At 45.4% G+C, this 288,358-nt stretch overlaps 2 protein-coding genes and 1 long non-coding RNA gene across 15 annotated transcripts; 2 read left to right on the top strand and 1 right to left on the bottom strand.

Annotated features, from left to right (window-relative positions):
• Window positions 1-41,810: 41,810 nt before the first annotated feature.
• Window positions 41,811-53,162, bottom strand: LOC147376150 (uncharacterized). The gene is made up of 2 exons (XR_015161659.1): window positions 52,124-53,162; window positions 41,811-42,854 (listed from the first exon to the last, which is right to left on the bottom strand). It is a non-coding gene; the product is annotated as an uncharacterized LOC147376150 (long non-coding RNA).
• Window positions 53,163-84,081: 30,919 nt separating this feature from the next.
• Window positions 84,082-214,325, top strand: IGSF3 (immunoglobulin superfamily member 3). Of its 7 annotated transcripts, none has more exons than XM_086392064.1 (12): window positions 84,164-84,298; window positions 84,953-85,618; window positions 150,508-150,885; window positions 153,563-153,973; window positions 158,625-159,014; window positions 160,384-160,440; window positions 163,189-163,590; window positions 169,036-169,440; window positions 180,116-180,526; window positions 184,185-184,592; window positions 190,975-191,460; window positions 210,968-214,325. In XM_086392064.1, exons 2-12 carry the CDS (start codon window positions 85,576-85,578, stop codon window positions 211,216-211,218), a joined length of 3,642 nt encoding a protein of 1,213 aa, XP_086248190.1. In that variant the 5' UTR covers window positions 84,164-84,298; window positions 84,953-85,575; the 3' UTR covers window positions 211,219-214,325. The 7 variants fall into 7 exon arrangements, with proteins under 7 accessions (XP_086248191.1, XP_086248190.1, XP_086248188.1 ...); XM_086392062.1 differs by having other exon boundaries at window positions 160,381-160,440; XM_086392067.1 differs by lacking the exon at window positions 210,968-214,325 and adding an exon at window positions 198,597-198,735 and having other exon boundaries at window positions 160,381-160,440.
• Window positions 214,326-219,507: 5,182 nt separating this feature from the next.
• CD58 (CD58 molecule) lies at window positions 219,508-282,907 on the top strand. 7 transcript variants are annotated; one of them, XM_086392060.1, is made up of 6 exons: window positions 219,508-219,623; window positions 241,333-241,626; window positions 246,393-246,668; window positions 252,088-252,103; window positions 254,520-254,560; window positions 281,658-282,907. In XM_086392060.1, exons 1-5 carry the CDS (start codon window positions 219,554-219,556, stop codon window positions 254,536-254,538), a joined length of 675 nt encoding a protein of 224 aa, XP_086248186.1. In that variant the 5' UTR covers window positions 219,508-219,553; the 3' UTR covers window positions 254,539-254,560; window positions 281,658-282,907. The 7 variants fall into 7 exon arrangements, with proteins under 7 accessions (XP_086248186.1, XP_086248187.1, XP_086248181.1 ...); XM_086392061.1 differs by having other exon boundaries at window positions 281,366-282,907; XM_086392055.1 differs by having other exon boundaries at window positions 252,088-252,159.
• The last annotated feature ends 5,451 nt before the right edge of the window (window positions 282,908-288,358 follow it).

Raw genomic sequence — 288,358 nt, 5'->3', positions numbered from 1 at the left:
AAATTTAAGGTATACAAGAGGGAATGTTGCGAAATAATTATCATAGTAAAGTTAGTTAACAGCTCCAACCCCTCACTTAATTATCTTTGTGTGTGCATGTGTGTGTGTGTGTGTGTGGTAAGAATATTGAAGACCTACTCTTAGCAGCTTTCATGTACATAATACAGTATTGTCAACTGTAGTCACCAAGCTGTATGTCAGATTCCCCAGAAAGTATTCCTTTCATGACTAGAAGTTTGTACACTAACATCTCCATTGTCCCTACTTCCAGCTCCTGGCAACCACTGTTCTGCTCTTTTTGAGTCTGACTTTTTCAGATTCCACATTTAAGTGAGCGCATACGGTATTGGTCTTTCTCTGAATTATCTCACTTAGCATAATGCCCTCAAGGTGCATCCATGTTGTCGCAAATGGCAGGATTTCCTCCTTCTTATGGCTGAATTATCTATTTTCTGTAGCAGTTTACCATTCAGGTTGCTTCCATGTCTTGGCTATGCTAAATAATGCTGCCATGCACTTAGCATGCAGCTATCTCTTTGAGTCAGTGTTTTTATTTTCTTTGGGAATAAACCCAGAAGTGGGACTTGCTGGATCACACAGTAGTTCTATTTTTAATTTTTTGAGGAATCTCCATCCTATTTTCCACAGTGGCTGTACCATCATGTTGAGTGTTGTTATGACAGACAAACAAAGGGACACAAGCGTACATTGGGAGGTGTTGTTAGGTCTGTTACCTAGATTGTAGTGTCTGTTACCATGAGCATGCCATCATGGATCTCTGCATATGTCCAAACTCTTCAAATCGTGTACATTAAATATGTGCAGTTCTTTGCATATCAATCATACATCAATAAACCTGTTCAAAAGAAAAGAACAGTTCCCGGGGAAAGGGGGGCTACATCCTGGTCCTTCTCCACCGTGGGCTGTGTCTATAAACATATAATTAGCCCCTCCTCTCTCTCCACGGGGAATGGGGCAGTGTCGGGTGCCAAAAGTGTGCCAAGTATGTATTAATAAACTCTGAACCATATTGGCAGCTTTGTGGTTTTCTGCAGCCTTTTGCAGCCTGGAAAACGTTTTCCTATTAGAAGCCCCTGCTGTTTTATCTATTACACGTGAAACCGAATAAGTCTCCACACATCCACTGGGAGTTGGGGAGTAGCATCAGAGTGTGCAGCGAGGGGAAAGGAATTAAAAAGGGAGCTAATGTCATCCGTGGGGAATCGCGGGTGGGGGGTGGGGGTGGGGGATTGGGGACCGCTCCAGAGGAGAAGGGTCTGCGGAAGGATTTTTCGCCATGTGTTGCGGCCACTCAAGCAGGAGCACGCGCCTGCTGTCCGCGCGCCCCCCAACATATAAAAGGCAGCTGCACGGAATGTTACACATGGGCTGACTTACAGGGAGAAAAATTTTTATCTCACAAGGCAGATTTGATTTCCCGAGACCATATGCTTGCTTGTCTTTTTCCCCGAAGAGCCCACGATCTCATGCGGGAAAAATTCAGTTTTATTGGCTCTCGGAGAAGAGGGAATTGGAAATGTTAGCTAAATAGAGACCGCATGGACCAGAATCTCTGAGCACTCCCCCGGGGCTGTGGAGGAGTGTCAGGCTATGAAACTGCAGATCCGAGGACAGAAATGCAAAACCGACAAGAGCTGTGGCTGGGAGCAAGGCAGTGTGGGCTCTGGTCCCTGCTCTGTTGCTCACGACCTCCGAACCACGCTCTGCCTGTGATGTGGGGGGTGGACACGATTCGCCCCGTTTGTGTTGCAAAACCGACGTATAAGTGTTGCACAAGGGGCACCATATGCGACACTGACTTGGGACTTAACAGGGGTAGTTGCAGGCCAGATATTGTTATTATTAATATTTGAAGACAACTTACACTCTGACCAAAGCTAAGGTATTTGTCCAGTTTTTAAGCAACTATTACTTGAACACTGTATTAGGACTCTCTGTCTACAAGTGGCATCAAGTCAAATGAAAATGCCTTATTCATAATAGGGAAGTGATTACTTCATTCATTCATTCAGTCAGTAAGTTGACAACACTTTGAGTCTCTGCTCTGTGCCAGCTGCCTTTTTAAGAGTTGGGTGCACAGCAGCAAACTGAGCACCCCAAGTTTCTCATAGGATGTGCACGCCAAGGAGGAGATACAGACAATAATAGCCACAAATATATGTTATTTTTCAGGAAGTGATGCGTGATATAAGGAAAAATCAGGCAAGGCAAGGGGATACAGGGTGACAAGGAAGGGCTACTTTAGGGAGGACTGGCCAGAGATGACCTCACTGGAAAGGCAGCGGGTGAGCAGAGCTGTAAAGGCAAGAGGGAGCAAACTGTGCAGAGGCCTGATGGAAGGTGTCCCAGGGAGCGGGGACAGCGGGCGCACAGACCCTGTGGCGGGAGTCAAAGGCCAGTGAGCACGGAGTGGGCCGAGCTAGAGCAGGAGTGGTGGGAGATGAGGTCAGAGGGAAGCAGGAGGGTCCTGCAAGGCCTGTGAGTCAAGAAAAAGTTCTTGCATCTGAACAGAGAGCTTCTAGAAGGTTCTAAGCAGAGCAGTGGTATTATCTGACCTATGGTTTTAACAGGATCACTCAGGCTACCTTGTGGAGAATAGTGCACGAGGGCTGGGATGGAGGCGGGGGTTCAGCGTGCAGGTGTTGCAGTGGCCTGAGCCTAAGGACTGGGAAGGGAGCAGTGGACACACAAGGAGGGGCTGGATTATTGATGTAACTCGAAGGCAGTGCTGGTGGGATGTGTTTACAGCTTGCATGTAGGGTATAGGATGCTGCAGGCTTCCCTCGTGGCTCAGTGGTAAAGAATCTGCCTGCTAAGCAGGAGACACAGGTTGGACCCCTGGGTCTGGAAGAAGGAAATGGCAACCTGCCGGGGTCCTGCCCCGGCTGATCCAGGGTATTCGAAGCGGGGACGGCGTCGGCGACCTATTTATTTAAATATTTTATCAAAGATATAAAGAGTAATAGGATGAGGATAGCTCAGTAGGAAAATTCAGTGGAGAAAAGAGGCTGAGTAGCTTGGTTTACGCGGGAGACCAATAAAACTTCAAGACAAGAAGTTTGCACCACTTACGTAGGCCGCAGGCGTCCTTCCGTTCTCCCGAAGGAGAGGAGACACTGAGGCCTCCCCGGTCGGATCTTAGAAGCCCAGGCATAATTAGTAAGCATGGTGGGTTCCGCGCTCCAGATGGAGACTCAGCCAGAGTGAGAGAGAGAGCGACATGGGGAGACCAGTATTTCGAGAAACTGATCCCAATTCTTTATTTTCCATGGTCTACTTTTATACACTGAGATGTTATGCAAAAGTCACGCGGGGTCAGCAGTCCTGACTTTTATCAAAGTCAGGTGCTTCATACAAATGTATACAGAGGTCTTAGGGGTGTTACATCATCTTCTGGCCAGGGGGGCGTGCTGACAATTTACGACCCTCTCCTTGTGACAGCGGTCAGTCAATCAGGACACTTATTTCTCCAGGGCTGATTATTCTCAAAACAGACGCCACCCAAATAAAGTTACATTCCTACAGGGTGAGGGTGTAGTGGGTTTTAGTTAAGGAAAGAATTTACTTAGCCTAAGGTCTAACGTGATTAATATCAAAGGTTAATTCTATATATTCATTAATGTGTGTAAGGGCAGGGGATATGGAGACTTAGCAACAAACATTGGCTCAACAAATGAAAAACCCTTCACCAACACAATTTCTAATTAGCCCATTATACTTATACTAATAGTTTTCTAACTTTTCTAAGGAACCTGTTTTTAGAAGGTTTAAAGCATCTTGTGCCTCTCACGGTTGGGAGGCTGTGAGCGATCACATGTGGCCGGACAAGCCTGTCAGGCAGGCCAGAGAACCTTCAGAGGAGTTTGTAGGTTAAAACACTCTTATCACGCCCAGGAATTATTATAAACTGGAGCTCTAAGTTAACTCCTTCTCCAAAAGAGGTGGTGGGGGACAGCCCCCCGTAAAGTCAGAGGTGTAGGTGAGCACAAAGTAGTAAAGTAGGCAGGCTCTGGTTATGGGGGTAGATGCTCGAGGAGTTCCAGGGGGACTCCTGAGGCTCGATCCCGCCTTTGCGTATGTCGAGCCTCCTTCCTCATGACCTTTGTCACGGGCGGAGTACCTCACTCTGGCCCCCAACAGCAACCCACTCCAGTATTCTTGCCTGAAGAATCCCATGGACAGTGGAGCCTGGTGGGCTACAGTCCATAGGGTTGCAAAAGAGTCAGACATGAATTAGCGACTAAACAACAACTGTAGGTCTAGAGTGATCCAACACAGTTGGACCCGTGAGCTCAAATATTAGAACCAAGACTCATAGCCTTTCTGTGTCTCTTGGTGCGGTTCTCTCCTGTGCTGGCCTCATTTTCAGCTGGGCTCTTCCCCAGGCTGGTAACGATGGCCACCAACCCCTATGGCCCATCAGCTTGCTCAGAAAAGTAAGGAAGATTTTGTTCCAAAGAATCTTCAATAGATGCCCTCTCTGGCCTTGTTGGTTTGAACAGGGTCCTGTGCTCACACCAAATCAATGAGAATGACCAGGGAAGGGAATCACGTTGACTCGGTTAGGCTGAACCACAAGCTCCCTTCCTAGAGCAGTGGGTGGTGTTAGCTTCCCCTTGGTGCAGGGCGAGCTGCAGGTAAAGGACCCAAACTCAAGAGTGGCTGCTGAGAGAAGGGGGCTCGGTGCAGCGTGGCTTCCACTATGGGCGCTGCAACCAGGGAGACTTTAGCAAGGGCATCTCAGCAAACAGGAAAAGGTATACAACAAAGCTGCAAACTGGGGAGCTGTTCCATGTGGAGGCTGAGGGAGAGGGGAGGCCAGAGATAATTCTAGAACAAGTTAAGCAATGTGTTCATAGACACGAGGGCCATGGGATCCAAGTATGTTTACGTTGCCAAGGGGTGAGATGATGAGATAGGTTTTGTCATCTGGGACACACGCAAACGACGGACCACAAGCCAACGCAGAACAAAATAGATGCTGAATGAGAGCCATGAGCAAAACGTACCTGAGAAACTTAAAACTGAGGTGCCTGCAGTTCAGAAATGAGAGATGGACAACACTCAGGTAGACGTTTAGATCAGGAATGCTGTTTCACTGTCACTGATAACAAGCGCTTAATTATCCACGGCCACTGGCCCTGCTAGGTGGGCAGCATCTTTTCAGTCATTAGCTTCCCCAGCAGTCCATGCCCCAAGCTGCTAATAGGCGGCCCATCTGACTGCACAGCTTCCTCTCCTGCTTTGCCCCAGGCATAGCTTTCTGTACTAGCCTCGAAACAGCCAGGGGAAGAACCACCAGCAGCTGAGGGGCAAAAAGCACTTTGGCTGCAGATGGAAAACTGGAGAAACCTGGATGGTTTTCAGGGGAGAAACAGGTGGCAAAGGAGGGGGCCCACCCATAACTAAAGCCCAGGCCACCCAGCACTTCTAAAGGGGAAGCAAAATACAATCAGTGCAACTTCCTCCAAAGACTGAGGAGAGTCACAGAGAAACACACTCCCATGTGTGGAGAAAAAGGGAGAGAATTAAACGAGAACACTCTGCATCAGTTAAAGCTTCCTGGGAAAAAGATAAGAGTGGTGAAAAATCAGAATTAGATCACACTAGCCAAAGCAATTAAGGAGAATAAGATGTGCTTTTTACAAATATCAGGGGAAAGGAGATTATGAAGGGGAAATAAGACTTAATAAATTCAGAGGACCATGAAATTAATGATGACCACAAACGACTGAAATACTCAATTCATTCTTTGTTAGCCTTTAACTAGGAAAACAAAGAGAAGAAATCGAGCAATTAAAAAGCAAGGACAAGTTGAGAAAAGAATGAAGTAACTGCTGGCAGGGAGGAGGTGTCTAGCCCCACGATCCGCAAACTTTACAGGCACTTTGGTGGGATCCAACACCTAGGGTTCGTGGGTCAGCCCCAGCCCGGCACGTGCGCTGGGCTGGTGAGCGTGGTGCCCTTGTTTTCCTGAGTCTAATGAACTGATGGGGCTGAGGAAAGGAAGAAGAGTGAGAGGTGGGAGGAGAGACTCCTAAGCTGAATTTGGAACCATTGTAATGGCCCCAACTATGTTGCTGGTCTTCAGTGTGGCCGCCCCCCTCCCCTCCCACTCTTCCTACCCTGCTTCAGGTCCTCTGTCCTTCCAGGCTTAGTATCCAGTGTTTAGTGCCCATTTCTTGGCGTATTCTCTGTGAAGAGCTCACCCACAAGACTGGCCCGTTTCTGAGAATTGGGAGGAAGTATGGAGAGGCTCAGTGGTAAAGAATCTGCCTTACCAATGAAGGAGACACAAGAGACACGGTTCAATCCCTGGTTGGGAAGACCCCCTGGAGAAGTAAATGGCAGACCACTCCAGTATTCTTGCCTGGGAAATCCCATGGAGGAAGGAGCCTGAAAGGCTAGACAACAGTCCACAGGGTCACAAAGAGTCCAACACGACTGAGCAGCTTAACAACAACATGAAGGTCAGGGTGGGCTGACCAAGCACGAGTGACTTCTGTTTTGCCTAAGTGGGGAGATCAAGTTGATTTCTATAACTTGCAACCAGAAATCCTAACTTACCCCGCCAACTTCTATGACAGGTACTGGAGATAGAAGGTTATGCGGTCAAGGGCACTGCTCTCAGAGAGTTTGTGGCCCCATAAGAGAGACATCACACATACCCAAATCCTTGGAATACTGTGTGATGGATGCAATCATGGTGGACATCTGGAGGCAGTGCCCCAGTGGAGTTGTTGTAGCCATGCCTTCCAGGAAACAAATTCACTCAGAAGGACAATGCAGATAGTGGAGTGTAGTTTATTACACCAGCGGGCCCAAGGCAGAGTCTCCTCTTGGCCAAGGACCCCGACCAGCATTTGTGAAAATCTTTTATACCCCATGTGTTCGTGTCTGAACCCACCACTCCAAATTCCTTGAGACTTACATAAACAAAGGAAGGGTAAATACAATCCCAATAACCCCATCATTCACGTATTATGTGCTCAAACAGTTAAACAATTGGCCAATAATCAATAAGCCCAAGGTGACACCCAGATAGGTACAGAAAAATTTATGGCCTGTCTGGAGGGAGTCTTATCCTTCTGTTGTTGTTTTCATAGGCACTAAACACAGAGCTCAGAGTCCATTGGAGAGGTGGCCAAGCATGATCAGCATGAACAGGCCTAGGATAGAGGCCAGGCCCTATGAATTCCCTCTTCAAAGTCAGAGGTCCAACTCTACCCAGGTGGACCAGGGAAGGCTTCTAAAGTTTACTGTGCTTGCTTCTGACAGATGCCTGGGATGTTTGACATGTGGCAAAGGAGCTCTCTTCAGACAGCAGCAACCCAAGTGGTAAGAGCAAGAGGCACCAACAGCATGTGTCAAAAGTCATTCCTTTTCATTTCTAAATCTTTCCAACGTCTCCTTCCTCTGGCTGCCTCACATTCTCTTGCAGCACAAATATTTCTTGCTAGAGAGAGTGTTTTAGAAATAGATTAAACTTTTAGCTAAACTCAAGCATTAGGACATTTCACCTCCCTTAACGGTATTACAAAAAGGGCTGAAGTGTGAGGTCAGGGCTTAACCAAACAGTGGACTTCCTGACTTGGTGGTTATAGAGGCTTGGAGGGAGTTGGGTGGGGTGGGGACCTCAAGGTTTGGAGAGCACCCCGTTGATGACCATGTGCTATGTCCAGATGGCCCTTAGGCCCCTGGAAGCACACAGCACCTCATCACCTTCTTCTCCCCCTTCCTTTATTCAAGGAAGTGCCAGCTGAGCACACAGATGTGATTCTGCCCTCCCAGAGACCAGCGGTTCACAGGAGGCTCAGATCACCCCAGGAATGAAGGGACAGCTGCCAAGGGAAGATGTGCTGGAAAGGAGAGGCATGGGTGTTGTGACCATGGATCCAGAGTGGGAGGACCAGGAAAATCAGGGAGGCCTCCCTGAGAAAGCTCCACTGACCTGGGATAGGAAGGGCAGGTGCCCTACCTAAACCAAGCAGGTGGGAATGAAGGAGGAAACAGAACAGGCTCACACTTCAGCCCTTTTTGGAATGCGGCTAAGGGAGCTGAAATGTCCTCTAGCTGTCAAAAGGACAGAATCTCAGAACGTCACTGCCTGCTCACAAGTCAATGCTGCCTCTCAGCACAGACAGAAACCTCCAGGGATTCAGGTAAAAGGCACGCTGCCCTTTGAACACCTGGAAGTGGACTTCACTGAAATGAAACCTCACCAACACCACAATTACCTGCTGGTCATAGTATGTATATTCTCCGGTTGGGTAGAAGCTTTTCCTACCCAGACTGAAAGAGCATCAAAAGTAGCCTGGTGCCTGCTTAGGGAGATGGTTCCTAGATTTGGATTTCCTACCAGCATTGGATCGGATAATGGCTCGGCTTTCATAGCTGATTTAGTATAACAAGTAAGCAAAACTTCAAACATCAAGTGGAAATTACATACAGCATATAGGCCCCAGAGTTCTGGGATGGTGGAAGGAACCAACTGGACACTTAGAGAGACACTCTCCAAGTGGATCTTAGAGACTGACTGTTCCTGGGTGGACTTGTTTCTGATGGCTCTGCTCAGACTCAGGATGACCCCACAGTCCCATGATTCTTCTCCATACAAAATTGTGTATGGGAGGCCCCTCCCATAATAAAACAGGTGTCAACAAATTTGCCTCAGGTAAGGGGAGATGAGATTTCACAGCAGATGGAACAACTGGGTAAGGTAATAAATCAGGTAACTAAGCTTCATGGGAAATAGATGGGGAAACAGTGGAAACAGTGTCAGACTTTATTTTGGGGGGCTCCAAAATCACTGCAGATGGTGTTTGCAGCCATGAAATTAAAAGACGCTTACTCCTTAAAAGAAAAGTTATGACCAACCTAGATAGCATATTGAAAAGCAGAGACATTACTTTGCCAACAAAGGTCCATCTAGTGAAGGCTATGGTTTTTCCAGTAGTCATGTATGGATGTGAAAGTTGGACTGTGAAGAAAGCTGAGCGCCAAAGAATTGATGCTTTTGAACTGTGGTGTTGGAGAAGACTCTTGAGCATCCCTTGGACTGCAAGGAGATCCAACCAGTCCATTCTAAAGGAGATCAGCCCTGGGATTTCTTTGGAAGGAATGATGCTAAAGTTGAAACTCCAGTACTTTGGCCACCTTATGTGAAGAGTTGACTCATTGGAAAAGACTCTGATGCTGGGAGGGATTGGGGGCAGGAGGAAAAGGGGACGACAGAGGATGAGATGGCTGGATGGCATCACTAACTCGATGGACGTGAGTTTGAGTGAACTCCGGGAGATGGTGATGGACAGGGAGGCCTGGTGTGCCTCAATTCATGGGGTCGCAAAGAGTCAGACACAGCTGAGCGACTGAACTGAACTGAACTGCCTAGGCTTAAGGCATATGAATCATGGGTTAACTTTGATTGTATCTTTCTTTTCCTTTGTTCAGACTAGTTTCAGAGAATTTGGGGAGGTGGGTTTGGACACGTACACTTAGGGTATATAAGGTTTTCAGAAAAACTGGTTGGGGTCCTTGGCTAAAAGGAGACTCTGCCTTGGGCCCACAGTGTAATAAACTGCACTCCACTATCTGCATTGTCCTTCTGAGTGAGTTTGTTTCCCAGAACGCATGGCTACAACATTTGGTACATGGCCGGGAAACTCCTCAGAGACAAGTCCCATTTGGGACTACTCTGAGGCCTTGCAGCTTGAATCTTCTAGAAGGGGGAAGGCGCCTCGCCCTTCTGGAAGGATTCTGCTTCTCAATGCCCGGACCTTTCATGTTAGCAGGTAGTGGATGGCAGCAGGGGATCTGAGTGCTCAGGTGAGGAGGAACCCACCCGGCAGGGTGGAAGAGGGGGCCTGATCACCCCCCTGGGAGGGACTAGAAGAGGCACAGACCCACAGGAGCCTGGAATAGGCAGGTGGCAATGATTGCTTGGTACACAGGTTGACGAACATGTTAGGGCTTAGGAAGGAATTTTGTGAAGGTCATTTAGGAGGTGGTGTCCACGCCATCATGGGGAAAATTATTACCAAGCAATTGCCACGGGGTTTTCAGGAGAAGAAACTTGGTTTTTGTGTGCTCGTATTCTGCCCACCCCAAGGAGGCATCCCATCTGCTATGAAATTCTTGACCCCCTCAGAACTGTCAGGCTAGAAGGAGTGGGATACATAAGTGAGTACGAATTGGCTTTTCCAGAGACGGCCTGGGACGTGGAATATTTAACCCATCTGTATTTTCATCCGCACCTGATCAAGGCCACCAAGGCAGAATGGACTTTAAAAGTTAAGGGAGAAACAGTCTTGGCTCACGTGGTGTTCTGGTTCAGCTGTGCTGACCGGCAGGTAAAGACATGCTGATCCCCCTTCTCCCTCTGGGATCTGGCAGGTAAGGCTCTTCTCACCCCAATTAGGAAGGAGGCAGAATGGCAATTTAAGTGTCATTGAGTGGAAACATCAGAAGTACATAGGGTACTGAGACCTTTGTAGACAGAAGGATAAGGAAAAGGAGAAGAAGGTCTGAGAAGGTAAGGAAGATGGGAGGAAGTGAATCTAAGGCAAGTGTATTGGAGTGCATGATTAAAAATTTAAAGAAGGGATTAGGAGGAGACTATGGGGTGAAGGTGAAGCCTAACCGCCTCCACATACTCTGTGAGCTCGAATGGCCCCCTGTGGGAGTAGGATGGCCGCCAGAGAACACCATGGACTTACAACTAGTGGACGCAGTCTATACAGTAGTCACAGGAGAGCCAGGACACCTGGATCAACATCCATATACTGACTCATGGCTGGGGTTAGCTCAAGACCCTCCTACTTGGACAAGGTTCTGTATCCAGAAGGGAAAGGGAAAAATATTAATGGCACAAAAATTGACTGATGATAAAAAAGCAAATTCTACAGGATTTGGACAGGGATATCCTGACCCCTCCCCCATACTGGACAATGACGCGCCTGCCTCCCAGTGCTCCACCAGGACCGGAGACCGCCTTACTGCCCCATCCAGGGCCAGGTGAAGTTCCCTCAGCAGCCACTGCTCTTCCACCAGCTCTCCCGGAGTTCGTAGAGCCACCGTTTCGGCAGACTCCAATCCCAGCAGTGGAGACCTCTGGTCAATGCCCCCAGATTCCACCTCAGCTGGACCTCCTAGATTGTATCCACCTCTCTCGGTGGGTACTGATGGGAAGTGGGAAGAAACACAGCAATTAGACAGAGGCTGTGCTCCGCCAAGGAACAGGGGGAAAAAACCCCGCTATAGATGCCCCTCAGAGAGCTACAACAGCCTCCAGTTCAGGACGCGTGGGGCACTACCATCACCCCTCTGTAGCCTATTATTACCAGCCATTTTCCTCTACGGATATATTAAACTGGCAGACGCGCTCCACCATACTCGGGGGAGCCACAAGCCATGATTAGGCTAATGGAGACTATTTTTTGAACCCACCGCCCTGCATAGGATGACATAATCCAACTACTAGTCTCCCTTTTCAGCACTGAGGAAAGACACAGGATCCTAACTGAGGCCAGAAAATGGTTAAGAGAAATGGCACCTGAGGGGACTGCAAACCCACAGTGGTGGGCAGAACGAGCCATCCCCGATGAGAGGCCCAACTGGGACTGTAACACAGAGGAAGGGAGGGGCCACCTGGAGAGAGATCCTATTGTACAAGGTCTCAAGATGGGGGCCCGGAAAGCTATAAGTATTGCAAAACCCTCTGAAGTTATTCAAAGGGAAAGCGAATCACCCTCTGAGTTCTGCGAAAGACTGTGCGAGGCCTGTAGCCTTTATACGCCAATAGACCCAGCCAGAGGCTGCTCGGTCTCACATGGTGATAAATGCAGCCTTTGTGTCTCTAGCCTACCCTGAAAATGTCACATAGGGGGACACCAAGTGACCCATGAATTTTTATACATCCCTGAATGCCCAGCGCCTTTGTTAGGAAGAGACTTACTGTCTAAATTGGGGGCACAAGTGACCTTTCCCCCCACGAAAGACCCACTGTTTGAGTGGGCTCAACCACCTATTTACTCTTCCTCTCAGTAACCCCTCAAGATGAATGGAGGTTGCACAATCTCCCAGAAGGGAAACCAGATGGGCTAAACAGTCAAGAAAGAGAGTTAACTCAACAATTCCCTGAAGAGAGTTAACTCAACAATTGCCTGAGGTCTGGGCAGAAGACAACTCCCCTACCCCCACCCCCCCATCCCCAGGCTTGCAAAACAAGTCCCACTGGTAATAGAACTCAAACCCGGTACAATTACGTCAGCACCTGCCTTGGGCCTTCCAGACCTTGCTAGTTGGCTATGGGAGTGTTGTCCCAGACTATGGGGACATGGGACAGACCAGTGACTTATCTTTAATCAGCTGGACAATGTTGCCACTGGGTGGCTGGGATGCTTACGGGCAGTCGCTGCAGTTACCTTACTGGTCCGGGAGGCAACCAAGCTGACTTTGAACCAAGATTTGTTTGTAAAAATCCTGCATGAGATCAACACTCTCCTGCGAGGGGACCCCTATAAATGGCTGTCAACATCCCAGACTACTCAATACCAGGGACTGTTATGTGAGAACACCCATGTCACTACTGAGCCTTGTCAGGCCCTGAATCTGGCCACTCTCTTTCTTGTGGGAGAAGGAGGGCCCTCACATGATTGCAAGGAAATATGCCAGCAGACCTGACTTGAGAGACCAGCCAATCCCAGACCCATATTTGGCCCTATACACCTAGGGCACCAGCCTGGTGAAACAAGGACAATGACTGTCGGGGTATGCAGTAGTCATGGAAGAAACCATCGTTGAGGCTAGCTCTCTGCCATCACACTGGTCCGCTCAACTGGCCGAACTATATGCTCTAATCCAGGCCCTCCAGCTGTCAAAAGGACAGAATCTCAGAACTGCACTGCCTGCTCACAGGTCAATGCTGCCTCTCGGCACAGACAGAAACCTCCAGGGATTCAGGTAAAAGGCACGCTGCCCTTTGAACACCTGGAAGTGGACTTCACTGAAATGAAACCTCACCGACACTACAATTACCTGCTGGTCATAGTATGTATGTTCTCGGGATGGGTAGAAGCTTTTCCTACCCGGACTGAAAGAGCATCAAAAGTAGCCTGGTGCCTGCTTAGGGAGATGGTTCCCAGATTTGGATTTCCTACGAGCATTGGATCGGACAATGGCCCGGCTTTCATAGCTGGTGTAGTATAACAAGTAAGCAAAACTTTAAACATCAAATGGAAATTGCATATAGGCCCCAGAGTTCTGGGATGGTGGAAGGAATCAACTGGACACTTAGAGAGACACTCTCCAAGTGGATCTTAGAGACTGACTGTTCCTGGGTGGACTTGTTTCCGACGGCTCTGCTCAGACTCAGGATGACCCCACATGGTTCTTCTCCATACAAAACTGTGTATGGGAGGCCCCCTCTCATAATAAAACAGGTATCAACAACAGGTAAGGGGAGATGAGATTTCACAGCAGATGGAACAAGTGGGTAAGGTAGTAAATTAGGTAACTAAGTTTGTACAAGAAAGGGTGCCGTTCCCCCTTGGGGAACAGATTCATGAATTTGTGCCCAGGGATCAGGTGTGGTCAAGGACTGGAAACACGACTTCTTGGCCCCACATTGGAAGGGTCCATATACTGTTGCTCTAACCAGCCCTACATGTATGCATGTGAGAGTTGGACTGTGAAGAAAGTTAAGTGCTGAAGAATTGATGTTTTTGAACTGTGGTGTTGGAGAAGACTCTTGAGAGTCCCTTGGACTGCAAGGAGATCCAACCAGTCCATTCTAAAGGAGATCAGTCCTGGGTGTTCTTTGGAAGGACTGATACTAAAGCTGAAACTCCAGTACTTTGGCCACCTTATGTGAAGAGTTGACTCATTGGAAAAGACTCTGATGCTGGGAGGGATTGAGGGCAGGAGGAAAAGGGGACGACAGAGGATGAGATGGCTGGATGGCATCACTAACTCGATGGACGTGAGTCTGAGTGAACTCTGGGAGATGGTGATGGACAGGGAGGCCTGGCGTGCCTCGATTCATGGGGTCGCAAAGAGTGAGACACAACTGAGTGACTGAAATGAACTGAACTGAACTGAACCAGCCCTACTGCAGTTAAAGTTGCAGGTTTCACTCCCTGGATCCTCCACATGCAGGTGAAGAGGGCATACCACGCAGACACGGAGGACACTGAGCAGACTACACAAAAGGACCCCACTGATCCCCGTGAAACCAAGATCATCTTAAAGAAGAAACAAAGATGAAGCTCTACAATCAACTACTGCTACAAGGACTTGCTGGTATCATCTTGAGACTAACCATAGTTTCAGTACAAAGAGGGACCTGTGCTATAATTACAGTGGAATGTTGTGGGATGGTGGAAGGAACCAACCGGACACTTAAAGAGACACTCTCCAAGTGGATCTTAGAGACTGACTGTTCCTGCCTGGACTTGTTTCCGACGGCTCTGCTCAGACTCAGGATGACCCCACATGGCTCTTCTCCGTACAAAATTGTGTATGGGAGGCCCTCTCCCATATATATCAGCCACCCTAGATGACATCAAAGGTCAGGTAAAAGTTATGTCTGATGATAATCTTCCTTTTTGGACTTTGGTCCTATCTTGGGTGAAGCATGATTGGTGGAAAACTATATTTACCATTGTTATAGTTGCCTTGATAGATCTGCTTTGTGGGCCCTTAATTTTACAATGTCTTATGAACTTTGTAACCCAAAGGTTGATGTCGTTCTCCCAAATTGGAGGTCGGAGAGTCAGGGTGCAATATATCCCTATGAATGATGCTCATACTATGAGTTAAGAGCATCAAGAGGGAGAAATGAAGGAGGAAACAGACAGAACAGGCTCCATCTTGAAAGCAGGACTCCATCTTGGGCCAGATTGTTGACTTTGAGCTATATGCCCAGTATCTATAGAAACGACATACCAGCTGAAAAACCAGGCCCCCTGGATGGAAGAGCCCCAGGGCTCGTACCTAGACTCTCTATTGCCTAAAAGAATACCCTAATTATCTGTGTAACTAAATAGAATAATAAATTCTATTATGCTTATTGGGGTATGACCACAGGCCTATTGATAATTGTCCACTGTTAACTACCTAGGCGGCTGTGACAGCGCACAAGTGCGGCCGAGAGGAGCTACCCCGCGTCCGAGGTCAGGGGCAGAAGCCAGGAGGACCCCATGCCCGAGGGACGGTGGCCAAGAGGAGTTACCCTACATCCCAGGTCAGGGGCAATGGCCAAGAGTGCCAGGCTGCGACGGCGCAGGAGCAGCCTAGAGGAGCTACCCCACATCCGAGGTCAGGGGCAGTGGCTGGGAGGAGCTACCCCATGCCCGAAATCTGGGGCGGCGGCTGAGAGGAGCAACCCCACATCCAAGGAGCGGCAGCTGCACGGGCACAGGAGGGCCGAGAGGAATTATTCCACGTTCAAAGTCAGGAGGGGCGGCAGTGAGGAGATACTCCTCGTCCAAGGTAAGGAGCAGCAGCTGCGCTTTGCTGGAGCAGCCGTGAAGAGACACCCCACGCCCAAGGTAAGAGAAACCCAAGTAAGACGGTAGGTGTTGCAAGAGGACATCAGAAGGCAGACACACTGAAACCATAATTACAGAAAACTAGTCAATCTAGTCACACTAGGACCACAGCCTTGTCTAACTCAACGAAACTAAGCCATGCCTGTGGGGCTACCCAAGACGGGTGGGTCATGGTAGAGAGGTCTGACAGAATGTGGTCCACTGGAGAAGGGAATGGCAAACCACTTCAGTATTCTTGCCTTGAGAACCCCATGAACAATATGAAAAGGCAAAATGATAGGATACTGAAAGAGGAACTCCCCAGGTCAGTAGATGCCCAATATGCTACTGGAGATCAGTGGAGAAATAACTTCAGAAAGAATGAAGGGATGGAGCCAAAGCAAAAACAACACCCAGTTGTGGATGTGACTGGTGATAGAAGCAAGGTCCGATGCTGTAAAGAGCAATATTGCATAGGAACCTGGAATGTCAGGTCCATGAATCAAGGCAAATTGGAAGTGGTCAAACAGGAGATGGCAAGAGTGAACGTCGACATTCTAGGAATCAGCGAACTAAAATGGACTGAAACGGATGAATTTAACTCAGATGACCATTATATCTACTACTGCGGGCAGGAATCCCTTAGAAGAAATGGAGTAGCCATCATGGTCAACAAAAGAGTCCTAAATGCAGTACTCGGATGCACTCTCAAAAATGACAGAATGATCTCTGTTCCGTTTCCAAGGCAAAGCATTCAAAATCACAGTAATCCAAGTCTATGCCCCAACCAGTAACACCAAAGAAGCTGAAGTTGAACAGTTCTATGAAGACCTACAAGAACTTTTACAACTAACACCAAAAAAAAGATGTCCTTTTCATTATAGGGGATTGGAATGCAAAAGTAGGAAGTCAAGAAACACCTAGAGTAACAAGCAAATTTGGCCTTGGAATACAGAATGAAGCAGGGCAAAGGCTAATAGAGTTTTGCCAAGAGAACACACTGGTCATAGCAAACATCCTCTTCCAACAACACAAGAGAAGACTCTACACATGGACATCACCAGATGGTCAACACTGAAATCAGATTGATTATATTCTTTGCAGCCAAAGATGGAGAAGCTCTGTACAGTCAGCAGAAACAACACCGGGAGCTGACTGTGGCTCAGATCATGAGCTCTTTATTGCCAAATTCAGACTTAAATTGAAGAAAGTAGGGAAAACCACTAGATCATTCAGGGATGACCTAAATCAAATCCCTTATGATTATACAGTGGAAGTGAGAAATAAATTTAAGGGCCTAGATCTGATACATAGAGTGCCTAATGAACTATGGAATGAGGTTCGTGACATTGTACAGGAGACAGGGATCAAGACCATCCCCATGGAAAAGAAATGCAAAAAAGCAAAATGGCTGTCTGGGGAGGCCTTACAAATAGCTGTGAAAAGAAAAGCAAAAAGCAAAGGAGAAAAGGAAAGATATAAGCATCTGAATGCAGTTCCAAAGAATAGCAAGAAGAGATAAGAAAGCCTTCCTCAGCAATCAATGCAAAGAAATAGAGGAAAATAACAGAATGGGAAAGACTAGAGATCTCTTCAAGAAAATTAGAGATACCAAGGGAACATTTCACACAAAGATGGGCTCGATAAAGGACAGAAATGGTATGGACCTAACAGAAGCAGAAGATATTAAGAAGAGGTGGCAAGAATACACAGAAGAACTGTACAGAAAGATTGTCACGACCAAGATAATCACGATGGTATGATGACTGACCTAGAGCCAGACATCCTGGAATGTGAAGTCAAGTGGGCCTTAGAAAGCATCACTACGAACAAAGCTAGTGGAGGTGATGGCATTCCAGTTGAGCTATTCCAAATCCTGAGAGATGATGCTGTGAAAGTGCTGCACTCAATATGCCAGCAAATTTGGAAAACTCAGCAGTGGCCACAGGACTGGAAAAGGTCAGTTTTCATTCCAATCCCAAAGAAAGGCAATGCTAAAGAATGCTCAAACTACCACACAGTTGCACTCATCTCACATGCTAGTAAAGTAATGCTGAAAATTCTCCAAGCCAGGCTTCAGCAATACGTGAACCGTGGACTTCCAGATGTTCAAGCTGGTTTTAGAAAAGGCAGAGGAACCAGAGATCAAATTGCCAACATCCACTGGATCATGGAAAAAGCAAGAGAGTTGCAGAAAAAACATCTATTTCTGCTTTATCGACTCTGCCAAAGCCTTTGACTTTGTGGATCACAAGAAACTGTGGAAAATTCTGAAAGAGATGGGAATACCAGATCACCTGACCTGCCTCTTGAGAAACCTATATGCAGGTTGGGAAGCAACAGTTAGAACTGGACATGGAACAACAGACTAGTTCCAAATAGGAAAAGGAGTACGTCAAGGCTGTACATTGTCACCCTGCTTATTTAACTTATACGCAGAGTACATCATGAGAAATGCTGTGCTGGAAGAAGCACAAGCTGAAATCAAGATTGCCAGAAGAAATATCAATAACCTCAGATATGCAGATGACACCACCCTTATGGCAGAAAGTGAAGAAGAACTGAAGAGCCTCTTGGTGAAAGTGAAAGAGGAGAGGGAAAAAGTTGGCTTAAAGCTCAACATTCAGAAAACTAAGATCATGGCATCTGGTCCCATTGCTTCATGGGAAATAGATGGGGAAACAGTGGAAACAGTGTCAGACTTTATTTTTTTGGGCTCCAAAATCACTGCAGATGGTGATTGCAGCCATAAAATTAAAAGACACTTACTCCTTGAAAGAAAAGTTATGACCAACCTAGATAGCATATTGAAAAGCAGAGACATTACTTTGCCAACAAAGGTCCGTCTAGTCAAGGCTATGGTTTTTCCAGTAGTCATGTATGGATGTGAGAGTTGGACTGTGAAGAAAGCTGAGCGCCAAAGAATTGATGCTTTTTTTTTTTTAATTTTATTTTATTTTTATATTTATTTTTTTTTATTTTTAAAATTAAAAAAATTTCAGGTATACACGTGCTCCCCATCCTGAACCCTCCTCCCTCCCCCCTCCCCATACCATCCCCCTGGGCCATCCCAGCGCTGAACTGTGGTGTTGGAGAAGACTCTTGAGAGTCCCTTGGACTGCAAGGAGATCCAACCAGTCCATTCTAAAGGAGATCAGTCCTGGGTATTGTTTGGAAGGACTGATGCTAAAGCTGAAACTCCAGTACTTTGGCCACCTCATGAGATGAGTTGACTCATTGGAAAAGACTCTGATGCTGGGAGGGATTGGGGGCAAGAGGAAAAGGGGACAACAGAGGATGAGATGGCTGGATGGCATCACCAACTCGGATGGACATGAGTTTGAGTGAACTCCGGGAGATGGTGATGGACAGGGAGGCCTGGCGTGCTGCGATTCATGGGGTCGCAAAGAGTCGGACACAACTGAGCGACTGAACTGGACTGAATTGAACTGAACTGAACTACCTAGGCTTAAGGCATATGAATTATGGGTTAACTTTGATTGTGTCTTTGTTTCCCTTTGTTCAGACTAGTTTCAGGGAATTTGGGGAGGTGGGTTTGGACACGTACACTTAGGGTATATAAGGTCTTCAGAAAAACTGGTTGGGGTCCTTGGCTAAGAGGAGACTCTGCCTTGGGCCCGCTGGTGTAATAAACTGCACTCCACCATCTGCATTGTCCTTTTGAGTGAGTTTGTTTCCCAGAACGCATGGTTAAAACAGGAAGAGTGGTCTCCAAGGCAGAGAGAAGAGCAGGGCAGAGGCCCGTGGTGGAGAACGCAGGGGTGGCAGGAAGGTCGTGTGGCCCAGACTGAGGGAGCAGGGACTGGGGGAAGGGCTCGAAGTATTGGGTTGGCCAAAAAGTTTGTTTGGGTTTGCCTGTGTGATGGTACAGGAAAACCCAAACAAACTTTTTGGCCAGCCCAGTAAGACTGAACTGGACAAGTCCGCAAGTGCCAGAACAGGTAGGGACGAAGCTCAGACGCTTTCTCCCCAGGGCAATGGGACACCACTGGATGGCATAAGTTTTGGCTGGCAGGACGGGTTCTGATTCGTGTGAGATAGATTGGAGGGAGCTGTGTGGCACAGGTTCAGATTCAGATGACAGAACAAGGGTGGAAAGTGGGCAGGATGTGGTGATGGACTGAAGATGGTGGTGTGTGGTGGAGGTAGGGAGAGGAAGGTATCACATATCTGGATGGACATGAAGGAGGAAACAGAACAGGCTGTATCCAGAAAGCAGGACTCCATCTTGGGCCGGACTGTAGACTTTGAGCTATATGCCCAGTATCTAAAGAAACGAGATATCATCTGGAAAACCAGGCCCCCGGAAGGAAGAGCCCCAGGGCTCTCTGTTGCCTAAAAGAATACCCTAATTATCTGTGTGACTGAATAGAATCATACATTTTATTATGCTTATTGGGGTATGACCACAGGCCTATTGATAATTGTCCACTGTTAACTACCTAGGCTTAAGGCATACGAATCATGGGTTAACTTTGATTGTATCTTTCTTTTTCCTTTTGTTCTGACTAGTTTCAGGGAACCTTATACACTTAGGGTATATAAGGTTTTCACAAAAGCTGGCCAGGGTCCTTGGCTAAAAGGAGGCTCTGCCCTGGGCTCGCCGGTGTAATAAACTACACTCCACCATCTGCGTTGTCCTTCTGAGCGAGTTTGTTTCCCAGAACAAGTGGCTACAACAGTCACAGGTGCCACCAACCAAGGTGGGGATCTGAGAGGCCTGTGGCCTCACCCTGCCTCAGCTCCCCTCATTTCTGTGCATGGACCTTGCCAAGGACCATTTGGAGGTGCCAGCGGTGTCAGCATTGCCCTGGTTGGCCTCCAGACCTCCACTGTGATCCTCAACAGGACACCTCGTGGCCACTGCTTTCCCAGTGGAGGGAGAGAGGCACCGTCAGACAATAAAACCCTGAAACTGTGGCTGTTACAGTCTTTCTATATTGTTTTTACCAACTTGCTTTTTATCCCCCCTCTGGTGGGAAGACGGGCTCCCCAGGTGGCACTAGCAGTAAAGAACCTGCCTGCCACTGCAGGAGACATAAGAGACATGGGTTCAATCCCTGGGTCTGGAAGATGCCCTGGAGGAGGGCATGACAACCCACTCCAGTATTCTTGCCTAGAGAATTCCACGGACAGGGGAGCCAGATGGACTACAGGCCATAGGGTCTCAAAGAGTCAGACATGGCTGAAGTGACTTAGCATGCATGCATGCACTCACGCACTGGTGGGAAGACAAGAGTCTAATGATCAAGACAAGAACTTTAAAAGGAGCTATCGACTTGGCATAACATATGAAGAGTTACATGATCAATCAATCACACACTGTTAGAATTGAAAAGAAACTTAGTGGGGAAAAAAAAAAAACAAAACCAAAAAACAGTCTCTTCCAGAGCAACTTGACAGCTGTTAAAACACCCTCTGCTTCACCATTTCCAATTGCTGGGAGCAAACTGTCTGAACATACAGCCAGCTCAGTTGTCGGAGGGCTCTGATAGCAGGAGATAGGGTTTTCTTGTATTCAGTTGGAATTTGTCTCCGAGCAACTTCCACCCATTTGTCTTGCTTCCATTCTTTGGAGGCAGAACAGGTCAATGTCCCTTTTAAAATGTGGTGCCCAGAACGTGACATAAGACTCCAAATGTGGTCTGATTTAGTTAAAGCCCTGTAGGGAATTTAGAGGGGAAAAATACAAAGCCACCGAGTTACCAGCTTAAAAAAAAAGACAGTCACAGAAAGCGCCCATAAGCAGAACCTTAGAATCATAAACTAAAGGGGAGCCTTTGAAAACACCCAGCTGGTCCTGTTCCCTAAAGAGATCACACCTAAAGCTGTCCAACCCAGAGACAAAAAGCTGACCTATTTTTTTTTAACATCTCTGAAAGCAGGAATTCCACAGATTCCAAGAGGCTCCTTCCAAATCAATCATGGTAAAATATTTTCAAATCAGTGTTTTCTAGTAGGCTAATTTGTTTTTACATTTTCCTCTCTTGCTATTATCTCTCCTACCCCATAAATTGTCTTCCTAATGAAGCTGCTTATTGTATCATTTTCCGGGAGTGCATGTTCTTCTGCTCCTTCTGCTTCTGTTTCAGTTCCTACCGCATTAATTAACCACACTTCCTCTATTATTTTCCTCTTTTTTTGTATGGGATCCATGCTATTTATCCTTACACTGTTGCATAATGCTTTGTGTGATGGATGTGTTCTCAAAATTGTGTGCAAATCTAATCTTTGTAAATTGAGTCTCTTCAATTAGAAGTGCCTTCCAAAAGCATTTCAAGTGTCATTATTTTGAGGCGCTCTGTGGGAGGCGGCCTGGTAGAATGGGAAACACTGGGCCTTTGGAGCCAGAAAATGAAACTACCCAGGTCGGGGTCTGCATCTCACAAGCTGTGTAACCTTTACTGGTTACTTAATCTATATGGGCCTTGGTTTCTAATCCATGAGATGGGAATAACAATTCTGCCTCAAATGTTGTTGGAAAAAATCAGCAAACTAAAATCTCTGCAACCCAGGAAATAGGTACCTCTTCCTGTCTCTAAAATGGAGAATTCTTTTTAAAAGAGAATAATCTTCTCAAAAATCTATTTTGCAAATTCAGACATTTTTGATTGTGCGCGTGTGTGTATGTGTTAGTCACTGAGTAGTGTCTGACTCTTTGTGACCCATGGACTTAAGCCTGCCAGGCTTCTCTGTCCATGGGATTTCCCAGGCAAGAATGCTGGAGTGGGTAGCCATGCCCTTCTCCAGGGGATCTTCCCAACTCAGAGATTGAACCCAGGTATCCTGCATTGCAGGCAGATTCTTTACCATCTGAGTTACCAGGGAAGCCCCTCAAACTCTTCTGATGACCCATCCTTAAAGCAGAACACCCCATATATTGATTTCACTCTCTGATTTAGGAAGCTTCTACCAAACTTTATCTTGGGTTCTGCCATTGAACTCCACCCTGTTCTGACAGATCTTCTCATCTGGTCCATAACAGAAGATAATACCTGCAGCTTCTACCCAGCAGGCTTGAATTTCCGAAACCCCAGGCATACACCTCTGTTCTCACCGTCGTCTACATGTGTTCTTCTGAACATCTTTACATGCCATTTTCCAGATTATTTGAGCCTTTTTGTTTTCCCCAAAGTACTTCCTCAGAAGGGTAGGATTTTGCATTCACTCAAATCACCCATCTCTCCTGCCTGACTCTGAGTTCCTTGAAAACTCATGCCCACAGGCCAAGCATAGTGAGCGAATGAACGGCTAGTGACCCTTCCTGGGAAGTTCTTCTGCAGCTTGACATATGGAGCAAGTCATTTCAATTCTCCATTTATCTGTAAGATGAGAAAATACAAATATATTAGTGGTTTCCAGGCTAGAGTTCCTAGTCCTTAGGGAGCCACAGTGGGATCCCTAAAGTGGGAAATGGAGAAAAGGAGAAAACTACTTGGAATGCTTTTAGGAGTTCAAAAGTAAGCATGCAAGACTTCCCTGGTGGTCCAGTGGTTAAGAGTCCACCTTGCAATGCAAGAGAGGCAGGTTCAGTCCCTGGCTGGGGAACCAAGATTCCACATGCTTTGCCACAACTAGCATCCGATGTAGCCAAATATATAAAATAAATGAACAAATTTTTTAAAAAAGTGTTGGAGAAGGCAACGGCAACCCACTCCAGTATTCTTGCCCAGGGAATTTTATGGACAGAGGAGCCTGGTGGGCTACAGTCCATGAGGCCTCAAGAGTCAAGACACAACTTAGTGGCTAAACCACCACCCAGATGGGTTAGCTGAGAACTAGAGCCACCTGGTGGAGAAGGCGATGGCGCCCCACTCCAGAACTCTTGCCTGGAAAATCCCATGGACGGAGGAGCCTGGTAGGCTGCAGTCCATGAGGTCGCGACAAGTCGGACACGACTGAGCGACTTCACTTTCACTTTTCACTTTCATGCATTGGAGAAGGAAATAGCAACCCACTCCAGTGTTCCTGCCCGGAGAATCCCAGGGACGGGGGAGCCTGGTGGGCTGCCGTCTCTGGGGTCGCACACAGTCGGACACGACTGAAGCGACTTAGCAGCAGCAGCAGAGCCACCTGGAAGTTAAATGGGAGGTTGGACGGAGGTGCAGAGTTCTGTCTGGGGGAGAAAGTAGCCTTGGACTAACTGGGGCAGGGAGCTGTGAGACACTGCTCAAGAAGCTGTTCCCCACAGGAGAAGGATCAAGTTCAGATGTAGGCTTAGAAAAATAGGTAACTTGACCAAAGGCAGCAGATCAAGCCAGCCCAACTGGTTCATGAATGTAGTTCAATTAAATGAACCCAGATGGGAACAGAAATAGATTTAGAGTGACTGGAAGAGTGGGAAGGCTCAGCAGGGTCTGGCTGACCTCACCCAAAGCCTAGGTGAGGAATCCTGGACCAGGCAGAGAAGGGCTGTAAAGGCAATTGGGAAGTAGTTTGGGAAGGCAATCTGACTTCTCTTCAGAGGAAGTTTCGAGCTGGTTGGGTTAGCAGCCAAAAGAAATGAGATTGAAAATGGAATTGGAGCCTCTGTACCCTTGGTGTCGGCCCAGCAAATACTTCTTAGTTGCCACTGGCCTGAAGAAGCTATGTTGTAAACTCTTTCATCCCTTTGATTGTACAATTTATATCTTTCCCCCGCCCCTGTTTCTTAATAAATTCCTTTGAAAAATGTGGGGAAAAAAAAGTGTACATTTACCCAGTTAAGGCTGCCCTGGTTCATGGAAACACTGTCTCTTGATCTAGGTAGAGCAATGTTAGTTCTGTGCGGTACAGTCATGTTGCTTTGCATGTGCATCAGTCAGGATTCCTTGTTATGAAGAACAGAAACCAAGTCTGATTGACTACAGCAAAAAATAAGTGCATTAGAAAGATGTCAGCTAGCTCCAGAAGAAACGGAAGGACCAGGGTCTAGAAATGGGCAGTAGCCAGAGAAAGCTGAGCAATGAGATGCTGAGTTAAGATCCCATCAAAGAAGCAGCCCAGCGGGGGTGCCACTGGACGTCAGACGCTGACCCACGGGAACCACCATTCTAGGGCACAGGATGCTGTGGGATGAATTCTAAACCATGGTGGTTGCTTTGCGTCACTCCAGATGCAAGGTCTCAGGTGAGACCATCCTGTGGGCTAATTTCAAACTTTCTGTGCCTGTGTCCAGCTGCTAGAGGACCGGGATACTTGCTAGCATCAGGTCTTCAGAGGCTCCATCGTATTATGAAAATTCCCCAAATATAGAGACAGGATCAGTTGAAGAGCCCCCAAAGTGGCAGATATCCACAATGGTTGTAATGTTTGTCATGATGAGTAAACCGATTGAATTTAATCAGTGGAGAAAATTTTATTTTGAAACATAGGATCCATAGAAGAAAAAAGTAATAAACAGACTTGATGATTAAAAAAAAAAAATTTGACTATGTGATTTCTAATGTCACTCCCAGGCTTAAGTGCCCCCTGCAGGCAAGATAGAGGAATAAGAACTGAACTGATTTTTCTTCAGCTCTTAGTTTCATCAAATACAGTTGTCCCTCGGTATCCAAGGGGGATTTGTTTCAGGATCTACTGTAGATACCAAAATCTGCAGAGGCTCTAGTTCTTTATATAAAAGGGTGTGGTATTTGCATATAACTTATGTACATCCTCCCTTTTGTATACTTTAAATCATTCCTAGATTACTTATAATATCTAATACAATGCAAATGCTATGTAAACAGTTGTAAATACAGTGCAGATGCTATGTAAGTAATTGCCATTGTAAGGCAAATGCAAGTTTTATTTTTTGGAACTTTCTGGAATTAAAAAAAAAGTTTGATTCATGGCTGGTTGAACCCACAGATGCAGAACCTGTGGCTGTAGAATTTGTTTTGCACTGACTGTTCATGTCATAAAAACCTGGACTTACACAATTAATCACTGCTCAGGAATAATTATCCATAGCTGTTATTAGCTCCTGATATAAGAGAAAACAAAAGGAACAACGATGTAAACATAATACTGAGTTTTCCTTTACATAAAAGAAATCTGGAGGTGGGCAGTCCCAGCTGGTATGGTAGTTTGAGAGTGTTCATGAACCCAAGCCTCTTTTGTTTTCACTCTGCCATTCTTAGTAGTTCAGGCTTCTATCTGCAAGGGCACTTCTTCAAGGCTGCTGGAGCTCCAGCCATTACGTCTGCATTCCAGAAAGGAAATAGGAGGAAGAGTGAAAGAACAAAGGACAAACGGGCACATACAAGCTGCCTTCTGAAGACTTCCTGAAAGTTGCACGTAACAACATTTGCTTACATCTTACTGACTGTCTTTAATTTCAGGACAGCCTGGGATACTATGTTCTTTTAGCTGGGCACACTGCCGCTCAAATATTGAGTGGGAAGCTACAGTATTTGCCTCCCCAAGGAACTCTCAAGATAATTCGAGGTGGTAAGAGGTCTGCTTCGGTGGCCATCAGCTCTCTGCAGGGTTATAGATATCAATAACAAGAAGCCTCAATGGGGATGATCAGTACAGATACCCTAGAAGCTACCTTTCTGAAATTCCTGGAAGGAGGTTGTGGGTCCTTTAATGAGTTTTCTAGGGAATAACAAAAATAGTGAACATTTGTTGAGGATTTACCTTCTGCCAGATGTTGTGTGAAGTGCTTTATCTCCACTTTCTCACCTCAGTCTCACAGCTACTCCATGAGGTAGGCACAAGTCTACCCAGCCTACAAATGAGGAAACCAAGGATTAGTGGCAATAAGCATCTTGCCCAATCACAGTTAGTAAGTAGGAAGCCAGGGTCAAAAACCTGGATCTGTCTGACTCTGGAGCCTAATACACACACATACGCATACAGTAGCAGCTGTGCTGTCCCAAATGGTGGTTGCCAGCCACAAATACATTTAGATTTAAATTAATTAAATGGAATTAAATTAAAAATGCAGTTCCCACTAGCCACATTTCAAGGGCTCAGTAGCCACATGTGACTGCTGCTGCTGCTGCTGCTGCTGCTAAGTCGCTTCAGTCGTGTCTGACTCTGTGCGACCCCAGAGACGGCAGCCCACCAGGCTCCCCCATCCCTGGGATTCTCCAGACAAGAACACTGGAGTGGGTTGTCATTTCCTTCTCCAATGCATGAAAGTGAAAAGTGAAAGTGAACTCGCTCAGTCGTGTCCAACTCTTCACGATCCCATGGACTGCAGCCTATCAGGCTCCTCTGTCCATGGGATTTTCCAGGCAAGAGTACTGGAGTGCGGTGCCATCGCCTTCTCCGAGCCACATGTGACTAGTAGCTACCATATTGGATAGTAAATATGCAGAGCATTTTCAACCTCCCAGACAGTTCTACTGGACCACCTCGGGCTACAGGAATTGGATCACTCCTGGATTTCAGCTCTCATCATAAATAAGGTGATGTTATAATCTCATCCTTTCTCTGGCCTCCTTTCCTGTTTCTGTTGCCCCATCTTGTTACACATACAGCTTAGCCTTGCAAAGAACGAAAGAAATTCTGCAAAGGAAAATATCGATGCAAGTTGGAAAAGTGGTGTTTTGTGGTCTTTGTGCTGCTACAGTACTTAACTTTGGGGCTGAGGAGCCACTGTGGAGGGCAGAGCCGGCCTAGGGTGGAGTTTGCAGCCAGCTCAGCTCACAGGGTGACTGCTAGACTGGCCTGAATTCCTGAGCACTAAGCTGCAGCCTCCTTATTTTTCCCTCCTCTCTTCAGCTCTTCTTCCCCCCTGCTTCCCATTTTGTCACATGCCAAATGCGCTTTCATTAAACGTGCTCTTTTAAAAGGTTGCAAAGCTCCCAGCTGCTGCGAAGTCAGATTTTTAAGAACACATTTGCATCTTTTCTCAGTTGCTGCTTTAATTACACGTAATAAAGGTATTTAGTTGGAGAAGAATAGCTGATGAGCCTGCACTATCATAAAAAGGTCTTGCCAAACGCCATTTCCTTTGTCAAGAGAGAACTTGCTCAAAGACAGTGGAAAGCTGTGATTCATTCCTCTGCCATAGTGTTACTATAAGAAATTCAGTTTATTGGGAGTGGCTGTCGCACAGACTTTAAGCAGTGACAGAGTTCTCAGCCATGTTCTGCAGCCACCACCAACACCTGGACTGGAAAGGTGTGCCAGGAGAAGAATGGTGCCATTTGTGACTGGTTTATCAGGGTCGGGAAGCTTCAAGGCTGGACCTCCTGTTTTTGCAAATAAAGCTTTATCAGGAGATTCGTCATGCTCATTCATTTACACATTGTCTTTGTTTTTAATTATAGGCCTGAAATGATTTATTTAGTCTTTGACCTGGAACTTTCTCTCTCTCTCTCTCTCTTTTTACAAAAAATAATTTTATTTATTTATTTTTGGCTATCCTGGGTCCCCGTTGCTGCACATGCCCCCCTACCCTCCTGCCCCCAGCCACTGTGTGCAGGGGCCAGTCTCTAGCTGCTGTACGTGGGCCTCCCGCTGTGAAGCACAGACTCTAGGGCTCAAGGGCTTCGGTAGTTGCCACTCCCCAGCTCCAGAGCATGGGCTCAACAGTTGCGGCACACGGGCCCGGTTGCTCCAAGGCACACGGGATCCTCCTGTGCCAGGGATCAAACCCACGTCCCCTGCATTGGCAGGCGGCCTGAGCCCCCAGGGAAGCTCCCGTTTACACATTGTTTATATCAACTTCCATGCTACTATAGCAGAGCTGGGTAGCTGCTGCAGATACTACCTGTAAAGCCTGAAATACTGTCTGCTCCTTCCCCTGGCTTAGAAGGCGGGAGTTGGGATAGATCAGAGGTCTCAATCCTATCCTGCTTGGATGTCTCTCTGGAAGGATTTTCACTGACCCTGCCCCCTACCTGGTCCAGGGTACCATCACCTTGCCCCTGTGTGACTGCCCAACTTCCCACCTACCTGCATCCCCCCTGTCCCCCGCAGTCTATTTGCCACCCTGCAGCCTGAATGTCCCTTTGAAACATAAACCCTTTCTTGTCCCTGCCTTGCTCAAAGCCCTCCAAGGGCTTCCATTTCATAGCAAGTGTTCATATTAAGTCGCTTCAGTAGTGTCTGACTCTTTGCAACCCTATGGACTGTAGCTCACCAGAATCCTCTGTCCATGGTATTTTCCAGGCAAGAATACTAGAGTGGGTTGTCATTTCCTCCTCCAGAGGATCTTCCCGACCCAGGGCTTGAACCCACATCTCTGATGTCTCCTGCATTGGTAGGCAGGTTCTTTATCGCTAGCGCCGCCTGGGAAGCCCATTTCATAGAGTCAAGTCCAAAGTCCTTGGACAACCTGCCAGACCCCCACCACCACCCACCTTACTCAACCTGGCTTCCTCTGCCCCAGCCACACCAGTCTCCTTACTTACCCTTGAACTGCCAGCCCGTGTCTCCACTCAACCAGGGATGGCCAGCTGGCCCCAAAATGCCTGTCTGCACTGTGCCTTGTTGCCAGTAGAGGGCAACCCAGTCAGACCCTGGCATCCATGGGTGGCCTCCTGACTGGTTCTCTCTGATAGAAAGTGATAGAAAGTTGTGCTTGTCACTTCCACTGTGGGTGCAGGTCTTAAGAACCGTCCGCGCCTTCTGCATTCCCCCATCTACCCCTTAATGGAGTGGTTGTCGAGACCCTTGGAAACAGGAAAGCCACAGAACAGAAGGCATTTGAGTCTCTGGACCCAAATGAAGACTGCCCATCACCAGTAGCTTAACATGGAACTGGAACATGAGCAGGAAATAAGCATTCATTGTGCCATCCGTTTAGTGTGGAGTATTTTTTTTTTTTTAACTTTACAATATTGTATTGGTTTTGCCATATATCAACATGAATCCGCCACAGGTATACACATGTTCCCCATCCTGATCTCTCCTCCCTCCTCCCTCCCTGTACCATCCCTCTGGGTCATCCCAGTGCACCAGCCCCAAGCATCCAGTATCGTGCATCGAACCTGGACTGGCAACTCGTTTCATATATGATATTATACATGTTTCAATGCCATTCTCCCAAATCATCCCACCCTCTCCCTCTCCCACAGAGTCCAAAAGACTGTCCTATACATCAGTGTCTCTTTTGCTGTCTCGTATACAGGGTTATTGTTACCATCTTTCTAAATTCCATATATATGCGTTAGCATACTGTATTGGTGTTTTTCTTTCTGGCTTACTTCAGTCTGTATAATAGGCTTCAGTTTCATCCTAGTGTGGAGTTTTAGATCTGTTTGTCATGACAGCATCTCCTGGATCAACACAGGGCCTTTGCGCTTGCTGTTCCCTCTGCTTGAAAAGTTTTTACCCAGGTATCTATGCGGTTTTTCACTTCCTTCAGGTCTCTGTTCAAACACCATCTTAACCGAGAGGCTTTCTCGGACGAGGAAAGCAAATCACCTGCCACCGCGGCACTCTCTGCCCAGTTTGCACTGTTTTATCTTACTTCACAGCACACATCATCATCTGACATAGTCTTGGTTCTCTAGCTTGCTGCTCAGTGCCACGTGTTTTCAGGGCTTGCCACAGTGCCTGCTGCGGTGTAGTGGCTTCATAAATGTCTGATGAATGAATGAATGAACAGACCAACAGTCTCGAGGACCAGTGGGTAAAACAATAAGGTTTTTATTTGTGGGGTGGGGGGAAGAAAGGATGTGGGATGATTCCTTTCGCAGTTTTTAACACTGAGTAAATTATTGTTGTCGTTTTAGTCACTAAGTCACGTCCAACCCTTTGTGATACCTTGGATTATAGACCACCAGGCTCCTCTGTCCGTGGGATTTTCCAGGCAAGAATATTGGAGCGGGCTGCCATTTCCTTCTCCACGGGATCTTCCCAACCCAGGTATCAAACCCATGACCCCTGCTTTGCAGGCAGATTCTTTACTCCTGAAGCCACCAGGGAAGCCCGAGTAAGGCATTAATTGATGCCAAAATAAATGCAGACACGATGTGTGGAGCCCCTGCTCTCATGAGGGTGTGAGTACAGGTGTCAGCATACTGTGAGGGCTGCTCTGCCACAGAGAGCCCAGGGTGCTCAGCATCTCAGGGGATGGGTATCAAAATTAGGCTGTGGGGTCTGGGAAGCTTGCCAAAGGAGGTGACATGTGGAGGAACTGGCTGTGAGAAGCCAGAAGAGATTCTGGCACAGAGAAGACAGGAGACTTCCCACAGCCTGGGGTGTGTGAGGAGCCCTAAACAGTCTGCTGTGGTGTGAGCTCAGGGGCAGGAGGGAAGTAGCAGTGGGAGAGGGCAGAAAGGCCTGTGGGCTGGACCATGAACAGACTTGCTTGTTATGCTAAGAAGCTTGAACTATATCCTGAAAGCATGGGATCCACATAAGAGAAGGCCAAGCAGGAGAATGGCATAATCAGGGGTGCATTTTATGAGGCTCCTCCTGGCAGCAGCCTGTAAATGGGCTTGGCAAGGATGTGAGACTAGAGGACAGGTGAGGCAAATACTCAGTGATGCCTTGGGGTGGTCCAGGATCCCAGCTCCTCTCAGCTGGAAGACAACACAGACCACATGGCCTCGCTGTAGCCAATGGGAGCCTGAGAAGCTGTTTCCACTTTCTTCCTCCCTGTGCCAGGTGAGGCGGTGGGTACCATCTGGGTCTAGTTTCCTAAAACCATGGGTTCCAGGGAAAGGCAGTGGCATCTCTGACTCCGTATTGAGCTCTGCATCCTACCTTCCCTCGCCATCCAGCAGGGACCCTGAAGGGATGGTGGACCTTGATGCATTCCTGCCACAAGCCAGCAGCATGAAGGTGCTCGGAGTCTCGGGGTCTGTCTGAACAGAGGATATTTGGGATGCCCCCTGGCACTCAGGTCTGCCATGTCATAACCTAAGTGTTTAGAGTCTTGGCACCTTAGGGGTGTCCAGAGAGGAGACATCTAGATGAGGCAACTGCATTTCAGATGCACGGGGTTGGCATTCTCCAGTTAGGAGAGGCCAGGGAAGACAGGGAAAGTCTGCAGTGTGTGAGCTGAACCACTCAATCGTGTCTAACTCTTTGTGACCCCTTGGACTGTAGCCCGCAAGGCTCCTCTGTCCATACGATTTTCCAGGCAAGGATATTGGAGCGGGTTGCCATTCCTTCCTCCGGGGGATCTTCCTGACTCAGGGATCAAACCCGTGTCTCCTCCATTGGCGGGTGAACTCTTTACCACTGGGAAAGCCGCCAGAGGGTAGCTCTAACCACCCAAATGTCAGCAACAGCCCTTCAAGACTCTTGGCTTGCTCCCAGGCACTAGGTGGCCTCCACATGACAGCATCCACACAGCAGTAGGGCTCTGGATGTGTTCATTTCTGTCCTCTCCTGAGCTCACCCACACCCACACACTGCTTGAAGCACTTGCCAAAGTTTCCAGGAATGGGAGGAGGGTGGATGGGATCTCCCAGCGTTGGAGCTGAGCAGTGGGTGAACTGCAGTGCTCATGGATTCCAGCAACGACTCATGAAAGCTGGGAGAGGGTCAAGTCAGCCCTTGTTCCTCACATGGTTTATGCTGTGAGCAAGCCTTCTGCGTTCGAGGAGCTTGGAGAAGCTGCCAGGCTGTAGGTAGGTGTGTGAGTGAGGTTGGATGCAAAGGAAGCCATGTGGAACATGTGACAAGTGCCTGAAACGGGGCCTTATTGCTCGGGACTGGCTATTACAAGGACTTCCCTGGTGGCTCAGACGGTAGAGCGTCTGTCTAACTCTCTGTGGCTCTTGTTATACAAGGGTGGCATGGGAGTTTGAGTTACACCCTTAGAAGGGCCAACAAGTCATGCAAATGAGTCAAGTGGGCAGATGGCGACTGGTCTCCACGCGAAAGGGGAGCTGCTCTTCATCTCCAGTCACTTGTTGCCATGGGGCCCTGGAGGCCGTCATTGGATCTTTTGATTCTTTAAGAGAAGTGCAAGGTTCAGATTCTCATGGGCTATCTCTTCTGTCACGTTTTCTAGGTTAGGCTGTGGTAACAGGCAGCCCTCAATATATCAGTGGCTTGTAATAGTAAAGGTTCATTTGTTTTCTTTTTGTTTGCTTGTCTTTATTGAACCTGTTACAATAGTGTTATTGTTTTATGTTTTGGTTTTTTGGCAGGGAGCTATGTGACATCTTGGGCTCCCCTAGTGGCTCAGATGGTAAAAAAATAAAATAAAATCCACCTATAGTGTAGGAGACATGTGTTTGATCCCTGGGTGGCGAAGATCCCCTGGAGAAGGGAACGGCTACCCACTCCGGTATTCTTGCCTGGAGAACACCATGGTCAGAGGAGCCTGGTGGGCTACAGTCCATGGAATCACAGAGTCTGATATGACTAAGCGACTAACACTTTCACGTGTGCACCCTCTGCATCGGAAGGCAAAGTCTTAACCCCTGGCCTGCCAGGGAAGTCCCATAAAGGTTCATTCCTGTTCTTGTTACTTATCCGCAGAGATGGTTCTGCTCTGCGTTTCCTCTTGTTCAAGGCTTCAGGCTGAAGAGCAGCCCGGGTCCTAGAAGTGCTCCTGGGTAGCAGAGGGAACTTCTGCTTGCACGCTGTCCGCCAAAGCAAGTGTCCTGGCCAAGCCTGAGTGACTGGGAAGAAGGATGAACGCCCACCCACCTCTACCTCCCATGGGGAGGCATACTGTTCACGTGACCACTAGTGGGAGGGCAGAAGGAAACTGGGACAAGAAACGATCTCCCCCCTCCCCCGTCTCTAACCATCAGCAACTGCATCAAGAGCATCATAAAAGCTGGGCAGAGACAACACAGGGAACCACAGACCACAGATTTGCAATTTCTAATTTATGGGGTCAGATATGGAGTGGATAGTCTTGCTGTCTTCCTGAAACACAGACTCTGGCTCAGAATCCCCTTGATAGTCCTCTCAAAAAGAGAAAAATGGTTACTACGCCTTCACAATAGGAGTGAATCTATACTGGCTCCTAGAACTCACTACTTCCTTTTATAGGTGCTCATAAATTCCCTTTAAACAATTCTTTCATAAATACTACCCAAGATCTAAGTTGCTTATCGTTTGTGGTTCTCAGAATTCAGCTTCTATTTTTTGCATTCAGGACATTTGCCTGGGTCTAGTCTGTAGCACCCAGTTTTATTCTCCACAGAACTCAGCAGTGACATTGACAAGACCTCTCAGCATTCAAAGGTTAAATGGTTTCAGGCCAAGAAACTTGGCACCATTTCTAACAGTAAGAAGGTCTTTTAGTTCCCCGTAGTTCTTTCTTTCTCATGAGTGTGTCCTGGCTGAAACTGGAACCTACTGTGTTTTTTGTTTGTTTGTTTGTTTGTTTGTTTTGAGAACCCTGGAGTAGAATGTGAGGCAATTGTCATTTAAACCTGCATCCGTTTTGGTGCAGAAAAAGATGGTGAGTTGAATACATCTGATCACACCTGGTGGGTCATTTTGTAATGAACACATGCAAACAAGTACCCTGCGTGTGCTCTTTGGAATAATTATAAAGTCATCATTAATCTGGATATGGTTTTAGGTTTGGATGATTAATGCTTTATTTTGAGAGTGCATTTTGGTATACGATGGAGCCAGAGCTGAGTTGCAATGACCTTACTTTCATAGAAGGGGCAAATATTTCTTAATTCTGTATGAATGCAATGAGTTAGAGTAGTTGCTTATTCTCGCAGAGTTGAGAGGATGTTTTCCCTGAGCAATCATTTGTGAGGGGCTGAGGCCCAGAGGACTGCAAGGGACATTCAGGCAGAAGAGTCCTCTCTCCCCAGAAGAGAACTAAGGATGGCCAAAGCCGTGTAACTGGGGCGGATCATTCCTGTCCTTCACATGGCATTACTGGAGACTGATGTCCTCCCTCCATACCTCTTGGATTATTGTGTTCTGATGGAACCGTTCCACTGGTCACTGCAGGGCAAGATGGTGGGCCTGGTGTGAGGGCTGGCTTTTCCAAGGGAAGAGATGGGCCATCAGCAATCACAGAGGAGAGCAGGTGCTGGGACAGGAAATGAGCACAGGGATGCTGGCTCTTTCTGGGCTTTGGGTGGATTCCAGGCAGAGCAGGCCTGACTCCAGGGCACTTGCAAATGGGCAGTTGCACTGACTCCTGCCAGGAGGCAGGATGGGAGCCACATAAGGAGACAAAGCAACTTGTCCATGGAGCGAAGAGCCTGGCCAAGGGGTGACACGAAGCTGTGTGTCCAAGAACAGGGCCACATCCACCTTGGTGTGGGGTGCCCCTGCTGAGAGAAGGCAGCCTTCTTCACAAAGGTACCACCTACTGACTCACAGGCTCAAGGGCCATGCCCACTGTGGGGTCTCTCTACTGTGGGGAGGGTAGAGGGGATACTTTCTTTCTGTTTCATCAGCTGAACACACCCTTTACTTCCCATGAAAGTATCTTCTATGTGCAAAGCCATGGCCTGCTCATGGCAGAGGCCGGTGGGGGTAGGGTATATTTTTGTTGTTATTTATACAAAAGAACTCCTAAATCTGGGCCTGAGAACCGTGAAATTAGCAGCATCTTTTAACTGTTGTTAGTTTTTCTCCACTTAGTTTTTATATTTTGGAGTGTGTAGTCAAGACTTGCTGAGATTAGAGATTTAATGAGCTCCATCTCTATGTCAGGAACTGTTCTAGACCCTGGGGATCCATAAGTGGGGAAAACAGAACAGACAGAACTCCCTGCTGGTGTGCAGCTCATGTTCTAAAGGAAGGATTGATCAGTCTCAGTCCTGCTGGAAGGCATGTAGGGAATGCTGTGTCCTGCGCTTTGATGGGGAGGCAGAGGGGAGCATGGCATCCCTTGCTGAAGGCTTGCCTGATGGTAGCAGCAGTAGAATGAACTAGCTGTGGCCTGTAGATGGCCAGTCTGTAAGTATCATTAGCAGCAGGCAGAGATTTGGGGTAGTGGACATTTAGATCCAGGCACTCTGGGCATCTCAGAAATATCTGAGGAGCACTCTGAGGGGGCTAAATCCCACTGGGGCATTCAGGTATTTAGTGGGCATGTGAAGTCTGCTCATCAAATTCTATGTGGCTTCATTCCCTCTGCACGTGTGCTCAGCTGCTGAGTCATGTCCAGCTCTTTGTGACCCCATGGAGGTAGCACGCCAGGCTCCTCTGGCCGTGGGATTCTCCAGGCAAGAATACTGGAGCAGGTTGCCATTTCCTTCTCCAGGGCATCTTCCCGACCCAGGGATCAAACCCATGTCTCTTGCTTGGCAGGCATATTCTTTACCAGTGAGCCACCTGGGAATCCCCATCTAACCAGCATTAATTCTGTCTTTTCCAGTCTGGGCATCAGTCTCCTTGGCTGAGAGTTTGGAGGCAAAGTATAAGTTGAGGAGTTCTGCTTTCTTGCCATCATCTGTTAAAAAATAAAATTGGTCCCAAATAGCCTCCTTTTCCTCTTGAGCTGTCTGCTCACTGAGAGCCTCTGCCCACAGAGACCTACCCAACCCTTCTTTGGACATTTCTAAAATCTGCTTTCCCGACAGGTTCAGAGCCCTCATCTGGCCAGGCCTTTGCAAAGGCCGGCTCCTCTCAGGGACCCTGTCGCTTGCACTTCTGCATAGCAGGGTGCCCAGAGTCAGGTGCAGGAGAGCTGTTCTCGTTTCTTCCCTCAAATTAGGAAAGATGAAGCTGTCAGCAGTTCGAGGAGAACGTATCCGACATCCTGTGTCCAGTAGAGCAAGATTCTCGCGCTATCCCTTCCCTATCTTGCCACCGCTGTCGGAAGGCTTGCTCAGGCCTAGGAGCCCCGAGGGCAGTACCACCACATGTGAACAAACAGGCACGAAAGTGACAGGTCAGCAGCAGATGGCCACCAGGTGGGATTCCATGTCAGGCTTTTTGTCTGCAGCTTTGTAACCGCTCACCTCGTCCATACCCACCCAGCTCATCCAGTCCCAGTTTCTGGCCTCTGCTCCTGGGTTCCTCCCTCAGACTCTGTCTTACTCTCTAGGTTTGACTCACTCCTGTCACCTGGCTTCTGCCCTTAGCTTGGGCTTGAGGCTGCATCTGTGTACCCTCGATTCGATCCATTTTGTGTCTACTGTATCTCCTGCTCCCAGTGTGTGCCTGGCTGTTTCCTAGCCTGGCTGGCTTCCAAGACTTTGATCCTTGCTTCCAGGGAGCTAGACATGCCCTCGCTCCCACCCCCTGCCCCAGCCCAGCACGCAGGCTGTGAAGCTTCTTAGGCGCAAGTCTCCATTTCTTCTCTCTGGTTGCACAGCCCAGAGCTCAGCCACCCTTGCACCCCATTCCTCTCCTCTCTTTTCAGTCATTCTCTCTACACTCGTGGTTTGTGGATATCCACGCAGGCGTGCTCATATCTGTGTGACACATTCACCTTTTACTCCCTTTCCTACAAGCACTTGGAAAAGCAGAGCTCTCCCATTGCTTCCATCCCATCCTGCCCTACCCTATCCCATCCCATCCCATCCTCCAAGGTAATGAAACCAGTGTAGTCACATCTGTCTTTCTGGGCTCAGATCTCAAGGTTATCTTTTTCAGTACCCATTCTCTCTACCCTGAGGTACAGACTTCCAAGACTGCAAATTTGATTCTCACTGTTCATTTTTTTCCTGAGAATTATCATACATTTCTTCCATTTTCCTTGTTGTCTCCATGTCTTTTGTTTTATCAGGTTCTATGGTTTTGCTGCCCTAGCTGATGCTTTGTTTAGGATGTCTCTTGTTTAAAAAAAAAAAAAGGCAGACAGAAATTCAATTCCAACAAGCTCAAGCATGAGGAAAATTTATGGACTCATATAACCCAAATGGGAGAGACAGGAATAGTGTTGGGCATCAGCGATGACTAGAGCACAGCCCAGGCCCTCAGGACTCTCTTCCTCCCTCTCGCCTTTGTGCTGCAATGCAGAGATGTTTGTTCAAGGGGCCCTCCACCCAGCAACTCCAGTCTTACATATTCTAGCTTTGCTGTTGGACAGGGCAGGGCTCGCTTCTCAGTTAAGAAAAAAAATCCTTGGAAGCACCAGGTTTGTGTCTTGAGTGACTGGGTCATCCCTGAGACCAAGAACAAAACTGGAAAAGGACTTACAGAACCTCATCTTTAGGAGTGGGAGGGGCAGTTCTAAATAACAGATGACTGGTCCCAGAGAAAAGAAAGGGTAATAGCAGACAAATGACAGATGTCCACTCTAGACCAAGGTTACATACGTCCTGGCTCTGGCCGTCCCATATCAGTTCCCCTTTAAGCTGTCTTCCCAGTATTGCTCTTCTAATCCAGAAGACTAGATGCAATTCTACCTTGGTGTATTAGTCAGGGTTCTTGAGAGAGCAAGTAAGAGAGAGAAAGAGAGGGGGAGGAGGATTTATTTTATATATAAAAATATTTACTATAAGGAATTGATTTATATAATTATGGAGGCTGAGAAGTCCCACAGTCTGTGGTCTACAACTTGGATACCTAGGAAAGCTGATGGTGTAGGCTGAGTCTGAGCCTGAAGGCCTAAGAACCAGGTGAGATGACTCCAAGGGCGGGAGAAAACTGATATCCCAATTCAACAGTCAAAGCGGACAGAGAGAGAATTCCCACTTCTTTCTGTTCTATTTGGGCCTTCAGTGGATTAGATGAGGCCCACCCGCATTAGGGAAGGCAATCTGCTTTACTAAATTAACTAATTCAAATGCTAGTTTCTCCAAGAAACACCTTCACAGATGTACTCAGAAAGAATGTTTAGCTAAATATCTGGGCACCATGTAGCCCAGTCAAACTGACACTTAAAATTAACCATCAGATTTAGTAACCTGATTGATTAAGGACATTTGGACCCCAGTACCAAAAGGTCTTTGTGGGTGAAATGTGGTAGGAGCATGTATTGGAAATGACAGGGAGTGAGGGTAGAGACAGGAGAAGAAGATCAGATGACATTACAGTTGTCACACCCAGCTCAGCTGGTCTAGACCAAGGCTCCCACATTTTCTCTGGCATAAACCAACTCAAATACATCTTTGCACTTTCATTACAGCAACAAGCAGCACTGGACATGGAAAAAGGTGTTTGGTGCTAGAGCAATGGTTTTCAAAGCTTTAAACACAACAGGACCCACTGTATTTATCTCAAAAGAAGCAGCATGCAGAACCCCAATATACAGAACAGACAAGAGCAGAGTTACCTGGGAACACTGGCTTCCTCAGGACTCAATGAAAAAGCAACTGTAACAGAAGAGACATGTTACAGTCTCTGTAATTTCCTTTGAAATGCCTCAGCATTGACAGTGTGACTTGTATGTGTGTGTGATTTAGATTTAATCTGCACCCAAGGATTGCTCTGACTGGGGGATGCATACCCAGGGCTGACTAGCTAATATTTACCCAGAAAGCCATACTTCAGAGGCGAGAACTCTGAGTTCTTCAGTTATCATCATCTCCAGTAATTATCAGCATTTTGACAATTAGTATAATGAATATTAGAAATGCTTTTTGTTGGTGGCATAAGTGATGATCAAGAGAAGAGAATTAGATAAAATACTATAGAGGGTCCCCACATTCTAAGAACAGGATACATGAATCCAGCAAGTGCTTACTTTTCATCCAGGCTCAATTCCTATACAATCATGGGTAGAGATGCTGATTCAGAGGATTCCTGTTTGCCTGACTCCAATGGGATGCTTAGCAGCTTTCAGCCTTTAGAATATTATCATTTGCTTCATACAAGTTTTCCATGAAACGTCCTGTCAGAGCACCTGAAAGGACATAGACTTGGGTCCCCATTAAGATTACAAAACAAGTTTTGTGATGGTCCTTCTGCCTGCCTAATAATGCAAGTTTGTTACACGAAGCAGAACTGAACCTGACTGTTGCCTTTGCTGTGATCTGGTAGCAAAGTGCAAACATCTTTGCCCTTTCATTATAGCAACGAGCAGCATTGGACATGAAGAGAGGTGCTTATTGCTACAGCAATGGTTTTCAGAGCTTTAAACATAACAGGGGAAAAACGAAACATGAAGGGGAAAAGCAAACATCTTCACCCATCTCATGTTGAGTACGACTTTTATGAGGCCTGAGACATACATCTTGAGGGTCTTTTTTGAGAAAAAGCATTAAAAATTATAAAGACAAAATTAGGTATAAAAAAATTAGGTATAAAAGTAAATATGTATATGCAATGGGAAAAATCATAATAGATTTTGAATTTTAAAAAGTTAATAAGTGTTACAAAGAATCCAAAAAACATGATATTTTAATTAATTAATATCTAATAGCAGCTTTAGAATTATATTCCTACATTTGGGGGGCTGTATACTGTTTGATGGGCTTCCCTGGTGTCTCAGAGGTAAAAAAATCTATCTGCAGTGTGGGAGACCTGGGTTTGATCCCTGGGTTGAGAAGATCCCCTGGAGGAGGGCATGGCAACCCACTCCAGTATTCTTGCAGGGAAATCCCATGGACAGAGGAGCCTGGTGGGCTACATTCCATGAGGTCACAAAGAGTCAGATATAACTGAGCGACTAAGTACATATTCTTTGATAGCCTCTTCATGTGACAATTATTCTGTAATAGTTTCAATAGAGAGAATAAAACAATTTAGTTCTTCCTCTAACTTGTTGATCAAAATGTTTTGTTTTTATTGTTTAAATGCACCAATACACAACTTCAGTGGATATGTTCACTATAGCTCTCACACAGGACTTGTGCCCTGTAAATAAGGAATTCTGATCAGTTTGATTTGGCATAATTTCTTCAGAAAAGAAAAATTCATGAAATGTTTATAATTGTATATACTGTATATAGAGCATATTCTTAACAAAATTTCTCTTATTATTGATGAGGACTGAATGCTCCAATCACAACTTTATATGTTTTGTTCGGGAGAATCTTCATAGATTATCTTTTGGCTTTGCACAGTTAAAACCTTGTATCTCTCCTTCTCTCATGTCCATACTCAATGCCATAGAACCTGTTCTATTGCAGTAGGCTCTCTGGTTTGCATCTTCCCATGATGTCAGTGGGTAAGTTTGCCCAGTGGATAGTAAGACTATCCCTGCACAGGACAAATAGGAATAAGTTAACTATATCTGGAACTGTTTGCAAACCACACTAATACATCCCACTAAACCTAAACTAAACCAATTCAACTTTCCTTAGCTACATCCCCCTAACGCCCTTAAATACACCTGATAAAAGGAGAGATTTGCTGGGGGAAAATCCATTAAGGAAAGAGAGAGTTCCTTAACTGATTGTGGTTCAAATATATGTCGTTCGCAAAATGTATTAAAACATTCATCAAGTAAACAGGTTGTTAGGGACCGTCCCATCATCTTGGAAGAGGCCCATTAATTGAAAGATCTTATATTTAGCTTCATTTCTTTCATAGTACATTGACTCTGCACCAAACTATTGAGGGTAACTAATATTTACTCAATTCAGGACAGCCAAATTGGCTTAGGTGGCTTTGCAACAACGGGAATAAATGGAAGACAGACTTCTTTCATTTATAAGCTCTTGCTTATAAACATCAGCAAAACAGTCACATATAAAATAAATGCCAAAAACTTTTTACAGAACTCCATGGCCATGCTGCTGCTGCTGCTGCTGCTAAGTCGCTTCAGTCATATAATTTAATCTACTAGAAACTATTTACAAACTATGACAAAGGATTCGTGAATAAAGAGGGGTGGATAGATTAACCACTGGAGGTTTTCTGGAAAGGATGAATTTTAAGATAGCCTTTGTAACAGGTGAGACACAAAAATGAGAGGGGAAGGTGCATTCTAGGAAGGCATAAAAGATCCAAATACACTGAAGAACATCAAATTGTGTAAAGGAAATAGTTTAGGATTGTCTGGAACAGAGTGTTCATGAAAGAGAGCATAAAAACTAAATTTTAAAGAACTGTTTCTGGTCATAGTGAAGAAAGTGGTACACAGCCAGTCCACCAAGTGTAAAGAATTAGGGAACTACACCAAAAATATGAAAGGATTCTTTTCAAATGTTGAACATCAGGTGTTTCAGGACAAGCATTCCTGAGAGAAGAGAATTGAGTGAGGTGAACTCTACCATAACCTTGGCTTTTTATTTTTATACCGTTTCTGGACCAGGATGCAGGAAAGGGGGATCCACACAGAGTATGGAAGTCTCACTGAGCTGAAGAGTCAGAGATTAGAGTTTGGTAAGGTTGGGACAGCTGGAGGCTGTGACGTGTTCCAGAGTAGAAGAGCAACACGGAGAAAATGCCTCAGAAATCTGCAGATTGGCTGAATAATAAGATGCATATGTTTGAGGTTAAACTCCACAAACCTAGGTAAATAATAACTAACAAAGAAAGATAAACTATGAGGAATTATAAGCTAAACAGCTACCAGAGCTCACACAGGGTTGGAAGATATTTTATTATAGTTCAGACGAGACAAAATGAAAAGACCTTGTTGAATACCTGAAGCATTCAGGTGAAATTCCAAAAATAGTACATCTTACGAGTAGGATTAAACTAGTCCTAGAGCAAAAGCTACCCTAGGTCCTAACTTAAAAAGCTTCAGTTCAGTCGCTCAGTCGTGTCTCTTTGCAACCCCATGGACTGCAGCACGCCAAGCCTCCCTGTCCATCACCAACTCCCGGAGCTTACTCAAACTCATGTCCACCGAGTTGGTGATGCCATCCAACCATCTCATCCTCTGTCGTCCCCTTCTTCTCTCACTTGCAATCTTTCCCAGCACCAGGGTCTTTTCAAGTGAGTCAGTTCTTTGCATCAGATGGCCAAAGTATTGGAATTTCAGCTTCAGCATCAGTCCTCCCAATGAATATTCAGGACAGATTTCCTTTAGGATGGACTGGTTGGATCTCCTTGAAGTCCAAGGGACTCTCAAGAGTCTTCTCCAATACGACAGTTCAAAAGCATCAATTCTTCAGTGCTCAGCTTTCTTTATAGTCCAACTCTCACATCCATACATGACTACTGGAAAAACTACAGATTTGACTAGATGGACCTTTGTTGGAAAGTAATATCTCTGTTTTTTAATATGCTGTCTAGGTTGGTCATAACTTTTCTTCCAAGGAGCAAGTGTCTTTTAATTTCATGGCTGCAGTCACCATCTGCAGTGATTTTGGAGCCCAAGAAAATAAAGTTTCTCACTGTTTCCATTGTTTCCTCATCTATTTGCCATGAAGTGATGGGACTAGATGCTATGATCTTAGTTTTCTGAATCTTGAGTTTTTTGTTTTTTTTTTTTTTGAATCTTGAGTTTTAAGCCAACTTTTTCACTCTCCTCTTTCACTTTCATCAAGAGGCTCTTCAGTTTTTCTTTGCTTTCTGCCATAAGGGTGGTATCATCTGCATATCAGAGGTTATTGATATTTCTCCTGGCAATCTCCTTTCCAGCCTGTGCTTCATCCAGCCCAGCATTTCTCATGATGTACTCTGCATATAAGTTAAAGAAGCAGTTAAATAAAAAGCTTGAGAGGGATCAAACTGATCTGAAATTAAATGAACTTCTTATCAGAATAAAACTCAACACTCTTTAAAAGAATACAAGAAAATGTAACAATGTAACATTTACAATAGTCAGCATCTAATCAATTACTGCTGCTGCTGCTACTGCTGCTAAGTCGCTTCAGTTGTGTCCGACTCTGTGCGACCCCATAGATGGCAGCCCACCAGGCTCCGCCTTCCCTGGGATTCTCCAGGCAAGAACACTGGAGTGGGTTGCCATTTCCTTCTCCAATGCATGAAAGTGAAAAGTGAAAGTGAAGTCGCTCAGTCCTGTTCAACTCTTAGTGACCCCATGGACTGCAGCCTACCAGGCTCCTCCGTCCATGGGATTTTCCAGGCAAGAGTACTGGAGTGAGGTGCCATCGCCTTCTCCAGGTCAATTACTAGACATGACCAAAACAAGAAAATATAACCTATGATGAAGGGGGAAATCAGTCAACAGAAGCAGATCTCAAAATCACAAAAATGGAATTAATAAACAAGGACTTTAATCACTGTAAATATGTCTAGGGAATTAAGGGAGAACATGAACATAATGAAGAGATAGCTGGAAATTATAAAATATAAATAAATAAATCTTCTAGAGCTTATTAAAAAATAAAACCCAACACCTGAAATAAAAAATGCACTAGGCAGGCTTAACATGAGATTGCACATTTCAGAAGAATGTATCAGTTAACTTGAAGAAAGTAAATAGAAAACATCCAAGTTAAAGCACATAGAGGGGAAAAACTGAAAAAACCAAATGAACAGAGCTTCAGTAACCTATAACACAAAATTCCCAGAAGGAAGAGATATAAGTGGCAATATAGGGAAAAAAAAAAAAAAAACTTTAAGAAAAAAAGACTGTGATCTTCCAAATTTAGTTTAAAAAATATAGACTTACAGATCTAAAATGTTCAATGAAACCTGAACAGAATAAACTCAGTGAAAACCACACAGGAAAGGGGAAAGGAAAATAAGTAGTTTTCTGCATTATATGTAAAGTGATAAGGTATTTAAAGGTAAACTATGATATATAAAAGATGTAATCTGTGAACCTTTTTTTGAGCAAACTGAAAAAAAAAAAAGTTATGGCTAATAAAATAGTAGAAATAAACTGAAACACTAAAAAGTTTTCAGTCCAAAAGAAAAAAAGAAATAGAAGGGAAAAAAGTAATAGATGGAACAAATAAATCATTAAGTGACAACAGCCCAATAATTATATGAAATATAAATACACTAAAATAATATATTAAATGGCAAATATTGTCATACAGGTAGACATACTGGGTAGAGAAGCAAGGCCCAACTGTATGTTTTTTAAAAGACTTTTTCTTTTACTATTAAGATACATATAAGGGATAGAAAAAGATGAGTCAGGCAAATACTAATTTTAAGAAAGTTGGAGTGGCTACTTTGATATCACAAAATATCCACACAGGAGAAAACATGACAAAATATTTACAGAGACAAAGAGAAATATTTCATCATGATAAAAGGGTCAGCTCATCTAGAAGATAAATGATATTCAATGTGTATGCAACAACATGCAGGATGAAAATATTGATAGGACTAAATGGAGAAATACACAAACACAAAAATGTATTTGGAGGTTTCAACACTCCTTTCCCAGTAATTTACACAACAAGGAAACAGAAGATGAGTCCAGATATAAAGGACTTGAACAACATTATCAGCTTATTGAGCCTAACTGATATTTGTAGGACACTCTACACAGCAACTGCAAAATACTCATTCTTTTCAAATATACAGAGTATATTTATCTTGGAGTTCACAGAAGACCACATACTAGGCCATAAAACATGTTTCAATAAGTTCAAAAATATCCATGTTATACAGAGTATATTCTCTGACCAGGCCACATTGGAATTAAATTAGAAATCAATAACCAAAAATTATCTGCAAAATCCACAAATATTGCAACTGAAAAACACAGTTCAAAATAACCTATGCATCAGATTAGAATGTATTTGGTGAAATTAGAACATGATAGTTATATTTAATAGGCATATAGCTCCAGATTTCAAAATACATGGGATACAGCTAAAGAAGTGCTTAAAAGAAAATTTGTAACTGTAATGCCTACATTAGAAAAAAAAGACGGTCAGTGATCTAAGCTTCTACCTTATGAAATTAAAATAAAGAGCAAATTAGGGACTTCCCCTGGTGGTCCATTGCTTAAGACTCTGCTTCCACTGCAGGGGGCACTGGCTCATTCCCTGGTAGGGGAACTAAGATGCCACATGCCATGCAGTGTGGTCCAAAAAAAAAAAAGAGTAAATTAAAACTCAGAAGAATGGAAATTATAAAAATAATAAAGGAAATAAATGCAATAGAAAATAGGCAAAGAATAAAGAAAACTGAAAAATCCAAAAATGATTCCATGAAAAAAAAAGCAGTGAAATAAGAAAGCTTCTGGGAGACTGATCAAGGTGGAGAAAAAGCAAAAAACACAAAGCAAGTATCAGTGCTGAAAGAAAGGGCACCACTACAAACCTTACAGACACATAAAAAACAAGAGAATATTATGAACAACTTTATGCCAATAAATTTGATAAATTAGTTGAAATGGACAGTTTCTTCAAAAACACAAATAACGAAAACTGACACAAGAAGAAACAGGAAATCCAGGTGGTCCTACATGTATTAAAGAGACTGGATTCATAATTTAAATCTTCTGATAATATAAACTCCAGGCCTAGATGGATTAAACAAGGAAGCATCAAGGGAAGAAATAGTACCACTCTTAAACAACATCTTTCAGAGAAAAAAGGAGGAGGAAACACTCTCCAACTCATTTTACAAGGTCACCATTGCTCTGATACCAAAACTGGACAATGACATTAATAGAAAATTACACATCAGTTAATTAAAAATAAATAAAATACATATAATTAAAAAAAAAGAAAACTGCAGATCAACATCCCTCATGAACATAGATTTTAAAATCCTTAAAATATTAGCAAATCAAATCCAGGAATATAATTTAAAGGATAATACATTATGACTGAATGGGTTAATTTAGCATTTGAAAATCAATACAATCATTTAAATCAATGTAGAAAACTCATGTGATGAAATTCAATGTCCAGTAGCAGTTAAAAACAAACTTCAGCAAAAAAAAAAAAAAAAACCTACCTCAGTCTAATAAAGGAATCTATGAAAAATCTGAGCAAACATGACAATTTAACATTGAAAGACTCATTACTTCCTCACTAATAATAAGATCAAGGCAAAATGTTTACTCTCTCCCTTCTTCTCAACATCGTATTGGTGTCCCAGCCCAAAGAGCTCATGAAAGAATAAACAAAAAGTCTTACAGACTGAGAAGACAAAAGTTAAACTTTTATTCACAGAGGACATAACTGTGTACCTAAAAATACTAACAAATCTACAAAATACTTCCTACATTAATAAGTGAGTTTATAAGGTTGCAGAATACAAGATCAGTATACAAAATAAATTGAACGTATTTCTGTATACTAGCAACAAATGTGGAACAGGAAATTTCAAGTGGAATTTGCAGTAGCACCAAAAATGTAAGATACTTAAGAATGAATTTAACCAAACATGTATGTGACCTGTACACTAAAAACTACAAAAAAGAAAAAAGAAAACCCTCAGCAACAGTGGAGGCAAAAACACCAAAAGGCAGGCTCTGGGTCCCCCACCTGGCCCCCACAACTACTTCAAAGGAACTCGGTGCTGTGTGATCCTAGGATCAGGGAAAACTTGGGGTAGGAGGCGGTGGCTCTTGGTGTTAATACCTGTGAATCCTCCCAACTCCCCAAAGCCTAGCCCTGGCGAGGCCAAGGCAGCTCAGCACTGCCCTGGAGCTCAAGGCCCCTTGCCTCTGTGCTCTTTGAAGTCCATGGCAGAGCTGGCATCCTTCAGTTCCCATGTTGCCTATGATGCACCCAACAGAGCAAGACATCATTCTGAGCAGCACCATGGCAGTTCCATGGCTGTTGCTGGGTGTGTGTCCACCAGGGTTTGCAGCCCTCACCAAACACAGCTCAATCAGCAGGCCATAGAAGAACCCACCTGGCACCACATGTCCCACCCTTGAGACTCTGAGCCCATCTCACAGTCTTTGCAACCCCATGGACTGTAGCCCACCAGGCTCATCTGTCCATGGAATTCTCCAGGCAAGAATATGGAGTGGGTTGTCATTCCCTTCTCCAGGCAATCTTCCCAAATCAGGGATTGAACCCAGATCCCACCACTTTGCAGGGAGATTCTTTACTATCTGAGCCACCAGGGAAGCCTCTTTCCCCAGAAGCCCCTGACAGAATCCCCTAGCACCAGCAGATGCTGCCCCGGCACTTGAACACTGTAGAGTTCTACCAGTGCCTGTGAACGGAGATGCTCTACTTCATCCTCTTCTATCCAGAGGGCCCTAAGGTGTAGTACCTGGCAGCCAAAGTCCTAAAAAAGCAGTTGTGGAAGTTCCACACCAAATACACAATATGGTTCCAGATGCACTAGGAGCCCAAGGCCATCACTGTTGAGTTTGGGCAGGACACCTGTATCTGCTGATAGTCCAGCTAGGAGAAATGGGCTCTACAGAAGAAGGAAGGTTTTACCTTTGAGTACACTGGTCCCTCCTTCCACCCCACCCCTCTCCCTGGCATGCTGATTCTTCTGCCCAGGTGAGGGCCCTGGCCTGGAAAAATGAGAGGAGGTCCCGGGCCATGGGAGTCCCCCTCCCTTAGAAAGCAGGGAAGGGGCCCGAGGTTTTCCCATCCTGATGCGGCAGGAGCAAGGGCTCTCCTCAGTGAGGGACATTTTTCTGGTAGACCTATTTTCATTTTGGAAAACATTTATAAATAAAAAATTTATGAGAGAAAAGCAAAAATACACCATGCCTGTGAATTAGAAGGCTCAGTATTATTAAGCTGTCATTTCTCTTTAAACTGAATCAATACAATCCCAAACAAAATATGAACAGATTTTTAAATAGAAATTGTCATGCTAAACCTAAAATTTATACAGAAATGCAAAACTAAATTGTATAGTAGCCAAAACAATTTTGGAAAAGAGATTCAAAGTTGGAGGACTGAAACTACCTGAGTTCAAGGCTTGTTTTAAAGCTCCTGTAATCAAGACATATTGTATATGGCTACTTTCTCACTATAATGGCAAAGTTGAATAGCTGTGACAGGGACCATATGGTTCACAAATCCTAAGATGTTTACTATCTATCCTTGTACAGAGTTTTCTGACCCTTGTGATGCTGCTGCTCCTAAGACGCTTCAGTCATGTCCGACTCTGTGCGACCCCATAGACAGCAGCCCACCAGGCTCCCCTGTCCCTGGGATTCTCCAGGCAAGAATACTGGAGTGGGTTGCTGGTTCCTTCTCCAATGCATGCATGCATGCTAAGTCGCTTCAGTCGTGTCCGAATCTGTGCGACCCCACAGACAGCAGCCCACCAGGCTCCTCTGTCCATGGGATTCTCCAGGCAAGAATACTGGAGTGGGTTGCCATTTCCTTCTCCAAGATCCTTATGATAGATAATGTTTATCTATAAGACATACTCTTATATACAATTCCTGGTCCAATAGATATCATTCCACCAATTTCTCTGTATATTTCTTTTATAGTGCATTAGAATGCAGGTTGGTTAGAATAATTTTAGAAATAATCTTTAATCCCATCTAATATATTGAAGAATATAAATTGTTTGTAAATTATGATACTTTATAATTAACAATATATTGTTTGCAATATCCCTTACAGTTGCTCACAAAGCTGTGGCTGAAAATGCTCTTAGCAGGATGAAAATAATTGCACATTAAATGTGTATAGTATGTAAATATGTAAATTAGGCATAGTACTATTAGGCCTGTTTTTTTTTTTTTAATATTTGTTTTAATTTATTTATTTGACTGCGCTGGGTCTTAGTTGCAGCATGCAGGATCTGCTTCCCTGAGCAGGGATTGAAACCCACTCCCCCTGCATTGGAGGAACAGAGTTTTCACCATTGGGCCACCAGGGAAGTCCCTAGGCCTGCTCTATAAATGAGCAGCATTTGCAATTGTTGGAGCCTGCTCTAGGTGATTAGGAAAAGCAGACCAATGAGACAGTGGGATGAATGGGTGCCAATTGGAGATGGACTGGATATAGGTAGGAAACACAGGGACTGAGAAAAATAAGGTTGTGTGTTATTGTGAGTCTGAGCTTTTAGATGCAGTTGCTTTTGACCTCATGGGACAATTGTGAAGAAATATTTATTTAGTGGTCAAGAGCAGAAAGGCTCTGTGATCAATTTGCAATTGCTTAAAGCAATGTGTTTCAGTTTCATGAACTTTGCCAGGTCATCCTGCTGGAATGTAGATTGATTCAGTAGTTTTGGGACAAGTCCCAAGTTTCTGTAGTTCTAAGAAGTTTCCAGGAGATTCTGATATGGCTGGTTCAAGGAGCAAGCTTTGAGTAGCTAGTAGAAATTTATGTGTAGATTTCTTCTGGAAGATAAGGGGAAGGTTGAGACAGGGAGTGATTTTTATGCATGGAAGGAAGGACTCTCTGGTCTCTTCTAGGGCAAGACTGTAAAGGGCCTTCAATCTTAAGAAAATCTTAATGCAGAGAAGAGGAGGATCCAGGGCAACCAGGGAGAAAAAAAAAATAGAGCTATAAGGGAGGAAATAAAGAAGAATCAGGAGGATTTAATTGCATTAAGGCATAAGTGGCTTAAGTATTCCTATGGAATACTGAGCTTCAAGTAGGCGGTTAGTGGAATTCCAGTATATAATTCATTCATCACATTATCTTCCCTGGTCTTTTTTCCAGTCCTCTCTTGGCTGTAGTAATGTTGATGGATTGTCTGTCAAAAGCTTATCCATACCTTTTGCTACAAAGGCCTCTCCTTATCAATATGAGACCCATAAGAACTGCCATGTTTTTATATGACCCCATGCCCCTCCCTACAATTCACTGGTCCAGGCATGAACACTGGTTCCCAGTTGGGTCAGTCATAGTGCTTCCCTGAGATAACTTTGGCTTCCCAAGTGGTGCTAGTGATAGAAAACCCACCTGCCAATGCAAGAGACATAAGAGGTGCAGGTTCAGTCCCTGGGTGGGGAAGATCCCCTGGAGAAGGGCATGGCAACCCACTCCAGTATTCTTGCCTGGAGAACCCCATGGACAGAGGAGCCTGGCGGGTTACCGTCCATGGGGTCGCAAAGAGTTGGACACAACTGAAACGATGTAGCACGCATGCACGAGATAACTTGAAATGGGACTTGATCGTGGCAAAAGTAATTTCGTACAGAATTGTTTTTATAGTGGTAAAGGTGTTAGGTAGAGAATCTGCTAGTTGTTGCCAGCCGTGTTAGAGCCAGCACAGAGGAAAATTAAAGACAGGTGAGAGAACAGAGCTCTGGCAGTGTTCCAACTCTTCCAACTATTCCCAAACCCAGCTACATCCCCTTTCATTCCCCATGATTTGGTTATTTAACACTCCCTTCTGTGACCCTGAAAATTCCCCTCTTGCTTAAGTGAGTTTGAGTCACTTTCAGCAGAACTCTGACTAATAACCAGCAAACCTTTTCCCAACACGTTTCCTCATGTACATCACTTCCCTGGGGCCTCTGCACCCCGTTGACTGAAGCCTTCCCCAGGTGCTTCCCCAGCGTGGCACCAGGCCAGAACCAGCTTCAGGACAAGGACCATAAACCCCAGAACTGGTCTGGATGGACGTGAATGTGTCACTGAACACCAGTGTACCAAATCCACGTGTTCATGGCAACAGCCGAAAAGAGCCACAAAAGTCTAATCCTCAGCTCACTGGGCATCTCCTGGCAGATTGTTAAGACCCTGGGGCAGAGCTTAATGTGCATGACTATTTGCGATGCACGATTTCCATTTTGCTCACTTCGACTAAATTAAATTCATTTTGGAATTCTCGGAGTTACTGCTTGTTGATTTTTCCCCACTCCCACTTCATATTCTAGGTACATGTGTGCTTAGTCCCTCAGTCATGTCCAGCTCTTTGTGACCCCATGGGCTGTAGCCTGCCAGGCTCCTCTGTCCATGGGATTTTTCAGGCGAGAATACTGGAGTGGGTTGTCATTTCCTCCTCCAGGGGACCTTGCCAACCCAAGGATTGAACCTACGTCTCCTGTGTCTCCATTGCAGGCGGATTTTTTTTAACCTGCTAAACCACTGAAGAAGCCCATTTAGGTACATTTCCCCCAAAACTGAAAGCCACCCCCATCTCTAGGTTCCTCAGCGCCTCAGATCCCTGGAGAGTTTCTATCCCTTGGCAGTTTGTTAGGGCTTCTGGAATGAGTTATCTCCTTCACTGCTGGGAAATTAAACACACACTCACACACACACAAAATAAAACCTGGTATTCTACAAAAAGGCAAAGAATTTCCCACTCCCTCCACCATCTCCAACACACACACACACACACACACACACACACACACACACACACACACACACCCAGGCCTGGCTGAGGGCAAGAAACCCATCTCCCACCACCCTTCCACAGGCAGAAACACTGGCATTCGTAAGCTGTCACTCCGAGGAAGACAGCAGCTGTGTTATTCTATGATTTATAGAACAGATTTGCATTTCCTTGCCTTTGAAGCTTGCCTATAATCTGCCACATAAATATTTGAAAGACAGGATGGTGGAAACAGACCTAAGCAGCTTAATCGAACGCTTGGCAGGTAGAGGACTTAGGTTGGTGTTCATTTCCAACGCCCCCACTGCCCCAGGGCCTCTTGGTGTGTGTGTACAAAATTGAAATTCAGTGTTTAAACCCAATCCTACAGTCAAAAATCCCACTTGAAGGAAAAGCCGGAAGAATGCCACTGGAAAACAGGTTTCATTTCGTGTCTGGTCTCTTGGGCCAAAAGCCCATTTGGCTTCCTGAAACTCTGCTCCAAGGAACAGGGGGCAAGGAGTAGGAGCTTCAGCCACTCCAGAAGGCCCACCGGTGGAAATGGGGTGATCTGAGCCCCAGCCTTCCCTGCAACAGCCCTGAAGCCAGGTTAGAGGCACAGCTATCTACAGAAAGGTGGGAGAGATCCCTACGCCAACACTGCCTCATGGCATGGAGCTGGCACACCCAGCAGCAGCCTTGTCCTGCCTCCACTTGTGGGAAGAGCAGCTGGGCCTGCCCTGCCATGAGGGGGAAGCCCGTGAGCCCATGGGAGACACAGAAAGCAGCTGTATGTTTACCGTGCCCCTGTCTGTTCATGCCCAGTCCTCATGTCCGCAGGGCGATGTGGCCAAGGAAGTCTCTGCTACACAGTTTGGGCAGACTCCTCGGGTGGGTCCCTCGTCACAGTCACGGTGGCTTCCCCTCACTTCACAGGCGGAGCCCACGCCTGAGCCTATTGTCCTGTGGCCTCAGCAGCTGTGCCTCTGACCTGGGAGGGACTGCAAGTCTGGGCAGGAGAGGCTTTGGGAAGCCGGAGTTGTTGCCAATGATCTGTTTCCAGCCACCGGGGAGAGCCAGGTTGGGTTCCAGGAAGAACATTTGATCAGCAGTTAGGCACAGACCTTGCTTCAGCCGCACAGTCACCTCATGCCTGCCTCAGAGCCTCTGCACTTGCAGTCTCTCTCCCTGGATGGACTACTTCTCCTCCTGACTTTCCCCTGACCTGTGCTCCCTGTTCCGTCAGACGTCACTTTCTCAGAGAGGCCTTCCTGACCACCCAGGCTACTGTAACCCTTGTTGTCTCTCTGCTCTGCCACCCTCTTTATTTCTTTGTTGACACTCCCAACAATCTGTAATTCTCCTGTTTATCTGTTGACATGTTCACTGTCCTGTTCCCCACTGGAATGGTAGCGCTCTTCAGGGAGAGGTCTTCTGTTTCTTGTTCACAGCCATTCATAGCTTCCAGCACCATTCCTGGTACATGGTAGGCGCTTAACACGTTTCTGTTGAATGAATAAAAGAATGGATGGACGCCTCTGCAGCAGCTCTGTGGTCGCTTATCCACAATAACCTTGCCCCTGTGCTTCTCCCTTTTTCACAGAACCTCAGTGTTGTTTGACAGGCTTTGCTGCTCACTAACATGAGTTATGAGCTGTTATGGTGTCCCTTAACCCATGCCAGTAATTGGCTTCAGAAGGATAACTGACAAAATTTTGACGAGAAACTTGAGCAGAAGTCTATTAGGTGAGGGCCAGAGGCTCTGAAAAAGGTTTTTGCTTCATTAAAAAAGAGCAGCAGATCCTGTTGTTTGATCTAAATACCATATCTTCTGCAGCTGAAGGTCCAGGGTCCTCCATGGCATTACTGAAGAATAACACTTCTGTTCTGGGGCAAAATAAAAGTTCTCATTTTTAAGTCATTGTAAGCGGCATCTTTTGTTACTCGGTGCCAAAGGCTTTTGAGCCGTGGAGACTATGGCATGTGCTGTTCCTCGGTCCTACTGGCTGCCCTAGGTGGAGTGTCAAGCGAACATGAATTAAGAACTAGTCTTTCGTTACCTCATCCATACAACCCACACACTTCATTGAAAACTTCTGTGCTGGGTTTTTTCCCTGATGGTTCAGAGACTAAGTCTCTGACCGCCCAGTGCAGAGGGCCTGGGTTTGATCCACGGTCAGGGAACTAGATCCCACATGCCACAATTAAGAGCTCTCATGCCAAAGCTAAAGATGCTGTGTGCTGCCACTGAGGATTCTGCATGGTGCAACAAAGATCAAAGATCCTGCATATTGCAACCAAGAACCAGTGCAGCCAAATAAATACAATTTTTTTTTTTTAAAGAAAGAAAACCTCTATGCTGGAAAGAGAGATGGATTAGGCAAGGTCCTGATCCTGAAGGAGCCTAGAGCCCACAGGAGGAAGGCTTGTGAACAGGCTGGCAATCTGGAAGGCACCTGGTACAGCAGGGGTACATGAGGTGCCACTCAGAGCTGAGAGCAGGAGGAATACAGTATCTCGAAGCAGGAGATGGGAGTGTGACAACAGAAGAGGTTGTATGCGAACTAGTCTTGAGCAAAAAGCAAGAGTTGCCCAGATGGACAGTATGGCAGAGGGAACGATAATACCCCGCATTCCAGAGATGTGAAACAGTAAGTGGGACCACTTTTAAAATACGTACAGTGAGCCGGTGCCATGCTAAATGATTTTACATACATTCCCCCTCTCTTCCTAAGGATGTCCATTCGAGGCAAATATTGTTTCACCATATGAAAACTGAGACTCCAAATATTTGGGACTTACTCAATGTCATGCAGCCAGAAAGTTGCAGAGTCAGGCTTCGAACAAGGTGCCTCTGGCTCTAGATCCCATGTTCTTTGCATCATCCCAGCACTCTTCCTGCAGAAGCACACTCTACACAATCGTATTTCGACCCAGTAACCCACATGTGAAAGAGACACAGCTCCATGAGCAGAAGCAAGAAGCAATTGGTAGAAGGTGTGCTCTGGATGGGGTAGTGATGAGGTGGGTGGTTGACGGAGACAGAAGGAAGAAAAGAGAATGTAGGTGACCTGGAAATACCTCTCTCTCTTATACTGGGTTTATTTTAAGACTAGTCAGGGTTGCCATCGCCTAACAATTTCCTTATAAATCACCCTCGCAGCTAAATATTATCCTAAAAATTTACCGGCCCACAAATTTTTGTTAACCAGTCTGCTACAAATATTATACAGATGACAAACTAAATAAAACCCATCAGTAGTTACGACTAGCCTCCCTGAAATGGTAAGTGGCCTTGGGCTTACAGGGACTCAGCTTTGAGAAGACAGCCTTAAATAATGAACAGGAAGATGAAACAGACACTCTGTCTCCAGACACCGCGTGGCCCTGCAAGTTAGCATCCCAGATGCTGCCGATACTCTTGGTTTGCAAACTCTCTTTTTCATGAAACAAGGGGTAGGGCAGACACCCATCATCGTAATAAAATAATGGCACCAGCTAATTTCCCGAGGCTTCAGTCTCAGCAGGGAAGGATATAATATTGCAAGCCAGCAGAAGCCAACCAAGTGGTGATACAGTAGTTCTGTTTTACATTACATTAAATGTTACTATTTCTGAAGGGAATATCTGTGGAGCACTGGTGTAACCCATAGCAACCAGCTAATAAATTGTAACTTACACTGCTTCAGCTTATTGTAGGGGTGGAGAACAGCAGGGAAAAAAAGACCAAAATAAAAAAAAAAAAAGGCAAATGCTGGCAAAAATGCCACATTTTCCCCCCTCTCACTACTTCCCCCACCCCACACACATACCCCACCACCACAAATACAGGCTGCATCAGCAGACTCTACTAAAACTTAAAGGGAAATGGGACAATTAGCAGCCGGTGGTTTAGAATTCGTGACTTTCGTGTTTAAATACATGGTGTCTCTTTTAAAGCTCAGAAGATGTACTTTAAATGCTTCCGACTCTGGGCCCCAAGCTCACAAAGATAACCCTGTGCCTCATTTCACAGCCTCTATTGAGGGTGACAATCCTTAGCATCAAGGCTGCACCTGGAACTGAGCCACTGAGCTCACCTTTTCTCTGTCTGCAAATAGCTCATGCCTAATTGCCCCAGTACTTCAAACTCACAGCTGGTTGCTGAGCCTGACTCTCTGCTACAGTGAGCCTACTCTCCTGCCCCAAGTCCAGTAGATTCCTCCCACCCATGAACCCTGTTGCTGGAGCCACTCAGTTGTTTTTTTTTACACACCCATTCAGTCTCTCCAAAACGTAGGCATTGGATTTGTGTTTACACAGGGCACTTCGTGCCTTCAGATAGTCTGTTCATGTGCAGGCTGATCAACCATGTAACCCCACCCCTACCCCACTGCATCCGTCCATGTGAACAGTGCAGAACTTAAGAAAATTGCTCCCTGCTCTGAAATGCCCATCACTCAGTGCCTGGAAGGAAGTGACTGATGCTCATACTTCCTGAATAAGTTTACCTTCTGTCTGGCCATCTCTGCTCTGCAGGCAGAAGAGGGGAGTCAGGGAGTACACCAAGGCTCAGACCATTCCCTTAGGGGACCGGCATAGAGGTGGGGCTTGGGATCAGGCCCCCAGAATCAAGAACCAAGCACTTACAAGTGAAATGTCATTTGGTTAAACTATTTTACTTCTGAGGGCTTAATTTTCCCATCTGTAAGTGAGACCACTGTATCCTCACTTAGCACACATTTGGCAACAGTAACAGAAAACCCAACTGAGGACACTAAAGGGGAAGAAACTTGTTTTCCCACCTAATCTCAGATATGCAGATGACACCACCTTTATGGCAGAAAGTGAAGAGGAACTCAAAAGCCTCTGGATGAAAGTGAAAGTGGAGAGTGAAAAAGTTGGCTTAAAGCTCAACATTCAGAAAACGAAGATCATGGCATTCGGTCCCATCACTTCATGGCAAATAGATGGGGAAACAGTGGAAACAGTGTCAGACTTTATTTTGGGGGGCTCCAAAATCACTGCAGATGGTGACTGCAGCCATGAAATTAAAAGACGCCTACTCCTTGGAAGGAAAGTTATGACCAACTAGATAGCATATTCAAAAGCAGAGACGTTACTTTGCCAACAAAGGTCCGTCTAGTCAAGGCTATGGTTTTTCCAGTGGTCATGTATGGATGTGAGAGTTGGACTGTGAAGAAGGCTGAGCACCAAAGAATTGATGCTTTTGAACTTTGGTGTTGGAGAAGACTCTTGAGAGACCCTTGGACTGCAAGGAGTTCCAACCAGTCCATTCTGAAGGAGATCAGTCCTGGGTGTTCATTGGAAGGACTGATGCTGAGGCTGAAACTCCAACACTTGGGCCACCTCATGAGAAGAGTTGACTCATTGGAAAAGACTCTGATGCTGGGAGGGATTGGGGTCAGGAGGAGAAGGGAACGACAAAGGATGAGATGGCTGGATGGCATCACCGACTCAATGGACACGAGTTTGAGTAAACTCCGGGAGTTGGTGATGGACAGGGAGGCCTGGTGTGCTGCGATTCATGGGGTCGCAAAGAGTCAGACACGACTGAGCAACTGAACTGAACTGAGAATCAATACCTAAGACATAAAGACATGAACTGTATTGCAATTTCTAGAATTTATTGTGAATTTCTGCTAAATTAATTTTTCTATTTAAAACTTTACCTATTTATTTATATGTTACTTCACATGAGCGACTGAACTGAACTGAATGTCTAGGGCAGGCTGGAGGCTCCCCTTCCACTTGCCTGGGATTCTCTCTTGTTGGGGGCGGGGGCGGGTTTCCTTTCCTCCCCACATTCTACACACCAGATCATGTCTCTCTACTGCGGTTTATGTATTCATCTCCTCGCCTAGTCCTGATCCCCTCACTCATCTTGGAAAGTCCTCTGCCTCTAGCTCAGTGCCTGGATGTGACTGGGATGAAGGGATGGATGGGTAGGTGAGTGAATGAGTGAGTGATTCTAAACAGTCTCCTTTCTTATTGAAGGAAAAGAAAATTAGGAGAAAATAAAAAGCTGTAATATGTGTGAAAATGCTCTGCAAACTGTAAAATGCTACAAAAACTTTAGGAAATGTTATATGAGTATTCATTATCATAATCATGAAGCTTCCTGCTATAGGAGCAGCCTCTTGGGTGCCAATATGAGTTCACCATACTGTCAGTGGGGGATTTTGATGTGACAATTGAGAGGAGACTTTTTTTTTTTAATCTGGGAAAAGTAGATGGTTTTTGGCTCCAAAAAAGAAAAAAAGACTTTAACACCCACAGTATAATTGTTAATTACAAAGGTCAAAAGTTGTCTTTACAATGGAGAGAGGTGATAGACATTCCCTTAGCCAAATTATTAAACTTGGCATCACAAACATTGAGGGTAACTGACGTTATGGCCTCCTGTTGTGGGCAGTGGGGTTCACGGAGCTTCACCTGCGTAGTATTCTTGCCTCAAACAGTCAATCTAAATACAATCATGAGGAAGCAATCAACAAAACCCAGACCAGGGGACATTCCATGGGACAACCAGCTGAACTCTTTGATAATACGGTGTCATTAAGACAAAGAAGTTAAAAGGCAGAGGTCTCTTTCAAATTAAAGGAGATTCAGAAGAGACAAGAGCCAAACTGCAATGAGTGAACTTGATTGGATCCTGGATTATAAAAATGCTATAAAACATATTTTTTAGACAATTGGGCTCTACACTGGATAATACTATTGCATTAATGTCAAATATCTTCAGTATGATAATGATATTTTAGGAGAGTGTCATTATTCTTAGTGTTACATAGTGAAATGTCATGATATCTATAACTTACTTCAAAATAGTTTAGAAAAAAAAAATCCCACACAGACACAAATACACTCATGAAAACACACAAACCATGCACAACAGCCAGGCGCACATAGACCCAAAAGGAAAAAGCAAATGTGGCAAAATGCTAGCTAGTGAATCTGGGGGAGGGGTACATGAATATTCACTGCACTGTTCTTTCTAGTTTTCTGTAGCTTTGAACTTTTTCACTATAACATATTGGGCAGAAAGACATCAGCAGAGGGCATGAAAATCCTATTTACTCATTTAGACATTATTCTCGTTAGACATTTACCTTTCATCCATTTCTATTCTCTCAGTTTTCATTATTATACACGTCAGACTCCTTTTACGTAGGCTAGAGTAGAAAAATCGGGAGACTATATCAGAGCACACATACGTGTAAGGAGACATCATTCTTTCAAAAACATCAGCTGGGCTCCTGTTATGTGTTCCTGCGGTGCCTCCTCCGTCTTTCTCTCTTTTTCCCTTCTCTTGTCTTCCCACCGGTGACCTCATGTGCCCTATGCATTTAAATGGCCTTGGTCCCTGCCCTCCAGCCCTGCATATCCTAGATAAGACTTCCTTTGAGCAGAAGCAAGCAAAAAAGAAAACAGTCAGTCACAGCCCCAATGCCTCCCTCCCACACCCGAAACTTGAATACAAAAATGGACAGTGAGACTAAAATTTAGCCTCAGTTTATCCAGTTCACAATAGCGGTGGGGGTGGGGGTGGGGGTTGGGTGAGATTGTGGTGAAGGAGGGGCTCTAAACTGAAAGCTTTGTCTGGCCCTGACTGATGAAATGTAGATCAGGCCAAGTCCAGGATGCTAGACCATCTGGCAGAATTTCTAGGAAGGGCTGGTCCCTGCTGCTTCTTGTCCCTGAAGCCGGAAGAGGCCAGTCTGTCCTACTGGCCATTGACAAGTGGCGCTCTGCCCTCTGGGGTGTCTAGTCTTGGCTGTGCTCATTTACCAGATCCACACGCCTCTCTGGGATCTGGCCATCTTGTCACTGTTCCTCAACTTTCCTCTGCTACACTCCTGCTCCTCAGGCAGGACTGGATTTTTCCACAGGCAGAACCAGCGTGGGCCCGATGATGCCCTCTGGTGCCCTGTCTCACTGGATGCTGCCCGCAATTTTAGGACCGTCAGGCCTGATTTATCCATTAGGCACAGTGGACAAAGCTCCTTAGGCCCGCAATACTTTTAGGGGCCCACAAAAATGTTTAAACTTCTTTTAACATCAGAGGGAAGAGAATGAACAATTAGGGTCGTAGGTTATATTCTTTACACCGATACAATTATAAAATATAATATAAATATATAATATAATATATAAAATACAATACAGAAGAAGCCCTGTCCACTTCACTAGCCCCTCACCCCTTGCCCCCCACCCAAGGAAAGCATGTCCGAGGCCCTGGAAGGTCATGACGCAGCCTTGGGGGCTAGGTTGCTCCACATCCCTCCCCAAACCAAGAGAGCCCAGAAAGATGAGATCTCAGACATCTCAGCACCTCTGTCCCAGTTGCTTTGCTCTGCTGCAGTGCCTTATCCAGCTTTTCTCCCCACTGCAGCTCCAGCACTCACGCTTTCATGAATCTGTAGCAAAATGAGACAAATAAGAACAATGTGATGAGTTCTTCACAAAATTATACCAAGTACGGGACAATCTTTTTTTCTGAAGTTATGCACTTCCAAATTCTTTTTCTTTCTTTTTTAAATTTCGGGTACTAAAAGGCTGTTTCATCCATAAAATTATGAAAATGGCAGATGATATTCTGAATGATCATTGCCTCACCAAGTGTGAAAGTTGGTAACCCAGTAGTGGCCCTGCCCTCCCTGGTGGTTCCATGAACATTGCGCTGGTCTCTGCCCAGCACTGGCTGAGATAACCTGGGCTTGTTTTCAAGACTTGCCTTTTGGGACTTCTCTGACAAACCAGTGGTTAAGATCCGGGGCTTCCACTGCAGCAGGTGTGGGTATGATATCTGGTCAGAGGAACTAAGATCCCCCATGCCAAAAGGTGCAGCAAACAAACAAATAAATAGATAAATGCAAACTCTATATAAGACTAAAAACTAAAAAAGACTTACCTCTCATGGCTCATCCTCCAGGATGTCTTGCCTGGCTGTGGGCTCTAGGCTCCTCAGGGTCTCTGCTCTGTTTCCACCTCAGTATCTACTTCCTCTTGTCCGGTTAGCATTTTCTCGACCATAGCCACAAAGAGACATCTCCTGGAAGGCAGGCTTGCAACTTACCTCTGCACATCTCCTCCACTTGGCATCATGCCTGGCATACAGTAACTGCTCAATCAATCTTTGTTGAGTAAATGAAGAAATAGGTTAATTCCCAGAAAAATTAAGTTAATGGATAGAATTTCTCCAGCTTTTTGTTTTTTTCTCTCTACATTTTTATTAAATCTTTGGCACCTGTTATTGCTTGTCCACTGGCCAGTGCTAGCAGATGACAGAGAGAATTAGCAAGTAGCGAATGAATATTAATGGACCTAGACATAGCCGCCAGTGCTGAGCTTGACAGCTTGTTTTTTCTATGGACAGGTGTTTGAGCTTATGGTTGTCGTTTTATATTGTGTGTTAGTGTCTGTAAATTTAATTAAATTTAACATTTCTAAGCAACTTAAGCATATAGTAGCTAAATACATAATTTTGTGCTAAACCATAGGCTGTATTTTGGACTTAAACACATCAATATTTCATGATGTTCTTCAAAGGGTACCATGATCGATAGGAGGAAAGTGAAAAGTGTTAGTCACTCAGTTGTGTCTGATTCTTTGCAACGCCATGGACTGTAGCCCACTAAGCTCCTCTGTCCATGGAATTCTCCAAGCAAGAATACTAGAGTGGGTTGCCATGCCCTCCTCCAGGGGATCTTCCCAACCCAGGGATCCAGCCCGGGTCCCCAGCATTGTAGGCAGATTCTTTACCATCTGAGTCACCAGGGAAGCCCTCCACGGTATAAAACTTTAGAAAATAGAGAACCACTGTACCCCTGGTGTCAGCATGGGTTCTGGGGGCAGATTTTAAACAGAATGGGGACTCTTTTCTATTACAGGGATTTTAAAAGTGGGTGGTATCTAAGAAGGAGGGTTGGAAAGGTTTGTATAAGGTCAGGGTAAATGATCTGTCCCCAGTCCTCCTTCCCACTGCTTGGGTCTAAGAATGTAATTCTCTCGTTTGTTCTTGCTGAGGCTTTAGGTGCATCTATATTACTGTCTGTGAGTATTGAGGGTGTGGCAAATAATTGAAACAGTTATTATTGGGTAAAAAATGGAACAGGCTTTGGTCCCTCTACTAAAAATGGATCTTCCCACACTCATCTCTGATTCTGTCACCTGTCTATTGAGAAAATTTCCAGAGCCTGCCATTTGCAAACTAAGCAGACCCTCATTTCTTGGCTTGGTATTTATTTTTTTAATTTTTATTTTATATTGGAGTACAGCCAATTAACAATGTTGTGACAGTTCCAGGTGCGCAGCAGAGCAACTTGGCCATATATATATACGTATCCATTCTCCCACAAACTCCCTTCCCATCCAGGCTTGGCCTGGTATTCAAGGTGTCTCAAATCTGACCCAGTGTAATTTTTCAACATTACTTCCTCTCCTCCTCTACATGGGGTCCATAAGCCAGCTGAACCAAATGTACTACTTGGCTTTCCAGACGAGTTCACTTTAGATTCAGTTCACCAGATTTTGCCTTTTAGTACAGTTTCCTATCTTTCCCAACCTGGGAAGCTCTTCACACTGTCTCCAAAAATCCTACTACTTTTCAAGACCCAGCTTCTATTCTACTTCCTTCATGGAGACTAACCTAGTTTCCCCTAACTGATATTATCACTATTTTTTTTTTTTTTTTTACCTTCTATATCTCTTTCAAGGCACTTACATTCTGCTTTCTAGAATAGTAATTTCTGTATTTAATTATCCCTTTCCCCTAATACAGACACATATAGATTTGTTATGAGTAATTTATGGTAAGGGAGTTTTATTCGTCTGTGTCTAATACTGTGCCTGGTACATTGTTCTCATTTTATCTATATTGCATTGAGTTGAATTGATATCCTCAATACAGCCATGCTGAATTCTGTATCTATTTTGCTGATATACTGGGTATTGGAATTCTTCCAGTTGCAAAACACAGATGAACCAAGACAAAAGGGCAGCATCAATAAGGAAAATAGATAATAATACCTCACATATTAAGGCATCAGGAGGTAGGGAGGCGCCCAGGTTGAATTCAGTGGCTCAGTGATGTCTGGAAAGCCCTCCCCTCGTCCATGTGGGCTGCCCTTAGGCCTGGCCTCAGTGTGGCTGCTGCAGTCCCAGGTTCTACACACAGATAACCCTGGGAAGCCAAGAAGAGAAATCATTCTTCCTATGATTCTTTCTCTCTTTTTAAACGTTTTATCTTGTACTGGAGTATAGCCAACTAACAATGTGGTGATATTTTCAGGTGAACAGCAAAGGGACTCAGTCATACGTATACATGTATCTATTCTCCCCTAAACTTCCCTCTCATCCAAGCTGCCATATAACATTAAACAGAGTTCCATGTGCTATACAAGTAGGTCCTTGTTGATTCTCCATTTTATTTTTTTTTAAACTTTTTATTTTGTACTGGGGTATAGCTGATTAAAAATAGCTATACCCCAGTACAAAATAAAAAGTTTAAAAAAAAATAAAATGGGAAAAACCAAAATGGAAAAGACTAGAGATCTCTTCAAGAAAATTAGAGATACCAAGGGAACATTTCATGCAAAGATGGGCTCAATAAAGGACAGAAATGGTATAGACCTAACAGAAGCAGAAGATATTAAGAAGAGATGGCAAGAATACACAGAAGAACTGTACAAAAAAGATCTTCACGACCCAGATAATCACAATGATGTGATCATTGACCTAGAGCCAGACATTCTGGAATGTGAAGTCAAGTGGGTCTTAGAAACCATCACTACGAACAAAGCTAGTGGAGGTGATGGAATTCCAGAAGAGCTATTCCAAATCCTGAGAGATGATGCTGTGAAAGTGCTGCACTCAATATGCCAGCAAATTTGGAAAACTCAGCAGTGGCCACAGGACTGGAAAAGGTCAGTTTTCATTCCAATCCCAAAGAAAGGCAATGCCAAAGAATGCTCAAACTACCGCACAATTGCACTCATCTCACACGCTGGTAAAGTAATGCTCAAAATTCTCCAAGCCAGGCTTCAGCAATACGTGAACCGTGAACTGCCTGATGTTCAAGCTGGATTTAGAAAAGGCAGAGGAACCAGAGATCAAATTGTCAACATCCGCTGGATCATGGAAAAAGCAAGAGAGTTCCAGAAAAACATCTATTTCTGCTTTATTGACTATGCCAAAGCCTTTGACTGTGTGGATCACAATTAACTGTGGAAAATTCTGAAGGAGATGGGAATACCAGACCACCTGACCTGCCTCTTGAGAAATCTGTATGCAGGTCAGGAAGCAACAGTTAGAACTGGACATGGAATAACAGACTGCTTCCAAATAGGAAAAGGAGTATGTCAAGGCTGTATATTGTCACCCTGCTTATTTAACTTATATGCAGAGTACATCATAAGAAACACTGGACTGGAAGAAACACAAGCTGGAATCAAGATTGCTGGGAGAAATATCAATAACCTCAGATATGCAGATGACACCACCCTTATGGCAGAAAGTGAAGAGGAACTCAAAAGCCTCTTGATGAAAGTGAAAGTGGAGAGTGAAAAAGTTGGCTTAAAGCTCAACATTCAGAAAATGAAGATCATAGCATCTGGTCCCATCACTTCATGGCAAATAGATGGGGAAACAGTGGAAACAGTGTCAGACTTTATTTTGAGGGGCTCCAAAATCACTGCAGATGGTGACTGCAGCCATGAAATTAAAAGACCCTTACTCCTTGGAAGGAAAGTTATGACCAACCTAGACAGCATATTAAAAAGCAGAGACATTACTTTGCCAACAAAGGTCCGTCTAGTCAAGGCTATGGTTTTTCCTGTGGTCATGTATGGATGTGAGAGTTGGACTGTGAAGAAGGCTGAGCACTGAAGAATTGATGCTTTTGAACTGTGGTGTTGGAGAAGACTCTTGAGAGTCCCTTGGACTGCAAGGAGATCCAACCAGTCCATTCTGAAGGAGATCAGCCTTGGGATTTCTTTGGAAGGAATGATGCTAAAGCTGAAACTCCAGTACTTTGGCCACCTCATGCAAAGAGTTGACTCATTGGAAAAGACTCTGATGCTGGGAGGGATTGGGGTCAGGAGAAGGGGACGACAGAGGATGAGATGGCTGGATGGCATCACTGACTCGATGGATGTGAGTCTGAGTGAACTCCAGGAGTTGGTGATGGACAGGGAGGCCTGGCGTGCCACAGTCCATGGGGTCGCAAAGAGTCGGACATGACTGACCTACTGAGCTGAACTGATAGCTGATTAGCAATGTTGTGATAGATTCAAGTGAACAGTGAAGGGACTCAGCCATACATATACTTGTATTCATTCTCCTCCAAATTCCCTTCCCATCCAGGCTGCCACATAACAATAAGTGGAGTCTATGTTGCTATTCAGTAGGACCTTGCTGGTTATTCACTTTAAATATCGCAGTGTATACACGTCCATCCCAAACTCCCTATCTCTTCTTACTATCCTTTCTCTGGTAACTATAGTGCCTTCTCAAAGTCTGTAAGTCTGTTTCTGCTTTGTAAATAAGTTCATTTGTATCATTTCTTTTTCAGTTCAGTTCAGTTGCTCAGTCTTGTCTGACTCCCTGAGACCCCCATGAACCACAGCACACCAGGCCTCCCGGTCCATCACCAACTCCCAGAGTTTACCCAAACTCATGTCCATTGAGTCGCTGATGCCATCCAACCATCTCATCTTCTGTCGTCCCCTTCCCCTCCTGCCTTCAATCTTTCCCAGCATCAGGGTCTTTTCAAATGAGTCAGCTCTTCGCATCAGGTGACCAAAGTATTGGAGTTTCAGCTTTAGCATCATTCCTTCCAATGAACACCCAGGACTGATCTCCTTTAGGATGGACTGGTTGGATTTCCTTGCAGTCCAAGGGACTCTCAAGAGTCTTCTCCAACACCACAGTTCAAAAGCATCAATTCTTCTGCACTCAGCTTTCTTTATAGTCCAACTTTCAAATCCATACACGACCACTGGAAAAACCATAGCCTTGACTAGACGGACCTTTGTTGGCAAAGTAATGTCTCTGCTTTTTAATATGCTGTCTAGGTTGGTCATAACTTTCCTTCCAAGGAGTAAGCATCTTTTAATTTCATGGCTGCAATCACCATCTGCAGTGATTTTGGAGCCCAAAAAAATAAAGTCTGACACTGTTTCCACTGTTTCCCCATCTATTTGCCATGAAGTGATGGGACCGGATGCCATGATCTTAGTTTTCTGAATATTGAGCTTTAAGCCAACTTTTTCCCTCTCCTCTTTCACTTTCATCAAGAGGCTGTTTAATTCTTCTTCACTTTCTGCCATAAGGGTGGTATCATCTGAATATCTGAGGTTATTGATATTTCTCCCAGCAATCTTGATTCCAGCTTGTGCTTCTTCCAGCCCAGTGTTTCTCATGATGTACTCTGCATATAAGTTAAATAAGCAGGGTGACAATATACAGCCTTGACGTACTCTCTTTCCTATTTGGAACCAGTCTGTTGTTCCATGTCCAGTTCTAACTGTTGCTTCCTGACCTGCATACAGGTTTTCTTAAGAGGCAGATCAGGTGGTCTGGTATTCCCATCTCTTTCAGAATTTTCCACAGTTGATTGTGATCCACACAGTCAAAGGCTCAAGCAGAAATAGATGTTTTTTCCTGGAACTCTCTTGCTTTTTTCATGATCCAGCAGATGTTGGCAGTTTGATCTCTGGTTCCTCTGCCTTTTCTAAAACCAGCTTGAACATCTGGAAGTTCATCTTTCATGTATTGCTGAAGCCTGGCTTGGAGAATTTTGAGCATTACTTTACCAGCGTGTGAGATGAGTGCAACTGTGCAGTAGTTTGAGCATTCTTTGGCATTGCCTTTCTTTGGGATTGGAATGAAAACTGACCTTTTCCAGTCCTGTGGCCACTGCTGAGTTTTCCAAATGTGCTGGCATATTGAGTGCAGCACTTTCACAGCATCATCTCTCAGGATTTGAAATAGCTCTACTGGAATTCCATCACCTGCACTAGCTTTGTTCGTAGTGATGCTTCCTAAGGCCCACTTGACTTTGCATTCCAGGATGTCTGGCTCTAGGTGAGTGATCACACCATCGTGGTTATCTGGGTCATGAAGATCTTTTTTGTATAGTTCTTCTGTGTATTCTTGCCACTTCTTCTTAATATCTCTGCTTCTGTTGGTTCCCTACCATTCCTGTCCTTTATCGTGCCCATCTTTGCGTGAAATGTTCCCTTGGTATCTCTGATTTTCTTGAAGAGATCTCTAGTCTTTCCCATTCTATTGTTTTCCTCTATTTCTTTGCATTGATCGCTGAGGAAGGCTTTCTTATCTCTCCTTGCTATTCTTTGGAACTCTGCATTCAGATGGGAATGTCTTTCCTTTTCTCCTTTGCTTTTTCTTCTCTTCTTTTCACAGCTATTTGTAAGGCCTCATTTCTTTTTAGATTCTGCATATAAGGGATCTCGTACAATGTTTCTCACTCTTGGTCTGACTTATTTTATCTTATGAAGATCTTTTCTAAGAGACTGCTAGGCGGTTTCCTCTCACATGTTATTGATCAGAAATTGCAACATGTGTCCAGCCTGAAAACAATTGTTGGTAAAGGGTACAGAATTATCTTGATTGGCTCACACTAATTAAGCTTCATAGCATTGATTGGGGAAAAGACACCCCCTGGGTCGAAGAACATGACCCCCCAGAGAGCTGAACAAAACTGGCTTTTGTGTGATGGAGGAACTAAAAAATGGTTTTGTCTGGGCACTATTGTTCCTGCCAAAGTCACTTGACATTAAGGCTATACAAAGCCTGGCTCTTCCAGAATCCTGAGCTGGTCCTGGAAAGTAACAGGAAGAATGAGAACCTTAACTTCCCACAGATATATCATATAATGGCCCCCATTCATTTCTACACACCTCCTTCTTGACCTTCTAACACCTCTTCCCTTATCCTCAAGTTCAGCCAATGACCTTGCCGAGGAAACATAAGCAGTGAAATTCCACATACTTCTACCAACAACTACTCACCAGTTTACATCAGTGCCCATGTATTCTGCCTTTCCTCCCACTTTATGTAGGGCCCATTCTTGTTCCCAGCTAAGGCCAGTGCCTTTACTAATACCCTGCATCTCAGGAACATCATGTGGCAAATCTGTCTCCTGCATCACTTAATTTTCCTCTCTCCACTAAATCATTCCCATCCATAAACAACATGCTCCCAACCTTAAGACCTCCTCCTTGACTGCACATCCTTCTACCTCTATGAATGCATTTCCCTATTTTTCTTTATCTCAGAATCTCTCAACGGTGATATCTATGGCCATGGCTCCAATTCCTCTCTTCCCACTCACTCTTCAACTCCTTGTAAGCAGGCTGCCACTTACCACTCCACTAAAACTCTTCCTCTCATGGTAACTAAAGACATTCCTTGACTAAATCCAATGATCAGTTCTCAGCCCTCATCTTACTGAATCAGTTAGCAGTGTTTGACATAATTGATTTCTTCTTTCTACCAGTAACACAATCTGTTATTTGGCTCCCAGGACACCACACATGCCTGGTTCTTCTCCTTTTGCGCCAGTTGATCCTTCTCAATCACATTTGCAACTCTTTTTCCTTTCTAGATGTTCTGGTGTCCCAGGGCTCAGTTGTTGGACTCCTCCTCTTTTCTACCTATATTCACACCCTTGGTGCTTTTATAAGTCTCATGGCATTAACTACCATTGATAATGCTGATGATTCTCAAGATGTGTTTGCAGCCTGGAAATCCCCTGGATTCTAGACTCAACTGCCTACTTGACATCCCAATTTGAATGTCTATGCATATGTGATTAAAGTGAAAGAGGAGAGTGAAAAAGTTGGCTTAAAGCTCAACATTCAGAAAACGAAGATCATGGCATCTGGTCCCATCACTTCATGGCAAATAGATGGGGAAACAGTGTCAGACTTTATTTTTTTGGGCTCCAGAATCACTGCAGATGGTGACTGCAGCCATGAAATTAAAAGATGCTTACTCCTTGGAAGGAAAGTTATGACCAACCTAGACAGCATATTCAAAAGCAGAGACATTACTTTGCCAACAAAGGTCCGTCTAGTCAAGGCTATGGTTTTTCCTGTGGTCATGTATGGATGTGAGAGTTGGACTGTGAAGAAGGCTGAGTGCCAAAGAATTGATGCTTTTGAACTGTGGTGTTGGAGAAGACTCTTGAGAGTCCCTTGGACTGCAAGGAGATCCAACCAGTCCATTCTGAAGGAGATCAGCCTTGGGATTTCTTTGGAAGGAATGATGCTAAAGCTGAAACTCCAGTACTTTGGCCACCTCATGCAAAGAGTTGACTCATTGGAAAAGACTCTGATGCTGGGAGGGATTGGGGGCAGGAGGAGAAGGGGATGACAGAGGATGAGATGGCTGGATGGCATCACTGACTCGATGGATGTGAGTCTCAGTGAACTCCGAGAGTTGGTGATGGACAGGGAGGCCTGCTGCTGCTGCTGCTGCTAAGTCGCTTCAGTCGTGTCTGATTCCATGTGATCCCATAGACAGCAGCCCACCAGGCTCCCCCGTCCCTGGGATTCTCCAGGCAAGAATACTGGAGTGGATTGTCATGCCTTCTCCAGGGGATCTTTCCAACCCAAGGATTGAACCTGCGTCTCTTCTGTCTCCTGCTTTGGCAGGTGGGTTCTTTACCATTCATGCCTCCCATAAGACATTTCAAATTTCATAAGATTGTACCAGTTAACTGTTGCTCGTCAGAAACCCTAAAGCTTAGTGGCTGGACCAATGGGTAATTCTTGAGACTCAAGTGCTCTGGAGACTTCACCAGGACTGGGTGGTTTAAGATACCCTCACTTCTGTGTCTGGCCATTGTTTGGAGCTCTTGATTGTCCTCCCTATGCCTCTGCAGCAGGACAGCCTGGGCTTCTTACATGTCTGAGACAGTCTTCAAGGAGGGCAAGCTCCAGTGTACAAGCCTCCATGCATGACTCACTGGGACTATTGAGGCAAGAGTCTCTCACGATGTCCAAAACAAAACTCATAGCATTCACTCAAAAGGACAATTTCATCCAGGCCCCAAATCTTACAGACATTCTAGAAGTCCTTCCTTATTTTCACACTCCTCATGGAATCCATCATCAAAATTCTGTCAGCTTTTCCTTAAAAAAATATATCCTGAATCCAACGCACTTCTCATCACCTCCTTTCTACCACTGGGTCAAGGCTACCACCATCTCTCACCTGAACTACTGCACTGGACTTTAACTGGTTTCCCTGCTGCCATTCTGACCCCACTGGTTTATTTTCAACCCATCAGCCCAAGCACTGCTATTAAAATCTTAATCGGATTGTATCACTCCTCTCCATAAAACTCTCCGAAGTTTTTACAGTGGTCAACAAGTCCCTGCATGACTGCACTGCCTGCTCTCACTGCTCTCTCCTGCACACACGTACCTTTACCTCTCTGACCTCATTTCCAACTATTCTCCCATCCCCATTTAACTGCAGCCACACCAGCCTCTTAGATGCTTCTCAGCCGCACCTGGTGCACTCTGGCCTCAAGGCCTTTGCACTTACCGTCTCCCCGCCCAGAATATTCTTCCCTCAGACACCCACAGGCTGGGCTCTTTAACCTTCTTCAGTGCTTTGTTTTAACATCACTTTCCAGGAGTATTGGTTGTTCAATTTAAAATTGCAATCCCACCTTCCATCTCCCCACTCCAGCACTCTTATCCCCTGCCTGGCTTTATTCTTTTCACAGACCTTTTCATCATCTGACATCCTGTTTTCCTTACTTGTTTCTCATTTCTCTCTTCCTCCTAGAAGGTTAACTCCGTGAGACTGGAATCTTGTTGTCTGTTTTGTTCCCCCAGCACCTGGAACAGAGCCTGGGATTTAGTAGGTGTCTAATCATATCTGTTAAATGACTGAATTCATTGAGCATTTACTACATGCTAAATGCTGTAGTAAGATTGCAGCCAGTGTCTTACCACTGAACTCTCTGTGCTGACCCTGTGAACGAAGCACGACAAGAGCTCCTCACATGAACCGGATGCTATTATCTCCATTTTGCAGACGAGGAAATTTTTTCTTGCATTTTCTTACAGATCAGAAGTGGGGCTGGCAGTTCTGGGGCCCTCTGGGCAGCATCTCTGTGGGGTGAGTCTTCCAACTGCCTTGCTGGAGTCCCATGGCTATTCTAAATCTGCAGTGTGCAAGGGAAAAAGAAGGAAGAAGAGAAGGAAAAGGAGGAAGAGGAGAACAAGAAAGCATCCAGAGAGAAAGGGATGAAGGAGGTGGTGGACGTGGTGGGGTCTGGAGCCGTCCAACTGCCTCTTGCCTGGAGAGTAGGACCCAGGACCGCCTGGGAAGACCCACAGGAGGAGGACACATGTGTGCTCCCTTCCACGTCCGCAGCTCACGGTGCTTCTTTTAAAGCTGTCAACAAGATCTGTCCTGGTTTTCCTTCATGGTAAGGACTGGATTCCTAGGTTGAAAATAAGCCTTTTAATAAGCAGCAGTGGCTGAACTTTGAGAACAAATCTAACCCACCCCATCTCCGTTCCCAGGAGGCTTTGCTCTTTACCCTCCCCCTCCCCACAGCGGGCCTCAGGCAAGATTAGGCCTCCCTCAGATCTGGGGTGGAGCTTGCAAAGGGTTGTCAGCCCCCACCACAGCACAGACCAAAATGGCTCTGCGGTGGGTGAGGATGAAAGAGAACCTCTGGGCTGGCTGACATCTGGCAGCCAGGAGTGGGCTGTGGGCTGGGAGAGCCCAGCTGAATTCCACAGGGCGGCCATTGTTGCAACGGAGACTACTTTGGTCTTGTGACTGATACACACATGCACACATTAAAAGAAAAAAAAATTTTTTTTAAACAGTCTAGGACCAAGACAGACGGCTGTGGTTGATAGTGTCTGGAGAAAAACAGCAACTACTGTGTTTGGGTTATCATATGACATCTCACAAAGAAAGGGGCTTTGTTCTATGATTGGTTTCTTTAGTCAATTAAATGTGTAATATCTGCCATGAGGTCCCTGCTGTTTAAGTAGAGATACTGCAGATATATGCCTCAGACACATGTGTGGTTACTTAATTTAAGGGTGTCTTTCTTTCTTTTTTCCTTTTTTTCTTTGTCTCTCTCTCTCTTTCTTTCTTTGTCTCTCTCCCTTTCTTTCTCTCTTTTCTTTCCCTTCTGTTTCTTCCTTCATTCCTCCTGCTTCCCTGTGTTTCTTTTTTGGTTCGTTCTCTCTTTTTCAAGTTCTTTTCTTCCCTTTCTGCTGCTCCCCATTCCCCTTGTCCAAAAATAGAAAATTATAAGTGAAGAAAAGTAGGGAAAGAGGACAGGGGGTCACAGAAGTGGTGTAGAAATCACAAGTGATTATGAAGGAAGTTTGCTAACATCCATGTTTGGTTATTTGTGCGTGAACTTAAAACACATATGTGGGCTCCTAAACACTGTCAGCTTCAGCCAAAGCCTTATTGGAGATGCTGTCCTTCATTGAGTCCCAAGGGCCATGAGGTCTGGACTAGGCAAAACTTGGGAATTCCAGGGAAACAGGCAGTGGAAGAGGGTAGAGGTGATAGAGGGTATATAGCCCTTGCCAGGGGACTTTGTGGATGGAACTAAAGAGGAAGGCTCTTGGGCACAAGTGGAAACAAAAAAGCTGGGGCTTTCCTGATTGCCCAGAGGTTAAGAATCCACCTGCCAATGCAGGGGACACAGGTTCAATCCCATCCAGGAAGATTCCACATGCCACGGGGCAATTAAGCCCATGTGCTACAGCTACTGAAGCCCATGCGCCTAGAGCCAGTGCTCTGGAATGAAATGAGAAGCCCACACACCTTATTTAGAGAGCAGCTCCTGCTCACTGCAGCTAGAGATAGTCTATGGACAACAATCAAGACCCAGCATAGCCAAGAATAAATACATAAAAATTTAAATCTTAAAAAAAGAAAGGACAGAAGGCATGAAAACAGAAAGGAACACATGGCTTTTTTGTGGGGGGAAGGGTTACACTGCAAGGGGGATCTTAGTTTCCTGACCAGGGATTGAACCCATGCCCCCTGCATTGTACAGAGTCTTAACTGGACCACCAGGGAAGTCCACCGAAAATACAGGTTTAAAAGATGTTTTCCAGGTTACCAGTTGCACATGGAAAGTGAGGAGTCTAAAATTAATCCCTACATTCTGACTTACATGATCGAGTGAAAATTGATGAGGAAAAAAAATAGTTTAGAAGGCAAAATAATGAGCTAAGTCTAAGGTCTGGTGACATCCAGGCAGAACATTTCAAAAGGCAGTGGGCTTCATAGGGATAACGCTCAGAAAAAAGAACTGGGTTGAAAATTACAATTAGGAAGTTGTCTACTGAGAGAGAAGGAGAGACCATGTGTGGATAGGAAGAACAGGATCATATAGAGAGTACATAGGGGTAGGGAATTATTCTGACATTTTCCTCCCATCCCATGCCCAATCCATCAGGAAGAGCTGTCAACTCTCCCTTCAAAGTATATCCCAGATTCACTTGGGGCTTCCCTGGTGGTACAGTGGTAAAGAATCTGCCTGCCGATGCAGGAAACTCAAGAGACGCAGGTTCAATCCCTGGGTCCTTGGAGAAGGAAATGGCAAACTACTCCAGTACTCTTGCCTGGCAAGTTCTATGGACAGAGGAGCCTGGCGGGCTACAGTCCATGGGGTCACAAAGAGTGGGACATGACTTAGCGACTAAACAACAAACACTTCTCACCACCTCCATCTCCCCTACCCTAGACTAAGCCTCCATCATCTCTCACCTGGACCTTGCAATGATCTAAGAGGTCTCCTTGTGTCTACTTTTCCTTCCCTATAGCCTATTTCCTATACAACAACCAAACTAACCTTTTAAACATGTAAATTAAATCATGTCACTTTAATGCTGTAAACCTTCCAACAGTTTCTCTTGACACATGGAATAAAACCCACACTCTCAGAACTTCCCTGGTGGCCCAGTGGTTAAGACTGCCCTTCCAATGCAGGGAGCAAAGTTTCGATCCCCTGGTCAGGGAACTGAGATCCCATATGCCAAATGGCACAGCCAAAAATTCTAAACAAAAACAAAAAACAACATAAAATTCCCATCCCCTTGGGAACTGCGTGGGCCTTCTTTCCTGACCTCATCTTCCACCTTGCTCTCTGTCATGCTCACCCTGCTTCTGCCACACTGATTTTTTCTCTCAAATCTGCCACAGGACCTTTGCACTTGTTTTCCTCTCACCCTGGGCTGCTCTTTCTCTAGATCTTTTTACAACCTCCAGTTCTCTGACAAAATTTTCAAGTTTTAATTTTATTTTTTGAGAAAAGTAAGCATAGTTATTCTATTGGCTATGTCAGGTAACTCTAGTATCTTAAGGATTGTGCATCTGTTTTAGTTTTCTGCTGATTCTCACTCATATGGTGTTATTTTCTGGTTATTTCTGATTACATGTGGGAAATGTCACTTGAAGATAATTGAGGCCCAAGGTGATAGAATCTGAAAGGATTTTCATTTGCTTCTAGAAGCTGCCTGGTGCTGGTCTCCAGCTGTAACCTCTTTAACAGAAGTTCTAGGCTCAAGGTCTTCCCAGCTTCAAGCTCAAAGCCCCCGCCTTCTTCCGGAGCTTTGGTGTTTGTCTCCCTTGGCTTATGAGGCCACCAAAATCTCAGCTCAGTTTGGCAGATGTTTACTGCACATTCACAGGTGTCCTCAGAATAACAATGGCTCTGGGTAGCGGTTGTCTTCTTCGCCTACCTTTTGCCTAGTAATTCCTTGCCACTTTGATAACCCCACTTTTAATACTATTTAAACTTTGTCCAGGCATTTTAGTTGACTGTGGGAACTTTGGTCCAGATGTCCTGGTCTGACACCAAAAGTGGGAGTCCTTCTTCTCTGACCTCTTCCCTGAGTCAATTCCTCCTTCAGATCTCCACACAGGTATCATTTCTTCAGAGAAGCCTTTCACAGCCAACCCATGGGAAATAGTCATCCCCATCCCTGAACTCTCTGCTTTATTTTTCTTCATAGAACCTATTATCACCCAACATTGGTCACATATGTATCTGCTTACTTGTTTACTGCCTCTCTCTGACTGGAATTTATTTACTCATTCATTCAACAAATAGTTATTGAGTACATTCTTTGTGGCAGGCATTACGCTAGGCTCTGTAGCATACACTAGGGGACAAAGCAGACCAGATTCCAGCCCACGGGGAGCTTACATTCTCAGGAGGAAACAGACCATGAACAGAAAAATCAAAGCAATGTAAATTCCCCCGAGGATAGGAAGCAGGCCTGCTTTCTCTAACGCTTTAGGGCATAGAACAGTGCATTATGTTAACTGAATATTTGCTACATTAAAAAAAAAAAAAAATCCTTGTCCCAATGTTATTTTTCAGTATTATTTAATCTCTGGTGTTTCAACTGTATTGTTGGTTGGCTGCTTTTTTCCTCTTAAATATGTAGCATTTGAAGCACATAAAGGGTTAAATAGACTTCTGTGTCAGTCTGGAAATATAATCACCATTTATTATTTTACTCTTACAGGGAAATATGTTCTGAGTTTCAAATAATTAACTTCCAAGTGAACTTTTGGAAACTGTCAGCTGGGCTCATATATATTTGGGTGAGATTTGCCAATGTCTTTGCACTCTTTTATAGAAACAGGCTACATGCCAGACAGATCAGGCCAAACAGCCTGGGTGATCAGTGGAATAACAGATGTCTCAGAAAGAGCACCCCCACATCCAGAAGGCTCTGTTCTGCTCTAAGCTCATGGTCCGTCTCATTCGAATCTTAGATCTTTGGTGACACACCTTCCCCTGTAGGAGACAGGCTCTATGATCAAACTAACATTGTTTTTTACACCAGAGAGGCCAAGCCAAATTCTTTAGAGTCTTCCACCTGGGCAACAGCACGCTTGAAAGTGGCAGCCAGCCCTGGCAGCAAGCCTGGCTGCCCTGGGACACTGAAAGACAGAGAGATTGGGGTCAGACAATCTAGCTCAGAGGAATCACTCCAACACAAGTGCATGGCATTCAGCCTGAGCTCAGAATCTTTGCCTGCCCACAGGCACTGGGTTATTTCCATTCTTTAGCAAAGGGAGGGAATGCAGAGAGAGAAAAGCACAGGCGGTGAGCCAGAACTGAGTGTAAAAGGCCCATCTAAGGCTGTTGTTGGGTTAAAAAAACAATTAGGATTTGCTGAGACTTTTGGAAAGGAGGAATGAAGAGCAATGAAATGCTCAAGGCTTGGGCTGAGAAGGATGCAGGGGGTGCTCTTGAAATGATCAGGATTAGGTTTAGAACATGGGCTTTTCTGATGGCTCAAAGAATCCACCTGCAGTGCTGGAGACACAGGAGACACAGGTTCGATCCCTATTTGGGAAGATCCCCTGAAGAAGGAAATGGCAACATTCTTGCCTGAAAAATTCCACAGACAGAGAAGTTTGGCAGTCTGCAGTCTAAAGGGTCACAAAAAGTCAGACATGACTGAGCAACTAAGCATACACATGCAGGTTTAGAATAGAATAATGGTAGAAATGACAAGCTCTTCTAATTTTTTTGAGCTAGGTGCCATGCTACTGTAGTGGAGAGTCCTCCCAACCAAAATCAGAAATGGACTTAGAGGAGATGGCATCATGAATTTGTGAAAATTCATCATAAAATTTTGAGCTGGAAGAGCCCTTAAAACTCATCTAGTCCAGTTTTGCAGCAATACTTGGAGATGGAATTGCCTGGTTGAGGCTGGAGAATCTGTATTTTAATGCTGCTGGAGTAATTCATGCACCGCATTTTGGGATCTTCTGACTAATCTGACCAATCTCATTTTACAGAAGAAATTTGGGTCCAGAAAAGTCAAAAGACAGCATCAACAGTAGAGTCTGGACTGAAAGCTAGAATTTCTGGCTCTTTGGACTGTCTGAGGTTCATGATGAGAGACGAGAATAGCTAATGTGTACTGAGAACTAAGTACCAGGCATTTTGCTAAGTTCTTTCTTTAAAAAAATTTTTTGGCCACATCGTCCAGCATGTAGGATCTATGTTCTCCGACCAGGGATCAAAACCTGGGCCCTTCTGCATGGGGAGCACAGAGACGTAGCCTCTGGCCCACTAAGGAAGTCCCCAGTAAGTTCTTTCTATACGTCAGCTCGTTTAATCCTTACAAGCTCCTTGTGAAGACAGGTGTTATTGTGATCCCTTTTCACAAACCAAGAACCTAGGGTGAGCAAAACGGAGTAACTTGGCCAGAGTTGAGTGTCAGTAAGCGTAGATCACACAAACCCAGGCATTCTCCAGACCCACTGTTCTCTGTCAGCCGGAGAATAAGCGAGCACAGCTGTGGGGTTTTGTGGAGGAAGGAGAACGTTCACTGAATAGAATCTAATTTTTTCCCTCTGGAATAAAACAGCCTTCGGAGTTCCATGATAAAAGTAATAAAGTGTTAGTCTCTCAGTCTTCTCCGACTCTGCAACTCCATGGACTATAATCCCCCAGGCTTCTCTGTCCATGGAATTATCCAGGTAAGAATACTGGAGTGGGTAGCCATTTCCTTCTCCAGGGGATCTTCCCGACCCAGGGATTGAACCCAGGTCTCTTGCATTGCAGGCAGATTTTATTTATTTTTTTTTACCATCTGAGCCACCAGGGAAGCCCACGGAGAATGAAAGTCAGCCAGTCGTGTCCAACTCTTTGCGACCCTATGGACTATATAGTCCATGGAATTGCAGGCCAGTATACTTGAGTGGGTAGCCTTTCCCTTCTCCAGGGGATCTTCCTAACCCAGGGATCGAAACAAGGTCTCCCACATTGCAGGCGGATTCTTTACCAGCCACCAGGGGAGGCCAAGAATACTGGAGTGGGTAGCCTATCCCTTCTCCAGAGGATCTTCCCAACCCAGGAATCAAACCAGGGTCTCCTGCATTGCAGGAGGATTCTTTACCAGCTGAGCTATCAGGGAAGCCCTGGGGCTGGGGGGCAAATTCAGACTTCTCTATCACTAGATGGCATCCCTTGGGTTCTGAGCATTCGTGCATTCTCAGCCACGACTGACGCTTTGCAACCCCATGGACTGTATGTAGCCTGCCAGGCTCCCTTGTCCATGGGATTTTCCAGACAAGAATACTGGAATGGGTTGCCATTTCCTTCTCCAGGGGATCTTCCCAACCCAGGGATCAAACCCACATCTCCTGTATTGGCAGGCAGATTCTTTACCACTGAGCCCCCTAGGAAGCCCCTCTGAGCACCCACCCATGGAGAAAGTTTTAGGGGCCTACCCCTTCACCAGCCCGATCTCAAGATATTAGAGTCAACTGTATTTTTTAAAGACAGATGGTGCCCTGCATAAGCTATTCCTAGTCTTCAGCTCTGGGGATCCTCACCTGCATAGAAGGGTAATCACCGAGAAGAAAGCTTCTATCAGGAGGGCTGTTTAGTGGCACTTTGAGCCCTGACTTGGCTGTTCAGTGAGTTGGGAGCAGTGCTGTTTCCACCCAGCATTCCCGACATATTAGGGACAATTAACATCACTGCTTGCGAGTACACAGCGTCAGGCTCTCTTTAAGCAAAATGGCTTGCCCGCAACTTTCTTTCAGTTGACAAAAGACAACTAGGTTAATGCCTCCTTTCTTTTTTCCTTTTTTTTAAAAGCAGAACTTTCTATCAATTATGGTTTTATATTAGTGTTTTGATTGCAGCCACAGTGGGTCTGGAGATGTCAGATAGAACAGATAGAACCACTTGTTCCATGTTTTATCCACAAACAAATTTGGTGCTGTTGTGTTCTCCAACAACGTTTGTTTTTAAACACTAGCTTCCAATGAATACAATCAGGAAGAATTCAACTAAGGTCTGGATTTCCTGATTTTCCTGAAAAGTAAGAAAATCAGGCAACACTGGACCTTTGTTCCCGAGAGCAGCCTTCTGCGGGCTTCAGGAGGGTCTGTTTTCCTGAGGGCGAAGATTACGGTCTTCAGAAACATTCAAAATACTCGCCTGGTTCCAGGCCAGTCCAGGAGATGCACGCTGCTCCTGTTTAGCCCAGGAACTAGACAGATTTGCTGACTGGGGACTTCTGTCCTCGCTCCTCCTTGGGTGCTTCTCCTTCCCTTACGACTTGAGCCTTTCTCTATGTGAGGACTACCTCCTGAAGGGCCAGCTCTTCGGCGCTTACTTAACACTTGGTTGTTCCTCCACCCAAAGGGCAAAGTCACGCTTTTAATTGTACTTTACTCTCCCTACCTTACAGTTGGCACTGTCCTTTGAAGGTCTAAGATGGTCCATTAGTGTGGAAATTGGAAAGATACTAGGCTGGCAGCCGGCCACAATGTCCCTGGGGGGAGATGGAAATCCAAAGCTGACAGATGGCCCAGAGGGATGTGGCACCGTGCAGGGCCCTGCGGGCGCCTGGGCGCAGGACCTCGTGCCCCTATTTCTTTGATTCTGGGAAGCAGCCTTCATTCAGCCTCCATGATCTTTCCTGAGATCCAAAAGTGAAGAGGAACTAAAAAGCCTCTGGATGAAAGTGAAAGAGGAGAGTGAAAAAGTTGGCTTAAAGCTCAACATTCAGAAAACCAAGATCATGGCATCCGGTCCCGTCACTTCATGGGAAACAGATGGGGAAACAGTGGAAACAGTGCCACACTTTATTTTTTGGGGCTTCAAAATCACTGCAGACGGTGACTGCAGCCATGAAATTAAAAGACGCTTACTCCTTGGAAGGAAAGTTATGACCAACCTAGACAGCATATTCAAAAGCAGAGACATTACTTTGCCAACAAAGGTTCGTCTAGTCAAGGCTATGGTTTTTCCTGTGGTCATGTATGGATGTGAGAGTTGGACTGTGAAGAAGGCTGAGCACTGAAGAATTGATGCTTTTGAACTGTGGTGTTGGAGAAGACTCTTGAGAGTCCCTTGGACTGCCAGGAGATCCAACCAGTCCATTCTGAAGGGGATCAGCCCTGGGCTTTCTTTGGAAGGAATGATGCTAAAGCTGAAACTCCAGTACTTTGGCCACCTCATGTGAAGAGTTGACTCATTGGAAAAGACTCTGATGCTGGGAGGGATTGGGGGCAGGAGGAGAAGGGGACGACAGAGGATGAGATGGCTGGATGGCATCAGTGACCCGATGGACGTGAGTCTGAGTGAACTCTGGGAGTTGGTGATGGACAGGGAGGCCTGGCGTACTGCGATTCATGGGGTCGCAAAGAGTCGGACGCAACTGAGCGACTGAACTGAACTGAACTGAACTGAATGGGCAGATTCAATCTATTGTTAATTAGGGAAGGGAGGGGATGCGAGATCAGGGAGAAACAAGAGCAGCCTTGGGACAATGTCCTGTTTCCCCATCAACGAATACACACAACAATATCTTTGAGCTATTTTGCAGATACTGAAACCTCTTCCAGGTGGGAGAAATTATGGTATGCTGCCCTCATGCATGTAGGCCCCAGACCAGCTGGACTTGAGGTTTATGATGTTGACTCCTACTTACCTCACCACTAACCCTTCAGAAGAATGTGCACAAGCTGATCACACCCTCTTTTACTATAAAACTGTCACTATCTTTCCCAAGTTGGGATCTTTGGTTTTGAGGGCATTAGCCTGCTATGTCCTCCTTTGCTTGGCAAAGCAATAAAGCTATCCTTTTCTACTTCACCCAAAACTCTGTCTACGGGATTTGATTTGGCATTGATCCCAGGGGTCTAGGTGGTAGGAGGTAGGCTGGGTTGAGAAGGGATAATTGAGTATAGGGTTCAAGGATGGAGGAAGTGGCCTGGGCAGAGGCCTGGGGAGAGAGTGCTTAGGAAGTATGGCCTTGGAGAAGGAGTTGGGCAGCCTCGTGGGGTCTGACATCTCAGTTGCAGACGGAGGTGGATCTTCTGGAAGATTCCTTGACTCTCCTCTTTCTTGCCCCCTTCTGAAACCATGTAACTCAGATTGGGACTCACGTGTTTTAGCTGAGATCACACACTTGGTTTCAGGACTTAAAGAAGTTGCAGTTATTGATGTCTCATCTCGGAAAGAATTTAGTGAGAGACAAAGTGATAGGTAAGAAGTGAATTTATTTAGAGAGAAACACACTCCACAGATAGAGCATGGGCCTCCTCAGAAGGAGAGAGTGGTCCTGAAATATGATGGGTTTAGTTTTCATGAGCTGGGTAGTTTCATAGACTAATGAGTGGGAGGATTATTCCAACTACTTTTGGGGAAGAGGAAAGGATTTTCAGGAACTGGGCTACTGCTCACTTCTTGGCCTTTAATGATTGGCCTCAGAGCTGTTGTGCTGCTGGTGGGTGGGTCATTTAGCTTGCTGATATGTTACAATGAGAATGTGCTGAGGCTCAAGGTCTAGTGGAAGTTGACTGGCTGCCATCCTGAATTAGTGGTTCTACTCAGTTTACGTTGGACTTCCCTGGTGGCTCACACGGTAAAGCATCTGCCTACAATGCGGGAGACCTGGGTTCAATCCCTGGGTCGGGAAGATCCCCTGGAGAAGGAAATGGCAACCCACTCCAGTATTCTTGCCTGGAGAATCCCATGCATGGAGGAACTTGGTAGGCTACAGTCCATGGGGTCACAAAGAGTTGGACACGACTGAGCGACTTCACTCAGTTTGTGTCAATGCCCTGGGCTATGTCATTCTTTTAAACTTTGTGTCCTGCCCTTTCCCTCCTGTTTTACTTCCATATCTAGTACTCCAGAAAATTCCATTGAATTCATTTTCAAAATGCTTTCAGACACCATCCATTCCTCACAACCTATATGTCTACTCCTTAGTCTGAGCCATGGTCCTCTCCCACCTTTTCAGTGTCCATCTTCCACTTCTACCTCCCGACACTAAATCGTCCCCAGGCCTGCAGAGTTGAACAGGATTTAGGCTCTGCAACCTCCCTGCTCATATCTCTCCTTCTCCTTCTTGCCCATGCCATTTCAGGCACATGAACACACCTATTATCAAAGCATGTTAAGGAGCCAGTACTTGCTATTCCCTATGCTTGGAATGCTCTTTCTCTAGAGATCTCCGGGGCTTACTCACTCTTTCTAATCAGCGTGCTTGTATGCTAAGTCACTTCAGTTGCGTCATTCTTTGTGACCCCATGGACTATAGCCTGTCAGGCTCCTCTGTCCATGGAGTTCTCCAGGCAAGAATACTGCAGTGGGTTGTCATGCCCTTCTCCAGGGGATCTTCCTGATCCAGGGATTGAACCTGTGTATCTTATGTCTCCTGCATTGGCAGGCAGGTTCTTTACCACTAGTGCCACCTGGGAAGCCCTTCTAGTCAGATCTCTGCTCAAATGTCACTCCCCTTAAGCCCCACACAGACACGCTTAATTCCCTTATCTCACTTTTCCTCAGAACACATATTGTGTCATATATTTGTCTCATTGTCTGTGTTTCCCATGAGAATGGAAGCACCGTGAGAGCGGAGAGTTTTCTTGACACATAGTAGATGCTCAGTAAATAAAAGAAGGTGTCTAGGGGAAGGGCCACCCACTCCCGTATTCTGGCTTAGAGAATTCCACAGACAGTCCATGGGGTCGCAAAGAATCGGACATGACTGAGCCGCTTTCACAGCAGATAAGGAGAAGTGAGAGATGCCGGAGTCATGGTTATCTTGGGGGAAAGAGGTAATATTTAACACAAGAAGAGATTTTCAATACAATACTTGGCAGATGTGATGAAAATTTAATTTAATTCAATTCAGTTGAAGTATTTATAGTGTAATGATTGTATGCAGATCACAATGTCAAGAGTTGTTTGGGATAAATAATAATTAAAGGGCAGATGCTGCCCACAAGAAATTTCCAGCCAAGAAAGAAGGGTGAGGGCAAATAAGACCCCTTAGTTATTTTTGCATCTCCATAGCATGTCCTTCACTGCCTGCGCCCTGGAGAGGGGAGGGGTAATTAACTTTTTTTTTTTTTTGCTATCAGTGAATTATCAGACTATTTCTTCACTAAATATTTTTACTGTTACACTGTCCAATGAGGTGAAAAATACCTTACAAACCCATAGCCGTTTCTCACTTTGGAATTCCACTCTACCATCATCCCATTCCAGTTGCTTTTTGTACGTCTTCATTGCATGCCTCTTGAGTATTTCTAACGCTGATCCTACGTATTCTCATCTCAGTTGCTGAGACTGCACTGGTTTTTCTGCCCTGTTCCTCACTCTCAACCTGGTATTCCACAGAACCTAGCTCCTGACCCACTCATTCTTCTGTTTCTATGGTCCTGGCCATCATCATCTCTTGTCTGGAGATGGCTAGCCTCCCATAGAATTCCCTTTCCCTCCATCCTCCACACCTAGGCCAAAGTGGTCTTTCTAGAATGTACATCTGATGTCAATACTACCTGACTCAAAATTTTCAGGGGATTTGCTATGACTCTGGGCTAAAGTCCAAAACCCTTAACACACCAGACAAAGCCCTCCAGGTTCTGACACCTGATTTCTTCTCTTCCTATTTCTTGTCACTTCCTTCTTTTCTTTTTAAAGTTATTTTTGGCTGCACTGAGTCTTCCTTGCAGGATGCAGGCTTAGCTGCCAGGAGGCATGTGGGATCTTAATTCCTTGACAAGGGATTCTTCTGGTGCCTCCTGCATTGGCAGGTGATTGCATAACCACTGGACTGCTAGGGAAGTCCCTGTCACTTCTTTCTTACAGACAAGTTTGGGCCTAACAAAGATTTCTGGTCCCCTAACTGGACCACTGTCTCTCCACTCCTGCCCCTTGAGATTATTGATTCAGCAGCCTGTCAGACCTCCCCTCCCCATTTTCTCTGCCCTTGGTGCCTCCTTCTGCTCCTTTAGATTCTACCTGGTGTTCATTTCCTCTGAGAAGCCTTCCCTGCACCTGACCTGATCAACCCCTCATCCTCCTCATGCCTTGACCCCTCAACACAAGTTCAGGGACCTTGCATGGGCTTCTTCAACACTCTACTTTTCTTGCCATACCTGTTCTATGATCTCCTTACTAGACTGCAAGCTCCAGGGGCAAGACTGTCCTATTCCACGTTGGTCACCTTTAGTCTGTGCTCACCCAGTACCTGAGTATGTGTGTTGGACAAGTTTTGAATGAATGAAATTGTATTTGCTTGGAGTGTTCCTCATAAAATAATTATAGCTTACATTTTACTGAGTGCTTAAGATGTAGCAGGCACCATCCTAAGTGTTTTACAAGCGTGTCATCTCATATAACCCGATTAAGCACAGGCCATTTCTTCATATAACAGGTGGGGGGAAACTGAGGCACAGGGCTGTTAGATAACTCGGCGGAGATAGGCAGCGGGGAAGTGGAGGAGCCGAGGTTAGAATCCAGACTTCTTCCAGAGTCCAATTCGAATCGCAAAGTCTAGGAAATTTTGTCTCAGCGTGAAGTGCAGTGTGGGGATCATGAGCAGATTCAAGTCTCCTGCAAAGGGCTTTGTTTATGTTTCCCAGACAGGGGACGCGCTCCCGGCCGCCCTCTTGCAGGCTCCGGGGTCCTTTGCTGGGCTTTGGGAAGGGCCTGTGCATCCTGTCGGTGGCCGGGTAGTGTGCGCGTGAGCCCCCCCGATTAACTTTTAGAGCTGCCCGGCCCCCACGCCAGCTGCGCCCAGGTTCTCGGGTGGCGTTTGCCACCCGCAGGTGCGGGTGAGGCGCCACCAGCGGCGCGCGGAGCCCCAAGGCCGTCCCCCAGAGCGGTAGCCCTTCTCCAGGGGTCGGGGGGGTGGGGAAGGGGTGGTGGGAAGGGGCGGGCCCGGGGGCGGTGCCTCTCGCCGAGGCCGCCGCCTTCTCCCCGCGCTGGGCTGGCCGGGGTGCAGCGGGCCGGGTGAAGGGGGCGGGGCCTGGGGAGGGGCCGGAGCGCGGCTGCCGGTGTAGCTGCGGGAGCAGAGGAAGGAGGCTGTGCGTCCCCAGAGGCGTGCGCCGGGCGGAAGGACCGACGGACCCACGCGCGCAGGGAGAGGGCCGGCGGCGAGGTTGGTATCCGGTGGGCGCGCGGGCGGCGCGGGGAGGGGCGGCAGCGAAGGGAGCCGGAGCCCGGGGGAGGGCGGCGGGAGGGGCAGCGGCGGGCCCGGCGCCGGCTGCGCTCGGGGGTCGGCGCGAGACCCCTCCCCGGGCCGGTCGGGCGCGCGGCGAGCGCGCCCCGGCAGCGAAAGCGGAGCCCCGGTATCTTTTCTCCCTCCTCTTTTCTTTCCAGTCAGCGAAAAATAAACACCCAGGAAGGTAAAACAATAGCGGGGCCACCTGGGACGCGGCGCGAGCCGAGCTCCCACGTTTGGGGCGGGTGCCGAGGGTGGAACCGGGAGTGGCTGCCCCACCTCGGAGCCCCTTCCAGATTTGCCCCCGCGGAGGGTGGGGCTACCCGCGGCGCCGGGGCTTGGTGGGAGGCGGAGGGAATTCCCTGGAGTGAAGCGTTTGGTAAAAGTATTGCAGGAACAATCGGGCTTCCCATGATTGCTCTACTCTGGGCGGGGAAACTGAGGCGGAGGCGAAGGTAGCGACTTAGCCAAGGTCAGACCGCAAAGGTGGACCGTCCTGATCCCGGATCGGGACCCAAGTGTCGCTCAGTCCCTCTTGGTTGTGCTGCAGCCGTGCTTGCCTCGAATAAATCTCTGTTGTGTTTGTTTTAGAAATCTGCTGGCATTGTGGGACTGCTTCAGGGCTGCCGGACGAACGCCAAGTTGCTTCGTGTGTTTCGGGCAGGTCTAGGGCAGGTGGCAGCCCCGCCATGGATGGGGACGGACTTTTTGATGAAGAAACCCAAAGCAGGCGATGTCAGCCAGGGCGATTTGGCCGTCAAAGGTTTTGACAAAACCTGCCGTGTTCCCTTTCGTGGAATCCGAATGAGGGAGATTACAGACACCTTCACCGGGAAGCCAAGGACATTTCTGTATAATCAGTGGATGAAAGGATTTTCTCAGACTCTCTTTTTCCTTTTCCTTGAGGATTAATCCACAGCAGTCTACAATTCCAGTGGAAGCCACAAGGCACAGGATGTGGCAGGAGCCTCGAGCGCCTTCCGAATTGTTCTGGACCCTTCCTTTAGCGTAGAGGAGTTTAACATTTGCCACCCGCCGCCCCTCCCCGCCCCCACACTCCCTCCTGATGAGCTCCTTAACCTGTTCTCATTCCCTGAATTGAGTTCTATTTCCAAAACTGTCCTCTGCAGCTATAAGTGGATTGCCAGAAAGGAGAGATTAAGAGCTGGGAGGAGAGGAAGCGCCGAGCGTCGTGTCTCCTCTTGGCTGCCGACATGAAGTGCTTTTTCCCAGTGCTGAGCTGTCTGGCTGTGCTGGGTAAGTGGTGCTGCTTATCAGCGCGATCGATGGAAAGTTTAACCTGCTCCTGGTTCCTGTAATTCCTTGTGGTTCTTTCCCATCAACACGGCTTGGGGGGGACCCCGGGAGACTGCGGTGTGTGTCACAGGTTGGACTAGAGTACCCAGAGCCCCGTTTCTGACCCGGGAGGCATATTGTTCGTTGTCTTGAAGAAGGACACTAGCTGTCCTTAGTATCTGTCCTGGGCCTTGCTGTGGGGTCCACCCGTCCCTGACCACCCCCCCTCCCCCATCTCGGTCAATGTTGAGGGACTTCCATGTGGATTATGGATTGGTTTCTTGTATTTTCTAAACGTAGTGCTTCAGCGTCTTCCTCTTCTCGTCTGTGTTGCTCCACATCAATTCCTAATCTGAAATGGCAACATTATTCCCACTCTTGGGAAAGTTGGTTTGGAAAGTTGACAATGATGGTGGGTTTTTTGAGGGGGGAAGTAGGAATGGGTGGAATAAGGGTTGAAGCTTTGCCTCATGTAAGTGATCTGTAGATAAAATGTTTGAGGGTCTGGTCATATGTCCCCTCCCCAAGGAAGTTAAGATCATAGTTCTGGGAAGAAGAGACACTAGAGGGATGGTGCCTGATAGGGGCTGTGCTTGGACTGGGTTTTGTGCCCCCACGGAAGGTCAGGATGCTTAGCTTGGATGGAGAAACTCTGGCTTGAGAGGTGAACCCTTGACACCTTTCTTAAGGATTCTCTCCCATTGAAGAGCCCTCCCACCCCCCAACCCTTTGCCCAACATTCTCAGATTCAGTAGTGCTTTCCACGCCCTTGAATGCTGTCTTAAATACGGTATCTTGGGTTGAGGATAAGCTCCCTGGCCGGATGTGGTACATCTTCTCCCTCCATCTCCTTAGACTTCACAGCTGAACACCCCCTCTGCTCTCTGGGTACAGCTCAGTCCCCTGTATTCAGAAGAGGACATCACTGCTGCTTGTGGCGTTTCCATCTCCACATCTTGGTGTCTTGCATTTATGGGACTTGTGACCTGCTACCAGTGGAGATTGCTTTCATGCATTGTCTACTCCCTTGCAAGAGTTCACAGAAGGGCAGAAAGAGAGTGGACTTTGGAGATGGGAGAACCCGAGGTCAGATCTCGGCCTGACAGTGATTGATGTCTGAATCTCAGTAAAATCGAGTGATACCTCTAAGGATTGTCCTGACAGTTAAAGGTTATAAGGTATTGTAAATGTCTTGACTGCTTTGAAAAATATCTAGGGCACATAATGTGTGCCTGTGAGCTCAATCGTGTTCAACTCTTTGGGGCCCCATGGACTGGAGCCCATAAGGTTCCTTTGTCCATGGGATTTTCCAGGCAAGAATACTGGAGTGGGGTGCCATTTCCTCCTCCAGGGGATCATCCCAACTCAGGGATCAAACCCGGATCTCCTGCATTGCAGGCGGATTCTTTACCATCTGAGCCACCTGGGAAGCCCAGAATCGCTGGGAGAGCTTTAAAGAAATCTCGATGTCCAGGCAGCAACCCCAGAGCAGTTAAACCAGGTTCTTTGGGAGGACGACCCAGGCATGTATCTTTTAGCTGTCCTAGGTAATTCCAAAGTGCAGCCGAGTTAGGGAACCAGCGAGTGAGAGTGAGTTCCCCACGGCCAGCTCTGCGCTCCCCTCCGCAGCACTCACACAGACACCCAGTCCGGCGGCAAGTTAGTCAGTCTTCGGCCCAGGTGTGGGTCAGTGTCTCCCTGTCTCTTGTGTGCTCAGGCAGAATTAAGAAGACGGGTAGGTCTCCATTCACCAATACTAAATATTGTATTGGTATTTGCCATTCACTTAGTGTCTGGGTTTAAAATCAGTGGTTAGTGACTCATGTGGATTCAAGAGACAAGTAGGGAAAGCCCTCCGGGAAGCTTGGGTGTGGGGTGGACGGTGTGGCTAAGGCATGAAAGAGGGCTGAGTGGAAGGGTGGGGCCCAGGGCAGGAGATGGAACCACCGATGGGAAGACAAGGAAATGTGGCATTTGTGCCTTTTGCTTCTCCTGGCTGCTCCAGAAATGTAAGGCTGCCAGCTGGTCCCCCTGCTGTTCCCCTCTGGGCTGCTCTGTGGAGTGGAGCTGGGGCCACTTTTGTCTTCTACTCCCAGCCTCAAGTGTGAACAGGTGCCATGGAGGAAAATGAGTGTCAGGGTGGTGCTGAAGGGGAGTGGTGGCCGAAGACCACACCTGGGTGACAGTGGGGAGGTTTAGAGCTGTGGAGGGCCTGGGTTTTTTTGATCCCTACTAGTGAAATCTCACCTTTTCTCATCACTCGATGGCTGGCAGCATGGCGGGGAGGGGGAGTGACTACTACTTTTTAACCTTGGAGACCAGCAGGTCTTTGTGGAGGGAACAAAACCCAGGTTGGGGTCTTATAACCCGCTTGCAGCCTGGTGTGGTCTGATTCATGCGTCATCATTCTTGCTGTGTAATGAAAATTAATGTGTAATATGAATTGAAAATAGCAAAGATGCTCAAGGTTTTGTGTCCAGGTGGGTCACATGCTTGGAATAAAATTTTGTTTGTAAAAACTAGGATCAAGGTTAAGTGTTCTGCAAAATGAGACTGATCCACGTGCTGCCAGCTTCTAGAAGGGGCAGTTTGAGTTAGAAATCCCTGTGACAGTGTGTAAGGAGTAAACAGGGTAAATCCAAGATGCTTGTCTCCCCCTCGCCATCATCAGACCCATGTTTTCTGCTCCCTTCCTTTGCCACTGTCTAGGCTTGAGGTCAGGTTTCTCCTTTTCCGCCTGCCTGGGTACCAATTCCTGCCGTCTTGACCACTGTGTCTTGTTTCTTCCTTTTGCACCTGTGAGTGCCCACCTCACTAGGGAACCATCAGCTGCTATGGCTACCCTTGTCCCAGTTCTAAAGCCATCTTAAGCATGGGCCTGATTGAGCCACGAGGATAGTATAAAGTTTCCACTGCTGAGAATGGGTGGAGCCAGAGGGGCAGAAGAGAAGCGAGAGTAGGGGCTGGTGTGGATGTGGCTTGAGTGTGAAAGAGGGAATGAGGAGAGGCTGCTTGCAGCTGTGCCCGTGCCTGGGAGCAGCCCTGCATGAGTGACAGAGACATGGAGAGGTGACCACAGTGTCAGGGGGAGACAGAATAGGATTTGTGGCTGCGAGAGCAGGAAGGGAATAATCAGGAAAGATGAATATAAGCTTTAGGCACATAAAGCAAATTGTGATTTTGCATAACCATGAAGAGTTATGCCTTCTAGTCCAGTGCTGATGTTGCAAACAAGATGAAATAGCTTGAAAGTGTTCGCAGTGAAAAATGTAGGAGACTGGGACATCCCCGGATGGACACAGAGAACTCGTGAGTGGCTCATGGTCATTCTTGCTCTTCTCCAGTGGGAGAGAATTTTCATTTGTAGAGTTTGAAAAGCCTCTCATTTGAATACCGTGGACTGAGGAAGTGATCAGTTCTTTCCCAGTCGGGGAAGGCTTCTTAGGGGAGAGGCCAGAGAGTGCTTCCAAAAGAGATTGAAAGGAACTTTGATGTTCTGGTGGGAGTGAGCTCAGAGGCAGGACTGGGGTGATCAAAGGCTGAGGAGAGGGAGGAGGCAGAGGAAAGCAGCAAGGTGGCTAGGAGCAGTCAGGGAAAGGGTTCTGATGGAAGAAGACAAGGATTGTGGTTTATGGATGCGCCAACACCACTGTCCCAACAATTTTGCCAGAAGCAATGCCCTTCCCTTTCCTGGGGACCATTTGACAAGGGTGCCAGAGAAGGGAATTCTTGTCAGGACTAGGCTAGCTAAGATGCCTTTCAACTGTATGAGTCATTGAGCCACCCCTGGGTACCCAGGGTTGTTTTAAGATGTCCCAGTCTCCTACGTCTGTTACTGCAGCAAGAGAATAGTAGTGTTACCACCTCTCCTAACTCTAGCCCTTGCTGTGAAGAAGTCCTTTCTCTTTGAGTCCTCAGTCCTGCAAGATAGAGACCTTACATTATCCTCTTTCTGTAGTTGGGGATATTGAGGTCTAGGAAGGTTCAGGAACTCACCTGGAGGTAGATGACTGTTGTTTAGTCACTAAGTCGTGTCCGACTCTTTGTGACCCCATGAACTTCAGTGAAGGACAACCCCCTGTCCTTCAGTGTCTCCCAGAGTTTACTCAAACTCATGTCCATTGAGTCAGTGATGCCATGCAACTATCTCATCCCCTGTTGTCCCCTTCTCCTCTTGCCCTCAATCTTTCCCAGCATCAGAGTCTTTTCTAGTGAGTCAGCACTTTGCATCAGGTGGCCAAAGTATTGGAACTTCAGCTTCAGCATCAGTCCTTCCAATGAATATTCAGGGTTGATTTCCTTTAGGATTGACTGGTTTGATCTCCTTGCTGTCCAAGGGACTCTCAAGAGCCTTCTCCAGCACACAATTCGAAAGCATCAATTCTTTAGATGACTGTGCCAGCTTGAAATGGTGCTCCACAGCCATACGGACCCAGACCCTTTCTGCCTTGTTTCAAGTGCGTGCCTTTATTCCCAAGATCATCTCATAGTCCAAGATGGCTGTGTTAACCCCAACCATCAGGAAGGAGGAAAAGAATTGGTAAAGGGCATGCCCTTTTAATTTAAGGACATTTCCCAGAAGTGTACCCCTCACTTCTGCTTACATCCCCATTGGTTAGAACTTGGTCACATGACCATACTTTGCTGCAAGGAAGGCTTGGAAATATCCTTAATTCTCAGCGTCCAGCCAAAAACTAGGGTTCTGTTATTACACGGGAAGGAGAGAACAGATTTAGCAGGGACAGGTACTGGTCTCTGGGACACTTACAAAGCTAGGAAGTGGCAGAACAGGGTTTTGAAACCAGGACCACTTGGTTCAAATCCCATGTTCTTTCATCCTACAAGTTGTCTGTCTGAGTATGAGTCCCCTCCCTTGGTGTCTTAGAATCCTTAATAGGAAGACAAGAGCTAGATAAACCAGCTGTTACGTGAAGCAACACAAATCAGCATGTAATTGGACACTCAGAGTGGTGGTTTTAGTGGTAGCATTGTTTATAGAATTCTTAGGTGCCGGTCACTGGTAAACACTTTCTATAGCATGACCTTCTGTATAAAGTGCGTAGGGACCATCTCTGGCGTGTTCATTACTGTAGCCCTAGAACTCAGCCGTGTGCCTGGAGCAAAGTAGCTGTTCATTTAATTTTTTGATGAATGAATGATTTCACAAGGTAGGTTTTGTTTCTGTATCAGCTCCCTTGATCAAGATGAGGAAATTCAAAACTCAGGAAGTTTAAATCATTTTGCTCAAAAGGAAAGAGCTCAAAATTGACAGAGCTTGGATTTGAATCCAGCCTTGTCTGGCTATAGTGCTTGTGCGTTTACTCCACCAAACAGGGGTTCTTCACCTTTTTTGTGAAGGAAAAAAGGATCCAAAATGGATCCTTTTGGCAAGCTGCTGAAGTCTATGGACCTCTTCCTAGGATAACGTTCTCAAATGCATAAATAAATAACATAGGATTAGGGAAAATCAATTTTATTGAAATACCCTCACCAAAATATTAACAAAAACAAATTTATAACATAGCACTAAACTTCTTTAATTACACATTAAATAACAAGATCTAACAGTTGTGTAATTTTGGTGTAGTGAAGGGTGCAAATGATGTTTTGAGGTATCTGCATCCACTGTGATGTGATATGAAAGTATGTATGATTTGTATTGTGACAGAGTCACAGGTCTTGAATATATTACCATGATACTTACCTACATTCATAATCAAAGGAACAGCTGTTTACTTGCTTGTTTAGTCGCTAACATGTGTCTGACTCTAGCGTCCTCATGGACTGTAGCCTGTCAGGCTCCTCTGTCCATGGCATTTTTCAGGCAAGAATACTGGAGTGGGTTGCCATTTCCTTCTCCAGGGGATCTTCCCAACTCAGTGATTGAACCCGTATCTCCTGCGTTGCAGGCGGATTCTTTACCGCTGAGCCACCAGGGAAGCCCCAACATTCACTTAAGAGATTAGTGAAAATAAGGATGCAGTTTTTTTCTCATTCAAATTCATCTATCTCCTGAATTCTGTCCACAGATCCCTGTGAAGTTCAAAGTAAAGTTCAATGTAATCAGTAGTTGTCAGCAAAAACCCTGTGGAAGAAGTCTTGGGCTGGGCTTTCAGAAATGGGTGGGCTTTGTCTGAGGAGGCTGTTCTCTTCCCAGGAGAGTCCTGCTAATGCAGAGGCATCAGCAGTCATAATGATGACAGAGTGGCCCTTTAGGGACTGGATAAATGACTGTCAGTGGTTTTAGGGACCAGTTCATGTGGGATGATGCCGGACACAGAGATTTGGTTTGGACTATAACTGAGTTTGGGATTTGGGCTTAGACTGGGTCCCTGGAGCCCAGGCAGACCACTTCTGCTGAGCCCTGGCCCAGGAACTGGAAGACGTGGCTCTACTCAGTGGCCTCTTGTGGTCCCTGGCCTTGTGCACTCTGAGCTATGGCACCGTGATTAGTATCTGTAGGTTCCTTTGGGAGTTCCTTGTTCACCGTGATTGGACACCTGTTTCTTTGCTGCTTCAACGTGAGCACAGCTATTCCTTGTAAAGGCTTGGATTTTAATTTAAGGAAATTTAGGACACCTGTGTGTGAATGCCCCTGATTTTCAGAGACATGAGTGGTTGCATCAAAATCAAGCTTCTTATGTGTAGAAAATCACATTGTGCCAAATTCCCTCATCAAGACCCCTTTATTAAGTGACTAATGATGGACCCCAGTGGTAGACACTTAACAAAGACCATGGCAGTGGGCCTCCCTTAACTGGAACCCCAGTTAAGTGGGATTTTGCTTTTATTTTTGAACTCCACTGTCAGGAAGGTGAAATCACAAGATGGCAGCAGCAGGGATTGATTCTAAAAACTGGCATTCCAAGCCACTGTCAGCCTCGTCTCTCCATCTCCACAACTCTAATTATAGTAGCAAAAGAGAAGGATGAGCCTAGGGGCCCTGGAAGATTCTGAATCAAAGATTAAATTATATTAACTCCACTCAGGCTGGGAAGTGGTCAGATGGGTCTTAAAAAGCTTTATAATAGGCTTTATGATAATGAGAGTTGAAGCAAAGTTTCTGTCCAGCCGTCTAATGAAATTCATCTGAATACTGCATCATTTCCCTTCGTCCGGGTGATCCAGGTTTTGCACAACCGTGTTCCTGCCCTCGAGGTGGTATGCTAAAGCCGGGGGTAAAAAAAAAAAGTGTGGTAGATGACTTTTTGCAAGTGGACAACCACAGGCTCTCCAAGGACTGTTGTCTTATTGGGGAAGGAGAGGCCAGGCAAGTTTATTCGTGCCTTCAGCTAAGCAGGAGTAAAGGGAATTCTTTGTCCAGGGAAGGGGTGTGACTGGAGTAGCCCTCAAATGCTCAATCTGGAAACATTTTCTGCCTGGGCTGGAATTTGAGGCAGTTTTTTTTTTTTAATAATAAGAGTGAGGTCCTCGCAGAATTGTGGAATGGAGGACACCAGGACACAAGGGGATGCTTTGAGAAGACTTCTTATTTGTTTATTTATTTAGCTGCACTGAGTCTTAATTGTAGCATATGGGATCTTAGTTCCCTGACTAGGGATCGAACCTGGGCCCCGTGGTTTGGATGCACGGAATCTTACCTCCTGGACCACCAGGAAGTCCCAAGAAGCCTTCTGAAGGGGTGGGGAAGCCCTAGTGTCAGTGGGCCTGGGTCCTAAAGGTGCTGGTTGGAAGAATTGGAGTTGTCGGTTGGTGTAGGTATTTGGGCCAGAGACAGATGGCAGATACCAGAGAGCTGTAGATGTGTGTAGATAGGAGAAGTGACAGAGAGGGTAGGGGACATTACTGGAGGTGGGGGGTCTTGAGTGGAAGTAAAGGGAACCTGTTTTTGTACTGAAGGAAGAGCTTTTGTTCATCATAATCCTAACAAAACAACTCAAAGAGATCAGTGTCTAGTCTTCTTGTGGGGACCTCTTGCCATCAATTTACAGGTCCCCAGACCTTTCCTTTATTACAGCAGGGAAGAAATCTGATACCAGCTATGTGTTCTTTTCCCTTATAATTCTTTGATGTTGTGGGATCTGTTCAGGATTGCCTTAAATTGGAGTTATTTTCATGTATTTGATTGTTTTGTTTGTAACACCCATTTCCCCTTACTCTGCTCTTCCTTTTCCATGGCGACCTCTGCAAACACCTCTTCTGTCAGCTGGGCCTTGGATCCTGTTTGTGTTGTTGATAATGGAGCCACGTCATGAGATGGGCTGCCTGTCTTCTCAGGGATCCTTTTTATTAACTCTCCTTACCCCAAGAGTCCCATAAATTTGAAATCTTCTGTCTCCTAGAAAGGCAGCATTTAGTAGGTAGTATTAATCTGTTTTTTCTACATGATAACCAGTGTGATCCCTCACATTTGGTACAGTAGTCTGGTTTTAAAGCAAAATTAGCTTGGTGCTTGGAAAAGGCAATGGCACCCCACTACAGCACTCTTGCATGGACAGAGGAGCCTGGTGGGCCGCAGTCCATGGGGTCACGAAGAGTCAGACACGACTGAGCGACTTCACTTTCACTTTTCACTTTCATGCATTGGAGAAGGAAATGGCAACCCACTCCAGTGTTCTTGCCTGGAGAATCCCAGGGACGGGGGAGCCTGGTGGGCTGCCGTCTATGGGGTCACATAGAGTCGGACACGACTGAAGCGACTTAGCAGTAGCAGCTTGGTGCTCACACATAGCCTGGATCCATTAGGTACCTTAGCCCTGTGTCTGTACCTTAGTGGAAGTGGTATCATGGTTAGGTGTTTTTGAAACTTATAAGGTGGCCAGCTTCTCCACCCTCAAGTGTTACTTTGAGAGCTGTAAGGAGCTTGAGTAACTTAACCAGGATGTGTTTGCTCCTTAGGTAAAATTAACTGATAGCATTGGCGACCTTGATTTGACTTTGGTAGGAAGGGCTTGGAGGAGGAGGAGGAGGAGGAGGAATGGGAGATCTTTGTGTGAGTATCTGTTTGTTGCTCCAGGGCAAACCACGCCTCCCCGCCCTGGCCAGGTACCCTCCCCCTGCCGCCCCGCCCCTTTCCTAAAGACCTCCAGAGAAGGAAACTTTGCAACCTTTTAGATGCAACACATACGTTGGGAAGGAAGACTTGATTTTCACTGATTTAAGTCATAATTTAAAACAGCAAATAAAGTGCTTCAGGGTAAAATGTTATATGAAAGAAAGGTGATGAGCTATTGGTTGCAGTTTCACAAGATAGCTTATATATGCTTGCTTTATTTCTTTGACTTTTACTTTTTGGATGGAGTGCCGTATGAATATAGTTCTGTTGTAAAAATCTAGTAGAGCACAGACAGAAAGCTTTCCTGGTGGCTCTGATGGTAAAGAATCTGCCTACAAGGTGGGAGACCCAGGTTCCTGGGTCGGGAAGATCGCCTGGAGAAGGAAATGGAGAACAGCCCACTCCAGTATTCTTGCCTGCAGAATCCCGTGGACAGAGGACCCTGGCGGGCTACAATCCATGGGATCACAAAGAGTCGGACATGACTCAGTGATTAACAGGAGCACAGACGGAAAGTAAAATGTGGAAGTTCCCCTCCCTGCCCCATGTCCCTCTTTGAGTCTGAAATACCTTCTTTCGGAGAAGGCAATGGCACCCCACTCCAGTACTCTTGCCTGGAAAATCCCATGGACAGAGGAGCCTGGTAGGCTGCAGTCCATGGGGTCGCTAAGAGTCAGACACGACTGAGCGACTTCACTTTCACTTTTCATTTTCATGCATTGGAGAAGGAAATGGCAACCCACTCCAGTGTTCTTGCCTGGAGAATCCCAGGGATGGGGGAGCCTGGTGGGCTGCTGTCTCTGGGGTCGCACAGAGTCGGACACGACTGAAGCGACTTAGCAGCAGCATACCTTCTTTATAGTTTGATACAGCATATTCTCCCAGGCTTTTCCCTCTCATTTCTATTCATACACTCACACAAATACAGCTTTTTTGACATAAATGGACTCACAAGAACATATGGTTCAACAACTTGATTCTCAAGGGGTGATTTACTCCACTCTTTTTTCAGTCTTAATTTTATACCCATATCAGAACTGATTTTGTTATTTTATAGCTAGTAGAAGCTGTAATTGGTGAAGTCATTAGGGAGCAGCAAGTCTTACTCAATAGCCATATAACAGAATAATTTTGTCTTGTGGTATCAAGAACAACAGTCATAATGAAAACACTGCCCTTAAGTGTTAATGTACTTAAGAGAAATAATTGACTTGTTCATTCTGAATATTTTCTCTAGAAACACATACATTTAACAAATTAAGCACACCCATATTTTATTGACTGTCTTAATTATAATTTTGAATTAAATAAAGCCCATTTAAAACTCATTGAGAGGACAATTGTAAATACTGGATTTTGTGTCCAAGTCAATCAATTGCTCTTATTTGTTCATAGACTAGGAAAATAAATGAGAAGTTTTCCTGCATTTTCAGCTCCCAAATAATTCTTCCATTTAAAGTGAACTGGACTGGAGTCACCTTTAAGGTTGCTGGCTACCAGACATTCAAGACCTTAACCCAAAGGAAGATAATTTTTTTCCTTTAGTCCTGCTGGAGCAGCTATTGCTGTAAAAAGATTATCATTTCAAAGTGTTACGGGTTACTTCTCAAGTTCACTAGTATGAACTTTCTTTAAAACCTCGGGAGCAAAAACAGATTTCTTGGATGGTTCACCTTTAGACCTGATTTTTAAAGTAGTTGCTATTTTGGAGGGATGGTGGTTGGATTCACATATCACAGCCAACCCTTCTTAAACATCAGGGTTTGACCTGCTGCCACCCATCCAGAGAGCTCTGTTGTGTTAGAGCCTCCTTACGGTCCTTTCCTGAAAAGACTTTGATCTGTTCCTTCAAGAAATACCTGAGTGCCTTCTACAAGCACTCATTGTTCTGTTATCTCAGATGCCAAGAACTAAAAGCTAACATCATAATGACCATTTTAAGTAGTCACCTGGTATGCATTTTAATCTTTGATAAATAGAAACATTAACTAAAAACACCTCTGACGTTAGGGAACTCTTTTCTGTCCCTAAGGTAAAGTCTTTTTCTTGCTGTTTCTTAAATCTTCTTGTTTTGTTCTCAACTCTTCTTCAGCAGCCATGAATTACACATACCCTAGGCAGTCCTGGTAAAGAGCCCTTTAGAAGTAAGAGATAATACCAATGCTGGTGGGAGACTGGGGCTGGGGAGAGGTAAGGGCGAATTCTTTGCTTTGAAAATATGCAAATATCCCGAGTCCCGGATATATGGAATGTCTTTATTAACTGATGGGAATTTTGTATTGGAACTGGGATTTTCATACTTGGCTCTGAATTCCTGTTGTTGCTGTGCTCAGTCGCTTAGTTGTGTCCAGTTCTTTGCCGCTCCGTGGATTGTAGGCCCCCCCAGGCACCTCTGTCCATGGAATTTCCCAGGCAAGAATACCAGAGTGGGTATTCTCTTCTCCAGGGGATCTTCCCGACCCAGGGGTTGAACTGTGTCTCCTGAATTGGCAGGTGGATTCTTAACCACTAGTGCTACCTGGGAAGCCCACCAGAACAGAACAAAAGAAAACTAGAATGATCACATGCTTTGCCATCAGATAGGAGACAGCATCCATACCAAACTTCCTCCCGAGGACTTTGGTGTTGAGGGTGTGGTGACGCTAAGATTGGGCCTATCCCTGGTGGCTCAGACAGTACAGAATCTGTCTGCCAGTGCCAGAGATCTGCATTCTTTCGATCCCTGGGTCAGGAAGATCCCCTGGAGAAGGGAGTGGCAAACCCACTCCACTATTCTTGCCTGGAGCATCCCCGGGACAGAGGAGCCTGGTGGGCTGCAGTGCATGGGGTCTCAAAGAGTTGGACACGACTGAGCGACTAACACACACACACCTGGTACTCAGTCCCAGAACCTGGAGCTCTCACCACTGCTGTTTTCTGGAAGCTGCTGGGTCAGCTCAGTGGGAGGTGGGTGGGGCAGACTCTTCCAGATCTGCCCCTTCTCAGAGGCCCTCCCTTGACCTGGGATGATCCCTGACCAGCACTGGTCTGCGCTTCTCTCTCCTGTCCCTGGTGTTTCTCCCTGCTTCATCCCCTAAGTCAGAAGGTCCCAGGCGGGTTGTAAGCTGTGCCTGGTGGCCTTGGCCTGAGCCCCATAGCAGGTGGTACTACTCCTGGGAGACCCTGTGTGCCAGGCCAGCCTTCTCTCCACCAGCAGCTTTCTTCAGAAGCCTTTCTGGTTTTCCTCAGTGGTTTTGTTCTGCGTTGATTCTGTGTTGATGTGGAGATGAATGGTCTGTTGGGGATTCTGCCTCGCAGATGGACATGTCTGTTAGTTTATTAGAGGAGTGATTGTGCAGATAGATTTGTTCCCGGCTCATCCCCAAGCTAGACAACCCTCTGTGACACTGTTTAGAGATGATTTGCTGAGCAGTTTCTTAATGTCTTCTGATGTTCCAGTACAGTAAGATAGCTTGCTGACGAGTTTTGCAATCTGTCTGCTGGTATCGCATTACAGGAAAGCCAGATTGCGTTCGGAGCTCCGGCTGAGGTCGCTCTCCTTCCCTTCGTCAGGATGGGGGATAGCTTTTAGCTGGGTGTCCCTGTACCTCTCAACTGGGAGGAGCGGCAGTCGTTTTCTTTCTCATACTCGAATCTGAATCCTGGTCCATCCACCCCACCCCCTACCCGCAAGGGTGGATTGCTAAGAAGGTTGAAACTAGTTAAGACAATGATTGTGCCTCTGGACTTGAATTCACTTTAGAAAAATCTTAGCAGATCTTATGCATAATCCCCTTATGTTAAAGGGGAATTATTTTGGAGGTGAGGGAGAAACTGATGGCCTGTATGGGGAGAGAGTGGAAGAAGGCCTGGAAAAACTCTCCCAGCAGAAGAGAAGGAGGCTCTGGGATACGTCACCTTTGTTTTAATTAAAACACTATGCAATGCAAACATTTGCCTTCCCCTTCTTACCCCACCACAGAAGAGCTGTAATTTCCCATATTTGGAGTCTCAGGAGGGCCAGGCCACATCTGAGGATAAGGCCAGACTCAGTCTATGCTTTGGGGAAAAGTAAGTAACTGTAAGCGCCGAGAGGGCTGTGGTATTTATGATGCATCTATGGTTAATGTATGTGCTTCCTTGTCATCATTTATTCAGCAGCCCCTGATGTCCTGGAGCTGATGCTCTGCCCATCAGCAATCTGACTTTTGTTTTCTTCTGCGTATTTTCCCGTTTTCAAACGTGTAGGCATTCAGCTTTAATCAAGTAGGCTTTGCCTCTGTCATCTGTAACGGGGGATGACTGAAGTCATGTGGAGGATTTTAAGTAACTAATCTCTTAAGACAGTCAGAGCATAATCTCCGCTGGTCCCTGATCATCCTGCCTGCATCCCAGAGATTGGCAAGGTTCTGCAGAGGAGACCGGACAGGGGCCTTGGCATCTTTTGGAGAGACTGGGCATCCTTCTTGCTGGTGACGGGTTTTGTTTGCCTTTGGCATGGGAACAGGGCCTGCTGATCATTTGCTATGTCAAGAGAGTTCAAGATGTTCCGTGAATGTGACTAGTGTTTTACTGAATCTCTGTGCGGGTACAGCGAACAATGACAGGCTGAACTCGTGTGAAGATGCCATCCGAGCTCATTGATGTCTGTACAGCATGTGCAGGGCTGGCTCTCACGGAAATGCAACAGAATAGACAGGAGGCCTGCTTGTTAGTGTTGTTCACTGACATTTTTTAGTAAATTACATCAGATCAATCAAAAGATCGGGGGTGCAGGGTCTAAAGTTCTCATGTGCTTTGCTTGGAATTCCAGTGTAACTTTATGTAGGTGTCATGTATTAGACTGAATTGGATTACAGCTGCTCTCCCAATTGTCATTTCTTTTTTTCCCCCACCCACGTTCTTTCTTTCTTTTTTATTTATTTATGGGTTCATTTAAAATTTTTTTACTCTTTATTCATGTATTTACTTGGCTGCACCAGGTCTTAGTTGCGGCACATGGGATCTTTAAGTTGAGGCATATGAACTCTTAGTTGCAGCATTTGGGATCTAGTTCCCTGACCAGGTATCGAACCCGGGCCCTCTGCATCGGGAGCACGGAGTCTTGGCCTCTGGACGACCTGGGAAGTCCCTCCACCCACTTTCCGAGGTTAGCTCTGGTTCTCACTACCAGAAGTGTCCTGTAGAAGAATTTGGTGAATATTACACCAAGTGCAGCCTTTGCTCCTTTCTCTTAATAGGATGGTAAAATCCCTAACAACGTAGACTAATGAAGAAGATTAGTTTGAATTAGAAAAGTGTCTGAGTTACCAAATATTTCTCAAGAACTTCACTGTTGGTACTTTTAAGTAAATACCATAACTCAAACTAGGCTAACAGAACACCTAATAAAGATCCTTGGGGGATGCTGCTTTAGGAGAGAAACAAGGTTGATTTGCAATTAACATACCAATTGTTTATGTAAATGGTGTTTCTGAGACACTGGGATTGTGCTTGAGAGCAGTTTGTTCTCTTAAATATTTTGAATAAGGCCCATGAAACCCCCTGTGTGTATGCTGCTGGCAGTTTATATGTGGTGTAAGGACCTGTTTTTCGAGGACCTAATTCAGAATTATCAGCAATATCAGAAATCCCAAGTAGGTGACCTGTAACTTCCCAAAATTAGTTAGATCACTTAGCCAAATATTTCTACAGCACCAGCACTTGTCTCCTGTAACACAATCTAATAAGCTTAACAATGTGTTTGTGTGTTATATGGAGGAGACACAGCCATCCTTGGGTGGTTTGTGCGTGTGTGCATGCTAAGTCGCCTCAGTCCTGTCCCCATGTCCCTCAGTCTCTGCGACCCCATGGACTGTAGCCTGCCAGGCTCCTCTGTCATGGGATTTCTCAGGCAAGAATACTGGACTGGATTGCCATGCCCTCCTCCAGGGGATCTTCCTGGCCCAGGGATGGAACCTGGGTCTCCTGCATTGCAGGCAGATTCTTTACTGTCTGAGACCCCAGGGATGCACATTACAGCATATAATGTGGGGGGAAATATACGGCATTCATGATTTGGACAGTGTCAGCCTGAACACACATATGCAAACACTTCCTGTAGACAATATTGAAGAAAGGTGAGCAGATTTACTATAGGAACAGTTTTGTTTTTATTAGTTTTTATTAGAGTATAGTTGATTTACAATGCTGTGGTAGTTTCAAGTGCCCAGCAAGTGAATCAGTTATACATATACATGTATCCACTCTTTTTTTAGATTCTTTTCCCATATAGACCCTAACAGAGTATTGAGTAGAGGTCTCTGTGCTATACAGTAAGTCCTTATTAGTTATCTAAGTTGTGTATTTTATATACATATGGGCTTCCCTGGTGGCTCAGAGGGTAAAGAATTTGCCTGCAATGTGGGAGACCTGGCTTCAGTCCCTGGATCAGGAAGATCCCCTAGAAAGGAAATGGCAGCCCACTCCAGTATTCTTGTTTGGAGAATTCCATGGACAGAGGAGCCTCGTGGGCTACAGCCCATGGTGTCGCAGAGAGTCAGACACGTCTGAGCGACTAAGCTCACACATTTTATATATAGCAGTCGACGGAGTGACTAAGCACGCACATTGTATATATAATAGTATGTGTATGTGTCAATCTCAATCTTCCACTTTATTGCTTCCCTGCTCTTCACCCCAGGGTGACCACAGTTTGTTTTCTACATCTGTGAGTCTAGTTCTGTCTTGTGAAGAAGTTCATTTGTACCCATTTTTTTTTAGATTCCACATATCAGTGATATCATTTGATATTTGTCTTTCTTTGTCTGACTTTTTTCACTCATTGTGATAGTGTCCGAGATGACTTTTTAATGAATGATTTAGTGCACCAGACTGTAAGTTCCATCAGGACAGAAATTATGGCTTGGTAGTTGGTCCTGGGGTCCCAAGCCCTTCCTTAGCCTGTTGCCTGGCATAGTGTAAGTATTAGGTTGAACTGTGTAACATTGCTATGTTTAGAGGTCAAAAACAGTCGAATATCAGCAATTAGGTCACACAGTTCAACCTAATTGCCATCTTTGTGTATTGAATGTTGACTACGTGTCATAATTGATGAGTTCTTAGATGCCTGTATTTAACACAGTTCTCTTTCTTTCCTTTTTTTTTTTGAATGTTTATTTATTTACTTGGCTGTGCCAGATCATAGTCACAGCATGTGACCTCTTAGTGTTGCACCATGAGGGATCTAGTTCCCTGGCTAGGGATCAACCCCAGGCCCCCTGCATTGGGAGCGCGGAGTCTCAGCCCCTGGACCACCAGGAAAGTCCCCAACACAGTTTTCTGTAGCCAATGAAATCCCAGCTACCGTATTTGAAAAGGAGCTCTAAAACCTGGAATAGCTAAAAACTCGTGGACTTGTGATGCAGAGGTAGGGCATCCGTGAGACTTCAGAGCCTTGGATTCAGTAGATTTTCTCTGCAGTTCTTGGTGCATTTTCCAGCCAAAGATGGAGCCACGTGCCTTGGGGTCTAGAGTGCTGTCCGTAACCTGAAGAATCTGGAAGCGTGTGCTGGAAAGCTGGGCTAGAAGGCAAAGACAGGAATAAGGTGGCCTGAAGAAGGCAGAGAGACCCGTGAGCCCTGTTGAAGGAGCCACGTCTGATCCTGAGTGAAGGGAGCTCTTGTTTTCACAGCCCAGACTTCCTGCGCTCAGGTGTTCGTGGTCCACGGATTTGTGGTGCCCACAATGTGCTCAGTGACTGGCTAGGCACTACAGACCTCATCGGGAGCCTCCTTTGTGCCTGAGCCGCTGCGGGCTGGATGTAGACCCTGGCCCAGTGGAGGCAAGGGTTGAAATGAGGAAAAAGCCCAGCTGGGCCCTGCTGGGAGAGGCCCAGCACTCTGGCCTGGGGCCTGCTCCCTGGCTGTGGAACTGGGAGTCAGGCCCAGCCTAGGGTTTGGACTAGGGCTTCCCAGCCTCCTCTGCTAAGTCCTTTTTTTTTGCATCTGTTTGGATTTCATGGCTCTCTTTCCAGTTTCTATGCACAAATGTCCAATTGTGCCACACTATTGTAACGCTCACTGTTTTCTCACACCCACAGGATAATTCCTCGTTCGGCTCAGTTCCACCACTATTTGTTGAGCAGCCATATGTGCCAGCACAGGATGGGGGTGGCGGGGGAGGGAAGGCACACAGATGCGTGACGCTGGGTCCTGCCTGCAGCAGACACGTAGGTTATTTACACGGCAGCCATTTTTTTCCCTCTTTCTCTTCTTGTTGGCAGAACCCTGAGGTAGTTTGAATGTCATGCCTCCATTCTCCACCCCCACCCCCCAACTCAAGGAAAAGTGGCTCTGCTTCCAGCTCTAGGGTAAAAGGTGATTGATTCAAGCCATGCCCATGGTCTAGATATGGGCATGTGACATCGTTTTAGCCAGTGAGATACGAGAAGTCCTCTGGGGAGGGAAGGGAGTGGATTCTTGGAAAGATGTCTTCTCTCTTAAAAGGAAACACAGAAGGGGCAACTTCTTCCATTAGATTCTTGGAAATGAGCAGCCATTTTGTCACCATGAGGAAAGCAAATCTGTTGAGGCTGTCAGAGGGGTAAAGATGGGAAGAAACAGGGTCCTTAATGACAGAGCCACTGAAGGCTGAGTAGGCCGATCTTTGCACTTTCTGTTGTCACTGGTTCAGCCAGAGGAGTTATAAGCAGATAGAGTAGGGGCTCACCAGAGAGAGAGAACCAGGCATGGCTTTCTTGACATGAGAAGTCATTTTTGGCCTGAGTTATTTTGGGATCTAAGCCTGGCCACAATACTTGTCCTGGAACAGATCTCAGTAGTTAATGATCATAAGAGAACAAGAGAATGCAAGAGCTGTTATCAGGCAAGAGAAGTAAGGCTAGCAAAGATAGTATATCAGTTCAAAAGACTCCCAGTTCTCTTTCAGTAGTAAATATTAGCCTGAAATGTTTAACCTCCAGATCAACTGGAATGTAAGGGATGATGTTCAATCACCAAGTCATGTCTGACTCTTTGCGACCCCATGGACAGCTTGCCAGACTTCCTTATCCTTCAGTATCTTCCAGATTTTGCTTAAACTCATGTCCATTGAGTCAGTGACGCCACCCGACCATCTCATCCTCTGTCACTCCCTTCTCCTCCTGCCCTCAGTCTTTCCTAACATCAGGGTCTTTTCCAATGAGTCAGCGCTTCACATTAGGTAGGCAAAGTTTTGGAGCTTCAGCTTCAGCATTAGTCCTATCAATGAATACTCAGGGTTGATTTCCTTTAGGATTGACTATTTTGATCTCCTTGCAGTCCAAGGGACTCTTAAGTCTTCCCTAGCACCACAATTTGAAAGCATCAATTCTTTGGCACTCAGCCTTCTTTACCGTCCAGATTTCATAGAAAAGCTATGACAAAGACAGACAGTGTATTACAAAGCAGAGACATCATTTTCCCAACAAAGGTCCATAAGGTCAAAGTTATGGTTTTTCCAGTGGTCACGTATAGATGTGAGAGTTGAACCAAAAAGGAATGATGGTGTTAACCTTCTCTAATCCTTGTGATTTCAGTCCACTAAAACTTGGACTGTCAAGCCTCCATGAATATGTATGTACTCTTAGCTTAAAACTAGCCTAACTTTGCTGTTCAAGGTGACACTGCCTGGGGAAAGACCTCTGGTGTTCTCCTTACTTGCTGCAATAATAAATTCTTTCTTCTCCTAATCTTTGGCGTGGTTGTGTTTCTCTTGGCTCAGCATCCACCAAGAGGTAAACCCAGTTTTTCGGGTAACAGAATTGATGTTTCCCACTGCTTACAGTTGAAGGCAACCTGTATTAGATACTCCCTCAAGGGAGCAGGAAATAGGATTTATTCTTATAAAACAATAAAAGGTTCTTTCTCTCTTATAAAACAAGGTAGGTTCTCATCACAAGGCACAGTGTTCAGAGCCAGTGCTTACCCCTGTGGTAAAGCAGAGGAGAAAGAGGTTCAGTATGTTAGTAGGAAGGACTCCAGTGGGGAGATTGTATTTGAATGGACTCTAAGAGAGAATTAGGATTTGTGTAGAAAGAGTGAGGAGCGGATGGCATGAACAGACCTTTGGAGACAGGAGTGGACGAGGCTCTGGCAGAGAACAGGGAGATTATGTCCTAATTCCACAAGCAGATTCTAGAGCACTGCAAATTGCAGGCTTAGAAGGTGACCCTTGATTTATGTGGTGTGGGGATCGTGGGCTTTTGAGCAGAGAAGAAACTAAGAAAGCAGCCGCTGGAAGGAAGGATTTGGCAGGTCGATCAGAGGGAAGAAAATAAAAGCTGAATGACTGGTTTAAGCTCCTGGAATGATGCAGTTGTTTGTGATGAGATGTGAGTTGAAAGCAGGAGGGCATGGCAGAAGATTTCAAAGGAAAATTGTAAAGGAAAGTAACTGTTAAAAGAAGGGAGGGTTGAATGAAGGGGTGATTGGATCTTGCATCTAGAAGATGACTGTAAGAGTTTGAGTGTGATGACTTGATATAAAATGGAAATTTGGAAGAGAGGACTGAATTTAGGAAGCTTCTGTGTGGGGTTTGAGGTAATGATGGAAGCTCTAAGTAATGAGGCTTTGAATTCATACGAAAACAGGGGCTTGACCTTGGGAATGAGAGGTCAGGACTTCAGATGAGGTGGTGGAGGCAACAGCTCACCAGGTATGCGCACCTTCAAATTTTGGCAGATTTGTTGAGGCCGTGTGACTAATGTGAGCCAATAAAATGGGTGAGGAGGTGACAGGTGTCATCTTCTGGCCGAGGCAGCTAAAAGCCTAAATTTCTTCACTTCCTCCTCCCGTGCCACAGCACTCTTGGGGCCAGGGGCCAGGGGCTGGGGATGTGGTCACAAGGGGAAGAGGGCCATCCTTCCAGACTTGCATTGCTTCATCTTTAGTCTGGGACTCTTTGTGGAATCCTTCTAGAGCTGTGACAGGGTGGCACTCTTAACTGCTATTTGTGTGATCTGGATGATAAGTGATCTTCAGGTCCACCAACTTCTGACTTGATTTGCTCAGAGATCTGTGTTGGAGGGGCTAGCGCGTGCTGACTGACTTTCCTTCTCTCTGTGGGACTCTCGGTATTTCTGGAGGGTGAGTTTACTTCCCCCCTACTCCCTGCCCCAAGGCCCTTTAGCTTTCCAGGGAGGGGATCCCTGTCCCTGAGCCATGCCAGAGAGATGACTGCTCTGTCCGCGGTCACCAGGATGTCAGTGGCTTTCAGAGGGGAATGTTTTGGTGACTGGTATCTAACTGGTGACTAGCTTGAGCATCTCACTCACCTGGCTAAAGGTGAGAGCTTTGGGAAAAAGTTCCAGACTTCTAGACTAGACTAAGAATGAGGTCTGAAGTCCTTTTCACCTTTCCTAGTCTGAAAAGATTCCAAATGTGCTTTGCTTAAAGGCTCAGGAGTGCCGAGCTGGCCCTGAGAGCACAGGCGCACTTTGTTCGGGGCTGTGTGCGCTGGCCTGGCTGACTCAAGTTGTTTTCCTAAGGGCAGGGGCCCCGGTGCAGAGCTGGGAGGCATTTGGCATCTGGTTTTCGTCAGGCAGCGAGTAAAAGTGCAGATGCTGAATCTGATCTTGCTTTAAACAAAGCACAGCTAGACACAAAGGAAGGGCCTTTGTGCAAGGCCTCTTCTGCCTCGGTGTGATCTCTGCTGTGTCCTGTTTCTCCTTTTACTGGAGACTTTGACTCTACAGACACCTAGAAGAAAACCTTCAGACCTGGGGACAGCTGGCCTGGGCCACTGGGGTGTTTCTCTCTGACTTGAAAATTTAAAGACAGCGAGGGACTCTTTCTCTGTTTCATGGAGAGTTGGTGTTTTTATTTTTCCTCCGCTTTCAGCAGACTAGGGCTGTCATATATATTTGTGAATGCTGCCTTGTTCGTGGGCTCAGTTTATTCACAGCTCTCCCTGCTCCCTCTGACAGGCCCACAAGGGCCACGTCTAGTCGCAGGAGGAGCTGTCTGTCAGCCTGGCCTTGCCTTCATCCATCAGTCCATCCAGTCATCCATCCCTCTGTCCACCCGATCACCGTTAGATAAGCACTGGTTATTGAGCCAGCAGTGATTTGGAGCAAATTACTTAACTCTTCTAAATGCCCTTTTCCTTATCTGAAAATAATGGGAGCCACTCGTTCGGGTTGTTGGGTGAATTTAGTGGAACCTTCGGGAGAGAGTCTTTGTGTAGGAAATGCTCTATAAGTTGTAGTGATTGTTCATCGTTGTTTAGGACCAGGGTGCCACCCTCATCAGCTGACGGCCGCAGGTTGCCTTAGTTAGACATACATGTCATTTGGAGGTTGGATTTAGGCCACAGTACACCGTGGCGAGCCATAAAGGAACAGCTACCTTTGGACCACTTTGTCACCTCCCTCGCGCTATCTTGCTTTTCCTGTTTCAGCCTTGGCGAGGCTATTGTAGCTGAAATCTCCTGGCCTTTGACCAGATGACCCCTGGGCGTTCCCCAGCTTTGAGGTTCTCCCATGCTGAGATGGCTCCAAGGGGTCCTCCCTGCATCAGGAGCTACTGCCTGGCCCTCTCCCGCCCCGCACCTTCACCTCTTTGCCACCTGCCACACCACTGCTTCTGGCATCGCCACAGCGTGCACCACTGTTCCCCCTTCTCTTTTCCATCTCCTCAGCACCTGTTCCTGTTGACACTGCTGTCTCTTGCCTGTTCTTCAGGGTCTCCGTTTGCCTGCTCTCCTGGTACATTACTCGGGATTCCCAGGTGGTGCTGTGGTATACAATCTGTTTTCCCGTGCAGGAGACATGGGGTTCAATCCCTGTGTTGGGAAAATCCCCTGGAGTAGGAAATGGCAACCCACTCCAGTGTTCTTGCCTGCGGAATCCAATGCACAGAGGAATCTGGCTGGGGTGGAAACGAGTCAGACATGACTGAGCAGCCGAGCACAGGCATACCTGGTCCTTTGGGGAGCAGCGTTGACGTCCTCTATGTACCGTGCTGGGCTGCACTCTAGAGCAGCGGTCCGCAGCCTCCAGGATCTAATGCCTGATGATCAGAGGTGGAGCTGATGTAATAACAACAGAAATAAAGTGCACAATAAATGTAATGCACTTGGATCATCCCGAAACCGTTCCCTACCGCCCCCATGGAAAAATTGTCTCCCACGAAACTGGTCCCTGGTGCCAGAAGGGTTAGGGACTGCTGCTCTAGAGAACCTGCAGTGGCCCTGTGAGTGCCAGGCAGAGAGGATGCAATCAGATTGTCCTGGTGGAAGGGAGTTGTTTATCACTGGGCGGCGGGGACGGTCTGGGGAGATAGTGGCCTTGCCTAAGACACCTGAAACAAGGGCATGTAATGGGCAAGAAGCCTTGCCAGGCTCTCCTGAGGGAGCTGTGCTTCTGTGCCCAGTTTCCTTTGGTGCCCAGCTTAGCTGTCTACCCTCTCTGCGTTTCACCTCTGACAGCTCCCTTGATTCTGCCTCTGGCAAGCCTAGTTTCCTGTGGATGCTTTTCTACGGCCACTTTCTGCCTCATTCTAGCTCTCTTCAGAGAATTGAGGAAGCTCCCTCCTTCATTACTTAGGAGCCAAAACTAGCCCTGTCTTGGCTGGAAAGTGTGTTGTGCTTAGAGGGACTTTCTAAGTAAAATTAGACCTTGTAGAGAACCACACCTTGAATTTCCAAGCTTTTAAAGTTCCTGGAAAGTCCTTTGGATCCATTGTTTCTTTTTGACCCTTCCCCTGCCCCAAACTCTACCCCGCCTTTCGTCTAAAGATCCTGAAGGTGGCATTTAACCAGAAGCCAGGCAGAGGAATGCTCTGTCCTGGCGCCTGTGGGAAGTGACTGGGAGTGGCCAGAGCTTGTGCCCAAGGGTTGAATGGATGGAAATGAACCGCAATGTGTCATAACAGAGACTTTGTCCTGCCCCAGCTCGGCTCTGTGTTTAAGCTGACGGCCGTATAGGGAGGTGATGCAGTTGTGGGAAAGCACTTCTGTGGCCCCTCATTAAAGCAGAGGAAATGAGAGGCCTGCAGGCCACAGCCAGGCTGGCCTTGAGCAAAATGGTCAAGTGCTGGGCTCCGCCACCAGCCTCTGTGCTGTCTTGGGCCTCAGCCCTGTCCCCAGCAGCCACATCCACGACCCCCCCGCCCCCCACCCTCCTCCACCCCACCAGACTGTGGTCTTTGTCCCTCACCCTCTGCAGTGTTTCAGTTCATCACAGGGGCTCCAGGTCATCCCTGCCTGGGGGTAGTTGAAGGCCTATGGATCAGTAGAATCGCTCACTTACACTAATGGGGGAGCAGAAGCTGAACTTATGGAGCCCCGCTTCACGCCAGCTCTGTGCGTTCACTCCCATCCTCCAACTTTACCCTCCAACGTCACCCTCGTAGTTTCGAGCCAGGGGACCGTGATGCAGCCCTTGTACAGATGGCACAGTTGAGGCACAGCAAGGCTTTGTGATTTCTCCAAGTCACAACCAGCCCAGGCCACTTCTTTGAACTCTAGTTAAGCAAAAGGAACCTAGCATTGTTTTAATTCACGTGATGGTGGTATAATTTACATAAAACAGAATTCACCAGCTTTAAGTGTGTACCTCACTGAGTGTTGACAAATGTAAGCAGTCATGGAAACACCATCACAATCACATATAGAGTGTTCCCATCACCCCCTAAAACTCCTTCCCTACACCTCCAGGTCCGCCAACCACTGATCTGATTTCTGTAACTACAGCTCTGCCCTGTCCAGAATGTGGTCCACATGGAATCCTGTAGTATGAAGCCTTTTAAAAAATTTTTAATAGTGTTTTTTAGTATGAAGCTTTGTGAATCTGGCTTCTCTCATCAAAATGCTTCTGAGACATTCACGTGATTGCGTGTGTCTGGTTCATTCCTTTTTATTGCTGAGTAGTATTCCATTGTGTGGCTGTATCGCCATCTGTGTCTCCACTCCCCAGCTGAAGGACATTTGATCTGTTTGCAGTTTGGGGCTATTATGAATAAAGCTGCTTTTCTGTGTGTTATGTCTTTGTGTGGATGTAGGTTTTCAGTTCTCTCTAGTAAACACCAGGAGCGGGATTGCTGGGCCATATGGTGAGTGTGTGTTTAACTTTTTAAGAAGCTGCCAGATTGTCTCCCAAAGTGATGCGCATCTCACACTCCCATGAGCAGAGTGCGAAGGGGACCTAGTACATTTGATTTTGTACATTGGTACATCTCGGGCCTTTCTGGTTATCCCGTAGCGTCACTTGCTGCTGAGGTGTTAGTGCCTGATAGTCACATTAATGAGTCCTGAGCCTGCCCTTGTAAGAGGGGATGTCTGGAGAGGTTTCCAGGTGATGCTGGAGAGGTTTTCCCAAGGTACCCTCCAGCCAGTCAGGGCGGCCTTCTCTGACAGCCCCATTCCTCATGGGCATCCTCTGCTCACGTTCCCCTTAGACCTCACCTGGCTAACAACTAAGAGTTACCTGCTGTAACTGGGACCCCCTGGCAGTGTGGACACTGGAGCATTCCACACCTGTGGTGCTCACTTCCCTGGCCATCATGGCCCCAGGAGGATGGCTCCAGGCCAGTGCTGGAGCAGGAGCCACTGGGAGCTGTGGGCAGGCTCAGCTTTGGTGGGCGGTCTGCTGGGGCCTGGGTGGCTGTGTGGGGGCTGCAACGTCATAGGCGTCTCAGGACTGGAGCTCACTCAGGATGCTCCTGAACAGGTGTCCAGTGACTGCAGGGTCCTGGATTGTTTTCTTGTTATGTGCTGAGGTTCTGACCAAGCCAGTAAACGGTAGAGGCGGTGCAGTTTGTGCTGATGTGACCTCCAGGGAGAGGAGAAGTTTGAGGACCTGTGGTTGGGTGTTACTTTTTTCTTTTATTTGTGGCAACATTTCCTGAACGGTGTTCCTGGTAGGGGTCCGTGGAAGGAAGCACGGGTCATCCTTTCTAAAGCAGTGATATCCGGAGTGAGAACGTGTGGCTGTTTGTCCTGTAGCACACGCACTTGTGAATAGGGGTCACAAGTCTGGGGAGATCAGAGCCCACTGGTGAACCTGCCTGCAGGGCCAGAAAGAGCCCTGCCCTCAGAGTGGGAAGCCCTGGCTGTTGCCATTTCCCTGACTCCTGCTGACTTGATGACCTTGGGTGAATCCTTGACCCCTTAGCCCTCAGCTTCCTCACAGTGGAGTGGGAATAGCATCCCTGTTGCCTGGGGATTTCAGTGCCCATGGGGAAGCCTCCTGAGTGCGTGAAGGCCTGGCCTCAGCCCCCTTCCCTTCCCCTTTCTTAGATCTGATTGTTTCCTGGCACCTTCAGGAGGACCAGGTATGGATGGGTGTCCTGGGGCAGGCTACCACCAGGCACTGTCTGCTGAGAATGGTCAGGGTCTGAGCACCAGGCCTGGGAATTGCCTTCTTGCTCCCTTAGACTGGCAGGAATAGGTTCACAAAAGAGAAGAGAGCTATTGACAATCAGCCTGGAGTCGAGGACACAAAGAACTACAGGGGAGTGAGTCAAGGCCTCTGGATGTCCTGCCACGAGTGTCCATCCAGATGAGACCTCGGTGACCCTGGGTGTGAACAGAACCAACGCCAGGATTCCAGCACCAGGAGGATGCTTTTAAAGGGGGAGACGCAGAACTTCCCTGGAGGTCCAGTTGTTAAGACTCTTTGCCTCCATTTCAGGGGGCACCGTTTTGATCCCTGATTAGTAGCGTTAGTCGCTCAGTCGTATCCAACTCTGTAGCCTGCCAAGATCCTCTGTCCATGGGATTCTGCAGGCAAGAGTACTGGAGTGGGTTGCCATTCCTTTCTCCAGAGCATCTTCCCAACCCAGGGATTGAACTCAGGTCTCGAACTCAGGTCTCCTAGGTTGCAGGCAGATTCTTTACTGTCTGAGCTACAGGGAAGTCATGGTTGTGGAACTAGATCCCCATGCCACGTGGCCCAAAAAAAAAAAAAAAAAGAAACTTGAGAGAGGCCCTGTGGGAGGGATGAGAGTGCTGATCTGGGAATCTGGCTTCACTAAGCCCTGTTGTTGGGAACTGGTCAAGGGAGCTCGGACAGGTTGACCTCAGCTTCCTCTTCTGTAAAGGAGGGGATGGGACTGGATGGTGGGCTCTGGAGCACGTTGCCTCCGCAGAGGAGCTGGCGCCACAACCTCGGCCCCTCTCACTGTTCACACTGTGCTTTCTGGACCCCCAGCCTTGGCTACTGGCTGGCAGATCCCTGTGGTTAGTGAATAATTGCTTCAGGGCAGAAGTGGGGGAGTGAGGACTGCGAGTGGAGACATGTGGGGGACAGAAGTTCCACCAAGGTGAGGTGATTTCAGGCGGCAACTTGCAGAGGAACTTGGAAACAACTTGGCTAAGCGGGTTTTGCCCTGGGCTTGCTGGCAGGTGGCCCTGGGGGCCCCCTGCTGACATCTGCCAGTTGAGCTCCTGAGGCCTGGTTGGTGCTGTGATTGATGACACTGCAGTGGGGGCTCTGCCCCGTGCCTGCCACAGCCACTTCCTGCCATTCAAGATGCTTCAGATACCCTGAGTCCTGGTTCTGAACCACTGGCTGTACCTCTGGTTGAGGCTTTTCCTTTTCCATATTTCCTTAACCCATTTGAGCTAATCTGCCTCTTTCTGTGTGACAAGAATTTTTAGTTCTCTGGTCAAATTTTGCTTTGTCTAGAATCCCACTCTGTGTTTCTTTGGGGTTTGTTTTTTACATCCTAGGCATCCTGACCAGTTCTCTTACCTGGACCCTTTGCCCTTTAAGCATGGGGACTCAGGTCTACCTGCTTGGAAGCATCCAGAGCTCTTATATGATTCATCATGAGTGCAGTTTCACTCAAATACATGCAGTATGACCTCTTATCCTTACTGAAGTCATTCTAGACTTAAAAGCCGATTTTTTTTCATTAAAAAAAATTTTTTTTTAATGATGTAACAGGTCACATCATTTAACCTGTTTTCACATATTAAACAACAAATTTGGGAGTATGAAAACAAATATTCTATAGTTCAGAGTAAAATTTCATGGAACAAAAACTCGAGTGATTTTGGAATGGTCCTCATTGTATCAATCGTACATGTAAAATCTGATAACATTTTATAGGTATTTCTGACTCCAAAGTCCAGACCCTCAATTGTCCTGCCACTTAAACCTCTGAGTATCAGAAGGAGGAAATGACATTTCCATGTACCTGAAATAAAGGTTGTTTCCTTCAAAATAAAATATGATAACATTTTATTAGGTAATAACATTTTATTATTTGTGAAGGGTCATCAAAAACACTAATCTCGTAAATAATGTTCCTGGCTTGAATCACGACACAATTCAAAGCCCCTCTCCAGCTTCCCTTTGTCCTGTGCTCCCTGCAGCTCCAGGCTCTGCCTTTTCTGAAGGCTGCCTTCCTTCTACTATCACAGAGGCGCCTCTTCTTCACATTTTCTTTGCTTTGGATGCTGTAACTGCTTTTCTGTATTTTAATTTTTTATTGTGGAAAATTTCAAATACAGACTAAAGTGGAAGAAATAGGATAATGAACCCCTACACACCCATCACCCAGTTCTAACAATTACCAGCTTATGGCCAATCTTGTTTTATTTGTACCCTCTCTCACTTCCCTATCCTTCCTGTATTATTTTCCAGAAAATCCAAGGATCACACATTCTATTCCCATATGTTGTGGAAAATTCTTGCCCACTAAGCTGCATTTATTAGTTACGTTATTGTTCTTGTTCAGTCTCTGTCATGTCCAACTCTTTGTGACCCCATGAACTGCAGCACGCCAGGCTTCCCTGTCCTTCACTATCTCCTGGAGTTAGCTCAAACTTATATCCGTTGAGTCGGTGATGGCATCCAACCATCTCATCCCCTGTTGCCCCCTTTTCCTTCTGCCCTCAATCTTTCCCAGCATCAGAGTCTTTTCCAGTGAGTCGGCTCTTTGCATCAGATAGCCAAAGTATTGGAGCTTCAGCTTCAGCATCAATCCTATTATTTTCTCATTTAAAATTAATTTGCAGAATCACAAGGAGATAACATTTCATCCCTGTCAGATTAGTGATAGTGTAATAGATGAACAATACCAGGAGTTGAGGAAGATACAGAAAGAATACTTAAACACTGACCTTGAGAATATGAAATTGGTGCCCCAGTATTGCAGAGCCATTTGGGCCAAGTCTCCTGTGACTGATGATACCTCTAGACAAACATTTACAAGAACATTTACTGCTGTGAAATGTTGGAAAGCTCTGAAAAGTTCATCAGCAGAAAAATGAATTTAAAATTTATGATACATACGATGAATATTCTTACAGTGATCTGTGATCTGCCGCAATCAGAATGAATTCACTGGAGTGACATATGTCAACAAGGATTACTCTCAAAAATGTTTTGCCGAGTAAGAAAGATGCAAAAGAGTGCTTACAGTGTGATGCCATTTTAAAAAGTTTTGAATCGTGCCAAAACTATGTTTTTGGATACATGCATATATAGTAAGAGCATAAAAATGCATGAGAGTGATAAATACCAAGTTCAGGATGTTATTTCTGGAGTTGGTGGGGGTAACAGAGTTGGGAAGGGAGTGAAATAAGGGACTCGATCAGTGTCTCTAATGCCTTCTTTCTTGAAAGAAAAATCTAAAGCCAGTGAGGCAGAATGTGAGGATTTGACAGTCTTTGATGTGTACAGGAATTTATTATTCTCTATATTTTCTATATGTTTCAAATATTCCTCATTCAAAAATTGAATTTAATTGTTTTTCATGTGATGAGCCTGAGACGGTCATTATGTCACCTGATGTTGTCAGCATCTAAACTGAAGCTAAACACACTTGTCCAATCCTGAGAAAATGCTTATTTCCTTTGCCATTTAGTGATACTAGATCACAGATTGCCACCTAAATTTAATGGATTTCTACAAGTCCATGGCTCCATGTAGTTTCCAACGCTTCTATTGATAGTTAGAAAAAGCCAAGTAATGAAGCCCTAAGGATTTGACTCACCAAGCGTACAGAAGAAGCAGTGGCATTGTATTTTCTTTTCCCTGTTGGAGAAGGTGAGGACAGTGAGAGAGAGAGGCTGAGGAGGGCATCCTGCCTTGCCTGTGTGTGGACTGGCCCCACAAAACCTGCACTTGGTTAGCACCTGTCTCTACACCTGGTTTGGAGAAGGCAACGGCACCCCACTCCAGTACTGTTGCCTGGAAAATCCCATGGACGGAGGAGCCTGGAAGGCTGCAGTCCATGGGGTCGCTGAGCGTCGGACACGACTGAGCGACTGCAGCTTCACTTTTCACTTTCATGCATTGGAGAAGGAAATGGCAACCCACTCCAGTGTTCTTGCCTGGAGAATCCCAGGGACGGGGGAGCCTGGTGGGCTGCCGTCTCTGGGGTCACACAGAGTCGGACACGACTGAAGTGACTTAGCAGCAGTAGCAGCTACACCTGGTTTGCACTGGAGTAGGGCTCACAGGCCTTGGGAGAGGGAGGGTTTAGAGAATGAGAAGAGAAGTGGTTGATCTGACGTGTCACAGGATTAAGGGCCCATCTATAGGGAGACAAGGGGCTTCCTGGGTGGCTCAGTGGTAAAGAATCTGCCTGCCATGCAGGGGCAGGGTTCGATCCTGGGTCAGGAAGATCCCCTGGAGAAGGAAATGGCAACCCACTGTAGTATTCTTGCCTGGGAAATGCCATGGACAGAGGAGCCTGGCGGGCTACAATCCATGGGGTTGCAAAAGAGTCGGATATGAATGAGCATGCACCCACTATAGCAAGACAGACCTATAAAGACCTGGTCCCTCACCTCGTCCTCATCTCTGCTCACTAGCCACCTCTGTCCAGCCCTGCTTCCAGCCAGAGCCCTCACAAGCCGTCTTGGTGAACTCACCCTTTGTCCTCTGGCTTTGCACGTGTCCTGGCTTCTCACATGGCATAAGTACCTCCCCATACCTGTTCCTGGGCTGCCTGCCCGACTCCTGCTTCCCAAGACTCAGATCATGGTGACCTCCGTGTGACACCCTCCCTGACTCTCTAGACTGACCCCACCTCCCCCAGTACCGGCACAGTTGGCTCCTTGTCTGGGTGGTGCTTAATTCCATGCTTATCTCCTACACTTATCATGCAGTGGAGTGGTTCCATGGAGTGACTTCATGGCTGCCCCGGGCGGATTACTTAACCTCTCAGTGCCACTCTCATCTGCAAATGAGGATGAGGATGGCAGCTGCCTCCTGTTGTTGTCAAGGCTCAGTGTTATCCTGTGTGCTAGGCATTTACAGCAGGGCCTGGTAGGGTAGTGCTGTCATCATCTTTCTGCTGTCTTCTTTTCTTCACTTTCTTTCCACTCTTCCTCTTCTCTCTCCCCTCCTTCCTCTTTCTTTTTCCCTTATTGTTTAGCTCTCCAGCACTGGAAGATGGAAAACATTGGAAGCAACACCAAATGACTAATAGCAGACAGGTGTGAATAGCAGACTCGGGGGGAAAAGGCAAATTTTGGAAGGACTGGTGGGAGTCAGATTAGATAGATGTGGGAGAGGGGCCAGAATGTGGAAGCCTTGAGGACCAAAAGGAGGAGTTTGGGCTTGAAGGGATGGGCCGAGTGGTGGGCCGTTACGCATATGGCGGAAAACTGCTGCAGCCGACTTAAGTGGCAGTGAGTTACTGGGTGGACTGACTGGGGCAGAGGGGGAGAGTGGCAGTAAGGAGGCAAGTTTTAAAATTTGCTAAAGAGCTTTAAGGTTGAAGAGAAGACAGGTGGATCGGGTTGGTAACGGTGGCGGAGGAACTGGAGAGGTTCTGGTGAGGAAGGGACAGGGCTTAGGTGAAGGGGTGGAGGAGGGCAAGGCAAGTGCAGCCTAGCGCTGAGATTTCTCACCAGTTGCTCTGCAGGAAGCCACCAAAAGAGGGAAGATAGAGAACATTTTTTAAACTTTATTTTTACTTTTAATATGTGTGGAAGTGTGAAAGTGTTAGTCGCTCAGTCGTGTCTGACTCTTTGCAACCTCATGGACTGTAACCCGCCAGGCTCCTCTGTCCATGGAATTCTCCAGGCGAGAATACTAGAGTGGGTTGCCATTTCTATTTCCAGGGCATCTTCCTGACCCAGGGATCGAACCTGGGTCTCCTGCATTGCAGCCAGATTCTTTACCGTCTGAGCCACCAGGTGTGGGATGGCTTAGAATTTGGCATCAAATTGGTGTATTTATTGATGATACCTACTGTGGATGCCAGCAAGAGGCACCGTGATCTCATATACTTACAGGCAAGAAAAAAGCAGGGAAATAATATTCCAAGCATCATCGTCAGAGTTCTGTGGCTGGGATAGGTGTTGTAGGATTCAGTCCTTCTACCTTTCTGCATTGTTCTAGCCTGTTTTGATGAAGGTAGAGGTCATACTCTTCCAAATGATTTAAAGTTATGTACATGACTTTAAAACAAGAAAGGACAGCAAGTATGTGTCTTGATCATGAAGGAGGAGATGGGCTGATGGTCTGGATCCCAGTGGGATGGACAGAGATACTTGAAAGGTTTTGAATCCAGCAGCCCAAGTGTGGGAGTGAGAGGCTGTGGGAAGGATGGAGGGCTGATGCTGGCAGGCATCAACCATGTGATATGGCCACCAAACAAAGCTGCCTTGTCTGCAGCTAAAGGAAATGCGGTGTCTAGAACTGGGGTATGGCAGTCTACATGCCCTGTGCTGGCCAGACCACGTGTCAGAAATGGCATGAAGTTCTGGGCCACAGCCTTGGTGGGACAGAGGTGAACTGGAGCCTGTTTGTTAGAAACAGGGAAAGAGACCGAGTCCATGTCATGCACAGCCACAAAAGATCACCAGCTATTCAGCCTGGGATTCGAGAAGCTTGAGTTTCTAGGTGGCAAGCTCCTTGAGAGTCAGGATTAGTCTGTGCGTCTCTTTGTAGCCTCAGTGCCTCTTCAGTGTCTGGTGCCTAGAATGTGCTCAGTTCTTACCCTTGAATGGATGAGTGGTGGACTGGGCTTGTCCAGGATCCAGGATCCTGGAGCCCGCTTTCAGTTCAAAGTAAAGAACTTTCCAGTAGAACTTTCCCGCCTGGGCTGCTATCAGTGGTGACGTGTCTCTGCCAGGAGAGGGTCCGCAGACACAAGGAGTCAAGTTTAGGTGGGCAGTTAGACCAGTGGACCCCAAGAATCTATCGTTGTTTACATGAGTCAGGACTTTTTGGTGAAGGAGAGTAAGGGGGAGTAGGGGGAAAAAAATCTGTGATCACTGAGGGTGGCCAGGAGCAACTAGATTTATAAACGGATCTGCTGGCAAATTTATTTACAAGTACATCCCCCCTCAAAGTGCTTTTTATAATTTCTAGATAAAATGCCCTAATTTGAAATTAGCATCAAGTGGAATTTAAGTTAATAGTGTGAATTGCAGTCCCATCTGCTTGGCTTCATGGCCCAGTAGATCTGCAGAGCCATTTGTCACAATTTGTTTTAAAGCCAGGAAGAAAAATACTCCTGGATACCATCCAGAACTTCTTGTGGAGACGCTGTCTTTGGAATGTGGAAGGGGTGGGTGGCGAGGACGCTACCCACTTGGGCAGAAGGAGGGCCATGTGCCTGGAGCCAAGAGACGGGGGTTCCAGTTTCCCTCAGTGGCTTGCTCATGACCTTAGGGGAGCCGTACAGCCTCTTGGGCCTCAGTGCCTGGTGTGGAGGGGCCTGGCAGACCAGAGCTTCTTCATGTCAGGGCTGAGCCGGTTGACTGGTCATTCTTTTGTTCATTCAGCTAATAATTTTGAGCTCCTGTTAAGTGTCAGGCATCATTCTCAAAGGGCTTCCCAGGTAGCTCAGATGGTAAAGAATCTGCCTACAATGCTGGAGACCTGGGTTCGATCCCTGGGTCAGAGAGGTCCCCTGGAGAAGAGAATGGCAACCGACTCCAGTTTTCTTGCCTGGGAAATCCCATGGACAGAGCAGCTTGGCAGGCTATAGTCCGTGGGGACGCAGAGAGTCAAACATGACTGAGCAACTAACACTCACCATTCTCGAACCTGGGGATTCAGCAGTATTAATGCTTTTTCTAGAGTAAGACCTAGAACGCTAAGAACACACCATCCATTTCACTAATGTTACTGGAGAGCAGCGTTTCCTCCAGGCATAAGAACCATATGCTGGGAAAACTGTTCTGAGCTGGGGAAAGTTGTGACCAGCCCTCCCCGCTGATGTGCTTGAAGCCTGAAGGGGAACTAGGGCTGACTGAGAAGTGTGTGAAGATCAAGCTGCGAAGGCTTGGCCAGCTGAACAGATGCTTCTAGAGGCGCCTTTGAGCATGGGAGGAATCATAAACCTGGGATGGGGCATTCTTCCCAGGACAGGTGGCTGTGGAGTGGGGCTTTCAGCTGCACGAGGGGTCCTGCTTTGTTCAGGGAGAGGCTGAGGGAGGCCTCAGAGTGGGTGCAGAGTGATGTCAGCCCCTGTGAGGAGGGGAGCTGCACAGAGAGGATGTTCCTAGAGAAGAACCGATAGATTTATCCCACAAGCAGTAACCAGGAGATGGGTTAAGGTGAGGCCCTGATTTAAGGTGCTCCGAGTCTGCGAGGTGGGTGAGTGCAGAGATAAACATTGGTGCTGGGCAGGCACCACGCGGGGAGAAAGTGACTGACAGCCTGTGGGAGTGAGGAGGGCTTCCCAGCAGAGACGACAAATGAGCTGGGCCCCCAAGTGTGACCAGGAGTTGGTAGGGTGTGGGGGAGAGAAAAGGCCATTCCAGAGGAGGAGCCTTGGAATCTTTCCGAGTTCAGCTCCGTGTGGTGGGTGGAGGCCAGGGGCCCATAACCAGTGGGTGTTTATTTGATTCTTGGAATGCTGCGGGCAGACTGCTTCAGTTCTCCCCAAAGGGATGGTCATCCCTGTGTTTGAGGATGAGAATTCTTGGTGCTCAAGCTGCCTGGAGTCTTTTCTGGAAGATCGTGGGTGTAAAACAAACAAAATAGTCCTTCCTGTCCTGTGAGTGGGGAGGTGGGAAGGATGAGGGGTAGGGGGTGGCTGGGGCAGCCCTGGGTAAAGGCCTGGGAAAGTGGATGTAGACGGGGGTGCAGAGAGGCGAGGAAGGATTGGGTCTAAGAGCTCCTGTGGATACAGAGTTTAGGGACAGTTCCGTGAGTGGGGCTGAAATTAAACAAGGAGAGGAGGAGAGCCTGGCCTCCTCAGCGCCAGGAGGAGAACTTAGAAAGGCAGACATCAGTGGGACGGTTTTGGAGGAACAGATGTTACGGGCAGACACAATGAATTTATTTAAACCAATTTCGGGAACTGGAAGCTCAAGGGCTCAGTCAAGCTCAGTGCCTTGGAATCAGTAAGAAGTGGGCACCTAAAGTGAGTTTGAGATGGGTCTTTGGGATTCCGCTGTTAGAGGTAGGTTATCAGTTATCTAGTGCTTCGTAATCAGTCATCCCAAATCTCAGTGTCTCAAAAGTTATTTTATTCTCTTTCAGGAATTGTCTGTAGCTCAGGACTCCAGGAAGGGCTTGGCTGGTGGCTACGTCTTGGTTCTTTCATGGGGTGGTCAGCCAGGGGCTGGGACTGGGCCAGTATTGACCTGGAGTGGCAGGGCTACCATCTAATTGTTTTTATGGAGTCACTCCTGGGCGCTAGCTTGGGATCCTCAAGACAGGGTGCTCAGCAGTCAGGCTGCTCATGTGGCTCTCAGAGCTCCAGGTGAAGTCACAGAGGGTCACTATTGCCACAGTCATGCGTGTGTGTGTGCACGCTCAGTCGAGTCTGACTCTTTGGGACCCCCTGGACTGTAGCCCACCAGGCCCCTCTGTCCATGAAATTTTCCAGGCAAGAATACTGGAGTGGGTAGCCATTTCCTTCTCCAGGGGGTGCAGTCATAAGCCACAGTCATAAGCACAGCCAGATTAAAGGGGAAGAAACACAGATCCCATCTCTTTATGGGAACAATGTCGAAGTCACGTAAGCAGAGCTGGTGGGATGGGAGATCGTGTTGCAGACAACTTTGGGAAACAACACCTGTGCTCAAGTGCTTCTGGAACAGATGAACTCCCTAATAGTGTGATGGTGAGCAGAGGGGAGTGGGGGGCACAACCCGGGTGGGCAACCTGAGTCTCTCGTCTGGGGGCAGGAGGGGACGCAGCCAGTGACGGAGGAGATGTGGGCAGGGGTGGGGGAAGAGAACCAGATGTTCTGGGCACACAGCTGGGCTTGCTGTGGGGACTCCGAGGCAGATATGAACAGTGAGGACAGGAGAGCGGCGGGTTTGGCCAGGACATATGGCTCTTGCTTATCAGTTGTTTTCTTCACTAGCTCCAGCCCTCTGCATCCCCCTCCCCTTGCCCCATTTCCCCCTTAGTTTTCGAAATGACATTTCATTAGGAGAAGTTTTAAATTATCGTTGTCTTTTTTAAAAAATTGTTTTCCTATTTTATTTTGGTGTGGCGTGCGTTTTTGTTCGTTTGTTTTTGAATAGGTAACACAACCACCCAATTAATTTAAAAGGATGACTTAGGAGGTAGACTGTGAAAATAGTCTGCTTCTCATCGCATCCGCACTGAGGTCACTGATGTTAGGTTTCACATTGTCGTTCAGTCGCTCAGTCGTGTCTGACTCTTTGCAACCCCGTGGACTGCAGCATGCCAGGCTTCCCTGTCCTTCACCACCTCCCTGAGTTTGCTCAAACTCATGTGCATTAAGTTGTTGGTGCCATCCAACCACCTCATCCTCTGTCACCCTCTTCTCCTCCTGCCTTCAATCTTTCCCAGCATCACAGTCTTTTCCAATGAGTTGGCTCTTCGCATCAGGTGGCCAAAGTATTGGAGCTTCAGCTTCAGCATCAGTCCTTCCAATGAATATTCAGGACTGATTTCCTTTAGGATTGACTGGTTTGATCTCCTTGCAGTCCAGGGGACTCTCAAGAGTCTTCTACAGCACCACAGTTCAAAAACATCAATTTTTCGACACTCAGCCTTCTTTGTGGTCCATCTCTCACATCTGTACATGACTAGTGGAAAAACCATAGCTGTGACTAGTTTCCTAGGTATTCTTCAGAAACTATTCTGAGTTGCTGCTGTGATGCTGACTGCAGACTTCTGCTCCCTGGCGTCCATTTCAGCCTCCATAGCAAGGGATGGGGTAGAGAGGGTGGTGCTTCACGAGCCGGCACCTCCTCTTCAATCCCGCCGCCTTCACAAGCAGTCAGGGCCTGCAGACTCAGGGCTGACTTCACCCTGAATTTTGTTCAGGCTTTTCTGAACCTATAATTTTAAATGTTGCTTCTAATTTAAGTCAGATTCCTTTCATGGTGGCTTCATTTCTGCTTTGTGTGGTTTCTAAGTGTTCTTTTACTCCTAAGGTAGTGATTCGGATATTTCATCCTGTTCTATCATTTACATGTAAAATTTCTTGAAAGGGGGAAAATATATAATTAGGGGAGGCCCTGAGGCTTTGGATTTTTGTATCACAAAATTATTCAGCCTGAAAAGGGACTTTTGGGATTGTCTAGGTGTTTTCCCTTTTGTGTTGTGTTTGTTTGTTTGGGCTTAAAATTTTTAAAAAAATTTTAAATTCTGCATATAGGGAATTTGGCACTAGAGAAGAAACTAAAATATTATCTAAAGTTGCTCCCCTGGCCTCACAAAACACACAAAAAAACCCAGACCAACTCTGCTGTACATCCTGGTGGGGATGGTCACTTGCTGAGACCTCTCAGTTCCCTGGAGCAGGCAGTGGGGAGTTCCTGGCCCAGCTCTGGACAAAAATGCTTGAACCTGGGGTATTCCAGCTGATCCGAGCATGCAGACGTTTGGTGCTGTGTGCAGGCCTGGGGCTGACGTTTGGTGCTGTGTGCAGGCCTGGGGCTGACTTCTCCTTAGCCTACTTTCAAAGGGACAGATTGCCACTGAACTCTGCACAGGGCCGAGATGCAGCTGATAGAAACCCAAGGCGGTCTCTCTGCAGTGCGCAACATCGATCCGGAGTGTTTGAGGCTATTTTTTCTCTCTGAGTGTCCACAAAATTCATTACTTTACAATGAGCCTGTCAAGGAGAGCTGCAGTGAAGAAATGCTCCTCTGTGCTCCCAGGGCCTCATACTTCTGGAATTTTGCCTTAACAAGTGAATCAAATATTCTGTAAACACACTAATGGCACAGTCCCTACCCACCAGGAGTTAGAACTTTCTCAAAGCCCCTTTCTATCTGTTGCCTCACCTGTTACTCACTGTAGTCCTTTATTTTTTCTGGATTTGCTTGGAGGTTCTATGGAAACAGGATTTATGTAGGTCCTTTGCTCTCCAAATGTCCCCCCCGCACCTCCAACCTCACGCACTGGGGCCTGTTCTCGGGGCTCTGCAGGTCTGGGGAGTTAATCGTGTCAGACAAGGATGGCTCTGCATTAATGAGTACCATCTCTCTTCCCTCCCTGGAGGATGGATTTCCTTTAAAGTCCTTCCTAACTTTGGGAAAACAGAAATATATGGCTGAAAAAGGATTGCTGGGCAGGATTAAAAACTAATCCTTCAGCATCCACATGCCCATTTGTTGCCTTCTGGGTTTGTTCTCCTCTCCACCTGCAAGGGCTCCTCACTTGTCACGTTGTGTGGTTAGTTATTCCACAGTGATCTTAAAAGTGGTTTCTGAGATGCTGTTTCAGTCCTAGGGGATATGTCACTGTGCAATGACAGTCTGCTGTGCTAAGAGACGCTGACAGCCCATGCCCACCACCACACCAGATCCTTGTCTCATCTGGCCACCACAAAAGGCAACTGCTTACTCCAGTTATCAGCACCAGGTGGGCTGGAGACCTTTGGGGATAGTCAACATTTTCTGATTTTCTCCATGTGCAGCTCTAGCCAAGTGATAACCTTCACAGCTGTATTATCAGAGCCTGTGTTACTGGGATCGCTTTCTATTTTGAATGTTGGTTGTCTTTCCTCTCTCCATCAATCATTCCTTCCTTGATTAGGTTGCGTGAGTCTAGAGTCCTTGACTGCTTTCCAGGAACAGGCTCTGCCCTTGTTGACTTCTGCTACATCTTGACCTTTGTGGTGATGATGCCCCCTTTGGGAGCTGTGGGGTCTGCAGTCAATGGAGACGTTGAGGATGGAATGCCAAGTATTTGGGAGCAGCCCGGAATTCACTGTCTTCTGGCAACTTTCTCCAATTGATCGCTGGCTTATTATGGCCTAATAGGCCCCTCCCGTCTGAGTGCTTGCCATCCATCAGCTGTGTGACTGGTCTCTGCTCCCTCTGTCCTGCCAGGGGCTGGCTGGAGGAGATGATTTCTAGCTGTACATGATGGCATGGTCTGGAGAGCTGGATGGGTCCAGGGATAAATTCTCTGTCCAACGATGACATCATCCACTTCCTCCTTAAGCCTACCCCTCCTCTGTCCCCATTCGGCATACCCACCCAGTTGCCTAAGATTACAGGGGTTGTTCTGGACAGCTCCCTAGACATCCTTGTGCACTCTTGACTCCTGACGTCATTTCCTTAGAATTTTTCCTGCCAGACCACCCCCCTCCATTCTCTGTGCTCTGCTGTAGCTGGGACCTCAGTAGCTTTCATCTGGATCACTGCTGGAATCTTCGCCAGGACCATCTTCCTGAGACATGATTCAGAAGATAGATAGATTGATTGATTTTCTCTTATTTACCCCCCTCCCCATTGCCTATGGTCCATGGGCCAAAGTCTCTTTAGCATGGCATCCAGCCACACCCTGATCCACCCCTTTCTGCTGCTTCCTCTTGGGCTTCCTTTGCCCCTCAGTTTCCTCCTCAAGTCACATAAGCAGAGCTGGTGGGATGGGAGATCGTGTTGTCAGCGACCAACTGCGACATCACTCTGGCCCCTCTGGCTCTCTCCTGGAGGCCTCACACAACGCGGGCTGCTCTGTGCTGAGGTCCTGTAGTATGTCCTCCTGCCCTCAGCCAGCAGGGATGCCCACTCCTCTTAATTAAAACCTGGCTCAAGGAAACTCCTTCTCTGAAGCCTTTCCTGACTTCCCCTGGTTAAAAGGGGCCCTTCTCCTGTGTCGTCCAAGTGTCCTTGACAGCCCCTCGAGCATATTGCAGCCTGCGTGTACGCATCTGTCTCCCCCTCCTAGACTGGGGATTTGGGTCTGCACAGTACCCGGCAAAGAGCGCCATCCATATTTGTGGAATGAGTAAGAAAGCTGGCTCTGCAGCCACTGACGGCGAATTTTTCTGAGCCTCAGTTTGCTCGTCTCATCTGTGAAATGGGGTCAGTACACTTCTCTCACGAGATGGCTGTGAAGTTGAAATGAGCTGACACCTGGAAAAAAGTTGGTGTGGGGCACATTTGGTGAGTGCCTGGAGCTGAGGAGGGACTCAGTCCTTCTTGTCCACTTCTGCTGACAGCGAGGAGGAAGCCTCAGTTTCAGGAGAAGTCTCATCCTTACCTTGTGTTTCTGTCTCCTCTCAGAGCGGGTTTCTCATCTTGTCCCTACTTGGAGAGTGTGCCCAGGGCTCCTTATAGAAAGAGGGCTGGGTTTGCCACCATAGGGCAAAGGTGTGTGAGCCCTCCTCACTTTGTGGGGGCCTCAGCAAGTGTTTGGGCTTCCCTGGTGGCTCAGACAGTAAAGAAATCTGTCTGCAGTGCAGGAGACTCAGGTTCAGTCCCTGGGTCGGGAAGATTCCCTGGAGGAGAAAATGACCACCCACTCCAGTATTCTTGCCTGGAGAATTCCAGGGACAGAGGAGCCTGGCGGGCTGCAGTCCACAGGGTTGCAAAGAGTCACAACGACTGAGTGACTAACACATTCACTTCACTTTCAGCAAATCTTCAGAACCCAGATCTTGTTCCTTCCAAGTTTCTCCAGGGCCTTGGATGGTACACTTGCTGTGTTCAGTAGGGATTAAGACACAGCCCTGTGTAACAGTGGCTGCCTGCATGTTAATGCCTGAACTTCTTTCTCAGGATTTCTCCAACTATCCGTCACTCAGGTACCTTCTTTGTACCCTGGAAGGATAAATTTGTCATCAAGGCTCATGGTATCTGTTAATGCTGCACAGAGGCGTCTAGTTGGAAGAAGCAGAAGAGATAACGTTAGAGAGATCAACCTGAAATGGAAAGTTTAATAACTTGGAAAATAAGAAGTTTTAGGGAAGTGACTAAACAGCTTTAGCAAAAAGGAGATGAGGTCAAACCTGTTCAGCCAGGCCCTTGAGCAGAACGTAGCTCAAATAGAAGGCAACTGATTAACCACGTGACATATCACACACCTGCCCGGCCACTTGGCCAGTCTGGCCCCAGCTCACTTTGGCATTAGTTTCTATCTCAACCCCTTCCCTATTTTACAGCAACCCCCAGCCCTACCCACCACCCGCCCCCCACTACGACTTACACAATTTCTGGCCCATCTGCATTAAAATGTTCACCCTTCTTGACTGCTTTCTTGGACAATGAGGAGGAAGGTGACATGAGAAATGACTTAGGACCATTTGTCCTCGTTATAAGTGTAATCCATGCAGAGCACAGAAAACCCCCTGAGTGGAGAGAAAACAGTCATCGGTTACCCTCTTGCCTTCTAGCATTTTCCTGTATGTCAGCTCAGAACTTTCCCCACCCATGTGTGTGGGAGTGTGGGGTGTTTTTCTTTACAAAAATACTTTCAAACCTTTTTAGAGTCTTTTCCTCCTGTAACTTAGTAATGAGCCTTCAACAGTGTTGACGTCCATCATTATTTTTCTCTGTGATTTTTAATGGCTGCATAATATTTCACCACATGGGGCACTGCTGTAATTAACCCAGTCTCTAGGTTGGCCTGTCCCAGCTTCTGGGAATGCCCCAGGGTGTGTTGCTCCGTTCATCTACCTCCTTCTGGAAGGGTCTTGCACTCTGCCTGCATAGCCCTCCACAGTCCAGTAATGTGTCTAGTTTCCTTCTCCTCAGTTCTTTGTTCAGGGCTGTTACAGAATTAATCTCCACTGTCATGGTTCTGTCTTATGCATCTGTGCCCCCATTAAGAACAAGTAGGGCTCACTGCCCACCACCTGTTCACAGTCCTGCTCAAATCATATTCCTCTAATTGAATTGGGAACAGTATGCAAACCCAGGGCTGCCCACAGAGGAGGGCAAAGAGCTAGTGACTGAACACCAACAAGGAAAGTTAAAGCTAGGGGATGGGGCCACAAATTGATATTCTGTGTAACAGGTGGCGGGGGGGGTGGATGGAGAGGGAATCCCCAGAAACCATGTCAATGCACTTAACTATGAATTTTTAGTTGAATGTAGATGTCGGTATTTTTTTAGTGTGCTAGACCCATTCCAGTACTCTTGCCTGGAAAATCCCATGGATGGAGGAGCCTGGTAGGCTGCAGTCCATGGGGTTCCTAAGAGTCGGTCGCGACTAAGCGATTTCACTTTCACTTTCATGCATTGGAGAAGGAAATGGCAACCCACTCCAGTGTTCTTGCCTGGAGAATCCCAGGGGCGGGGGAGCCTGGTGGGCTGCCGTCTGTGGGGTCGCACAGAGTCAGACATGACTGAAGCGACTTAGCAGCAGTAGCAGCAGATGCATTTCAGGGTGCCTGGCTCTCCACACTTAAAGCAGAGAGTGTTCCCCTCCCTGCATGGTCCTTGCTGCTCTGAGTAGTTGTATGCCAGGTTATGGAGTGCAGATTGTGTCTGGTCAAGCCCAGTGGACCTGGGTGGGATGAAAGTGTGTGTCGTGCACATGTGCATGTGTGCAAAGTTGCTTCAGTTGTGTCCGGCTCTTTACGACTCCGTGGACTGTAGCCTGCCAAGTTCTTCTGTCTATGGGATTCTCTAGGCAAGAATACTGGAATGGGTTGCCATGCCCTCCTCCAGGGGATCTTCCTGACCCAGGGATTGAACCTGCATCTCTTGCATCTCCTGTATTGGTAGACGGGTTCTTTACCACTGGTGCCACCTCGGAAGCCCGTGTATGTCATGACTGATATTCAGATCAACAGTTCGGGAGGACTGGTTAAGAATTGATGAGCCATTGAGATTGCTGCTGGGGAATCTGCATCAGGAGGCATAGCGGGGAGCTGCCGGTGAGTGCAGCAGCAACAGCAGGTACCTGTAGGCTGTGTTTTTGGAGCCCAGAAACTGAGGCCAAGAATAGGAAGCACCTCCCTGAAGCGTGGAGTGGAGCTGTCCTGAGGACGGGGCCTGGGTCACACAAGTTTTTCAGTCCTGGGCCCTCCAAGGCTTAGCTGTGCTGGGATCATACTTTCGGGGTGCTCTGAACCTCCACTCTGCGGGTACCCCCCGCTTCACTTTCCTCCGCTGACACACTCCAGCTAGTTGAATGGGCTCAGTTTCCTGTGATTATCCTAGCAGGGCGGCCCACATGTGTCAGAGGTGGGTGTGGCCCAGGAGGATGGTCATCTCTGCTGCCCACCCAGCCGCTGCCCTTCCTGTCCTGTGCAGACAGCCCAGCTCCCAAAGCTGCCCGCCCTTTTCCATGGGACACTGCTTGGGAACCTCTGGAACCAACTGTTGAGGGCTTTTCCTAACCTTGGAGAAGTGGACACTGGGAGCCAGTGCTCTACTGGAGTCATCGACTCACACACCCGTAATGTTTACAGAAATCTCTCCTGGCTGAGCACCGCCCAGGGCGGCACAGGTAGTGACACAGTCACTCACTGTTTAGGGCCTCCAGCTTGGAGAGGCCAGCGGACCTGGAGGAGGAGAAGGCTTGGGGCAGGGGCCTTGGGTGGGCTTGAGAAGAGTGTTCATATATCACATGAGGAGGCTTACAGGGGCAGATTGTGCCAGGAATGGGAAACTGGTGTGAGATCCCCTACAGACCTGGGTTCACATCTGGGTGCCCCTTGGCAGCGAGACAACTCCCACTTTCTAGTCTGGGGCACTGGGAGGCAGAAGGTGGGGCGTGTGTCAAGGAACATGGCAGACTGACCCCCTGTGAGCTTCCTGACGCAGTGGCCATCCCTTCACATCACGAATTATTCCTGATGCCACCAGGGAAGGCCTCTGGGAAAGTCCTCTGCTGCCTGGGCAAGCAGGCATCCTGATGCTGCTCAAAGAAGCCCATTGAGATGGTTCAGGCAGGACCTGGGCTCGGTGGTCCTCTTCCTGATGGGACCTGCCGGCTTCCGGGAGGAAGGGCAGGAGGACTGAGTTGAGGGCGGCTGAGGAGAAATCTCTCTGTGTGAGGGGAGGGTGTGGCCGAGAGTGAAGAGACTGTTGTGAAGCCCAGCAGACACCTCTTGATCAGACTCAGAATCTAGAGCAGCTGAAACACCTTTGGTCCAGAAATGCAGCCTAAAGTAGCAGCAGTGGCAACAGTCTGAGATGGAGGCTTGTGGGAAGGACCAAGGCATTCCCTGGTTCTGAGTGGTGCTCCTTTACTAGAACTCACGGTAAGCTTATGGCTTCTCGGCCCCTGGACTTGGCAGGGCCTGTTGTGCCATGAGGCCACTTTGTTATTAAAAAGAATCAGCCTGACACTCAGCCCACTTCTGTTATCTTTGAGACCGGATGGAGGGAAACAGTGGTCAGTAGATCTAGGGTAATTATGGGGAGAGCATTTACAGGCAAGTAATATGATTCCATCTTTTAAATTTTCTTCCCCTCCGGAAAGCAAAGGCAAATGCTGGTACTTATATTCAATTATAACCATTTTCCACTGGGTTTGCTGCCTTGAACCGTGATGGAACTGGGAGAGGATCTGTCTCATATCCATGGGCATGGTTGGCAGGGTTACAGGGCTACCCCTTGGCTGCCTGTCCTCCCAGAGGTTGTTTCCATGCCGTCCTCAGGTTGGGGTGAGGGTTGATGCAGGTGAAGAATATTATGGGGTGGGTAAGACTCTGGAGCATTATCCCTGCCTTTTAGGGAAAGGAGTGGAGTGTATTGGCAAGCGGTGAGTAACAGGGGAGGAGGGGCCCAGGTGGACGAGCAGGGAGGTGCGGTCTTTTGGGCTGGTCCTCATGCCAACCACATGGTGGGATGAAAGAGCCATCCTGGACGTACCCATGTCTTCCCTGTTGTTTAAACAGTCGAGGATAGAGGAGCTGGAAGATGTCATAAATTCAGGTGAGGAAAGGACAAGAAATTGAAGGCATGTGAAAAAAAGCAGGGTTTGTTGGTTATAGCCAAAGCAAAAAAACACAAAAGAAACCCCCCCCCAAGAAAAAAGCACCCTAAATATCCACCAATATGAGGATAAACAAAATGTGCTGTAGGCCTGTGATGGAATACTATATACAGCTCTATAAAAGAAGACCCAGAATTACGTTCAATCTCAAAAATGCTGAGGAAAACTAAGGAACATCTCTGTATGGAATGATGATGTTTATGTAAAAAACTGAACAATAGTGTATATTTTCAATGGTTTTATATATATTTTTATTAAGTAATTTTTAAAAAGTGAGAAGTGATCCATTTCTAATTCTTAGCAATACCAACCTCTGGGAAAAGGAGGGGAAAACAGGGTTAGATCTGGTAATCAGAAGAGATTCAGTTCAGTTCAGTCACTCAGTCGTGTCCTACTCTTTGCGACCCCATGAATTGCAGCACGTCAGGCCTCCCTGTCCATCACCATCTCCTGGAGTTCACCCAAACTCACGTCCATCGAGTCGGTGATGCCATCCAGCCATCTCATCCTCTGTCGTCCCCTTCTCCTCCTGCCCCCAATCCTTCCCAGCATCAGAGTCTTTTCCAATGAGTCAACTCTTCACATGAGGTGGCCAAAGTACTGGAGTTTCAGCTTTAGCATCAGTCCTTCCAAAGAACACCCAGGGCTGATCTCCTTCAGAATGGACTGGTTGGATCTCCTTGCAGTCCAAGGGACTCTCAAGAGTCTTCTCCAACCCCACAGTTCAAAAGCATCAATTTTTCGGCACTCAGCTTTCTTCACAGTCCAACTCTGACATTCATACATGACCACTGGAAAAACCATAGCCTTGACTAGACGGACCTTTGTTGACAAAGTAATGTCTCTGCTTTTGAATATGCTATCTAGGTTGGTCATAACTGATTAAAGGTTTGTTATATTGTAACTAAAATTTTTTAAAGTTTTGTCTAAATCAAGTAAGTATTAGAATGTTTAGAAAACTTTTGAAGTCATAGTTTAGCAGTCCTATAAGGTGGCAGTTTTAACATTTAGCAATGAGTAAATTAGGCAAAAGCTCAAACTACCAGGGGCTTATTAGCTAAATGTCCTGGGATGTGAGGCAGCCTAGTGACTCAGCTGTGCAGATGTCACGGAGATCAAAGTTGGTTTGGGATGAAGTGATTCATTGCATTTGCAGCCCTCTTTGTTCTGGAGCTGGTAGTCACACTTTAGAAGTGGCATCAATAATTTAACATTTATTCATCATTGTCTCTAGAACATCTCTTTTAGGTACCACTGGGGATTTCAATTAAAAAAAGAACGAAGAAATAAATGAGTGATATTTTTGTCCTTGAACTTAACACCAGGTCAGGCCCTCATCTTGTCTCACCTGATTCTTAATTTGGTTTCCCTGCTTCCAGTCTTGCCCTCTGCTCTGTCCTCCACCTGCCACTTGGCTGATGATTCAGAAACACAAATCTGATCTGTCTCCTACTTCCCTCTTCTCAGCTTCCTCTGGCCCAGAGGAGGGGTTTGACTTTAGGAGTGTGCCTTTTGGTGTCTTTTGCCACCTGGCTCTGATGTGCTCCACAGTCACGGGGCACAGGAGACCTTGGCACACCTCTGGCTAATACTGGGACATATTGCAGTGTTTTCACATGACATGTATGTCTCCTTCCTTGCTTCAAGACCCGTGTTACTACTGTAAAACGTTTTTGGCCTTACTTTCTGTCCTTTTGAGAGGTCTTAACCTTGTACTTTGCACCTCACTGTCATCACAGCCTGTTGTATAGTATTAATTAGTTACGTGTATTTCTTTGGGGAGTTACGTTTTTTGTTTGTTTTTAAAGTGTTTATTTATTTTCTTTTGGGATTGTCGGCTTAGGGTAAAACTGTCTTATTCATCTCTCCTTCACAATCCCCATGCTAGTCCCCTTCTTGTAATAGATATTCAGAAAGTGTCGGCTGAAAGTGTAGCAGAGTTCTAGTTATCTTTCCCATGTAACACATTGTTCCAAAACTCAGTGACTTAAAATAATCACTTTATTATGCTCACAGAGTCTGCGGGTTGAAAATTTGGGCAGACACAGCAGGAGTGGCTTCTCTGCTCTACAGTGTCTAGGGCCTTGGCTGAGAGGATCCTGAGGATGGGATCTCAGCGGCTCACAGCTCAGGCCTGGCACCTTCAAGTATTGTTCCTGCACTTGCCTGGCTGGTGCTGCTGGCTGTTGATTGTGAGCTCTGCTGGGACTCTGCACTGGAGTACCCTCCTCGTGGCCTCTTCCTGGGCCTTGGACTCCCTCACAGCATGGCAGCCTCAGGACTTCTTCCATGATGGCCTCAGGTTGCAGAGTGGAAGCCACATCGCTTTTTATGACCTAGCCTTGAAAGGCACAAACCTGCCCAGATTCAGAGGGAAAGGGATAAACTTCATCTATCGGTCTTGTTGCAGAAGAGCACGTGGGACAGGAGATACTGTTACTGCTGCGTTTGGATAGGGCTTCCCAGGTGGTGCTAGTGGTAAGGAACCTGGCTGCCAATGCAGGAGAAATAAGAGAAGTGGATTCCATCCCTGGGTCAGGAAGATCCCCTGGAAGAGGGCACGGCAACCCACTCCAGTATTCTTGCCTGGAGAATCCCATGGACAGAGGAGCCTGGCAGGCTATGGTCCATGGGGTCGCAGAGTTGGAGACTACTGAAGCGACTTCGCACACATGCTCGTGTTTGGATAATAGAACCTGTGGTGGTGATGTGGGAGAGGTTAGTTCACAGCAAGAGCTAATATCACTGACTGCTGTTGCTACCGGGGCTTCCCAGGTGGCGCTAGTGGTAAAGAACTGGCCTGCCAATGCAGGAGATGTAAGGGGCACTGTTTTGATCTCTGGGTTGGGATGTTCCCCTGGAGGAGGGCATGGCAACGCATTCCAGTATTCTTGCCTGGAGAATCCCCACAGGCAGAGGAGCCTGGCGGGCTACAGTCCATAGCATTGCACAGAGTCTGACACGACTGAAGCAACTTAGCACACACTACTATTACTACTAGTTGAATGCATATTGAGCGCTTACGATGGGCCAGGCACCAAGGATCTTAAATGGACTAAATAATTTATGCCTTCAGCAACATTATGAAGAATACATTACTTTAGAGGTGAGGGTGCTGAGGCACAGAGAGGTTAAGTAACCAGCCAGGGTCTCACAGCTCCTGCCTGTGCTGGAGAGGTCAGGGACAGAGAAGGTTCCAGAGGTAGCTCCATTCTTCAGGTCTGCTGCTGGATCGTGCCACTGCACATATCACGCGGATGTTGATGGTGGCTTCAAGGGACGTTTTGATGAAAGTAAGGACCCGGATGCAGGTCTTTATGCTGGTGGTCTAGGGAAGCTGAACTGTGAGCCATCCTGGCTCTGTGGCTCTGTTTGGACCTTGGTTAGGCCGTCTTTGGAGGGCAGTGACACTGACCATCCTTGTTAAGGTGTTTTCCATAGAGTAGGTGTCTGCAGCCTGGCTCCATTAACCCCTCCCCCCACCCCAACTCCTGCTCAGGTTCTGATTCTATACGGTGAGTCCCTAAGAGGATGTACCTATAGGGTTGCTGTGAGCATTATAATTAATACACATACAATAACACATACATAAAATTAATACATAATACGTTAAAATTAATACAGTTAATACATATTAATACATAGCTCACTGTCCGAAATCAGGGCCCAGCAAGTGCTGGCTCTCATTGGTAAGGGCCAGGCTCTGTGTCTGTCTGTCCCCTGTCCAGAAAGGGATCAAATGAAGGTGGTTTTTAGCTTGTGCCCCTTCTTGTCCTCCCTTGGCTGAAGGCTGGAAAGTGGGGATCCCCAGCCTTGTCATTGGAGTGTCCTTCCTCACTGCTGTCTCGGAGCCTTTCTGTTCTGTGAGGCCCTGGGGAGGCTTGGTCTCCACTCCATGGTCAGTCTGTTCGGCATTTTTAACCTGAGACCCTGCAGATACCCCATCACAGTCTTCAGGACCGAGTTGGCAAGGAAGTTCAGTGGGTGGATTGTCATCACTTATCACTGATATTCAATAGGCATGTTCAGTATGAACCACAGACTCAGAAAACCGTTAATCATGTTCTTTGTCATGGAGAAAGTGATTTAACCTGGAAGACCCTTTCCTCACCTGGTAAATTGGGCTATAATGAAATCCCCCTTGGAGGACTTCACTGATGGTCCAGTGGTTAAGAATCTGCCTTCCAATACAGGGGATGCAGATTTGATCCCTGGTTGGGGAACTAAGATCCCACATTGCTGCTGGGTGAGTGAGCCCACCTGCTCTAAAGCCCGCACTCTGTGGTAAGAGAAGCCTATTTGAAAAGATAAAAAATAAAAAATAGATAAATAAGACCAAGAGACGTTGAGTAGATTAGCAAAGTTAAATGAAATCTTTTATTTGTTGTAAGGGTCAAATAAGATGATGTATGCAGAGAAGTTAGGGTACTGTCTGACACATGAGAGTGCTTATCATCTTTGTCATTAACATTCATTTTAAAACACATACTTGCTTACTTTTAAAAAATGGTAAAATAGAGGAAAGGAAAAGAGAGGGGGGAAAAATCATTCACCACTCATATTCAGCCCATATCAATGTTTTGCTTGGTCATTTTTCTAAGTACAGTATTTTTTTTTAATATAAATTTACTGCCTGTGCGGTTGTGCATTTTTAACTAAAATTCAAACATTAATGTTCTCTTTAATGGTTTTGTACTTAGAAAAACTTTTCCTGTTTTTGGATTGGTACCTATCTCATGTTGATAGAACCAGGAAGAAATTTTTAAATATTCATTTGATGACTTTCACAGTAGTATTTGATCTCTAGGATTACCTCTGAGATGGATATATGTTGTATTACATTATTCCCATTTTACAGATAAAGAAGTATATTTATGTGGCCAAGTCACATGTAGAATTTGTAAAAGTTGTGTGCTGATTGAGCTCTGAGGATTATAGAGGTCACAACTGGAATAGATGTGGGATGGTGAGCTAGATTCTTCTGACACTTCGACACGCTCACTTATGTGTCTTGAATTAGACATTAGATCCTGTGCTTAGAGGTGTGAGTCTCTCAGCCCAGGCATGTTCCAGAAATGCATGAGAAGCTGACTTTCACAGGCACAGCAGCCGCCCCTCCCTGCTCACTAACTCCTGAATCATACTGCCCCTAGCCAGGTTGTCTAGGACTCAGCACAAAGGAAAAAGTGGGAGCAAACAGGAATGAGCAGTATCTTGAAAAACTAGTTAAGCTATATCATGTGTTCATGTGAGTAGAAACTGTCCAAACTAATCTGAAAGGACATAGCCTTTCCCCCTGACTATTTATTGTCTAAAGCAATGATTCTTAATCTTTTTCTTTTTTTTCTGGATCTTGAAACCTTTTGAGAATCTCTTGAAGTTTATGGAACTCTTTTCTAGAAGAACATACACAAGTTCATGTAATATAATTTTTCATTCCATTTTAAGACCCATTGGTGTCTTTATCATTCATATATTGGTACAAAAAAATTATCTCAAAACTTAAAGGAACAGTAAATTCTTCTCACTTTTATTGTAAATGTAAAACTGCTCTAAAAAAATTGTCCTAAAATAAAAATCTTGACTGGAGAAACTGTGTTCTGTTGAACCAGTAGTTACTGCAATTGTGAATATAATTCTTAAGGCAAAAACAAACAAACAAAAAACCCAGAGTATAAAACAATAGTAAGCATTATTCTCTCATACAGTTTCTGTGGATCAGGAATGCAGGAGCATCTTAGCTTTAGCTCGGGTGCTGGGGCTCCCAGGGAGGGTGTAGTCAAGATGGCATCTGAAGCTGCAGTCACTGAAATCTTGTCTGGGGTTGGAGGAGGCGGTTCCAGGGTGGCTTAGTTGTTGGCGACCATGGCTGGTTGTTGGCACTGGGCTTCTTGTGGGCCTGGTCATCGGCCTGCGTGGTGTCTTTGTGACATGGCATTTGGCTTTCCTCAGGATTTGTGAGCCCATAGAGCGAGGCGGAAACCCCAGTGTCTTTTCATGACCTAGCTTTGGAGGTCACACTGTAGTTTCTGCATTTCCTGTCAGTCACAGGTGTCAGCTGTATTAAGTGCAAAGGGCAGATCCCTTTAGTAGCTCTCCAGGTGTGCCACCTCCCAGCACTTTGACCTGGAAGTTCTCCTAATCCTGTCATTTAGGGTTTTTATGTAGAGCAGTGGGGCAAGTGTGTGGTGTTACTACATAAGCATGATTGATTAAATCTTTGGCCACTGGTGATTAAACTCTACTTCCAACCCCTTTCTCCTCCTTTAACTTCAGAGGGTGGGGCTGAAAGGTCCACCCCTCTAAGCATGACCAGCCCCTCTGAAACTAACGACTCACCTTGAATTACCTCATTAGCATAAACTTCTGTTTGTTCCAAGAGGCTCCTTGTGAATGACAAAAGACACTATAACTCAGGAAATTCCAAGAGTTTTAGGAGCTCTGGGTCAGGAACCAGAGCTGTGGTTCCTGTATTTGGTGTACCAAATACATAGTTTTTATTGTTACTGAACTTGAGTTTGGCTGCTTGCTGCTTGAAAGCCACGTAAGAGATGAGTGTGGTTGGAAAGGAGTTTGCTTTATTCAGGAGGTTGATAACCTGCTGCTGCTGCTGCTGCTGCTGCTGCTGCTAAGTTGCTTCATAACCTGGGGAGATGACATTTATGCCCAACTCCCAACTCCGAAGATTCTGCTTGACCATGAAAGGGAAAGTCATCTGGGTGGGTGGTCAAAGTCTTCTTTATCTTCTGCTGTGTGCAGACTTTCTTCTCATTGGTTAGAAAGTAAAAAGAAAGTAAAGTTGCTTAGTCATGTCCGACTCTGATTGGTTGGTGGTGAGGTAATAGGGTGGTGTTCCAGGAATCTCCAGCATAACCTGAAGTTAACCATCCTCTACCTGGGAGAGGGCCTTAGTACCTCTGCTGAGTGCTGTGCTTAGTCGCTCAGTCATGTCCAATTCTTTGTGGACCCCTCGGACTATAGCCCTCCAGGCTCCTCTGTCCGTGGGATTCTCTAGGCAAGAATACTGGAGTGGGTTGCTATGTCCTCCTCCAAGGGATCTTCTCAACCCAGAGATCGAACCCAGTTCTGCCACATTGCAGGCGGATTCTTTACCATTTGAGCCATCAGGGAAGCAGGATGGGGGCTTAGTACCTGCAGAATTCAAAAGTATTGATTTTTTTTTTTTTTTTTTGCCACATGGCATGGGCTTCCCTTTGGAGAAGGCAATGGCAACCCACTCCAGTACTCTTGCCTGGAAAATCCCATGGACGGAGGAGCCTGGTGGGCTGCAGTCCATGGGGTCGCTAGGAATCAGACACGACTGAGCGACTTCACTTTCTCTTTTCACTTTCATGCATTGGAGAAGGAAATGGCAACCCACTCCAGTGTTCTTGCCTGGAGAATCCCAGGGACGGTGGAGCCTGGTGGGCTGCTGTCTATGGGCTCGCACAGAGTCGGACACAACTGAAGCGACTTAGCAGCAGTAGCAGCATGGGCTTCCCTGGTGTCTCAGATGGTAAAGAATCTGCCTGCAGTGCAGGAGACAGAGGAGATGCAGGTTTGATCTCCGGGTCGGGAAGATCCCCTGGAGAAGGAACTGGCTACCCACTCCAGTATTCTTGCCTGGAGAATTCTCTGGACAGAGGAGCCTGGTGGGCTGTAGTCCATGGGGTATCAAAGAGTCAGACACAACTGAGCGACTAACACACAAACAACAACAACAAAAGTATGGGGGAATCTCAGTTCCCTGACCAGGGACCGAACCTGTGCCCCATGCCCCCTGTAGTGGAAGTGTAGAGTCAACCACTGGACCTCCAGGGAAGGCCCTCAAAGGGATTGTTTTTGTGTGATCCTTGGGGAAGAACCCAGACCCTGTCCCATGGTGGTACTATTGTTTCTTGACTGTTCCTTCTCAATTTCTACATCTCTCTCCCTTCTCTGATTGTTGTTTAGTCTTTGCAACCCCGTGGACTATATATATATAGCACGCCAGGCTCCTCTATCCTCCACTGTCTCCCTGAGTTTACTCCAGTTGGTCATGAAATTCTCTGATTAGCAACTCTTTGAATCTGCTTTTGGGAATTCAGAGAAGGTCAAGGAGGCTGGATGAAACCTATTTCCTATGAATGAGAAACAGGGGACCTGAAAAGGATTTGCATCCAGGAGGGCCCCATAGAGCCCTGCTCAGTTTCATTATTATTCGTATATCACATTAGTCCAAACAGAAGAAATTTTGTAATCATGCATTGTTTTTATTTTGGTTAAATGTTTTTTCCTAATTATACTCTTTGCAGAGGTCTGAGGGAAGAAGTAAAAATAAAGAAGAAAATAAAAATCAGTTGCCATTTTTTTCTCCCAGTATTTTCTTTCTAGTCCTTTTATTTGTTTATGAGTTTCTTTTCTCTATAAAAATGTTTCTTCAGCTATAATTAACATATAACATTATATTAGTTTCAAGTGTACAACATAATGATTCAATATTGTATGTATGGTAAAATTGTTACCAAAGCAAACTCTGGTCTCCTCCCAGATACACGCTACAAAGCCAATCTACTGCCTGGTGGTGGTGAGGAAAGCCCAGTGTTTATTGCAGGCACCAAGCAAAGCCGCTAATGCTCAAAAGATCCAAACTCCCCAATGGCTTTCAGAGAAGGGTTTTCAAAGGCAACATTAGAGGTGAGGGTTGCAGAATGTGTGATCCGCTCGTGACCTTTCTTCTCCGTGGTTGGTGGTGAGGTAGTGGGGTATTGTTTTGGAAACCTTAACCATCAGCCTTCTGGTTCTGACCAGTTTGGGGTCTGGTGCTTGTGGTCAGCATATAGTCTCCATCCTCCACCTTAGGTGGGAAGGGTCTTGGTTCCTGCAGAACAACTCAGAGATATGCATCAGATTGTTATGTGTGTCTCTTGAGGAGTAAGTAGGAGCCCAGAGTCTCTGTTTGGTCTCTGCACTGTTGCTTAAGCTGTCATTACTTTTCTTGCTAGACTGCTTTTCCTTTGTTCCCGCATTTCCTCAGTTCTCTAACTAGTTACTGCTTGAGTCTGCTCTTTGGAACTTGGGGAAGGCCTGTTGCTGCAGCTGCTGCTGCTGCTAAGTCGCTTCAGTCCTGTCCGGCTTTCTGCAACCCCATAGATGGTAGCCCACCAGGCTCCCCCGTCCCTGGGATTCTCCAAGGCAAGAACACTGGAGTGGGTTGCCATTTCCTTCTCCAATGCATAAAAGTGAAAAGTGAAAGTGAAGTCACTCAGTCATGTCTGACTCCTAGTGACCCCATGGACTGCAGCCCACCAGGCTCCTCCGTCCATGGGATTTTCCAGGCAAGAGTACTGGAGTGGGGTGCCATTGCCTTCTCCATGGGGAAGGCCTAGGAAGACTTAAAGCCTCTTTCTATAGTCAAGAAATGGGGGACAGAGAGGGGCTTTTGTACCCAGGAAGGCCCTGTAGGATCCTGCTTGGTTTCAGAGTGATTACCTCCACAAATCTAGTTAATTAACATTAACTAGTTAACTACATTGCCACACATAGTTACAGAACTTTTAAGATTTATTCTCCTAGCAATGTCAAATATACAGTACAGTATTGTTAACTGTAGTCACCATGCTATAGATTATATCCCTAGGACTTGTTTATTTTGTAACTGAAAGTTTGTACCCTTTGACCACCTTCACCCACTTCCCATCTCTCCACCCCTTAGCATAACACCCCCAAGGTCTATCATGTTCTTGAAAATGGTAGGATTTCCTCCCTTTTTATGATTGAATAATATTCCATTGTATTTATATACCATATGCTGTTTATTCATTCATCAGTTGATGGGCACTTAGGTTACTTACATGTCTTGGCTGTTATAAATAATGCTGCAGTGAATATAGATGTTCATGTATGTTTTTGAGTTAGTATGTTTGTTTCCTTCAGGTGAATATCCAGAAGTGGAATTGCTGAGTCATATGGTAGTACTGTTTTTAATTTTTTTGTACAACCTCTGTATTATTTTCCATAGTTCAGTTCAGTCGCTCAGTGGTGTCTGACTCTTTGCAACCCCATGGACTGCACCATGCCAGGCTTCCCTGTCCATCACCAACTCCCAGAGCTTACTCAAACTCATGTCCATTGAGTCAGTGATGCCATCCAACCATCTCATCCTCTGTCGTCCCCTTTTCCTCCCGCATTTCAATCTTTCCCAGCATCAGGGCCTTTTCAATGAGTCAATTCTTCGCATCAGGTGGCCAAAGTATTGGAACTTCAGCTTCAGCATAAGTCCTTCCAATGAATATTCAGGACAGATTTCCTTTAGGATGGACTGGTTGGATCTCCTTGCAGTCCATGAGACTCTCAAGAGTCTTCTCCAACACCACAGTTCAAAAGCATCAATTCTTCTTTGCTCAGCTTTCTTTATAGTCCAACTCTCACATCCATACATGACTACTGGAAAAATTTGGCAAAGTAATGTCTCTGCTTTTTAATATGCTGTCTAGTTTGGTCATAACTTTCCTTCCAAGGAGTAAGCGTGTTTTAATTTCATGGCTGCAATCACCATCTGCAGTGATTTTGGAGCCCAGAAAAATAAAGTCAGCCACTGTTTCCACTGTTTCCCCATCTATTTGCCATGAAGTGATGGGACTGGATGCCATGATCTTCGTTTTCTGAATGTTGAGCTTTAAGCCAACTTTTCCCTCTCCTCTTTCACTTTCATCAATAGACTCTTTAGTTCTTCACTTTCTGCCATAAGGGTGGTGTCATCTGCATATCTGAGATTATTGATATTTCACCCGGCAATCTTGATTCCAGCTTGTGCTTCTTCCAGCCCAGCGTTTCTCATGATGTACTCTGCATGTAAGTTAAATAAGTTAGGTTCATACCATTTACGTCCTTTATTGTGCCCATCTTTGCATGAAATCTTCCCTTGGTATTTCTAAATTTGTTTAAGAGATCTCTAGTCTATCCCATTCTATTGTTTCCTCTTTTTTTTTGCATTGATCACTTATCCCTCCTTGCTATTCTTATCCCTCCTTGCTATTCTTTGAAACTCCAAATTCAAATGGGTATATCTTTCCTTTTCTCCTTTGCCTTTAGCTTCTTCTTCTTCTTCTTTTTTTTCTTCTCTCTTTTTTTCCATAGTGTCTGCACCAATTAAATTCCCAACAGGACACAAAAATTCCCCTTTTCCACATCCTCTTCAGCACTTGTTATTTCTTGTCTTTTTAATAGTAGCCATTCTAATAGGTGTGCGATGATTCCTCATTGTGATTTTAATTTGCATTTCCCTGATGATTAGTGATGTTGAGCATCTTTTCAGGTGTCTGTTGGCTGTTTGTGTGTCTTCTTTGGAAAAAATAATCTGTTCAGATGCTCTGCCCATTTTCTCATCAGAGTGTTTCTTTGCTGTTGAGTTGTATGAGTTCTTTATAAGGACTTTGTTTTCTTTAGAGCAGTTTTGGGTTTACAGTAAGATGAAGAGGCAGATGCAGAGATTTTCCATATACCCTTAGTCCCTTCAGTTCAGTTCAGTTCAGTCGCTCAGTCGTGTCCGACTCTTTGCAACCCCATGATCGCAGCACGCCAGGCCTCCCTGTCCATCACCAACTCCTGGAGTTCACTCAGACTCAGTTCCATCGAGTCAGTGATGCCATCCAGCCATCTCATCCTCTGTCATCCCCTTCTCCTCCTGCCCCCAATCCCTACCAGCATCAGAGACTTTTCCAGTGAGTCAACTCTTCACATGAGGTGGCCAAAGTACTGGAGTTTCAGCTTTAGCATCATTCCTTCCAAAGAAATCCCAGGACTGATCTCCTTCAGAATGGACTGGTTGGATCTCCTTGCAGTCCAAGGGACTCTCAAGAGTCTTCTCCAACACCACAGTTCAAAAGCATCAATTCTTCGGTGCTCAGCTTTCTTCACAGTCCAACTCTCACATCCATACATGACCACAGGAAAAACCATAGCCTTGACTAGACAGACCTTTGTTGGCAAAGTAATGTCTCTGCTTTTGAACATGCTATCTAGGTTGGTCATAACTTTCCTTCCAAGGAGTAAGTGTCTTTTAATTTCATGGCTGCAGTCACCATCTGCAGTGATTTTGGAGCCCAAAAATATAAAGTCTGACACTGTTTCCCCATCTATTTCCCATGAAGTGATGGGACCAGATGCCATGATCTTCGTTTTCTGAATGTTGAGTTTTAAGCCAACTTTGTCACTCTCCACTTTCACTTTCATCAAGAGGCTTTTGAGCTTCTCTTAGTCCCTTAGGCATGCATAACTTGCCCCATTATCACCATCACTCATCAGAGTGGTAAATTTTTAAACCAGGAATACGTTAACATACCATAATCATCCAAAGTCCATAGTTTATCTCAGGGTTCACTACTGGTGTTATACACTTTGTGGATTTGGACCAATGCATGATGATATGTGTCCATCACTGTAGTATCATACGGAGTATTTTCACTGCCCTAGAAACATTAGTGCTCTGCCGTTCATATCCCTGCCCTCCATTGTCAGTGATCTTCATGGAGACGGATCTGTCTCCATGGTTTTGCTTTTTGCAGAATGTCATTTACTTGGAATCATAAAATGTGTAGCATTTTCTGATTGGCTTCTTTCATTTAATAATACGTATTTTCAAGTTCCTCCATATCTTCATGGCTTGATTGCCCATTTCTTTTTACTGTTGAACAATACTCAGTTGTCTGGATGTACACAGTTTATCCTTTCACCTACTGAAGGACATTTCCTTTACTTCCAAGTTCCAGCAGATATGAAGAGAACTGCTCTAAATATCCATGTGTAGGTTTTTGTGTAGATAGAAGCTTTCAGTTTCGTTGTGTAAATGCCAAGGGGCACAAGTGCTGAATTGTATGGTAAGAATATGGTTGGTCTTACAAGATACCATGAAACTGTCTTCCAAAACGTTAGTATCATTTTGCATTTCTACCAACAATGAATGAGTGTTCCTCTTGCTGCACGTTGTCGCCAGCATTTGGTGTTGTCAGTGTTCTGAATTTTGGCCATTCTGATAGATGTGTAGTAGTATCTCGTTTGTTGTTTTAATTCGAATTTCCTCGATGATGTATGGTGTGGAACATCCTTTCATATGCTCACTTTCAATCTGTGTATGTTTTTTGGTGGGGTGTCCGTTAAAGATCTTTGGCCCATTTTTTAATCAGGTTTTTTTTCTTATTGTTTTAAGATTTGGTTTTACATTTTGCATAACAGTTCTTTATCAAATATGTCTTTTACAAATACTTTCTCCCAGTCTGTGACTTGTCTTTTAATTCTCTTGATATTGGTTTTCACAGAGGAGAAATTTTAAATGTTAATGAAAGCCAACTCATCAATTATTTCTTTCATGGATCATGCCTTTGGTGTTGTGGCTAAAAAGACATTACCATATCAGAGGTTATCTGGACCTTCTCCTGTGTTATCGTCTAGGGGTTTTATAGTTTTGCATCTTACACTTAGGTCCCTAATCTGTTTTGAGTTAATTTTTGTGAAGTGTGTAAGGTCTGTGTCCAGATTCTTTTTTTTTTTTTGCATGTATCTAGTTGTTTGAACACTATTTTTTGAAGAAGCTATCTTTATTCCATTGTTTTGCCTTTGCCTTCTGTCAGAGATCAGTTGACTAAATTTATGATGCTAATGTAAGTGATTATTATGCTTTTAACTTTAAATTCTCATTTGTTAATTATTGGTTTATGGAAAAGCAGTTGACTTCTATATTAACCTACTGTATCCCACAATCTTGCTATAATCACTTATTAGTTCAGTAGTATTTTGGCAATAAAATTCTTTTTATACAGGCAGTCATGTCACCTGCAAGCAAAGAGTTTTGTCTTCCTCCCCACTATGTATACCTTTTAAGAGTATACCAATATGTATACTCTTTTTTCTTGCCTTATTCTAAAGGAATGGCAAGAAGGGACATATTTGCATTGTTCTTGATCTTAGTGGAAAAGTTTTGAGCTTCTCCCTGGTCAGTGTGATGTTAGCTAAAGGTTTTTTGTAGGTAGTCTTTGTCAAGTTGAGAAAGTCTCTATTCCTAGTTTACTGTGAGTTTATAGTGAATGAGTGTTGAATTTTATCAAATGCTTTTTCTGCATCTGTTGATATGACCATGTGGTTTTTCCTTTTTAAAGTTTGATATGATATATAACATTAGTTGATTTTCCAATATTGAATAAGTATACCTGGGATGAATCTCACTGGTTCTAGTATATAAGTCTTTTTATACTTTTTGGATTTGATTTGCTAATATTTTCTTGGGAATTTTTGCACCTGTGTTCTTGAGAAATATTGGTCTGTAGTTTTCTTTTCTTATAATGCTGTTGTTGATTTTGGTATCAGGGTAATGCTGGCCTGATATTAATAGAATGAGTTAGGAAGAGGTATTCCCTTTGTTTCTGCCCAAAAAAGAGATTGTGGAGAATTGGTATAATTTCTTCCTTAAACGTTGGGTAGAATTCACCAGTGACCCCATTTGGGCCTGGTGCTTTCTGTTTTGACAGGTTTTTAATTATTGATGTAATGTCTTTAATAGGTGTAGTGAAAGTGAAAGTTGCTCAGTCATGTCTGACTCTTTGCGACCCAATAGACTGCAGCCTGCCAGGCTCCTCTGTCAATAGAACTCTCCAGGCCAGAATACTGGAGTGGGTAGCCTTTCCCTTCTCCAGGGGATCTCCCGAACCCAACGATCAAACCCAGGTCTCCCTCATTGCAGGTGAGGGTGCTGAGCCAGCTTTACCAGCTGAGCCACCAGGGAAGCCCATACTATTAAGCCTATCCTTAATAGGTATAGACCTATTCAGATCGTCTTTGCTTCTTATGTGAGTTTTGCAGATTGTTTATTTCAAGGAGTTGGTCTGTTTCACCTAGGTTATCAAATCTGTGGTCACAGAGTTGTTCATGCTGCTGTTGCTAAGTCACTTCAGACGTGTCCGACTCTTTGCGACCCTGTGGACGGCAGCCCACTGGGCTCTGCTGTTCATGGGATTCTCCAGGCAAGAATACTGGAGTGGATTGCCATGCCCTCCTCTAGGGGATCTTCCCAGTCCAGGGGCTGAACCTGCATCACTTATGTCTCCTACGTTGGCAGCTAGGTTCTTTTACCACTAGCACCACCTGGCAAGCTCAGAGTTGTTCATAGGTTTCCTTTACTATTCTTTAATTTCCATGGGATCTTACAATTCCCTCTCTTTCATTTTGGATACTAATAACTTATATTATTTTTCTTTGTTAACCTAGCTAGAGGGTTATTGATTTTATTGATTTTTTAAAACCACCAGCCTTTGGTTTCATTGACTTTCTCTATTGATTTTCTGTTTTTAATTTCATTGATTTCTGCCCTAATTCTTTTTTTTCCTGCTCTAATGTATTCTGCTTACTTCGGATTTACTTTACTCTTCCTTTCCTAGTTTCCTAAGGTGGAAACACTGATTTAAAGTTTTTCTTCTTTTCTAAATTTAATGCTATAAATTTTCCTCTGAGCACTGCTTTCCCTGAATATCATAGCTTTTGATAAGTTGTATTTTTAGTTAAAAAATTTATTTCTCTTGAGATTTGTGTGTGTGTGTGTGTGTGTGTGTTATTTAGAAGTGTGTTGTTTAATCTCCACATATTTTGCTATTTTCCAGTTATCTGTTATTGATTTCTAGGTTAATTCCATTTTGGTTTGCCAACAGATATTATATCATTCTATTTTTAAAAATTTGTTAAGGGTGGACTTCCCTGGTGGTCCAGTGGTTAAGAATCTGCCTTACAATGCAGGGAACATGGGTTCGATCCCTGGTTAGGGAACTAAGATCTCGCATGCCTCGGAACAACTAAGCCCTTGCACCACAGCTAGAGAGCCTACATGCCACAACTCCTGAGCCCAGGCCCCACAACTACAGAGTCTGTGTGCTGCAGTGAAAGATCCCACGTGCCACGGCTAAGACCCAGCGCAGCCAAATCAATAAATAAACAAATGAAAAGAAGTTATTAAACATTTTTTGTTAAGGGGTGCTTTATGGCCCAGAATGTGGTCTGTGTTGGTGAATGTTCTATGGGAGCATGAGAAGAGTGTGTATTCTGCTGTTGTTGGATGAAGTCTGTAGATGTCTATTGTATCCAGTTGATTGAAGATATTGTTGAGTTCAGCTTTGTTCCTTATGGATTTTCTGCTTGCTGATTCTGTCCATTTCTGAGAGAAGGGTGTTGAAGTCATCACCTATGATAGCGGATTTGTCTATTTCTCCTTACAGTTGTCTCACTTTTTGCCTTCGGTAGTTTGAGGCTGTGTTGTTACATGCATACACAGTAAGAACTGTTATATCTTCTTGGAGAATTAACTCTTTTAATCACTATGTAATGTCCTTCTTTGTTCCTGATAATTTTCCTTCCTTTGAAGTCTGTCTAAAATTAATATAGCCACTCCAGCTCTTTTGATTAGTATTAACGTGGTGTATTTTTCTCCACTCGTTGACTTCTCTTATTTTTGTTTGCACGGGGTTTCACTGCTGAGTGCAGCCTTTAGCTGGTTGTGGTGAGTGGGGCTTCTCATCACAGTGGTTTTTCTTGTGCAGAGCACAGGCTTTTGGTGCCGATTTAGCAGTGGTGCCCAGGCTAGGCTGCCCTGAGGCATGGACCAGGGATTGGACCTGTGTCCCTGCATTGGCAGGCGGATTCTTATCCACTGAACCACCAGGGAAGTCCCACCCATTTCTTTTTAATCTTTGTGTCTTTATGTTTAAAGTGGTTTCTTGTAGGCAAGATATTGTTGGGTCATGTTTTTAATCCACTCTGACAATCTCCGTGTTTTAATTGGTACATTTAGATTGTTGACCTTTAAAGCGATTATTGATATAGTTGAATTAATATCTACCATTTTCATTAATATTTTTTGTTGCCCTTGTTTTTTATTCCTATTTTTATTTCCCACTCTACTGTCTTTTGTGTGTGTCTAGTCCTTTTTATACAGTTATATATAATACTTGGATTGTTTTAATTTAAAAAGTGATACTTGCTTATTGCAAAATAATTCAGAGAGTACAGAAATGTCTAAAGAAAAAATATTACTTAAAAAAAAAGGTGATCCCAGCCCGGAGGAACCTTCTGTTGTGGGCTGAGGGAAGATGAAAGGTGCAGTGGAGTTAGGGGATGCCTTGGCCAGGGTTGGGGACCTGGGTCTTTTTGAAGGTAGCAGCGTTTAGGAAGGGCTTCCCAGGTGGTGCTAGTGGTAAAGAACCTGCCTAGCAATGCAGGGGACATAAGAGACGCGGGTTCGATCCCTGGGTTGGGAAGATCCCCTGGAGGAGGGCATGGCAACCCACTCTAGTATTCTTGCCTAGAGAATCTCATGGACAGAGGAGGCGGGTGGGCTACAGGCCATAGGGTTGCAAAGAGTCGAACGTGATTGAAGTGACTTAGCACAGCACAGCTTTAGGAAAATGAGATCTGGATAGTAGGGGCAGTGCCCGGAGAGGGAAATGGGGAAGGTGGGGCGTATGGAAGGGGAATTAGACTGCTGAGAAGAAAAAGTTCGTTTCTATTTCTATGCTAAGGTCCACTTCCTAAGAACAGCATTATTTTCAGTGTTCAAAGGCCCTTTGTGCGGTGGGAAGGAAATTAAGGAGATATTTAATAAGCAGGTGCAGCTGAATGTGTGTGGTTAAAGTACAGTCTACTATCTGTTTATTTATTTGTCAGGACCAGCTTCCGACAGGAGACAAGTAAAGTTGTTTTGACCCTGGTGCCCTGGCCTATTCAGGCCACTTAACACTGTTTATCTTTCTGGGGAATAATGTGTATGATCCCCTGATGTAGTGCTTCTGAAGGCCTGTAACTAGAGTGCATGCTGGGTGTCACCGCAGCCAGTGTCTGATGGGCCTCATCTGCTTTCTATTGCCCAACTGCCCATTCACTGGAGGAGAATAAGACTTTCTTGACCCAGATCAGTGAAGGCAGGTGTTCAAAGCTATTGAGAGCCTTAAATCAGCATCTGGTCTTTCGTTTGAGCCCCTGGCTGACACTCTATCGATAGAGACATCTGGACACTGCTCTGTGTTGAGTTGAAAAAAAAAAAAAACCCTAGTGCCCAGGTTTCTGCACACCAGATCAGTTACATGGGCTGGGGTCCAGGCCCTGTTATTTTTTAAAGCTCTCTGGGTGATTCCAGTGCAAGTCTAAGGTTAAGTCCTGCCTTAAAGAAAGATGCCGGCTTGTCCTGACCTGCCTCCAGTCCTCTTTGTAGCAGGTGGGGACCGGTTGTGGCTATTTTGTCATAGAACACTAAAATGCAGGGAGACCAAAATCTTATGAATGGAGTTAGATGGTTTTCAAAGTTCTCCATTTCCGGAGGACTTCAAACATTTGGCTCAAGTGTCGCTATGTATATATAGTGCTTACTCGCTCCGTCGTGTCCGACTTTTTGCGACCCCATGGAGCCCGCCAGGCTCCTCTGTCCCTGGGGATTCTCCAGGCAAGAATACTGGAGTGGGTTGCCATGCCCTCCTCCTGGGGATCTTCCCAACCAGGTCTCAAACCCAGGTCTCCTGCATCACAGGTGGATTCTTTACCATCTGAGTCACCAGGGAAGCCCATATATATATATATATAGTTTGTTTTTTTACATTGTCAGAGAAAGAGTACGCATAGTAAAAATGCAACACACTACATTTTAACATACTGAAAATAACTAATGAGCTGTTTGCCAACGATCTTGAATATAGTTGTAAATGCTGTCAACCAGAGTATATCAAGTGAATCCACATACCACTTTGATTTGATTTGCCACCCTCTTACCCCCTTTTTCACTTTCCTTACTTCTGTTGCTTCAGCCAAGATGGGATTCCATGTAAGATTTTGTTTGGGAGAAAAGATTCTGCATAAATAAAAGTTTATAAGCCACAGACCTTTCCTTGTAAGGTCTGTTTTAGATTAGATCAGTTTGCTTTAAGGCCCAAGCATCCCCCAGGCTGGGCTTAGAGATACTTCCCACTAGGATTTGAGCCATCCCAGCTGTTCCCCAGCTGGATCCACTTCAGATACGTTTACACTGGACAGCCGTGATTGCCTTTCAGAGGGGGCGTGGGGGAAGTTTTCATGAAAATGGGAATGGGCTGCAGCTGTGGGTGGAAGTGGGTGGCCCAGAGATGGTGTCATTGTCAAGAGGCCATTGGCCTGACCTTGAGGGATCACTGGCCAAAATCCTGTTCCCTGTGGGTCCAGAGCCACAGACTGTTCCAGCCAGGAGAGGCCCGTGTTAGCAGCTCCTCCTTTGTTGTTCTTCAGTTGCTATGTCCTGTCTGACTCTTTGCAGCTCCATGGACTGCAGCATACCCGGCTTTCCTGTCCATCACCAACTCCCGGAGCTTGCTCAAACTCATGTCCATTGAGTTGGTGATGCCATTCAACTATCTCATCCTCTGTCATCCCTTTCTTCTCCTGCTTTCAATCTTTCCCAGCATCAGGGTCTTTTCTGATAAGTCGGCTCTGCATATCAAGTGGCCATAGTATTGGAGTTTCAGCTTCAGCATCAATCCTTCCAATGAATATTCAGGGTTGATTTCCTTTAGGATAGACTGGTTTGATCAAGCAGCTCTTCTTTAAGGACTAATTATAGGCTAGGCCCTATGCTAGGGGTGTTACAGATCTTGTCTTATTCAGTCTTTTTGATAACTCTGTGAGGCATACATGATTATCCCCATTTTATGGATGAGGAAACAGGCTTCAAGAGGTTAAGTCACTTATCCAAGGTCACAGGTAATAAGTGACAAAGCTAGTCACACATGCTAGTCCCCTCCAAAGCCTTCCTAGAAATCATCTTATGGATGAAGAGATCAAGGTCCAGAAAGGAAAAGCCACTTGTCCAAGATGGCACCACCAGCTCCAGTTCCTGGCAGAGCTGCAACTAGCCCTTACCTGCCACAGGGTCATGTCCCCTGCCGCCTTCTCAGTGGTTCAGGCAGAGTCAGTTGTGCTGGCATGGAATGAGAAAGCAAACTTACTATCTTTCTTGTCCCCAAGTCTGCGAGGGGAGACCATGTTAAGAGCATAGAGAAGGCAGGCAGAGGCCACTTGGAGAAGCAGATCCCAGCCAGGAGGCAGGGTAGCCGGTGGTGAATCAGAGCCCAGTTTCCAGGGCAGCCTTGAAACGTCTTTGACTTGGGGCGGCACTGACAGTTGCCCCCATCGGTGGTGTGTGGGCATCTGGGCAGCAGGGTTCTGCATCAGCCCTTCCCATTCCTGTTCATGTGAATAGCAGCCTTTAGGAGCTCAGCTCCACCTCCACGTGTGGAGGGAAGAGGGTGTATGAAATGTGTCCATGATGGCCTACCTTTGCAAATAAGGGTGCGGAACCAAAGAAAGGACCCAGGACTCCCTCCTTCCAGCTCTCTAATCAAGAAAGGAGCATTTAATTTCAGCCAGACTGCAAGGTGGTTGCTTTTGTTCTCCTCTGAATTTGTGCCAAGGATGCAACTTTCCCTGCTCATTTTATTAAAAACTTTATAAACAGCACTAATAAATAGATATAAAACTGCCGCCTAAATGACAGAGAGACTAAATGAAATTCCCAAGGGTCAGCCATTGAATAAATAACAGGACCATGTCCTTGCACGATCACATTCTCATATATGCAAATTTGGGACAGTGCCTTACCACGGGATGTTTTAATTAATATTTATAAATCACAGAGCGCCTTGGAAAGGGCCGCTAAGTTATTTATATTATTATCATGTCACTTGAATCACAAGCCCTTTGTAGACTGCTGCCTGCTTTGCATGTTAGTCTGAGACGTGAGAGAGCCCGTCGTGTGTGTCTCCCCCACAGGTGTCGTGTCAGCGCAGCGGCAAGTCAGCATCCAGGAGGGACCCTTGTACCGCACGGAGGGCTCTCACATCACCATCTGGTGCAATGTCAGTGGCTTCCAGGGGCCCTCTGAGCAGAATTTCCAGTGGTCCGTTTACATGCCCAAGGCCCCAGAACGCGAGATCCAGATCATCAGCACCATGGACGACACCTTCTCTTATGCCATCTACACGCAGCGTGTCCGCAGTGGGCAGATCTACGTGGAGAGGGTCCAGGGGAACTTGGCCTTATTACACATCATTGATCTCCAGACGCGGGATGCCGGGGTGTACGAGTGCCACACACCCAGCACCGACGAGCGGTACTTCGGGAGTTACAGCGCCAAGACGACCGTCGTGGGTAAGGAGATGACTACGTCCGTGTGGCTGATGTTCTGCCTGAGTGTTGTAGTGAGTTTAAACTGTGAAAATAAATTATCCTAGACTGACTGGGTGCTTAAACAGCAAGCAGTTATTTCTCACTGTCCTGGAGGCTGGAAGTCTAGATAATCAGGGTGCCAGTGTGGTCAGTTCTGAGGAGGGCCCTCATGGGGATTGCTGAGTACTAACTTTCTCTTGTCTCCTTACCTGGCAGAAAGGGAACGAGAGAGCTGTCTGGGGTCCCTTTATAAGGGCGCTAATCCCTGAATCTTTTTCCCTGGCAGTCTGTGTTTTCAATGCAGGGGATTCAGGTTAGATCCTTGGTTGGGGAACTAGGGATCTAGTTGGGGAACTGCCACATGCCAGGCAGTGCGGCCAAAAAAATTTTTTTAAAGGAGCACTAATCCCATTTATGAGAACTTCATCCTGATGTCCAAATCACCTCTCAAAGGCTTCATTTCCAGATACCAACACAGTGGGGATTGGGTTTCAACACAGGAATTTGGGGGATGGGGGAGAGTGTAAACATTCAGTCCATAACACTAAGTCAGTTCTTTTATAGTACAGTTTTATTTGACTTTTGAGGGCTTCCTGGTGGCTCAGAGGTTAAAGCGTCTTCCCGCAATGCGGGAGACCTGGGTTCGATCCCTGGGTTGGGAAGATCCCCTGGAGAAGGAAATGGCACCCCACTCCAGTATTCTTGCCTGGAAAATCCCATGGATGGAGGAGCCTGTAGGCTACAGTCCACGGGGTCGCAAAGAGTCGGACACGACGGAGCGTCTTCACTTTCGCTTTCACTTTAGGGCTTCCGAGGTGGCGCTAGTGGTAAAGAATCCGCCTACCAATGCAGGAGACGCAAGAGACATAGGTTCAATCCCTGGGTTGGGAAGAACCCCAGGAGTAGGAAATGGCAACACACTCCAGTACTCGTGCCTGGAAAATTCTATTGGCAGAGGAGCCTGGCAGGCTACAGACCACAGGGCTGCAAAGAGTCGGATACAACTGAGCACATAACATAGCATTTGACTTTAAAAGAAGAATCCAAAGCTCCCCAAATATTTTAGAGGTCACCAAGTAGCATAGGTGAAGCAAGTTTTATGTGTTCACTTGTAAATAGAATGTTGAAGCTGCAACTTAAAGAAGAAGATCTAATGCAGATGTTAAGAACTTAAGAGGAGGTTAACTGACCCTCTCTAACTGATGAAAGGGGATATAAAAATATAAGGCAAGGACATTTGTGGTTGGTAAGCTGAAGAACCGATGAGGAAGATGAAGCATGTGTCATCTGCAGGAAGAGGCCAAACCTCCAGGAAATGATGGGCCTTTAGATGGCGCCTCTGAGCCACTGGGGATGCTGCTGTGTCAGGAAGCAAGTGTGGCTGCAGGACTCTGCTCAGACCTGGAGTGGGTCTGTGTGTCCTTTGGTGTCAGAGTAAGGAATTGTGCGCCAGCTCTTGGTGCACCAGTCTCCTTTTACCCCTGTGCTCCCCAGATGAGGGAGGGAGCTGGAAGAGGGAGGGCCGGGGAGGGAGATTTCCGTGTGGTTGGCTCTGGGCCACAGTTTCCCAATGTGAAGGGTCAGAAATATCAAGGCCATTCTGTTTTTCTGTCCAAGTCATAACTTCCAGGCTTAATTATGATAATAAAAATGAAATCAAAATTTCCACCCTTCAAATCAGAGAAGAGGATGATGTTTAGTCTCCAGGGTAAAATGCTGACCAGGTGACCACAGAGGTAATCTTATCGCTTGCCTGACTCATCCCCATTTCATGGCTTCCTTCCAGCCCACGAGCACATGTTGACACATGAGTTATATGAAAATTAAACCTACTAAAAAATTGAGGACCCTGCTGTTTCTCTCTGCCACAACCCTTTTTTTAAAAAAAAAAAAAAAAGAAGAAATAGCTTTTCTAGAGTACTGCATTGCTGACGTGAGTTGGGGGAACATGGGCGTGGAGTGGCTAGAAAGGAGAAAATGAGCAAGTTGTATAGAAAATGTGACATTCCAACTTCCAGGAACTCTTTTTGTTTGAAGATGAGTCAGTAGCCAAGTTAAAGTTTCTGAAAGCAATTTCACTTTGAACAACAAAGTCTTATTTCACCTGACATAAAATTTCTTTGACATGTTATTTTCAGTGAGTTCATTTATTGTGTAAAATGACATGCAGTGTCTGCAAACATTATTTTATCAATTTTTTAATAGAATTTTTTAATTTAGCTGATTTACAATATTTCAGGTGTACAGCAGAGTGATTCAGTTACACACACACATATAAATATATATGTACTTTTTCAGATTGCTTTCTGTTATAGGTTATTATAAGATATTGAATATAGTTCCCTGTGCTACACAGTAAGCCCTTGTTGTTTTCTGTTTTATTTATAGTGGTGTGTCTTTGTTAATCCCAAATTCCCAATTTATCCCTCTGCTCCCAACCCACTTTTTATCCAAGTGTTATTGAAATACCAGACAGGAAGCGTTAAATGCCAAACAGTTGCAGTCCAAATCCAGACAGAAGTGTCATTCTGTTTCTGTGCTGCCCGGGGTCCTCCGTGGCCCCACAGAACTGTGGAAGCCCGGGTGGGTTGGCACTCAGCCCCTCAAGCGTAAGATCTGTGGCCTAATGACCGTGCTTGGGGCGGTTCGTGTGTTGCAGTGATCCCGGACACCCTGCAGGCCACCGCTGTGCCCCAGACTTTGCACAAAGTGGAGCAGGACCGCCTGGAGCTCACATGTGACACATCCACGGAGACGCTGCAGCACAGCCACCTGTCGGTGGCCTGGCTCCGGCAGCGAGGCGGCGAGAAGCCGGTAGAGGTCATCGCCCTGAGCCGGAACTTTGTGCTGCAGTCGAGCAGCGACTATGTGCAGAGGCAGAGCCTGGGGGAGGTGCGCCTGGACAAGCTGGGGAGCACCACCTTCCGCCTCACCATCTTCCACCTGCAGCCCTTCGACCAGGGCGAGTTCTACTGCGAGGCCACTGAGTGGATCCAGGACCCGGACGGCTCGTGGTACCCCATGACCCGGAAGCGTTCTGAGGGGACCGTGGTCAACGTCCAGCCCACCGGTAAGTCTGTCTGGCGGGAGGTGGTGCAGACTCCTTTGACGACTCTGCAAGGACTCTGGGTCCCTAGGGGCCAGGTATCCCAAGCCCTGATCCTCTCTCACTGTGCTCTCCCAGCCCCTGAGTCCAGCTGGGCTCCAGATTAGACCTGACAGCTGTTGGTGGCTGCTTCAGCTGGGCTGGGGGCAGGCGTACTGTGGGCACTCAGTCCACTGGTTTTGGTTGGAGGGTATGGTTGTGCTGGCATGGAGATGCAGGAAGTGCCCAAGGGTCCTTGCATCACTGCTCACCTCTAATGAGGGGCTGCCTTGTTCTGATGATCAGAGGTGTGGTTTGTGGGAGATGAGCTGGACTGCCTGAAGTACAAGCTGTCGGGGGGACTTCTCTTCAGGACCTGTCTCTTGACTCTCCTGCCCCATTTGCTCCAGTTAAATGGTGGTGGTCTTGGTCTCTGCATAGCTCTCTTGCCTCACTTGTTCTGTCATTCTGGGGCTGTGCTTCTGACTTACCTAATAGCACAGATACCCAGGCTTGGGCAGTACAGATTCCTGAGTCAGGCTTCCGGGGTGGGACCTGGGAAGCTGAGTTTTCAGTACACTTCCACTGTAGACAGTCTACGCTTTGTCAAGCACAGCTCTAGAGCCAACAGGGCAGAAGCGATTCTCTGGGTACCTAATGGATGTTAGAACTTTACAAGGAGGGTTAGGCTCCTGGACTGGGAGCACTTTATCTGTTCTGTAGGATCCAGAGTATTTAGCGGCTTCTGAAACTTCTGGTACTAAGAAATCCACAGAAGGCGCTTTATTTCATATTTATCCCTTCCCTTCCTGGCTGGTTTTAAGAGCAGCTTCAAAAGTCTGGGCCACATTTTGAGTCTTAATGCTTTTAAATTAGGTTGCATCAGTTAATCTTCTTTTATTTTAATCTTGCCAATTTGGAATGAGGATTTTTTTTTTTTTGAATTTGCCCCAGCAAATGTATCCAGACTAAGCAAAGGGAAAACTAGGTGGAAAAAAAACAAAAAGTCGATGACTTCACTCCGTGTCCCAGTGATGTTCTGGTTCAGTGGTTGTAGCCCCAGTGTTGCCCTTCTCTTACTTCATTTCAGTCAACATTTAGTAAGTCTCTGCAGCACTGCAGGTGTGGTGATAGGCCTCGGGGACTCGGAGATGAAGAACACTTGGTCCCTGCCTTAGGGAACTGCAGATATGAAAGCCAGGGGCTGAGTGGAGGGCAGTGAGTGTGATGATGGTGTGGTGGATGGGGTGCCCTGGGGACACAGTGAATATCATTCTTCTGACAACAGTGTTTTTCCTGGATGGGGTCGTTAAAGCAGAGTCAGGAAAACCAACCCATTTGGTGACTTTGAGTTGAGGCTTGAAGCTTGAGCATGCATCAGGAGGAGAAGCATAAAGGTACAGAATTATTTGTCATGTTTGGCAAGCACAGAGGAATCAAGGGTAGGCAGATGTTGAGTTCCAGATATGAGTGGTGAGAGATAAGAGATAGGAGATAGGAAAGATGGCCTGAAGCCCCATCTGCTGTAATGTGAGCTTGGCTTTGACTCTCTGGTCCAAGCATCTCTCAAGCTGTTCTCCTTGGACTCCTAAGAGCCCCATAGAGGTGCCTGAGCAGTCGCTTTGTGGGTGGACGTGTGTGCGTGTTGGTGTGCGTGGGTAGACGCCATGGTGGGGGGTGCTGAAGGAAGGCATGTGAGGCCTACAGTGTCCCCTCCTTGCCTCAACGAAACGTTTTCTATATTGGGCAATAAAAGACATTGTATGCGGAAAGGAAGACCCCCCTCTCCTCTGCCCAAGCAAAGTCTGAAAACCACTGCTGTAGACACTTGGAGGGAATAGAGATTTGTAAACACATCAGTGGCACTGTCAGACTGGGTTTTAGAAAGGAAAAACCATGGAGGCCACAGGGTTGAGCTGACAGGTTGGATCTGAAGTCAGGAGACCAGGGAGGGAAGGGCTGATGCGGCCACAGCTGGGTCAGTGGTACTGACCTGGCAAGTGAGCAGTGGGTGCCAGGGGCAAACAGAATGGAGAGGACTAGGGAGGAGGAACCCAACTATTGGGAGCCCTGAGGCTGGGGCTCAGGGTGATTCCTTGAACTGTGATAAGGAGGGATGAGGTGATGTGCCGAGTGATACTTGAAAGCCTCTGCTTCCCCTTCAGTGGCAGCACTGGTTGGCTTTTCTCTTGTTCTTGTCAGTTTTGGTCAAGGAGTCCATCCTGCAAGCAGACGCTCATGGAGATGCTCTGTGTGTGAAGCAGCCAGCATGTCATCAGACATGGAGCTCAGTTTGAGGTTGAACTTGGGACCGATGAGGCCCCAGGAGAAGCCCATGGGGTGAAATTGGGAAAGGACCCAGGAGAACTGTGGCAGTGAGAGGTGGTCAAGGAAGCCAGTCCCAGTGACAGAGAAACAGAGTGGTCAGGCCAGTTGGCAAGAAGCAGGGCGGAAAGTGTTATGGACACAAAGTAGGAGAGCTGGTCCAGAGGCTCAAACCTAAGCCTTCCGCTGTGATGGGTTGGGGGGCGGGGGTGTCACTGGAGACATTTGCTCAGTCAGTGAAGTGTGGCAGAAGGTCAGAAGCAAAATTTCAGTGAGCTGAGGAGGGAGAGGGGATTGGAAAAAGCATACATCAGTGTATGGAGGTTTAATTGACTAGGAAAGAACAAGGGCAAATTGCTGGGCAGAAAGGAGGAATCTTATCTTAACCTGGCAATGTGAAGGCGTCACCATGCCAGGAGGGGGAATCCCATGAGATCAGAAGAATCTAAGGAAGACTGCCACAGTTGCAACCAGCCTGACTCTGAGGAAGTGGGAAGTCTGAGGTCTGGGGCACCTGTTCGTAAGACTTTGGTGGCATTTATGTGGAAGGGGTGATTTTTTTGTGTGTTTGTTTAAATCATTGATGTTGAGTTATAAGTTACTGCAATGTGGTTGACCAGAAAGCCAGTGTCTGGCAGCTGACATGGGTTCAGTCCCATGTGGGTGTGTGTGTCTAGACAGAGGCTGGCAGAGTGAAACCCACATCTCTCAGGTTGGTCTTTTGGGAGGCAAAGCCGAGGCAACAGGTGTCACTTTGGAAGTGAGACCCTAGAGTCATTGCGTCTAGTTCACTTTGTCAGCAAGTTTGGGTAATAAAAGGAAGAGGCTGATTCGCTGGACAAGATAGGTATTTGGGGCAAGACACGGGCTCCGGTGGGAAGGGAGGAGATGGAGAGCCTGAGGAATGGGTGGGTACAGAACGAGAAGGGTAATGTGGAAGCAAGTGCTCTTGTGATTCCTGTGTTTTTAGGGAAATGGGATTCTCGTCTGCTTGAATAGTGCGTGGGATAGGGGATAAGAACAAGGCAAGGTGGGATTTCCCTGGTAGTCCGATGGTTAAGACTGTGCTTCCAACACAGGGGGCGAGGGTTTGATCCCTGGTCATGGTAACTAAGATCCCACATGCGACACAGGGTGGCCAAAAAAAAAAAAAAAGAATGAGGCAAAGGCCCTGATAATAGAGGTAAAGACGTGGGAACGCCAGTGTAAGGAAGACAGTTGAGATTGGAGCTTATGATTCTACAAGGAATTCAAACATCCCTGTGATGAGATTCTCCCTTCCATGTTCTCTTTAGAGGAACAGAGCTGGAACTGGGAGGAGAAGGACTTGGGCAGTGGTTGAAGCTACAGCCTCCCCTACCCAAGGCTCTGTGACTCTTTCCAGAAGCTTCTCCTGCCCTTCACTCCTTTGTCCCCTGCCACCGGTGCCCATGAGACGTGATCATTGTCTCATGGCGTTGACAGACACACCATTACATGGTGTGCAGGACAGTTAGTGGCAGTGAGCCCTTCTTTGATCATTGCCCTGCCCCCTCCCCCCATTCCCGATTAAGCCTCTGGTTCTTTGAAGGGTGCTTGAGTTCATTGATTGTTTTAGAGGTCATGTGGCTGTCAGTGGAAGTAGGTACTTGCCCCCTCCATCTTTCTAGAGATTGATCCGGTGGATGATGGACTAGTGAAAAGACATTAGTTTTCACTTTTCCTATGCAATTTTGTTAGGGATTGTCTTTTTATTTGCAATATTCACATGAGAGTGGAAGACATTTTTCTCTCTCTCCATAAATAGACTGAGAAAAATAGACATTTTTTTTTCTCTCTCCAGATAGATAAATAGACTGAGAGAAAGAATATTTATTAAGATTGGGGTCAGCACCTGGGCCGCTGGGTAATTTTATCTCACAAGTCTAGCAGGGTAATGTCTATAATATCTACTGAAAATATTTGTACTCCTGATGCTTTGACGGAGTTCTGGGTATATAGATCAAGGTTGGACCTTTGTAATCTGCCGTGAAATTGAAATTAGGAGTGATATTGCTTGCTGATCTCTGGGAGTGAAATCTAAGGCATTATAAGCTGCAGACAGAGCTTCGTCACTTTGGGATTAAGAAGACCCTTAAACTTTTTGGGTCTGGCTACCTTTGAGTTTCCTCTGAGATAGTCAAGAGTTTTTCTCTTAAGACAGGTGTGGCAGTGCCTTCCCAGTAGTCAGCTTGTTGAGAGGGTGGCGACGGTGGGAATTTGCTGATGCAGCTTGGAGCGCTGGGGCCCTTGGTCACCCAGAATGCATCCATCTTGTTATTTGTTTTCTCAGACAAAGAGTTCACCGTTCGGCTGGAGACGGAGAAGCGGCTGTACACGGTGGGAGAGCCGATGGAGTTCAGATGCATCCTGGAGGCGCAGAACATTCCCGACCGTTACTTCGCTGTCTCCTGGGCCTTCAACAGCTCACTCATCGCCAGCATGGGGCCGAACGCTGTGCCAGTCCTCAACAGTGAATTCACCCATCGGGAAGCCAGGGGCGAGCTCCAAGTGGCCAAGGAGAGCGACAGTGTCTTTGTGCTGAAGATCTACCACCTCCGCCAGGAGGACAGCGGAAAATACAACTGTCGTGTGACGGAGAGGGAGAAAACAGTAACCGGGGAATTCATCGACAAGGAGAGCAAGCGTCCCAAGAACATACCCATCATCGTCCTCCCCATCAGTAAGTGTAGGGAGGGGCCGCTTCCTTTCCCTCCTCCCACTGGTCTGGTCCAGGAGCTAGCATCATCTCAGGGAAGTCTGGGGAGAAGAGAAGAGCTGGGGGAGGGCAGGGCAGGTTCAAGCAGCTGGCAGAGAAAAGCCCCCTCCTTTCTCCAGCTCACCTGCCCACACTTAGCACCCTGCCCCCTCCCCCCTCTTGTAGGCAGAGCATCAGGTGTGTGTTTGCAGGCTGGCGAGGGGCCTGGCAGATCTGAATGCTGGCAGCTCTATATAAACGCCAACAGTGCCAGCTCAGCTTGGAGACCAACCAGGACTCCAGCACAGCTGTTCACTCCCATGTGGGAATTAAATCCCAGAAGAAATGGGTGGGTGCCTGCTTTGAAAACTTACTTAAGAGGGTTGGTCTTTTATGGGAGGATTTTAAATCCTAAAGAGCATTATTAGGAAAGATTTGCTTTCTGGGTTTGAGGGTGTAGGGATTGGCATTTCCCTAATTGTCTCTTCCCTTCTGGAAGTGGGTTTTTAAAAGTCAGTGGATGGGACCTCTCACATCATCCTGGAGCATAGGCTTTTAAAGCTTAGCTCATTTCCAGGGTTGCTTAGGTGGGCTCCCTGCCTGCTTGTAGCTGGCATTGTCTGGGTGGGTATCAGTCAGGACTGGGGGATTAGGGGACTGCCTGTGTTTGCTTATCTTGGGTTTAATCATTCATAGTATCAGCATGTCCTTATTAATATCTCATTTCTCTCATAGTTCTATTTTTAGTAAAAAGAGAAACCTTAGAATGCTCTGATTTTAAACAAGATGGTGAAGTTTTTAAACTAACCTTTAACCTTTTTCTCCACTGCTCAAACTGTTCTTTCTCTTAGGCCTGTAATGATTCCCTTTACATTTTTATTTACACTTTGACATTTTTAATACAGTTTCAAGTGTGAAGAAAAAACAGACAACAAGGGTCTTGCCGCTCTTTTTTTCTTTTCTCACCAATAGGATGGCTTTCTTTTGTGCTTATTTTTTTTTAAATTGCTCTCTGACACACATCTCATTGTCTTGAAATTCTTTTCTTTCTTATTCCCCGCTGCAATGCCTAGCATGGTGCTTTGCATAGGGTAGATGCTTGCTGAATATTTGTAGAATGGAATTTGTTGAATTGGATGCCCCTTCTTTACTATTTTCCTGTCAGTCTGTGCTTGCCTTAACCACGGACTCTCTACTTTTAAATCTGCAACTAATTCCTCATTGTTCTGTAAGGATCCAGTGAAGGACAGCCACACTGTGTCCTTCCTCTGTTTTTTGTACTAAGCGATTTCCCCCATCCCCTTCCAAGAACTTGTTTGATGATCTGTGGCCTGCTATATTGCTTTTCCAGCAGATAACTGGGTAGTTAAAGTCCCCCAGCACCACCAGATCCTGCCCCAAGGCCACTTGGGTAAGTCTACCAAAGAACACAGTGAATCACATCGGTAATGGTGATAGTAAAAACTTGGATTTTAATGGCGCTTTAACTCCCAAGAGCCCAAACTGCTTCTGCGTATATCATCTCCTTCTCCACTCCCGGCCCTCCAATCCAGTAGTATTCTGTTCATCCTCTGAATGAAGAGACCAGAGCACCATACAGGGAAGTGGCTAAGCCGGTTCCGTTTAGTGGTCAAGCTTGCATCGCATTAGAAATATCTGCTTCTAACGCCAGATCCACTGCTCTGCGCTTAGCCTGTGCTCCACCATCAGTCTCCTGATTTGGAATTTCGTTGTGACCATGCACTTAGATTCTCATTAGTTCTGTCCTGGTTTTCATTTAATCCAGAGAGTTTTAAATTGCTGGCTGCCTTTTTCTCAAGCCTGGAAACGCTTGTAAATAGTCTTAATGGGCAGTTAGCTTTGTGTCTGTATTTGCTTTTGCCTGGGCTGCAGAATTTTTTTTTTTTTTTCCTTGTAGTTTCACATATAACTGCGTGGTTTTTTCAGGCTTGCTCAAACAGCAGATTACCAAACAGCAGCCCTCGTAACAAATGAGCCAGGGCTTATAGAAAAGCCCATTAGGGTGATAGTAGGGGGTGGGAGTGATGCCCTGTAAGTCATTCTTCTGCTTAAGGCAAGAGGAGACTTTTTTTTTTCCATTGATGCCAAAGTTGCCCTTCTTTAATTTCTCGCTTTGAATTGATAGCACTGGAAGTGAGTCATTAATGAGTCTTTAATCTAAAGAGGAATATTGTTACTATTAACAATGATGAAAAATAATTACCCGATCTGATACTCTCAGTGTCATGACCTTTAGAAGTAGGACTATTAGTACTTCCATTTTGCACATGAGAAATGAAAGCTTGTGTAGATTAAGTAAGAGCCCCAAGACTGCAGGGTTAGTGGGCAGTAGACTGGGGCCTGGAACCTGGTCTGTCTGCCTCCAAATCCTAGTTTTTAGACATGAGTGCTGTAGATGTAGCTACTCAGGAGATCTGTCATCACCATGAATCATCTTGGTGTGGCTCCTGGGAAAATTCCTATTCCCCACTCTGTCTATCTAGACCTTTTTTCACGTGAAACAAGCTTATCCAGAATGGGTGGCCGACACGTTCACTATAGCAAGAGCTCCATGCCCGGGCTCAGTGCTTATCTTTGCCTCTTTCTGCCTGTGGGTAAAATACAGGGCTAAGATAGACTCCAAATGCATGGTCGTGGATATGCTTTTCCCCTCAGTAATTGGGTATGCCCCTTGATCTGGGATTAGATTGATTGATTGATTCAAAATTGTTGTATATGTTTCATGTGGATGGTGCCCAGAAAATTGGAGCTGAATCAATCTGGTACTTTCTGGTTTTTTTATACCTTGCTTTTTGAGCTCTATAGATAATTATACAAAATAATATATGCATAATCAAGATAGATTAAAATACCCAAAGTCTTTATGAAAAACAAATAGTTAATGGGAATAGTAAAATTAATTATCATGATGGCCAGTTTTTGAAAACCTATGTATTAGGTGATTTATAGACATTGGCTTATTTACTTTATAATCTTTTAAAAATTCACAATATAAATAACACTGTCTCCACCCATCCCATTGAAGAAGGCATGTAGAGCTTAAATAATTCCATTGAAGGAGGTCAGATAGCTAAGTGAGTAGCAAAGGAATAAAGGGAGTAGAATCCTTATCCTGGAGTTTGATTGGCAGAAAGTCAAGGTCGAGAGCAGCAGAACCGCTGGGCTAGGTGGATGGCCATGGGAAGGCGAGCTACTGCCTTTAGTCTGTTCCTCTGTGTTGATGAAGCCTGAAAGGTTGCTCACCACCTGCTCTGTGAAATGAGGCCATTGCTGCTGCATTATTGCCCACAACCAAGAAAGAAAGCACATGTTGTCCTCCAAATACTTCCTGTCACTTTTTTTTCCTACTTCCTAATATTGCCCTGAAAGACTCAAATGACATATATGAATGTTCAGCTTTCATTTGACTGCTGTAGCCCTAAATGATGGGAAGATGAGGTGAAGTAGAATTTTCAAGCTATTTAACTCACTGAAAATCCAAGTCAAAAATTCTTAACCCTGCTGAACACATTCCAGTCATCCATCAGACTCTGAGGGGGATCGGTTCCAAGACCACCCCAAATCTGAGAATGCTCAAGTCCCTTATACAAAGTGGCTTTTTGGATTTACATATAATCCACACTCATCATCTCTAGACTACTTATACCTAATACAATGTAAATGCTATATAGAGTTGCCAATTTGCCAAAATTCAAGTTTCGTTTTTTGGAACTTTCTGGAATTTTTTTTTTTTTTTTTTTTTGAATCTTTTCTATCCACAGTTGGTTGAATCCATTTATGTGGAACCTATGGATATGGAGGGCTGACTGGACCTGATGAATTGTTTTATGCCCTAAGGGTAATGTTTGATGACATATTTCTTAGGTTCTGATCCAGTCTCGGGTCTTAGGCCCTCAGTGTCCCACATGTTATCTTTGCACCCAGCAAAGGCCCTCCAAGGTTATCAGATCTAAAATCCAAGGCAGCAAAGCCCAGAGCCAGCCAGGGCTCGTGGCAGCAAGCATCAGAGGGCTTGCATCCTCCCAGGTCCCCTGTACCTGAATAGAGTGACATTTGTACCCTTTCTCCTGTGATGTCTGTGGGGAGGGCACAGTGGAGCCCAGAAAGCCCCAGCGTGGCACTCTCTCCCTCTCCCCAGAGAGCAGCATCTTTGTGGATGTGGCCAGCAACGCCAGCGTCATCCTGGAGGGCGACAATCTGCACCTTACCTGCAGCATCCGGACGACGGGCCGGCCACTTAGCCGCTTCTCCGTCATCTGGCAGCTGGTGGACCGGCAGAACCGCCGTAGCAACATCGTGTGGCTGGACCGAGACGGCACTGTGCAGCCCGGCGCATCCTACTGGGAGCGCAACAGCTTTGGGGGCATCCAGATGGAGCAGGTGCAGCCCAACTCGTTCAGCCTGAGCATCTTCAACACCAGGAAGGAAGACGAGGGCCAGTACGAATGCCACGTGACCGAATGGGTGCGGGCCGTGGACAACGAGTGGCAGATCGCAGGGGAGCGCCGGGCCAGCACTCTCGTCTCCATCACTGCTCTCGGTAAGTAAGCTCTGCTGTCTTTTGGTGGGACCGTTGCGGGAGATGCTCCCGTTTTAAGACACGTATGAGAAAAAGTCACTCAGTTGTGTCCGACTCTTTGCAACCCCATAGACTACAGCTTGCCAGGCTCTTCTGTCCATGGGATACTGGAATGGGTTGCCGTTTCCTTCTGCAGGGGATCTTCTCAATCCAGGGATTCAACCTGGGTTTCCTGCAGTACAGGTGGACTGTTTATCATCTGAGCCACCAGGGAAGCACATGGAAAATGGATGGCACCTTCCAAAGGTTTTGATTGAAGAAAGCATTGACGAAGTACGGATGGGGTTCAGGGCACCGACAGTGGTTCAGCATGGTGGGCCCAGGGGACGGGTGACAGCCGGGCACTGTTACTACTCCTGGGTCTGGGTGGTAGGAATGAAGTTGTAAGGATTCTGGCCTGGGTGGTCCCAGGGAGAGGAACAAAGGCCACTGCTGAAACTGAGCTGGAAGAATGGAAGCAGGTTCTCTCCCTCCTGCACCCAGGCCCTCCTCTCCAGGGGCTCAGCCCTCCTGGCAGTTTAGAGCCTGGTAGAGAAGGGTAGGACAAAACCTTTCACCATTTATTTAGCATTTTCTACCCTTCCTGGCTGAGTGTAAATACTTAAGTTTAACTGTCTCTTAGAATCCTCACCTAGCCTACAAGTAAACACTGTCATTTTACAAGGAGACTCCTTAGAGGGGATAACTCATTTGCCCAGGGCTATAGCTTTTAAATGACAGACCCACAGTCTTGAACCCGGGAAGCCAGCAATCTGCCTTAAAATGTTTTTCAAAGCCTGTGTTTTTATCTTTTCCTCCATACAGCTCTTCCTAAAGAAAGCCATTTCCTGATTAGCATGAAATTAAGATACCTTGATACCCTGGCTAAAACCAGGGTATATTAGATTTCCTTCTCACGGGGTAGTTAAAGAGGCTTCCATCAACATTTATCTGCCTAATGGAATCTGTATATTACATTTTACAAGACCAGTCAGCTACTTTGCTGGGAAGGTACCTTGTCATGTTAAATATTCCTGTTTGCCAAGAGACTGTGACATCAGTTGTCCTCAGCGATTTCCTATCCCACCCCTGGACCATGCTCACCTTCCTCGTTGGGAGGGCTGCTGATGTTTCTGGGCACACCCCACTGGAAGTGGCAGCCCCAAGTGGTTTTGCCCTCACCAAAGTCCTGGGTCACCACCCGCCCCAGATCAGAACTACTTTTCCTTTCCAAAGCTTAATCCCAAAGATTGACCTGCCTTCTGCACTCACCATGCAGCTCAGATTTGTGTGTCTGGAAACCTCATCTAGTGGTTGAGTTTCCTGTTCAGCTCAATCCCTGAACCTCTGCTCAGCATCCTCTGTGGACATATGGGAAAGGAACTTGTGAGGAAAGTCCTGGGTGTCCAACAGGGGGAGTCTGTCCTTCCTGTGAGGCTAGAAATGTCTGAGGGGTGGATAGAGGTAGAAGTAATTTTATAGCATCAGGTTGTCCTCTGAATTTTTTTTTAACCATATATATATATATATATATATATATATTTTTTTTTTTTTTAACTTTTTGGCTTTTCCGGGTCTTTGTTGGGGCAGAGGCTTAGTTGCACCATGGCATGTGGGATCTTAGTTCCCTGACCAGGGATCAAACCCGTCCTCTGCATTAGAAGGCTGATTCTCAACCACTGGACCACCAGGGATGTCCCTGCCCTCTGAATTTTTTTCGTATTCATCGTGTGTCTGTGGTTCCCACAGCCAGGACTTACCAAGGGATTCTGACCTAACTCTGCCAAAAGATTTCATTCCTTACCTTGTCTTTTACCAATGGAGTTTAAAATACTTTCTTTTATGTCTTTTTTTTTTAAAGCGAACTATATATGTAACAATAAGTATTACAATGTATTACTATATATCTAACAAAATACAGTAATATTGTAATAGTACCTTGGAAGGTACTATTCCAAGTATTTTACATATACTAACTCATTCAGTCTTCACAAAGACCCATTTTACAGGTGGGGAAATAGAGGCAGAAGATTAAGTAGCTCGTTCAACGTCACACAAGTAGAAAGTGTCGGAGTTGGGCTTCTGGCTCCAGGGTCTGTGCCTTTAACCTGACCACTGCCTTATGCGTCCCAGGAGTAAAGACACCTAATAAGGTCCCTGGAATCAGTGACATACATGTCTGTAATCTGACTGCCTTTTACTCGCAGCTTGATAGTGGGCAATTTATATACCTCCTCTGTTTCCTCCTCTGTAAGAAAGGAGTGCTAAGCACCTGTCCCGCAAGGTTGTTTTGAGGATTCAGTGACGTGAGGTGAAAGTGAAGCAGTTGGCACCATGCCTGGCACATAGATCAGTTCATTCGCTCAGTCGTGTTTGACTCTTTGCAACCCCATGAATCACAGCACACCAGGCCTCCCTGTCCATCACCAACTCCCGGAGTCTACCCAACCATGTTTGTTGAGTCAGTGATGCCATCCAACCATCTCATCCTCTGTCATCCCCTTCTCCTCCTGCCCCCAGTCCCTTCCAGCATCAGAGTCTTTTCCAATGAGTCAACTCTTCGCATGAGGTGGCCAAAGTATTGGAGTTTCAGCTTCAACAGTGAAGCTTACAGTGTTCACCTTACAGTGAACACCCAGGACTGATCTCCTTTAGGATGGACTGGTTGGATCTCCTTGCAGTCCAAGTGACTCTCAAGAGTCTTCTCCAACACCACAGTTCAAAAGCATCAATTCTTTGGCTCTCAGCTTTCTTCACAGTCCAACTGTCACATCCATACATGACCACTGGAAAAACCATAGCCTTGACTAGACGGACCTTTGTTGGCAAAGTAATGTCTCTGCTTTTGAATGTGCTATCTAGGTTGGTCATAACTTTCCTTCCAAGGAGTAAGCGTCTTTTAATTTCATGGCTGCAGTCACCATCTGCAGTGACTCTGAAGCCCCAAAAAATAAAGTCTGCCACTGTTTCCACTGTTTCCCCATCTATTTGCCATGAAGTGATGGGACCAGATGCCATGATCTTTGTTTTCTGAATGTTGAGCTTTAAGCCAACTTTTTCCCTCTCCTCCACTTTCATCAAGAGGCTTTTTAGTTCCTCTTCACTTTCTGCCATAAGGGTGGTGTCATATGCATATGAGGTTATTGGTTCTCCTGGCAATCTTGATTCCAGCTTGTGCTTCTTCCAGCCCAGCATTTCTCATGATGTACTCTGCATATAAGTTAAATAAGCAGGGTGATAATATACAGCCTTGACGTATGCCTTTTCCTATTTGGAACCAGTCTGTTGTTCCATGTCCAGTTCTAACTGTTGCTTCCTGACCTGCATACAGGTTTCTCAAGAGACAGGTCAGATGGTCTGGTATTCCCATCTTTTTCAGAATTTTCCACAGTTTATTGTGATCCACAAAGTCAAAGGCTTTGGCATAGTCAAGAAAGCAGAAATAGATGTTTTTCTGAAACTCTCTTGCTTTTTCCATGATCCAGCGGATGTTGGCAGTTTGATCTCTGGTTCCTCTGCCTTTTCTAAAACCAGCTTGAACATCAGGCAGTTCACGGTTCGCGTACTGTTGAAGCCTGGCTTGCAGAATTTTGAGCATTACTTTACTAGCGTATGAGATGAGTACAATTGTGCAGTAGTTTGAGCATTCTTTAGCATTGCCTTTCTTTGGGATTGGAATGAAAAGTGACCTTTTCGAGTCCTGTGGCCACTGCTGAGTTTTCCAGATTTGCTGGCATATTGAGTGCAGCACTTTCACAGCATCATCTTTCAGGATTTGGAATAGCTCAACTGGAATTCCATCACCTCCACTAGCTTTGTTCGTAGTGATGCTTTCTAAGGCCCACTTGACTTCACATTCCAGGATGTCTGGCTCTAGGTGAGTGATCATACCATCATGATTATCTTGGTCGTGAAGATCTTCTTTGTACAGTTTTCTGTATATTCTTGCCACCTCTTCTTAATATCTTCTGCTTCTGTTTGGTCCATACCATTTCTGTCCTTTATTGAGCCCATCTTTGCATGAAATGTTCCCTTGGTATCTCTAATTTTCTTGAAGAGATCTCTATTCTTTCCCGTTCTGTTGTTTTCCTCTATTTCTTTGCACTGATCGCTGAGGAAGACTTTCTTATCTCTCCTTGCTATTCTTTGGAACTCTAGATTCAGATGGGAATATCTTTTCCTTTTCTCCTTTGCTTTTCACTTCTCTTCTTTTCACAGCTATTTGTAAGGCCTCCTCAGACAGCCATTTTGCTTTTTTGCATTTCTTTTCCATGGGGATGGTCTTAATCCCTGTCTCCTGTTAGATAGGGCACGTAGATAGTGCTCAGGAAATTCTGGCTGCTCTTAGTTTTAGGATCATAACCAATGTGTTAATGGTCCATCATACTCTCAGAGCTGACGGGACTCTAGTCACCCATCCTGAGGAGTCAGTATTTTGGGTTAGGGATGCTGGAATATGGAGAGACTCCGGCTAGCACACCTGCAGGGCCCCACTTTGCCCAAGGTCCCCCCTTCTGAAGATCAGTCCTTCCTGCTGTGGGTCTTTTGCTGTCTCTTTTCCCTGGATTCCACGAGGAGATGGAGGTCAGACTGGGGAGCCAACCCAAGCTGCCCTGCCTGGGGAGCATGGGCACCTGCTTCCCCCGCCTCCCTCTTCACAAGTGTGCTGATGGGCCGGGCATGAAGGAAGTTGGCACTGGGCTTCTTTCTCCTGTTTCAGCATGGAATCCAAGCTGTCTAGGGATGGTCCTGCCTCCATGCACTCAGTCTCTGCTGTTCAGGGGTGGCGTGGGGTGGGCATTGACGCAACAGAAATCCAACTGAAGGTTTCATTGGTAACGGTTTGCTAGTGCTGCTTAAGGAGAATCACCACCAGCCACTTTCTGTGAGGTCCTGTGAATTGTTGGGTTTGTGTGTCAACACGCTAGCAGAAGTAATACTGGCCTGAGCATCAAAAGAGCCCCGTGTTCTATACATCTGTGTCTCTTTTGCTGTCTTGCATTTAGGTAGACATCGTTACCATCTTTCTAAATTCCAAGTATATGCATTAATATACTGTATTGGTGTTTTTCTTTCTGACTTACTTCACTTTGTATAATAGGCTCCAGTTTCATCCACCTCATTAGAACTGATTCAAATGCATTCTTTTTAATAGCTGAGTAATATTCCATCGTGTATATATAGCACAACTTTCTTATCCATTTGTCTGCCGATGGACATCAACGGCAAAAACCACTCTAATATTGTAAAGTAATTAGCCTCCAATTAAAATAAATTAATTTTAAAAAAAGAGCCCCGTGTGTGAGCCTTTGTTCTGTTAGCTTTTGCCAGGAGCCCTGTCACTGCGTCCCACTGCCCTGAGGAAGCCAAGTGTCTGTCTCCATGCAGATAGATGTGTCTATCTACCTCTCTCTGCTCTCTCTCCAGAAACAGGCTTCGCGGTCACTGCCATCTCCCGCACGCCAGGGGTGACCTACAACGACTCCTTCGACCTGCAGTGCATCATCAAACCCCATTATCTCTCCCGGGTCCCTGTGTCAGTGACATGGCGGTTCCAGCCGGTGGGCACCATCGAGTTCCACGGTCTGGTGACCTTCACCCGGGATGGAGGAGTCCAGTGGGGGGACAGGTCTTCCAGCTTCCGGACCCGGACGGCCATCGAGAAGGCGGAATCCAGCAACAACGTCCGGCTGAGCATCAGCCGAGCCAGTGACACGGAGGCGGGCAAGTACCAGTGTGTGGCGGAGCTGTGGCGGAGGAACTACAACAACAGTTGGATGCGACTGGCCGAGAGGACCTCCAACCTGCTAGAGATCCGGGTGCTGCAGCCAGGTGAGAGTCCCGGGTGGGTCGCTTCCTCCTAAATAAGTTCAGTGTGGGTCTCTGAAGATCAGGACTGGGTCCCACCCAACCACAACAGCGGCCTTCCCGGGTGGTTCAGTGGTAAAGAATCTGGCTGCCAGTGTAGGAGACGTGGGTTTGATCCCTGGGTCAGGAATATCCCTTGGAGCAGGAAATGGCAACCCACTCCAGTGTCCTTGCCCAGAGAATTCCATGGGGTAGTGAAGAGCCAGACATGACTGAGTGCACACACACTCTAGAACCACAACAGCATTGTCAGACTCTGGGAATTTCACACGATTATAGGACAGTATTAGCATTTTGCCAGTTGTCCTGAAAATGCCCCTTATGTTTTCTCCTTCCAAACCCGCATTGAGTCACGGGTCACAATCGTATTTAGGTGTCATGTCTCTTTAGATTCCTTTAATCCAGAACACTTCCCCAGTCGCTTCTATGAGTATGTGTTTGTGTGTAAGTGTGAAGATGTTGATATCCATGAGGTATGCAGGCCAACCTGATTGTTTTGTGGAAAGCTCTGTCTCTTAATGTCATCTTCTATGATCCTTGCAACAAGGATGTGAACAAGGTACCCAGCGTCCCCTGTTTGCAGACAGGAACCTCAGACGCGAAAGGGAGAATACAGGCTCTTACTGAATGTTTGCTTTGCCCTGGGTGCTTGGGATTATTTTATGAAAATTTCACAACAACCCCAGGAAAGGTCAAGTGATCAGCCCAGGGTCATGTAGCTGGTGAATGGAGCCATGTTTGAATCGTTTCCCCCACACTGTTTGCCTGACCCAGGCCCTGCCCTCCTGCTCTGGATTTGAGCACTTGAGAGCTCCCCTCTTCCGGGCAGGTGGAATCTCTCTTGCATCAGGTCGTAAGGACACACTCATTTGGGGAGCCTTAGTCAGGGGGCAGTGTGCAAACACTCTCACCTTAATCAGGCCCTTCCTCTAATGAGAGGGTAAGTTTGTGCTGCTCTTATGGTTTTCTCTGTGTCTGTACCTGTCTCCATTTAGGTTGGTGGCAGGCAGAGGGTGGAGCCTGGCCCTGAGCAGGAGAGCACCAGCAGCCATACAGTGAAGGGTGGGGTCTTTGCAGAGACTTTGCAGAGATGCCTCACCGACTTTGCAAAGATGGTTTGAACACCTTGAAAAAGGGTGTTTCTGATTGCTCACGGCCATGGTGTGTGCCCAAACCAGGTCTGCTCCACCACTGCAAATGATCACAGTGTTTGTTATTTTCAGCAACGTGAGGTTACAAAGTGGCAACATCTGGGCTTATCCTTCACCTCTTCTAGCCCCATAGCAGGGTCCTGTTTGGAATGAATGACTTGGGTAAGTGATGGGATGGTTCCCTGGCCAATTAGAGCTGAAACTTGGACAACAAGATGCCAGGGAAGAGGCTGTTCTGCTGAAGTGGATTTGCAGGTTAATGGGGGGTTAAGCAGAGACCCTGTTTTGTGTGAACCCTTGTTGGTGAGGGACCCGGTTGTCTGCCTCTCTGAGTAATTGCATCCTTTGTGGTCTCCTCTGTCCTCACGGTCAGACTGTGAACCCCCTCGGTGTCCATCACGTGGTTCCAGCTACAGAAGGCAGAGGAAGTGCTGACCCTAGGACCTTGACTGGTGCTGCCTTTTCAAATAAATTCCTAATATTTGCTTGTTTGTCTTACTGCTTAGAAGCTAAGGCGAAAGTACTTAAGGAAAGAAAAAAGAATTCGTTCATTGAAGATTCAGTTATTTGGATTTGGATTAATTCTGGTGCTACTAAAGGGGAAGTAGGGTGATAAGAATCCACCTGGGATGCAGGAGAAGTGGGTTGGATCCTTGGGTTGGGAAGATACCCTGGAGAAGGAAATGGCAACCCACTCCAGTATTCTTGCCTGGGAAATCCCATGGACAGAGGAGCCTGGTGGGCTAGAGTCCCTGGGGTCGCAGAGTCAGACATGGCTTAGCAACTGAAACAATAACAGCTAAAGGGGAAAGGGGACAGAAATGTACTAAATAGCTCTTGGGTGCCAGGCTTTGTGCTTAGTACCTCTGTTTTCTTTTCATATTCATCCAGCAATGAAATAATACAGATGTCTTTATGCCCATTTTGCTAATGAGGAAACCCAGGCTCCCAGTGTTTAGGAGCCTTGATAGGGACAGTTTGCTTGTCAGATGGAAAACAGATTGGAACAAGGAGCCTAGGTTGCTCTGATATCCACGTATCTCCATTTTGCATTATATCATTTTATTGCCCCCTGAAGAGTTAGAGGACCCAGGATCTGCTCTGAGGGCCATATGTTCAACTCTCACATGGCTTACGCTGAGTCAGTTTGTGATTTCACCATGAAGCAAGAACAAGCAGCGACTGGCGTGGGAGACTTGGGAGCAAGTGCCCGGGTGCTTGGCCTCTGCTCAGAGGTGCATGGTAATGCACTTGGCTGGCCCTCTGGGGGCCGCAGAGAGCAAGGTGGGAGCTGAGGCTGAGCATGCGCAGCTCCCGGGTGGGACTACGGCACCAGAGAGAGTGCATCCCCCTTAAGTGTTCTGATCGCTCCTTATCAAATATTTATGCATTTAGCACTTCATATTTTCCAAAGGCTTTGTGTTCATTTTTACTCTTTTCCTCACACACCCTGGTTGTTACTAGAGCTTTTATTTGGGCAAAGAAGAAGTGGAGAAATGCCAGAGGGCTGACCACGTGCCGGAGCATGTATTGGACACTTGGTGTAGATGGCCCTCAGTCACCTTTCCTGCAGCCTTGAGAAGAAAGTACTGCTTGCTCGTTTTATAAATGGAATATCTGAGGCTCCGAGAGATCAGGACTTGCCAGAGTCCAAAAACAGTGGGAAATAGGGGTGGGAATCCAGGTATGAACTTCATTCAAAAGCAGTTGGGGTGGATGAAAGGGAGACTTTGGCCTTTTTTAGACCATATCAGAAATTATCTTTCTTGGACTTCCCTGGTGGTCTAGTGGTTAAAATTCTGTGCTTCTACTGCAGAGGACACAGGTTGCATTCCTGATCCTACATGCTGCGTAGCACCCGCGCCCCCCCCCCGCCCCTCCCCCACATCCTTTCTGCATTCAGTTAATCTCATTTACAGAAGCAGTTTCTCTTTGTAGAGTGCTGTGTGGAGGTTTTTCAGCACCGGTGGCGGAAGCAGTAACTGCAGTAGTGATATCGGCTGATCTCCATTGAGCATTTCTGGCGTGCCCATCACCACCCTGAATGCTTTATACACAATAACGCTCTTCATTCTTAGTCCATGCAGTTCCACGAGGGGGTGCTGGGTTCACCCATTTTATAGGTGACGACACTGACACAGAGGATAAATAAATTACCCAGCGATCCATAAGGGGCAGAGGCAAGATTCAAATCCAGACAGGCAGTCTGGCTCCAGAGTCCAGGCTCTTAATTTTATTTTATTATGGTATTTTTCACCCCCTCTCAGGAATCTTCTTTGGTAACATATACTTTGATTTAATCCACCCTCTCTCTTAGGTTTACCATCCCTGAACCCCTTTAACAGATTCTCAAATTTGTTTTCTTAAATTGGAATCACAAAGTCCCTGTAGAGGTTCCTCCAGACACAGTTTGCTAATGGTGAAGGAGTTTAAATTGTGCCTCCTTGAACACCTCTATTTCGTCTCACTTCTGCCACCAGATGGCTCTAAGGCTTGGGGACACCAGAGCTCATTCCAGTGCTGGCTTCTCTTCTTCTTACTCTTCTTCCACATCTTGCCTCTCAAACCATGGATCCTTAACCCTGCTCTGGTGTTTTCCACAGGAACATCATCGCCCCACTGCCCGGCCTTTTAGAAGATGCTTTTGTTGAGTATGCTTGTTCGAACAGCATGCAGTAGAAACTCAGGGGCTGTTGGCTCGCTCGTGGCGGTCCTTGTATCAGCCCTCTACAGCCGGTGTCATCTGCTCCCAGGAAGACTGTGTGCTTTGTGCCCTAGACCAGTCCTTGTCAGAGCCACCGACTGACCTGGCCACACCACGGCTCTTTGTTTCTTTGAAATCCCTTCCGTGAGTCCAGGGTCTGTGACAGTGGCTCTCCCTGTCACAGTCTAGTGATAAACATGTTGTGGATCCAATTATTGACCATTCTGGATGCACGCTTCATGTTCCGAATGCACATCCATAAGGAAATCTTCAAGGAATACCATCACCCTTCCTGTCTTATTGATTTAGCTTAGCCTTTACTACCATTGAAGGCAGAGTGTGACACTACCAGGGGCATTTAAGCAGGACTTTTAAGCTAGTTCAGCATATTTGATTCTTAGCTCTTAATCACTTATTTTTCCTTTTAATTTTGAAGCATTGCTTTGCTTCCTTCTAATTTTCTTTAGCATCCCAAACACCCTCCAATTACATATCCCTAAATACAGAAGCAATAAGGGAAATGTCAGCACTCATTTTCCAAATATTTACAACCGTATCTTGGTCTGGCTATTAAATATTGCGCATTAAAATTGACAAAGCAATAAACAAGCTTCTAGGAGGACAGCCTCTGGTGTAGAAAGCCGACTTGTCAGTGGGTATATTCTGCGGGGATTTTGCTGATGGGCAGTTGGGATGAATATTTAATACCCTCTGGATGCTGCCAAATCCGTTTTCTCCAATTTCTTATTGCTGACCTGGCAGGTTGGGTGAGCTCAGGGCTCTTTTCTTTGACTTCCGTGAGTCCGGGGCCTGTGACAGTGGCTCTCCCTGTCACAGTCTAGTAGATGACAGGCTGTCCTGTCCTTCAGAGGGGTTGGCCCCTCCTTTCTTTCAGGAGGACCTGAGGTTCTCTTTCCATCTCGTGTGCCTGTGGCTTCTGCCCAGTGGGTGTTGAGAGAGGGAGTGAGCATGAGAGCAAGAGCCCTGGAGGAGCCCCCGGCCCTCCTCCTGTGCCTCGGGCCTTGTTGTCATGGTTACACCAGGTGCACCTGTTTGGAGTCAGTGAGCAAGGGTCAGTGCTCTGTCTGCAGACAGGTAAGGCAGACAGGGCATGTCTGGGTTACCCTAATTAGCTGTTTCTACGTCCTGACTTTTGCTGGTTTCTCCTCGCCCCTCCCTCCCAGTGCCTTCTACGAGCACGTTTGAGCACCTGCTGTGTGCCAGCTGCTGTGCTAGGTGCTGTAGCTGCAGTGATGGGTGTGTCACAGGGCTTGCCTCTCAGGCTGGCCAGAGGCTAGTCCAGGGGGTAGGCCATAGGGTTGAGCAGAGAATCAGTTTGCATGGGGGTGGGTGGCAGGAAGGAGCAGTACAGCTTTCAGGCTCAGAGTTGTGAATAAAGAACATCACAAGGGAGGCAGCAGTGTGCTTGTGACTGAGTCTAGGGTTGGGAGAGATTGGGTTGGCAGGGGCCAGGGGAGCCCCACTAATACAAGACAGCATGGAGCGTCAGAGTTCATGAAGGTTAGAAGCATGGACAGAGCAGACAGCCTGGGTTTGAATCTTGGCTCTACCACTTATCAGAAGTGTGACTTTGAGCAAGTATCTTTATAGAACTGGGGATGATAATATTTATTGCACAGGTCTGGTGAGGACCAGATAGTTAATATTTATAAAAGGCTTAGAGCAGTGCTTAGCACATAGAAAGGATTGCATAATTGTGCGAAGTAAGAATATTCTAAACCGGGCAGATAAGACTTGGGACCACACTCATTATGTTCCCCTTTTTTTAATAAGTTTGTAGTAGTCCCTTTCCTACTCTAAAATAAAATTCATGTCATCTTTAAGAATTGTTGCTGCTGTTGCTCATTGTTGTTCAGTCGCTCAGTGGTGTCCAACTGTTCGCTACCCCATGGACTGCAAGCACTTCAGGCTTCCCTGTCTGTCCTTCACCATCTCCCGGAGTTTGGTCAAACTCATGTCCATTGAGTCAGTGATGTTACAATGCCCTTATGGTGGCAGAATGGAGAAATTTTTTTAGAAGTAGTTTGTAATAAAGCAATTAATTCTAACATGTCAGTGCTTGGGGGCGGCTACTGTGGGAGGATAGGTCCCCAGTTCATGCTGCTGCCAGGCAGAGGCCCTGCTACCCACCCCATCGCTGTGTCTGGTTGTGTCAGTGGTACCACCTCTGAGCAGCACTGCTGTCTGGACCGGTTTCCAAGATCCTGAGCAGCTCATGAGATAATGCTGAACAAGGCAAAGGAAACCCCTCCCTTGACTTGCCTGCTGCTGCTGCTAAGTTGCTTCAGTCATGTCCTGCTCTGTGCGACGCCATAGACGGAAGCCCACCAGGCTCCCCTGTTCCTGGGGATTCTCCAGGCAAGAACACTGGAGTGGGTTGCCATTTCCTTCTCCAATGCATGAAAGTGAAAAGTGAAAGTGAAGTCACTCAGCAATCCCATGGACTGCAGCCTACCAGGCTCCTCCATCCATGGGATTTGCCAGGCAAGAGTACTGGAGTGGGGTGCCATTGATTTGCCTAGCATATGTTAAAGCTATGGAAAAAACAAAAAGTATTGTGTTGATAGCAAAATGAAAAGTGCTAGGTACTAGGCACAGAGTTTTCACTTCGATGAATGTCATTTGAAAGTCACACGGGACACGAGGCAGAGACCTGTTACACAGAGTCAACCCAGGTTGGTTTACAGAATCTACTGGCTTTAGTCCATCTCATATTCTATAGCCCCCCGCTGCCCCCACCCGCCTCAATTTCCCTGGTGTCCCTGAGAACATTGCTGTCCTGTTGAGAACTGTTACGTGGGGAGCCACAGGTAGGCCCTAAGCTGGGAGCAGCGAGGTCCTGTCTGCAGCCTAGGAGGCTCTCCCTGGTGAGACTGAGGCTGGCGTATAAGGTCTGAGAAGAAGACAGGGGCTCAGCTAGGGTATGAGCACGAGGAGGGAAGGGAGGGGGGCTAAGGTGGTGGTAAGGCTGTAGGGACTCTCAGGTGTGGTAACTGCTGACTGGCAGGTGCCTTTGCCCCCTCCTTTCTGTTTTTGGGGATTGGGGGAAGTGGGTTGCAGAAGTCACTAGCCTTAGTGTTTTGTTTTAATTTACTTATTTTTCTCTGAGCTGGATCCGTTGCTTTGTGAGGGCTTCTTCAAGTTTGGTGGGCAGGCTTCTCATTCTGGTGGCTTTTGTTGCAGAGCACAGGCTCTAGGTGCATGGCCCTCAGTGGTTGCAGGCTTCTGGCTCAGTAATTGTGGCACAGGGGGCCTAGTTACTCCGAGGCATGTGGAATCCTCCCAGACGAGGGACTGAACCTGTGTCCCCTGCATTGGCAGGCAGATTCTTATCTACTGCACCACCAGGGAAGTTCCCCTCCTTTTTTGAAGATGGATGGGATTTGCACATGCATGCGCACACACACAGCACACACACACACTTCTCCTGCAGCCGTTCTTCACTCTCTCCCAGTCTCCTGGCTGACTTACGTCCCTCAATTTGAAAAATCCCTGCTGTCCAGCTACTGCCCCCTGTAGTCCTAACATGACTGATGACTGTCACAGATCTCTAACAAAGACAGAGCCATCCCTCTCTCCTTCTGCTCCTCACTGCCTGTTTGCTACCCTCTGGCTACTGCTCACACCACTGCGCAGAAACTGCTATCTCCAGAGTTCCCTGCAGCCACCTCGGTGCCACACCTGTGATTTCTCAAATTTGGTGCATCAGAATCACCTGGAGGGCTCCTGAAACCGCAGGTCTCTGGGCCCCAGGCACAGGGTTTGTAAGTCAGTGTCTTCACCCCACGTGATGCTGATGTTGCAGGTCCACAGGTGATCGGAGGCCTCAGATGGAGACTCTCCAGGTACAGAAAGAGCCTTTCTCTCCAACAGGGTACAGTCCAGCTCTGGGAGCTGGGAAGTGCCTGGTATCTGTGCAGGCGTGTGGGGTGTGGGAAGGATCTGGCCTGCAGCCTCTCACCCATCTTCCTACCTTTTCCTCCTGCTGACTCATGGTTGGGGATTAACCAAGTCCTCAGCGTCTTTTCTTTCACCTTTGTGTTTACTGCCTAATTCCATTCCATTCACTCACGCAGCTGAAAGGTTTCTCAGGCTTTCAGGTGCATTGGAACCACCTGGGGATCTTGTTTAAAAAAAGACAGAGTCTGGTTCTGGAGGCCCGAGGTGGGCCCTGTGCATCTGCATTTCTAACAAGCTCCCAGGCGACACGGATGCTGCCAGTCCATAGACAGTACTTTCCGTAGAAAGTGTGCAACTTATGATTGGCATTTCTTGACTTAGTAGGGAGCTTTGAATGTGGGATTGAGTCCAGACACCAAAAAGAAAGGGGAATGGTGAAAACATCCTGCATGTTTATTCTATACCAGGCTCTGTACTAATTTCTTTCTATAGAATATTGCTTTTTAATCTGCACAACATTCCTCAGAGGTGAATGCTGTAATGGTTCTCACCTTGCAGATGAAAATGCCTCCGATTCTTAAGGGGGCTGGGCTCTCCCCACCTCCATGGAGGAAGGTGGTGCCGGCTGGCCACACATCGCCCAGGGCAGTGCCAGTAGGATGCGAGAGTGTTTCCTAATTACTGGTGCAGGCTGCCATCTCCCCTGGGCTTCAGGAAAGGTCCTTCCTGTCCTTGAGACGCGAGAGGAAATTCAGAACGTAGACACAGAGCTGACCCCTTGCCCACCTGTCAAACATGCGCCAGATTTCAAAAATGCCTCTCTTTCAAGCTTTTCCACACTTCACAATATTTTGACGTGGAAAGGAGAAAAAAAAAACAGAAATGCTTTGAAACATTTCTGTTCCTTGGATTCTTGTTCTCAGACCATGTGACTAGTTGAAGTTTAGTCATAGGAATACAGTTTAACATATGCAGTTACTATAGCAATGGAGGTTTCCTTAGTAACAGTTGCAAAAATAATCTGGCCCCAATTAATAATACATTTTAAATCTCTTTCTGTTCTACACTGAACAACCCAGTTTTTTTGGCCAAGCACCAGATAATTCAGGTGGTGTCATTTGCTCTGATATAGATATCATTTGCATGCAGTGAATCGGGTTGGAAAGGAATGAAAAGGGAGCTGGTTGTTTCAAGTATTAGAGGGATCGGATCTGAAAAGTCGACTGGCAGGCTAACGTGAATCTAGTTTCCAGAGCTTGGGTGCTTGTTGGTGAAGCCTGCCCTGGATTCCAGCGCCCTGGAGGACTTTGTGCGTTTGAAGAAGGGAGAAGGCAGGAGAGTGGGCTTGTTGCCCAAAAAAGATGAAACCAGAAGGGTGGGGTCGTGGCCCAGGGGATTTCTCCCAGGTTATTTCAACCATGTGTGTTGATGCCTGGAGAAGGTCTGAGGTATGTGAATTCAGCTTTGTGAAGACTGTCACCTGATTTAGCACCGGAAGACACAGCCTGAGAGTTGCTTTTGTAGTCATGGTATTGTGTATGGTCTCTGCTGTACTTAGCTTGCTGAATCCTTTCAGTCACTCAGAACCTTTGTCTGTGGCTTATCTGGGTGTCCAGGTGACAGTCTGGAGCTTTCAAAAGTTTCAGTTGCCTTGGGGCATGGGACTTGGACCTTGATCCTACCTTTCCACTCTCAGCTCTAAGAGAACCAGCCAGCTGGAGCTGACAGAAGAGACCCAGGCATGACCAGTGGACTCAGTCCTGTTTCTGGATCAAGAGACTGATCGGCAGGGATGCTGGAGACAGGCCCAGGCCAACCTGCCCTGGCCTTCCCTCTGGGCAGACTCATTGGAGGAAGCCCAGCTTGCTCTCCCTATCAGGGTCTGTGCCTTGTCCTGAGTTTCTTTCTTAGCTGATTTGGTCCTCAACACACAAAGTATAAAGAGAAGGGTGAGGATAAAATGATTCTTTTACTTTTAGCTTCCTAAGGGAAACTCGAAATTGTGATTTTTTCCCCCCACTTTTTCAGTAAGGGGAGGATGGTGAGTAGGGGAAGCAGAGCCAAGTATAATAATGATGAAGTGGGTGAGATCTCCAATTACCTTCGTAAGATATATTTCATTAGACCGTGGCTTCTTGCCACTTTAAAGGAGAGCATGGTAATTAATTAGGTAGGGTAGATCAGGAGAGAGGGGAAGGGGAGGCTGGAGTTGGCTCTGTTCTGTCCCATTGTTCATCATTTTCTTCTCCACCTTCTCCTTCCCCCTCCCCCAGGAAGAGCACCCCAGCATCCTCCCACCAACTGCTACCATATTTCTCCAGCTCACTCTCATTCATTCATCCACTCACCCACTCATTCACTCACGTATCCCAGAAAACAGTGAGTGAGTGAGTGCTCTCTGAAGCCCAAATCTCAGGGTGCACTGATGAGACCATCCCCACGCAGGACCATCTTATTCTTCAGAGCACCCCTACCTTTAGCCTCATGAGGGACATGGAGCAGGCATACTCTAAACAATATGAACGGTTGGAAGCTGTTAAATTTCTTCAGCAGGAAAATGCTATGGGCAGGTGTGTGTGTTTGCCGAATCTCCCTGGAGGCTCTGTGATGGGGTTAGCAGCCAGGAGAGACAGTGAGGACCTGAGCTGGGGGCGAGGCAAGGCAGAGGAAGGCAGAGGCTGTTTGGGATGAGATGGGGTCCGTGCTGCTGTCCTTATGCTGAGCCATGCTTTGAGGGAAGCCCATCAGTGTTGGGTCCTCTAGGAACTGTGCTAGACGGGGAACCTAGAGGCAGGACCTGGGACAGGCCACATTTCCAGGAGTATGCGGTGATTCTGCTAAAGCGCCCCCTTTTGCTTTGCAGTGACCAATTTGCAGGTGAGCAAATCAAAGCGGACCCTCACCCTGGTGGAAAACAGGCCCATCCAGCTGAACTGCTCAGTCAAGTCCCAGACCAGCCAGAACTCCCACTTCGCTGTGCTCTGGTATGTTCACAAGCCCTCGGACGCCGACGGCAAGCTCATCCTCAAAACCACCCACAACTCTGCCTTTGAGTATGGCACCTATGCCGAGGAGGAGGGCCTGAGAGCCAGGCTGCAGTTTGAGAGGCACATGTCCGGGGGTCTGTTCAGCCTCACTGTCCAGAGAGCCGAGGTCAGCGACAGCGGCAGCTACTACTGCCATGTGGAAGAGTGGCTGCTGAGCCCCAACTATGCCTGGTACAAGCTGGCAGAGGAGGTTTCAGGGCGCACAGAGGTCACTGTGAAGCGGCCAGGTAAGAGCAGGGGTGCAGCCCAGGCAGTGGGCTGAGGGCAGAGAGACTGCCTGGGGGCGGCAGGCTCTACGGGGCTCATGTTGGATGTGAGTGTGGCAGAGTGTCATCCTAGCGCACTACGGGCCCGCCCGCTTTACCTCCTGGGTCCCGGTACTGATGGCAAACTCAGAGACGTGTTCTTGACTCTGCTATTGTAGACAGCATCTTCAACAGGGAAAAGCCCAAGCGACAGATGGGGGTCACAAGGTGCAGCAAGGCAGGGTCCCTGGTGCTCCCGGATCTCAGGCTGGTGCCAGCTCCATACCCAGGATTCCTGCCTGGAAGGGATTTTCTGGTTTCCTTCATCTGCTTCCCCCTTCTTCTTTTTCACCCAATCCCAGCCCAGGAATGAGCCTTTCCTGTGCGAATTGAATCACCCCTTGACCCCTCTCAGATCCTGTAAGTGTAACCTTTATCCTGTTTATACTGTGCTCCCTGGTAGCCGTGTCTGACCTCTGCTGGCACACTTCCAGGGAGGGAGCGCTGACTGTCTCCGCCCCACTTAGTTCCACTTCTGGGTGGCCCTGGTCCTTAGAAAGTCCCCTTCCCTGTAATTTCCCTCTCAGGTGTTAGGTCTGCCCCAGAACAACCCAAGATTAGTCTGAGTCATACCCTTTCAAATATGTGAAGGGAACCCCTTCTCCTTGTTGAAAAGTTCTAGTTCTTTGTGCTTTTCACGTAATGTGGCCTTAAGCTCCCTCTCCATCCCTCATTCCTGCATGCCCTATAGTTCACTGTTAACCACAATCTGTGGTTCCCGATGGGCTGTGGGATGCTGTGTTGCCACCCTATGCCTTTGTTTATGCTGCTGTCTCCTGGAGTGCACCTCCCCTGTCGCTTCTCCCTGTCTTTACCCCATTCCTAAGACTTCACTCAGCACCTCTTCCAGGAAGCCTTCCCTGGTTTCTCCTATGTCACCAGGGGTTCCATAGAAAATGCATAGTATAATAATTGTTTTCATTTCTTCTCCACTATACTGTAAACACTTAGAGGACAGGTGCTGTGCCTTTGGATCTCCAGCCACTGGCATGACACCCTTAGTAAATATTGGTTGAATAAGGAATGAATGGTTGCTTTCCCTGATACCCTAGGGCCTTTGTGCTTGTTATTCTCTCACCCTAGAACATGTTAACCATAGATGTCCATCTATCGCATTCTTCCTCAGGCATTCCTAGCTCATTTTAACTGAAATGACACCCTAATCACTCACTGGAAAAGACCCTGATGCTGGGAAAGTTTGAGGGCAGGGGGAGAAGGGGACGACAAAGGATGAGATGGTTGGATGGCATCGTTGACACAATGGACATGAGTTTGCTCAAACTCATGTTTGCACATGAAACACGAGACAGTGAAGGACAGGGAATCCTGATGTGCTGCAGTGCACGGGATCGCAGAGTCAGGCCCGACTTACGACTGAACTACAACGATCTCTCCATGTCTCCTTTCTCCAGCCTCTTCAGAGCACGTCACGACCTGAAACAGCTCTTTGTATATAAGTCATTATGAACTGCCTGTTCATATTTATACCTGTGGACATTCGTTTATCATCAGTTATTATGTGTTACTTGTTTACTATTTATATATTCAGAGTCAGTAGGCGGGAAGCCCCATGAGTGAGCACAGGTCCTGTTTTCCTCACCATGCTATTCTCACGGCTTATCTCCCAGGAGACCTCCATAAAAGTTTGTTCTGGAAGCAGATGCAGAAGTCCATATGTGGCCTGGCCCAGGCTGAATGCCACGGGGCCGGTCCCCTCCTTTCCTCAGGATACTGTATTTGTCAGGCCACCCCGATCCTGGGATTCTCATCTACCTCATGGTCCACTGCTTCTGAGGCATAAAACAGGAAGCTCCAGTCTAAACGATTCCTGTTGGTATTTCCAGTGACCTATGCCCTGCCTTCAGGCCAGTCCCTGGGGCTTTTGAGAACTGAAGCTTGCCATTAGGCCTGCAGATGTTCTCCTGGGTTTCTGTTCTTCGTGTCTGTTTTCAGTTCTGACCATTTTCCCCACTGGGAGGTCATGTTCACCCCTCCCCCCCCATGTGTTTCCTCTTAGTCATCATTCCGCCTTTCCCTTTTCTCATTTGTGCTGAAACTGAGAAGTTCTTGGTACAGCCTAAATTTATCAAGGGAATTTCCCTGTTGGGGATTACAGACTCTCAGCAGCAAGCTAACTAGGGCACAAGGGCTGTAAGGATCCTTGTCAAAACACAGCTAGTGAAATCTCTGTTTGTGGGGAATATTAACACTATAAACAGAAAACTCACAGGACATAGATTAAAACAACACATTCCCCTTTTTCAGTTGGATTAAAAAAATTTTTTTTGACGTGGGCCATTGTTAAAGTCTTTATTGAATTTGTTATAGTATTGTTTTTTGTTGTTTGCATTCTTGCTGTTCGGTCATGAGGCATGTGGAATCTTAGCTCCCCAAGCAGGGGTTGAACCCGCACCCCCTGCATTGGAAGGTGAAATCTTTACCACTGGGCCACCAGGGAAGTCCCCAGTTGAGATTTTTAGTTTGTATGTTTTTCTTTTTTTCCCCTTCTCTACTTCTTCCAGTACCCCCTACCCCCCTTAATAAGAAAGCATACACTCATAGAACTTTTGGAAAATACTAAAAAAGCACAAAGGAGAAAATAATCTTTCAACCCCGAGACAACAAGAGTATGTATATATTTTCAGAGATTGGTTATTTAAAATATAATTTCAAAAAAATATATAAATTTCAGTTGTTTTTTAAAATTTTTTGAACTTTTATTACAAAAGTGGAATAAATGTGCCTTATAAAATATTGTGACAGTGTTGAAGTGGAAAAGTGAAAAGTGAAAGTTCTTCCCCCTCCCTGACTCAGGAGGTGTTCTTTCCAGGGGCTTCTGTGCATTTACAGTTTCATAGCTTTTTAACCCCTCTAGTCCAGAGAGGCTTTTTGGGCCCTTTTGAAATTGCAAGGATGCCATCAAAGCGTACCATGTTTAATGACCTTTTTCTCCGGAGAACAATCTGATTGGCTGAGGTTTCAAACAGCCATCCGTATCAGTCTTTTCTTTACTGATGTTAGATCAGTTCTGCTCCCATCTTGAGAGGAAACCCTTATGGTCTTTTTGTTGTGTTTTTTTTGGTAGAGAAAGTAAGAACTGCAATTCTTAGGACCAACTGGTGTACATATTAAATTGGCCTTCCCCTGCTGTTCTTCTGAGGTTGATGGCTCAGCATATTCTAGCCATAATGTGGTCAGTTTTAAAAATTTGCTGTTACTTCTAGCAGGGTTCTCACCATGCCCTTTCCATCTCTGCCCTGCCACCCCCTCCAGTTGTCCACGCTCCTCATGCTCTGCTGTCACTTGGACGTGGAGTCATCTACCGTGCATGCTTGTCCTCTCCTAAGCATCTGAATCTATGAGGTTTATAAATTTGGGGGCAGCTGCTACTGTAACACCAAATTCCTTGAAACTCAGGAACTCAGACCCATGATCAAGAACTGAAGAGTGTTCAGGGTGCACGTGTGAGCCTGCTGCTGTCCTGTCTTCGGAAGGCATGCACTCACGTCCACTGGGAAAGGTTGCGTGCAAGTGGCTCGTTGTTTTCTGTTTGGCAACTTCTCTTTCCTCACTTATGCAGATAGCCGCCTGAAGCTCAGCCAAGAGCAGGGCAACCTGTCGGTTCTGGAGACGCGGCAGGTGCAGCTGGAGTGCGTGGTCCTGAACCGCACGAGCGCAGCCTCACAGCTGCTGGTGGAATGGTTTGTGTGGAAGCCCAACCAGCCAGAGCGGGAGACTGTGGCCCGCCTGAGTCGCGATGCCACCTTCCACTATGGAGAGCAGGCAGCCAAGAACAACCTGAAGGGCCGGCTGCACTTGGAGAGCCCTTCCCCGGGTGTGTACCGGCTCTTCATCCAGAACGTGGCTGTGCAGGACAGCGGCACCTACAGCTGCCGTGTGGAGGAGTGGCTGCCCAGCCCCAGTGGCATGTGGTACAAACAGGCTGAGGACACCGCTGGCCAGATGGCTGTTCGCGTCACTCGACCAGGTGAGAGTTAACCTCCCCAGGCCTCCCCTCCCTTTGGTGGTTCCCCTCTGTGATAGTTTATGCGTTGCATAAAATTAATTTCAAAATGAACCCATTGTTAATTAAATTAATACAATTAATTAGTTACTTGCAGTTAAATGTATGAGCATTTACATTTTACACGTGCACTCACAAGTGTCTGAGATCTTTTTTCCCCCTAGTGAGTGAAAAACTGCACATCTGGCTTTGGCCTAAGGTGATTCCATTTCTTAACTAGAATAACATTTGTCACTTATTCCAGAGCCTGGAATATTTTTTAAAATTTATTTTTAATTGGAGGATAGTTGCTTTACATTATTGTGTTGGCTTCTGCCATACAACAGTGTGGATCAGCCATAGGTGTACCTATGTCCCCTCCCTCTTGAACCTCCCTCTTATCCGTCACCCATCCCTCCCCTCCAGGTTGTCACAGAGCACTGGCTTGAGCTCCTGGTGTTATATAGCAATTTCCCATTAGCTTACCTGTTTTACATGTGGTAATGTCTGTTCAATGTTACTCTCTCCATTCATCCCACCCTCTTCTTTCCCCGTTGTGTCCAGAGTCTGTTCTCTAGGTTGCCATCTCTATTTCTGCCCTGCAAATAGGTTCATCAATACCATTTTTCTAGATTCCATAGATATGTGTTAATATATAACACTTGTTTTTCTCTTTCTGACTTACTTCATTTGAGTCAGTTCTGGTGAAGTGGATGAATCTAGAGCCTGTTATACAGAGCAGTGCTCAACTGCTTCAGTCGTGTCTGACTCTTGGGACCCCATGGACCTCTGTCCATGGGATTTTCCAGGCAAGAATACTGGAGTGGGTTGCCATTTTCTTTTCCAGGGGATCTTCCCGACCCAGGGATCTAACCCTCATTGTAGGCAGTCTCCTGCATTGCAAGTGGATTCTTTACTTACTGAGCCACAGGGAAGCCCATATATAGAGTAGAATATTTTCTTTTCAAAGAGTACATTCAGATTCAGACAGGTGGCAAAAATCTTGAAACAGTATAATCATGTGGTTCTGAAAATTCAGTTTGTGGATTTTCAGTGGAAAAGAATTGATTCATATGATTTAAATAGAAAATGAAGTAGCTGTAGCCTTTATACTCTCACTTCCTAATAATTTTATTGGTGCTAATGACTATTCTGTGCAGCCTCATGCTTTTCTTTATTGTTGGTTCTAAAGTACCCAAATGTGCATAATTACTGGGTAGAATTATTGTTCTATATTCAAACACATAATTAAAGCAAAGATGTGCAGGATTCCTGTGTCCTCTGAAACACCATGTCATCACTCATTCCTATCAGACCACAGGTCAGTTAAGGACAGGCCCCTGAAGGACATGGGACAGAAATGCACTGGGACCTGTATCCAGAGGAATGTTTTGTCTTATGTTCTCAGCATCCCAGGGTTCTGTTTGTGGTCACTGGCGCCAAGGGAAGCTTTCATAATGCTTTCACATCTAAGTAGAGCAGCTCTTTTTGTTGGTGGAATCCTGGAGCCTCATGGTTATGCCCGCCCCACACATCATGGCACACACTTCAGCGAGCAGATACAGCCTTTGTTATAGAAGAGGACATTATCTCTGTCCTCCTGTCTTGCCTAAGCTGGAGAGGGAATTGCCTCTGCTTTGAGACGTATTTCCCATGAGCTTTCTTCCCCTTTCCCCCTTGCCTTGAGTGCACTGCATGTCTTTCCCCAAAGACAAATGGTAGATGCAGCAGCTGAACACCGTCTCCCTCCTCCTCCCACCCATTTTGTAGATCCCCACATGAGGCCCCAGGCGGCATGGGAGGAGGCAGCCAGCTGTATCCCTCCCAGCCACAGGGGGGCAGTTCATGTTCAGTCCTCACCAGGGCCCTGAGTATGGGTTTTACTCTGGAGAGAACTGAAGCCTAAAGAGAAGTGTCACGCTGCCAGCGTGTCGAGCAGACCGAGTGGTTGCCCAGGTTTCCTTCCTGCCACGCTGTGTGCTCATAGTGTGGCCCCTAAGTCTGCAGCCTCGAGTCCGCCTCCTGTTTAGCCAGTTGAGTAGCCCGGATCAACCAGCTGCCTGCCTGCCTGCCTCCCTTCCTTCTCCGATTATATAAGGTGATCATACTAATAACAGCATTTGGAAAATAGAAAAATACAGTTTTGAAATAAAAAATTATCTGTAGGGACTTTCTTGGCAGTCCCGTGGTTAAGTCTCCGAGCTTCTACTGCAGGGGGTGCTGGTTCGATACTTGGTGGGAGAACTGAGATCCTGCCACATGGTGTGGCCAAAAAAAAAAGTCTGTAATCTCACTGTCTGTATATCTTCATGGACTTCCCTGGTGGGTCAGTGGTAAGGAACCTGCCTGCCAAGGCAGAAGATGCAGGTTCAATCCCTGGGTTGGGAAGATCCTCTGGAGAAAGAAATGGCAACCCACTCCAATAATTCTTGCCTGGAGAATTCCATGGACAGAGGACCCTGGTGGGCTACAGACCATGAGGTCGCAAAGAGTCAGACACAGCTTACGAGTAAACAACATATCTTCATATTCCCTCTGTGTGTGTCTCTCTCTCTAAATGAAGTCAGCATCTTACTGTTTCATGTGATTTCCCCCCCGGCCCCAGCATTCTTTTGTGAGTCTTTCCCCCTGTCACTGAAAACATTTCATGACCACCATTTTTACTGCTTGCCTAAGATTCTTTATGTAGATGTACCTCAGAGCTTTTTTTTCTGATATAAGTTGAACATATAGAAGATTGGAAATAAAAGAGCTCTAAGAGTTGAGTTAAGAATCGCCTTGCATTGCTTATGAAATATGGAAACTGAAGGAACTCAGTTCAGATCAGTTGCTCAGTTGTGTCCGACTCTTTGTGACCCCATGAATCGCAGCACGCCAGGCCTCCCTGTCCATCACCAACTTCCGGAGTTCACCCAGACTCATGTCCATCAAGTTGGTGATGCCATCCAGCCATCTCATCCTCTGTCATCCCCTCCTCCTGCCCCCAATCCCTCCCAGCACCAGAGTCTTTTCCAATGAGTCAACTCTTCACATGAGGTGGCCAAAGTATTGGAGTTTCAGCTTTAGCATCAGTCCTTCCAAAGAATACCCAGGACTGATCTCCTTTAGAATGGACTGGTTGGATCTCCTTGCAGTCCAAGGGACTCTCAGGAGTCTTCTCCAGCACCACAGTTCAAAAGCATCAATTCTTTGGCACTCAGCTTTCTTCACAGTCCAACTCTCACATCCATACATGCCCACTGGAAAAACCATAGCCTTGACTAGAGGGACTGTTGTTGGCAAAGTAATGTCTCTGCTTTTCAATATGCTATCTAGGTTGGTCATAACTCTCCTTCCAAGGAGTAAGCGTGTTTTAATATCATGGCTGCAATCACCATCTGCAGTGATTTTGGAGCCCCCAAAAATAAAGTCTGACACTGTTTCCACTGTTTCCCCATCTATTTCCCATGAAGTGATGGGACCAGATGCCATGATCTTATTTTTCTGAATGTGGAGCTTTAAGCCAACTTTTTCACTCTCCTTTTTCACTTTCATCAAGAGGCTTTTTAGTTCCTCTTCACTTTCTGCCATAATGGTGGTGTCATCTGCATATCTGAGGTTATTGATATTTCTCCCAGCAATCTTGATTCCGGCTTGTGCTTCTTCAGGGTGGGACTATTGCTGAATAGATTAGTAGTTGTGTTTGGTTCACCAGGGGAGAGGGGAAACCACATTCCTCCCCCAGAGCAGGGACCACAGATCAGAGTCACTGGTCTAGGTCACAGCTTGGAAGTATCAGCGTGACCTCTGGGAGGGGCAGGGACAAACTTTTTTCTTGTAGCTTAAACATGGGAAAGTAAGGAAAAGAGTGTTAAAGGCTGATCAGGGAGATGGTTTCGCCTCTTCTACAAGGGGACAGATGCAGAAAACCAAGTTGGTAAAGAGGCATGTTAAGGGGACTGGGCTTGTGGGAAGGTGAAAATTAATTTTATTCAAAAAACTTGTGTTGAGTGATTAACATAAACAAGGCATTTGAGTGTTAGTCCCCTCCAGGCTCCTCTGTCCATGGATTCTCCAGGCAAAATACTAGAGTGATCAAACCTGGGTCTCCTGCATTGCATGTAGATTCTTTACCTTCTGAGCTACCAGGGAAGCCCCTTGAAGGGGCTCCGAAAAATTGTGAGCCTTAGACTAGAAGACAGAAAGGGAGACTAGATGGAAGAGGCCCTTCTGGGGAACTGAATGTTCACAGCCCCTTACCACCTTGCCATGATGGGTCCAATGCCTCACTCGGGCCAGCACAGCCTTTCTCTGTTGGCACATCAGCTGTGTTCCCTGGAGGGATAAGCTGATGAGTGAGACAGTTTGAGTTGCCTGCAAACCTATTTCCTGTCCTGCCACTTTCTGCCCTCTGGCCCCTGCAGCGTTTCCTGCCACCACCATCACCCTCTCCCCACCGTGCCCCACCACGCATCCCTGGTGATAGCTGGGTTGATGCACCATGTGCATCACCTATAGCTGGTTCCTAAGCTTTGTGTCCAGTGGCGCACATGAGATTCCGTATGTGCAGAGAGGAATGTGGAGGGGCTTAGCAGAGCCCCAAGGGAGTGGCGGTAACTAGCTTTGTGTTCACCTGCAAGCCAATTCAGCCAATTCATTGAAAGCCTAGGGCAGCACTTGGGAAAGGCTCCTATTTGGTCGTCATCCAAGTAGAATCTGATTCAGTCTATTTTTGTTGATGCTACGTTGGCATCTTGCATGAGCATTTCATAAACAGAGCCAAAGGGAGGAGGTAGGGAATGAATTACACGTTTAGAACCTACTCTGCTGCTGCTGCTGCTGAGTCACTTCAGTTGTGTCCAGCTCTGTATGACCCCACAGACGGCAGCCCACCAGGCTCCTCTGTCCCTGGGATTCTCCAGGCAAGAACACTGGAGTGGGTTGCCATTTCCTTCTCCAATGCATGAAAGTGAAAAGTGAAAGTGAAGTCGCTCAGTCGTGTCCAACTCTTAGCGACCCCATGGACTGCAGCCTACCAGGCTCCTCCGCCCATGGGATTTTCCAGGCAAGAGTACTGGAGTGGGGTTCCATTGCCTTCTCCAGAACCTACTCTAGAGAGCCCAAACCTGCAAAAGAAGCAGATAGAGCCGTCTGGTGGCATCTGTGGGATACGACTTAACTTGTTCAGTTATCTCTTAGTGGTTGGACTGCATCTCCTACGTCCATTGAGAGGACACTGTCCATGTTATCCTCCTGGGGATTCCATACTCGGGGTAAGGAGCCCTTTCAGGTTTATTGTCTGTTGCTTAGCTTCATTCCTTGGAGAATGTTTATCTCCTTGGGTTTCCTGTGTTGTAGCCAACAACCAACATGCACACAGTTTAAATTCAAAAGCTGCTAAGGGGGTGAATTCATTTCCAAGGGCCATCATAACAGATTAGCACAAACTTCGTAGCTTCAAACAACAGAAATCTGTTCTCTCATAGTTGTGGAGGCTGGAAGGGTGAAATCAAAGTGTTATCAGGGCTCTGCTCCCCTGAAGTTCCTAGGAAGAGTCCTTCCTTGTCTCTTTCAGCTTCTCATGGCCCCATGTTCCCTGGCTTGTGGCTACATCATTCCAATCTGTCTCTGCCTTTCTATATCCTTCTCCATGTGTCTCTGTGTGCCCTCTTCTCTCCTGATATGTAGGCCTGCCCCAAATCAGTTATGAGCACATCTTAACTCAAGTATGTCTGCAAAGATTCTATTTCCAATTAAGGAAATTCAGAGAGTCTAGGTGGACATGACTTTGGGCAGAAATCTATTCAACCACTACAAGGGGTCACAGTGAAAAATCTGCCCCTCTCCCTCTGGATTCCTATAAGCATCCATGTTACCAGCTCCTTGTGAATTCTTCCACAGATATTCCAATCAAATGGAATAAAATGTATTTTCTATTTTCTTCCATGGGGCTTCCCAGGTGGTGCTAGTGGTAAAGAAACCTACCTGCCAGTGCAGGAGATTCAAGAGAATGCGGGTATGATCCCTAGGTCAAGAAGATCCCCTGGAGTAGGAATTGGCAACTCACTGCAGTATTCGTGCTTGGGAAATCCCATGGACAGAGGAGCCTGGCAGGCTACAGTCCGTGGGGTCACAAAGAGTCAGACGTAACTGAGCATCTGAGCACACACACACATATTCTTCTGCAGAGTGATGTGTGGAGTACACAGCGTGCCGTACTCTAACAGTTTTTCTTGAATTTCCTTCCTCCTCTCTGTACACGATGCCCCCTCATTCCTTTCAATAGAGGCGTGGAACTCTCTTGTATGTTACTGTATTCCTAAAACATATTTAATGGTGGACATTTAGTTGTTTTGAGCAGAAACTAAAACAGCCTCGTCTCCCCCAGATGCTGCCCTGCAGGTGGACACAGTGGTCCCGAATGCCACGGTGTTCGAGAAGGCAGCTTTCCAGCTGGACTGTAGCATCGTGTCTCGCTCCAGCCAGGACTCCCGCTTCGCCGTGGCCTGGTACTCCCTGAGGACTAAAGCTGGAGGAAAGAGGGGTAGCCCTGGCCCAGAAGATGGGGAGGAGGAGGAGGAGGAGGAAGTGGAGGTGGATGAAGAGGAGGACGAGGACCCCACAGAGCGGACAGCCCTGCTGAGCGTGGGTGCAGATGCTGTCTTTGGCCCAGAGGGTAGCCCCTGGGAGGGCAGGCTCCGCTTTCAGATGCTCTCCCCGCTCCTCTACCGGCTTACCGTGCTGCAGGCCAGCCCCCAGGACACGGGTAACTACTCCTGCCGTGTGGAGGAGTGGCTGCCCAGCCCTCAAAAGGAATGGTACCGGTTGACCGAGGAGGAGTCGGCCCCCATCGGCATCCGCGTTCTGGACACAAGTAAGTTTTTTAAGTTTTCAGGGGAGGGTGTCACTGTTGATTCTAGCTGTCTGGAAGAAAAATCAGAGCTTGATGGGGGATTGCTAAGCCGTTTTCTTGGCTGTTATGGGCATTTAGGATTTGACACACCAGTTTAAGTAACTGACTCTTGATTGCCCTTGTGGGGAAAAAAAATGGTGATAGGAATTAAAGTGATCATATACCCTCTCATCTTTATAATAAAGTTGATGCTCCACCAGATTAAATTTTAGTTAGATTTCATTATACATGTATATATTTGATGAGGGTGAAAGAGGAGAATGAAAAAGTTGGCATAAAACTCAACATTAAAAAACTAAGATCATGATATCTGGCCCCATCACTTCATGGTAAATAGATGGGGAAAAGGGGGAAACAGTGACAGATTTTATCTTCTTGGGCTCCAAAATCACTGCAGGCAGTGACTGCAGCCACAAAATTAAAAGATGCTTGCTCCTTGGAAGAAAAGCTGACAACCTAGACAGTGTGTTAAAAAGCAGAGACATCACTTTACTGACGAAAGTCCATATAGTCAAAACTACGGTTTTTCCAGTAGTCACGTACAGATGAGAGAGTTGGACTGTAAAGAAGGCTGAGCACCGAAGAATTGATGCTTTTGAACTGTGGTGCTGGAGAAGACTCAAATTGAGAGCCCCTTTGACAGCAAGGAGATCAAACCAGTCAGTCCTAAAGGAAGTCAACCCTGAATATTCATTGGAAGGACTGATGCTGAAGCTGAAGCTCCAATACTTTGGCCACCTGATGCGAAGAACTGACTCATTGGAAAAGACCCTGATGTTGGGAAAGACTGAAGACAGGAGAAGGGAGCAGCAGAGGATGAAATGGTTAGATAGCATCACTGACTCAATAGACATGAGTTTGCACAAACTCCAGAAGATAGTGAAGGACAGGGAAGCCTGTGTGCTCCAGTTCATGGAGTTGCAAAGAGTCAGACATGACTTAGCAGCTGAACAACAACAACCATGTACAGGTATATTGTTAGATGTTACCTTGTGACTCATTAGAATATCCAACTTAGTCTCTCTTTAGCAAATCAGCAACATAAGGGGAAGAATCCCAAAGAAAGGCAACGCCAAAGAATGCTCAAACTACTGCACAATTGCATTCATCTCACACGCTAGTAAAGTAATGCTCAAAATTCTCCAAGCCAGGCTTCAGCAATGCGTGAACCATGAACTTCCAGATGTTCAAGCTGGTTTTAGAAAAGGCAGAGGAACCTGAGATCAAATTGCCAACATCCGCTGGATCATTGAAAAAGCAAAAGAGTTGCAGAAAAACATCTATTTCTGCTTTATTGACTATGCCAAAGTCTTTGACTATGTGGATCACAATAAACTGTGGAAAATTCTGAAGGAGATGGGACTACCAGACCACCTGACCTGCCTCTTGAGAAACCTGTATGCAGGTCAGGAAGCAACAGTTAGAACTGGACATGGAACAACAGACTGGTTCCAAATAGGAAAAGGCGTACGTCAAGGCTGTATATTGTCACCCTGCTTATTTAACTTCTATGCAAACTACATCATGAGAAACGCTGGGCTGGAGGAAGCACAAGCTGGAATCAAGATTGCCAAGAGAAATATCAATAACCTCAGATATGCAGATGACACCACCCTTATGGCAGAAAGTGAAGAGGAACTAAAAGGCCTCTTGATGAAAGTGAAAGAGGAGAGTGAAGAATTGACTTAAAGCTCAACATTCAGAAAACTAAGATATGGCATACAGTCCCATCACTTCATGGTGTCAGGGAATGTTTAACAGGAGGATTCCTACATGCTGTTTCTCATAAATCCTCGGTTTCCTATCGGTTTTCTGTTGTCAGAAACTAGTGGAACAGCAAGATGCTCCCAGGACTGAGGTCATTACGTGAGACAGGCTTGAATCTCCTTCAGTAAACATTCTCTTTACGGCAAAACTGCTTAGTCTCGATCCCCTTTCTTGAGATATGGATTGTCTCCTGACCTTGTGACCATTATTAATCCCTTGCTCCCTTGGTAACAGTTGCTATATGTTTGGTTTTCTGACCTTTATCATTGTTGAAAGAAGTTTCTTGTACAACAGCCTATATATACTCACAGAAAGATCATTAAAGCACCTTTGCTCCATCAGAGCTTGGGTCCCCGGGTCTTTCTTTCTTTCTTTCTTCCTCTCTCTCTCCCTCCCTCCGGCTCTCTCTCTTTCACTTTCTTATCATGGACTCCAGACCACCAGGTTCCAGTCCATTAAAGGACCCCAACAAGTGGCACCCAGAACGCGGACACTGGTATACGTGGCATTTTGGACGGAGTGACTCCAGGCTTATTGAGGTCAGGGCCTATTGAGGTTGGTAAGTACTAAGACACGGGTCAAACAGCTGGAAAGCCCCATTATTTCTCTACTTTACTTCACCATTTGTTTAAAGCAGGGATTTTTGGTTTCGCGTCAATGAATAGAGGCTTGCTTTCAAACAATGGTTAAATGTAATCCTTGGTTCCCTGATAAATGCAGTTTTGATTTAGAAATTTGGCACCAGGTCAAAGAAAATGTTGAACGAGCCACCAGGCAGGGAAAAAATATTCCGATTGATTTCTGGCCCCTATGGGCTCTCATGAAAGCTGTAATTCTGCCATTTCAAGGTAATTCTAGCCCTCACGATATTTGACAACAGACTGAATACTTATTGCATGAATATCAAGTAGGTGATAAAACTTTACAAAAGGCCCAATTAGAACAACATAAAATATTTCAAAATTTTCTTACTAGCCCTGCCCCGGCTGCTCCAAATGCTCCTCCTTTGCCAACAGGCGCAACTCCAGAAGTCTCTCCTTTGTTAGAACCTAATGAAAGTTATGCTAATTTTTTAGCTAGATTAGAAACTGCTATTTCCCATACTGTAATCAGAGAAGAAACCAAGAAACAGCTAGAGAAATTACTTGCTTATGAGAATGCAAATCAGGAATGTTTAAGAGCTATCGCTCCAATTCGTGAAACTGGGACTATTATTGATTATTTGAAGGCTTGTCACAATTTAGGATCAGAAACTTAAAAGATGCAAATGCTAGCTAAGACAATGGCTGCTATCTTTAAAAAGGGAAATGATGGATGCTTTACATGTGGAGATAAAAACCATTTAAAAAGGGACTGCCCTAAGAAGGCTAATAAAAAACCTCCAAGAATTTGCCCTCGCTGCTGTAGAGGAATGCATTGGGCCAAAGATTGTAAATCTAAATTTGATATTGAAGGAAAACCTATTCCAGGAAACTCCAAACAGGGCACCCCCCAGGTCCCCTACAACAAAAACCAGGGGCCAATTCTATCTTTTCCCTCAAACCCTCAACATCCGGCAGTGCTGCAGTCCGTATACCAGCCCTAAATGACTTTTTCCTTTACCCTCGAACAGTCCCTTCTAGAGTACCTACTGGACTTTTTGGATCTCTGCCCCCACAAACCTTCGGTCTTTTACTTGGCGGATCTAGTTTGACTTCTAAAGGAATTACTGTTCACCCTGGAATAATTGATTCAAATTATAAAGGAGAGATTCAAATTGTGATGTCATCTCAGATTCTGTGGCAATTCAAAAAGGGGGACAAAATTGCTCAATTACTTTTTTTGCCTTACACTTCTATTAACTCTTCTAATGACACACGAACAGGCAGATTCAACAGTACAGATCAAAAATAATCCTTATGGACATCATTGGTATCTGAATATGCCCAACTAAAAATAAATATCAAAATTAATGGTAAAAGATTTTCTGGTCTCCTCAACACTGGATCTGATACTACTGTTATTTCCAAACACTTATGGCCCAAATCCTGGCCTATACAAAAAAATCTCTTGCCAAATTGCAGGAATTTCTCAAACCAAAGTACAAGAAATTTATCAAAATGTACAAATCTACCCATGGGAAGGACCAAAAGGCCAGCCTGCAACATTAAGACCTTATGTGATAGATGCACCCCTTAATCTAATAGGAAGGGACTTACTTATGCTATGGCAAACTCAGATATACATTCCACATTTTTCCTAAGGACCACTGCTCGTTTAACAAACAAAGCAATTATTAAAATAACTTGGAAGAATGACAAGCCTATTTGGGCAGAGCAATGGCCCCTTAAAAAAGAAAAATTACAGGCTACTAAAGAACTTATAGACACAGTTAGAATTAAAACATATTGAGGAATCTTGCTGTCCTTGGAATTCTCCTTTTTTTGTTATAAAAAAGAAATCTAACAAATGGCATCTCTTAACAGACCTTAAAAAAGGTTAATGCATCTATGAAACCTATGGATACATTACAACCGGAGATCCCATCACCTATTACTTATTCCTCAAAATTGGCACATTATTATTATTGATTTACAAAATTGCTTTAGACTCCAGAGAAAACTGATTAAAATAAAATCTTTTTTGAAATTGCAAAACCGATTCTTCTTACATGTGCAGTTAGGAAAAGGTTAACTTGTTAAAATACTTTTTTGGAACTCCAATTCTGCCTGGGAAACAAAAACAGGCCTAAGAAAAAACCTAAAGTTAACTCTTATCATGTCCTTGGGATACACAGCCCACTCCATCTAGGACTCCAGCCATAAACAAATTGGTGGAACTCAAAAAAAAAAAACAGATATTTTAAATTTCAAGCGGAAAACTATGCCTATCTATCTAAAATTATGTCTCAATATATGTCTTTATTTTTAGATAATATGAAATTAATAAGCTATTTAAATTCAAGTCCACATGAACTGAAAAATATTCAATAGTAAATATAATGTTTATTTAAATATAAATATAATTTATATATAATTATTTGCTAATCTAATTAAGACATGTCTTAAGTCATCAACATTATATAATACTTTTATTGTGCCTAGGTTTAAGGTGAACTAAATTTGTCAACAAAAAGGTAGCTCTTTTATATGTGTGTATATATATATATATATATAAGATGAAAACTTTTAGATAAACTCTATTAAAAATAATTATATTTTTAATAGAATAATCTATTATAATCATCTAAAATAATCTCTTAGGATTGGGGTAACTTAAGTTTCTGGAGTTATACTAAACTAAATAATAAAAGTTTATTAAATAGCTAGGTCATTTCCAAATGAAGTAAGATTTTAAAACATGAATTACTGAACGCTAACTTCCTCTTACAAAACATTTTTTCTTACTAAAAAACTAAAGAGATTTTAGACTATTAATAAATACAAATATATATATAAATAAATATATATTATAAAATATAAATATATTCACCAATCTATAAAATGCTAACATACAAGATACTTCAAAGAAAAGATATATGCTTTTAATAAAAAGATATAAGAAATGGCAAATAAAATGAATAAAAAAAAATACACAAAAGGTTTATGACAAATGAAAGAAAGTTTTATGGGAAATGGATGTAACTCATTGCCCTGAACTTTCTTCCTCTTCCTTCTTACATGTCTCGATTGATACAAATGCTTCTTTTATATGGGCCACACCTCTCTGAGGTGAAACTACACAATATATTATAACCCACCTATTAATTACTTTGCGATAATGAGAACACCTAATTCTATAAAAACAGACAATGGCCTGCCTATATTTCTAAGCAAATTAAAACAATTTTTACATTCATTCTCTATTACAACAGATTACAGACATTCCTTGTAATCCACAAACACAAGACATAATTAAACACATTACACACTGTAACTGCAAGTAAAAAATCAAATAAGAAATACACAGGAACACTCTTATCTTCCTTATCCAGAACAGACTTTACTAGATTCTAATGCAATATATTCTTTAAGCCTATAACTATTATTAGTATAGCTTTATTTCTGTTTCCAGTCTGTAAGATTCTTAAAATAACAACATCTTCACTGCCTATTTCACAATACAAAACAAAAACAACATAAAAAAGACACCATTTGCCAAATAAGTTATCTGTTCCTAAGAATATCAAAAATACAAAATATTCAGCTTCTTTTCCAGTCTGTCTTGAAAGTACAATCATCTTCTTTAACACGCTGAACAGAGAGATTCAGCAGCCACTGGGCTGCATTTCTTTTCCAGGGACAAGGTCAGGTATTTGGATGTGAGCAACGTTTCATTTGTCGACTTGTTCTGCATCAGCTTTTCAGTAATTTCACTTAGGAAAAAGTGCTTAACTGTTTGCTCCTAATCCTTTGCCCCAAATAACACAAACCACTTAAAACACAATCAGATCCTACTTCTTTTTATATCAAGAAAAATGTATGTACTGAATAAGGAAGAAATCAACCCATTAATTCAAAACCACAACCAAATACCAGTCCCCAAACAGATCTCTAGATGATTTCTTTTGTACTAAAATATTTCCTAGAAATGTTTTCATCATTATCGCTTTCCTTTCTTTCTGTAATTATTGTTGCTGCTGTTACTGCTGCTAAGTAACTGCAGTCGTGTCAGACTCTGTGCGACCCCATAGACGGCAGCCCACCAGGCTCCCCGTCCCTGGGATTCTCCAAGCAAGAACACTGGAGTGGGTTGCCATTTCCTTCTCCAATGCATGAAAGTGAAAAGTGAAAAGAAAGTCTCTCAGTCGTGTCCGACTCTGTGTGACCCCACCGACTGCAGCCTACCAGGTTCCTCCATCCATGAGATTTTCCAGGCAAAAGTACTGGAGTGGGGTGCCATTGCCTTCTCCATAACTGTTGTTAATATAGCTTTATTTATTTTAAATTTTTTAAACTTACTACAAGGAGATATTTTGACAAAAGCAGAAAAACATTTCGAGACATTGAAGGATACCTCCCTTCCTTTGCCCATTTGGTATCAAGACAGATTAATCAATGGAAATCTAAGAAACTAATCTTAAAGGGAAAGGGATATTCTTCTATTTCTCCAGATGAATCCAACGAACTCACATGGTTTCCTCTTCAGAAGATTCAACCTAAGGTGACCCCCAACATTCAAACTAGAGACGAAACAACAAAAACCCCAGGAAGAATAAATTCCAGTACAAGCCATGGCAGCTTTAAAAATTTCCAAAAAACCACACTCTACATCACTGACCTTATGATCTCTCTACTTGGGGACAGATAAAAACCCTTACTAATCAAACTGAATATCTGATTTCTCAACAGGGAATGCCTCGGAATCCTGAGAATATTTTTCTTTGCTGTGCTTGCTTTGCTTGCTTTTGCTTCCCCTGCTCAGGCTGACTTGATTGATCACACTTATTGGGCTTATAGGGGGGGCCTAACCCCCCTTTTTATTGTAGGTTACAGAATGGACAGATATAGGACCAATCGTATCCACTAATGACTCAACACATGTGTCCCCTCCTTGAAGCTTGGAGGGGCCCTCTCATCCTGAGGAAGAAGGAAGACTAATTAACATTTTTCTAGGCTATGAAATCCTTCCTTTATGCATGGGCCCAATAAAATTATGTATTAATGTTAATCGACAAACTTGGGCTTTCGTTCTGCCTCCAAAAAAGAACTTCCACACATTGCTTGGATTATTTACTGCCCTTTCTTTGTCCATGAACCATGTTTATACTACTGAAACTTTAGGGAAAGAATGAGGGAATCAACAAAGAACACTATGCAAAGGGTTTACTAATAAGAGCTTTAAATATATTCTTGTTCATTGGGACAAATGTCAGGCCAAATCAGGAAAATTAATGTTTATGGCTAATCATACAATTGTTGATTGGGGACTCCATGGTATATGGTTATCTAACTGCTCAGATTATATTAATAGCACTGTGTGTGATTTTGTTACTCAAATAGCGTAGAAGGTTACTAATGCTACAATGGAACATTACCATGACAGAGGACTTCTTGGGTGGCTTGATGATGGAATGCCCCCCTCCCTCGTCCTCCAATCGTCCTTGATAAACAGATTGGGCCTAAACAGTGGGACATCTGGAAACTTGCTGCAAGCACGGAGGAAGTTGGGACTTGGACTGGACATTTCACAGGGACCAATTGTAGTCATAAAAACTATTTCTTTCATTATAATCAATCATATTTCATACAAGCTTGTATTCTTCCTTTTGTTCTAGCTGTAGGAAATTTACAATTCAATAAGACTTTATGTTCTATAATTTATATAAATTGCAAATTATATACTTGTTGTAACTCTTCCTTTTTTTAATATAAATTTATTTATTTTAATTAGAGGCTAATTACTTTACAATATTATATTGGTTTTGCCATACATTGACATGCGTCCAGCACAGGTGTACATGTGTTCCCCATCCTGAACCCTCCTCCCACCTCCCTCCCCATACCATTCCTCTGGGTCATCCCAGTGCACCAGCCCCGAGCATCTTGTATCATGCATTGAACCTGGACTGACGATTCGTTTCACATATGATAATATATATGTTTCAATGGCATTCTCCCAAATTATCCCACCCTCGCCATCTCCTGCAGAGTCCAAAAGACTGTTCTATACATCTGTGTCTCTTTTGCTGTCTCACATACAGGGTTATCATTACCATCTTTCTAAATTGCATATATATGCATTATTCTGAAAGAGATGGGAATACCAGACCAACGGACCCGCCTCTTGAAAAACCTATATGCAGGTCAGGAGGCAACAGTTCAAACTGGACATGGAACAACAGACTGGCTCCAAATGGGAAAAGGAGTACATCAAGGCTGTATATTGTCACCCTGCTTATTTAATTTATATGCAGAATACATCATGAGAAACGCTCAGCTGGAAGAAACACAAGCTGGAATCAAGATTGTCGGAAGAAATATCAATAACCTCAGATATGCAGATGACACCACCCTTATGGCAGAAAGTGAAGAGGAACTCAAAAGCTTCTTGATGAAAGTGAAAGAGGAGAGTTAAAAAATTGGCTTAAAGCTCCACACTCAGAAAAATAGGATCATGGCATCTGGTCCCATCACTTCATGGGAAATAGATGGAGAAACAGTGGAAACAGTGGTAGACTTTATTTTGGGGGGCTCCAAAATCACTGCACATGGTGACTGCAGCCATGATATTAAAACATGCTTACTCCTTGGAAGGAAAGTTATGACCAACCTAGATAACATATTGAAAAGCAGAGACATTACTTTGCCAACAAAAGTCCGTCTAGTCAAGGCTATGGTTTTTCCAGTGGTCATGTATGGATGTGAGAGTTGGACTGTGAAGAAAGCTGAGCGCCGAATTGATGTGGTGTTGGAGAAGACCCTTGGACTGCAAGGAGATCCAACCAGTCCATTCTAAAGGAGATCAGTCCTGGGTGGTATTTGGAAGGACTGATGCTAAAGCTGAAACTCCAATACTCTGGCTACCTCATGCGAAGAGTTGACTCATTGGAAAAGACTCTGATGCTGGGAGGGACTGGGGGCAGGAGGAGAAGGGGATGACAGAGGATGAGATGGCTGGATGGTATCACCAACTCGATGGACATGAGTTTGAGTGAACTCCGGGAGTTGGTGATGGACAGGGAGGCCTGGCGTGCTGTGATTCATGGGGTCGCAAAGAGTCGGACACGACTGAGCAACTGAACTGATACTGTATTGGTGTTTTTCTTTCTGGCTTACTTCACTCTGTATAATAGGCTACAGTTCCATCTACCTCATTAGAACTGATTCAAATGTATTCTTTTTAATGGCTGAGTAATACTCCATTGTGGATATGTGCCACAACTTTCTTATTCATTCATCTGCTGATGGACATCTGGGTTGCTTCCATGTCCTTGCTATTGTAAACAGTGCTGTGATGAACACTGGGGTACAATGTGTCTCTTTCAATTCTGGTTTCCTCAGTGTGTATGCCCAGAAGTGGGATTGCTGGGTCATATGGCAGTTCTATTTCCAGTTTTTAAAGGAATCTCATACTGTTCTCCATAGTGGCTGTACTAGTTTGCATTCCCACCAACAGTGTAAGAGGGTTCCCTTTTCTCCACACCCTCTCCAGCATTTATTGCTTGTAGACTTTTGGATAGCAGCCATTCTGACTGGCATGAAATGGTACCTCATTGTGGTTTTGATTTGCATTTCTCTGATAATGAGTGATGTTGAGCATCTTTTCATGTGTTGTCAGCCATCTGTATGTCTTCTTTGGAGAAATGTCTATTTAGTTCTTTGGCCCATTTTTTGATTGGGTCATTTATTTTTCTGGAATTGAGCTGCAGGAGTTGCTTGTATATTTTTGAGATTAATTTTTTGTCAGTTGCTTCATTTGCTATTATTTTCTCCCATTCTGAAGGCTGTCTTTTCACCTTGCTAATAGTTTCCTTTGTTGTGCAGAGCTTTTAAGTTTAATTAGGCCCCATTTGTTTATTTTGCTTTTATTTCCAATATTCTGGGAGGTGGGTCATAGAGGATCCTGCTGTGATTTATGTCAGAGAGTGTTTTGCCTATGTTCTCCTCTAGGAGTTTTATAGTTTCTGGTCTTACATTTAGATCTTTAGTCCATTTTGATTTTATTTTTGTGTGTGGTGTTAGAAAGTGTCCTAGTTTCATTCTTTTATAAGTGGTTGACCAGTTTTCCCAGCATCACTTGTTAAAGAGATTGTCTTTTCTCCATTGTATATTCCGGCCTCCTTTGTCAAAGATTAGGTGTCCATACGTGCGTGGGTTTATCTCTGGCCTTTCCATTTTGTTCCATTCATCTATATTTCTGTGTTTGTGCCAGTACCATACTGTCTTGATGACTGTGGCTTTGTAGTAGAGCCTGAAGTCAGTCAGGTTGATTCCTCCAGTTCTATTCTTCTTCCTCAAGATTGCTTTGGCTATTCGAGGTTTTTTGTATTTCCCTACAAATTGTGAAATTATTTGTTCTAGCTCTGTGAAAAATACCATTGGTAGCTTTATAGGGATTGCATTGAACCTGTAGATTGCTTTGGGAAGTATACTCATTTTCACTATATTGATTCTTCCGATCTATGAACATGGTATATTTCTCCATCTATTTGTGTCCTCTTTGATTTCTTTCACCAGTGTTTTATAGTTTTCTATACATAAGTCTTTTGTTTCTTTAGGTAGATTTATTTCTAAGTATTTTATTTTTTTTGTTGCAATGTGAATGGAATTGTTTCCTTAATTTCTCTTTCTGTTCTCTCATTGTTAGGGTATAGGAATGCAAGGGATTTCTATGATCCTGCAACTTTACTATATTCATTGATTAGCTCTAGTAATTTTCTGTGGAGTCTTTAGGGTTTTCTATGTAGAGGATCATGTCATCTGCAAACAGTGAGAGTTTTACTTCTTCTTTTCCAGTATGGATTCCTTTTATTTCTTTTTCTGCTCTGATTGCTGTGGCCAAAACTTCCAAAACTATGTTGAATAGTAGTGGTGAGAGTGGGCACCCTTGTCTTGTTCCTGACTTTAGGGGAAATGCTTTCAATTTTTCACCATTGAGGATAATGTTTGCTGTGGGTTTGTCATATATTGCTTTTATTATGTTGAGGTATGTTCCTTCTATTCCTGCTTTCTGGAGGGTTTTTATCATAAATGGATATTGAATTTTGCCAAAGGCTTTCTCTGCATCTGTTGAGATAATCATATGGTTTTTATTTTTCAATTTGTTAATGTGATGTATTACATTGATTGATTTACAGATATTGAAGAATCCTTGCATCCCTGGGATAAAGCCCACTTGGTCATGATGTATGATCTTTTTAATGTGTTGTTGGATTCTGATTGCTAGAATTTTGTTAAGGATTTTTGCATCTATGTTCATCAGTGATATTGGCCTGTAGTTTTCTTTTTTTGTGGCATCTTTGTCAGGTTTTGATATTAGGGTGATGGTGGCCTCATAGAATGAGTTTGGAAGTTTCCCTTCCCCTGCAATTTTCTGGAAGAGTTTGCGTAGGATAGGTGTTAGCTCTTCTCTAAATTTGGTAGAATTCAGCTATGAAGCTGTCTGGACCTGGGCTTTTGTTTGCTAGAAGACTTCTGATTATAGTTTGAATTTCCTTGCTTGTGATGGATCTGTTAATATTTTCTATTTCTTCCTGGTTCAGTTTTGGAAAGTTGTACTTTTCTAAGAAATTGTCCATTTCTTCCAAGTTATCCATTTTATTGGCATATAATTGCTGATAGTAGTCTCTTATGATCCTTTGTATTTCTGTGTTGTCTGTTGTGATCTCTCCATTTTCATTTCTAATTTTATTGATTTGATTTTCTCCCTTTGTTTCTTGATGAGTCTGGCTAATGGTTTGTCTATTTTATTTATCCTCTCAAAGAACCAGCTTTTAGCTTTGTTGATTCTTGCTATGGTCTCTTTTGTTTCTTTTGCATTTATTTCTGCCCTAATTTTTAAGATTTCTTTCCTTCTACCCACCCTGGGGTTCTTCATTTCTTCCTTTTCTAGTTGCTTTAGGTGTAGAGTTAGGTTATTTATTTGACTTTTTTCTTGTTTCTTGAGGTATGCCTGTATTGCTGTGATCCTTCCCCTTAGCACTGCTTTTACAGTGTCCCACAGGTTTTGGGTTGTTGTGTTTTCATTTTCATTCATTTCTATGCATATTTTGATCTCTTTTTTGATTTCTTCTGTGATTTGTTGGTTATTCAGCATCATATTGTTCAGCCTCCATATATTGGAATTTTTAATAGTTTTTCTCCTGTAATTGAGATCTAATCTTACTGCATTGTTGTCAGAAAAGATACTTGGAATGATTTCAATTTTTTTGAATTTACCAAGGCTAGATTTATGGCCCAGGATGTGATCTATCCTGGAGAAGGTTCCATGTGCGCTTGAGAAAAAGGTGAAATTCATTGTTTTGGGGTGAAATGCCCTATAGATATCAATTAGGTCTAACTGGTCTATTGTATCATTTAAAGTTTGTGTTTCCTTGTTAATTTTCTGTTTAGTTGATCTATTCATAGGTGTGAGTGGGGTAATAAAGTCTACCACTATTACTTTGTTATTGTTAATTTCCGCTTTCATACTTGTTAGCATTTGTCTAACATATTGTGGTGCTCCTATGTTGGGTGCATATATATTGATAATTGTTATATCTTCTTCTTGGATTGATCCTTTGATCATTATGTAGTGTCCTTCTTTGTCTCTTTTCACAGCCTTTGTTTTAAAGTCTATTTTATCTAATATGAGTATTGCTACTCCTGCTTTCTTTTGGTCTCTATTTGCGTGGAATATCTTTTTCCAGCCCTTCACTTTCAGTTTGTATGTGTCCCTTGTTTTGAGGTGGGTCTCTTGTAGACAACATATACAGGGGTCTTGTTTTTGTATCCATTCAGCCAGTCTTTGTCTTTTGGTTGGGGCATTCAACGCGTTTACATTTAAGGTAATTATTGATAAGTATAATCCCGTTGCCATTTACTTTGTTGTTTTGGGTTTGAGTTTATACACCCTTTCTGTGTTTCCTGTCTAGAGAAGATCCTTAAGCATTTGTTGGAAAGCTGGTTTGGTGGTGCTGAATTCTCTCAGCTTTTGCTTGTCTGTAAAGCTTTTGATTTCTCCTTCATATTTGAATGAGATCCTTGCTGGGTACAGTAATCTGGGCTGTAGGTTATTTTCTTTCATCACTTTAAGTATGTCCTGCCATTCTAGCCTGAAGAGTTTCTATTGAAAGATCAGCTATTATCCTTATGGGAATCTCCTTGTGTGTTATTTGTTGTTTTTCCCTTGCTGCTTTTAATATTTGTTCTTTGTGTTTGATCTTTATTAATTTGATTAATATGTGTCTTGGGGTGTTTCACCTTGGGTTTATCCTGTTTGGGACTCTCTGGGTTTCCTGGACTTGGGTGATTATTTCCTTCCCCATTTTAGGGAAGTTTTCAACTATTATCTCCTCAAGTATTTTTTCATGGTCTTTCTTTTTGTCTTCTTCTTCTGGGATTCCTATGATTCAAATGTTGGGGCATTTAACATTGTTCCAGAGGTCTCTGAGATTGTGCTCATTTCTTTTCATTCGTTTTCCTTTTTCCTGTTTCATTTATTTCTACCATTCTATCTTCTACCTCACTTATCCTATCTTCTGCCTCTGTTATTCTAGTGTTGGTTCCCTCCAAAGTGTTTTTGATCTCATTTATTGCTCTATTCATTATATATTGACTCTTTTATTTCTTCTAGGTCCTTGTTAAACCTTTCTTGCATCTTCTCAATCCTTGTCTCTGGCTATTTATCTGTAACTCCATTTTGTTTTCAAGATTTTGGATCATTTTCACTATCATTATTCAGAATTCTTTATCAGGTAGATTCCCTATCTCTTCCTCTTTTGTTTGGTTTGGTGGGCATTTATCCTGTTCCTTTACCTGTTGGGTATTTCTCTGCCTCTTCATCTTGTTTATATTGCTGTGTTTGGGGTGGCCTTTCCGTATTTGGCAGTTTGTGGAGTTCTCTTTATTGTGGACTTTCCTCGCTGTGGGTGGGGTTGGACAGGTGGCTTGTCCAGTTTTCCTGGTTAGGGAAGCGTGTGTCAGTGTTCTGGTGGGTGGAGCTGGACTTCTGTCTCTGGAGTGCAATGAAGTGTCCAGTAGTGAGTTATGAGATGTCAATGGGTTTGGAGTGACTTTGGGCAACCTGCATATTGAAGCTCAGGGCTATGTTCCTGTGTTGCTGGAGAATTTGCATGGTATGTCTTGCTCTGGAACTTGTTGGCCCTTGGGTGGTGCTTGGTTTCAGTGTAGGTATGGAGGCGTTTGATGAGCTCCTATTGATTAATGTTCCCTGGAGTTAGGAGTTATCTGGTGTTCTCAGGATTTGGACGTAAGCCTACTGCCTCTGGCTTTCAGTCTTATTCTTACATTTGGCTCATGACTTCTCCATCTATACTTCACCTTCAGATAGTTCCTTGATCTGGCTTATACTTCTCAAGATCTATAGGCCCCTTCCTATGTAGTCGTTGCTAACGACAGGGTTTTGATCTCTTGCACCTGTCACTTCCAAGGTGATTCCCTCTGTTCTCGCTTCTTCTTTTTGCTGGCCTCTTCAGTGTCCTGACACAAGGGGGCGGTGGTGGACACTTTTTTAGGCTCACTTGTTCAGTCGTGCTGTGGGGAGGGAGGGACGCTGCAAACAAATATCACTGGCGTGTGCTTGCAGTGTCTTGGCCACACTGGGTTTGCCCCCGCTCACGGTGTGTGTGCTTTCCCAGTCTACACTGCTTAGGCTCTAGGTTGCTCTGCCGGGAACTGTCTGAGGCCGGCCCTGGGTTGTATGCACCTCCCAGGTCTAAGCCGCTCAGGTTCGGGTACTCGGGTACTCCACAGAGGCACAGACTTAGTTGGGCCTCTGTTTTGTGCTCTTCCCAGGTCCAAGCAGCTCAGGTGACCAGGTGTTTGGCGAGCATGGTATCTGTGACTTATCGCCTCCCCCGTCCCTGGCTGCTCGGTTTTCTGGGTGTACAACCGGCGCACCATCTCAGGCGGATGTTGACTGTCCAGAATCCCAAGAAGTCTTGGTTAGCAACGAAGCCTGCTTGCAGATTGGTAGATAATGCCTCTCTGGGGCCACGATTGCACCCTTCCGGCTCTGGCTGCCTTTGCCTGCCTGTCTCCGGCGGAGGATGGGCCAGTCTGCAGCCGGCTAGCTCTAGTCAGTCCTTTGTTCTGTGAGCTGGTTTTTGTGTGGTAGCTATCCCACAGTCTGGTTTGCTATCTCAGGTTAGTTCCCTCAGATTGCCCTCGGGGCATTCAGGCCCGGTCCTTACTCTAAGCAATGCAGCCCACGCCTCCCTGCCTAGCCCCCGCTTGCTAGTGGCAGATGCAGGCGTCTGCACTGCTTCTCTGCTGGGAGTTACCGTTGGGCACATAATCTGTGGGTTTTAATTATTTATTTTTCCTCCTGGTTATGTTGCCCTCTGAGGTTCCAAAGCTCACCACAGACTCGCCAGTTAGAGTGTTTCCTGGTGTTTGGAAACCTCTCTCTTTTTTAAGACTCCCTTCCCAGGACAGATCTCCATCCCTACCTCTTTTGTTTCTCTTTTTATCTTTTATATTTTTTTCCTACCTCCTTTCAGAGACAATGGGCTGCTTTTCTGGGTGCCAGGTGTCTTCTGCCGGCATTCAGAAGTTGTTCTGTGGAATTTACTCAGCGTTTAAATGTTCTTTTGATGAATTTGTGGGGGAGAAAGTGGTCTCCCCGTCTGATTCCTCTGCCATCTTAGGACTGCCCCCTTAACTCTTCTATTTCCTTAAGAAATGAATCCCTTTTGATTCTTTGATCTCAACATAGTCTGTGGTTACCAATAAATCTCCAACGACCCTGGGAAGAAGATCCCATGGCTGGACTTGCTTCCCGGTTACTTGCTAAATTGCTCTGGTGATCCAAACGATTCATTAGAAGGCTGGTTTTTGGCATTTTGGGATTAATAGCTATTTGCACCACTGCTGCTATCAGTGGTGTTGCTTTACAAACCCCAATTCAAACACATAATTTTATTCAAAATTGGACTAAAGATGCCCATACTATGTGGGCCACTCAGGCTCAGATAGATGAGGATATTCAAGATGAAATACAGGAACTAAAAACAGCCATCAAATGGGTTGGAGATCAATTAATAGATGTACAAAAACAGGTGATGCTAAACTGTGATTGGAATTCTACTCAATTTTGTGTAACTCCTATTCAATTCAATAATAGTGCCTACAACTGGGAACAAATCAAATTCCATTTACAAAACATACATGATAATGCCTCTCTGAATGTACAATTATTTTAAAAAAAGAAATCTTTGAAACGTTTTCTAAAAATCTGCCCTCTTCCACTAATTTGAAAACTTTAGCTGAACAACTAGCTGATCAATTATCTGGGCTAGACCCACACAGATGGTTTCAAAGCATTACTCACAACATCGGGTCTGGAACTGTAATTTTGGTGATTGTCTTAACAATTATATTTGTTGTCTACTGTTGCCTTCATGCAAAAATTGTTAAAACGAAACAAACTCTAATGGTCAGAACCCTTTTTACAAATATTACTAATAAATAAGGGGGAATTGTCAGGGAATGTTTAACAGGAGGATTCCTACATGCTGTTTCTCATAAATCCTCTGTTCCCTATCAGTTTCTGTTGTCAGAAACTAGTGGAACAGCAAGCTGCTCCCAGGACTGAGGTCATTATGTGAGACAGGCTTGAATCTCCTTCAGTAAACATTCTCTTTATGATACAACTGCTTAGTTCTGATCCCCTTTCTTGAGATATGGATTGTCTCCTGACCTTGTGACCATTATTAATCCCTTGTTCCCTTGGTAATGGTTACTATACGTTTGGTTTTCTGATGTTTATCATTGTCGAAAGAAATTTCTTGTACAACAGCCTATATATACTCACAGAAAGATCATTAAAGCACCTTTGCTCCATCAGAGCTTGGGTCCCCGTGTCTTTCTTTCTTTCTTTCTTCCCCTCTCTCCCCCTCCCTCTGGCTGTCTCTCTTTCACTTTCTTATCGTCAACTCCGGACCACCAGGTTCCGGTCCATTAAAGGACCCCAACATCATGGCAAATAGATGGTGAAACAGTGGAAACAATGGCTGACTTTATTTTTCTGGGCTCCAAAATCACTGCAGATGGTAATTGCAACCATGAAATTAAAAGACACTTACTCCTTGGAAGGAAAGTTATGACCAACCTAGAGAGCATATTCAAAAGCAGAGACATTACTTTGCCAACAAAGGTCCGTCTAGTCACAGCTATGGTTTTTTCAGTGCTCATGTACAGATGTGAAAGTTGAACTATAAAGAAAGCTGAGTGCTGAAGAATTGATGCTTTTGAACTATGGTGTTGGAGAAGACTCTTGAGAGTCCCTTGGACTGCAAGGAGATCCAACCAGTCCATCCTAAAGGAGATCAGTCCTGGGTGTTCATTGGAAGAACTGATGCTGAAGCTGAAACTCCAGTACTTTGGCCACCTGATGTGAAGAGCTGACTCATTTGAATAGACCCTAATGCTGGGAAAGATTGAAGGCAGGAGGAGAAGGGGACGACAGAAGATGAGATGGTTGGATGGCATCACTGACTTGATGGACATGGGTTTGGGTAGACTCCAGGAGTTGGTGATGGACAGGGAGGCCTGGCGTGCTGAGGTTCATGAGTTCTGCTGAGTTCGCAAAGAGTTGGACACAGCTGAGCAACTGAACTGAAGGGAAAGAAGAAAAGAAAATGAAGTCTAAGTACCTCACTGCCTTCTTGCTTTTTCTCAAGTTCCTGGGTCATTTTTATTTTGGAGGGTGACATGGAGGATTAGGTGGATTTTGCATGATTAGTTGGGAAGACCAGCCTAGAAGGCCAGTGATGTTACAGGACATCTGGTAAGAGCTTAGCAGCAGTTAACCAGCAGCTGTTGCTACAGAATGGTCCAGAACACAATGTTTTCATCATACTGACCTGAATTATTCGTTCTAATGAGGAAGTCTTTTGAGTGATCTTCTGTCAAAATATGGAACTGATCAACCTAAAATGGTGTTTGTTACAGTAGAATTAGCCTATGATGTAGAAGTTAAAAAACAGGCTAGAAATTTCAGCTTTTTTTCCCCAGCATGACATTGTATCAGATAATTTTGAGTTTCATCAGCTTTTTCTTTTCTTTGATAACTTTCTGTTTATTAGATAGAACTTATGAAATTGAGGTTTCATTGGTCAAAAGTGGTTGATATCACCAGTCTCATATACTTTGGAAATCTGATACATTTAAATGTGTACTAATTTTCTTAATGATGAACAACAGCTATTCAGTAGAAAGAAAAAAAAAAACCACCCAACCCCCTGAATCGTACTTTAGACCCTCTGAAGATCTGCTGAATAACCCACTGTCCAAAAGTACAAGGGAAAGTGTTTAGACCATATTTTATCTGACCACTGTGGCTATCCAAATTTAGTAAGCTTTATAGAACACAGAGATCATCCAGCAGCCTTCTTTTACAGAGAAAATGCACTCTCCTAGATCCCAGGCTCCAGTCCAGAGCAGTCCTTGATGGGGTGAGAGGTGTGGGGTTTCATTCTCCTCTGTATCCAGGAACAACTAACACTGCATTCTGTGCAGCCACAGATACACTGCAGACATGTGTAAGTGGGCCATAATGACTTTTTAATTGGTAACATTAATCAAATAACCATCATTTCTGGTAAACCTGCTCTCAGAAGCTGGTAGGTAGAGAATGTGTTCTATCCCAAAGAAGGACATTGGCAGCAGAACCGAATGCAAAGGGACATGTAAAATAGAACCAACAAGGAGGTTCAAGCTGAAGTGGAGGTAGTGTCTTCACCATCTCAGATACAGTTGAGTACCTAAATCAGTAAATTACACTTTCTTATGTGGCTTTCCAAGTGGTAATACTGACTCACAGTGGGAAATGGAGGCCTGGCTTTGTTTGAACTTCCAACTACGAATTCGAAGAGACACGAGTGTGAGAATAAGAATACATGGGTAGTCCGCCCTCCATTAGTGGCAAGAGGGGAAAGATAGCGTGGGTATGGGAGTTCTTCCAAGTCACTTCTGCGGATCTGGGTGGGGTCTTCAGGAGTGAGCAACCACCCAGGTTCTCAGCCCTCATGTCTTGTCTCCCTGTCTGTCCTTTTCAGGTTCCACCCTGCAGTCCATCATCTGCTCCAACGACGCACTCTTCTACTTCGTCTTCTTCTACCCTTTCCCCATCTTTGGCATCCTTATCATCACCATCCTGCTGGTGCGCTTCAAGAGCCGGAACTCCAGCAAGAACTCCGAGGGGAAGAATGGGGTGCCCCTGTTGTGGATCAAGGAGCCACACCTCAACTACTCCCCCACTTGCCTGGAGCCCCCTGTGCTCAGTATCCACCCAGGAGCCATAGACTAAGGGGACTGCAGGTGACCATAAACCACGGAGGAGCTGAGGCTCTCCTCGCCGCATCTTGCTCTACCACCAGACAGTGGACAGCACCCGACCTCTGGGGCGCCCTCGCAGAACACAGTCAGACTTCAGAAGTGTTCAGAGTCGCCCATCTGTCAGAGGCAGACTGCCTCTAGGTGGCAGTCTTGGTCCGTTAGCTATTTTCGAGCAGATGGCACCATCCTGCCGGTTAGGTTTCTTGTTTTTGTTTTTGGTAATGTGGTGAGTAGCTCCCGGTGCCACGTCTACTCGCTGGTTTATATAGTATTCTCAGATATAGATGTTACAGGGGTTCTTATTCTTTGTAAGGGACTCTTTTTCAATCCCTTTGGTCTACCCTTTTTGGATTCCATGATGTGGATGAATTTCTCTGAAATACAACTGATGGCAAAAGGAAGGACAGACTTTATAGTGCAAAGGACTCTCTTCCAAGGCTTTTTCATTTTTGCACACTTGAAAATGCCACCCATGGATCAGAATATACTCCAACATTTTTTACTTCCTTAACGAGACTTGAAAATTATGTGTAGTATGGGCCCAATTTGTATCTTATCTTTTCCCTCAGCTGGAGTTGTTGGAACCACTTTGTAGTCAAGATGAAAGCATTGAATTTAGCTTCAAAAAACTGTGTATGTACAAGATAAATCCTGCGTATAAACCCCACTAGGAGTAGATAGTGCCCAGCCCAGCCTATCTGTCTGGGGGGGCAATAGGCTGCATCCTGTCCTTGCCAAAAAATAAGCAGACTTGGTTGGAGAACAAGTCAGAAACTCTGAACAGTACACACTTTGCAAGTTAAAGTGGGCAGAAGGTTACTTTCAGCTACTGACTTTCAGATTGATCAAAGTCAGCAATTAGTGAAAGAAGGAAATAAGGCTGGTTGTTGGCTTGGTCTGTTCTGCAAGGGCAGCCTCTGGTAACTGTTAGCAGGTGGGCTTCTGTTTCCAGGTGCTTTATCACACTCTTAAGGGCAAGTGGCCAGTGGGCCTGGAAAGGGGCCAGCAACTGAGCTGAACACACGGGGCTCAAGCAGCCACCACATACACCATGGGAAGGCACAGGGGCCGGCTGACAGCTTAGGTTCATGAACATTGGGACACTAGCCAGCCCTGGTTTCCAGAGCCTGGCGTTGGAGAACAGGGAGGAATAACTACCTCCCTGGAGGTATGAAGACTATGTTTTCCTTCTTCCTTCTGACTACATCTTTCTCAAAGATATTGATGTCTTTCTTCTTCACCATTTGACCTGCATCTCACTGCCATAAGAATATCTGCCCAGGGGAAGCCCAGACACAGCTCTTTGTAATCCTTATGGATTACCCCATCTCAGCAGGACGTGATCACATGCGTGGACTTTGTACCCTTCCCTTTCTTAGATCTCATTTGTGGCTTTACGTGATTTGGTTGTTTATTGTTGACTTTTTATTTGGATGTCCCTTAAAGCCTGGTGAAGCCAATGTCACCTGTTATTTTTCACTTGTTGGGCAAGATCCTGGGCCCCGGAGCATCCTCAGTTGCAAGTGCTTCCTTTTGCTTGCTCCTGGAAGATGTTTTTTTTTTGCCTGGCTTCTTCATACTTTGCTGGCCACTTCTCTGGTGACTCAGACGGTAAAGTGTCTGCCTGCAACGCGGGAGACCCAGGTTCAGTCCCTGGATGGGGAAGATCCCCTGGAGAAGGAAATGGCAACCCACTCCAGTACTCTTGCCTGGAAAATTCTATGGACAGAGGAGCCTTGTAGGCTACAGTTCATGGGGTCACAAGGAGTCGGACACGACTGAGCGACTTCACTTCACTTCCTCATACTTTGCTGTCCACAAGTGCCATCTCCCTTCCTTATGAACTTGCAGCTTGAATCCCAAGGGAGAACCCACTTTGGAAAAAGTGTCTGGGAGATCTGGAACTAAGTCTAACCCAAGAGATTTGTGTGGAACCCAATCCTGAGGCTGAACAGACACCAGGGGAAGCTGTGGGATTCCAGGCCATGTGGACGCTGATCCTTACCTGGGTGCTTGGCAGGTGCTTTGATGTGTCATAGCCAAGGGAAAGCAACGCTGTTGCCTGGGTGTTTTCTGAAGGGCTTACACGGGCTGCGTTCCAGTCCTCTCCTGCAACTCTGTGTAGGCACCACCACCTTAATCCCACCGATGCCTCCCATGCTGATGCCCGTTTCTTGCGCTGCATCAATGCTCTAGGTACAGAACAGGTGCAGCGGTGAGGAAAGAAGATGGCCTTTGGCCCCATTTCTTCATGTCAGGGTATGGGCTTTCGGTGGGAAATTGCTGGCCCCTCATTTATAGACTGAGTCCACATGAGAAGATGATGTATTTTCCATCCATCTGAATGGAAAGATGCTGGAGGGCTGGCTGGAACTGGGACATGTAATGAAGATTTGTGTTTGAATAGATTCATGGAAAAAAGAAAAGCCGGTGCTGCATATAAATAAGTGAAGCACTTGCCGGAGATTTGAAAGGAAAAAAGAAACCGAAGCCAGTATTTTAATAATTGTCTTTTTTTTTTTTTTAATTCCTGTGCATTTTCTGTTGGGCCAGGGGGTACCATCAAAGGGTGAGCTCAAAGGGTGAGCTTTTCTGCTTTCTATGAAAATCCCAAGGACCTTCTTTCTTTGGCCATTTCTGTGGATATGTGGCATCTGCTGAGTGGTAATGCTGGCCTCCAGTGGCTGGGAGACCTCATTGCAAGTTGCCTACAGGAGAGACCCAGAGAGGAAAACGGCCAACAGCTCTGTTGACTTATCTGCATCTACAATATTGCATTAATAACAACCACACTGTGCTAGGCCCATTCCAGGACATGGCTATGACCACACCCTCTTTCCCTAGGGGGTTTCTGTAGCAAGTTTTCATGTTTTTTTTTCAAACAATGGTTTCTCTGCGTTTACTGTTGAAGAAAAAAAAGTAGGGTAGACAGACTACCCGTGCATGATGTAGAGAGCTGTTGATTTGTTTTTTGTTTTTTTAAAAGAAAACTATTTGTAAGATGTTGCACTAAAATGTTTTATATACACTTCAGAGACCTGTAGTAAATTATGTTGAAAATATGGCTGTTTACATTGACTGAGTCCACTGTCGTCCTTTCTCGTCACTTAATCCGCCACTCTTGGCTATGAACTATGCCCTGGGGGCATGGAGTTCTGCCCCTGACATTGGCTTGCTAAACTCAGGGTTTGTGAATTGTGGCCTTTATTATCACATCCCACCCCCAGCCCAAGTGGCACCTTTGTATACAGGATAATAAAGCAACCCTTCCTCAAGACACTTTACTGTCAGCTGCTAAAAAATGTATATTTATACATACATATATATATTTACACACACACATATACATATGTATATTTGACAGAGTAAATGTATGTGTATGTATGTACATATGTGTGTCACACACACACACACACACATAGGGCTTCCTAGGTGGCATTGGTGGTAAAGAACCGCCTGCCAATGCAGGCGATGCAAGAGATGCAGGTTCGATCCCTGGGTTGGGAAGATCCCCTGGAGGAGAAAATGGCAATCCACTCCAGTATTCTTGCTGGGATAATCCCATGGGCAGAGGAGCCTGATGGACTCTAGCCCATGGGGTACGCATGCACAAGCATACATACGTAGACATCTACCCTGACTGTCAAGACCAGAGTCCTCTCAACACACAGACCCAGAGGCCAGATAGGCCAGTTCAGAATCTAGCTTTCTTTTGGGTGGGGGTGGGTGGGGTAGAGGTGGGGACACAGGACATGGTAAGAGGAAACTGATAGAAGACAGCAGGAACTTGGGACAAACTTCTGCTTAGTCTTGGCAGCAGGACCTCACCACCTTCCTCCAACTCTAGTATTGTCCTGACCACAAAATGCTCAGCACACCTTTTCCAGGATGGAAGAAAACCCAAGAGCTGTGGGTTCCTGTGCAGTGAGGCCACACAGCACACGTGTCTCTTCCCCACACAACTCAAATGCTGGGAGGTTTGAGGGTGGGACGAGTTCATCACATCTGCAAATTGGGAAGAATGACGGCATGATTAAAGCTATAGCTGTGACACGTGGTTAGTCAGAACCCAACTGTAATTCTTCAAAATTCACAGAATGTGCAGAAGGAACTAGATGGAAGTAAAAAGCAAAAGGAGGTACTTCCTTTTTTTTTTTTTTTTTTTCTTTTTCTTCTTTTTAAAACTCAGGCCTTTCAAAGGCTTTTAATATGTGCTTTCCTCTGCTTCCCAGCCCCATTTGCTGCATGCTTATCAACTTCTTGCAGCTGCTGGCTTGGCCAGGAGTTGAAATGTGACTATTTATCTCTTGGGTACCTGGAATGGTTCCGTGTTAAGTCTTATGTATTATTTTCGCCTAATTTTCTCCTAATGCTGTCTTTTCTGCTGGGGAACATTTGAAAAGGGGAAACAGGATATTACGGAATAAAAATTACCCCAACACACACACACACACACACACCCTTGGTGCTAATCTGCCCAATGTTTATTTAAATAAAGTGAACGTACACTTCCACATGGGGCGAGGACCATTTTCATGTATGCAGGATTAGGAGCAGTGTTTTGCTCTATCTAGGATTCCTAAGCTTCCTGGGTGTGGTTCCAAGTTTGGCAGGAACTAGAGCCAGAGAACCAGAGGGTGACATGCTGGGAAGAGCAGCAGCCCATCCATGCCACACAGGCAGACTGAACAAGCCCTCCTTTCTTCTAGTCCATGTTTCTTTACAGTGACAAGCAGATAAAACTGGACCTCTCCACACTGGTCACAGGATGTAAAAATACATCCAGCCCTTCTGGTGGCGAGTCCTCAGTAGATGGATAGGGCCTTTTTGGCCATCTGCCTGATGCATTGCAGGTCCAGCCTTCTGAGCCACATTTGATTCATGAAGTCTGCTACCAGGCATATATAGGTGTATCTAAAAATGTTGGTTGGAACCGCAGCATGTCTCTTAATGAAAGAGCTGGCATCATTCATTTGACCAGAGACATGGCCAACCAAGGAAGACTTAATGAACCATTCCTTACCTGGTACCTGGAGCCCATGGCCTGGGATGCTTCCCAGTCCCAGGTGACTTGGTGGTCCTTTACTTGGCCCTGCTCAGAGGGGGTTGACAGCTTTTGCTGGCCCAGTCCAAACAGTAGTATAGCTGCCCATCCTATCTGAAAGGGTAAGAGTGGTGGTTTGGACTTAAGCTTGGTTGGACTCCCAGTTCTGTGCCTTGCTGTGTGTCCTTGGGCAAGTCATTTACCTTCTCTGATCCTCAGTTTCCTAATCTGTAAAAACAGGGACATCATTAAGATGAAATTAACACAGGGCTTGGCCCATTGTAAGTACTCAACAGATGTTTGCTGTTATATCACATCCCAGTTCAAAACCTTTGAGGGGTTTGGAGGGGCTCCCCAGAGTTTAAAGGTCTGACTCCATCTTACCTTTCCAAGTTAAACTGAATTCTTGCCAGCCCAGAGTAGAGGAGAAACTTGACCTTCTCACTTTCTGTGCTACACACTGTACCTGCCTCATCTTCCCAGTATCTTCAGATGATAGGGAATGCCTAATGCTCAAAATTCTCCAAGCCAGGCTTCAGCAATACGTGAACTGTGAACTTCCTGATGTTCAAGCTGGTTTTAGAAAAGGCAGAGGGACCAGAGATCAAATTGTCAACATCCGCTGGATCATGGAAAAAGCAAGAGAATTCCAGAAAAACATCTATTTCTGCTTTCTTGACTATGCCAAAGCCTTTGACTGTGTGGATCACAATCAACTGTGGAAAATTCTGAAGGAGATGGGAATACCAGACCACCTGATCTGCCTCTTGAGAAATTTGTATGCAGGTCAGGAAGCAACAGTTAGAACTGGACATGGAACAACAGACTGGTTCCAAATAGGAAAAGGAGTCCGTAAAGGCATATATTGTCACCCTGCTTATTTAACTTCTATGCAGAGTATATCATGAGAAACGCTGGACTGGAAGAAGCACAAGCTGGAATCAAGATTGCTGGGAGAAATATCAATAACCTCAGATATGCAGACGACACCACCCTTATGGCAGAAAGTGAAGAGGAACTAAAAAGCCTCTTGATGAAAGTGAAAGTGGAGAGTGAAAAAGTTGGCTTAAAGCTCAACATTCAGAAAACGAAGATCATGGCATCTGGTCCCATCACTTCATGGGAAATAGATGGGGAAACAGTGGAAACAGTGGCAGACTTTATTTTTCTGGGCTCCAAAATCACTGCAGATGGTGACTGCAGTCATGAAATTAAAAGACGCTTACTCCTTGGAAGGAAAGTTATGACCAACCTAGATAGCATGTTCAAAAGCAGAGACATTACTTTGCCAACAAAGGTCCATCTAGTCAAGGCTATGGTTTTTCCTGTGGTCATGTATGGATATGAGAATTGGACTGTGAAGAAGGCTGAACACCAAAGAATTGATGCTTTTGAACCGTGGTGTTGGAGAAGACTCTTGAGAGTTCCTTGGACTGCAAGGAGATCCAACCAGTCCATTCTGAAGGAGATCAGCCCTGGGTGTTCTTTGGCAGGACTGATGCTAAAGCTGAAACTCCAGTACTTTGGGCACCTCATGAGAAGAGTTGACTCATTGGAAAAGACTCTGATGCTGGGAGGGATTGCGGGCAGAAGGAGAAGGGGACGACAGAGGATGAGATGGCTGGATAGCATCACTGACTCGATGGACATGAGTCTGGGTGAACTCCGGGAGTTGGTGATGGACGGCGAGGCCTGGCATGCTGCGATTCATGGGGTCGCAAAGAGTCGGACACGACTGAGTGACTGAACTGAACTGAACTGAAGGGTAGCATAGGTATGGTACATTGGTCCCAGAAATTCCACAGATATAGACACCTTTTACAATTTCATGGCTAATTTAAGAAATAATTTATGGATTCTTACAGTGTAGTTAAAGTATCTTGAGTGTTTTGGGGTCCCCACCTGAGGATGATGGCAATCACAGCAAGAATAAAGCACATTTCCACTCTTTCACAACTGGCAAACAGGTTGGTGTTTGTTAGGACAACAGAGGATCCAGTTCATGAGTCCAGTTCATGGGAGGAGTTTCCTGCTCACATGGTAAGGAAGAGTTCCCTGAGCCAAAGTGCTGAGCAGAGGTCATTCTGGTGCTTCTATCTGAAAGAAAGGGAGCTGTCATGGAGGCCCATGCCAGGAGCTGGTTCTGGGAATACAGTAGTAACTAAGTCTGGGAGCAGGTGGATTTGAGGCGAGGACTAGCTAGTAAGATGGAGCGTGCACGAGCTCACTGCAGCTTGAGGGACAGAGATTTGGGGAGGCCAAACACTGAGGGAGTGAACAGCTCTGACTCCTCAGCCTGAGGGTTAGGAGGAAGAGTGAAACAGAGCAAATGGAGAAGGGAGAAACCCGAGGCTGGAAATCCCAGCTCCGCGTAAGGGAGTGCTGGGGTGGGAGTCAGTCTTAAGGAAAAGGTGACTGCACTCGAATGAGGAGAGATAGGAACTTAAGAGGGGTGGGGAGGTTGGGGCTGCACCAGGGAACTCTACACATTCTAGCAGTTGTCTAACATGTCCCATTTCCTTCCGTTTTAATATTTGAGGAAAGAGTGGTTTCAAAGAGGCTGTTTTATCTAGTCATAAATGGGGAGTGTGTGTGCTACTTGCTCAGGACTCTTTGCGACCTCACGGACTGTAGCCCGCCAGGTTCCTCTGTCCATAGGATTCTCCAGGCAAGAATATTGGAGGGGGTTGCCGTTCCTTTCTCCAGGGAAATCTTCCCGATCCAGGGATCGAACTTGGGTCTCCTGCATTGTGGGCAAGTTCTTCACCGTCTTAACCGGCAGGTAAAACTTCTGCGCTGCTGCAGCTGCTGGAAAGCGCTTCAGAACGTCCGTGTCCCACCAGAGTTCTCCTGTCACTTCCCGCCCAGTGGGGCGCAGCTTTCGGGGAGCGACAGTCCGATACCCCCAGCTGCGGGGGCGCCTCCATCGCGTTCCAAATGCCAAGGAAAAGTGCGGGAGGAACGAGGATAAACCTGGTTGTAAAAACGCACGCCACTTTTGCTAAAGAGCTCAACAGAGCAAAGCGGATGGCTGCGGAATGGCAGGAACGACTGGGACCCGAACCGAGTCCGCGAGAAGAGGAAAGGACCGGCGCCCAGACTGCATCCGGTGCCAGCCTGCCGCGAGGCAGGCGGGGCGAGGCGGGGCGCGAGAGGCGGGGCGGGGCGCGAGAGGCGGGGCGGGGCGCGAGAGGCGGGGCTGGCTCTCCGGCAGACAGAGTTGTGCGGCTGCGAGCCATTAGCAGAAACTGCCCGGACCGCCATGGCCGCAGGGAGCGCCCCTGGGTGGGCCCTGGGGGTCCTTGGCGTGGTCTACCTGTTCCTCAAATTGGGTGAGTGGAGGCTTCCTCCGGGAGCCCACAGGGACCGGTAGGGGGAGGTGTCAGTGGCCCCCGGGCTCCGGGCCCGGTGGACCGGCGCGGCCCAAGGCGGCTGCAAATTCGGGTGGCGAAGGTGGCGGGGGGCACGTGCGAGGCAACTTATCGTGTCATCCACAAATCACCATAGGGTGGTCAGTAAGAAACTTGCTCCTCAGGCTCTGAGGTCTGGGAAAAAGAAACCAGACTCCGGCTCGTTCACCTCCCCTGCGCTCGTTCCGCCCTTTGGGAATCCTTAATTCCCACGACCCCCGATCCCCGATTATCTTCCACCCCGTGTTCTTCTGGAAGGGGTGCCTTTTCTGCGCGACCCCAGTGACTAAGTTACTACTTCCCGAGACGCCATCGTCCAGAACTTGAGCAGATCTTTTTTTTTTTTTTTACTGCTTCCGCAGCCCGCGAGCTTGTCCGGGGCGGGTCTCCACGGGCAGTGGATCCCGCTGTGTGCGCGCGCGCCGCGGCCAAAGCCAAGTGCAACCGCGCCTGTCCCGCGGCCGCGCCCTGGCTGATGGCGGTGGTTCAGAATCGCCTCGCAGCCGGAAGGAGAGGGCCTCGATTCGGAGTTTCTAAGTAGTGTGGCTGATGCTGCTTTCCCCTCCCTTCTGAACAGAAAAGGACGAATGTGTGAGTGTCTCGGACTGTGTTTCTCCTTTTCACACTTCTTCAGTTAAATTGTCACGGCAGCCCCATAAGATAGGTATCTTTGTCTCCATTTTTTTACCTCCTCACCCACATCATCAACCTTTTCCCACACAGGCCCCTAATTAAGTCATAGCCAAACACCTGGTGCATAGTAATAGCCCCCTTAACTAGTACTTGGAATCCCCCTGCTGGCCCTTTAGCGCACACACCTGATCAGCCTTTCCTCTCCACTCTGCGTTCAGAGTGTGTTGAGTGCCTGTGGGAGGCACGCGTCTATGCGCTATGGAATACAGCCTGGGTAGGGGTGGTCGTGGTGGGGGTTGACATGTGCTCAAAAGTACCTACAGGGTAAGGCACAGAATTAAATGTTGTAAGAGAGGTAAATATAAAGTGCTGCGGGCGTGCAGAGGGAAGAGAACCACATCTTTGGTGAAATCAAATATCTTTCCTGAAGCAAAAACTTCCTGGAAGGGAGAGTGTTTGAACCTAGCCTCCGAGGACCGGTGGTATCATGCCATGATGTGGGAAAAGATGCCAAGAGGAGGGGATCAAGAAAGAAAGAGGAGATCAAGAAAGAAAGAGGAGGAGAGTGTAGAGGCAGTAGGGAGCCATCAGTGTCACTGGAGTGTGCCAGTGGGATCCTGAGGCCCCATGGGGGACCCTGAAAGTCCCCTTTGGGAGCTGGGATTCTCTCCTGCAGGCAAAAGAGACCTGTTTCTGGGCCTGACAGGAGCAGACCCATCCACTTAGAATAATCTGGCAGCAATGAAGAGAAAAGATTGTAGTTGAGAGGGATTGGAGGCAGAGGGGGCCTGGACAGGTACCATCACAGGCCCCAAAGGCTGTGAGGGTTTCATAGGCCAGAGCTGTCAGCACGAGGAAGAAGCACATACCAAGGTTGAATGGATGAGGTAATTCCTTCAGATGTGCGGGTCTCTCCCTGGTCTCAGAAGGCACCTTTGGCCACCACTGCCTGTTGCTATGCTCTTTTCCACTGAAAACAGTCTACCCATCTAGCCACACCTCTTCTAGGAAGACTCTCTAAACAGTCCCCTCATGGTGATCTCTCCCACCTAATTCATTTATTTATTCAGAGGTCATTTGGTTCTGCAAGCATAAATATTATCTTCTCTGAATAGGCTTTGTGCTAAGGAAAACTCTATAGCTCTGCAGATAGTGAGCCCTTTGGGTACCAAGCCGGTCTCAGTGGGGAAAGCTGCCTAACAGTGATTAACAGTATTGGATCTCAGACCCTGGCCCTGCCCCTCACGGTTAAAACTTCTGTAAGGTGCCTCACTTCTCTGTGACTCTGTATCTTTGTCTTTGAAGAGAGAGCACCACACACGTGAGAGAAAGGATACTAACATCTGCTTCATAGAATGATTGTGAGCTTCAGCCACTCAACACATACTTACTGACTGACAGCTCTGTGTCGGCACAGGGAAGCTTACAATTATTAGAGTGGGGAAGAGACAGTGAAGAAAGAAAGCAGTGAATGTGTAGTTGTTGGGTGGTGGTGAACATTTACTAATACAGAGATTAGTAGTGCAGAGCAAGGGAAATGGAAGTGGTTAATAGTTCTTACTAATTTTCTTAAATTTCGAAAGACGTAAAATCTTTAGAATAGTTGCAAAAACAGTACAGTGAACACTTGGCATGCCTTTCTCCTTGAATCACCAGTTATTAACATTTTATCACATTTGGTTTACTAGAGACAAACACCCACACCTACCCAGTTACTTTTTGTTGTTTTTTGCTAAACCGTTTGAGAATTGCAGCTCTTACAACACCTTAACCCTAAATATTTCAACATAGGTCTTGTAAGAATAATATGTCTCCAGTAAGCCCTGGCACCATTTTCAGCGTCAGGAAGTATAGCATTGATAAAACACTGTGTTCAGATGGGGTCCAGAAGCCAGTCCTGGATCATACATCAAGTTTGGTACTCATGCTTGTTTGTGCTGTGCTATGCTTAGTCGCCTAGTCCTGTCCGACTCTTTGCGACCCCATGGACTGTAGCCCGCCAGGCTCCTCTGTCCATGGCGACTCACCAGGCAAGAATACTGGAGTGGGTTGCCATGCCCTCCTCCAGGGGATCTTCCTGACCTAGGAATCGAACCAGGGTCTCCTGCATTGCAGGCAGATTCTCTACCAGCTGAACTACCAGGGAAGCCCCATGCTTTTTGAATCCCTTTGAATCTAAAAATATAAACTGTTGCCAACATTTTTCTTTTTTTAAACTTTATGACATTGCTCTTTTTGAAGGGTCTGGACGAGTTGTTTTATATAAATGTCCCTCAGTGTTGGAGTGCATGCTTAAGTTCTGATGTGGACTTTCCTGAGCACAGGTGTGCATCTCATCAGGGTGCAGATGCAGTCCATTTGCTGATTATTGGAGATGTTAATGTTGATTGATTGGTTAAGGTGAGGTCTATCAGATTTCTCTATTGTAGAGGCGAGTAAATATAGGAGATAGGCGGGCTCAGTTCCTAACCACTTCAATAAAGCAAATATCGCAATAAAGCAAGTCATATGAGTTTTTATTTCCTAGTGCATTTAAAAATGACATTTACATTATACATTTACATTATACACACATTAATCTAAGTGTGCCGTAGCATTGTGTCTAAGAAAATGTACATACCTTAATTTAAAAAATATTTTATTGCTAAAGAATGCTGATTACTATCTGACAATGCAGAGTTGCCACGAAACTTCAGTTTGTGTACAAAGCACAGTGTCTACAAAGTGCAATAAAATGCAGCATAATAAAATGAGCTATGTCTGTAATACGAGATTCGTTAAGTAACACTTTGAGAGTGTGTGAATATCCTGTTCTCCAACAATCTTTCACCCCGTGTTTTAGCACTCAGTGATAATTCTTCCCCAAGTCTATTATCACTAAATTGTTGCAGACGGAAATTTTCTATCCCTATTTGTCTATATACTTTATTGACAATCTTTAGTAACAAAGAGCTTTTGCACCTCCCTTTTTATTCTATTTTTTAGTACTAGTAAGGACTCATGGGTATCATTTAGTATAGCATTCCGGTCATTATCCATTCTGATGCTTGGTGATCCTGAATTTGGTCACTGGGAACCCCTCCAAGCTTCAGTTTTGAGCACTTCCTTCTTTGTTGGCATAGAAGGATGTTCTGGGCTCATTTTGTACCTTTCCTGCCTCAGCCTTGGGCTCATTAGATTCCCTTTTTCGTTTAGTGGGGAATGGTATTTAGAATTTAAGATCTGGGTGCTAGATGTGCTAAGGGTCTCCCAGGTGGCTCAGTGGTACAGAATCCGCCTGCTAATGAGACATAAGAGACACGGGTTTGATCTCTGGGTTGGGAAGACCCCCTGGAGAAGGAAATGGCAACCCACTCTAGTATTCTTGCCTGGGAAACCCCATGGACTAGAGGAGCCTAATGAGCTACAGTCCATGGAGTCGGAAAGACTAAGACACGACTGAGCGATTGAGCACACACACACACTGGGTGTGCTCAAGGCTCCTGAAGTCACAGCTGCTAGGCCCTGTCAGTTCTCAGAGCTAGGAATAGCTTTCACAAAGTCATGCATTTATCTTGTTACCACAAAGTAATCCAACAATTCAATTCTTCTGTTTCCTCCCTAAGAACTTCCTCCTAAGAATTCTATTCTTAGTAGCATTAGAATATTTGCCTAATCTACATTAAACACAAACTAGTTCCATAATTCCTGTGCCAATACTACTCCCAAGCACAAGTTTTACTAAATATAGTTCAAAACTTTTATTCTTCCATATATTCCACTAAATATGTACAGAACACTGTATTTTCAAGTTACCTGAGTTCTTAATTTTTCTTCTGTGTGGTTATGTTATCAAATGGATACATAGTTACATCAATGTGTTTCTGTCTATTCAATTTTAGGGTTTCCCCCACCTTAATTTAATTTTAAAATATGGAATCTGTTAACATGGTTCAAATAAAAACCAAACACAGCTGGCCTTCCATATTTGCAGGTTCTGCCTCTGTGGATTCAACCAACCACAGATCAAGAATATTCAGGGAAAAAAATTCCATAAAATCTCAAAAAGCGAAACTTGAATTTGCTGTATTCTGACAATTATTTAAATAGCATTTATGTTGTATTTGGATGGCATCACCTACTCAATGCACATGGGTTTGGGTGGATTCCAGGAGCTGGTGATGGACAGGGAGGCCTGGCGAGCTGCGGTTCATGGGGTCGCAAAGAGTTGGACACGACTGAGCGACTGAACTGAACTATGTTGTATTTACAATTATTTAAGTAGCATTTACATTGTATTAGATAGTATAAGTTATCTAGAGATGATTTAAAGTATATGAGAAGATGTGCATAGGTTACTGTGCCGTTTTTATGTAAGGGACTTCAGCCTTCTCAGAGTTTGGTATCCACTGGGATCCTGGAACCGATACCCTGTGGATACTGAGGGATGACCATTTAAAAAATGCTCAGAAATTCTATTCCATCCCTATCTCTCTCCCTACAATGTATCATTTGTTTGTTTTTGTCTTTCCTGTTTCTTTTTGTGGATACAAACAGATACATATGTTTGTTTCTAACTCTCTCTTTCAAACAATAGGTAACATACTCAATGTACTCTCTTATATGTTGATTTTGTCACTTAACCACATGTCTGGAAAATCATATTCCATATGATTTCCATAATTCCATATCAGTTCATAGAAATCATCCTCTTGTTGTTTTTTTTTTTTTACAGCTGCATAGTGCTCTGTGGGATGGAGGTATATTTCATTCAGTCATTCTCTGGTAGTTAGTATTTTATATAGTGTAGTCAGGGGAGGTCTCTTTAAAAGGGAAAACAGTTGAGTGTAGACTTAAAAGGAAGTGATGGAGCAGGCCAGGTGACTGGGAGAGTAGTATTCCAGACAGAGAGGATGGCAGCAAAAACCTTGAAATAGGTTTCAAATATTTAAGGAACTTTGAGGAGACCACTGTGCTGGAGAGTAAATAGGAAATTAAACTGTACAAGTAGTCAGGGCTGGATTCTAGAGATAAAGTTTTGTGGGCCCTTAAAGACTAACTTGTTAAATTCCCAGTGAAGTAGCAAGTCTCAGAGAGTTTTGAATAGGAGTGAAATTGTGATGACTTGAGTGTTTAAATGAATTATTCTGGATCCTGGGTAGAGAATAGTTCTTGCTGATAAAAAAGGAGAAGTAGGAAGACCAGTTAGGAGGCTGTGGGAACAATGACTAGCTGAGGGTGGGTAAGAAATGATGGGGTGGGGTGAGGAATAGGAACTATCAGGGTGTGTTTTGAAGTCTGGGTTGGCAGGATTCAGCAGTGGAGTGCATCAGTGGGGTAACATGTGGACAGGACCTAGGTAGTGCTGGGAAAGTACCAAGCTCAAAAATAGAAACTGTTGTTCAGTTCAGTTCAGTTGCTCAGTCGTGTCCAACTCTTTGGGACCCCATGAATCGCAGCACGCCAGGCCTCCCTGTTAATCACCAACTCCTGGAGTTTACTCAAACCTGTGTCCATGGAGTCGGTGATGCCATCCAGCCATCTCATCCTCTGTCATCCCCTTCTCCTCCTGCCCCCAATCCTTTCCAGCATCAGGGTCTTTTCCAATGAGTCAACTCTTTGCATGAGGTAGCCAGAGTATTGGAGTTTCAGCTTTAGCATCATTCCTTCCAAAGAACACCCAGGACTGATCTCCTTTAGGATGGACTGGTTGGACCTCCTTGCAGTCCAAGGGACTCTCAAAAGTCTTCTCCAATACCACAGTTCAAAAGCATCAATTCTTCGGTGCTCAGCTTTCTTCACAGTCCAACTCTCATATCCATACAGGACCACTGGAAAAACCATAGCCTTGACTAGACGGACCTTTGTTGGCAAAGAAATGTCTCTGCTTTTAAATATGCTATCCGGGTTGGTCATTACTTTCCTTCCAAGAAGTAAGCGTGTTTTAATATCATGGCTGCAGTCACCATCTGCAGTGATTTTGTTCAGTTCAGTTACTCAGTCATGTCTGACTCTTTGCAACCCCATGAATTGCAGCACGCCAGGCCTCCCTGTCCATCACCAACTCCCGGAGTTCACTCAAACTCATGTCCATCGAGTTGGTGATGCCATCCAGTCATATACTCTGTTGTCCCCTTCTCCTCTTGCCCCCAATCCCTCCCAACGTCAGTCTTTTCCAATGAGTAAACTCTTTGCATGAGGTGGCCAAAGTACTGGAGTTTCAGCTTTAGCGTCAATCCTTCCAATGAACACCCAGGACTGATCTCCTTCAGAATGGACTGGTTGGATCTCCTTGCAGTCCAAGGGACTCTCAAGAGTCTTCTCCAACACCACAGTTCAAAAACATCAATTCTTTGGCGCTCAGCTTTCTTCACAGTCCAACTCTCACATCCATACATGACCACTGGAAAAACCATAGCCTCGACTAGATGGACCTTTGTTGGCAAAGTAATGTCTCTGCTTTTCAATGTGCTATCTAGGTTGGTCATAACTTTCCTTCCAAGGAGTAAGCGTGTTTTAATATCATGGCTGCAGTCACCATCTGCAGTGTTTTTGGAGCCCCCCAAAATAAAGTCTGACACTGTTTCCACTGTTTCCCCATCTATTTCTCATGAAGTGATGAGATCAGATGCCATGATGTTAGTTTTCTGAATGTGGAGCTTTAAGCCAACATTTTCCCTCTCCTCTCTCACTTTCATCAAGAGGTTTTTTAGTTCCTCTTCACTTTCTGCCATAAGGGTGGTGTCATCTGCATATCTGAGGTGATTGATATTTCTTCCAGCAATCTTGATTCCAGCTTGTGCTTCTTCCAGTCCAGCGTTTCTCATGATGTATTCTGCATAGAAGTTAAATAAGCAGGGTGACGATATATAGCTGTGACGTACTCCTTTTCCTATTTGGAACCAGTCTGTTGTTCCATGTCCAGTTCTAACTGTTGCTTCCTGACCTGCATATAGGTTTCTCAAGAGGCAGGTCAGGTGGACTGGTATTACCATTGCTTTCAGAATTTTCCACAGTTTATTGTGATTCACACAGTCAAAGGCTTTGGCATAGTCAATAAAGCAGAAATAGATGTTTTTCTGGAACTCTCTTGCTTTTTCTGTGATCCAGTGGATGTTGGCAATTTGATCTCTAGTTCCCCTGCGTTTTCTAAAACCAGCTTGAACATCAGGAAGCTCACAGTTCACGTATTGCTGAAGCCTGGCTTGGAGAATTTTGAGCATTACTTCACTAGCATGTGAGATGAGTACAATTGTGGGGTAGTTTGAGCCTTCTTTGGCATTGCCTTTCTTTGGGATTGGAATGAAAACTGACCTTTTTCAGTCCTGTGGCCACTGCTGAGTTTTCCAAATTTGCTGGCATATTGAGTGCAGCACTTTCACAGCATCATCTTTCAGGATTTGAAATAGCTCAACTGGGATTCCATCTCCTCCACTAGCTTTGTTCGTAGTGATGCTTTCTAAGGCCCACTTGACTTCACATTCCAGGATGTCTGGCTCTAGGTCAGTGATCACACCATGGTGATTATCTTGGTCGTGAAGATCTTTTTTGTACAGTTCTTCTGTGTATTCTTGCCACCTCTTCTTAATATCTTCTGCTTCTGTTAGGTCCATACCATTTCTGTCCTTTATTGAGCCCATCTTTGCATGAAATGTTCCCTTGGTATGTCTAACTTTCTTGAAGAGATAGATCTCTATTCTTTCCCATTCTGTTGTTTTCCTCTATTTCTTTGCACTGATCGCTGAGGAAGGCTTTCTTATCTCTCCTTGCTATTCTTTGGAACTCTGTATTCAGATGCTTATATCTTTCCTTTTCTCCTTTGCTTTTCGTTTCTCTTCTTTTCACAGCTATTTGTAAGGCCTCCCCAGACAGTGATTTTGTTAGTTTGCTCTTTTAGCGGAGCTTGCCTTATTCTGCTCTTGTTGACCTAATCTCTCCAACTAGATTTTAGATCCTAGTACACAGGAACCAAGTCATATAATATTTAATAAAATGTCTCTTTCTTTGATTTATTTTAATATTTTTCACAGTACAGATTGTTAAATCTGAACAGTAGATGGTAAAGTATTGGTCAAACGTTTCTCCCTTTTAAATTCTTATGTTATCTCACATTGTTATATGCGTGTGTGCTGTCGCTTCAGTCGTGTCCGACTCTTTGCGACCCTATGGGTTGTAGCCCACCAGGCTCCTCTGTCTCTGGGATTTTTCAGGTAAGAGTCCTAAAGTGGGCTGCCCTGCCTTTCCCCAGGGGATCTTCCTGACCCAGGGGTTGAACCTGTGGCTCCTTTAGCTCCTACATTAGCAAGTGAATTCTTTTACTGCTGAGACACTGGGGAAGCTCATTGTTATGTGAGACTTATTCATACACTTTGTTTGACTTAAGGTTTGGAGAGTCTATGTGTTTTTATTTAAGAAAGATAATCCAAGTCAAAATAATGTTGTGTATTCCTATTAAAAAAAACCCAACTAGATCCAGTATTACAGTGGGGTGGATATAATAGTTGCCATGAATTAAGCACATGCTTTGTGCCAAGTGTTGTGCTTAAGTTTTAAGTTTTTTTTTTCATTTAATTGTTGTACTAGTTTTGTAAGGTAGAGACTGTTAAAGAGGAGAAAAATAGTTGAGTATGTTGAGACCATGTCAAAGTTCACACAGCAGAGAAGCAGTAGAACCTGCTGGCACTTAGCCCATGACTCAGAGTCCATGTATTCCCAACCCAAGAATAGATTACCCTCTTTCCCCCTCTGCACCCCTGGTTATGGGATCTTTCCCCAACCAGGGACTGAATCTGGGTCAAGGCAGTGAAAGCCTAGAATCCTAACTGCTAGGCCACCAGGAAGTCCAGATAAACAGCTTTTTGATGATTGGTATAACCATAGTTGATCTCTTATAACATGTATATATTGCCCAATGTAACGTTGTCAAAGCAGGTAAAATGATATAAAACAGCAAATTACCAATCACATAGATTGTATTCAATATTGTAGATTGTAATCTACAATGCAGAGGTGGAGGAACTTTCTTTGGGCCATGAAATTAAGAATGGGGGTTTATTTATGTATTCATTTATTAATATTTTGCCATAATTATACTGTTTTATACATCCTGAATGCTTTGGCATAAACGCAATAACATAATATTTGTAAATTAACAATATTTTGTTAATATTGAAATTAACAGTAATTTCATAATATCACTTAACTTCTACTCTTATTCAGATTCCTTCAATTGTCACAAGAATGTCTTTTAAAATACCAAGATCTAATCAAATTTCACATTTCTGCATTTGCTGCTGTTTTTTTTTTTATCTTTAACAGGTATCTTTTAGGAATTTTGAAAACGACTTACAACTACTTTTAAAGAACTGGATCTGGGAGTTTATTTTGTTGCCCTCTTTTTACTATAATTTTAAAAAATTGAATTGTTTACTTGTACACTTCATTACTGTTATTTGTTTTTTCCCTTTTTTAATTGACTTATAATATTACATTAGTTTCAGGTGTAAACGTAGTGGGTCAACATTTTTATACATTACAAAATGATCACATAAGTCTAGTTATCACCTGTCACCATAGAAAGTCATTACAATATTATTGGCCATATTCCCTGTGCTGTATATTACATCTCCATAATTGCTTATTTTGTAACTGGTAGTTTGTACTTCTTAATCTCCTTCACCTATCTCACTCACCCCTCTACCCACCTTGCCTCTGGTAACTACTAGTTTGTTCTCTGTATCTATGAGTCAGTTTCTCTTTTGAATGTTTGTTCTTAGATTTCATATATAAGTAAAATCATATGGTATTGGTCTTTCCCTGTTTTACTAAAGTTACTTAGCACAATACCTGCTATATCTATCCATGTTGTTGTAAAAGCCAAGATTTCATTTCTTATGGGTGAGTAATATTCCATTGTTTGTAAATACCCCATCTTCTTTATTCATTCATCTATCTATAGACATATAGGTTGCTTTCATATCCTGGCTATTGTAAATAATGTTGCAATGAATATTAGTGTGCGTATTTTTTCTAATAAGTGCTTCTTTCTTCTTTGGGTAATTTACAGAAGTGAAATTGTTGGGTCGTTTGGCAGTTTCTATTAATTTTCTGAGGAGCCGCCATACTGTTTTCCGTAGTCTCACCAATTTACCTTCCCACCAACAGTGCGAGTTTTCTTTCACTGCATTCTTGCAACTCTTGTTATTTGTTGCCCTTTTGCTGTTAGCCATTCTGACAGGTGTGAGGTGGCATCTCATTGTGATTTTGATTTGTTTTTCCCTGATTATTAGTGATGCTGAGCATCTTCCCATAGGCCTGTTGGCCATCTCTGCCTTCTTTGGACAATGTGTGTCCCCTGCCTATTTTCTAATCAAGTTTTTGTTGTTAATTCCTTCTAGTTTAGTTTTTAAATTTCAGTTATTGTAGTCTTCAGCTTGGTTTGAATCTTTCTATTTTCTAACTCTTTGCTGAAGTTCTCACACTGTTTATTCTTCTCTTGAGTTCATTGAATTACCCTAAAGTCTTTATCAGATAAATGGATTGTTTGTCTCCACTCGGTTCTTCTTTTGGGGTTTGTCTTTTTCCTTTGTTTGTTTCATATTTCTGTCTCCTCATCTTGCCTAATTCTCTGGCTTTTTCTATGTAGTGAATAGGCCAGTTATGTTTCCTGGTCTTGGAGAAGCGGCCTTGTGTAGGACATGACCTGTTTTCTTGTTTTTCCATCTCTTTTCCTTGTGCTTGTTGGTCTTCCCAATGCTTCTTGTGCCTGTGCTGGTGAGCTCTTAACCCATCAGCACTCTCTCCTTCCCTTTTGGTAACTAGAACTATATGTTCTAGGGGCGCCCGCGTATGGGCTGCATGTACCCTTCTGTTGCGGCACAGTCAAATTCTGTGGGCAGCTGACTCCATTGACTCCCCTGCCAGGCCCTACCTGGTGTGGAAGCTGCTGGCCTGCTGTGGGGTGAGGCTGGGTCCCAGCGTGACTTACACTTGTGTTTTTAAATTAATACAAGCTTTGAGGGTAGGCCTTGCTTTCTCTCTTTAAAAGCAGAATGTTTGCCTGTGTGCATCAGCCTTTGTTTGCACAAGTTTTCTGTCTTTTGATTTCTTTTCATGTTGTTTACTCTCGAGTACAGAAGGTTTTTTGAAGTTTTTACTGAAGGGCACAGCAGCAGCGCCTTAGATTGTGCAGTTACAGATAAAAGCTTCCATCTCAGGACTGAAGGTGAAACCAGGATACAACCTTTTCCGTTTGCTCAGACAAGTTTGAATATGAAGTGTGACTAAAATAATGATCCCGTCCCCAGAATAGGGCTGGAAGACATTCAAGCAGTTCCTCTTTGAAGGTAGCCTTTGGTACCCGTCCACCAGCCTTAAAGGAGAATGTCTTGTAGTTACTTTATGGGCGTGGGATTCTCTGCTTTGGCCTCTTTGTTTTCTTGTTTTCAGTCTCTTTCCCTTGCATTTGTCGGCCTTCTCCTTCTCAGTGCTGCTTGTGCCTGTACTGATGAGCTCTTAGCCCAAGGACTGGGGCTCAAGTGAAGCCAGTGAAAGTGAGGGCACCTCTTGCCCAGAAATACTGTAAGAAATTCATGTCTGCTCTCTGCCTGCAGTTGGAAGCTCTCGGTTCAAAGATCTGTCCTTTGTGACCTTGAACTGTTTTATCAAGCAAGTATCCATCTCAGGAAACCAAGTTATTTTGATAGGCTTGCTCTGAGGAAATGAACCCATTTTGGTTCCTGATGACCTTCACTTTACAAAAATATATATTTATTTATTTGGCCGTGTCAGGCCTTAGTTGGGGCATGCAAGATCTTTGTCCTTCGTTGTGGCCTGTGGGATCTTTAGTTGAGGCGTGTAAACTCTTAATTGCGGCACGTGGGATCCATTTCCCTGACCAGGGATCGAACCCAGGCCCCTTGCATTGGGAGCACAGAGTCTTAGCCACTGGCCCACCAGGGAATGCCCCCCCTAGTGACCTTCATTTTCCCTAATGTTCCCTGAATGTCTGTCAAGATCAGTGTCTGAATTTCCATCAGGCTCTCTGGTCTGTAGTGTCTGAATGTTTTTCCCATGTAACAGTTAAAAAGTAGGAAAAAAAAAAAGTTTAATGTGCACATTCACATTAAAGAAATCCATATTAATAATAAGAAATCCATATTAGTAAGAAACTAATAAGGCTGTCATCATAAATTAGTTGTAATAGAGTTTCTCAACTATGAGCTGAGTACTTGGAAAAAACTAATAGGGATTATAAAGAAATTTTTAATGAAATAACCAATAGTGTATTGAAATACCTTTAATCAGACTTTGGTGAATAGATTTAAAAAGACTTTCAGAATCTTAAATAGCTCTAGTAAGAACCTTATTCTCCAAAGCATGCTGTAGGTACTATCCAAGGCAAGAACAATCAAAGGCAAATGTGATTTTTGAGCATGATATGATGTGGGTATATTGAAAGAGCAGGCCAGAGTAATGCTGTTAAATAGAAATATAATATGAAACAGGTAAAATTAATCTTAATGTATTTTATTTAACCTTATATATCCACAATATTTTCATTTCGACATGTAGTTGATATAAAAAATATTAATGAAAGATTTTACATTTCCCTTTTCGTACTTAATCTTCAAAGTCTGGTATGTGTCTTATACTCACAATACATCTCAATTTGCACTAACCACGTGTCATGGGCTCATGAGCCTCGTGTTGCTAGTGGCTGTTGAATTGGACTGCACAGATTGAGAGGGAAACATCCTGGGGAGAGAGGCATTCTCAAGTGCAAGAATAAGGAACAAAAAGAAGAGTATTTTAGCGTGACAGGAGACAGGAAAGCGCAAAAGGAAGTTGGTTTAAAGAACAAACATCTTAATTCTGGATGAACTCATCTAGGAGACGAGAAATAGCTTGACAGCTGAGAGCACATGTGAGGCGAGTTCTGTGGAGTTTCTGGAACTGGGTAGCCTGGGGGTTATGGTCTGCTGGCAGGCAGGGGGCTGCAGTTTAAGTCTGAAATAGATGAAGACAGGGAAGCTGTGGTGGTATAGCTAAGACCAGTAGATTTCTGCCTTTGGAAATCATGCAAACAGAGAAATCACTGACTGGGACTGGATGTAGGTGGAATTGACAAGGAAAGATCTAGGCATCTCACATTGCAGCTAACAGCACGGGCTCTGGAGCTGGCCGCCTGTGTCAGGACACTAGCTCTGTCATGGACCAGCTGGGTGACTGTGGTCAGCTTCTGAACCTCTCTGAGCTCCAGAGAGCATTACCTTTGAATGCTCTTCCCCATATGCTCAAGCTCATTCCTTTACTTTTTCTGGGCCTTGCTCACTTGCCAGCTATAACTACCTCACATATAACAGTAACTTCCCTTCTCATTATTAATCATCCCCCTCCTCATACGCTGCTTCATTTTTCTCGATAGCACTTAATACCACCTAATATACTTTTTCATTTAATGTTTTCCTCCCCTTCCCCACCCCCAAACCCCACCAATAATGTAAATTCCAGGAGGGCAGGATTCTGTCTGATTTGTTCAGTGTTGTATCCTAACTGCTTAGTACAGTACCTGGGACATAGGAGGAATTCAATAAATATTTGGTGAGCGAATCAATGAAGAGTAAGGCCTACCCTGCAGAGTTAAGTTGAGGATTTAATGAACCTATCCATCTACCTATCTATTCACACATCTATCTATGTCTTGGACCAAGTACCTGGCACATAGTGAGCCTTCAGTAAAAGTGCTGATGTTGTTGCTATTGTTAAATATTATTATTGAGACTGAGCTGGTCTAGGGCTCATTTGGATGATCTGTTGTTAATATCTAGGGCTCATTCAGTTTGAATTTATTAAGAGCTAGGTTAGAGAAACAAGCTGCACTAAACTTCCTCGGATGAAGAGACTATGCTCTTCTTTTGATTATCTTTGTATCTCAAACCATGGTGCTGGAGAAGACTCTTGAGAGTCCCTTGGACACCAAGGAGATCAAGCCAGTCAATCCTAAAGGAAACCAATCCCGAATATTCATTGGAAGGACTGATACTGAAGCTGAAGCTCCAGTACTTTGGCCACCGGATGCGAAGAGCCAACTCATTGAAAAAGACCCTGATGCTGGGAAAGGTTGAGGGCAGGAGGAGAAGGGGGTGACAGAGAAGGAGATGGTTGGATGGCATCACTGACTCAATGGACGTAAGTTTGAGCAAACTCTGGGAGATAGTGAAGAACAGGGAAGCCTGGCATGTGCAGTCCATGGGGTCCCAAAGAGTTGGATACAACTTAGCGACTGAACAACAACAGCATTGTATCCAGTGAGCATATTCCCATGCCAGGACTAGGGCATGGGGCTGATGGATAGAATTTTTGTGGACTTCATAGAGCAGATTATTCAATATCACAGTGACCAAGACATTTGAGGAGGGTGGCCACTCTCTGTACTGTGAGCATGTGTGCTCATGTCTCCAGAGACTTAGCTTCCCCTCCTAGCTCCTGGCTTGAATGAATCTTTAACTGAATTGTCGTTATGATGTCATACACACAGGGGGAAATACCAAGATTTATATGTTTGGGTACTGAAACTTTCAGGGGATTTTTTTTTTCTACTCATCAAATGAATTTTTGTTTCAACTGCTAAAATCTTCAGCCATGTGGAACCTTGAAAAAATTTTAGGAAGAGAAGGAAGTATTTTAAAATCATATTGTTCGTTTCTAAGAAAAAACTCCAGAAAAAAACCTTTCTTCAAAATCCAGAAGACCGTTAGCTTGTGTTTAAATAATGGAAGTGAAAAAACTGCATGTCCTCAAACCTCAGACAAGGTGTTAACATTGATTAAGGGCTGATGTCCTGAGTGGGTATGCTTATCTGGTGCAGTGCCCTGAAGCCCACAACATGTGGTAGGTGAAACCTAGCTAGACTTGAAGGGGATGGGGAGTGGGGAGCTGACAGACCCTCCAGTCTTGCTGTGGTGCTGGAGGCAGACAGTGAGGAGGAAAGAGATCTCTTCAGACTGTGTCTGAGGGGTCCCAGGCCATTTATTCTGCAGCTTCAGTTAAGCATCTCCACCTCTCCTTGCCGAGTCTTGGTTCCTCAGCCAGTTTCCACAATGATATCAGTTCAGTTGTTCCGTCGTGTCCGACTCTTTGTAACCCCATGGACTGCAACACACCAGGCTTCCCTGTCCATCACCAACTCCTGGAGCTTGTTCAAACTCATGTCCATTGAGTTGGTGATGCCATCCAACCATCTCATCCTCTGTTGTCCCCCTCTCCCCCCACCTTCAATCCTTCCCAGCATCAGGGTCTTGCAAAAAGCTCAGGATTTGGGGTGACTATTAAATTTTGTGATTCTGTCAGGAAGCCCTACATTTTGTATTACATTAAAGTTATATTTAAATCAGTTTAGTTATCACTCAAAAAATATTTATTTACTGAATGTCCTTCATGGGCAATGGGGATGCAGCAGAGATAGAGAATGACCCTGTCTTTGGGGCTGACCTGACTCAGCCCTTCACTCGGATTGAAATTAGTTGCCAACTAATTCCATAAAATTTGACATTCCATAAAATTTGATTTTTATGTTCACGTAAAATTTGAACATCAACATTTCTTGGAAACTGTGGAAATCTGGCAGTTTCCACGTGCCACATGGGGAGGAGCTGAGGATCCCTCTCCAGGTGAGCCAGACTTGCTGGGACTGTAGTCTCCACCACTCCCTTTTGTATCACACCTGGCTCGTCCGTGGCTTCTCTGCTGATTTGCTGGTCTCTGTTTCAGGGTTTCATTTGCCAGTTCTCAAAGGCTTCTCAGTGGCTCCCATGACTTTGTGTCCTTAGGACTTCTTTGTCTGCTCCTTATTTTCTCCCTGCACGCCCCCTTTAGCTTTTCTTCCTTCCTGCATTTGACTCTCTCTCATCCCCTTTCCCTCCTTACTTTTTCACATGTCACATATTCCTTGCTATCAGATGTGATAAGTGCAGACTCTTAGACCTTCCTTTCAACTTAGTTTCCCTTGGTCTTTAATTATGAAGCCCTGTCTTATTTCTTATTGAATTTCTAAAATTTTTTTTTTTTTAAAGCAACAGCATTATGAAACTTGGGTTTGAATTTGGGTTCCCATGTAACATTTTGAAGATCTGGGCTCATTGATATCTTGCTCAAGCAAACCTTCTCAATTTCCTCATGTATATGAGGATGGGTATGGAATAGGGCATGGTTCTCTGGGGATCTGTCCAGCCCTGACATTCAGTGATTTGGGGACCCCTGAGTTTGTGCCTTACCTGTAGGCTTTAGAGATGTGCTTGACTCACAACTAGAATGGTTTGACTTTTTCATTCCCAACAACTGCTGTTCCAATACATTCTAGAAATTGCATCCTGAGATATCGTGACACTATCTTTAATAACCTTATACCATATAGCAAGCCAAATATGAAGGGGTTTCCTAGATGGCTCAGTGATAAAGAATCTGCCTGCCAAAGCAGAAGACTCAAGAGATGCAGGTTCAATCCCTGGGTTGGGAAGATACCCTGGAAAAGGAAATGGCAACCCACTCCAGCATTCTTGCCTGGGAAATCCCATGGACAGAGGAGCCTGGCAATCTACAGTTCATGGGGTCGCAAAGAGTTGGACATGACTGAGTAACGAGCACACACATACAAGCCAAGTAAGAAGCAGTGGTGAAGAGTCAGACTGAGTTCAAATCCAGTGTCACCACCTAATTCGTCAGTTAATCTTTTTGTGCCTGTCTGCAAAACAGGGTTAAAACAATATCCAGCTTTGCTTCATCCAGCCTAGCATTTCACATGAAGTACTCTGCATAGAAGTTATAAGCAGAATGACAATATACAGCCCTGATGTACTCCTTTACCAATTTGAAACCAGTCCACTATTCCATGTCCTATTCTAACTGTTGCTTCTTGACCTACATACAGGTTTCTCAGGAGGCAGGTAAAGTGGTCTGATATTCTCATCTCTTTAAGAATTTTCCACAGTTTGCTGTGATCTACACAGGTCAAAGGCTTTTAAAAACAGTACCTGCTTAATATTGTTAAGAGGATTCTCTGAATACATATTTGTAGAGCTCTTCCAACTGCCCAGCAGATAGTAAGTGCTATAGAAGTGTTTGATTAAATAAACTAAAAATAGCAGTCAACCTGAATCTCAAGACTTAAGTGAAAATGAGCAGAGGATTTTGTGGCTGGGAGTTGAGGGGGGTGGGGGGGCCCATTGCATTAACCCAGTAGTTAATGATGACCATATTTTCTAAATAAAAAATCGGGTCACTTTGTCTGAAAATATTTGAGTTCCACTTTGGACTTCTAGCCCTATGAGAACTACCAAACTGGGTGTAATGATGATACTTTGTAAGACTATAAGAGTTTTTGCAATTGGAAATTACCACTCTACATATTGGTACTAGGTACCTTCATATCTTACAAAGAAAAGATCATTCGATATTCTTGAAAACAAATAAATCTCCAATAGTTAAAAAAATCTGTGTAGTATAGAATATCTGTTTAAGCAATCACCGATACATTTTTCCCCTCCCTCTCTCTCTCTCTACTTTGCAACAGTGAAAAGGCACTCCATGCCCAGTTCTCACACAGTGTCACAGTGAATCATTGAAAGAAAAAGAAAGAAAACCCTGTTGAAGGCCTACTTCATTTCAGCCATTGTATAGACTCTCAGTCTTATTTATTTTATTATTATTTTTTCTCTCAGTCTTATTCAGACCTCAAAGCAACCTTTTCTGGGAGCCATTATGATTTTCATTTTAGGCTGAGGAAATCTAGCATGGCAGGAACTTTTAAGTATTTATCCTGGGTCCATCTGGCTTGAAAGCTGGGGCCCTTTTCATTCTGCCCTCTGGCATAGTAAGGTAAGCATCCCAGTGGTTCCTTTTCTAACCACTCACTGTTAGCAGCAAAGTAACCAACACTGCTGATTCCTTTCTTTAGCTGATGTTTGCTCATTCATTCATTCGTTCGCAGTGTGTTACCTTGAGGAAAAACTCACTCGCCTTTCTCCTGTTCTTTTTCATTGGAAATGATTGTATTAGTAACTTACTTTAGGATCAGTCTTGGAGGTGCAACAGAAAAGACTTTACTATAGGAAGGAGAGGGTAGACTAGTCTCTGCAAATGTGATGATTCCCAAATCTGTACCTTCCGCTGTGAGCTGAGACCTGTGGACCCAAGACAGTTCCATGTGGATGTCTTATCAGTTGCTTATGCTTAGCAACCATCAGTCAGTTGATTGCTGGGTAAGGACAGGAGAGGAGCGATGATGAAGCAGGTAGAGGAAGCATTGCCTCCAAGAAGGCAGGCCCTGAGTCAGGAAGGTGTGTGGCATGTGGGAAGAAATAAAAGCAGTTCCGAATGGCTGGAAGGAAGAGAGCAAGAGGGGAATGGGTGGGGAATGAGGCTGGAGAGGCAGACAGGGATCAGATCACAGTGTCTGACCCTTGTGAGTGAGTGAGGGGCTGGGCCAGGTCAGGTCTGTTCTGGTCCCTGTTTCCTCATCTGTGATACAGAACTAGCAACATGACTGCACAGGAATGTAGAGAGGATTAAAAAGGTACACAAGAGTATGTGAACATGTAATGGCAGAGGGTAAGCACTCAATAACATTTTCTTTCATTTTTCTTAGTTCCCTGTCATTGCACCTGTGAAATGGGGGTGATTTAATCATGGGGATTTCTTTCAACTCAAAATGACTGTGATTTTTTTCTCAACTGGTCTCCCCATTTTCCACCATTAGCTCCATTTCTGACTTTTCTTTTCCCTGTGCTCAAGCCCAGGAAACACCCCCCTGCCTCATGCCCCCCGCTCCGCCCCTGAAAAGACAGAAGCCAGCATTATGCAGCCAGGAAGAAGTGATTGAACTCAGACCTCTTCTCTTCTTCTACCACCCTGCTTACTCTCATCCATTTATTCATTTACAAGACATTTCCAGCCTCCGCTGTTGTGTGTGGTTAGACTCTCACACCTCAAATCTTACTCCTGTTCATGCCTTTTCACTGGCTCTGGATGGGTAGGAGAAATAGTGCTTGACCAAGAAAGCCCACAATTGGCCTGTTTAATATTTTTTATTTTTCTTGTACTCTTTCAGTTATCCTGATTGTGCCTCCAAAAATTTCAATCAGTGAAGTTTTAATTTGTCTTGAATGTCTTTCCCTTAACAGCTGCTTTTCTCTCTTAAGAAAGTCAAGTCTGGAGCAAGATGTTTTTAAGCCCATTTTGGGGTATCAAGAATATCCCAGTCTAGTAGTGATAGTCAATGTTTGCCAACTGGATTGATGTGGAGGAGGCGGGAGGCTCTGATTTGAAGCATGAGTCAGTTTCTTTGCTGTAAATACTCCCACTGTGGTGGATTTCAAGCTATCAACCAGACTTTACTGAATGGAGTCCAGCAGGAATGGCTACAGTTGGCTCCGACGTGCCATTGCACTCAATCCTTGAGACCTTAAACTTCATCACATCCCCCAACTTTCTTCTTAGTCATTCTGATTTCATTTAGTGGTCAGCCAAGAAAGAGGCCTGACAGTCACAATTAACTCCTCTCATCCAGTCACTAAATCCTGTTCATTTCTCTCTCAAATGTCAAGTCTGTCCACTTGTCCATTTCCACTGCCTAATCTGGTCTCCTGATCCACCATTCTTTCATTGCTACCACACTGACCTATTTTCTGGCTTCTCTGCATCCACACTTGCTCATCAACCAGCATCTACCGTGCAGACAAAGTCAGCCTGCTGAAATTTAAATTATATCATACCAGTCTTCTGTTTAAAACCTTTCCGTGACTTTCCTTGCAGTTACAATAAAGTCCAAATCCTTAGCTTATCTTGCCTGACTCCGCCCAGCCCCTCACTCCCAGACTCTGTGATCTGGCCCCTGGCTGCCTCTCAAGCCTCATTGCCCACCCATTCCCCCATCTTGCTCTCTTCCAGCCATTTGGAACTGCTTTTATTTCCTCCAACATGCCAAGCACGTTCCTGACTCATGCCCTGACTCTTGTCTGCTGGATCATCTTTTCTACCCGTCCTCTTATCTCGCTGACTTCTCTTATCTTCCAGTGCTTTGTTATCCTGTGTCAGGTCAGCATGATCTCCTAGGAAAGGCCCTTGACTGGGTGGTTCTCCTTGCCTGCTCAGTGTCTTCTCCCTTAAGAGCCTGGAGCAATACCTGTCTTGTTCGCCACCCTTTCCCCAGCATGGCCCACAGTACCTGGCATGTAGTTGGTGTGAAAGTGAAAGTTGCTCAGTCATGTCCGACTCTGCGACCCTGTGGACTACACATTCCTTGGAATTCTCCAGGCCAGAATACTGGAGTGGGTAGCCTTTCCCTTCTCCGAGGAGCTTCCCAACCCAGGAATTGAACCCAGGTCTCCTGCATTGCAGGTGGCTTCTTTACCAGCTGAACCACCTATGGTGCTCCAGAAATGTTGAATCCATTTCTTGGATTTAGGCAGACCCCAGTTCCCTATTTTTTTTTTCAAATTCATTTAATTTATTTATCTTACTTTTGCTTATGCTGGGTTTTCATGGCTGGGCGCCAGCTTTCTCTAGCGTGGTATGCAGGAGCTACTCTTCGTTGCCATGTGCAGGCTCATTCTGGTGACTTCTCTTGCTGTGGAGCACAGGCTCTAGGCAGATGGGCTTAGTAGTTGCCTCGCATGGGCTTAGCTGCCCTGCACCATGTAGGAACCTTCTCGGACCAGAGATCGAACCTGTGTCCCCTTGCATTGCTGGGTGGATTCTCACCCATTGGACCACCAAGGAAGGGCCCCCCACCCCGTTTCCTATTAAAGAATAAACTCTACAGGGTTAAGCATGTTCTGCCTCCTGCACTTTTTATCAGCAGTTTATCAGCTTTGTACAAAAAGTAGCTAATGAATAATTTTTACCACTACGCTTCATCATTTTCCCTTGAAAAAGGCATCTTGGAAGATAGTTTCCTATTTTTGATCAAGTCATATTATTTTTCCTAATCAGTTTCTTTCTTTTTTTTTTTTTTTCTCTCTAGATTTCATCAGCTGTTCTCAAGAAATTTATGGAGCTATGAATGGGAATGTAACCTTCTACGTTTCAAAGTTTCAACCAAGTACAGAGATTATATGGAAGAAGGAGAAGAATAAAGTTGTAGAATGGGATACACAATCTGGACTCGAAGCTTTTCAGTCTTTTAAAGATAGAGTTTATTTAGACATTGGGTCAGGTAACCTCACCATCACCAGGTTAACAAAATCAGATGAGGGTCTGTATGAACTCGAATCCCCAGGTGTTAGAAATAAGTCCGAGTTCCACCTCAAAGTGATTGGTGAGTATCCATAAATTTGTTTGTTCAAATAGCAAATTTCCAAGTATTTTAGGAGACTAATACTAACCAATGGTTTATGGGACATAAAACAATGAGCTGTATCACCTGTTGTCAGGGTTTTTCTCTCTTTCTGGTACCCAGGAGCCACTTTTAGCTCCCTGTCATCCTCTCAGTGAAGAGAGGATGTGACTGAGGTCGAGAGAACAGCACAAGCTGGCCACAGCCGCTGGCAGCAGCATCACTTGTCTTGCCGGGAATGTTCTGAAAAAGTGTGTAGTGGCAACATGAACTCAGAACTCTTTGAACACCTGTGAATTGGAGTTCGTGCTTCCTCCTGCACCCCACACAGGTGGTGGGATTTTATTTTCCCTCCTCTTACCACTTTAAACTGGAACTGGGGATAGGATTCAGGTTCCTCTGTGCCTCTCACTAATGCTTCCTGGTTATTCTCTTTCCCCCATGTCTAAAGCACTTGCCTTGTTACCGACTTCCAGAGGCTGATGGCTACCCCTACATGTTTGGTTTTTTCCTCCAGTTTTATTGAGAAATAATCGACGTTCATCACTGTCTAAGTTTAAGGCATACAGCATGGTGGTTTGATGTACATGTATTGTGAAATGATTATCACAGTAGGTTCAGCTAACATTCATCTTCCCTTGCTGTTCTCAAATGTCCTAGTAATGCTTTGTCTCATAGCTGCCTTTTGTGTGCTGCAGCATAGCTCAGCTCAGCCCATTCCCATCTCTCCCCTCTGATGCATCACAGTTTCCACTCATCTTATCCGAGGTATGAGTATAGTTCTAGGCCTACTTCCTCTAGGTTAAAGGCTGTCTTAGGAAGATCCAGCCTGTGACAAAGTGTGTAAGATGGTTTCCAGGGGGTGAAGTAGAGACAGAGTGCAATATAACAGTTCAGGTCTGAGTTCCCCACCTCCTGTTTGTGGTGGTCTCAGTGGAACAGGATATGATGATTAACTGGATGAACAGCTGTCACTCACCAGTTCAACTACTGAGTGTTGGTGACATTGGAAGGAAGAGAGAATTTCTCTCTTGGTCACCATTGTAACTTCAGAGCCTAGCAAAGGACTTAAGTAGGTAATAGGCACTCAACAGATATGGAAGCAATTGATCTGGATGGTGGGATGTACAACTGATAGAAATGGGTGCCCTCGGACTGGGTGACTGGTTTGTCCAGGAGATTATGAACTCCTTTTAGAAAAGTGAAGCTTGTTAAGGTGTACAGGCATCCCATTAGAACCAGCTGATGCCACTGAAGAAACAGAATCTTTAAAACCTGCAAGTTGGGGATCTAGCAGTTTAAAGGGCAAACAAATGAAAAGATTGGCTCAGATTTTAAATTAGAATTGAATGCTTCTTAAGAGCCCCTTTATAGAGTTTATAAAACTGAGTTCAAAACAATTTCTCTTTTTAAAACTTCATGAAATGTTTAAAAGTATAATTTAAAAGTAATTAAAATTTTAGAATTGCCTGCTAACTCAACAATGGTGGTTGATTCTGATAATTAAGCCAAGTGGACAGTTCTTAGGAGGCTCAGCGAAGGCCTGGGGAGGCGCAAGGTGCAGGGCATGTGAGTTTCAATCAGGAAGCAGTGAGTAATATTGGCCATATTAACTGTGTCGACTTCAGGTTCTGGTTTGGGAATCTGGGTTTTAGCCTGTGGCAGTCAAGAGCCTGGGGAAGGAATTGGCAGCCCACTCCAGTATTCTTGCCTGGAGAATCCCATGGACAGGGGAGCCTGGCGGGCTGCTGTCCATGGGATCGCACAGAGTCAGACACAAGTGAAGCGACTTAGCATGTATACATGCATTGGAGAAGGAAATGGCAACCCACTCCAGTATTCTTGCCTGGAGAATCCCAGGGATGGAAGAGCCTGGTGGGCTGCTATCTATGGGGTCGCACAGAGTCGGACACGACTGAAGTGACTTAGCAGCAGCAGTCAAGAGCCATTGCGTCTCATACTGGAGCAGGGAAGTGTCTTAATGAAATGTATTTTTGGAAGGTTAATCAGATGATAGCAATTTATGGTGGATTAGGAAGAGGAGACCCCAGGTTGGAAGCTATCATGATCATCCTGGTAGACAGAGGTGTTGGTAGCAGATGTTTGGAAAGGAAAGAACCAGAAGGTATTTCCAAGTTAGAGTTAATAAAATTTAGATTTTGGTTATAAAAATATATATCTGAATGTCAAAATGATTAGTCACACTTTATTTTTTTTTTTAGAAATGAGGAAGTCATACTTCCATGAGGGTTTGTTAAGACTGAAATAATAAGACTCGGTAGCCTTCCGGAGACACCAGACCCTTTCAGAAAAGATATTTTAGACAGGGGGATTTCCTGGTACCTCCTGAGTTCAGGGCATCTTTGTGCTTTTCTAGAGGTGAACATCTGGCTTTCCTCCTTCCTTCAAAGTCCCCTTAAAATTGCCACCATCAACGTTTCATAGTTCTTCCCCATCCTCTTACAACCTTTATTGCATGGGGGCTGGTAACGTTCATATAAATAGGATTAACTGCTCTGTCCTTAACAAGTCTGGACTGGTATATGACTTTTTATTAAGGGGTATGTATGAAAATATAGAAATGTCACCAGATATGTGTAAGAAATTCTCATTTCTTACAGAATAGTGAGCTCTTAATTCATTAACTATATCAATTAACTAAGTTGTCCTATGGATGAAGTAGGCACATTTCTTGCTGGTTGTTTAAGGGACAGATATAACTAATGTTTGTTAGATTATAGCTGTGGTAAGTCCTGTGGGCAGCAAGACATTGGCTGAGTGTGGTCAGTCACTCAGTCGTGTCTGACTCTTTGTGACCTCATGGACTATAGCCCACCAGGCTTCTCTGTCCTTGGGATTCTCCAGGCAAGAATACTGGAATGGGTTGCCATTTTCTCCACCAGAGGATCTTCCCAACCCAGGGATCGAACCCACCTCTCATGTCTCCTGCATTGGCAGGAGGGTTCTTTACCACTAGTGCCACCTGGAAAGACCCAGCATTGGCTGAACTAGATCAATAAGCTAGAATCTGTAACAGAACATGGTGAACTTTTCATCTTCCGAAGTAAAACTCTGCCCATTAAACACTAATCCCCCTTCCCTCCTGTCTCCCTGTTCCCTGGTAATCATCATTCCATTTTCTGTCTCTTTAAGTATTTGGCTACTCTAAAAACCTCCTCTAAGTGGAATTGTACAAGATTTGTTTTTTCATGACTGGCATATTTCACTTAGCATAATGCCTTCAAGACTCACCCCTGTGGTAGCATGTGTCTGAATTTCCTTTCTTTTAAGGCTGACTGCAAATGTGATTTTGAATGATCATGGTTAGGATGGCCTGTGGTTTTCCAATAGGCCATGGGATTCTAAAGTGATTATTAGAATAGGCTCCGGGTTGACTCCTTGAGCACTGGGTTCAGCCCTCATTTCTGCTCAGGACCTGGTCTTGGCCAAACCGTGAAGCATGGCTCCTGGGCCCTCCTCACCCTCCTTATCCCTTTAACCTTGAATGCACGCTTTCCTGACACCTGTTTCTGCCACGACTCACCGTGTGTCACCCTGCTTACTGATAGCAGGTACTCTGCAGTGAATACACACTCGTGTGGTGTGTGTGTGTACGAGTTCTTTAACGAAAGAACAAACCTTAAGACAGCATGTAATTAATAATATGAGCTAGATTAAACCTAAAACTTGAAGAAGCCCCCAAACAGAAAGGAAAGTCATGTATGACTCAGGTCTAACAAGACAGGCTGGGTGTTTTATTTAACTGAGCCAGAGATAACTCAGAAGGAGAAGACGAGGGCAAGATGAATTGTATATATTTGTTTTTTAGATAATTCCTTGGAGCTTGGGTTCCTTTGTCTTAGAAAATATTTTAAGTGACAGTATAGTATCGCATCATCTTAATGGACTTTACTTTGCTTTTTAGTATTTACGAGGTATTGAAATTTTATTATCCACATGCAACTTATAAGGTGTTGAAATTTTATTATCCAAATGTGTCCATGACCAGTTTTTGTATATTTTTTTTCTCAAATCTCTTATGATTGGTTTTAGGTGGAAAGGAGAGATGCAAGAAGGTGTATGAATTAATAAATGAACCAGTGATTGATACGGTCAGCTCATTAGCTTTGAGGCTTTAGAGAGAAATGATGGTGCATCATGACTTGTGTCTTACTCATCCTCAAAGGCTACTGCCTTAGCCAGTAGCAGGTGTTTCTAGAAGAAACCTGGGGGTGATGTCTCTAGACTGGCAGGCGTGTGACATGTGCCACGCCCTCCTCTGCCTCTGAGTGGGACCAGCCCACAATATAGCTCCTCAGAACCTTTAGCAAACTCATTTGAGTCAGATGTCTTGGAATTCAGCCTTTTTCAGATTTCAGAAAGGTGATATAAATGATCTCCTCTGTGTGTGTGAGGAAGCACTTCACTTAGTTAATGGGGAGCACTTATACTCAAGCAGGTATTTTTAATAAAACATGATAACAAATATTTGTGAACAATCATTTGGCTTTCAGACATCTTTGGATTTCAGAATTGAGGATAAGGGATTCGGGGCCTGTATCTGCACTGAATTTGAGCAGGTAGATCTGATCTAGAAGAAAAGAGAATTTTCTTACCTTGGTGCTCAAGGAGTGGTCTGCTTATCTTTTCAAGCACATAAGGAAGTTGGAAGTTCTTTGTGAATTTGTGGATGAGGAGTTTAAATATTATTCTTTTCTGTACTAAACATCCCTTTTTTTTCCCCTCAGCACCTCCTCCATCACCGTCAACATTTTGCTCATTGTCTGATGATGGAAACATTACTCTCACCTGCGAGATCATGGAAGCGGGCTATGACATTGATGGTAACCTCCTACAGTATTCGTGGGAATGTCCGCCAACAGTACAGTGTCACCGTGGCTTGAGTCCATCTGAAGCATATGTCTTAAAGAAAAGTGATCTTTCACAGAATGTTCAATGTATCGTTAGCAATCCATTATTCAGAACATCAGCTTCCATCTCTTTGTCAACCTGTGTGCCAGAGGGTGAGTAAGTGACTGCATGGGTTATGGTAGAGGTCCTATATACAAATGGGGTTCTTGGACCACTGGTGATCATGAATTTCACACCACAGATTAGTGGCTAACTTTCAGTTCACAAATTTGAAACATAAAATGAGTTATAGTTTTCACAGATACTTTAAAAAAACCTTTTTGTTTGTTTGGCTACACAGAGTCTTAGTTGCAGAATGTGGAATCTTTAGTTGCGGCATATGGAATCTTTAATTGCAGTGTTCAAACTCTTACTTGCAGCACGTGGGATCTAGTTCCCTGAACAGGGGTTGAACCCAGACCCCCTGCCCTGGGAGCGCAGAGTCCTAGCCATTGAACTACCAGGGAAGTCCCCCTTTTTTTTTAGATATAAATCTAGTATTTTTTAGTACTTTGTGTCAAGCACCATTCTAATACATATGTTAATTCTGTTCCCACACAATCTAATAATTATCCTTATTTTATGGGGGAAACCAAGATGTGATTGGGAGTTTAAGGTGCTTGTCCAAAGCCACAAACCTGTAAGTGGTAGAACCTGATTTTGAAATTAGGCCATCTGGCTTCAGAGTCCATTCTCTTAATTACTCACACTTATTCACTGCTTCCTAATATTCTTCATAACCATTATGTTCTCCACGTGTGCATGTGCGCCACAAGAAAGTGCATTCAATATGCTTGTGTAGGCTAATATTTGATTAATAGCATGACAATCTGTCTCAGCTATGGTCTTTTTGTGCTGCTCAAGTATCATGTATATTTGTAATTTACAGTTCTCTTATCTATTTTTTTTTATATTGTACCTCCAGTTTACAAACAGAAGGATCAGTAATTTGAAAGTGGTTCATTAAAGCCTAAGAGATGAAATGTATAGTAAATACTGTATTTCAGGATAATACCACAATTGTAAAGTGTGAACTGGATTCTAGGGCAGCCAGAGAATGTGAGTCTCCTTAGGCTGGGCAGGGTGATTCTGTGAATAATTTTTTTTCTAAACAGATAAAACAGAAAAAGACAAAAAATGAATATCATGATATTGGTTTGTAAATTGGCCCACTGGTTATGAAGGGCAAGGAGGGACTGAAGAAGAAGGCAGCCACGCCAGATTAGTGGTGGCAGGTTTAATAAGCAAGGAAGCTTACTTAGGAGGCTTGTCTTGGGTGACCTCAAGAGGAATAGACCTCTGTGTCTGCCTGCCAAATCTTAGAATTTATATAGAGATCATGATTCAGTCACAGACCATCCTGATGGTCTCACAACTCTTGAAGTTCTCTCTCTAGGCTACATCCTTAAAAACAGTTCTCATGGTGGGACTAGCTGGGAGCATGTACATTTCAAGCACAGGAGTGGTTGTCCTGGGCCTCTGATGGCCTGGGTCCAGTTGTCCAGTCAACTTAAAATCACATCCTTTTTAATGATATCTTCCAACAAATGAATATGAACAAATTTGAATTTTATTTGGCTCCTGAGCCATTCTCCCTAAGTCTCCCACATATTGAACTTTTTAAAAACTTTTCAGATAATGATATAAAGCCATTAAGGTTATGATATCATTTTCAGACAAAGCAGTGTGACTTCTCCAGTAAAACAAACGCTTCCAGGAAAAGTACGAAATGGCTTCCAATTCATAACTGATAGATTGGGTCTCTAAAAACAGAGGAAAGACCAAGCCCACAGAGGTGTCTTTCAAAGCATTTATACAAGTAACACAGTTGCCAAGAATATTAAAAAACCATTTGTAGAGTTAATGACAATTGTTCTGTTTGGAGCAAACATTCCTTCATTACTTCCACTTACCGGGTTTTGCATAATGCCCAGGGCGTACAGCGTGGAAATGCAGTTTGCGTGCTTTACAGTGAGAAGAAGAAACAAAACCAATGCACTTTTGGCTTTGACATGTGTGCAGTGTGTACAACCGACGAGGAGAAAGAGGTTGACTGTCTACAGAATGAACAAGCAAGCTGAAATCTTGAAAGGCTTCAGGTGTTCAAAGAGTCAATATACTTGAAGGAAATCAGTTCAGTTCAGTTGCTCAGTTGTGTCTGACTCTTTGCAACCCCATGAACTGCAGCACGCCAGGCCTCCCTGTGCATCACCAACTCCTGGAGTTCACCCAAACTCATGTCCATTGAGTCGGTGATGCCATCCAGCCATCTCATCCTCTGTCGTCCCCTTCTCCTCCTGCCCTCAATCTTTCCCAGCTTCAGTGTCTTTTCAAATGAGTCAGCTCTTCGCATTAGATGGCCAAAGGAAATAATTCTATTACCTTTGAAATATTGAAGGAAATATTATTATTACTATTATTGAAGGAAATAATTTCTAAATAAAATCCTTTATAGAATTATGTGGGATATTTTAAGATTTTCAAGCATTTTGCCCTCTCAGTTTTCATTTAACCTCTGCCCTTAGAATCGAATGCTCAAGATGCTTTTCCCTGTTGATACCTTGAGAAAAGATTGTCACAATAGCATCCCTTTCATTGATACAAAATTTGTTGTTGTTCATTCGCTACATTGTGTCCAACTCTTTGCAACCCCATGGACTGTGGCACACTAGGTTCCTCTGTCCTCTACTATCTCCCAGAGTTTGCTCAAATTCATGCCCATTGAGTTGGTGATGCCATCTAACTGTCTCATCATCTTTTGCCCCCTTCTCTTTTTGCCTTCAATCTTTCCCAGCATCGGTCTTTTCCAATGAGTTGACTCTTTGCCTCAGGTGGCCAAAGTGTTGGAGCTTGTTTCAGCAAGTCATTCCAGTGAAAATTCAGGGTTGATTTCCTTTAGGATTGACTGGTTTGATCTTGCAGTCCAAGGGATTCTCAAGTGTCTTCTTCAGCACAATTCAAAAGTATCAATTCTTTGGCACTTAGCCTTTATATATGTATCTAGTTCATTGTGCTATATCCCTGAAACTAACACAATATTTGAAAGCAAGGATAAATGATTAACTTTTCTCAACTAAAAAAGGTAATAATAATAATTGAAGGTAGGCAGCTTTGGTCACATTGCTGCTTTATGCAATTGTCAGAAACCCAAGTATGGTTTAGCTCCTGCCACCTCCCCTGCTGTCTCAGGAGTGGGACCCAGGAAGGGAAAAACAGTGTGTCTTACCCCTTCCAGGGAGACTTTTGAGAAATACCACACAAGCCGCCTTGCATCTCATTGCCCAAAACTTGTCACATGATTAAACCTAACTACAAGAAAGGTTGAGAAACTAATTTTTTAGGTGAGTGGCAGTAGGCCCAGCTGCAGATCTGAATTCTTTTACTAAAGAGGAGAGAATAGGTATGTGGGACAACTTAACAGTTCCTAACCAGGGACCACTCAAATCAAACCAATGCCTATTCATTCTAACCCAGCTGTGCTCCAACTAAGAGGAAAGGGTGTGTGTTCATATTCTCATTCATTCATTCATTTTCTATCTCCTCTTACGTTTCCTCCCCTCCCCTCTCCTCCTCTCCCCTGTCTCTTATCGATGTTGTATTTGCTGTTAGTGACCCTACTGTCTCCCTTAGCAATGTGTGGTGATTATTTTGCCATATCCTCTCTGTTCTGCCCTTAGAGTTTTGGTAGGTGGATAGAGTCCATCTGATGAACCATCATTATTTTCTGTTGTGGACACTTTGGTTATTTTATCTTTTTGATATTGTAAGACTGTAGTAAATATCTTTGTGCCTTTTTTGGAGAGAGAAGAGAGGCACATCACTGATTCTGTCTGTAGCTTAGCATCTTAGAGATGGAACTGAAGAATCAAAGGACATTAGTAGAGATTCCAGTAGGTTAATGGTAATAGCTAACAGGCTTCCCAGGTGATGCACTGTTAAAGAATCCACCTGCCAATGCAGGAGACTCAGGTTCAATCCCTGGGTTGGAAAGATCCCTTGGAGAAGGAAATGGCAACCCGCTCCAGTACTCTTGCCTGGGAAATCCCATGGGCTGAGAAGCCTGGTGGACTGCAGTCTATATGGTCACAAAGAGTTGGACATAACTGAGCACACAATAACTAATCACGGTTCTTACATGTATTGATTCAATTAATGCTCACAATTGCCCTAGGAGGCATATTTATCAGGTCAAGAGAAACCTGAGTCTCTGAAACATTAGATCACTCACTAATCCAGCGTGTGGCAGTGATTCAGTGAAACTGTAGGCACATCATTTAGCACAGTGTCAGCTGCTCTATGGTAAACATTTCTAAGGCTTGCTGTGCACGGCTGCCACATTGCCCTGCCAAGCACACGATGCCAAGTTGTGCTGCCAGTGGCAGGATGGGATGGCCAAATAGTGAAATATTTGCCGCTTTTAATAAAAAAGCACTGGACCTGATATGTATCAACCTTGTGCATATAAATTTATTTAGAAACACGGGCAATTCTCTTTATTCACAGTGAAAGTGAAGTGACTTGCTCAGTCATATCCAACACTTTGCAACCCCATGGACTATCCATGGAATTCTCCAAGCCAGAATACTGCAGTGAGTAGCCTTTCTCTTTTCCAAGGGATCTTCCCAACTCAGGGATCGAACCCAGGTCTCCCGCACTGGAGGTGGATTCTTTACCAGCTGGGCCACAAGGGAAGCCCAGGAACACTGGAATAGGTAGTCTATCCCTTCTGCAGGGGATCTTCCTGACCCAGGAATCGAACTGGGGTCTCCTGCATTGCAGGTGGATTCTTGACCAACTGAGCTATCAGGGAAGCCACTTATTCATGTAGTTATGTTTTATTAAGTCACTGTGAACACAGAATTAGTGAATATTGAATCATTACTCCCAGGGGAGATATAGGGTTAGGTTCTTCCAAGTCTCTGGTCACGTGTTTGAAAAGGAATCATTATAGAACCTTGTTTTACGTGTGTTTCTGTTTAAAGACACATTATTTAATATATGTGATTAATGCATGAATGGTGACATTCACAGCCAGCAGGACCATAACTGATGCCTGAATGAAGCTTATCTAACATGTGTATTCTATGACTCACACAGCCTGCTTGCGTTTGGGAAATGCTGTGTGTCTTATAGAGAGAATACACGTGTTAAATAAGCTTCACTTAAGTATCAATTATGGTCCTTCTGGCGTTTCAGCACTGTTTTTGAGGGCCAGTTTAGACAGTGAAATAAGCAACAAAAAAGCACAAAATGTGGAACACGTGGGCACTAAAGAGATCACAAATAGGATTGTGTCTACAGTACAATGGCCAAAACATGAGGGCAGAGTTTTGCCTTGAACCTCGGTTGGGAACAACAGTTTTCAGCATTTTGTTGCCCGTGTCAGCGTATGACTATGAAAGCACTACAGGTATTGGTTTGAATAAATTTTAGCGAATAGGTAAATTGCAAATATGAAATCTGCAAGAAGGAGGGTCAGCTGTATCTGTTTTGGTCAGTTCAGCTAATTGTATTTCTTTTTTTTTTTTCCAGATAATACAAGGCATAGGTATGTGCTTTTTGCCATACTGCCAGCAGTAATATGTGGCTTGCTGTTTTTAAAATGTATGTATACTTTTTCCTTAAAAAGTTTTCAAATGGGAATTGGTTTTTCAAAGGCCAGAAAATGATTAATTTGAAGATGAAAACAAAGTTTGACATTTTAGTTGTTTCACAAAATCTTTTTTGTTGTACTTGTTGGCTGGGGTTCCCGGGTGTGTTGGGTTCCCTGAGATTCTGCATTATCCTGAGGCGGTAGGAATCCCTGGGCCATAGAGAGCATTATAGGAGTGGGAACACAGCCAGTAATACTTGGGACCATTCCACAGCCTCCTGTCTATGGTCTGCCTCAATGTATGTTACACTTCTGGTCTCCAAGCCAGACTTTGCAAAAAACCCCAAAACTCTTCCTCTTGGCTGCTGTGGTCATAATTCCCATGACTTATAGCCCAGAAGCAAGTCTTAGGTAAGAAGGAGTTTTTATTGAGTCAGGTGATGTAGAGAGGGTAAAGCTGACATGGTATTACTTGTATTGCCTTCCTCAGTCTCCTGCGATCTCGGGCCAATCCAGAAGGCAACCCATATGCCCTGGAGAACTGGTGACCCTGTCCCAGCCTATTCTTTCCTGGTGACAAGAAACCCCTCCTTAAGTCCTAGAGGATGCCGACCTGTTTGTAAATCTCAGACTAGGGGTTCTTGAAGCCCTAACAGTTTCCGTATCAGACTTCGTCAAGAGGAAACTTACAATTCGTCGCTCCCATAGGGATTGTTGAAGAGTAAGCTTTCCACAAGGTGAAGGCATCCCGGATCCACGTCATTTCATACTTGTGTCTTGAATCAAGTTCACAAACTAGATTTCAGTTTCCCTAGACCTGCAGCATTCAGTGTGGTGGGTACTAGCCACATGTAATAATCTAAATATAAAATTTAATCAATGAAGATTAAATAAAATTTAAAATTTAGTTCCTCAGTCCTACTAGCCACATTTGAAGTGCTCACAGATGGCCAGTGGCTACCATGTTGGACCAAATAGAGAACAATTCCATCACTTCAGAAAGTTCTATTATAGGCCAATACTGACCTAGTCTATTTTGGGATATTGGCCCTAGAATGTGATTTCCCAAAGATACCATTTCTATATTATAGGCTTCAAATACCATGAACATCTCTAAGTAATCAACTATCAGTCAACTGAATCTCCTCTAAACAAGTTATAAAAAACTCAGCTGAAGAAGGTTTTAAGGCATCATTACCAATAAGTAAAACATCAGGGAACTCAAATGTTCTTTTAAAAAGTTATTTTTAATCCCCAAATAGCAGTAGTATAGTTAATAATCTCTTTAACAGATTGGTACCCAGAAACCAAAATAATTTTCTATTCATATGTTTTTTTTGGGGGGTGGGGGGTAAGATGTCTACTATCGCAACTCCTGAACCTAAAAAAAGAGCCCTGTATACCCATGTAACTCCAAAACAACTGACTGACTTATTAAACAAAAATAAACCTTTATTCAATGGAAGGAAACTTACCCCAGTGGAGGTACTGATAGCACCATATATTCCCCCCCACCCCCCACCCCCCACCAAAAAGTAGCAAATAATTACTTCAGTAAGCATCTCAATCCTAAAGCCATGAATTGGAAAGATGAGGTATTTGGCATGGAGCCATCAAAACGGGAGAGAGTTGAATGTAAACAGCGCCATCAGCTAGTTGACACTTTGACAAGCTCATTCAACCTTGTGGACTCAGCTGCTGGATCATTAGCATGGCTCCAGGCTAACTGGTGCCTTTGATGGGGAGGAAACTGAGGGATACATGTGAGACCATATCTTAACATCCAAACTGGTGCTGTCAAAATGGTAGCCACATGTGGCTGTTGAAACCGTTAAATATGAGAGTCCAAACTGAGATGTGCCATCAGTATAAAATAAACACTAGATTTGTAGGACTTATTTCAAAAGGAATGTAAAGTATCTGATTAATAATGTTTATACTGATTATTTGTTATAGTAATATTTTTGATATGTTGGGCTAGTTAATAAAGTTAATTTCATCCATTTCTTTTTACTGTATCATGTGGCTAGTAAGCATGTGTAATTACTTATGTGGCTTACATTAAATCCCCATTGGGCAACACTGGTCCAGAATATTCTAGCCTTCCCTCCATCTTTAGCTTCATGCAAAGTTTCTATAGAAAACATTCATCAACAGTTTTTGTTTTTCTATCATCTGATGACCAATTTTTGAACAACTCTTTGGCTCAACTCAGTAGCCAATTTGATGTGAGCATTTAGGAGAGTAGGAAAGACCAGCTTGACAGGGCCGTGTTCTTGAGTTTTCCCAGTTCAGGCATCTAGCCAGCAACCCCACAATTTAGCTTTTTTTTTCAGCTCTTTAATTGAAACAAAAATGTCTTCATTTGTAGGTTTTCTGGGACGTCGTAGACAGCTAAATTTAGGGGCCTAGGTAAGTAACCCATAGACTGCTCAGTGGGCACGGTATGTATCATGTATTGAAAGCAGAACAACCCCCATGTAGAGGGCCTGTTCTTTGGGGAGCCAGGTTCTACTTATCTGTCAGTTGCCTTGAACAGTAATAAGTAATATCAGCAGATTACTCACCATAGTTCATTAAGCACCAACCAGTCACTTTCCATATAACATCTCATTCAGTCCTCTCATCGAGCCTTGCATGGGGGTATCTTTACAGCTTGTTTAGAGACATCAAATGGAAGACTTGGAGAAGTCAAGTCACGTGACTCATAAATGGTAGAGCTGGGATTCAAAACTAGGTCTTCAGACTCCATGGGTTATCCTGTTAACCACCAAAAATATACTCCCTCCTTCTTCTATCCCAGGAAAATGGAGCCAAGATAAGGTTCACTTAGGGAGCCAGGGTCAGAGCTGGGCCTGCATCATGAACAAAAGATAGGATCCAAACACAATGAATAGTGGCCATGGGTGAAGGAAGTTGCCTTAGGGAGATCCAGAAGTCCCTGTCCTTGCAGAATCCGCATGGTCAGGAGGCAGAGGCCAATGAGCTAGACTTTTAGGAATTTGGGGAAGAGTAAAGCTCAGGTCTGGAAAGGGCAGGGTTGGGGGTGGCAAGTCACCCCTTTTGAGGCAGCATATGTTGATGGGATAGGGGTTGAGCCAGGCCAGGATATTGAGAGAGAGCTACCAAGAGGTTCAGTGATTTATTTCTGAGAAACCACTGAGGATTTTTGAGCAGAGCTAGAAGGCAATGGCACCCCACTCCAGTACTCTTGCCTGGAAAATCCCATGGACAGAGGAGCCTGGTAGGCTGCAGTCCATGGGGTCGCTAAGAATCAGACATGACTGAGCGACTTCACTTCAGTATGCTTTGGGAAGATGTCTGTATTGGTAAAGCATACAATGAATAAATAGACAAGAGGCAAAACATGGGGACACTGGTTAGTGAATAAATCTAGCCAAGCAGAAGAGAAGCTGTATTGGTGTGAAGGTGAAGTTGCTGAGTTGTGTCCAACTCTTTTCGACTCCATGGACTGTAGCCTACCAGGCTCCTGCGTCCATGGGATTTTCTAGGCAAGAGTACTGGAGTGGGCTGCCACTTCTTTCTCCAGGGGATCTTCTCAACCCAGAGATCGAACCCAGGTCTCCTGCATTGCAGACAGACGCTTTGCCATCTGAGCCACCAGGGAAGCCACCAAGCAAGTGGGTGTAATCAAAATGCTTCAGAGTGACTGGCTCATGTTGTGCTGTGCTTAGTAGCTCAGTCGTGTCTGACTCTTCGTGACCCCATGGACTGTAGCCCACCATGGACTGTAGCCCACCAGGCTCCTCTGTCCATGGGATTCTCTAGGCAAGAATACTGGAGTGGGTTGCCATGCCCTCTCCTCTAGGGGATCTTCCCAACCCAGGGATCGAACCTAGGTCTCCCACATTGGAGGAGGACTGGCTGATAATGGTGCCCAATAAATGTTAGCTATTTTGGTTATGACTCTTTTCAAGAAAGGAGCTGAAAGCAACAGGAATTTCAACCCTTGGCAGCACTGCCAGACATAGCAGGAGTCAGACGGAGCCCTTGTTTGGGAAGGTGGATTTGTGCTCAGTCAGGCCGAGTTTGGGGTGCAGGCACATTACGTGGGTAGAGATATCTAGCACCTAGTTGGAGAAGTGGCTGGAGGGGCTGGGGCTGGGGCTGAGGTTACAAGTTGGGGAGCATCTTTGTCAGGACAGTAACGGCTTCCCAGAGCATCTGAGGTCACCAAGAAATAGAAGCCAGAGGCCCTCAAGTGGAGGGCAAGGTGGAGGAGTCCAGGAGGAGAGCCAGGTGGCACCCTGTTATGGATCCAAGGGAAGAGGCCATGCATTAGAGCTTCAGAGAGGCAGAGGAGGAGGGCGGTGGTCAAGACCTTTGGCTTGGCTGAGCGATTTGGCTGGCTTTCATGAAAGCCACTGGGTGAGGGGACCACTGGGTGGGCTGGGAGGTTTCTTTCTTTCCAGCTGCTGGCCAGGACAGTGACCAAGTCACCTGGCAAGTCAGCTACTGCAGAAGGCCTGGGGCAAGGGATTCTAGAAGACAGCTCAGCCAGCTGCAGGGTGCAGGCTGGGCAGGGGTACTGAGGCCACCAGGGGTTGGTGGGCTAGGAGGCCCCGTGGAGAGAGGGTGGGAAGGGATCGGCCACAGATGAGGTGAGAGGCAGGTGTGCTAGCAGTGTAGGGGCAGCAGCAGAAGACCTGGAGGTTATGGTCAGAGGTGGGGCGTTCAGATCTGAAGCAGTGCTTGTGAGGGCAGGTGAGGGTGAGATCCCAGGCAGGGCCTCTGCTGAGATCCTGATGGTAACAGTTGATGTGTGGACTTCATGAACAATGACAGGAGATGTTGTTCATGGGAGGGCTGTCATCCAGGGCCACTGAGAAAGGTGACGGGGTAGTCCAGGCCTCGTTCCTTTACCTGCTCCTTTATTCTTTCAACGAGCACTCTTATGGAGATGACTAGATGGCAGGTACTGTGTGAGCCGATGGCTTGAGATCAGTGTACCCAGTGAGGCTAGACGTTGTATGAGATTCAGAGAAAGCATATATTAGGGATCCTACCTCTGAGAAACTTAAGGTCACACTGGGGAGAATGGATGGGCATGTAAGAAACAGAAGGCATTCCAGCTGGGAGAAGCAGCAGAGGCAGAGACATAGGCAGGAACCAAACATCATTGTTATTGATAAAGATGTTGGCCTGCTTAGCATCAAATTGAAGAGGTGGCGAAAGAGACCATATTTGCAAGAAAATCTTTGGAAGTCAAGAGCATTAAAATGAGTGATATGGGAGTAGGGAGGCATTTGTAGGTTCTGTGGCACTAGAATTTTTCATGAAAAATATTGCCTTGGGATGATGAGCTAGGAAGAGAAAACTGATGTCTCAGGGTAACATCCTGAGGAATAAATAGGTAGCTTGGGGCTGGGTGTGGGAGAGGAGCTTACTTTTCTTGGTATATTTTTGTTGGCTGCTCAGATTTTGTATTTTGTGTGTTTCTTACCTATTTAAGAATGCCTTTTAGATTTAAAGAGCCCACTGTGGCTGCAAAGGGGAGTTCCCTAAACTCAATTATTAAAGGATTAACAGATGGGGTGGGGCAGGGCTGGGGGAGGAATGGGGGAGGCGGGGACAAGCATAACCAGGAAGACATGCAAATTTGTCACATCTCTGTGAGTAGCCATGTGCGGATGGTGAGAGTTGGACCATTAAGAATTAGGCTGAGCACTGAAGAATTGATGCTTTCAAATTATGGTGCTAGAGAAGACTCTTGAGAGTCCTTTAGATAGCAAGGAGATCAAACCAGTCAATCCTAAAGGAAATCAACCCTGAATATTCATTGGAAGGACTGATGCTGAAGTTCCAATACTATGACCACCTGATTCAAAGAGCTGACTCATTGGAAAAGACCCTGATGCTGGAAAAGATTGAGGGCAGGAGAAGAAGGGGGTGACAGAGAATGAGATGGTTGGATGGCATCACCAAATCAATGGACATGAGTTTGAGCAAGCTCCGGGAGATAGTGAAAGACAGGGAAGCCTGGCATGCTGCAGTCCGTGGGGTCACAAACAAGTCAGACATGAGTCAGAAACTAAACAACAAGGTTCTTAGTGAGGAAAATGCCTCTTTCCTTTACCTAACCCCTCTGATCCCAGCACTAATTATTTTTGTTGTCAAATTTCTTTATTTTAACTTTCCCCAAACTAGAAGATATAAAACAAGAATTTGTTGTGGTTTTAATTTGTATTTTCCTAATGACCCTGAACATCTTTTCATGTCCAGCACAAATGGACATGAAAATGAACACTAATGGACAGTTTTTTACGGACTCCTTTTACCAAAGTCATGCAGATCTTTTGGAACTCTGGTCTGATCTGGTCTATGGAAATACAGACTGTGGGGAAGACAAAAAAAAAAGCCATGAAATGACCTTTTCTCAGTTCAAAGGAACATTCTCAGGCAGGGCTGTAGCTGAGTTGATTTACTCTGAGTCACTCAAGGGTGTTCTGTCATCACCACAAAGACAAATAATCAGGAAGAGAAGCTGAAAGAAGAAAACCATGGCCAGGATATTCTTGTGGCAAAGGAAATGGCTGTTAGAAGGGGTGGCAGTTTACCTATGGGTCTTACAAGCTCAGGTCTGTTATTTGGAGATAGCAGGATTCAATTCAGCATGAAGAAAGTGAGCCCTAATTCTTCATAAAAGAAATAGTTCATGTCATAGGCTCAGTAATTACACTAAAGTCATCATTCCACTCACGTTATCAGCAAGTATACTCTCTCAAGCCATTCAGCACATGGCAAGATGTCAAATAAGTTCTCTCCCATCCTACACTTGGCAAACATCATAATGAAAATAATAATCAAGTAATATTTAGTACAGGAATTACACATCTGATTAAAAAAAACTCCATCTTAAAGTAGTGAAGAGAAGTTACTTTTAAAATGACAGCATAATTAGAAAATATTTGAAGAAACAAAAAGTTAAAATCCTTGTATGTGTCACATAGAAGAGTAAATGTCAGATGAAAAACAAAACTCAAAAAAGCGCAAGTGTAAAAAGATCAAGACTGAGTTGGTTTGAGAAGCTGGGGCTCTGAATTTGTGCTGTGTACCAGGATAGCACTCCTGGGAGATCTCCAGCTACCATCCCATAAGGACCCAAGACCAGTCTCCCTCCGTCTCTGCTCCCTAGAACTCTTGCTTTTGATGGGTTTATTACAAAAGGGCTTCCTGCATTAGAATAAGAGGGCCGTATACTGCAGCACAGATGGACTGTGTTTTATTCTAATATGAGATATTTCTTTTATAGTGCCTGTTGTTTGGTAACAGAAGATGAAATGGAACATGTGGTAATTAAGTTATTTCAATCGCTTCGAGAAGGCATCTGATTTACCATTCACGTATTACCTTCTCCTTGAGGAAACTGAAAGTCTGCCTGAAATTGACCGTTTATAAGACGTTTCCTAGAAGAAACAAGGACTAACACACAACAGGCATTAGTTTCTGCTCTGTCACCCACACTGAACATCACTAGATACTATCTTGTTCCTTAATTGTTAATTACAAGTTGTATTTTTCTAGAGATGTAAATGTTTGTAAATAATGTAAGTATGTGTATATATATGACGAAGCAACTCCCAGAATTTCCTTTGTCTTCCAGACTTTAGTCCCGATATGGTCTCCTTGGCCTTTTCTGACCCCATCTATCACCAGTAAAACCCCTTGTATCCTCTTTAATGAATGTCCACGTCCCCTTTCTGTCCTCATGAACACGGTCAGCCATCTCAAGGGCAAGCTCTCCTCTCCTCTGTGGCTTGTGCAATGGCTCAGGGGGAGGAGGGGCATCGTCCTGGCTCAGCTCTGCTTCCAGACTGTTGCTCCTTCTCCAGCTCTGATGCTCACACCTGCAGACCCATACCACCCAATAGCCCTTTTCCGAGTTATCTTTGTTATTCCTCATGCCATGAAGATTTTAACACCAGGTGGAAACCACTCTCAACTCTGCCCCTTTCAGAATTGGAGTGTTTTCAAAACCTGTAACTTCCAATACCCTGGCTTGGTCTCCCCCAGGGATCTCAGCTTCCTTTCCCAGCACTGCCTGGGCCCTGCTCCTGGTCTTTTCAGCAATATCGCAGCCCCTCACTATCTTAGTCCCCCTGACTTAGCAGCCCCTCACTAGCATGCCCTCTTAGCATGCCCTCTTTGCTTGCTGTCTTCCACACTACACCCCCAAGGGGCCCTAATCCAAAACTCCAGCAGTCCAGCCAGGACCTGCAAGCTGGCCACCCTGCCTCTTCCCTGGCCCTCATCCCCTTTGAGTCCTCCTTCTCCTCACTATTTGGGGTCTCCAGTGTTCATCAGTGCATCTCCACCCTCACTCTTTACCCCTATACTTGGCCAGACCCCAGCTGTGGTTATACTCACTTGTACTAGTTCCCTTCCCTCCATTCAAACTGCTGAACATCCTGGAGAAAAGCATACCACCTGCCTGATGAGTTTCACTTCAATGACTGCACACCTCAAAGGGATTCCCAGTGTTTCTCAGATGTCCTCGTTGGATCACACTGGTCCATTCGCTGCTTCCTCGTTTTGCTCTTACACTCATAACGCTGTGTCCTCATTCTCAACTTCTCATCGTGCTTCCTATATCACTGAAAAAAAGCACTGAGGAGACCCCCTTTCCTACTCCCCACCCTCCCACACCTCACACCCAGCTGCGTCAGCACCCAAGTGCCTTGCCTCCCCTCCTGTTACTGTGGGTGAACTCGTCTCGCTCCTCCTAACACCAATCTCTCCACTTGTCTTAGTCTGCTTGGGCTGCCATAACAAAATACTGCAGACTGGGTGACTTAAAAAACAGAAATGTATTTGTCCTAGTTCTAGAGGCTAAGCCCCAGATCAGATGCTGGCCAGTGTGGTTCCTGGTGAGGTCTCTTCCTGTCTGGCTATGTCCCCACATGGCAGGGAGAAGAGCTGTGGTATCTGTTCCTTTAAGAAGGGCACCAGTTCTGTTGGACTGGGGGCCTCCCCTTATGACCTCATCTAACCTGTATCCTCTCCTCCCAGGCCTTACCTCCAAATATAGTCACAGCAGGAGTTAGGGTTTCAACGTCTTTCAGGGGATGGATCATTCACACTGCTGCTGCATGGGATCACATCTCCCCTCATCTACATAAGGACATCACTCTTGTCTTTGTCCACCCCTCTCTCCCAGCATCAGCTCTTACCTTTCTATGATATCATACATACTGTCATTTCTCATATCTTTAAGAAAAAACAAAATACTCTTGACTATACTTTCCCATCCAGCTCTTGTCTCACTTTTCTGCTCTCTTTTATGAAAAGTTCCTCAAAAGAATGATCTGTACTTTCTTTTTCTGACTCTTCTCTCTCCATTCTTCCTTGAACACAGGTCAGTCAGGCTTTCACTCTCACTACTTGCCAAGCTTACCAAGATCTTGCCGAGATCAAGCTTGCCAGGCCTTCTTATAAGATCGGATGGCCAGTTCAAGACCTCTTCTTATTCTGCCTGTAAGCATCATCTGAAGCAGTGGAGGGCCCCTTACATATTTTAATGCTTTCTAGGTGCTAGGTTGGTCTTCCCTGGTGACTCAGTGGTATAGAATCCGCCTGCAGTACAGGAGATGCAGAGATGCAGGTTCAGTCTCTGGGTCGGGAAGATCCCCTGGAGGAGGGCATGGCAACCCACTTCAGTATTCTTGCCTGGAGAATCCCAGGGACAGAGGAGCCTGGTGAGCTTCAGTCCCTGAGGTTGCAAAGAGTCAAACATGACGCGTAACTCTGCCCACACACATACACACACAGATACTAGGTTCAGTGGGGTGTTCAAGATGAAGGAAGCTCATAGTGTGGCAGGGCAGGCAGACCTGTGATTGCTTGTGGGATATATACCAGGTCCTAAAATGGAAGTGTATGCAAAGGAAAAAGGAGGTAACCCTAAGACCCAGCAATCCCACCCATTGGTATACACCCAAGAGAAATACGTCCAGAAAACTTGCACGTGGATGTTCATAGGTCATTATTCACAGCAGCAAACAATGGAAATCCTCCAAGTACACATACAGGGATGAATAGATCAATAAATTGTGGTCTGTCCATACAATGGAGTAATACTCAATATAAAAAGTGATACAGGTCTTTAGGAATGCAAATGTTTGGTGATACCTGGTAAAGAAAAAGTCATTCTTACTCTAAGTGGTTGGCGGGGTGGGGAGGGAATACTGACTGTGAAGGGGAATGAGGGCTTTAGGGGAGGTAACGTTGTTATGTCTTGACCCACATAATATTTACAACAGAGTATACCTACGGTGTGTTTGTATAACATTAAACAATGTTTTTCAAAACTCAAAATACTGAAGTTCTGATTCATGCTACAAAGTGGATGAACCTTAAAAATGTACTCAGTAAAAGAAGCCAATGTGCACTGCTGTATGTGAAATAGCTACCTAGCGGGAACCTGCGGTACAGTGCTGAGAGCCCAGCTCAGTGCTCTGTGATGACCTAGAGGGTGGGATTGCGGGGTCACATACAGTGCTGAGAGCCCAGCTCTGTGCTCTGTGATGACCTAGAGGGTGGGATTGCGGGGCGGGGGGGGTACAGTGCTGAGAGCCCAGCTCAGTGCTCTGTTATGACCTAGAGGGTGGGATTGCGGGGGCGCGTACAGTGCTGAGAGCCCAGCTCTGTGCTCTGTGATGACCTAGAGGGTAGGATTGGGAGGTAGGAGGGAGGCCCAAGAGGGAGGTGATATATGTATACATACAGCTGACTCACTTCTTTGTACGGGAGAAACTAACAACATTATAGAGCAAATATATTGGAGAGGGAAATGGCAACCCACTCCAGTATTCTTGCCTGGAAAATTCCATGGACAGAGGAGCCTGGTGGGCTATAGTCCATGGGGTAGCAAAGAGTCAGACACGACTGAGCCTGCAGCACCCCAGTTTTTAAAAAGAGATCCCATGTTATACAATTATATTTATACAAAATTTCCATATAGGGCTGGGAGGAGGATGTTGGGTGTAGGGAAGGAGTGATTACTCATGAGTACAAGGTTTCTTTGGGGGGATGATGAAAACCTTCTAGAACTGATTGCCTAACTCTGAAGAGACTAAAATTATTGAACTGTACACTTTAAATAGGTGGATTGTATAGTATGTGCATTATGTCCTAATAAAACTGTCATTACTAAAAAAACTAAGGAACTGGGACTTCCCTGACGGGAAGACTCCAAGCTTTACTCAGACACTGAGCAGTTAAGACTCTGAGCTTCCACTGCATGGGGCACGGGTTTGATCCCTGGTCTTGGAAATAAGATCCCTCAAGCCTAGTGGCTGGCCCCCGCCCCCAAAAAAAAAAGAATAGGAGGGGACTGCCCTCCTATCCTGAAGCAGGACTTCCTCATCAGCTTCTCAGCCTGGGCTCAGCTCTTTGGAGGCTGAAAGGCTATGTATGCAACTTCTTCCTCTCAGGACTCTATGTTTCTCTACCCAGAACCCAAAGTTACCAGGTCAAAAGACAACTTCCTGTTTGGAAGTTCGAGCAAAGAACTAGCTTCAGACACTAGCTGAAGTGAACCTATGAAAGCCCCTTAAACCAGAGTTTAATTTGGAATCTTGAGACCGGTTGTCCCGTTGTGTCTCCCTTCTCCCTCTTCAGCCGGGCTCTGACCCATGTACACGTCCCCCGGTCATCTGCCTTCTTCCACACCCATTTCCACACTGCCTCGTGCTTCCCACCCCTGTCCTCCTCCTGGGGGTGTCCTCTTGCAAAGCCACTGGAACCTCCTTTCCACCATCAACTATCCTACAGCCTCGGCCTTCAGCCACAGGTTTTAGCCACACCCATCTCTGCATCTTGGCCCCTCTTCCCCAAACTCTGTCTCCACTGGTAGCCCTCTCCAAGGGACAAGCAGGTCCTAGAACTTTCCTTGTTTCAGAAATGAGACAACTGACGTGCACTTGTCTGAGGTCAGTCAGAACAGGATTCAAACCCAGGCAGTGTGGCCCCTGAGGCCTCTTGACCACCAACCACACTGTGAGAAGACAGGCACCTGTGGTCTATTTTCTACATATAGTTGGGAGTCCTTGGAAATGCTTTTCCAAGTTTTATGTTCACTCAAAGGAAAATTTTATCCATAATTTATGTATTCTCTAGAGAGAGGGCTTGCTTTTAACCACTTGTGTTGACCACCTATCAAAGGCACCAAATATTATGCTGAGTTCTACCTTCTAGATTCAAAGCTTAGGGGTCCTCAGAGGTCTCATTGGTGGTTTAGTCACTAAGTCGTGTCCAACTCTTGCGGCCCCATGGCAGGCTTCTCTGTCCATGGGATTCTCTAGGCAAGAGTACTGGAGTGGGTTGCCATTTCCTTCTCCAGGGGATCTTCCCGACCCAGGAGTTGAAACCAGGTCTCATTAGACAGATGAAAAGCCTGGGGCTCAGAGAGGGAAGGGAACTAGACCAGCCACTCAACAGGTAGTCCAGCGAAGGGGCCAGAAGCAGGAGCCCGAAAATCTCAGCCTCGGCTCCAGTGCTTTTGTGTGACACCAGGGTTGTCTCCTAATATCCACCCTCAGATTTAACCCCTCGCCAAGTGTCAGGTTTGTACAGCACCCCCAGGAAGCATGGCACTGGCCACTGAGGCCACGTAGTCAGAGGCCTGGCTCAGCTCAGCACCCTGTGAGGGGTTGTGGCACGTGTCATCTTGGGAGGTACCCATTCCTCTGGGTCAGAATGGAAGGAGTAGACGATGGTGGAAGTGAGAGCACAGTGAGCAAGTGTGTGGGTTGCCCGGGCTGCCTGTGTTAATGTCTGACGCCTGCATAATAAGAAAGCCCTTCCTCTTCTGCCAGGCTCTTCCTCTTCTTGATCTGTTTTTTTCTCTCAATATTTCTTTTTCAAGATTCCTTCCTGGGAACTTCACTGGTAGTCTAGTGGCTAAGACTCCACACTCCCAATGAAGGGGGCCCAGGTCTGATCCCTGCTCCAGGAACTAGATCCCACATGCCACAGCTAAGAGTTTGCATGCTGCAACAAAGATCCGACACAGCCACATAAATAAATAAATAATTAGGGAAAAAAATCCCTTCCTGAAAACGGAAAACTAATGATCAAAGTAGTAGGCCTATGTGTCTTGATTTGGGAATCACTGAAAAGTGTTCCAATCAAGACCACCTCCCTCACCAGACTCCTGCGATCCTCTCACATCTTACATCTTTATCTTTTTAAAAAAATTTTATTCATCTTATTTATTTTTGGCTGTGCTGGGTCTTGTTTGCATCACAGGCTTTTCTCTGTTTGCAGCAAGCAGGGGCTACTCTCTAGTTCGGTGCACAGCTTCTCACTGCTACGGCTTCTCGTGTTGTGGAGCACGGACTCTAGGCCTGTGGGCTTCAGTAGTTGCCACACATGGGCTCAGTGGTTGTGGTTCCTGGGCTCTAGAGCACAGACTCTACAGTTGTAGCACATAGGCTTAGTTGCTCTGTGGCATGTGGAATTTTCCTGACTCAAGGACTGAACCCATGTCTCTTGCTTTGATAGCTAGATTCTTTATCATTGAACCACCAGGGAAGCCCTCCTTTCCCTTTTTAATATTTATTTTTAAATGTGTTTTTTATTGAGGTGACATTGGTTTATAACATTCATAAATTCATGAGTACCACATGTTTCTACTTCTGTAAACACTGCAGCATGCTCACCACCAAACATTTCATTTCCATCTGTCACCACACAGTTGATCCCCTTTACCTGTTTTGTCCTCCCCTTCCCCCAGCCCTTTACCCTCTGGTAGCCTAGTGTTAGTTGCTCCGTGGTGTTCATGCGATCCCATGAACTGTAGCCCACCAGGCTCCTCTGTTCTTGGGATTTCCTAGGCAAGAGTACTAGAGTGGATTGCCATTTCCTTCTCCAGGGGACCTTCCTGACCCAGGGACTGAACTCAGATCTTCCACATTGCAGGCAGGTTCTTTACCATGGGGGCTTCCCTGGTGGCTCAGAGGTTAAAGCGTCTGCCTCCAATGCAGGAGACCAGGGTTCGATCCCTGGGTTGGGAAGATCCCCTGGAGAAGGAAATGGTAACCCACTCCAATATTCTTGCCTGGAGAATCCCATAGACAGAGGAGCCTGGCAGGCTACAGTTCACGGGGTCGCAAAGAGTCGGACACGACTGAGCGACTTCACTTTTTTTCTTTACCATCTGAGCCACGAGGGAATCCATTCTTTATATCTTTGTGTTTGATTTGGTTTGTTTATTTATTTTGTTTTTTGTTTGTTTGTTTTTGTTTTTATATTCCAAATAGAAGTGAAATCATAGGTTATTTTCTTTCTCTGTTTGACTTACTTCACTTAACATAATAACCTCAAGGTACATCCATGTTATTGCAAGTGGCAAGATTTCATTTTTTTCCATTGTGTGTGTGTATCTATATATCTACATATATATATGTATATATACCATATCTTCTTTATCCATTCATCTATTGAAGGGAACTTAGGTTGTTTTTAATCTCTTGTCTATTTTAAATAATGCTGTGATGAACATAGGGATACATATATCTTTTTGAACTAGTGTTTTCAGATTCTTTGGATAAATACGCAGAAGTGGGAGAGCTGGATCATTAACAAATGGAACTATGTCAATCTAAAAAGCTTCTGCACAACAAAGGAAACCATCAACAGAATGAAAAGACAACCTATCAAATAGGAGAAGATATTTGCAAATCATATATCCAGTATGGCGCTAATATCCAAAATCTGTAAAGACACCATACAACTCAACAGTAACAACAGCAAAAACACACACCCAATTTTAAAATGGCAGAGGAGCTGAAAAGACATTTTTCCCAAGAAGACATACAGACGGCCAACAGACACATGAAAGGGTGCTCAGCATCACTAATAACAGGGTAATGCAAATCAAAACCACCGTGAGACATCACTTCATGCCCGTTAGAATGGCTGTTATCAAAAAGGCAGGAAATAGCAAGTGTTGGTGAGAATGTGGAGGAAAGAGAATCCTCATACACTGTTGCGGGGAATGTAAATTGGTGCCGCCACCATGGGGAGAGTATGGAGGTTCCTCTTACTCACGTAGATGAAAGTAGTTGAGGCTGTGAAAATTCTGGAGGCCTGTTGGGGAGGGATGACTCATAAAGCTGCTTAGCTGACATGCGTCTACTGACATCATGCATCTACTGAGAAACAACCCATATAAGACCCTACAGCGAAAGAAAAGTGTGTGTTCCTATGTGTGCATGTATTTTCTTAACAAGTCATATTTTTCCAGAACTTTAAAACAGCTTTTAAAAAATGAAAAAAGGAATTCCCTGGCAATCCAGTGGTCAGGATTCTGTGCTTTCATTGCTGTGGGCCTGGGTTCAATGCCTGGTCAGGGAACTAATATCTCAAGCTGTACAGTGTTATTAAAAAAAAAGAAAATTGAAAAGTCTTAATTAATATTAAAACCTAACATTATTTTACATTTAAATATTTTACTTATACCAACCCCAGAATTAGACTGTTACTTTCCTGGCTTTAATGAAAGAAACTCATAAAACTTTCAAATCCTGCCTCTTTGCTTACTTTATTTTCAATTCAGAACATTGCCATGTTTGAGAATTCCTCTTGATCAAGTGACAGTCTTAAATAATTTTCAGTTTAGCTCACTGCAGTTTCTTTCAGATCATGTCTTCATTTAAAAATTTGAGATTTTGCTCATCACAGAGTTTTTGGCATTAATTTTAATTTTTCAAATGATTGCATTAAATATCCTTATTTAATTGCTGAGCTTTTTTGGTTCTCTGTTAAGTTTTGTACCCAAAATGAGTGCCTTGCTGACCTCAACCTAGTTGCAGCCCAGATGAGAACCTTCTGAAAGCACAAGTATCATAGGAAGGGGAGAGAGGAAACCAATTCAACTATTCAACAGTGAATTCACTCAGTCATCCATATGTCCATCCATTCAAAAATCCATCCATTTTATTTCATTCAACACATTTATTGAGTGCCTACTATGTGCCAGGTACTGTTCTGGGCACTTGGGATATAACAATAAACAAAAGAAATGAAAACCTGCCTTCATGGGCCTGCATTCTAATGGAGGGGAATAGACACTAAACAGGATAAATAAGGAGGGTACAGCAGTAAGGGCTATAGAGGAAAATACAACAAGGAAGGGATAGGGAGCGCCAGAAATGGGAGGAAAGGCCTTGCTTGTAGAGCTTGGACAAGTTGAAAAACTGATCCCTGGGAATGAGTATTCCCAGCTGAGGCCGAGGTGAGGGAAGGCCCGCTGTGACTACATAGGAGTGGAGAGGCCAATTTGTTTTGTTTGGCCCTCACGGTGTTAACCATTTGTTTCGGATTTTGATGTTTTTAGACAGGCATGGCTTTATCCACAGGCCCTACTCTTCCCTATTGTCTTGCACTCATTTGGTTCCTGGCTCTGTGTACCAAGCCACAAGGATAATTGCACACGCTAACTGTGTCCTATAAGCAATAGAGAGCCACAGGTCAGATGGACAGGGCAAAGGAGGTCCAGCCCAACCTGTGTGGGTAAAAGATCAAGGTCAAGCACGCTCAACCCTCAGGTCATTCAACATAAAGTCACAGTCCACAGAGCTGGAGTGGGGGTGCTCCCCAGAAGGGCTGGGGTTGACGTTTTCTACCAACAAAACGAGAACTCAAGAGAAATAACTTGAGTTATAGAAACTAAAAGACATGAAGTTTCTTTTAGATCTTAGCTTATGGACTATGTCCACAAGAATGACATCTATCTGGCCTCTCCTGTGTTCCAGACATCTTGGGAGCCTAATCTCTAATTCTCACCATAGGTGGTTTCTCTTCAATGTTGGGCTTCCCTCGTAGCTCAGTTGGTAAAGAGTCTGTCTGCAATGCAGGAGACCCGGGTCAGAAAGAAACCCTGGAGAAGGAAATAGCAACCCACTCCAGTATTCTTGCCTGGAGAATCCCATGGATAGAGGAGCCTGGCAGGCTACAGTCTATGGGGTCGCAAGAGTTGGACATGACTTAGCGATTAAAGCACCACCACCACCATCACTGCTCAAGCTAGATGTGATTTTCCGATTCTTGTTCTCCACTTCTCAGATGACAAAGCTAATGCTCAGAGAGATAAAGTGACTTGCACCAGGAGGTACAGTGAAATTCTGGGGAAAGTGTTTCCAGATCCCCTCTATCTGCCTCCAAAGGGTAGGCTCCTTGTTGCAAACCTTGCTGCTTGTTGTAGGGATGGAGTCCCTCATGCCATCCTGTTGTTACAAAAAACATATAGGGTGTTCAGTTCAGTACAGTTGAGTTCAGTTCAGTCGCTCAGTTGTATCTGACTCTTTGTGACCCCATGGACTGCAGTATGCCAGGCTTCTCTGTCCATCACCAACTCCAGGAGCTTACTCAAACTCATGCCCATCGAGTCAGTGATGCCATTCAACCATCTCATCCTCTGTTATCCCCTTCTCCTCCTTCCTTCAATCCTTCCCAGCATCAGGGTCTTTTCCAATGAGTCAGTTCTTTGCATTAGGTGGCCAAAGTATTGGAGTTTCAGCTTCAGCATCAGTCCTTCCAGTGAATATTCCGGAGTACTGCTGGGCATACACACCAAGGAAACCAGAATTGAAAGAGACACGTGTACTCCAATGTTCATCACAGCACTGTTGACAAAAGCCAGGACATGGAAGCAACCTAGATGTGCATCAGCAGACGAATGGATAAGAAAGCTGTGGTACATATACACAATGGGATACTTCTCAGCTATTAAAAAGAATGCATTTGAATCAGTTCTAATGAGGTGGATGAAACTGGAGCCTATTATACAGAGTGAAGTAAGTCAGAAAGAAAAACACCAATGAAGTACATTAATGCATATATATGGAATTTAGAAAGATGGTAACAATGACCCTATATGCGAGACAGCAAAAGAGACACAGATGTAAAGAACAGACTTTTGGACTCTGTGGGAGAAGGCAAGGGTGGTATGATTTGAGAGAATAGCACTGAAACATGTATTATCATATGTGAAATAGATCGCCAGTCCAGGTTTGATGCATGAGGCAGGGTGCTCAGGGCTGGTGCACTGGGATGACCCTGAGGGATGGAATGGGGAGGGAGGTGGGAGGGAGGGTCACGATGGGGAACACGTGTACACCCATGGCTGATTCATGTGGCTGTATGGCAAAAACCACCACAACACTCTAAAGTAATTAGCTTCCAATTAATATAAAAAATTTAAAAAAATAATAATGAACACCAAAGAATAGAAGTTTAAAAAAAAATTCAGGACTGATTTCCTTTAGGATGGACTGGTTGGATCTCCTTGCAGTCCAAGGGACTCTCAAGAGTCTTCTCCAACACCACAGTTCAAAAACATCAATTCTTCAGTGCTCAGCTTTCTTTATGGACCAATTCTCACATCCATACATGGCTACTTGAAAAACCAAAGCTTTGACTAGATGGACTTTTGCTGGCAAAGTAATGTCTCTGCTTTTTAATATGCTATCTAGCTTGGTCATGGCTTTTCTTCCAAGGAGCAAACATCTTTTAATTTCATGGCTGCAGTCACCATCTGCAGTGATTTTGGAGCCCAGAAAAATAAAGTCTGACGCTGTGTCCATTGTTTCCCCATCTATTTGCCATGAAGTGATGGGACCAGATGCCATGATCTTCGTTTTCTGAATGTTGAGGTTTAAGCCAACTTTTTCACTCTCCTCTTCCACTTTCATCAAGGGGCTCTTTAGTTCTTCTTCGCTTTCTGCCATAAGGGTGGTATCATCTGCATATCTGAGGTTATTGATATTTTTCCTGGCAATCTTGATTCCAGCTTGTGCTTCATCCAGCCCAGCATTTCTCATGATGTACCCTGCATATAAGTTAAATAAGCAGGGTCACAATATACAGCCTTGATGTACTCTTTTCTCGATTTAGAACCAGTCTATTGTTTCATGTCTGGTTCTAACTGTTGCTTCCTGACCTGCACACAGATGTCTCAGGAGGCAGATCAGGTGGTCTGGTATTCCCATTTCTTGAAGAATTTTCCACAGTTCATTGTGATCCACATAGTCAAAGGCTTTGGCATAGTCAATAAAGCAGAAGTAGATGTTTTTCTGGAACTCTCTTGCTTTCTCAATGATCCAACGGATGTTGGTAATTTGACCTCTGGTTCCTCTGTCTTTTCTAAATCCAGCTTGAACATCTGGTAGTTCACAGTTCACGTATTGCTGAAGCCTGGCTTGGAGAATTTTGAGCATTACTTTACTAGCGTGTGAGATGAACGCAACTGTGTGGTAGTTTGAGCATTCTTTGGCATTGCCTTTCTTTGGGATTGGAATGAAAACTGACCTTTTCCAGTCCTTTGGCCACTGTTGAGTTTTCCAAATTTGCTGGCATATTGAGTACAGCACTTTCACAACATCATCTTTCAGGATTTGAAATAGCTCAAATGGAATTCCATCACCTCCACTAGCTTTGTTTGTAGTGATGCTTCCTAAGGCCCACTTGACTTCACATTCCAGGATGTCTGGCTCTAGGTGAGTGATAACATCATATAGGGTGTACACAGATGAAAATAATCCAGATGATCTTATCCTTCTGCACATACTTTTAAAAACATTCATCTCATGTGAGCCTCTGTGAATTAAATAATATCACCCCATTTTGCAAACAGGGGAACAGGTATAGTAATGTAAGATGACATTCCCAAAGTTACACAGGCAGTCAGGGGATTTGAAGGTGGGCCAGAGTCCTGTCTCAGCCCTGCATCACCTGTCCCAAGACAAGATTGTAAGCATGAGGTCTGCCCACCCCAGACAGGCCACTTGACCCAGATGTTTTGCCATATTAACAAAAACATTCCAGGATGCATTGCAGGAAGAAGGCTGCAAACCTCCATGACTCGCACAGCCACACGCAACCTTAGACGTTTAATCATAGGATAATCGACAGAGTGATGATCAGAGAGCTGGATGTGACCCAGCAGGGATTACCAATTCACAGCACAGAAGGGTTTCCAATGAAGTTCTACTTCTGGTAACTTTCTGGCCAGGATCTGTGGCCCTGTGCCTTCTCTCAGTGAAACACACTGAGTGCTGCTCCCACGTTGGGGTGCACATTGAATGTGGCACCAGAGGGTGCCCACACCTTCCAAGAGGCCATACAATGGCGTCTACCTGTTGATGTGAATGTCACCTACAGAGAGATATATTTGTTCCCACGTCTGCTGCTCCCACATGGGGGTGCACATTGAATGTACCACCAGAGGGTGCCCACACCTTCCAGGAGGCCAATACAATGGCGTCTACCTGTTGACGTGAATGTCAACTACAGAGAGATGTATTTGTTCCCACGTCTGTTTTATGCCGTTGTACCTTAACAAATGTCACATAAACTGAGGAAATGTGAATAGAAGAGAAAAAGAGTCATTGTTTCTGTAAGAACCCAGGCGACAGTTTTGGAAAAACAGTAAAGGTGAGATCCTAAAATAAGTTTATTGTTGAATTGCGTGTAGGCAAGACAACTGAATAGATTGAGGGGAAGCATAATATCTAAACAATTCCTGTACAAACTTATTTTCCAAGTGTCTAGGTTCTCACTGCAGTCTATAGAAACAGAAATTAGAAACTATAGGACAAAGCATTAAATGTGTGATTTTTGCACATAAGGCAGAATAGGGCCAAACCCCCTGCAAAACAGGCTTATTCTCAGTGAAAAGATCTTGGCTGTCTGTGAAACCATTGGTGAAGGAAATGTACATTTGGTTGCTTTAGGTTAACAAAAATATATAAGGTTTGTACATATAACTTAAAATTTTCTTCTTACATCTACTTACACAGATATTTTTACATTAATACATAAATTTATACATGTCATGTGCTGTGCTGTGCTTAGTCGCTCAGTTGTGTCCAACTCTTTGGGACCCCATGTACTATAGCCTGCCAGGCTCTTCTGTCCATGGACTTCTGTAGGCAGTAATACTGGAGTGGGTAGCCATCCCTTCTCCAGGGTATCTTCTCGAGCCAGGGATCAAATCCAGGTCTCTTGCATTGCAGGCAGATTCTTTACCATCTGAGCCACCAGGGAAGCCCCTATTAAATATATATATACATACCACACACAAATTTCAATGCCGTCTTTTTGCCTTTTCTTTTTTCTTCAGATTGGGTTCTCCCTTCCTTTCTCCCATCTCTATCCTGCCACACAACTATCCTCCCCCCAAAACCATAGTGACCACTGGGTCAGGATACTGCCATGTTCTTCTCCATGCTCGTGTGTATTGGCTCATTTGCACAGTGGGGACCTGGGGTAGGGAGGGTGGGAGACGGACAGTAGCATTATTTCATCTTTAAAATTTTATAACCAATTTCCTGCACTTTGCTTTTTCTCATCAATTATTCATGGCAATCCCTGTGAGTCACGGGACATAGCTCCAATTTATTATTTTTAATGGCTGCAGAATATTCCCTGGCATGTTATAATGTATTCAACAATACCCCTTTTGAAGGGCATTTTCTCTGTTTCTAGGTTTTGCTTGTTTTCCATGATAAAAGGTTAATTCTACATCCTTATGCACATAGCCATACATTCTGATATTTTTATTTCTATGGGGTAGATTTTCAGGAACTGCTAGGCAAAAGGTATATGTTATGTATTTTTAATTTTAATGGATGGTGCCAGGGTGATTTGCAAAAGCTGTGGAATCCAAGAGCAATGATTCAAGTAACCTTTATCCCTGCATTCCTACCAACAATAGGTATTGGGTTGGCCAAAAAGTTCATACAGGGGTTTCTTTCTATAAGACGGTATGGGAAAACCCAAACAAATTTTTTGGCCAACCCAGTATTATCAGTCTTTTAAAACTGTGATCATTCTGTTAGAAGTAAAGAAGCAGCTCAATGCTATTTACATTTGCATTTCCCTGATTACTAGAGTCTGACAGTTTTTCATATTTTTTTGAGCATCTGCACTTGCTCTTCTGTAATTGCCTGTTTTTACTCTTTTGCAAATTTTTATTCTTTTTTTAAAGAAAATAATTCATTGCTTCAATTAATGTTTTGCAGCTAGTCCATCAGTTTCCACTCCCTGTTCTGTTGGATAAGACTGAAAAATGTTATATTGCTATGGTATGTTGTTATTATAAAATGTTAAAAATGGACAGAGGACATGAAAGTTGCAAAAAGCTATGAAAAATAAAATGGTATAGAAGAGGTTAGAGCCAAAGGAAAAAGGAGGGGTGAAATCAGGATGCTTGGGAAGATACAAATGGTTAGCCCTGTGGTACTCACATTGATTTGTGGTAAAAAACAAAAGCAAAACAGAACCACAGTAGAGGGGAGTTGGGTGCTCAGGAGAGACATACAGTCACACACATACACACACACACAGAAATTCACTGAACATCTGCTACAAGCCAGTCACCATGCTAAGTACATTGCCTGCTACATCTCGCCCCTCACTTGGAGGTAAGGCAGTGCTTTTATTCCCATTACACAGATGGGAAAGCAGTGATTTGTAGAAGTGTAGCAACAGGGTTGAATTTGCATTGCCAGTAAGTGGTAGAACCAAGATTTGAACCCAGGTGTGCCTGACCCCAAGACCTTAGCTGATAGATGATGGGGCCTGAGAATTATCTAGGAGCAAATGGTGTGGACAAGGCCAGAATCTCGAGGCTTGGGCCTACCCTTTGGATTCCAAGCTGGGCCGGGAAGGGGTTACAAAGTGGAGCAAAGTCAGAAAGCTGCAGCCTGGTGGGGTAGTTTCCTGAGGAACTGCTGTGGTCAGAGGGAGAGATTTCAGCCCTTTGGCTGGCTGGGGCAGGCAGGAGGGGCTGGTGAGCCCCACAGAACACTGCCCCAGATGAGAGCGCCTCTGGGTGAAGTGACTCATTCACCCTCTCATACCACACCCACAGCAGCAGTAATCACTGGCAGACTGAATGTCACTCTAAGTTGCAGGATGGGCATATTTATGCTATGCTAAGTTGCTTCAGTCATGTCCGACTCTGTGCGACCCCATAGATGGCAGCCCACCAGGCTCCCCCGTGCCTGGGATTCTCCAGGCAAGAACACCGGAGTGGGTTGCCATTTCCTTCTCCAATGCATGATAGTGAAAAGTGAAAGTGAAGTCGCTCAGTCGTGTCCGACCCTCAGCGACCCCATGGACTGCAGCCTACCAGGCTCCTCCATCCATGGGATTTTCCAGGCAAGAGTACTGGAGTGGGGTGCCATTGCCTTCTCCGGGGCATATTTAAGGAACTATTAATGACTCAATCCCTGGAAAGAAAGAGCAGTCTTGTTACCACTGAACTCACCAGTGCTCTGATTGTAGGTCCTCCCCTCAACTCTACCTTTGGGTGACAAGAACCCCTTAGGCCTTAGGGCTAAAGAATGAAAGGGCAGAGGAGCCATGCTGGGAAGATGCAGAGAAGGATTCTCAGAGGTGGATGAGGGGGCCATGGTCTCCAGCAAGTCAGGGGACATCCTGAGCCTAGTCCTACCTGAAAAATAATGATAATATTAATACTACTCTCCCCCCACATCACAGTGGTTAAGAGAAATCACTGTGAACATCAAGACCCTATGTAAATAGTAATGTTTATGAGGAGCTGGAGTGACAATACTAAAAAAGCCTTGACGAACCATAGGAAGAAAAGCTATGACCAACCTAGACAGCATATTAAAAAGCAGAGACATTATTTTGCCAGCAAAGTTCTGTCTAGTCAAAGCTATGGTTTTTCCAGTGGTCATGTATGGATGTGAGAGTTGGTCCATAAAGAAAGCTGAGTACCGAAGAACTGATGCTTTTGAACTGTGGTGTTGGAGAAGACTTGAGAGTCCCTTGGACTGCAAGGAGATCCAACTGGTCCAACCTAAAGGAAATCAATCCTGAGTATTCATTGGAAGGACTGATGCTGAAGCTGAAACTCTAATACTTTGGCCATCTGATGCGAAGAACTGACTCTGTTAAAGACCCTGATGCTGGAAATGATTGAAGGCAGGAGGAGAAGACGCTTTGGGGTTGAACCCAGCAGACGAACATTCAGATCTCAATTCTGTTTACGTGCTGAAGCCCTTTCTGACCATCAGTCTTCTTCTGTATGGTAGTGGAGTGTGCGTGCGTGCTAAGTCGTCTCCAGTGGGAGGAGGGGAGGGGAAGGAGGACAGATGATTTGTAGGAATTCTACCAGGTCCCGTGCTAGATGCTCCCTCTATGGAAACTCATCTAACCCTTTGGCCACCCTGTGAGGTGTGCACCTTCCAAAAACAAGGCGTCTGGGGCTCAAAGAGGGTCAGCCGTCTACCCAAGACCTGATCTTTTGAACCTGGGCCTGACACTCAGACCTTCGCCATTAAGATAACACAGCACCCACAGACTATTCACATCTCCAATCGTTTTTCTCATGGACAACAAGAAACTCTCCAGGTTCAAAGTACATGCCGGTGAGATAAGTTTCAAACACCATCTTCAGCCGTTCAAAGGCTCTGGGCTCATCTGTTAAACAATGTCTTGGATGACTCTTGATCACCATTGTGTTTGTTCTTATCTCACTGGCCTGCACCCCAGGCCTGGGCTGGAGAAGCATGAAACCACAGAGTATAAGAGGCCATCCCACCTAACCCCTCCCTCTAGAGGGAGGAAACTGAATTCCAGAACAAGAGCCCGAAGTCACCCAGTGGGAAGCCTGAGCTCCTGAGCCTCGCCTCCCTGGGACACACTGGTTTCTCCTCCCTTCCCACCCTGAGCCCCTTTCTCTGAAGCAGAGGTCAGAGACTCAACACTAAGGACAGGAGTGCATCCCTGCATTTTCCTTTGAACTGGACAGCCAAGCCGCTGGACCACCACTTTCTTCTTCCAGATCTAGGACATCTGATTGCTGAGAAATTATGTGTCCATAGAGATAAAACATATTTTTTATCAGAGATAAAAACATATTTTTGCTCAGAAATCTGAGGTGTAAGGGGCTTCCTTGGTGGCTCAGCGGTAAAGAATCCACCTGCAACACAGGAGCTGCAAGAGACACGAGTCTGATCCCTGGCTTGGGAAGATCCCCTGGAGGAAGGCATGGCAACCCACTCCAGTATTCTTGCCTGGAGAATCCCATGGACAGAGGAACCTTGTGGGCCCAGTCCAGGAGTTCGCAAAGAGTCAAACACAGCTGAAGCGACTGAGCACGCACGCACTGAGGGGCAAAGGCAGGGCATAGCCAGGAGAAAGAGGACGGTGCGTTAAACTCCAGGCTCATCATCGCTGTCCTTCTCTGCCCACCCCCAGTTCCTCCCTCACTCCTGCAGCCTCTGCTTCCCGACCTCCAACTGGCCCTTCCTCCTTGGGTCCTAAGCCCTGCTCTCTCCTTACTCTTTTGATGTTAATTTCTTATATTCTGGTCATGAATCAGGTCTGTCCTTTTTCAAGGCTGTCATGCATCATGGTGTAACAATTTGCTCAGGAATTTCACACATCAAGTCTAAAAACCTGTTCTTACACTGACTGGCTGTGTGACTTTTTGGAAACTCAGTCTCTGGACCTGTTTCTTCATCTGTAAATGGAGAATAACATGCTTTTGACAGGTCTTATGTCAAAATCAACCTAATACTGTGTGTACTCAGTCATCTCCTACTCTTTGCAACCCCACAGACAGTAGCCCGGCAGGCTCCCCTGTCCATGGGAGTCTCCAGGTAAGAATACTGAAGTGGGTTGCCATTTCCTTCTCCAGGGTATCTTCCTGACCCAGGGATCAAACCTGGGTCTCCTAAATTGCAGGCAGATTCTTTACCACTGAGTCACCTGGGAATCCCAAGAACGTGGCAGATGGTCACATTTCTTCTTCCAACAGATTGATTATCCTGGGTCTTACATGTCCACTAAGTGTGGCCATGGTGCCCCAGGAGCCCACCTGGAGGGGGCCCAGAAGGTTGCGCTGCCCCTGAATGTGACAGAGGGAGCCAGCTGCAGCCCAGTTCCATTACACCAGCTCTGTCAGGAGCCAGGCCGGGCATGCCTCCAAAGCCATAACAATTTTCAGGGTGCAATTTTTTCATCACAGTCCAAAGAGGCCCACAGAGGCCCCAGAACAGAGAATGATAAAGTGGAGTAGAAATGTGCCTTCAAAATTTGGGTCCAACTTTCTGCTGTGTCACTAGCTAGCTCTGTGAATCTGAGCAAGTCATTTAAGTTCTCTCTGTTTCAACTGCAGAAAGTCATTAGTAATTCTTCCCTTCCCTCTTCCTCTGGCCACCACTTTCCTTCAGCAAATGTGAATTAGGCACCTAGGCACTAGGGATTTAAAAATAAATAGAAAAATAAAATATCTCCATGATGGCATCATTGAACTCATCATCTAAGGAGTATATGAAATCAATACATGTGGAATTCCATCCCTGAGGAATGAGTGCTCTGCAGGAGAGGGTCACGGTACTCACATGAGTCTAAGAGGTAATAGGGAGCAGGGAGGACTGTGGCAAACAGGAGAATCCTTCTAGGGGGCACCAGCTCCCTAATTTCCACCACTGACTTCAACACTTAGAACCAGTGTTGTCTGACTTTTCTAGAAATACTGGGGATCCTAATTTATAACTGTGGTGTTTAACTCCAATTAAAAAAAAAAAAAAAAACACCTCACGAACATTGGCAATAGCCAAAACTAATAACCTCATGAGACACACAAAACAGGTCCTGGAGCAAAGCTGGACTGAAGGAAAAGCAAACAAAGCTTCACAAAGGCTAACTGTTTTCAGGAGTCAGACACACCCCATGGATAAGACTCCGAAGGCGCAGGAAAGGTCACAAAGGCTTGAAGGAAGCACTCCTAACTCGTTCTTTGAAATGGCAGCATTGTGAGAGCTGCACACACCAGCCTTCCTCAGGGAGGGTTTGGAGTAGGACAACAATCATTTAGTTTCACCTGAGTGTGTGTACTGGGACGACTACTCCAAGATGACACCAACCCTTTACACTCCCAGCCCAGGAAGTGAGCTCCTAGGAACCTGAGGGTGTTTCTGAAATGATTCTTAGGGGTGGCAATACCACCAGTGTCCACTGAGAGTCTCTCTCACACCAGTGATGGCATTGCCATCTTTGGTTCTGCAGGAAATAGCAGTCCTGGGAGCCTGCGGGATGCAAGGCCCTCTCCAGAGCTCCGTGAGAAGATTGCTGTGGCTCCCTGCTCTTCACAGTGATATGACTACCTGTTAACTATTTACAGAAGCCAAATGTGGATTTGAAAGGGCGGCTTTCCTGCCAGCCAGCCAGCCAGTAGCCTTCCCTGTGCACAGCCAGCCTCTGAAGATATTCTCTGCACTTTTTGTGCCGAGGACTTGCACAAAATGGACTTGCATTGAGGACTTTTTAATTAATTGTGGCACTCAGGGTCTTTCCTTGCAGTGCACGGGCTCTCTAGTTGTGCACAGGGCCTCTGGAGCACAGAGGTTCAGTAGTCACAGCATTTCCAGGCTTAGTTGCTCCATGGCAAGTGGGATCTTAGTTCCCAGATCAGGGATCAAACCTGTGTCCCCTGCATTGTAAGGCCGACTCTTAACCACTGGACCACCAGGAAGTCCCTGCTCATTTTCACGAGACTCTTAGAAGTGCCTGTGCAGGTCAGCCCGGCTGCTTTCCATGCCCAGTGTCTCTCTCTGAGGCTGTACAGGGGACCTGCTTACCGTCTCCTTCCCTGATGGAGCTGATCTAGAGGTAGACTCCAGGCTTCAGAGATTGCTCTTTCCAGAGCAGCTTTGTCTGGTCCAAAATCCCCATTAGCAGTGCGACCTTGGATAAGCCTTAACCTTTCCAGTCCTGGGTTTCCTCATCTGTAAAATGGAACAATTACTAATCTCAATGTTTCCAGTAAGAAGTGGGAATGTGTGTGAAGTACTTTAAAAGCTGGAATACCTGTGAGTCATTAAATTAGCACTTTGAAGCAGGTCTTGGCAAATGTCTTCTATAAAAGGTCAGATAGTAACTATTTCAGGCTTTGTCCGCCTTCTCGTTGTGTGCGTGTGTGCTCAGCTGTGTCTGACTCTTTGTGACCCTATGGACTGTAGCCTGCCAGGCTCCTCTGTCCATGGGATTCTCCAGGCAAGAATACTGGGTTGCCATTTCCTTCTCCAGAGGATCTTCCCAACCCAGAGACTGAACCCATATCTCCTGCATTGGCAGGAGGATTCTTTACCACTGAGTCACCAGGAAAGTTATAGTCTGTTGCAACTGCCCGATTCTGCTATTAGAGTCTGAAAGCAGCCACATGGCAGACCAGTGTGGCTATGTTCCCATAGAACCTCATTTCACAAAAACAGGTGGGGGGCTGCATTTGGCTCAAGGGCTGTACCTTGCCCAGTCTGTATTTTGTGAGGGCTGTGAACTAAGAATGGTTTTTATATTTCTAAGAATGGTTTTTATATTTCTAAGAACTAAGAATGGTTTTGAGGGGGAAAAGCAGAGGCGACAGAAACCAGACTGTAGGTGTCTCAGAAAGACTAAAGTATTTACCACTTGGCCCTCTGTAGAAGTTGACAGAGCCGGGCTCTTTAGTGTCCCGGGCTTGTCTTAGCCCAGGAGACAGCAGCTCCATCCCTGGAGGTGGGGGGACCTGGCTGGTGCCTCACAAGAAGACATGCAGGAGCCAGGTTCTGGGGCTTTGAGTTACTCTCATGAGGGAAGCTCTGGGCCTGGAGAGGAAATGAGGCCTCCTAGTTCTCTTTTCTGACGTCTATTTTGGATGAGCTTTACGAAAGCAGATCAGAAAAGATTCCACCAGAAAATGACCAAGTGAAGGGGCTTTCATTTCCTGAATCGTCTCTAGCGTGTGAGCTGTGCTGTTTTCCGGAACTGCTGAGTTCCTGTGAACAGGAACTCTGAGTCATGGGACGACCTGGGAGTGCCACCCACATTACGGAGGCAGGGCCCCTGACACAGAGACCAGACGAGGGGCTCCCTCAGGCCTGAGACCTGCCCCCAGGGCCACAGTGCTGCCCCTTTGTTTTAGATTCAGTCACTCAAAGGAGCGGAGGTGGCAGCTACCGGGCCCAGAGAGGGCCCCTAAAGAAAAGAGACAAGGGAGAAAAGCAGGTGGTGCCGGCGAAACCTTGGGCCAGGGCAGCAGGGCTGTCTCTGGGGCAGGCCTAGGAGGCTGGGGCCTTCAAGTGTTTGTGTCTGTGTGTGCACTGCGCAGAGCAGAGAGGGGCGTGTATCACAGCCATTGTTGGTTATGTTTTCCCTGCTCTCTCCCCTCCTCAGCTCTCCCACTAACTAAGACAAGATGCTGTTACCTGGCACGACTAAGTTCCCAGTTTACCAGCAGGAGCCAGTGGTTCCTTCTAGTCTCCTTATGGCTCCAAGGACAGACCTGGCGCCAATCAGACCCCAGAGGGTCCCCTAAAGAATGGTCCTGGAGAAGACTTCATTTATTGCTCATTTTATGACTAAAAGTGATATAGAGTGACTGCAGAAAATTCAGAAAATATAGACATGCATAAAGGAGAAAATGTACAGAATGATTTTAGACTGAAAACCAACCTGATTATTTCAGGAAACAGCTTTATTTAATGGAGCACCTGGACCATAAAGAAAGCTGAGCGCCGAAGAACTGATGCTTTGAAACTGTGGTGCTGGAGAAGATTCTTGAGAGTCCCTTGAACAGTGATGAGATCAAACCAGTCCATCCTAAAGAAAATCAGTCCTGAATATTCATTGGAAGGACTGATGCTGAAGCTCCAGCACTTTGGCCACCTGATGCAAAGAACTGACTCATTAGAAAAGACCCTGATGCTGGGAAAGATTGTAGGTAGGAGGAGAAGGGGACGATAGAGGATGAGATGGTTGGATGGCATCATCAACTCAATGGACGTGAGTTTGAGCAAACTCTGGGAGATGGTGAAGGACAGGAAGCCTGGCATGCTGCAGTTCATGGGGTTGCAAAGAGTTGGACACAACTGAGTGACTGAACAACAACGAACTATGTGCCAGGCACTGTTGTCAGTGCTGGGGATACAGTATGAACTAAACAAAGTCCCTTTCCTCCTGGAGCTTATGTCCTGGTAGAAGAGACACTCAGCAGAGCAAAGGAAGGGACTGGAGGTTGATGGGATGGGGCACCATTTATGGTATGTGGTGGTCAGGAAAAGAGGAAGCAGCGAGGCAGACATCTGGGGGGAGAGTGTTTCAGGCAGAAGGAACAGTGTGGTTAGACCCTGTCTGTATGTTCAGCGCACAAAGGGGACAGTGTAGCTGGAGCAGATGAGCAAGGGGCAGCCAGGCAAGGATGTGTGGGGACCTCAGATTGTGGGTGAGTGAAATGGAAATCCAATGTAGGCTCTTGAATGAAAGAGCAACCTGACCAGCATTATGTTTAGACAGAATTATTCTGGACACTGGATGGAAAATAGATAGGGACTGGGACTGGGGGTTGCTGAGGGTGGGAGCTGGAAAGCCAAATAGGTGATTGCAATGGCGTAGGGAGGACTTCCCTCGTGCTCCAGTGGATAAGAATCCTACCAATGCAAGGGACGCAGGTTTGATTCCTGGTCTGGGAAGATGGCACATGCCGTAGAGCAACTAAGCCTGTGCGCCACAACTGCTGAGCCTGAGTGCTGCAACTGCTGAAGCCTGTGCGCCTAGAGCCCTAGCTCTGCAACAAGAGAAGCCACCACAGTGAGAAGCCTGTGCACCGCACCTAGTGAGTAGCCCCCACTTCTTGCAACTAGAAAAAGCCCACTCGTAGCAACAACCACGAATAAATAAATTAATTGAAAAAATAAATAAAATGTATCCACCCATTCAGAGGTGCTTGGGTTGTTTCCATTCTGGGTCTTTATTTAAAAAAAAAATAGCACCGAGAGGGGAAGTTTTCCTTCACCATCTTAGGGAACCTGGCTGGGTCTGAAAATTAAACTGCCAGAGACAGATCAATGACAGAAAAACATATGCATTTTATCAGTTTTTTATATGTACATGAATGTCTTCACAGGAGAATGAAGACCTGAAGTGAACAGAAAAAGAAGCTTCTAGGCCTTTTAGATAAAGAAATACACATTTGTGAAGAGTTGACAAGCCAAGGGGATAAATGGTGAAGAGCTAACCGGGTTTGTTTATACTGCCTTCTGGGCTCCAAATTTCCTGTCTCTGGTGATAAGGACGCCTTCCTTCCTCCTGGTACAAGGAGGGTCCTTTCAATGGGAGATGTGTCTCCTGCTTTCAGGAGGACAAGAGAGGGTCAGGGTGTCTTTCTGCACTGGCTGTTTCTTAAATCCTAATTCAAAATGACCTATAGGTCCCAGTGGCATATTTTAGGTGACATTCTGCTCCTCTTCAGAGGTAACACAGAGCTGTACGAGGGGAAGAGGCTGAAGAGGGGGAGGTGGAGGGGAGCCTGAAGAGCCCCTCCATGGGCTTTTGCTCTTTCCTCTTGGCGGTCTCTGAGGTTCCACGGTGGAACCCCAGGGCACAGTATGCAAACCACTGCACTGGAGGGTCTCTAAGGGCCCTACCATCTCAGGGCTCCTGTGGTCTTGTGCAAGTTGGGTCTCTACCACCCAGGCTTCTGAAAATGTGAACTTGAAAACTGGATGTGGTCAGCCTTCTGCAGGGACTATAAAGATGAGTGAAACAAAGTGTCTGTTCCAAGAAACCCACAGCTGGGATGGGACCTAGGAAGTCACACAAATGACCAAGTACGCTGTGAAGGGCCAGTGGCCCCAGCCCTTGCCTTTCTTCCTTGTGCCCCTGGGCCAGTGGTTCCCAAACTGCCTGGTCTTGAGGTTGCCTGGGGAACTTTGTATACAGACTCCCAAGGGCTCCTACAGAGGTTCTAATTCAGTTGGTCCAGGTGGAGCTGGGAGTCTGTTATGTTAAAAGCTCTCTGGGGGAAACCAAGTTGCTGCTGGGTTGCAGAAGCTTGGGAACCCCCTGCCCCAGTCTCCTTAGCTGGCTCTCCACACTTGAGTTAACTCTTTGACATTTTACCTCAGAACATCTCTGGGGCTTCCCAGGTGGGACAGTGGTAAAGAATCCGCCTGCCAATGCAGGAGATGCAGGAGACACGAGTTTGATATCTGGGTTGGGAAGATCCCCTGGAGGAGGAAATGGCAACCCACTCCAATATTCTTGCCTGGAAAATTCCACGGATAGAGGAAGCTGGTGGGCTACAGTCCATGGGGTAGCAAAGAGTCGGACACGACTTAGCAACTGAGCACACTTGCAGAACATCTTTCCTGGGCTGAGCTATTGATCTGTGAAACCACTTATTGGCCTGAAATACCCCCATAACACAACCAGCACTGAAGAGAATATTCTTATTGAGCATCACAAGTCTCACTGGGGGGAAATGGTACAGGTGGGACCCTAAAACTCATTACAAAACCTGCAGATAAGTAGACATTGCCAAACAGAAAGAGAGAAGAAGGGGAGGGTAGGGGAGGGAAGGAGAGAATGAATCTCACTTGAATGAATGGTCATTTTCTCTAAATTATCCAGAAGAAAAAAATATATCAGCAAAACCCAACCAAGATTTGTATGGAAATACAAAAAACCTCTAATAGCCAAAGCGATCTTGAGAAAGAAGAATGGAACTGGAGGAATCAACCTACCTGACTTCAGGCTCTACTACAAAGCCACAGTTATCAAGACAGTATGGTACTGGCACAAAGACAGAAATATTGATCAATGGGAATAAAATAGAAAGCCCAGAGATAAATCCACGCACATATGGACACCTTATCTTCGACAAAGGAGGCAAGAATATACAATGGATTAAAGACAATCTCTTTAACAAGTGGTGCTGGGAAATCTGGTCAACCACTTGTAAAAGAATGAAACTGGACCACTTTCTAACACCATACACAAAAATAAACTCAAAATGGATTAAAGATCTCAACGTAAGACCAGAAACTATAAAACTCCTAGAGGAGAACATAGGCAAAACACTCTCCGACATACATCACAGCAGGATCCTCTATGACCCACCTCCCAGAATATTGGAAATAAAAGCAAAAATAAACAAATGGGACCTAATTAACCTTAAAAGCTTCTGCACATCAAAGGAAACTATTAGCAAGGTGAAAAGACAGCCTTCAGAATGGGAGAAAATAATAGCAAATGAAGCAACCGACAAACAACTAGTCTCAAAAATATACAAGCAACTCCTACAGCTCAACTCCAGAAAAATAAACGACCCAATCAAAAAATGGGCCAAAGAACTAAATAGACATTTCTCCAAAAAAGACATACAGATGGCTAACAAACACATGAAAAGATGCTCAACATCACTCATTATCAGAGAAATGCAAATCAAAACCACTATGAGGTACCATTTCACACCAGTCAGAATGGCTGCGATCCAAAAGTCTACAAATAATAAATGCTGGAGAGGGTGTGGAGAAAAGGGAACCCTTTTACACTGTTGGTGGGAATGCAAACTAGTACAGCCACTATGGAGAACTGTGTGGAGATTCCTTAAAAAACTGGAAATAGAACTGCCTTATGATCCAGCAACCCCACTGCTGGGCATACACACTGAGGAAACCAGAAGGGAAAGAGACACGTGTACCCCAATGTTCATCGCAGCACTGTTTATAATCGCCAAGACATGGAAGCAACCTAGATGTCCATCAGCAGATGAATGGATAAGAAAGCTGTGGTACATATACACAATGGAGTATTACTCAGCCATTAAAAAGAATACATTTGAATCAGTTCTAATGAGGTGGATGAAACTGGAGCCTATTATACAGAGTGAAGTAAGCCAGAAGGAAAAACATAAATACAGTATACTAACGCATATATATGGAATTTAGAAAGATGGTAACAATAACCCGGTGTACGAGACAGCAAAAGAGACACTGATGTATAGAACAGTCTTATGGACTCTGTGGGAGAGGGAGAGGGTGGGAAGATTTGGGAGAATGGCAATGAAACATGTAAAATATCATGTAGGAAACGAGTAGCCAGTCCAGGTTCGATGCATGATGCTGGATGCTTTGGGCTGGTGCACTGGGATGGCCCAGAGGGATGGTATGGGGAGGGAGGAGGGAGGAGGGTTCGGGATGGGGAACACATGTATACCTGTGGCGGATTCATTTTGATATTTGGCAAAACTAATACAATTATGTAAAGTTTAAAAATAAAATAAAATTAGAGAAAAAAAAAAAAAAAAAAACCCAACCAAGAACCATCAATGAAAAAGATTTCTCTGAGCCAGACTTCTTTCCTGGAAGCTGTAAACTTTATCCTCCAGCAGCCATTAACCTCATATGAAGCCCCTTAACCTTCCTAATTGTTCTTTTTCAGCATCAGCTGGTTTCATATTAACCTTTCAATCTTTCCCATAATACAGTTACTCCAACTCCAGCCAGACCTGGTCCAGGCACTCTGGTTGCCCAGTCCTCTTCTCCTAGCTGGGTGCCCCACCTTTCCACTTCTCTGTGCTCTTTTCTTTCTTTCCTTCTTCCTTTCTTTCCCTTTTCTTTTTCTCTTTCTTTCTCTCTCTTTCCCCCTCTCCCTCCCTCCCTCCCCTCCTGTGAAGCAGCATCTGAAGAAGTGTCTGACTCCCAGATCTGGGCTGACAGAGCCTAAGGTACCTACTTTGCAAACGGGGCCTGGTACACCGGCTCCTGTATTATTTCAGACAAGGCTGTCCTGGGAGACCATAGCCACTGGCCTGTCAGGGCTGATCAGCCTCAGGCTATTTCTGTGGCTCTGGTTTTTGAGCTTTGTTTTCTCTCTCTCCCAGAAAGAAATTATTTCTTTGGAAAAAGACCAAGAACCTCACCCAGATGCTCAAGGAACATTGGAATCTGGCTGTCTTGGGTTCCCCCTTGTGCCCCTCACCCCTCAAGGCTCTAAAGCCAGCCTGTGGCCCGTCTCCGGAGCGGCCAACTCAGAAGTAGCCCTCCGTGGTCTCCGCACCACCTGAGCTCCGGCCACATGGCCTGAGTTGGAGTTCTGGCCTCTCCTTCGAGCAGTGAGTGAGTTTTGGAGAGTGCCCTAGACTCCTTCAGTAACTGTAATAAACATGAGCAGTGAGGCTGGGCAAGGTCTTTTGTCTCATGGGCGATGCCACTGGGGCACTTCCTCTTCTCTTATAGTCAGGGCAGAGCAAGAGGGAACCTCATCCCATGGGGAACAGAGGCCTTCTCTCAAGCTGGGGCTGCAGAGGGGCTGAGACTCGTGCGAGGGTTTCTCCACACCCACTGGGAAGGGCAAGGGCAAGCTTCCGCACGGCCCTGGGGTGACAAGCCTGGGGTTAAAGGGGTATCCCTGACTGAGACCCTTCTCCCAGCCGCCATGGGCCAAAGCCAGCTCTTCTGCAGCCCCACTGCCAGAGGGATCCAGGTTTGGTGTTCGTTCTGGGCTTTCACCTGGTGAGGACTTGCCAACGCCTCCTCAGGCCTCAGGGGACCCGCCCCTGCAACAAGGGAAACAGCCCTGAGGGTGGGGGAAAGGTAGGCCCCTCCCACATCCGGTCTTCTCGCGCGTGCGCAATTGCCCACGCAGAGCTCACCCCCGGCACCCACGCCCGAACTCGCTTCTCTGGTGTGCTGGGGCCTTCAAGGGTCAGCACCTCTTTTCATGAGCAAACTCAGCCATGGTATGAGTGCTGGGAGAGCCACGCTTTCACTGCTGGGCTCAGGGTGCCCTCCCTAGCAGCTGCAGCCTGCATGCCCGGCGTTCTTCCAGAGAGTTTCTGGAAAGTGGCTTCTGTCCAGCTCCAAGGTTGATTCGCACCTGGAGGCCCCCTGACTTCTGCCCCTTTCTTAGCTAAGTGGCACATGTCCACCAATTTACTCCCACCACAGGGGACTGGAGGGCAGGTTCCGTAAAAAGGAGGTTGGACCCCCAAATCCAACGTTGCTTCCTTCGCCCTGTGATCCAGCACAGCTCTGTTCCCCTACAACCACACCCAGCAAGAGGGGGCTTCACTGGCCCTGCGCTCCCAGGCGCTGGATAAAGGGACTTGCCCGTTTGACAAAGAGATAACCCCTAGTCCACACTCAGGTTTGTAAGCTTAATCTCATCTAAAGAATGCTCTGGAAGGGTTCCAGGCTCTCCAAGGCACGAGGAGCTGCCATTAGGCTGGGCGGTCATGTGTAGCCCTTCACATGAAAATGCGGAAGAGGGTCTCTGACCACGTTCAACCTAGGCGGGTCCGGGGCCTCGGGGGTGAACGTCTCCTTGCGTTTGTCCCAGGTGACAGGCAAATGAGACCAAAGAAAAACTTGAAAGAGGAAACTGATT

The sequence above is a fragment of the Bos grunniens genome, chromosome 3 (assembly GCF_055505025.1).
Source record: "Bos grunniens cultivar Pamir isolate PY7600 chromosome 3, Bosgru_T2T1.0, whole genome shotgun sequence".
Lineage (NCBI taxonomy): Eukaryota > Metazoa > Chordata > Mammalia > Artiodactyla > Bovidae > Bos > Bos grunniens.
This window is presented reverse-complemented; position numbering and strand designations above follow the sequence as displayed.

Bases quoted from the DNA above. Each gene is read 5' to 3' on its own strand.
- IGSF3 (XM_086392062.1), top strand. From the start codon at position 85,576: ATGAAGTGCTTTTTCCCAGTGCTGAGCTGTCTGGCTGTGCTGG. The intron at 163,591-169,035 runs GTAAGTAAGCTC...CTCTCTCTCCAG, and splicing joins CGTCTCCATCACTGCTCTCG to AAACAGGCTTCGCGGTCACT. The intron at 169,441-180,115 runs GTGAGAGTCCCG...TTTGCTTTGCAG, and splicing joins GATCCGGGTGCTGCAGCCAG to TGACCAATTTGCAGGTGAGC.
- CD58 (XM_086392055.1), top strand. From the start codon at position 219,554: ATGGCCGCAGGGAGCGCCCCTGGGTGGGCCCTGGGGGTCCTTGGCGTG. The intron at 219,624-241,332 runs GTGAGTGGAGGC...TTTTCTCTCTAG, and splicing joins CTACCTGTTCCTCAAATTGG to ATTTCATCAGCTGTTCTCAA. The intron at 241,627-246,392 runs GTGAGTATCCAT...TTTTCCCCTCAG, and splicing joins GTTCCACCTCAAAGTGATTG to CACCTCCTCCATCACCGTCA.